The sequence below is a fragment of the Mixophyes fleayi genome, chromosome 1, assembly GCF_038048845.1.
Source record: "Mixophyes fleayi isolate aMixFle1 chromosome 1, aMixFle1.hap1, whole genome shotgun sequence".
Lineage (NCBI taxonomy): Eukaryota > Metazoa > Chordata > Amphibia > Anura > Limnodynastidae > Mixophyes > Mixophyes fleayi.
In genome coordinates this window covers 420,119,932-420,408,289 of record NC_134402.1, presented here as the reverse complement: position 1 = coordinate 420,408,289, position 288,358 = coordinate 420,119,932, and the positions used below count along the sequence as shown (strand labels likewise).

Below are 288,358 nucleotides of genomic sequence, written 5' to 3'. Positions count from 1 at the left end.
GGAGAAGGCTGGAGATCACTCTGTCATGCTGAATGAGGTAGAATAACAGACTGGAAGCTTTAAAAGAAATGTGTGCTTGAAATAATTGTTCTTTCTATGTTAACCATGGTTATCTGCAAGGAAACATGTGCAGTCATCATTGCTTGGCACATGAAGGGTTTCATAGGCAAGGATATTGCTGCTAGTAAGATTACACCTAAATCAACTATTTATCAGATCATGAAGAACTTTAAGGAGAGAGGTTCAATAGTTGTGAATAAGGCTTCAGGGCGCCCAAGAATGTCCAGCAAGCGCCAGGACCGTCTCCTAAGGTTGATTCAGCTGTGGGATCAGTGCAGTGCTTGCTCAGGAATGGCAGCAGGCAGGTGTGAGTGCATCTGCGCACACAGTGAGGCAAAGACTTTTGGAGGATGGCCTGATGTCAAGAAGGCCAGCAAAGAAGACACTTCTCTCCAGGAAAAACATCAGGGACAGACTGATATTCTGCAAAAGGTACAAGGATTGGACTGCTGAGGACTGGGGTAAAGTAATTTTCTCTGATGAATCCCCTTTCAGATTTTTTGGGGTATCTGGAAAAACGCTTGTCTGGAGAAGGAAAGGTGAGCGTTACCATCAGTCCTATGTCATGCCAACAGTAAAGCATCCTGAGACCATTCATGTGTGGGATTGCTACTCAGCCAAGTGAGTGGGCTCACTCACAATTTTGCCTAAAAACACAGCCATGAATAAAGATTGGTACCAAAACATCCTCCAAGAGCAACTTCTCCCAACCATCCAAGATCAGTTTGGTGATGAACAATACCTTTCCCAGCATGATGGAGCACCTTGCCATAAGGCAAAAGTCATTTCTAAGTGGCTCTGGGATCTTTAAAACATTTAAATTTTGGGTCCATGACCAGGAAACTCCACAGACCTTAATCCCATTGAGAACTTGTGGTCAATCCTCAAGAAGCGGGTGGAGAAACAAAAACCCACAAATTCTGACAAACTCCAAGTATTGATTAGGCAAGAATGGGCGGCCATCAGTCAGTATGTGGCACAGAAGTTGATTGACAGCATGCCAGGGCGAATTGCAGAGGTCTTCAAAAAGAAGGCGCAACACTGCAAATATTGACTCTTTGCATAAACTTAATGTAATTGTCAATAAAAGCCTTTGACACTTCTGAAATGCTTGTAATTTTAGTTCAGTATACCATAGCAACATCTGACAAAAAGGTCTAAAAACACTGAAGCAGCAAACTTTATGAAAACCAATACTTGTGTCATTCTCAAAACCTTTTTCCATGTCTGTATTGCCTTGAACTTACTCTGCAACAATTTATCTAGCATCCTGATGAATATCTATGTTGCAAAAGTCTTGAGTGATTGTCTAATAGCCAAGTATCCAAGGTACAATTCTCTTCAGTGCATCTTTACTCTGCCTTACATGCAGTTGAATATACCCTGCTCTTGCAAACTCCCATTTCTTTTCACCCTTGTGACAAAGCCTTGAGACATTCTTATGATCAAGTCTCATGTATTTGTCGTGATATGACTGGATTTGTGTATTGGCAGGAGTGCACAGGAACAGTCTTTGAGCAAATGGGGGAACTGTATCTTTAAGAACAGAAAGTGAGTCTGAGGACTCAAGCAATAGCAATTGCAGGGGATAGCCGGGATATAGTCCAGAGAGGTATTTGTCTGAAAGCCAGGAAAGCAGCTATAGAGATAACAAGATCCAGAATGCTGGCTCACAGAGACAAGCTAAATATACTGGTAGCCTGCTGAAGGCCAGCCAGCTTTTCATAGGGAAATAACGTCACGGTCTGAGCACAGGAAAAATTTAAACAGAGAAGATGCAGGAAATACGTAAATGTGGATGCAGAATGCATCCATTCAATGGCAGTATCAGATTGTATGAGAAACCTGGGGCAGCAGAGAAGCCGCGCCATGCTGGAAACGAGGCGTGATCTCAAATGGTGTCCTCTGCATATAAACAGTGAGGCCCTTGGGATATTTAAAACTTGTGAACAAACAGCAGGGTAAGTCCGGGACTGTACTCGCATGGGACTTGACACTCTTCCACAATTTCTATGTTTTTTGGGGTGCTGCAAGGCTAATCCTTTGGCCCCGCTTGGCCTCACTCTACAGCTCCACAATTAAAAACCAAATGTCCAGTTACAATATTTCCTTTATGCCGCAGATACCCAAATATGTTTTTTTTTTTCTCACACTAATGACGTTTGTATTCCCATAGACTTTCTGCCATATCCCTCTTCATTTCATTCCTGATGAAACATAATTTTATAGTTATAATATATTTCTCTCTTTCACCATTTTCACCCCTCATTTGTGAATTTCAATGATAATTGAAAAACCTACCCATGTCCCAAGCCTGGTGAACCATATCCATAGTCAACCCCTGTTACAGTCCTTTGTCTCCCACTTGTGCTATTGTCAGAATATGTTCCTTCTTCATGCAAGTTTCCATTCAATTTATAATCCACAATCTCATCATATCCTTTATTGATGACTGCACCTCCTTATTCTACCTACTTCCAATCTGTACCTGTCACAACAGTGGCAACCTATATTAAACATTTTCAGAGAACGCTTGAAAGTTTGTAGACCAGAGGAGAGTCTTATTGTGCGAGGGAGAGAATTCCATAGAGTGGGTGCAGCCAGAAAAAAACAGGCTGCACCCACACTCCTGTAACCGGGAATGGGAGGATGTAATGATGGTGGATGAGAGACGCAGATCTTGTGCAGAACGGAGTTGCCGAGTCGGGAGATATTTTGAGACAAGAGAGGAGATGTATGTTGGTGCAGCTTTGTTGATGTTCTTGTAGGTTAGTAAAAGTATTTTATATTGGATTCGGTAGAAAACAGGCAACCAGTGTAGAGACATACAGAGTTATTCAGCAGAGGAATAACGATTTGCAAGGAAAATCAATCTTGCCGCTGCGTACAAAATAGATTGTAGGGGTTTGAGTCTGTTTTTGGGAAGACCAGTAAGGGGGGAATTGCAATAGTCAATGCGGGAGATAAGTGCATGAATTAAGGTTTTTGCAGTGTCTTGAGTGAGATATGTGCGAATTCTGGAAATGTTTTTTAGATGTATGTAACATGATTTAGATATAGAGTCAATGTGGGGAACAAAGGATAGGCGTGAGTCGAGGATTACACCTAGGAAGCGAGCTTGTGGGGTGGGATTTATTGTCATGTTATCAACAGAAATAGAAATGTCAGGTGTGCTCTTGTTGGTGGGTGGGAATATTATTAACTCTGTTTTAGAAAGATTAAGTTTGAGTTGGCGAGAGGACATCCAAGATGAACTGGCAGAAAGACAGTTACACGGGACAACACAGATGTCGAGAGATCAGGAGAGGATAGATAAATTTGGGTATCATTCACATAGAGATGATACTGAAATCCAAAGGAACTTATTAGATTTCCAAGAGAAGCGGTATAGATAGAGAACATCAGAGGACCTAGCACTGAGCCTTGCAGTACTCCAACTGATAAAGGAAGCCGAGCAGAGGTGGCCCCAGAGAAATTAGCAGTGAAGAGCAATTAGAAAGGTAGGATGAGAATCAGAATAGAACAATGTCTTGACCAGGGCCGGTGCTAGGGTCCACGGCGCCCTAGGCATTTTTAAAAAAGCGGCGCCCCCCCCCCCCTCAAAAATCGCCGCCCTCCTCTGCTTACCTTGTCTCACCACCGCCGCCTATCTGCTCCGTCTCCTCCCCTCCACTCACTGACACTAGTAAGTGGAGGGGAGGAGACGGAGCAGAGAGGCGGCGGTGGTGACAAAATAGCCTCCTCTCCCCCTCCCCGTCCATCTGAATGCTGTGCGGTGGCCGTGACAGGTATGGTCAGCGGTCGCCGCACAGTTTTAAAGTATTTCAGAATTCTGTGGCGCCCTCCAGGCGCCCTCCAGAGCCCGGCGCCCTAGGCAAGTGCCTAACCTTGCCTAATGGGAGCGCCGGGCCTGGTCTTGACGACCTAGGGATTACAGCGTTTGTATGAGAAGAGAGTGGTCAACGGTGTCAAATGCAGCCGAGAGATCCAGGAGAATTAGGAGAGTTTAGTTTTTGCAGTGATCAGATCATTGACAACCCTAGTCAACGCAGTCTCTGTGGAGTGCTGAAAGTGAAAGCCAGACTAAAGCGGATCCAACAGGTTGTTTGCGGAAAGGAAGCGTGTGAGGCGAGTGTAGGCAGGTCTCTCTAGAAGCTTGGAGGAGCACGGGAGCTGAGAAATGGGATGGTCATTTGAGAAAGAGTTTGGGTCAGAATCTTATTTTTTTAGAATAGGAGTAATCACTGTGTGCTTGAATAGTGATGGAAAGATGCCAGTAGAGAGCGAGTAATTACAGATTTTAGTTAGAGGTGAAATGAGCACAGGAGACAGGGATCTACCAATTGCGAGGGAATAGAATCAAAAGGACAGAGTAGAGTAGAGTAGGAAGATAAGAAGAGAGTAGAAATTTCCTCTTCATTTGTGGGGTCAAATGAAGAGAGGGTGTCGGAGGGTAGTGGGAAGGAATTGAGCTGATTGCTCATCGAGGAAGAGGATACCATTTCTAGTCTGATCTTATCAATCTTGTCCTTGAAGTAGGAAGCAAGATCCTGGGCACTGATAGTAGACGGAGGGTTCAGGGTGGGATGATTGAGAAGAGATTTAAATGTGTTAAAAAGACATTTGGTGTTAGAAGGCTGAGAATAGCTAAGAGATTGAAAGTGTGTTTGTTTTGCAGTGTCCAGAGCATTTCTTGAACATTGCCTCTGATGAAGTTACATTCTGTAATGAAACGTGTTAGAAGTGTAGGGTTAACTACTGAGTTGCCCTTTTCTATCTGACTAACCTTTTATGCAATTATTTCTAAATTTGATTATGTGCTTCTATTGCCACTTTGGACCCTGCCGATAGTCACAGGAGCTGAAACAGCTTAGAGTGCGTTTATTTGGATTCGAGTGGAGAGTGCCTTAATATGGATCATATTATTTCCACATATCATTCTTGCCTAGCCTGAGTCAAACCTAAACATCCGTCAGGAGCAGTGTGCCAGGTCGGTCTCACACACAGCTGAGCGGCACTCAGTAGAGAATTCTTCAGTGGAGTCTGCACCTGTTGCAGGTCTCTATCACGGGCACTAGGAGTTCTGCCCAGGATTCACCAGTTGACTTTGCTTACCAGAGGGGCGGAGTTTGCACAGCGGTCCTCTGGCAGCAGGGTGAATAGTGGAACGTATATAACAGCAGATGGAGAGAGGATGCCAATGGAATTGATGATAGTCAGTGACTTGCAGCTACACTGGTAGATGAGTCAGCGACTTGCAGATATACTGGTAGATGAGTCAGCGACTTGCAGCTATAGTGGAAGGCAGGTTTCAACCACGGAGAGCAGGGTGGACGTGAGCAGGTGAAGGAAGGTAATGGGAGAGTCAGTGGTCTGCGTTCAGCAAGTTGTACCACTGCTGTGCAGGGAAGACTTGTCCAGGTGCAGGTAGGTAGCGGGAAGTCAGTGGTCTGCGTTCAGCAAGTTGTACCACTGCTGTGATGAGAAGACTTGTCCAGGTGCAGGTAGGTAGCGGGAAGTCAGTGGTCTGCGTTCAGCAAGTTGTACCACTGCTGTGATGAGAAGACTTGTCCAGGTGCAGGTAGGTAGCGGGAAGTCAGTGGTCTGCGTTCAGCAAGTTGTACCACTGCTATGATGAGAAGACTTGTCCAGGTGCAGGTAGGTAGCGGGAAGTCAGTGGTCTGCGTTCAGCAAGTTTTACCACTGCGAGGAGGTGAGGACTTGTCGAGGTGAGGATAAGTGGAGGAATGAATAGAGTCAATAATTGTATGAATACAATGAGAGCACAGAGGAACTTGCTCCAAACAGATATGCAGCGTTATAGCTAATAGTCTATGGCGGTATGTACCGCTGCTGAGTAGAGAGGCTTGTACAAAGCGGATATACAGCGTATCAGCTACTAGTCTATAGCGGGTATGGATACCGCTGCTGAGTAGAGAAGCTTGTCCTAAGCGGATATGCAAGGTAACAGTTGAAAGTCAATAGCAAGAAAGCATACCGCTGATGAATAGAGAAGCTTGTCCACGAGGATATGCAGGCACAGCAGGAGCGCTGAACGGCTGAAGCGGGTATGGGAACCGCAGGTGAGCAGAGCAGGTAATCCAACAGACAGCTGAAGACACGAGCAGGATACAAGAGTCAGTAGTGGGTATGAGAACCGCTGATAATCGGAGCAGGTAATCCAGCAGACAGCTGAGAACACGAGCAGGATACAGAAGTCAGTAGCGGGTATGAGATCCACCGATGAGTAGATCAGGTAATCAGCAGGAAACTGAAGACACGAGCAGGACACAGGAGACACCTTCAGAGACTCACAGGGAATGAGACTTAAGATCAGGCAACGATGTAATGAGCACAGGTGCCTTAAATAGGGAGAGGTGCCTGATCCACCAATTAGATTAAAAGCAAAGGTCATAAGAGTTCTTGGAGGCTGCGCATGCGCAGTCCATCAAGATGGCGGACGGCCGCGGCTCAGGACAGGCGCCTGCAGGAAAGCTAGAGAACCATGCACCAGCGCAGAGGCACTCACGGTCCGGTGAGTGACAGTCTCGTTATTTCCTATATCTTCTCTACGGTCAGAGACAGTGAGTATATGCTACATCGTATTCTCAGTTGAGCTGCTCATTAAAGATCTATACAGGATACAGATTGAGATTCCATCATGTCTCTGAATATATACTATTAGAGCTCGAGCGCCAATCCTATATCATCTGTGACTATAATTTCAGAACTATATAGAGCTCTATATTGATATTAACACATCATTATCCATTCAGACGTGATCCATTACTATTCATTATTGACATTCGTGGCACTGGTTAGCACTTTGTCATTCTTGTGGAACTACTCTGAAACGCTCCATATTTTTTGCCATTACAGCATTGGCTACGGGACAGTTGTCTTATTCATTGTTTTAGTAGCGCTGGTTTGCAATAACAACTCATGAGCAACGTCATTTGCATATGTATTATATATCACAGTGCACTGTGATGTATTCATGGGGGTAGTTTCTATATATATAATATATTTGGTTAGTTTTATGTTTTTTATTTGATTATAATAAATTTATACCTTTGATGATCCGTGACCACAGACTCCATTTTGACTAGTTAAACATATTCCAGTCAGTCAGGTCTCGAGCACTGCATACTTTTCAATAGGAGCGGTAGATAGAAGTATATGTGAAAAAGTCATTAGAGATGCGAGATTTACGCCAGTGACGTTCTGCCTTACAGGAAAGTTTTTGAAGATTTCGTGTTGCTGTAGTGTGCCACAGCTGACATCGAAGTCGATGTGTAGTATGTAGTGTCGCTGGAGCCACTTGATCAAGGGCCGTTGCTAAGGTTTGTTGAAAATGAGGTACTGCCATCTGTTTTTCCTTTTGTCACAACTTCATTAATAATTAGAGCTCCTAGTGACCTCTGTGCTCCAATAGTTATTTAATGTTCTAATTTTCTTTTAATTTAAAAACATCACTTACTAAGATTATCATATACAACAGAAAATGCAAAATAAAATACAAAATACAATGTTTAAAAGTTAAAAAGGGTCATTTACTAACTGCAAAATACAGAGGCACCCAAATGCAATCTAACCACTGAGTACATACACAGGTGCACATACCCGTTTTGCTTTGGTTAGAACCTCTATGCGACAATTTGCAGTACTGAGGACTGAGAGGGGGAATGCACATTTTGTCAAAAGTAAAAATGTCACGTCTAAGTCCTGCCTACTTAAGGGCCATCTCCATCATTAATTAGAACTGTTTTTTTTTATTATCTCACATCATGTTTTCATAAGAAAATATATAATTATAAAGTAATACATATAACCTACAAAGAATGTACACAGATATCAAGCCTACATACATTTTTATTGTTTTGTTATTGCACATGTCAAAATATCTGAAAAAATCTAAATATTGCAAACATAACTTCAATGCAGTACTGAAGCATGTATTCTCAAAACTGCATCTTTTGGCATTGGAGAATCTTTGATTTTAGGTCCCACCGCCTCTATGATTAGTTGTGTCTCAGTAACTGTTGAAACTATCCTCAGAAATAGATTCTTTAGAAATGAAACTAAGTCCTCCCGAGCAACCATATCCATAATCCCTCTTATCCTGATATTTTTTTTATTTTCTTCTGCCAAAGCAATCTATTCCTAGTGCAGGGCTTTCATCTCTTCGTCAGTTTCATTCTGGATTTTAGCAAGCTTGGATCTCCAAAGTACTTGTTCTTTCACCCAGTGAGGAGATTTCACCAGTCGGTTCAAATACTTCTTGTTTGAACTCAAGAGAAAAGGATGATTTCATGTCCACTAAAAGGCGCTCAACATGTTCTATATCTTTACTTTGTATCCAACACCATTTTAGATTCTAACACCATGACATGAGATGACAACATAGGCTATGTAGGCATACAAGTAGACCAAACTCCCCACTCCTACGGACATATGTTAGGATTCTGTCCTTATTCTGAATTTGGCCTGCAGTACCTCTGTGCTACCAGAGGTGCTGCTATTATACCTGGACAGTTACTCCTTGCCTGCAAGGGGTTAAGTCCTCACTATCTCATCTGGATCGTGATCACCTGCATCTGGCCTTTTTAGGACTGATTTTTTCCCACAGACTAGTGCCAGTTCATTTGTCTCTGCTGTTAGTTTCTGTGATACTCAGGCCCGGCGCTCCCATTAGGCAAGGTTAGGCACTTGCCTAGGGCGCCGGGCTCTGGAGGGCGCCTGGAGGGCGCCACAGAATTCTGAAATACTTTAAAACTGTGCGGCGACCGCTGACCATACCTGTCACGGCCACCGCACAGCATTCAGATGGACGGGGAGGGGGGGAGGAGGCTATTTTGTCACCACCGCCGCCTCTCTGCTCCGTCTCCTCCCCTCCACTTACTAGTGTCAGTGAGTGGAGGGGAGGAGACGGAGCAGATAGGCGGCGGTGGTGAGACAAGGTAAGCAGAGGAGGGCGGCGATTTTTGAGGGGGGGGGGCGCCGCTTTTTTAAAAATGCCTAGGGCGCCGTGGACCCTAGCACCGGCCCTGGTGATACTCCTGTTTGCATCCTAACGTCTCCCTGGCATTTGGATCCTGCTTTGTTCCATCATCGTTCATCTCCACATGTGACCCAGACCCCAGCTTCGTTTGACCTTGCTCCTGCTTACTCCCTGGTATATTGTGGATTTTCCAACTTCTGACCCCTGGCTTGACTGACCCTCCTTTTGGCTGATTCTCTCATACCTCTTGGCTAACCTGGGCCTCCTGACTAACCTGGTAATTCAGTCTCCTTGTGCCTGCAATTCATCTGCTAAACCTGGTAACCTGAATCTGCACTTCACCTGTTGTGCCATTCTCCAGCTCATCTGTTAATCCTGGTAACCAGCATTATCAAGAACTCTTGTTCCTGTCTGCAATATATTTAACGAGCATTATCAAGTTATTTTGTTCCTATCTGCAAATATATCTTACTAGCGTTACCTGTTGTACCTGTGGACTTGTGATAGCTGTATTACCATTAACTACATTTGGTTATAACCTGTGTGACTGGTGTTAAAAATAAAGACGCTTGGTTTGCATTTGCAACTATTCTCCGTGGTTTTCATGCTGGGCCCTGTAACAACATACTATAGGTATGTCAAATGTTTTCCAGTTTTGGGGCATTTAGGCAGTTGGCTCAGGTCATACAGTTTCCACAGGTCATATAAGCGCATTGTAAAATAGTTTGATTGAAGGTTCTAACTTAAGCAACCCTGTTTTATCATCTGATAGACCCCTAATTAAAACTTTTTACATTTTTCTTCCAAAAATACTGCTTGTTTGAACCTCATTTATGTCTTAAATAAGTCACATGAGAAGGATATCATGGCTGCCTTTATTTAATGTTCCACGTGTACATTTGAATGTTGTATTACTTTGGTATATGTGAGCATAATGGTGTACTTTTCCCATGGTTGTTGCAAAAGACATTGGGCCTGATTCATTAAGGAAAGTAATTGGGGTAGGGCATGTCCTAGATCAACTTCAAATGTCAGTGTAAAAACAAAGCTATCGAGTATTTGTGTCCTACAAGAAAAAAACAGCCAATATTTTCCTTATGTGCAAAATAATACTAAACTAATTTGCACCCCTCTAATTGTAACATGGTTTTGTCCAGGAGAAAACTTACTAATTTTTTTTGCCTTACTTTCCTTAAAGAATCAGGCCCATTGCGTTGAAAGTATAGGCCGGAGCCCGATCACTACTGCCTCCGAGCTAGTGTAAAATTTAACCCGTTATGCAGGGAAAAGAGATTCTGCAGCCACCTGTTAAACCAGGAATGGTCCCCAAATGCATCTTGTAACTAATTTAATTATCTTGAACCACAACACAACATTTAGTTTTACATGTGTGCACAGAGTGAGGTGCTTTACTGCATCGGGGCCCCACTCAGTAATGAATGCCCTGTTAGGAGCATATCGCAAAACTGGATTTGTGCCCATGATTGCAGTTTTGCAACTTTACAAATGACCCCTAATGTGTGCTTCAGAGTTATATGATGGTTTAATCTATTTACAGACCCACCAGAAACTCCTCAGAATATTTCCTGTGTTTACTACCACAAGCAAAATTTCACTTGTACTTGGATATCAGGAAGAGACACAAGAAATCCGTCATCTTTCACAGTGACTACAGAAACGTAAGTGTGTTATCTCTCTTTACCATAACTTGCAACAACAGTAGTGGTGATTCTCTACTGGAATTTATTTTCTCATTGGCAGGCGACACGGTAAACAAATGCTCTGCAGAACAAGGAACAATTCCTGCTCCTCTTTCTATAGCAGTGAGCAATATGGTTGTGAATACAAGGTACAGGTGGAGGCGGAGAATGCATTTGGTAAAGCTGCGAGCCATCCGATATTAATGAACACCGCCAAATTAGGTAACACATCTGAATTCTTTATTACTGCAGTTATTTAGAAACTGAAAACTACAACAACGTCTATATTTAATGTACCATACGCCATGTATCATACACCAATAAATATTACTAAATATAATATACAAGGTAAATCAATATGAAAAAGCAATTATATTGTATGTAAAAGATTTCTTAAGTTGTTTGCCACTCTAAACTGTGTAACAGGTGCGTAATATTTATGGGTCACATAATAATATTTTATAAAGTTCCTCATGTACTGTAAATGATGAGGGCAGTGTAGCTGCATGGAAACATCTTTCTGCAGACCCATCAAAACCCATAATGACAGGTAAGTATTGTGCAGTTTCTGCACACTATTTGATTTGTGCCTGTCAGATAGATAAAGCAGTAATCCCATGAAAAAAAATCAGGTGTTTTTTTAGCATAATTCACTTGTTGGTATTTACCATTTTCAGTTGTCTGCAGACTGCTATTAATGATTTATGATTCTGCACTACCATGGCAACCACAGTCACATGGCACATGATGTAGTGAGCAGTGAGGCTTTGGAATGCGTCATTGGCTGTGTCTACATTGTGTCTGCCATAACCTGACATGCTGAGAGCTGCAAGTCTATGTCTAAGTAGCAGACTGGCTGTGTATGGCAGCAATTTTTGTTTGCCAACCATAGAGCTTTTGAAAAGGAGATAATGATTTGTAGGAGGGTTGCTAAGAAAAATGATGCATGCTTAAAATGTACTTAAATTTCTATCTCAAGTCATCCATGTGGGATTGCTGATTTAAATACAAATAATAAAATAATGACTGTTGTGGCAGCAGGGTCAATTCGTTATCAAAATATGAGAGATAAATTACTTTGTCTGGATAACTACTTTGCAGTCTGAAAATTGAAAATATAGTTTATGGGGCAGTTTTGTGAAATTAAAGAAAAAAAATTAAATCTTGTCTGCAATTTGGGGTTCATCTGATGCCTGTGACAATCCAGCACAGGAGATCCTCTCTCCTGCTTGGGTGGGCCTTTTCAAACTAACAGCAAGGTTGGCAAAGTCCCTACTCTGAATAAAAAATGAAATGTAGGAGAAAGTATATCCTGGATTTCTGCAGGTATCAGGGGACATATTTAACTGTGGCACCACCAAAGTACAGGTGAGAAATATTTATTTTAACTTATCTTGCTCCAAAAGAGTTAAGGTAATAAAACACAAGTATTTTGTGTTGGTAACAGTATAAAACTCCTGTATCTGCAATATCTGACTCCCTGTCCTGTGTGATGATACTAGAATGTTACTCTGGACTCACTTAATACCCCATGGTAACTTAGGGTTCTTTGGATCACACAAAGAGGGAGGGTACAAATGGTATCTTTATTACAAAAGATATAACACAACGGTAAAACAATAGCAAACAATCAAGAATAACAATTAAAAGAACTGGGTATCACCAAACTTTATAGAATCTCCCCGAGTCAACACCCCAGCATCTGCTATGTGTCCGCTATTGATCCTATTCCCAGTCAAATCATTATCAAAATGTCCACAGATCAGGGTTACACAATGCAATATACATGGGAATCAGTTATGCAGTCCCTGGCCCAGTACAACAAATAGTATCTTACCCGGCCAAGTGTTCTCCGTGTCCAGATCCAGTTATCCAGATGAAGAGTGGTCCTGTGATAGTTTCTTTAAGAATACTCCAATGATATTATACTAGTCTGCTTGGAGCAGCACAGGTCCAATTAACAATGATCTTGTTCCCTGTAAAGAAATCCAGGATTTCATGACAAAACACAAGTAACTCCCAGTCATTTGAGAAGCATATAGTTTTCCAGATGTGTTGGATGCCAACTATTGCCTCAGCTGCTAAACTGGCAGGCCTGTGACGTCCCACCTCTGATTCAGCGCCTAATGTGCTGCTGTTCACTCTTTACGATATTGTCCTTTTTCCGGTCCCGGCTGCTGAGCCCAGAGCTCTCTACCAAGATGGTAGGGGCCTGAGCTCTAGTCTCCCTACTCTTGTAGGCTGACTAGATGCTCAGACCCACAAGCAACTCCTGCTTGAGCTATGGAGCTTTTGGATCAGGATCTCCTGTCCTCAAGGCACTCTTTCCCAAATCCGCTTACAAACTTTTTACTTAGATGTGTAAACCGCTGATACAGGAGGCCTAGCCTGCTTCACAAGCCCAGCCACTGAGTTGTGAAAATAGCGAGTTAGTAAAAAATTCACCAGGAAGAGTTTCAGGCATCCAAGATGCTTCCATTCCCAAGCTGAATACTGGAACAATAGTGGAGCTGATAGGAGGCAGAACTCCAAGCTGAAGCAAAACACAAAACTCAAACAACACCACAAATACTCAGAATTTCCCTTGCAGGGCCTTTTTAACCAATCCAGAATTCCTACGAGGTAAATCCCACCCTGCAAGATAATCATAAATTCAGCTGTGATGACTTTGGCAGAGATATGGTTATAGGATGGAGATGGGTGTAAAAGATCATCAGCCGCTCTTGGGATTCCCCGCTGCTGTGTCGGTGCCCATAGGTCTAGCATAGTACAAAGAAGAACAATGGCAGATCAAACCAGTTTGTGAGGAACTTAATCCAAGTTGATGAATAGCAACTCTTTTCATGATTTTGTGACGTGAAACGGTATCAAAATGCCTCCAGCTTCCTGTTAAGCTGGTGGGAGGGAGTAGCCGGCCAATTAACAGGGTGCCATCCATTTGTAATCCAGATAGGGCATGTGCAGCCTACCTGGTTACATTTAAGAACCTGGTGCATTAGTTTGTCATCCTGTAGTCCACAACCACATGAATAATTCAATATATATTCAGATGATGATGTCCTGGCAATAAGAATGTAGATTAGGACATTAAATCAGGCAACAGAACAAACAAAAAGGCCCTAATTCATAAATGACAGATTGCTGAGTTGGTGCTGGTCAAAATGTATCCTGTCACAACCTGTATCACCACGCCTGAGCACATGTAGTTGAATCAAAATAGAGGAGGTACCAAATAAGTCATTTGTGCTCAAGGACCTTGGAAAATACTGCTGTAATATTATTGTACTAGGGTAAGATTTATATATACCATTTTATATATATATATATATATGAATTTATATTATTTATATGCTATGCTCAGATAAAAAATATTCCAGTTGACAAAAAATGGTGCCAATGAAAATGTTGCGTTTGCTCGTGTAATGTGATGGTTTAATTCTATTACACTTTTACTTCTGAAATGTCCCAGTTCCCTATGATAGCTCCTGATGATAAAGGATGGGGGGGGGGGGTCATATGTTGATTTTTCTAGGGCCAGCTGTTCTGCCATTACATTAGTGCGGCCATCTGTCTGCTTTTAAAAACAGTCAGCCTTTTTAATACCACTGTTTGGGTCTAAATAAACTAGAGATGAGCGGGCTCGGATTCCGCTAATCCGAGCCCACCCGAACAGTGCGGATCCGAACGGGATCCGAGCACTGTTCGGATATTTCCGGCGGGCAAAAAATTGAAAACGAGGCTCTGTCGTCCAAGTCTCGCGTCGAATCTCGCGAGGGGTGGGAGGGAGGGCCCAGAACAATTCCATCTTGTACCTCTTTTTTTGGCATTATGTGCTCGGTGCAACCTTTTGGCCTAAAAACAATATTGTGAGGTGTTCAGAATAGACTGGAAATTAGTGGAAATGATTGTTATTGAATGTTATTGAGGTTAATAATAGCGTAGGAGTGAAAACCCCCCCCACAAAACTGGTTTTTAGCACTTTTTATGTTTTTTTCAAAATAAATCCAAAACCTTAAATCCGAACCAAAACCTTTCGTCAGGTGTTTTGCGAAACAAATCCGAACCCAAAACCTCAAGCAAATCCGAATCCAAAACACGAGACACCAAAAGTGACTGGTGCACATCCCTAAAATAAACTTAAAAAGTGGACTAAAATGAATGATAATGTGCTAGTTCACAAATTCACACAAAAAAAACAATCTCAATCCTATGGTTACTGGACATTAGTCTGTTTATTAGGTAGCTTAATATCCCTGCTGACACATTGCTACTGGCTTGAATGTTGAGTGAGCAAGGAGAGAAATATAATTATTATTGAGAATACTTAGAGAATGTATCCGGTGGTAGTCACTTTCATAATGACTACCAAACCGACAAGAATGTGAGCGACGTGAAAAGAACTATTACGATCACTGCGACGGTGACTATACATCTACATACCTTTATATAGATGTGCAGTATTTGCTACAGGTGTTATAGCCGTCACGTGTGAATTGCGAATCAAGAGAAATCGGTGACTGGTAAGCACATCATTTGACTGGTGACAGTGCGATTGCCGCTTTTAAGGCGGCAATGAGTGGACCCCACGCTTCTATAGTGTATACAGGCCTGGTGTCCACTCATTGCTGCCTTAATACCGCCAATTGCACTGTCAGCAGTCAAATGATGTGCTTACCAGTCACCGACTTCTCTTGATTCGCAATTCACACGTGACGGCTATAACACCTGTAGCAAATGCTGCACATTTATATAAAGGTATGTAGATGTATAGTCACCGTCGCAGTGATAGTAATCATTATTTTTATGTCACTCACATTCTTGTGGGTGTGGTAGTCATTGGGTACACGTACCCCACCCGCAGGGACATAAGAAACAGAAATGAGGTATAAAATCTATTGATAAATTGTCTCCGCAGCATAGAACATGTTGCATATTACAGCATTGGTGTCCTGTTTGATTTCCACCTGTGCAAAAGGTTCCATACCTTATGCAGCTCAGGTATTGAACTTCTGGGACTCTTCATCCTATTTTGTATAATGAAGGAATGGTCAGTAGATGCCAATGTATCAGCCACTTAAACTGTTTTATTAAAGGCGAGAAACAAAGTTCATTATCTTCAGTCAGAGAATGTTCCCTGTTAAATAGACTTGGTTGTATATAGACAACCATATAACTGGGCACAGGGCACCCTGCTAGGAGCACAGTTCTCTCCCTGGGGGTAAATGTATTAAAGAGCGATTTTTTGCAAATCGCTGATATTTGGCGACTTTGACAGCTAAATTTAAAACTGCAATATTCCTGCTGTATTCCTGATTAATGCAGCTTTTGATCAGGTTTTTTGACCCCACATGGAGTGTGTCTTCCAACATTCTCTCCATGTATGAACAACTGTTACACCTACTAGAGTAGGGTGATAGGGTGCAGGTGGCTACCACCTCAGTAGAGAGCGTTGACCAAGAGGCCAGGACCATTTGGGGCTAGAGACAGGGTTTCCAGAACTGTCGGGGAGACGTATCTACAGCTTGCTCGGGAATATTGTATCGCACAGTGTAGCCGCAAGCACCATACTTACAGCTGAGTTGAGAGCAGCATATTTGCAGCTCAGCAGAGACACTTAGGGGTAAATGTATCAAGCTGAGAGTTTTCCGGCGGGTTTGAAAAGTGGAGTTGTTGCCTATAGCAACCAATCAGATTCTAGCTAGCATTTTGTAGAATGTACTAAAGAAATGATAGCTAGAATCTGATTGGTTTATCAAACCCGCCGGAAAACTCTCAGCTTGATACATTTACCCCTTAGTCGCAGCTTGCCTGGGAGAAGCAAGCTACAGTTTGGTTATGAGGTGTACATTTGCAACCTATGGTATGCTCAGCTTACTGGTGTACACCCAGTAATTACTGGATTTTGATTAGTTTAAGATTACTTTAAGAACAGCGGACAGGGCCAATTGCAAAGATACAAATTGGTCTGGGGACTGTATAAACTACTACAGGTAAGCAATTTTTATTTATATATATATATGGTTGTTGCCATATTATTGGCTTTGGGATGCTGTGGGGATTCCTGTGATATTCTGGGTGTTGGGTGTTTTTTAATTGTGTATATTATTCTAGCTATTGTTTTACAGTTGTGCTTTGCATTTCTGCAATAAATATACTGTTGTATCTTCCATCTCTCCTTGCCTGTGCAATCTAAGAGCCCCTAGATACCAGGGTTACCTAAGTGGGCTCCTGCCCTAACACCCCGGTATCCTCACAAATCCCTTGACAGCAGGCAGTCATTTTTGCTGTAGCGCTGATTCCCAACTAGTGTGTCTGGACAGATTAGTGTATAATTAGAATTTAGGTGTAATAGGTAAAAATACTTAGAAGCAAAATAACTAAGTTTTTAAACATATTCAATGGACATGAAAGGTAATGATTAATGTTGCCTGTTGTGACAAAATGAAAATGTTCAAGAACCACTGCTTTAGACTTATTCTAGCCATATGTAGTCATATAATTGCTGTGATCCTATAATGATTTAGATGGTGCTTGTATCTAGGGATATTTTTATTTAAAGAGTTGAAGATAGAATCGAGAAAGCTCAAGAGTCACATGACTCGTGTCATTGCAAGATGAAGTCTTCTTTTCATCAAACTCAGCAACTATTTATAGTTAACTGTTGACTTTCTCTCAATCCCATCCATTATTAACTGCACTTATTTTTATTTAAGCTCCTCCCATTTAGAAGGTACTTTTTCTATTTGTAATGTGTATCACTTTCCATTGAACAGGTAGCTGAAGGTATTTTGCCAAAGGAGATTGACAAATATCTACAATGTGTTTTGCTATAACTTTACTTTAGATCACTTGCATTACAAATATGTATAGACTATAGGCACTAATAAAAAATAACTGATGATCTGATTTCTTTAGTGAAAATGGACCCCCCTGAAGTTCTGTACTTGAAAACCCTTCCCGTTCCCGTTCCATCACTTGAGTTATCATGGAGAAGACCTACTCTGGCACCTGATGGATTAGATGTAAAATGTAGTCTACAGTACAAAGAGTTACCTGCTGGTGAACGGGTCAGTATTTAATAGTAATAGTGAGTATTATATACAGAGCCAGCAAGCTGGATACTTTAAACGGCAAACTTCTATCTTTGGTTCTTCATATGGGTTCCTTTAACTTAGAACATTCCAAGCTAATGCAATTGCATGACTATGTAGTAATCTCAATATTATAATTTCAGAATTTTTATCATAATCTTAATATGGAAAAAGAGGAACAGATGAGTTATAATCTCACAGGACTAAATGGCTACACAGAGTATGTCGTGTCACTGAGATGTATTGGAAACAATGGCCAAATTCTTTGGAGTGAATGGAGTGAAGAGATCAAAGGAAGGACAGCAGAACAAGGTTGGTTATTCCAGTGGAGGTGGACAACATTTCACCTAAGTCTTGAACAAATGAGTTGTTAGGGCTATTATAGGAATGGGTATTGAGGTAGCAACTGATGATGATGAACCTATAGGCATAGCTTCCTGTCAGATAATTCATATTCCTCATCTGAGACCATGTAGGCCAGTGAGATTCAGTTACAGCCACATAAGCCATATGTACTATAACTGTGCAGCCCAGCAGACAGTACTTAATCACAAGTGGCCTAGATGGCCCTTAAAACTCTGCCATCCTTTGCTAGCTTTCACTTGGATTTTATTATCAGAACATTAACTCATAGCTACTTTTACATAGAACAGTCATATACTACAGGGCAAACGCAGGATTTCTAGAGGGGGGGGTTACAAATGCTTGCTTTGGGAAGTCTATTCAACAAGTATCGTGACTGCAATACTTATACCGTCGCAATACCTGTTCTGTTGCCATGATCTGAGAATGGCAGTAACAGATTAATAGCATTAAAAGGGTGCTTTATTATTTGGTTTTTTTTTAATTAATCTGCAAGTGTGCAGTTGCTAACATTAGGAGGGGGTGATTGGAGCACAGAGACAGACACAAACACAAGGGGTGGGGGGCCGGAAAGGCACATATAAAGGGAGAGGAGGACACAAACAGGAGAGTAATATGCACATTCATATATATATATATATATATATATATATATATATATATATATACACACACGACATATACATTTACATACATACACACACACACACAAAGAGGACATATACTGTATATTCACATACAAACACACACAAAGGGGACATATACTGTATATTCACATACATACACACACAAAAGGGAGAATGATATGCATATATAAACACACACAAAGAGGAGGTGAGTGACTCCATTTACCCAGTGCAGTGCTCACAATGTACTGAGGGCTAGGTCCTTTGGGCCCCCTCCAAAAGGAGAAGGACCCTGTTCTTCTTCACTGAAGCTAGAGCGAACACCAGCACAGTGGGAGACAATGGTTCCCCCATAAGAAGAGGCATCCATCAAATGTAGGGAAGATTGTGTGTGATTGTGTGTATTTTCTCATGTAACGAACCACAAACACAAAACAAGGTGAAAAGTGATTGTGTCATGCAAAGTGTAAAATAAATGAATAAGTGCCGTGAAGTCTCCAGCCTTTCTGCCAGGGGTATACAAATTGTCCCGGCCAAAAGGATAGGGCAAAGGAAAAGTGGTGCCATTTAAAATCAAAAGTGCTTCAGTGTACAAAGTGCCTTACTCTGTGCACATATTGGCTCCATCACCAGTACATTTTTGGGCACTCCTGGATAGGACAGCATCAGAGACACATAGTACCTCAAGCAACTGCTGGGTGATGACCCATCGACTACAGGGAGCACCTTAAAGCCCCACTGCAGACAGGGGCATCTACACCTCATCTCAGCTTTTAAAACAATGTTGCGCAATGAAGTCCCAGGTGCTAATGGCAAGTAAAGACCAGAAATGTACTTCATTCATTGTAAATAGGAACAACAGCTATTTGTACATTCACAGTAAATACAGCCAATTTGTATAAAAGAAATATCTCTGTAACAGATGACTACAAACAACATATATAATGATTTTTTGTTGCCCCCGATTGGAACACCAATCGATAGACAATTGTTGAGACAGCGCCCCCTATTGGAACAGCAGCAAATACAACATACTCATTAAACCCCTAATGGGAAGCATGCATTATAGTGTATTTTTATTTGATTGCTGCTGAGTTGTCTAAAATTTTAACTATTATTAGGGGAATTCTGTTATTCCATAAATGCCTACCTACGTATGTTGCTAGATCCCCTCCATCTTGGGTATACATCAAATACAGCATGAGTGTTAAAACAGTGTTCCCTATTAGAGTACCTGTCAATATATGGTAAGCGCCCTCTATTGGGTTACATCAATGTAACTTATTCTTGCGACTGAACATAATGGGCCTGTTTAAATAAAGGCTTTTTATTGAGCATAGACTCCAAAGAACTTACTACTTTACTTTACTGTCTTCAGTCGTGTATTCTGGATCACATGCAAAACCCTGTGAATACATTCATAGTGTAGTATGTAAAACATTCATACTGATACATCCAAATGTGAACTCTAAGACACATGTATACATGAATATGCCTGTGAAGGGACTTCTAGACAGTTAATATTTAAGAAAAAGTAATCACCTCATGTGAAATATATATATATATTATAAAAAGAAAAAGGCACATGGATCTAAAACTACAACCAAAAAAATCCAAGACTTTTGTAAGTCACTGGTGGGAGCATTTGAGGTTTCATGGCCCTCAGTACATGATAGGGGCAGGAGAGCTGCTGAGGACAGCTAAGTATCGTGCAGTGTGTGCCCTGGAATAGTCGAATATTTAAGTGCAAATAAAAAACAACAACTGTTATGGGAGCAGTGTCACAAAGAATTTATATTAATAATTTATTAATTTGATTGTACAACACCTTTAAAGGCTAATTCATCATAACAGTAAACAAATTGTTTTGGGTGAAATTAAGTAAAGATAAAATAAAATATGAAATTTGACTTTCCCGTGTTGGAACAATACTCCCTCCAAACATGAAAAAGCATTCTATCCCACAACTCAGACCTGTTAAGCCAAGTCTACCTCCCAAACTAAACCTCTAGTCCTGATTCTGCTCCCACAACAGAGAAGTAGCCGACACACACTCAGTGGTGTATAAACATCATTTGGTGCGCTGGCTTGTATATACGCCATGGGCCACCACCACCCACGTGAGTCTTGAGTACATGCCAAACATACATTATCTGGCACATCATTCACCGCTATTTGATGTATTGATCAAGGCACTGTCTGAACCCAATCTATAGCATGTCCTAGTCAGGATTGTCCAATCTTGTGACGGAATCCATAGAAGGACAAGATGTGTTGGCATCTAAGCTAAAATTAGCAAAATGCTCTGCCTACACCCTATTTACCATTCCCACACGCATTGCTCCCATTGATTTAAATCAACAGTGTTTATGCCAGCATTGTGCCCTATTGATTGAGGAGAAGGGTGCACCCGCGGAAGGTGTCTAGCCTGGCTTTTTTAATTTAATATTTTACACAATTAATTTTTGTTTTACAGCACCTTCTCACAGTGTTGAACTTTGGAGAGTGATCAGTTCGTCAAACAATATAAGATCGGTATATCTGAAATGGAAGGTATTTATTAACATTAAAATAACACTAAATTTCAAGTTAATCATTTTTTTTATTTCATCTAACCTGTTATAAATCACCTAATCCTGCTCTATCGACCCTTATTTTGCTGTGATCCAATAAGAAGCCCTGATCAGAATACTATTACTCCATAATAAGTGGGCATCACATTTGCGCTACCAGCTGGCCTTTTGCTCTGAATTACCAGAGGTTATTTCAACCTTTCATGGTTGTCTGACTGCATGAATCTAGGGGCAACTGTTTTTTCCACAACACAGAAGGGGAAGAGGGAAAGAGACAATTCATGATCAGGAGCGATAGGCTAAAATTAAAAAATATAAAAATTGCAATTTACAAGTGCATTGATTCATTACAAATAGAATACAGAATAGTTTCTAATCAATATGGGTACAGAGTTCTATGGGAAGCCTCATTTAAGAGAATGTAAAGACAATATTTGACAATATTAAATAGCAAATGCTGTATATTACTGAGCTGCAAAATATACTTGAAATGACTGGAGTATTTATATTAAACTAAATGGGCCTGAAAAATCAAGACACGCATACTTAGCGCAACATGCATTTAGTAGTTTAGTATTGAACGCACGTATTTAGACTTTGTGCATACTCAAATTCATCAAGGCACGGATCTCAAGATATGTGTGCTGTTGAAATGGGGGGCAGGTCTGCTACTACACAAGACGCTATAGGATATGTGCAATACCTATGTGAACTATAAATTCGCGAAAGAATGCACAGATTTTTTTAAAAAATAATTATATAATATCTGCATATATATTAAGAATGTCAATAATATAGGGATTAATGATTAAACAGTTAGCAAAAAAAACACTTTTTGCTTTTTTTTAATATATATTTCCCATGAAATACATTTATTAGGATGTTGTCAATGTCTACTGAGCATAAAATATATTTTTACATTTGTTCATGATTGCAAATACATTTTATAGCATGCATACAAGACTGTCATCAAAATCGACTGATACATGCCTTGATGAATTAGGCCCAATATGTTCATCATACTCCGTTTTAGTCCGCTGCAGCTTGCCATGTTAACAAAGATGCATTTCTCGAAGTAGGCAGAGTGTGACTGACAGCTTTGCTGACTTGCTTGACAGTAATACATTGTGTGGATTGGTTGGTTCATACACAGAGGTAGAGCCAGTGATGCTAAAATAATTCAAATGCCTCCAGAATCAGCTTTTGTCCTGTATGAGACGCCATCAGGACACTGTCCTAAAGAGTGTAGTAAATGGAGTAGAGGGTATTGCTTTACTTTTTTAACAGAGCTGGAGTGCAATATCACACTGAGCTATGTATTTTACCTCCAAATGTAATTGTTGGGTTTATTGGTGCACATGTTACAGTTTGCACCAGTGCAGCTTTCAGAACACACTTTTAATTCTCTGCTAACGGGTGAGAACAAAGTACAAGATTTTTTAATGGGTTAAGTGAAATGAGAGAGGTGTTTGTTGGCGCAGGCAAAAAATTCCCACCATGGTCCATGGCTTTCTAGTTACATCAGTGACATCTGGTATAGCCACAAAAATACTTGGCCAGTGCATAAAAGCTCTAAGAATCAGGATCGGCACGCATAGTACAGGAATATTTGTATATATTATTCAGCATCCATATTTGCGAAGCTGTAATACAGTAAATGTTAGTTATGGTAATGTGACATCTACTGCCAATTTATTTCCATTTTCTATAGGAAAGATTAAATATAAGATCACTTGGAATAATACTGGGCTACATGGTTCAATGGTTCCCAGAGGATAAGACTTTTGCTGCCAAAACAAAAACCACAGACCAGAATGATTTATCGCTGAATATATCCGATAAGGCCTACATAATATCTGTTGCCTATTACAATTCTGCCGGATGGTCCCCTAACGCCACACTGAGAATTCCAGCCAATAATGAAAAAGGTCAGTAGCAAAGGAGCTAGTAATTGACTATTGTGCATTTTATTCTTTTTATTTGTAGCAGCGGAAATAAAACATAGGTCACAATAAGCGTTAAACATATGTCATAAGAATTCTGTACAAGTCACAATAACAATGTTTACAAATAGAGGAACATACAAACATTTAGAACCCTTTGGTCAGCCTGCTGGGATTGTGAAAATGGAAAGTGAGATCAGAAGGAGAACTTGGGTAGAGCGACCAATCAATTCAGGTTAAATGTTAAAGGACTATTGTTTTCTTTTAATTTAAATGATGGTGGGGATGGGGGTACCTCTACAGTCAGGGAGAAGAGAAGCAGATGGGAGAGCACATAGGTGGGGACGAGGTAGCATGGGGAGGGGGGTTTGAAGGAGGAGGAAGGGTCAGTAGCTATGATGTCTCTTTAACTTTCAAGAACAGTAGGTTGTGTTATGTTGATAGGTGTGGAAAATAAAGTGAGATTCAGGGCACCCAGTAAGATTAATCTTGGGGAAGTTATGATGTTACCAGGGGATTGCTGTTGTTATGGAGGTACCAGAAATCCTAAACTTTATGGAAATGTTTAACTGTATCATGGAGTAGACTAGTTATATACTCCATAGAGACTGAGTGCCAGATTCTATTAATGATCACATCTCTGGAAGGTTGTGATGATTTCTTCTAGTCATTGCCAATTTTGGAGCTTAACTGTGCTGTACATATAATAGTATATCAGAAAATGTATCTATTGAGTAACGTAATCAATGGGTACTTGGGTAATTGGATATTAGTAACCTGAGTAATCGGGTGTAGTAGGTTTAGTCATCCCCAAAGCCGGGGAATTATTGGGCAGTCCCACCAGGTATGTAAAAAGGTTCCTCTTTTCCCACACTTTCACCTACACAGTTTGGATATATGGGGATATATGGTTTGTAATTTAGTGAGAACCATGTACCATCTGGTGTATGTTTTGTAGGTATTCTCTCAGACAACAGTATTGATAGCAGATTTTGCGATATGATGTTGATGTTTTCTTTCATACACTGTCCATAGGGAATCACTGGGAAGTTCTTTGTGGAATAAAAACTTTATATTAAACTGTGCAGTTATATCACATCTTGCATGTAACTCCAACATGAGAGGAAACTAGAATATCTTTCAAATAGTCTGTGATGACTTTCTCCAGCTAATGGACTAACTAGTCTATCTGCCTTTTTGCTCTTGTTTCCTTATTAGGCAATTGGGTATCTGTAAAGTTAAGTGCTTTTTCTGGGTTGCTTTCCATGTTATCCTGTGTAAGTTATTTTTTGCGCTGATATTCATCCATGAGTTTGGTTTTTATAAAATTTAGTGTCAGTTCTGCTTTCTAGAGCATTTATCCGTAAACTGTAAGTGTCCGGTAAACTGCACAGGAGTATGGCTACTATGTGCATTCTATATCTCCACCTATAGATCTGAGCTGTGATACAATTTCTAGCAATCTATTCATATGCTCTTGCATAGTCTTTCCTTTGCTAAGTCTCATTTGGTACAGTTTTCTTAGCAGAAATAATTTGCTGTTTAAAGTAAATATTTTATGTTGTGCATCCCACATATCCTTAGCAGTATTCTCATGTCTTATATAAATTAGCTGATCATCCTCAAGTAGTACACTTATGGTTTGCACATGTCTTTCTGGTTTTATTGTTACAGTCTTGATTTTTAATCTCTCATCTGTCTGTGATTATAACTTCCCACATATCATCTTTAGACCACAGAATTTCAATTTTAAATTACCACAGTTGATACTTAACATTAAACAGCTTGGTAACTTGCTAGTCTAAAATCTGTGCTTCTTGCAATTTTCTTCCTCTTTTGTATATATTTATTCCCTCTGAGGTATAATACTTGGTTACTTACATACAGATTCTCTCAGAGATGTTTCTTGTATCTAGGTCCTTGTGACTGAATTCCTGCTGCTTGTATGTCTGGGCCTCTGGTTTTTGGGTGCCATATGCTTTTGTCTGGGCTTCTTTATGCTTGTGTGTAGGCCCATAACCTGTTGCAGATTGTGCTTCTTTCATACACTATTCATAGGCACACACTGGGAAGTTCTTTGTGGAATAATAACTTTATATTAAACTGTGCAGTTATATCAGCGTACAGACAGAACACATATTGCATGTAATTCCAACATGAGAGGAAATTAAATTTACAACAGAGTACATTACAATAATACAGAGTGACAACACAATAACACATTTAGGAACAGCTCCACCTGCAGTCCCTCCACTGTGATCACTCAAGTAACATTAAGTCTGAATCTGTTGTAGTATCTTAACAGTCGATTGAGTGATCATCTATACTGTTCTAGCGATATTACAAGATCTGTTCCCACTCCAATTCAAATAGCTCCTCACATTGATAGACAGGAGGCAGGGTAGAGCTATTCAACAGTGAAATTTTACCCCGTCTTCCAGGATTATAGCTACATGACTATTGTGCATTTTAATAGGTATTTGAGATAAAAGTCTGCATTGGCTCCATTTAAAAACAGAATGAGTGAAGAACTTAGCAATAGTTTCATTTTTTATTCTGCAATGTTCTTCAGCAATTGACAGAGATAAATGGAGAATGCATTGACCAAAAAATGAGGTCCAGAAGGACCCCTCTTTTCAGAGAAATAGATATAAGAGAGCCCGACTATAGTTTGACAAAACAAACCTGAACAAGCCAAATTTATTCTGAGAGACTGTCCTGTAGACAGATGAGACAAAAATTTGAGTTTTATGGTAAGGCACATTATCCCTATGTGTGCAGAAAGTAAAATGAAGCTTTCAAAGAAAATAACACCTTCCCCATAGTCAAACATCTAGGAGATTCAGAGGTGTTTTTTTGGTTGCTGTGCTGCGTCTAGCACTAGGTGCCTTGAATATCTGCATGGCATTCTGAAATCTGGTGATTACCAGGCCATGGTGGCACGCAATGGTGACCCCAGTGTCAGAAAACTGGGTCTCTGTCAAGGTCTTCTAGCAGGACAATGACCCCAAACACACTTTAAAAAGCACCTAGGAATTGTTCACGACAAGATGCTGGACTGTTCTGAAGAGTCCAGCAATGAGTACAGATCTAAATCCTATAGAACACCTATGGAGAGATCTGAAAACAGCAGTTAGTTGAAAGCATCCTTCAAATCTGGGAGAACTGGAACAGTTTGCACAAGAAGAGTGGACCAAACTGCAAGGAGATGGGTACAGGATGCTCATCCATGACTATAGGAAGTGGTTGTTTTGACAAAAGGCTGTGCTACCAAATATTAAGTCTATAATCTCAATTGTGTCAATGCCACATATGTGCTACATATTTACACAGAAAAAGATACTGTCAACCAGCAGGTAACAGACACAACAACTTCTTACTTGTGTTTTTATTGTTTACATCACAAATGACACAGCATTGTTTTGTCAGGATGACACCAGGAGACCCTAACTCTGGCTAGACACAGTCCTCCTGCCTAGTCACTGGCCAACTAGCTGGCATTGGTCACCCTGCACAATAGAACAATACTGGTTTTAATACAAAAACCCCTCTCTTTAGTCTAATTACCGCATTAGACCATGTCCTCTATTAGTGTATGTTAAACCTTGCAGTCTCGCTCTGTAAGAATTTAACCCTTTCTGCAGCAATTACCTGCAGACACTTTGGGATCTCTCCTCGCCCCATGTAAGAGAGGAGTGGCAAATAACCCTCTTTGCCACAATACATATATAAAATAAAATACAATTCAGAACTGATTAAATATCAAAATAAAATTATAATGCTTTGTATAACAGGAAGTTGTAAGTTCTAAGGCACCCTCTACTTTGGCGTGCAACCATCCTAGATATTAATTCGTGCTTTATCACCCTGCTAATAAAACCATTTATTTCATGGGGAAAATATTTAAATAAATCTATCCAAAAGAAGGGATTTTGGAAAAAGTCAAGCTCTAAAAACAGAGTGAGTTGGGTGTTAACTCACAGGGCTGTTATGTAAATAGTATTTCCAGAAGTTCCTCCTCCTTTTGGAGAGGGTTATTTAAATAATTTTACCAGGGATCATTTAATTATTGCTTCTCTAGAGAGACTGTTTCTATTGCTGACCAAATTTTTAAGAGAATACAGGAAGAAACGGATCAGAAGACCTGGAATGTGTCCTATGCTCTTGTGTCCCCATAGGTGGAGACATAAACACACAGGGCTGCTATGTAAATGCGATTTTTTTTCATACAACCCTTTTACTTTTGGAAAGTCTAATTTGAGATAATGGGAAGATAATGGTTATTTTGACAGTTTATTATGAACACATTGTATTTTCCAGCTAAGAATCTGCTTGATAACGTTCAGATATCAACAGGGAGTGAGAACACGACTGTGACCTGGAATGTTACAGATTGGAGAATCCAGAGATTTGTAGTAGAGTGGTGTGTAGATATGGAAACAAGTCCTTGTATTCTATTCTTTCAGTTTGTGGAGAATACATCAGAATGGACAGGTGAAAAAGGTACCAGCTTCTCCTTGATTTATGTCTATCAGTTCATGGAAAATGAATGAAACGTGTTTAGCTTAGATCTTTAGGTATGGATCATTATAGAAATTAATCCATGAGTGATAAAAAAAAGAGCAGCTAAGAAAACCAGCCTAATGTGCTATTAGCAGCTCAATAGTAAAATGTTTATCCAAATTTAGGAAAAATAATACAAGTGTGGACTTCTTTCCTATTGTCTATAATTCTCTTATATGCTTTTATGACTATCATAAAGGTGGCTATCCATACGTTAAAGTGTTACCCACAGCGGAGGCAGCCAATTTGTGGGGTTCACCAATAATGCAGCCCATTAATTCTCTAGGAATTAGTGACATCACTGAGGTATGAACATTTTGGGCCTCATGCCTTAGTGGTGTCATTAGTTCCTAGTGAACTTCTAAGACTGAACATTGGCTTTGCCCATAATCTTACTAGCAAACGCTAAACTATTTCATAGTTAAGAACAAGAAACTCAGTATTCCAGAAATGCTTAACAGTAACCTGGTGTATATAGTTGCACAGTCTCCCACCTACATCGAAGTTGTGAGCAAAACCCTGACTTCGTTGTTCATAGCCGGTCAGCTGTCTTTACTGTTCGTTATTTTTGCAAAGACAAGTTCACCTTTGGTGTCTCACATCTGCAAATTGGCGCCAAGTTCTCTTTTGAAGACCATTAGCTTTCATGAGCCATTTGATTTAAAACAACAATGTGTGTACACATAGCCTGTTTACACACAAAGTTATGCTGATGTGTTGTCAGTCTCTGAAGTATCTGAGAAATATCTGTAGAATTGTTTATTTTATTGCTTCTCTCCCATAGGAGTCTTCAAACCGTATAAACGTTACAGGCTTTCAATTAACCCTATATTAGAGGAAAGGGTGGAAGCTCCACATACTACATATTTCTATTACAAGGAAGGAGGTATGACCATATTTTATTAATCTGATTTTTATTCAAGGGGCAAGATGTACTGTACAAAGGATGTCATGTGAAATTCTAGGGCTATTAATATATTATGTATCCTGTATTAATTATAGCTCCCCTTCGTGGACCTAATGCCAAAATAGAGAACATAGGCAAAACTGAAGCAACAATAAAATGGGATCCAATCACACAGGATGAAGCAAATGGCTTTTTAACTACATTTAGTATTGTTTATAAATCTCTTAATGAGCATGAATCTGGTAAGTAGATGTATCTATCCAGAAAATTTGTTTTATAAACCCTGTGTGATGGTTCAGAGTTTTGTGATTATATACCAGAAAGAAAAACACTGTATATTGCCTGCAATTTATGCATTTCAATTTTTTTTCCTAGTCTTGGTCACTTACTATCTAATTAGATTGTACGCTCCTTTGAGCAGCGTCATCTCTCCTCCTGTCTTCACCACTTTTAACTGTGCTCTCCAGCTACTTAGCCCTCCCCCTCGAGGACCCTCTTCCTCCCATCCCCTCTCGCTCCCTCCTCTCCCCTCAGGGTGTCTCTCTGTCATCCGTGCCCTCCCTCTTGGGCTCCGTCGTATGCAGACCTTCCCCTCTCCCCTCCCCCGCCCCTAGCTGTGCTTTGAGCTCACTGAGTTACTGTGCTTATTGTTTACTGTACTGTGCTGTCTCACCTCGTATTGTAATTTCATTTGTCCCTGTACGGCGCTACGGACACCTAGTGGTGCCCTATAAATAAAAATTAATAATAATAGTAATAATTTAATAGACTGCAGATTAGGCAGATTATGGGCTCACCAATAAGACTGTGTCTTGTCCTCTTTCCTTACTCCTCTCCTTCTAAACTGAAGCAATCCTTATTTTATAGGCAAAAGTGGTTTTCCGTAATGAAATTACTTTCACCAAGACCTTCATATCATCAAGATAGATATTATTAGTTATAGTTATTTTTAGTTGTCTGAGGATATAACCAAACATTACTCTATGGGAAAATTTTATTCCAAGGGTAGAGTTAACTGTTCTGTACCCAATGACTATGGAAATATAAACAATTCTACCAGATATAAAACACACAAAAGGACAGAGAGATAAAGCAATATATTTATTAACAATTGCAGTAGCACTTTCTTAAACCAATACATTATGTTTGTCGGAAGGTGGATGTCGGGATGCTAGGGCATTTGAGAATAGACTCACATAGTAGCCCTGGTACTTTGGCCCAAACAGGCAAAGAGAAGTGAAAGATACAAAAGTATCTTTATTATATATAATACAAATAGAAACAACAGCAGTATGTAAGACAATAGTATTAAACAATCACCAACACCCAGAAACATTCCACAGCATTCCAGAGACTACTGTATATACTGTTAGCCTCTATTAAGTCAATGAAAATCCCTTATCTAGGCCAAGTTGTAATATTATCAGACCAAGCGATAGTCTCAAATGTGTCCTGATGCAGGAAACCACAAGATAGGTACACCAGTTCTCTGAGAGTTAATTGTTTGTCCAGGCAAGTTGTTGTTTTGCAAACAAAGGCCCATATTACATATTCCGACAATATCTTATACGTATGAGTTGAAGCCGGACAAAGTTGTAGTTTTAGCAGTTTAGGCCAAGCTGTAATTTTGTAAGTGATCCTGATACATTTTCTATAGTTACCCCAACAGTGGTACAACAGCACGCTGAGAGTACTATAGGTCAAGTTGTTATTTCGAATGTTATTAGCGATTTGCTAAAAGTCCAGCTGTATATTTTTACCTTCCTTTTGAAGACAGTGGTCCTGAGGCAGTTACCTAAACAAATATTTATTCGGAAATCTGTTGGAATAAAACTCCCAGCCAAGCTGTTAGTCCCATAGACTTACAATATAAGTTCATCAGTCAAGCTGTAGCTTGCATTCCTGTGTCTTGCTGGTCCCGGCTACTCAGCCATAAGCTTTCTACTGACATGGTAAAAATCGGAACCCTATTCTCCCTACTCCTGTAGGTTCATTAGGCAGACAGAGACTTGAGCAACTCCTGATGGCATAGAAACACTGGTTGAAGATATTCAGTGCACATTGTGACTCAGATGCATAGTTGTAGGCAGGAACACTGAGTCAGAACACCCCTGGACTCCCTTGTATGGCTCTTTTAAACTGTGAATTTCCAAGGGTGAAACCCCACTTTGCAAGGCCATCATTTATGAAGTCCTTAGGGGTTGACTAGGGGAGTTCAGTGATGTCAGCACCATGTTGCTTTCCCCTCTACTGGGTTGGTGATGACTTGTACAGTATAGTTTGAGGGGGAACAATGGTTGTTCAAGCTGGTTGATGAGTGGGCTTGAGAGGGTTTATTGATGGAGCCTCTCTGTTTTAACCCCTCCCATGCTTTTGTGATGTGGAATGGGCTTCAGCAGATCCAAACTTCCTGCTCTTATCAGGAAATGGGGATGTCATCCGGTCACGATGAAAAACCCAGAGGGACACATGGAACCCACCTGGCTCCATTTAAGACTATGGAGGATAGGTCAAATCTCAGATGGCTCGCTGCACAAATGGGAGGATGAGGGTAACTAAAATGTTCAATTACATAGGATGTAGGTAGAAAAAAAGTGTCCAAAACAATGAATCATAAACAGATACTTTCATAAGTGACAGATGGGAGATGGTAGTTGTAGTCCCATCTCGTCACATTGGAAATCTCAATTAAGAAACTGCTTAGTCGAGTACTTGTGTCTCTGTGCATCAACGTGAGAGAACGGGTTTCAGGAATCTTTGTGCAAATTCTAAGCAGGGAAGGGCTGGCAAATGTTAGCCCGGGGGCAAGATTCGATTCAGCAGCCTATTAGGAACATTTTAAAAAATGCAAGTGATCCAGTGAGCCAGCCCAAGGTAACCCATTATGAGACCAGCCCGGTGGTTAAATGCCCCCCCCCCCCCCCCCACTGCCCCCCAGGCCAGACTGTCCTTGATTCTAAGACAGTTATGAGTTACAGGTGGATCCTGTACCACAATCGGCCTGGTGATCCTTCAGTGACACCCCACGCTCTATACTGCCAGTCTGACTTATTCTGTACTTTGTCTCCTCTGCACAATACAGGGAGGTCACATAGCACATCTAATCAGAGGAGAAAGAGGGGAAAAGGATTGAGTGTAGTGTATTGTGTGCAACATGTTCTCCCTCCTTTCTCTTTGGGCTCTGGAATTAATTAGTGACTAATTAGGTTACTAGATTAGTTCTGGGTAGCCATCGGTTTCCCCCAGTGACTGGATGCATGCAGGGAGGTCTGATTGGCACATGGGGGTGTTTTGGACTACATGTGGGATCTGAGGGCATATGAGGCATTTTATGGAAGTGGGAAGTCTGAGTGGCAAGTGAGGGCATGAGGTCATGTGAGGGTATGTAGGGATATTTTGTGGCAAGTGGGGATATAAGAGTAAGTCGGGGTATTTTGTGGCATGTGGGAGGTCAGAGGGCATGTTGAAAATGTTGGAGCATGTGTCTGAAGCGCATGTGGGGGCATTTTGAGATGAGTGGTGGTGGGGTAATGGAGATCATATTTTTTTTACTGAAATTAAAGTGTGGCCCTTCTTAAGGTTGAAGTCCACACATGTGGCCCTTGAAGTTTATCAACTTGCCCATGACTGATCTAAAGACATCCTTTTTCATTATGAGATATCAGGATAAATGTTTATTTTTGCACTGACTGACCACGATGATGTAAATAATATATTAATGAAGGGAGCATGTAGGGCTTGATTCATTAAGGAAAGTAAAACAAAAAAATGAGTAACTTTGCACCTTGGCAAAACCATGTTGCATTGGAGAGGGAGGTAAATTTAAAATGTGGGGACAAATTTATAGTCGTGAAAGGGCATGTCCTAGATCGAGTTTAACTTTCAGTGCAAATATTAAGCTATCAAGGATTTGTGTGCTACCTGAATAGCAGCCAGTATTTAACTTATGTGCAAAATAATAAACTAATTTGCACCCCTTGCATTGTAACATGGTTTGTCCAGGAGAAAATGTACTCTTTTTTTGCCTTACTTTCTTCAATGAATCAGGCCCAAGGTGTTCAAGTACAAGATGACAGGGATGGGAAATGGAGGCTATAGGAAAGTCTAATTCCTCTGAAACTTAAACTGAATCCAGGACAGCCGGTGTCTTTTTGGAATTTCAAATACTTTTATCACAAATAAAGCATACAAGCTGATAACGAGTAGCTGGGTTTGTGGATGCGCAATCTTTTCATAAAAGAAACAAACTACACTGCCAGTGATAACATCTACAGATTAGACATGAGTGAAGTACATGTTTTTTTCTTTCATCTTTTCTAGTTGTTACAGTGGATAGTCATGTCTACAAATACACTCTACAATTGCTGCCAAACCGTCTGTACATTGCTTATATTGTAGCAAGCACCCTGGCTGGGAATACAAGCGGAGAACCTGTTCAGTTCAAAACACTAAAATATAGTAAGTTATTTCTAAACATATATTTAATGCTACATATGTTTCCAATGTGACACAGGCTTTCTGCTCACATGCTGAGTATAATATTTATAAAGTTTTCCGAAGTTATATTGTGTTCTAAGTGTAGTGCTGATACCTCCGGTGCCTGTTGAAGGGAGTAAATATCTATTGGTGCTGTCCTTTATTATCCACGTTTACAGGACAGTATTACATTCTCGTTTGTTGCTCTACTACCTAGTAATGGGACCTAGAAACAGCCAATAGAAATGTCTCAGTTTCTGAAAGAGAGATAATATACAACATGGTGAACTAGACAAGATATGTATTCATCTTGGCAGAGTAATTATCAACAATTATAGATAGAGCATAAGACATAAAATATGCACACTAGGCATTTGAGACTTGGGGGTAAATGTATTATACTCCGATTTTTTCAAGTCGCCAGAAATCGGCGACTTTGCAGCTAAAATTTAAAGCGGCGATGGCTTGTAAAGGCAACAAGCCATCGCCGCTTTAAATTTTAGCTGCAAAGTCGCCGATTTCCGGCAAGTTGAACGAATCGGACTTTCATACATTTACCCCTTGGAGTTGGTCACCCCTAGAATATGGCAGCTAGCCATCAATACATTTTCTGATGGTCACTAAAATTACTATTAATTACATACAAAATTTAACACACCAATGACTGTGGATGCAATGGACCAATGTGGATGCACGTAGGCAATGCACAGTAATGTTGTACTGAGGTAGAGGCAGGCACATTCGTCCGATTCAAGCTCTGGGCATCTCTTAGGTGCGTGTTTTTTAGCCGTATCATTTATACCAGCTACAGGGCAGATGTTAGTGCTGACTGATAGTAATAACTGACACGTATGGGTGCCAAGACATTTGTTTGCAATTAAGAGAAACTATGAAAATGCATTTTATGTACAGTACCCATTTAGAACATCCTGAATTATGTATTTCATGTGAAAAAAATGTAAATGCAATTTATTTATGATAATAGTATCAAGAGTGGTCAATTTATTCTTTTGAGGGTTTTTTTTTTTTTGCATGCGTTCATGGAACATTGTATTGCACATGCATATCCTGCAGTGTGTTCTGCATATGGCAAGTAACGTACAGCCAGATCGTACTTATACCCATTGTGGCAAAAAGGGCAGTTTGCCACATACTGTTAAGGGAGAGTCTCATACTTTCTCTGGGAGTCTGTAGGCTCATAAATAGCTCACTTTGTGTTGTGGGTGGGGGGGACCGACGCCAGACAGTGGCCGGTGACTGGTGAAGTTACCGAGTGTCTAGCAGGATCGCGGGAAATTGTGAATACTTTGTTTCGTTGCTGGAACTACACCTATTGCTGACTGTGACATCCTGACATCTCTGAATAAAGTACAGCAAAGTAGTTACAAAAAATCTGTGTGAGCATCCTATGTGTGCCTTGTTTGTCACACATATTCAAATGGGAATGTTTCTTGAGATCTGCATAAAATTGAATACAGATGGACATGCGGGCACGGTACATTCGATTTTTTTAAACACAAGCTGCGTTCACATTACATTCCAAGATGAATCGGGCCCTATATGTGATGTGCTCTATGTAACCGAGCCTAATGTACATTGGCTATTAGTACCTGAAAGGATATGGGTCTTTTTATTTTTGTTAGGTCCTCAACATGCCCCATACCTCATTAAAAGCTCTCAATATTGATGACCTCTGCATAGCACAAACATTGGCTGATAAAGTCTCAAAGCAGAACACTTCATTTTAGCTTACTGTAGCCCTGGCCGCTTTTTATCTAGCTTTAAACTAAAGTTGTACAGGAAGCCTGGGGCCTCTGTGCTTACCCTAAGGTTGTACAGCTATGAAGCCTGGGGACTCTGTGCTTACCCTAAGGTTGTACAGCTATGAAGCCTGGGACCTCTGTGCTTACCCTAAGGTTGTACAGCTATGAAGCCTGGGGCCTCTGTGCTTACCCTAAGGTTGTACAGCTATGAAGCCTGGGGCCTATGTGCTTAACCCTGCTCTATATGCCAGCACTTCAGATTTTCAGGAGTGTAGAAAATTCCTATTGTTGTCCTATATCTGGATAAAAATAAAATAAGGTTCAAATTGAAACTATAAAATGTAGCAAATCATTGTTATGTATGAAATGTAAAAAAATCACTTGAAATAAACATTTCGTAATGGACACAAATTGTGAAATAAGCACTTTCTTGTGCAATGCTTGTTCTAGTACGACCTGCATCCTTCTTCACACCATCTATTTCCTGGTGCTATGTGGGAGTATATGTCTGTCTTCCTTGATCATTGATTGCCAAATGTTTATCTTAGCTTGTGTAAGGCGTCAGTAAATGTTGCATCAGGCACTATCTCAGGCAGTAGAATTGTTGGCCAATAATTATTAACATTAAAAAAAATAACTATTAAAATATAGCATTATGTCATTGTATTATAGTAATAAAAAATTCTTATATGCATTCTAGATTTGAAAATTTTTTTTATATCCTAAAGTATAATTGGTTTCTATAAGCTCTTGTTAAAGATCTACCAATTTATTCTCAAATAAGACAATAAAGAGATTGGCAGTGTGACTGGAACAGTGGGAATATGTGTGATACTTCTCGTGGTCGCTGGAATTACATATGTGCATAAGAAAGAAAAGTAAGTAGCAACTTTCATTTGTTTTGATTTTAGTCACATATAATACCAGCAACCTTAGCTCTTAGCTTATATTCTATTAACTGCTTTTTTCAAAAACATAAATAAACTAGTAAGCTGTAATCCAAATCAAAGCTATGCTGAAAGTTAGCTGGGAATGTGTGATTTCATTCCATGTGTACAGCGAAAGGGTTAAAATGATGCAATGTTTAGAAATACAGAAACGTAAAGCTGTGATCACATACACTGCGTTCACTTTAAAAACGTAGTGCAGCAACTTTTATTATTCATTTCTCTTTATTGTCATGCTGTGTACGCATTCAGTTGAGGTGTCCTGAGATGGTGAACAATTATTCAGAAGTCACCAGCATTTTCTAAGCATTGTGCAAGTTGCCAGCTCATAACAATGGATATGATCAAGCAGGGGGTGGCTGGCAGACTTTAGCCCGGGGGGCAAGCACACAGCACTGGCCCATAGGTAGCGGCCCGTCCTTAAAGGGTGATTTTCGATACAATATATCTTTATAAATATATAAAACAAAGCTATTTTAGTGTTGCTTTTCATTAATTTATGGCACCATTTTTTTTTACACACTTGGCTGATTATAATGGGGTATATTTATCATATTATAGCAATAGATTATTTAATATAGTTCTATTGCAGTACTGAACACAGGGACTAATTTATCAATGTGCAAAGATCCCTTTTACTTTAAAGAACTGATGTTTTAGCCAGCAAAAGGGCTTAAGCAGAGCACTGGGTGTCAATCTGACACACTGGCCCAAAGCTGGGTTGAGGCTCCGAGGGGCCTGGGGCTCTTAGGGGCACCCCTCCCTTATGATGTAACATGGTTATCATTTTAGACAAACACACAGGCAATACTGTTAGTTGCACGCAGCTCTTCCTTCACAAGCAGTACAGTGTGACGCGGGACCTCCCAACTGTCCTTGCAGTCGCACCAAATCCTGACTAAACGAGACAGTCACACAATTTTAGGACTGCCCCACCAGGTGAATTCACAATCTAAGCAAATTTGAACAAAATAACCATATGAATGAGAAGCAGTCAGCCATTACTGAGTCAAGAAACAATAGTTGAACACTGATATAGGAACAACTTGTGGAACACTTAAGAAGTTATTACAAAGAAAAGAACACTAATTTTCTCTAAATAAAGTTTAACATACTTTTTCATTTTATTTTCTTTTGAAGCATATTTACATTATTTTTAATAATTAGTTTTTTTTTATATTTTGCAATTATATTTAATTGGGACTTATGAGTTAGATTATATTTTGTGTATATTTATAATGAATAATATTAAAGAATCATACATTTAGATTTATCTGATATTACTTTAGAATTAGGACGATTTCAAATGATCTATCTTCAGTGCATGTTATGTGTTTTCAGGACTGCACCCCTCACATAATATAGAATATGACTTTTTAATGTGATTCTTAACTCTGTTTACCTGCACTGGAATAGAATTAACAGCTATGCAATTTAGCAGATATTATTATTCTAATACTTTTTTTCTATTGGGATTATTTATTGCTTGTAGTTTTGAGTTTAATTCTGATAAAAAGTTAGCGACATCCTTTGTTGCTACTAGAGATGGGCGGGCTCCGCTCCCCGAGAACCGAACCCATCCGAAATTTGGGTATCCGAGTACCGAGCCGAGTAGGCTCGGTACTCTCCCGCCCGCTCGTAATCCAAATCGAGGCCGAACGTCATTGTGACGTCGTCGGGGCTCGGTTCTCGCGATACTTGAAGATTATAAATACACGCCTCCACAGCAATCCATCGCCATTTGACAGAGGGAGAGAGCAGGGTGTAGTCACAGGCTGATTAGAGCAGGGACAGAGAATACAATATTCTGATTCCAATTGTGCTAACAAAATCACTAGAGAAGAGAGGAGGATAGAGGGTTTTTTTTCTATCAATATTTGGCACTCAAAGTGCTTTTTGGGTGTCCCCCATTATTTTGCCTAAATATTTCTGGCTGTCAAAATTACTATCTGTCAGCAGTATCTACCAAATTATTTTGAGCACTACAAGTGCTTTGGGCTTGGAATGGATTCAAAGCAGTCCACATATGAGCAAAATGAGTAACCAGGTTCTGTCACCGAACTGAGCATGATTATTTCTGAAGGCGGCCCTGGTGGTATGTCTAATCGTGAGCATTCTGTTAGTGTAACCATAAAGAAGAGCCCTTTCAGCAGTTCTGCTGATGTGTACCTGAACAACCCGAGTCTAGCCAGTGATACACAAATTGAGGATGCCACTTTGGAATTAGAAGAGGATGAGGGGGAGATTTGTGTAGGCGACGAGGGCACTAATGATGATGTTGATGATTATGATGCAGACAGATACCAAATTGCCTTTCTCAATTTCTATTTATATTCTAGATTATATAACAGCTGAATAGTTTTCTATTTTACTCAGAGTGGAGAGGGGATCTTATGCAGACAGATACCAAACTGCCTTTGTCCATTTCTTTGTATATTTGAATTTCTAGTTCTACAGTCTATGCAGGCTGCTTTTTTTTCTATTTTACTACAAGTGGATGGGGGGGGGGTCTGATGCAGACAGATACCAAACTGCCTTTGTCCATTTCTTTGTATATTCGAATTTCTAGTTCTACAGTCTATGCAGGATGCTTTTTTTTATATTCAACTACAAGTGGAGGGTGGGGGGGGGGGGGGGGGGGCATAGATAGCCACCAAACTACTGTGGTCCTTTTAATTTTACTTTCTAATTCCACATTCTGTGCAGGCTGCTTTTTTTTATATTCAACTACAAGTGGAGGGTGTAATATACACCCAAAGACGATGTCTACATTGCCAATAATCAAAGATGGAGGAGGTAGACAACCAGGTTTGTCTGTATAATTTGCATACAAGTGTTCAAATTTAAGGACGGCCTACCAGGGATTAAACTGTTTTTTTCATAATTTATTAGCTTTAGAATTACCTCACTTATCTAAGAAACTGGTGGAGCACTAAATTAGGTTATACCAAAACCAAACAAAACCAAAACACGAAGGTAATCCAGATCCAAAACCAAAACCAAAACACAGGGGTCAGTGAGCATCTCTAGTTGCTACAGACTTGCAAATGCCAAAAGGATTGCTAAACTTGTACAGAAAGTATTATTTAGAGCAGGCCTGTCCAACCTGCGGCCCTCCAGATGTTGTGAAACTACAAGTCCCAGCATGCCCTTCCAGCTATCAACAGGTTGTCTACTGGCAAAGCATGCTGGGGCTTGTAGTTTCACAACACTTGGAGGGCCGCAGGTTGGACAGGCCTAATTTAGACGCATAGAGAAGACAATATAGAACATCCACACCAGGGGCCTGATTCATTAAGGATCTTAACTTGAGAAACTTCTTATTTCAGTCTCCTGGACAAAACCATGTAACAATGCAAGGGGTGCAAATTAGTATTCTGTTTTGCACATAAGTTAAATATTGACTGGTTTTTAATGTAGCACACAAAAATCAACTTTAAATTTCAGTGTACAAATAAGCTATCAAGTATTTGTGTGCTGCATGAAAAAACAGTCAGTATTTAACTTATGTGCAAAACAGAATACTAATTTGCACCCCTTGCATTGTAACATGGTTTTGTCCAGGAGACTGAAATAAGAAGTTTCTCAAGTTAAGATCCTTAATGAATCAGGCCCCAGGTGAAGATCCAGAATTTGGAATCTGGAGCTGACTTAATAATTTGCTTCTAATTGTATATATCATTAATCAATAGTTTACCTTGAAAGAAAAAAAAATCCTACAAAATTTTATCAACCTGAACATGGACTGTAAAAACAGCACTGCTGTATATTGCGTGTATTGGCCTGTGAGATTACATTCCTTTCTTCTAGGATAACAATACATTTCCTTTCAATGTGATGTTTGTATAGATTCCATTACAATTGTAACTGGCCAAAAACAGTTACTAGAGATATGTAATAAAATCCAAGAGTAAATTGTAGGAGGATGTTTGCGATTATGGAAAAGCTACAAACATGATGATCCACATTAGTCAGCTTAATCGAATAATCTCATTATGTAAAAACAACTTACCAAATCAGATCAAAATCATATTCACAAAGATTTTTAGACCAATTCTGGTATTTTACAGGATAAGGCAGCTCTTTTGGCCGAATATACCCGATCCAACGCAAAGCAGTATCGCAGAATGGCCATCAAAGTGGTCCCAGGTAATTTATGGGCATTTTGTTTGTTCAATGTTTAGTAATGTATCACTTGACTTTGGACAGATGCTTAATGATCATGAGGGACAACAGTTTCATCATCGTCTCTGACACTTTCCTTTTTAAATTGCTTTCTGATAAGAGATTTTTATTAACTTAAACAAATCTGATGTTTACAATGTAAAGTTTATTAAAAGCATTTGTCACATGGGCTCAATGCCACAGGAGGCTGCTGGGCTTGTTTAATACCTCAGAAAATAGTTTTTTGTAGAGAATAACTTGCAGGATTGATTTTTATGGAGTGATAAAGCAGATATTATATTAGAATATATTATATTACAATATATTAGAACATTTATGTACAGCCTGTAAATTTTGCTCCATATCCATATGAATGTCTATAAACATTATATAGGATGCACTGGGCACATGCTGAGTAAAGCTGCTTTGTTTTTTTAAAATATTTTTTTATTCCATTCTGGGCCACTTGACCATTACACAGTGTTCATAATGATCATCTCATATGGAAGATGAGGGCAGCAGGGGTTATCTAGGGCAGCACTGTGGCGAAGTGGTTAGCACATTTGCCTCACAGCGCTGGGGTCATGAGTTCAATTCCCGACCATGGCCTTATCTGTGTGGAGTTTGTATGTTCTCCCTGTGCTTGCGTGGGTTTCCTCCGGGTCTTCCGGTTTCCTCCCACACTCCAAAAACATACTGGTAGGTTAATTGGCTGCTATAAAAAAAAAAAAAAAAATTGACCCTAGTCTCTCTCTATGTCTGTCTGTGTGTATGTTAGGGAATTTAGACTGTAAGCTCCAATGGGGACTGATGTGAATGAGTTCTCTGTACAGCGCTGCGGAATCAGTGGTGCTATATAAATAAATGATGATGATGATCTAAAGCTGAAGAAAGTTATTGGGAAGAGTGGACTACAGCCTTCAAACTAGATCATCTCACTGCTACTTAAAGAACCATTAGATCCAGGTTACACAGCATCAGGAGACATCCTTCAGTCTTAGAAATGGGCCTTGCTAAAGTACAGGCAAACTCCATACACAATCAGTGCAGGCTCTAAACGAACATTGTCCCATTCCTATGTAGTAATCAATCAGCTACATGTAGGACATTAGTACCGCTTATCAGGGCAAACATACAGTAACAGCTGTGGCAGGCGTGCAGATCTTAATATGTGCCATGTATAAATTATACAAAAACACAGACATACTAGTTTCTGGAATATATTTGCCATGACACTAGATACAGTGAGCAGATGATTGGATAGTTTTCTGTCACGGACAAAGATGCAGGAAGTTGTTTTATATAGATCATTGTATATATAGAAGATGATGTTGTTCAGAAATGTCTGGCTACTATGGCTACAGGGGAATCGGAAGCCCTGCTGGGGAAGCAGTGTTTCCACTTGTTAACATTGCAGCAGTCTGTGCAGTGCGCCCATATTACCCATTTCTGGTGCTGCACAGTGTCAGTCACTGAGTGTTTCACCGATAGCCAAATACACTGTTTTAACATGGTGTGACAGAATGGACCGCCTATGCCACCCTGTCTGTTGTTGCTGGGAACCGGCTGGGCTTACCTTGAAACCGTCCCCTTTCGTTATTCCAAATACGCCCCTCCTGTCGCAGTAGGAGGAGCCTGCTGCTACCACTGGATTCCTTTATGGCATCCAGAACCACATTCCTTCTGGGTAACTGTCACTGCTAGGGTACCCCCTTGTTAGTACAGGGCTGGTACCCCTGACCGCTACTATGGACCAGGGTGCTGTGGATGGATCCCCCCTGGCCAGAGCTGTGTAGTGGGCAGAGCGGTGGTACTCGAGATCTGGGATTAGATTTTGGGTCTAATCTGTAGGTCACAGGATTTTCACCATAGAGAAGTTTTCAAAACGGTCTGAAGCAAGTGATGTTTATTTGCTCTCCCAGTGGTTGATCAGGTTAGATGGAACAAGAATCATCATTATCACCATTTATTTATATGGCGCCACTAATTCACTCACATCAGTCCCTGCCCCATTGGAGCCTACAGTCTAAATTCCCTAACATATACACACAGACAGACTAGGGTCAATTTGATAGCAGCCAATTAACCTAGTATGTTTTTAGAATGTGGGAGGAAACCGGAGCACCCAGAGGAAACCCACGCAAACATGGGGAGAACATACAAACTGCTCACAGAAAAGGCCATGCTCAGGAATTGAACTCATGACCCCAGTGCTGTAAGGCAGAAGTGCTAACCACTTAGCCACTGTGCTGCCCATAAGAATGAACAATTTTCAATACAAGACGGGGCTTTTTATACTGATTTGAACATAGCCTCACAGGCTATTTTTAGAATCAGGATGCAATTTGTTTACCCAAACATGGATTTACATGCAATGCAAAGCTAACAATATTTACACTTCTGTTGATGCTTGCATTATCTGAGATAGACATGCCAGACAGAGGCCCCCTGCTGGCCATACAGGCTAAACAGGTGTTTGTCACTTCACATAAAGACTTACTTAACATTCCCTGCTATCAGCAAACAGACTTCCTCTAGCAAAGATACAAACCCAAACAATGACACTTGCATACAAAACACATCCCAATGTAACATAAGGGCATTTCAAATTATACATTGGTGCCTGCACCTCTGATTGAAATACATTTCTACAATAAATTATTTCTACATGACCCAGTCACAAATAAGTTATTTATAAGGGATCCAGTCACACATGGCTTCTCTATAATGTGAATGGGTGAGTGCTTGTGATAAGGATATTAATAAAATTTTTTTTAGCTAATGCTTAGTGATCTTTTAATTACCTGTGTATAACTTTATTAATTCCCTACAGACTGCTCCTATTCAGAATCTAGTGCGGTCAGACGGTGAATTTCATTCAGGAGACTTTCATGTTCTACATGCAGGGTACAAAAATGAAAAAGTTCCCCTAATAGATGAAGAGAACAGAAAGCTTTTATTTGCCGATATATCGAAAAGCACTGGACCATGTATGATTCAGGAACATTCTTCCCTAGTCCACTATGCAACAACAGAGAGCTGCCATGAGCGTTTAGCTTGTACACCACGATTCTATTCTACGTCATGTTCCGCAAGCAGCAGCAGCAGTTCACTAACATCTCTGTGTGACCTAGATGGTGGGATCCAGGAGGTGCCACATACCTTGGAATTAGCAAAAATCAATGGAGAAGATATTGCTGTAGTCAACCCGTACCTGAAAAACTCTGTGAGCACACGGGAAGCTATACATGTTGCTGATAATGGCAGCAACTAGTTAACCAGGGAGACGCCCCTGTCCTGTTAAGCCCTTTTAGACAAACAAACCACACCATCTGCACTCTCTTGCTTGCTCAGTTGAAGACATTAAAAATACATAAAAAAGAGTTACATTATATAACCTCTGCTCAGCTGACCAAAGAGTTCAATCTGACTCAACCATGGGTTGTTTTTTTTATAGAAATATGCGATAGTGCCATTCTGTATCTTTTAGAAACTGTGTCCTGTTCAAATCATAGAGATGGATTTAGTATCATCCATGTCAGGGATGAGGCACCACTGGAAAGAGATCACCGTGCCAGCTGTGAATGAATGTAATACTTTAATGTTTACTGTAATGTTTGTTGTGATTGTGGCCCAATGACAAATAAAATAAAATTGTAAAATATATAAATGACTACTCAACCAGATATGAATTTGTCTTAACATACAAATTTATGGTGTGCAAGTAAAGAATAAGTTAAATTTAGCTATGCTGACAATCTCCTCATGCCATTTGCTCTCTCCTAGCAACCTGCACTGACCAGTGTCCTGTCCTAAAAGGGAGTTGTTACAATTCAATAGACTGAATGTCTTATCTTACAGGCAAAGTCCTAGTGTGGTTACTAAAGTACTTATGTTTCATACAGGAAATGTATACATCAAAGCTATATGGTTCATAATTCATACTTGCATAGATCTATGTATGTATAATATATACAAATAGGCCCATATGTGTCATACTAGCCACAGGGAAACTATACTAAATCAAGTATCTTCCTAAATCATGCACCTAACATATTCATGTTTAGTGTGCATCTGTGTGTAAATTTACAATTTGTTTATTCAATGTAATATGATGCTGGCATGCTCCTGAGGAAATCTAAAAGTGTATAGGTTTCATTATAGAAATGGTCTTGCACACAAAGGAAGCAACCCAGGTTGAAAAACAAATTAGCCATGCACAGGACTTCCTTGAGTGACCTCACATGAAGGGGGAGCAGAAAGATATTTGTTTAAAATCCATCATCAAATCTAAGGGGATCAATAGTCTACTAAAAGTTTTATTTGAGTTTCTTGCATGCGTTTTTATGTTATTTCTTTATTCTGTTGCCAATTTTACTGTCATTTTATTATACATCTTTTTATACCTTAAGCGTTGTGACATTTTTCATCATATTAAACTCCATTTAATAACAATCTTTTTCTTCTGAAGGTATTCATGTGCTAGATAGCTTATTGCACTGCATAACTGAAATACAGGGGATTATTTGGTCTACAATATCTTTGGTAAATTTAAGTTTTGATTGTAATGGAATTCAAGTCAGAGAGAACAGAAAAACTTCCGCAATGTGTGAGCTTTGGAATCAATTTTTGGTGGTGGCAGTATTGGACAATTCATAGTGGATGCGAGTTATAAATAAAAAAGGGATTTTAATAATTCTTAGAGAGATCCTTTTTCACAGACGTCATACAGGCTCAGATGAGTGCTTGATGTGACAATGTTCATGTTGACTGTGCTAGATCTTGGTAATGTGTTCAGAGCCAACAAGAAATTTCAGGTACAGTTAACACTAACTTCAAGCCATAGTGTGCTGATGGAATGCAGTTGGAGGATTATACTATAGCTTAAAACAGTTGTGAAATCTTTAAAAGTAAAAAAATATAATCAAAAATATTCAAAAAACAATATAACTGTATATCTAACTTGGTTACATTTTTATTATTACAAAACGTATACACATCTGTTTGCAATCATGATTATGCAATTTACAAAAGGTAATTCAATTAAAAGCATTAATTACATTTAATATATATTAAATACAATGTTAGTGCATTAAAGTCAATGTGATGAAATATGTATAGTCTCTACTTAATTTAAGGAAAAACAATGTATTTACACTTTTACAGCTCAGTTTTACAAAAATACTTGAAAGGTAAAAATGTACAACAATGATGCCAAACTATAGAATGCTTTCCGAAATTAACTGTGAAAGAACATTATATATAATAATACATTTTAGGATAGATAATACTCAGGATATAAAATAATTGTGGAACAGAGGCTCTTAACCAGACTGGATTCTGATGCTTTATAGGGTGAAAACCAATAATCCTTTATACAAAACTGTTGTGTAACATCAAATGTATTTGTGTAATACCAAACATGTTAATTATACATAATTGCATTATTTTTTTTAATCTAAATTTCCCTAGTTAATTTTTAATCATAAGGCCAAAACTAAATATTTAATGTTTACTGCCTTCCCTCCAGCAGACCGTGGACTCCTACAATTCGAAAGGTCCTCCATCCTCTACGCTGCCTCTAGTCAGGACGCAGTAGAGTGCCTGTGTAGTGTGAGTAACCACCAACCCAGTGGCTATGGAAGGGTCCCCAAGAAGTTGCTGTACTGGGGCCTCTAATTATCTGTTGCCAGGTCTGAAATTCAACATTCTTCTGCGATAGGAGAATATTGCTTAATAGATCTGTCAGGGAGTTGTTAAGCAACATCCAAATAGCAAGGGCCCTGGATATTTGATATCCACCATGCTACTTGTTGGGGATACATTTTTATTTTAGGTAGTTATTGGCCTGAGACCCAAATAAAAAACAGTTAATGACCTGTTTGGTCTTGAAAGCATGGAAGGAAGCAGTGTTTATGCAAAATGCATGAATCACCAGGTACATTTATTTTCTCTGTACTTTGTGAACTTTTTCCCTAATTCCTTCATGTTTACTGAAATGTAATGTCATTTGCAAATCATTATTAGCTCTGCTGCTGTCTTATGACTACAATTGGTTTTTTTCTCTAATGTATATGCAACTATTGTTACTATTAATACTTCTACGTCTGAAAGTGAACTTCAAAATTAACTATACAGTGCTTTATATTGTGGCATTTATTAGTATATGGGTATTTACATATTGTAAAGAGCTACACATACACACAGTAGACTCATAGTTAAGGGAAAGGAACAATAAGCAGTCAGGAATAAAACAGCAGCACAAGTAGCAATAAAATTATCCATTTTAACACTGGTGCTGAATTATTTAATCAATATTGAAAAGGGTATACTAAAAAGAAAATATAGTAATAAGAATAGAACACTGTGTAACATGAACTAAGTACAGAAAGGCTGTATGCTGGGGTTCAGTATAAATTACCCATCGTCAAAATAACTAACTATGGAAGTAATAGTTTATCTGTTTCGGCAAAATTCACATGCCGGCATACGGCCTGTTGGCATTTTTGGCATCAGTCATATTTCAATCATAATTTTTACAGCTGAAAATATCACTAACCACCTGTATGCAGTTATGTACACCGGCTGCATTGCTCTGGTTTTGGTGCACAGTAGCACCATACATAAAACTTATTTCTTACATACAATGCAGCTCAACTTAAAAAATGGAAAAGAAATGGCTTCCGCCACCTGTAATGCGGCAGAGGATTTTGCTGCACAGAGATCCGGAGATGCACAGTCCACATGGCAATAATGAATCTCATAATTATGCGAGTGCACTGTAGAACTGCCCCAACTCTTCCCTCTGGGCACTCCCCCGGGCAGATGGCCACTTAAAGTGACAAGAGAGGCAAATATAAGAGTGAAGAAATGCCTACTCTTTTCTGCATATTTGCCTCAGTACAGACCCCCCAATCCTTGAAAACATATATAATACGTTTTAAACTTTGAGTATTCTTAATATTTATTTATAGACTGCAACACAGTTCTGTAGTGCAGTACATGGTGAGTATAATTCTATATATGGTGTAAATAACATTTTTGCGCCAAATGTCTGTGGAGTTTGTATGTTCTCCCCGTGTTTGCGTGGGTTTCCTCCGGGTGCTCCAGTTTCCTCTCACACTGCAAAAACATACTGGTAGGTTAATTGGCTGTTACCAAAATTGACGTGTGTGTGTGTGTGTGTGTGTGTGTGTTAGGGAATTTAGACTGTAAGCTCCAATGGGGCAGGGACTGAGTTCTCTGTACAGCGCTGCGGAATTTGTGGCGTTGTATAAATAACTGATGACGATGAAATGTCAACATAATTACTATTTATTCCTGCAATACATGTCCCTACATGCCAGAGTTGCAATTACTATGTGTATGTGTAGTTTTTGGCATAAAGATTCCCATAAAGTGATTGGGGACAGCCAATGTTGTCATTTTAGAGCAAATGGACACCAAATTTCTGCATGCTTGTGCACAAAGCAAGCCAACAATCCAGATCAATATCTGACTATTAGTTTGGTTGGAAACTGTGGCCTATATGTAAATGGGCATGTGTGTGCAAAGATCGGCCACCAACACAAACTGGGTCCCATATGATACTCTGAACAACTAGATCTATGCAACCGGACTCATCTAATGTGTGCACACAGTCAATTAGACCAAACCATCAGAGATCTGCCCGAGTAAGGCAGCCATTACATAGCTTTAGCACAGATATTGTCAGTGATATTGACAAAATGGCCCAATATGTTGCATGAGTAGCCTTAAAATGAGTGGGATGCTCAAGAATAATCAAAATTGACTGGAATGTTATCAGAAAATGTGGTTGAATCTTGACCAGTATTGTCCTGTGTGTGGCTATGTCTCTACTGCACTAACAGGCATACGTCTGACCTCTGTGCTCAGGCACTGAACCCACATCTACCCAATATGGCCACACACATGGGTTAATGCGATCCTGTCACTTGGATTACAGGATGACCGGCAGGGCCGAGATGGGTGTTGCCTAACGGCTGTGCAATGAAACTGGGTGTGTTCTATGTTAATGTGCTTTGCTCAATGTTTTATTATAATGGGGTCCTTTTAATGGGACAAAAATATAAATGAAATATATTTCAGCCATAAGGCAGCATACAACAGAACAATGATCAGCACAGCAACCGGAGGATAAAACTTAAAATAATTTGGGCAATATGTTAGTATAAAAATGAATGGTTAAGCTGTTGATTTTATTGAATCCTATTTAGTACAAATACCTGCAATAACAATTGTAATTGTTACCTATGCGTAACAACATTTAGTAAAAGCTTAGAAATGTTTAACCACATGATACATAAATATACCTTTAAAGTAAAAACTAATATTGTTAGGAAAAATTACCAGTTTATCCGATTGAAAAAAAAGTGTGATCAAAAGTTTATTTCATACTGGGAGTAAGGTTTTGATTAAACATAATGGATAGGTTTTATTAACATAAAAACACTTCTGAAAGATAAGAAAAAATACATTAAGATATGCCTTTACATGTAGAAATGCATCTATATTAATGAATTTAAAAACTGTTTGTATCTTGGGAAAAAAAATCACATACTTAAAAGGATCAATAAACTGGATCTGAACCACAGAGGGTAAACGCTATTGTTCAGCGATACCCAGACATTCTGCTTCAGTTCTGTTACAAGTGAAGCTTACCTGCTCACTGGCAGCTTTTGCTATATTGTTTAGAAAAGTGTCATGATGGAATATCATACAGATCAGAACACTGATGCAGCATTTGACTAACTGCGACATTGTTAGTCCTGCCTGTGTATACATCCACCAATCCATACAGTGCATTTCTGCACAGAAAGTCTACAAAGTTGTCACTCACACTCTGCCTGCTATGTTAGAGAAGCACCTCCCTCATAACATGGCAACCACCTGCAGAGGGATGAAAGAGCAGGGTGGACAGACAAAGTTATATATAAAACACTTTAATTATTTTATATATATATAATTTGCAGTTCAGTATTTCTATATATTCATGTTAAGCTTTGTTATTTCTTGTTCTTTAACTGGGTGTCCAGAAATACATTCTATTAATTCTTCCAATGGTTCCAGACAGAATAAAAAATAAGTTACTGTCCCAACAGCTACATGGAAGATTGACACCTGATAATGCATCCATATGTTTTGCAGGTGTCAATGTTGCCGCCAATGTCTATGGAGAAATCCTGCCACATGCTCTTTTTAGTTTTTATTTATATTGGTTGGCTACTGGGCTAAATTATGATAACCTCAGCTAGTATATAAAAACATTATCTAATAATTTACTAAATTATATCTTAATTAAATCCAGTATAAAAAAAAAAATCATATAATAGTCTCTTTGAAATATCATACTAATACAAACCTTACATTTATTGCAGTTGTCCGAGTTTTGTAATGCTATGTAATACGGAGGAATATACATTGTATATACTTGGAGCAAAATGTACAGTTCATTTAAAAACAAATGCACAGTATATTACTGAAGTTGTAATACAGTATTAAAAGCCGAAATGTGCCAATTCAATTTTGGAGGGCAATCGTTCAAACAAGGCACATATGGCAGATAACGCAGACCAGCAAATCAAACTTGTAGAATTATACCACTAGATGCAACATTGAATTGCGTATTGCTAGGCCGATGGGTGGGAATATCGAGCACGGAATGGCACTTTGGCATTATAGAATATAATACACCATAAATTACACAATACCATTTTTAATTTGTAAAATGATTGTGTATTCGGGTTTTGTTTTAAACAGTTTAGGAATAGGCGTATATACTGTGTCAAAGCTGCTACAACAGAACAGCATATGCTTTAAAACATGCATATAAAATATAGACAAAATCAACCATATTGCCATAGATCATCAGTATCCTTCATATTATTTAGTATCCATGAACTATACATTGCAACTAAGCACCTTAGGATTGCTATTAGAAACTTAGAAATTCAAATAGAATGTTGTGTGAATGCAAATTTAAATGGTAACAGTCTAAGTACAAGGCATATTTATATTCATTCCTTAACTTCTGAATACGATACACAATGTATTTTGGTTGATATTGTATAGATCATGCTATAGTGGAAGAAAATGGAGCTTAAGGCAATGATATCTTTGGCGCTAGTAAATTTAAAGTTTGACCAGTTATACTTTATGCCCTGGATAGGGCTCCTCTGTATGGCTTTAGCACTGAAAAACATACAAAACAAAAAACAGAAAAAAAACCATCAAAAGCTACCAGGCCAAAATGTGGTAACACGGTCTACTGGGGCATATAACCTCCTCGCCTAACAGTTTGTGGTAAATAGCTTTTTATTTTGTCACTCTCTAAGTCCATTTCTGAAATTGTTGGTTGACCTCCAGAATGTACATTTTGTCCAGCATTATAATCCTGAAGATCCTCTACATGACTAGGCCCAGCTAGGTGCTGGCTCTGCGCTAACTGCTCCTGTGAATGAATCGGAGGATGTTCTTGTTGTAAGGGCTGAGGTCTGCTTCCATCCTCCAGACTGCAGTTCTGTTTAAAATACTGATTGGGTACGACTGAGTGACTGTCTTCTAAGGCTGGAACCTCATCAGGTCTCTCCTCAGAATCGAGTAGTGGCTGAGTGGACTCAGACCTTGAGAAGACTGGTGGTACCACAGCAGTTGGCTGCTGGCCTCTGTATCCACTAATAATCACTGTAGAATACTGCACATTGCTGGATGTGTTCTGAGCAGATTCAACCTCGTCTCTGTCAGAAAGGCTCAGCCGCTGGGAAGACATACACGATGAGCCTCCGATACCACTACTCAGGCCCTCGGAGGTGTTCTTCTTCATCAGATCCACAGACTTTAAGTCTTGTTCACTGTAAGACTTCTTCTCATCAGAAGTGATCTCAACCACACTGACATCAGTGAAACTACCATCTTGAAATGGGTGGCTTTTTGATTCATGCTACAGATGAGAAAAATAGATTATTTCAGTTCTATACCTACAACCTCCAGGGTCCCAATTGAAAAACTGTAAACAATTTTGTGTATATGGAACAGGTCAGTAAAGTGCCAAACAACTATTACAAGCAGATTAGTGCATCTAAATCTGGGAACAGTTATACAAAAGCTGTTGTACGGCGATATTTATAGGTCTAATGTTGAATTACATGGAAGGCATTTTACCAAAATGATTTGTATGATCTAAAGCAATAGCATTATTGCAATACGTACAAACTTCACAGTTCAAGCGACTGAGGGCCTGATTCATCCTCGTACGCAACCTGCACGCAACTTGCATTTCAAAAACGAGCACGGATTATTTCCTACCGTTTTCAAATACAAGTATCTAAATATACGTTTCCATTTGAATCTGGGTATACAGTACAGTCTAACTGCTACTTGCCGTATGTAGACAGAACAGACTACAGTATACGTACAAGCAGATGTCCAATATAAAGTCCCATCAGAACACATGCAAAAAAAATTGTGTCTTATAAAACAAATGAACTCAATACTATGATCATTAATAAAAATATTTGTAACATTTTTTTCTTTAAAAAGCAAATACAAAAATCAGGAAGTTCTTTATGCATACTGTACATACAATGCATTTTTATAGTCTATCTTCCTTGCATAGGTTCTGTGCCATCTAATGGCACGCATAAGTGTGCTTATTAATATAAAGACTATGCCGTGACAGTCATCACTATCAGTCATCTTACACTTGCCCTGGAGCTGGTGCAAAAGATACGGCTAAAAAACAAGTTTAGAGAAACCCAGGACTTGAATAGGCTGCATCTGCATTAACACCCCCTTACTGTACATTGCCCTCCCCCCTTCAAGTCGTAGGCAGCCGTAAGTGTCATTTGCATTCGGACATGAATTATATGCAATTGTGTTCAATGGTGTAAAGTCGGTTCCTGAGCATGTACAGAGCTATTTCACGAAAGACGCAGCAGGCAAAGGGATTTACGTCTGATGATAAATCAGGACATGAATATCTAAAATAATAATTAGGAAAATAAAACAGTGTGAGGCATACGTAGGTCCGCATGCTCCTCTTACCCTGCTTGGAGTTTGTGGAGACCACTGAGCAATGTTACTTTTTGAAGGATCTGGAACATTTGGCCAAATGTGCTTTTTAATGCTAAAAAATAAATTAAATGAAAACATTAGGTGTCAATTTGTGTCCAAGTAATTCAAGCGATTAATTCAACCAATAGCCAGAAAGTACAATAATGTGGGACGTACTACGCTGAAAAGCTATAAATGCTAAAATCCTGACTTTTTATACACACACACTAAATAAATAGCAGATGAAACATATAAAAGGACATGACAACAAGCAGAAACACAATGCACTGTGGATTAATTGTCTTTAAACTGAGTTGTTTTTTTTTTTTTATAAAGGGGAAAAATAAAATTGCTTCTTCTTTTGGCCAGTGGTGTGTATAGATTTGTTTAGTGTTCATTTAATTTCCACATATTCACTGTATACTTACAGATCTCTCTTTTTGCAAAACAAGAGGCCACCAAAAAGTATGAGGAGTAGAAAACCAAGACAAGTAGACACCACAATGATTTCTACATCTCCAGTGTCTATAAAGAGAAAAAACTATTAGAAATCATTCTTCAAATAAGTGGACTGGTGTACAGAGAAAACATACCATATGTGCCAGTCATGTCTTATGCTGATTTGTTTCTGTATGCCATACGGTTTGGTCTGTTAGTTGCATTCATGCATTTATTATTCTGCTCTGCACCCATGTAACTGTTATTATGTCTACTGACTTCATGTATGTCATATTTGTACTACTACTACTACCTTAGGCGCTACGGAATCTGTGGCGCCCTACAAACATTATCATTATTAATAATAAAATATATGTTGTGTAGAGTTCTTCAACATTACCACATCTGAGAAATATTTAATTCAGTAGTTATTAATTGATACCGATATAAAAGCATTTTGACGCTTTTCATGATAATTTGGCCTCTGGGTGGCACAATTTTATTTCTTTATATGAGGTATACGAGTAAAACAAGTAAATGGGAAATCTCGCTTTGCACCGGGAATCTAAATGATATATAAAAATTCCAAGTTATAGATTTCCAATGTGTGGGCAGCTCAGTGTAAATGGAGTGATAAAGTATTGAGTCGGTAGCCATCCAATCAGAGCTATTAGTACATTTGTATGGATTCATTCAAAGAAATTGATGTAACACACAGGTATAACTTTCAAGGACAAACAAAGGGCTTCTTTAAAGGCATTAAACTTTTCTCTGAGAGTGAGTTTAGTGTCTGTTTCCCAATCTTGGGGAATTGGAGGAAAACATTTTTAGCAGTTATGATACATTAACTCTAGTTGTCCTACATTTTAACAGATACCAAAGTGTTCTTACCAAGCTCATGGGTTACAAATGTGTACGAGTTCCCCTCCTTTCCTCCTTTTTCGGTGTTTGCTGTCAGAGTGACTCTATACATGGTCTTACCATGTAGGTTTGTGAGAGTATGCTCTGTTTGGGTGGCATTAATCAGGATATCTGGAAAAGAAGCAGCAAGCCTTTACTTTATAATGAATCTACTAAATGATTACAAGCAGCACAAATTACATCATGTTGCTCTCTCCACACCAAAACATTTTTATTAGTGTTTTTTTCACCTCATGCTTTTCCTCTCGAGCTGTGTTTCTATATTGTAGGGCCAGACTGCCATCTGCCAGATGGCTCTGTATGTGAAGGACGTGAAAAACATGGTTACCACTCTGGGTTATAAGTCCACCTAACTACACGTTAGCCCATATACTCATGTGCCATTTTAGTGTGATAAACTTCCTTGTTGTGCCTGGAGGGATTGTTATAAAGATCAATTTGGGGCGTGAAATCCCTAGGGCCGCAGGCTATTTACAAAGTTGCCCCACCAAAGATGCCAGCCTTTGGCTTAGAGATTAGCGCAATGGCAGCAAAAATTCACGTGCATAAAGGTTCATGATGGAACAAGCGGTTTTGCGGAGATGCAAAGCTCCAGCGTTTAGGTAGAGACAGGTTAAAAAAAAATCGCCGCCAGACAGTATATAAGGCAGCTGGTCCTATTCCCTTATGTGTTTGAATGACTTAATGTCCCTGAAAAAATGCCTGGAAAGCTGAGCTGCCCTGGAGTATTTAGAAGAAAAGTAATTAACAGTAACCATAACAATAGCAGCCAGTACAAACTTTATTTGTTTTGATGTTTTGTCCTTTTCACAATCCAACAATGTTCCCTCAGATAGGCTATCGCTTGAAAACGTGTTCTGAACTCCACACCACAAGGAAGTAGTCTCCTTGCTTTCTTTTTTTTTTTTTATTGTTTATTTAAACACGTATAAAATATCACCAATGAGTTGTATATATGGAGAAGAACATAAATACATGAGGATAAAATGTTAACAACATTTGCAGACGTATAATAAATAAAGTGATGTAAAATCCAAATGTAGATTTGGTGCATATAATTCAAAGAGAAAAAGCTTGTAGGTGGGGGGAGACATACAGGGGGTGGAGGAGGAAGAGAAGGGAGGTATCTGATGAGGGAGAGAGATAAATAAAGATGAGTAAGTTTATCTATGGCAACTAGAGCAAGCTCCTTGCTTTCTTAATTCTGCCACCAGAGTAACCAGCACCTTGTTAAAAGTTCTTGGAGATGTCACCAGTCCGAAGGGCAGGCAGGTGAGCTGACCCACCATCCAGAACATGAGGAATTTTCTGCGATGAACTGCAACAGGTATATAAAAATAGGCACCCTGAAGATCTATGGACGTGAGAAAATCTCCTTCGCTGTTGGTAGCTGGGACAGAATTCAAGGTTTGCAGACTGTTTTGCAAGGTTACCAACTCTATTTGGGTTGACGGAGTTCTGGATTTGACAAAGAGGCTCCCCCTGTGATGCTGATGAAACGATCTTGCATTTATTTGTGCCACCTAGTGGTGTTAAAGGAGACTGATCCTTGCAGTAATCATTGTGGAGTTCTCTGATTTGCCTGAAAGAACTATATTGGTGTAGCAGGAATAATTTATCTGGTGCATTGTCTCCCTGGCAAATAACGTTTCACCACATTTAAGTGCTGATGAGACGAGGCAGAATAGAGGGTTATTTAGGCCTTTTATCTTGCGGCAAGTGCTTAGATTTATCCACAGAAGACTTCTGTATCATGTTGTCTAATTTATCCCTCATGAGCGGGACCCTTCAAGCAGGAGATCTGCAAGACAATTTTTTGACTGAGGGTCTACTACTGCCCTAGCGTGCAACAAGAGGGCTTTCCTAGAGACCACTGCTGATGCCATTGTCATTGCTGAACAAACAATGGCATAAATAGATGCTGGACATATATTGTCTCCTCACTTTCTCCAGACATCTAGGTAAAGTGTCTCACCTCACCCTGCAATCTATGTTCCCTGGGCACAAAGGCCATTGCCACAGCTGATTTCAAAGTGGTTCTGGATAGAATATGAAGCTTTCTGAGCTCTTTCAGCAATTAACACATACATATGTTCTAATCACTTGAACTCTGGACAGACGCTTTTCCACCTGTACCTATTCCTTATAAGTGCTTTTAATACTGGAAAAACTCTACCTTTCTTACTGTGATCTCCAATGGGGGATTTCTGAGTCTCTGTGACAGTTGCTTCCTGATCCATGCCCATAAACTTGTATATGTTTCAGCAAAAGCTCCACAATGTCTAAATTAAACATCCTAGGTGATTATTTAACTCCTTGAGCGCTAAAGAGTGTTCTCTACATGACCTCTTAAAGTGCTAATGATGAGTCCTACTCGTCCTCTGATCACAAAATCTTTTGTTCCCTGATATTCCTTCTAGCACTCTTTCCTCCATTAGAAGCATGCATGCAGCCTGTTATAGCCTCTATCTCCCTCTCACTTCCAAACCATGGTACCCCAGCTTTCTAAGGGGGAAGAGATGGCATCCCTGTTTATAGCCTGCTGGTTATTTTTGATCAGTAGGCATGAAATAAATAAGTGATGCGCCCAAGTGTGCTCAGAACAGGGTGAGAAAAGCCTCAGAACGAAGGGGTTAATCTCTCTGGATTCACTGCTATAGGAGTACACTAAGTTCTCTGGAGAATACTATTCAGACTGAAAGTATCTATCTTTCAAATCCATACTTGGACCTTTCCCTCTTTGTCCCCTGTATAACGTACGGTCACCAGGCTATAAGGTTCTTCAACCCCTTCAGGTACAGTTGTTAAAGGTTTATCACAGCTCCACAAACGCTGTACTGTTGTAGTTTGCTCTCCTTTCCTTCCACAGGCTCTACAAGAGTACTGTAAGGACAGGACATTAAATTGAAAAATGCATGACCAACAAAGCAGGTGCACCCTACGGCTATTTGGGGTTTGACTGCGGCTCCATCCCATTGCGGATCTCCGACTGCTGCCCTCACAATGAAGGTGGACAGGGAATGCTTTAGAGTGGTTCCGAGTCCTCTGGCCGCCTAGTCCTCCATCTTGGCTCCCTGTGCCTTTCACATTGTGTGCACCCTGCCGAGGTCCATGATCTGCTCCTGAAGGTAGCAGCCCTGTCCTCAGCTTACACCACCGGATGGTGCGTTGCCAGGACCACAGAGAAGGTAATCCCCTACACTGCAGAAGACAAGCCACAACCTGGCCTACCGATACTAGAGACAGGGAAAGACATAGGGAATGCCTTATATATTGTCCAGGCACATTTTTTATTCTGCCTGTGCCTAAAATGTAAAGCCAACCTATCCATTGTAGTGGCTACCATGGAGGACTGAAGATGAGAGTTTATAGTCTCCAAAAAAAGCTGGGATATAGGTCAATTCATTCAATTGCTTGATTGGGGCAGAACTGAGAACACAGAAGGCCAAATTCCAGCGACGAAACATGAAAAGGTTTTAGGCTAAATGCGGAAGACTATTTTGTGGGCCAGATGCGATTTGCATCGTCTTCCCCAAACACTATTTGCATCGTCATATCATTTTCTTAGTCTTAGTGCAATGTTCCGCTCTCTTTAAGAGACTTTATTATGGCTGTTACCAGTGAGAAACAGTTCCACATACTTAGACCCAAGGGAGAAGCAAGGAATGTTGATGTATAAAACCAGAATGGGAGGAACCAAACCCGTTAAGTTGGAAGAGCACATCTGATGTTGGCTACTTAGCAACCAAACCATAGACTTCCAGTATGGAGTCGGATCTTGCTCATCACTTAGAGGAGAGAAATCCTACTTGCAACCCTACTTTTAATGTGAAGGAGTCAGTTGACATATGTCTACATAATAGGCATTTATACACAGTGTACATATTTCATTTACCTTTATACTTATTTTCTTCTGTGCCACTTACAGCTCCATATTTCAGAGTATAATTTGTGATGAAGCCATTTCGCTTCTCCAGAAGAAGTGGTTTCCATTCCAAGACAACCTTAGTCTTCTCCACTGCCTTTGAATAAATGTTGGGTCCTACTTCTGGAGCTGCAGAGAAAATGAGAATTAGAAACTATTTGTTAATATATAAACACTATAACTATGCACATCAATAATGACAACAATTAATAACAGAAAGATACAAGGTAAAATTATTCTTGATATGGGTCTTAGTACTTTCATTCTATTTGTACTTACGCTTTTGTTCAAGATAAGCCCCCACATATCTTGGTCTTTCAATGCCATCTTTATATAAAGGATAAACTTTAATCAGATAGTATGTAAATGGTTTCAGGTCACCTGATAACAAAAACAAACAAGTTAACATTTAACAAAGCCATTAATAACGAACAGTAAATAGGCAAAAAAAAGCCACAACACATTTTGGATAGCCAACATTATATTATATGTATTGCCTTAATTCCTATATAAAATGTATTTGCATTTATGGGCAGGTGTACCTAATAAAGTGGCCAGTGAGGGCAAATATCTAATCCGCAGCAGCTCAATGCATAAAAGCATGCAGAAATGGTCAAGAGATTCAGTTGTTCAGAACAAACAAGGAAGAAATGTAGGGAAGAAACGTGATCTAAGTGACTGACTGTGCAATGATTGTTGGCTGGGTGGTTTGAGTATCTCAGAAACTGCTGATCTCCTGGAATTATCACACAAAACAGTCTCTAGTTTACAGGGAATGATGTCCAAAATTAAAAAAATTCCAGTGAGCGGCAGTTCTGTGGGCTGACTGGTTCAAGCTGACACAAAGTGGATGGTCTACAGCAGCAGCAGACCACACCGGGTTTCACTCCTGTCAGCTAAGAACAGGCAGCTGAGGCTACAGTGAGCAGAGGATCACCATAACTGGACAGCTGAAGAAATCTCGATTTCTGTTGCAACATGCAGATGGTAGGGTCAAAATTTGGTGTAAACAGCATGAATCCACCATCCTGCCTTGTGTCAGCAGACGGGTGGCGATGGTGTGGGGAATGTTTTCTTGGCACATATTAGACCCTTTTTATACCAGTTGAGCATTGTTTAAATGCCACTGCCTACTTGACTATTGTTGCAGACCATGTGCAACCCTTTACTGCCACTGTCTGCCCATCTTCTAATGGCTACTCCCGGCAGGCTAATGTATCCTGTCACAAACCACACGTCATCTCAAGCTGGTTCCACAAATATGACAATGAGTTCAGTATACTCCAATGGCCTCCAAAGTCACCAGAGCTCGATTCAATAAAGCATCTTTGGGATGTGGTTGAATGATAGAATTCAGTCTGTTCTGGGGTCAAAGAGGATCCTACCCAGTAGTAGAAAGGTACCTAATAAAGTGGCCACTGGCTGTAGTATGTATGTAGAAATTTTCTAATATAAATAATATTGTAATAAAAATCTTTATAACACGATTCCAACAATAATATGTTGAATTAATTTGCAAGGTACAACATATCCCAAACACGTAAGGAATGCCAGTTATTATTGCATGTCAGCAGAACGGACGTGCAAGGCTGCAGCTACTGCTGTATTACTAGGTCTCATGTGACCAGCAGTTCCCAGAACATTCCTGTATTTCCCCTCATAGGAAATCTAAAACAAGAGGGTTTGTTTGTTTTTTGTCCCCCCCGCCCCCACTTTTAAAGTGCTAGTGTGCACCTAGACCAGTGGTTCCCAAACTTTTGCAGTTCGCGGCACCCTTAGAGTCTCCAAATTTTTTCAAGGCACCCCTCCAAAATAATTATTGAGCAGTCCTGTTTTAGAAGTATTTAGGTCAGGACAGAAATACTTATTTAGTTGTATGCAAAAATGCCCCCTCTGCATCCAGACACACTGCCCCCTCTGCATCCAGACACACTGCCCCCTCTGCATCCAGACACACTGCCCCATCACCCTGTCCTCCTCCACTGCCCCCTCTGTCGCTCTCCTGTGCCACTCTCTCCTGTGCCCCACTGTCACTCTCTCCTGTGCCCCACTGTCACTCTCTCCTGTGCCCCACTGTCACTCTCTCCTGTGCCCCACTGTCACTCTCTCCTGTGCCCCACTGTCACTCTCTCCTGTGCCCCGCAGGAGAGAGTGGCACAGGAGAGAGTGACAGGAGAGAGTGGCTCAGGAGAGTGACAGGAGAGAGTGGCTCAGGAGAGTGACACGCTGCCTCTCACTCCTCTGCCCCGCGCCAGACATAAAAAAAACCCAAAACAAAGAACACAAACTTACCAATCCGTCGGGCGCCGGGACCCAGCAGCCTCCTCTCTCCCGCAGCTGTCACTGAATATCGACGTCAGTAACAAGCTGCTGCTGGGGAGAGGAGGCTGCTGGGTCCCGGCGCCCGGCGGATTGGTAAGTTTATGAGTTCTTTGTTTTGTTTTTTTTATGTCTGGCTCGCGGCTCCCCAGTGACAGCACCGCGGCACCCCTGGGAGCCGCGGCGCACAGTTTGGGAACCTAGGACCTAGACAATGAAAGCAGATGTATCATTGGCTGCTAACTTAACACATTGCTCCCTGCACTGTGTTAGTAAATAATTGTTGTTCAAAGGTTCCTACAACTGTTACAATATTTGGAGCACAGGATCTAAAACAAGAAGGGAGGGAAAGACTGAAGGGCAATGTTAGCCTAGTGCTACAAAGGCGCGTTGTGCGTACGTATATTAAACTAGGCACCTACACACTGGCAGCAGTCTTATTGTCAGTGCTTTTGTGCGTGCACTCTGTTTTCCTGCATGCAGCACCCAGTGTATGTGTTGTGCTATCAGAGCCCCAAGCACACGGCCACTTAAATGCTTGTGTGTCACTAGCTTAAGAACGTCTTTACAGAAAGGAGGATAGAGCCAAGGACCATGCATGAGACACAAATAAGGCTATTTTCAGGACTAGATGGACCAACTGGTACTTTCCTGCTGTCAAATTCTATGTTTCAGTGATCTAGGATATAGACTGTGAAGAACTTGGAAATAGGAGTTACCTGTACTTAACAACAACAGCCCAAGTCTGGTATTTTCAATTGTTAGAGGACAGTAGCAGGATATATTTGTATTACCTTCATGTTTACTGTTCTTACCTCTAAGAAATGCTCCCAATCTAGAACTTTGCTCCCTTTGCCATTCAAAGCTGCAGTCCATTAATTCAGTGTTACTACACCATTCAATCACATAACCGACAACGGGCTTCCTTGGTGCGCTCCACTCCACCCATAGCTTCCCATCTTTGGGAAACGATTTGATATCCATTTCTACAGGCTGTGGAACTATTTTAAAAATAAAAACCAGTCAAAGAAAAGCAAGATGGAAAATACATGGTAGAGTTAAGCAATACTTCAAGACTAAGTAGTCACTCATAATAATGGAGATCTACGCCATAATAGGAACTCGCCCTTGTGTTCTTCATGCAATGATGCCTTTAGGATAAATATACAACTCCCAGGTAAACCTTTTCCTGGCATTTTTAAATTAAACACATATCGTGATTAACTTTATAAAAAACGGTTGTGACCGGAACATGTCATTATACATACCAATATTGGTAGCTGATGGAATAATCAAAGTGGCTGCAGGAGAGGTACCATAACTGTTAGATGAGGTAATCGTGACTTCATGAAGCTCTTTTGAGACTGTTATATTGTAGCTTGTGCCAGTTACAATGAACGAGCCAATTGTTTTAGCAGCTTTCTTGATGGTAACATTGTAATTCAATATTTTACCATTAGCGTATGATTGTAAATCCTGGTAAGAAATAAAGTTTTGTTTTACTTAGAATCAACTAATACAATATAAAGGAATATACGTTTCAGGTAATACAACCCACTTACACATTATGTTAAACCTGATAATATTGTGATGTGTTGTAGACAAGGCTGAATAACACTATCACGTCTTTTGTTGAATTTGGAAATCGTACAGGATAACATGCCTGATGAAAAGACCCAATGAGTCTTAAAGGATTACAACTTAAAGGTATACAGTAGCCAATAAGTGGTGTCCCCTTAATTCCACTGTTCTCCAGCTATTGTATCAATGTAGAGCCTATTATTTGTCAAACAGAAAAAAGAAATGAGTATGAAGGGCCCCTACGTAGCTACAGGGAGCCTTTAAATTGTTAATGACCACTGTACGATTGGCAATATCTCAACTGGAGTCAATCCCAGCCCGACTGAAGGTAGATATCTTCTAGATGTGGTGCAATATATGGAAACAAATACCTTTAATTTTATGCTAATTAATGAAAAGTTGCTAAATGTGGGTGTAGGGTTCAAAGGGGCTACTGACTTCTATTGTCAAAATTATCCAAGAAAGATCACTGAAGGCTTTTATCAGGCCCATATATCCTCAGAGAGCTCAATGTCAAAGGCTATAGACCACTCTCTAAGCCATAGGACACAGGACAAAGATTATGAGCACTTCTCTTAGTGCTCAGGATCTTATTCAGGCACAACTCTAACATCTACTTGTCCAATCTGCACTGGGAACTGAACCCTCCCCAGTGCCCACTGCCACGAATACATGTTAAAATAATGAAAAAGAAATCATCAAAAAAAATTGTGTCTCCAGCACTGAAGGGGATCTTCACACTACAGCAGTAGGACTGTCCGAACCCCTAGCTGAACCCATGCAGGGCCAACAAAATAGACTGTGATAGCTAGGCTACAAGTAAATGAAATGCTTACCTTCCATATCAAACTAACAACCCTGTTCCCATCAGTGTCTTCGTCGCTGATCTTTCTCCAAAATTCTGGACTTTGGGAGGGTGCTGGAAAATAAAGGAACAAAGTTAAACCAGATAATTCCTCTAAATAATTTCTTTATTTTCACTGAGTAAAAGATTTCTAATTTTTACTTTAATTATAAATATTGTTTGGTAGGAACAGTACAAAACAGAAATTCCCATCTTTAAATTCCTGTATTCTAAAATTTGGAAATAAACGTGTGGGTTTCTATAACATTGTTGTACGTGTGGTGGAAGATGAAGGGGAAGAACTCAAATAAAACTATTCCGCACCTTGGTCCACTCATTTATTTATTTCTGCCAATTGAGGAGTTGATTGAACCTGTAGAGGGTGGATGCTCCGTTATGACAAATGATGAAGGATAGCTAGTGTAGCCAGCATATGGATTTAAGATTTGTACAGTGACTGGCTCATATATTTAGTGTCTCTCCTCGTTCCCACCGTACTACACCACCGGTGGTGCCTGCTGCACAGAAACGCCAGTCGCCAGTGACTTCTGCCTAACAATAGCCCCACACACTTTCCCCAGCAGCAAAGACAATTGTCATTCCACTACCTAATGTATTATGTGATCCCCACACCTCATACTGTAAGCTCATGCGGGTAGACCCATCTTTACCTTCTGTTTCATGTATTGGATGCAATTTGTTTGTGTCGCACCTCAATGTACATCACTTCATAATAGGTTAGCACTTTAGAAACCAAGTGGATAATAGAATTTACATTTTTATTCCTTTTTCTGAAGCCTTATGGTTAAAAAATAAAATTTAGGGTCGTGGTAACTTTGGTTACTTTTATGTTAACACAATTCCAAGACACAGCAATATTATTAATGTAAGTACTTGACTTACTAGATTCGGGAGTGGTGGCGGTAAATTCCTTACTCCAGTGACTCCAGAATCCTTTATCATTTTGTTGCTTACAGCGCAGAGAGATGGCATAATCTGTGTATGGCTGCAGATCTTGCAGTGTGTAGGAAGTTCTATGAGAGTTGATATCATTTGGTGGAGCCTGAAAAGAGAAATCCAGGTTTGTCAATAACCATCTTGCAGTTTCTGCACATGACAAATTAGAACATTATAGAACTGGAAAAAACTTAATGATAAATAAAATGCTTTCTAGATCTTGCATTTCCTCTATGGCAACTTTTAGTTTAGGAAATGTGCACAAACTGCACAACCTCTCTTATAAGCTGCTCACCTTTTAAAACCTGCCTCGAACATCCCTCAATACCACTAGTTGCACCCAAGACCAGCATTAAAGTGAATAAAATCCCTTTTATTGTGTTTTAGACGTGAACTAGATTTAAAATAGCTGCTTCGATGACCACTACAGACCGCTTCACCTGCATCTTGATAGATCTGCTTTCCTGTTTTACAGACAGATGTACCAATTACAAGCCAGGGAGAGCAGGACCGCAGCACTGCTTAAATTTAGTGCAGGAGGACACTTGATCGGCACACAAGTCTGAGGGAGCAAGCAGGACACAGATTACGTCTATGTATGTAGTTACTGGTGAGTTAATGTGTGCCTTTGTGTGTATGTTCTGTATGTTTGTATGTATAGTTGTGCGTGGCAGTGTGCTTTTCAGGGTATACAGCCCAAACTGATTTTTTGTGTATTATTATTTTACAATTCAGATGTATCCTGTAGTCTCCAGAATAGTATAGCCCAAAAAAAAATAGGACAAACAATATACAAGATTCAGGCACCTAAAACATACTTGCCGACACTGGCTCCACGCATAAAATTTGGCAAATGAATTAGGGAGAGGAAAGATTTTTGCTGCATTTTATCCATCTGGTAAAATGTCCTTTTGCAATAACAAAGCATATGGCACAAGAAGGATTATTTAATAATATAATAAATGTAGTGTACGAGCTATCATCATCACTTATTTATATAGCGCCACTAATTCCGCAGCGCTGTACAGAGAACTTACTCACATCAGTCCCTGCCCCATTGGAGCTTACAGTCTAAATTGCCACACACACACGGGTAAATTTGTTAGCAGCCAATTAACCTACCAGTATGTTTTTGGAGCTATAGCCTGTAACAACCAGATATTAGCTTTTCATTACTCACTGGTTGCACTGGTTTTCTGCACATCTGCTTTTCATACCATTACACCATGCGCTGTGAGAGGTATCAGCTAGAAATTACCACTGATCAGTCTAGTGCACATTACACGAACAAAGGAAATTATTTGCTATGCTAAACAGGACATTTCTGCTATCTAACAAGGTCATTACATAAAGGGCCCCTGTCTGTATTGCACAGATTAAAGCAAAGGAAACGGTTACCTCTTCCCATTCTGTGCTGTCTTTGGTCCGATAGCGGAGGTTGTATTTCATCTTCGCTGGGCTTCTCATTGGATTTACCCACTCAATTTTCAAAGCCTTTTGTAGCTCTGTAGCAGATACCACTCGCACAATTTCAGGAGGACGAGGCATAACTTTATTTAATGTGTTTGTAAAAGATTAAAACAAAACACACATTAAAACAAGAATTTTGATATATCAAGCCAAATATTAATTTGAGATTCTTAAAAAATATATCTATAATATAAATGTCTAGTGGCGTGTGTTAGTCTGTCTGTGTGTGGAAAAAATAAAACCAAGCTGCAGCGCCACCTGCTGGGCGGAGTTATACACTGACCTACTAAAGTCTTAGAGTGTGTGGAAAAAAAATTCAGAAAGGGCTGAAATTTGGTATACTAAGATGTTTTTAATTTGTTAATTGTTAAAAGTGTTTATAAAGATTTAAAAAATATATATATATATTTCTTGAAGGAGAAGTGACAGTTGGGAGTGATTGGTGGGTGCCGGGGGTGACAGTGGGGAGTGGTTGGAGGTTGAGGCCTGGGCTATGGCCCAAATGCATGACAAGAACCTTTTTAACACCTTAAATAGCTTGATTTGACTAGAATGCATGAGTATCATGCACGGGTTAACTATATATATATATATATATATATATATATATATATATATATATATATATATATATATATAAACAGAGACAACATGAGGCCATGGAATACCAGTGGTCATTTCACCGAATTGAAGAATGGAATAAGATTAAAGTGGCCATTAAACTGTCCATCACTGGATCCAGCACCAAGTATGTTTTTAAGGGGATAACTTCGCTTTGTTAACTGTACCTAGTCCGGCAATTGTAACTCGACCAGAACACACTAATGTTCACTTCTGCATCAAGGGAGGGTTTTACCCTAGCAACATAGATCTATTCCACTAGAATCAGATGGGTTTTGTTAAAAAAACATTAATGGGGAAAAAAATCCCAAAAAAACATCTGAAGATCTGAAGAAAGATCGCTGCCCAGGAGAAATTTAGACACTATTAATGGAAATACAATTACATATTGTAGGAAATTGAATGTAAGTAACTACAGCTTTTAAGACCGGCTACTCTTTGGCGCTTACAACTCCTTATGTCTGAAGTGGTGTGACAGGGGAGGGAAAGGGCGTTCTAACGTAGGCAATCTTCACTAAGGACCAAACAAAAGCAATTGCGCACAGATTCAGACTGGGATGTAGTTGCAGGTATGGCAGAAAAGCAATGTATGAGAAACTTACTACAACTTGTCACTAATTTCCTGGCTTTAGTTTAGATTCAAATGGATCAAATCAGCATCGATTGCAAATGACCTGCTTCCATCCTTGCAAAAGGATGACACAACGAATTGTATATGTCAGTCAATTTAAATTGTTGTGGGTGTAGCAGTCGGCCTCCTTACAGGACTACATAACATTGAATTAAAACCCTACAATGGAGTATGTGAAACATATGTCTATAATAGCACAGTACAGTTCTAAGGAACATTTGTTATCCATGATTATATCAATCACATGTTTATGCAGAATAGAATGGGTATAATAAGGAGTAATATTTACCTATCTCAATAATATCTAATGTTATCTGGTCTGATTGCGCTTTTCCAAGGCCATTTTTGGCTTCCACCCAGAAAGTGGTGTCAATGTAGAGCTGGAAGTCTGGATAGGATAATGTGCAGGAATTGTTCACTTCTACAGGAGGTATACAATCTTTCTGTTGCATGTTATATCTCCTGCACATGAGAGGGAAAGAGAAGAAGAGGGGAAAAAAAAAAAAAAAAAAAGGTGTTGCTTGCTTTATTGCATAGGAAATTAATATACGCACACAAAAATATACACATTGGTTTATTTATACTGGCTTCAGGGATTCCATTAAGAGAGCAAAAAGCTACCACCACCACCTACCACCCAAAACACTTGCTTGGAGTTAGTGCTGTACACAGGGTCATGAGCAGCAAACCTAGATAAAGTAATATTTTCCAGTGTTCATTATGCAGGAATGCTTTCATCATTAAGCATGCCTCAGTGATGACACTTGTTTCTCAGGAATTAATATGCCAAATATTGTAGGTCATTGCAGGGCACACCTCAATTCAAGTAAATGCACCTTCATTTTGGCAAAATCATATGCAACTTTGCAGAGGAAGATGGCGGCATTTGCGAAAGAATAGATCATTTCACAGGCAAGGAGCAGTAGTTGGTCCTTGCCTGTGAAGGGGGAGCATGACTATTTCCAATCGGTAAAAGGATTTTGTGCCAGCTCAGATCTGGTTGTCATAGGATCTTTCTCTATACATTTCATGGGACAAAATTTGGCCCTTCCAGTTGCACTTTCGGTGAGAAACATTTCCAGGCTCACTTTGCCCAACATTAAACAAAGCTTCATATACAGAAAAATTAAACATGTAATAAAGTCAGATCCAATGCTCTCGACTCCCAAGATTAATTTAGGTCGTAAATGAGGCTAAACAGGGCAGTTCCTTAGGAGATAAAAGGAAAAGTTTTATTTAATGAAAGGGCTGATTCTAAAGTGGTAGGAGGTTAGACTTAATGTTACCACTATTCAACAGTGAGACACTTTAGATGTTACCGTCTCTACACACACCTAGATGAACTTGTTTACATAGGCACCTCCCAAGTGTAAGAGTAGGCACATTGATAATCATCTAGGAGCACTGGTGCACAACCGAGGCATTTTGCACTGGGCAACCAACGACATCGGACATCACTTACACAATGTAGAGGGAGTTATTCTGTGGGCTGCACATAAGAATGCAGTTTATCAAATCACAAGGAACCCAGTGGCCAGGGGAGGGCTGGCAAATTTTAGCCCGGGGTGATTTAAGACTCCACTCAGCAGCCTATTCGGAACATTAAAAAAAAATAATAAAAAAAATAATACAGGTGGCCCAGTCACCCAGGCCAAGGTGGCCCACTATGGGACTGGCCCTGGTGACAGATGCCCCCCTGCCCCTGTCAGCGACAACACTGAGGTTCTTTGTAATCAATATTCAAAAGCAGGTGCTGGCTGGGGAGGGGGGGGGGGGGGGGGGCGAGAGTAGGCTCTGCAACCTAATAGGAATATTTGAAAAGAAAAAAACTGCAGTGACCCACCCCAAGGAAGCCCATTAGAAGACCAGCCCAGAAATGCCCCGCTGCCCCCAGCGAGCCCTGTTCAAGGGACACAAGACACTGGATCTTAGTGAATTAACAGGCAACACACCCAAGAATATTGGTTCAGCCCAAAAATGACTCCTTTCACTGTGTTTGTGGACAATATATGCATTTTAACGATCTCTGCAAAAAGCAACACACAAATGGGAAGCTTTATAAGACAGAATAGGAAAACCTCTAAAATTTAATAAATGGAAAGTTCATATATGTTCACAATACAAAAAAAGGTTAGAAATCGAACTTCATATTCATGGAATTGAATAAATAACTGCACAAAAAAAAAATAAAAAAAAAAAAAATAATCTGGGATGGTTTAGAAATAGGTTTACATTCTGAGACCACCTTACCTTGGTCTCTCAGATTTGGAATACTCATATTTGGAAATTAGGTTGTTTTGCATCAACTCGGGGCTATTGGCCTTGTCCAATGCCTTCCTACAGTACAGCGGCGAAGACAAGCACACACAAAAGGGAGACAGCCGAGAGGGTTAGACAAGGTACAGAAAGCATGAAAAACATTGGTTAAAGACAAAGGAGAAAAGTGCATAAGGTTAATAAAGAAAGCCGCAGAAAGCATAAGCATGGTTGAAAGTTTGATCTGAGAAAAACTATATGCCATAAAATAGGCTTAGCTCAAAGGAAACCCTAAATGCAGCTCTCCCTATACCAAACTAAGCTTGGACTGCAAAAGTATTATATAGGCAAATGTATCTTTGTACATTAAGGTCTCATTCAGATGAGCACAGAGAATGTGTTTGTGCCACATTCTGTATGGAACACAAGAAAACTTCTCTGAACATGCTGCAGGCATAGGGATCATTGAGTTCTGTGTCTGCTATTGACATGTTAACCAGAGGTCAGAGCAACACACTGGGATATAGGACACGCATGATCTTCCAGCCTTTTGTTCTGACCCATGTATTATACAGCCAGTCACATAAATTATATGAAGGATCAATGCCTGCTGTATCTTCAGATGGGATTTCCTGCCTCTTGAAGAATTCTTCAAATCAATTTCCTCTACAAAGCGCTTGTATGAGCAAGATTGTGTCCCTTTAATTACAGTAAAAAGGAGTATTCATTTGACATTCTCCTCAGCGAACAATTAAAACTAACTAATATTGAAACAGCAAAATACTTGAATAATTATAGTTATAGTAAATAGAATGTAATCATCAACTATAGGAGCCGAGACATGTTCACTGCACAAAGTAGCTAAATTTTTAGTGACTGTAGTGCGTATTGCCAACAGCACAAACCCTAGAGGCTTCAGGTGTGGACCACTTCCATCTCCCGTAATCCGTGGCCATTGTTGAAGAATGGTTATGTATGTTGTACTGCCTCACAAGATACATCATTAGTGTAAAATCTGTAGTGGGCTCCTAAAGTGGGACAGGAGGGCAACTGTTACCTGGGCAGCTCTCAATTTTATCGATGAGGGCTGGGCACTGTGACATAGGCACAGCGCATAATGGTGTTCTTTATAGTACATGTGAGATTTAGTAGAGGATGTGATCATACCATAATTCTATTATAGTCCATACAGATATAGGACCTTACCTATCTAGACATGATCAGAATGCAATTCTATACATCAGACACTATAACCTACTGGTATAAGTGCAGTTCTACTACATTCTACACAGCACTATGGCCTGAACAGTAGACAGAATTATAATGCAATTCTATTACACCCTAACCGAATATAAGACAGAACACAATTCTACTAGATCTTAAATATCCATGATTAATATACACCTTAACAGCTTATAATATAGGAATATACACTAAAAACTACATCTGTAAGACCAAAAGAATCAAAAGTAGTATTAACTCATTGGTCAATATTAAAAGCCAGGGACTGTTTCCTGGAAAAGCATTTTTATTACCTTGAAGTTCAGGACAGTTGGAATAAGTTTATTATCCACTAGGAGGGTACATATGATATAGGTTTTTACCTATCCAAACTTTCTACCCTAGCTTAAAGTGACCAGTTGTCCCCATTGAATAAAATGGTGTAGTCATCACCTAGAAAAACTAACTTTTTTCATAACAGAAGAGTAATTCAGAACAGGCTCTGTGTAGTTTCATGCAAGTGCATTTGTGCGACGTTAAGAAGTGTCCTGCCCTTGTGAACTCTTGCTCATAGAGAGGCGGATCACAGGCTTTAACGTGCTGTACGATAAGGGTGTGTACATGTAAGTTAAGCCGGCCTCTTATTTCGAGTTACGTGGATCCTGAAATTCATTCGTTATGAGATGGAAATTTTCCTACATAAACTAGATACAATTTTTGATGTTGTTGATAATTGTCGCATCTTTGCTCCAGAAGCATCTACATGCTAGATTTAAGGTTGCACATATCTTAAAATACAGATGTAGAAGCTCAATTGTGCGGGTGCATCTGTGCGCAAAGGCAAACGGTGCATTTCTACTCTCAATTCCAAATCAAGCCCTACGTGTTCACATCACTTTTACATACAATAAATCTGTATTAAATGTGAAATACTATACATTGGTAGATATTGACTGGCTTACAACAGCGAGAATGAAGCCCCAAGACAAGCTCCCCATAAAATACATGTAATTCTAAATATCCTTTGTTCTAGCAAACTAAGAGAATACACAAAGGGCTTCTTTGTGCTTTGGCCACTTATACACATTGAAGGCAACAATTTTGCTGGACTAAATGGCTGCCTCCTCTGTGTGTAATTGGCAAGTACACTTTAACAGGTTATACGTTTAGGACAACATTGTCGTTATACAATGCCACTTTGCTTAATTGAGGAACATTTTGCAAATAACTAACTGATAACATTGCAAATTCATGACCCAGGTGTATCAGAAAATTGTCCCATAACAAAATATAAAGTCATGCACAACCATTACTCATTTGCCCCATACAATAGGTACTGGGATAAAACAATTGCATCTATAGCCAAACTGTCTTTACCATGATTGTTTTAGAGTGTATTTTGTTTCTATGAAAGTCGCTCTTCCTGGGTTCCATCTGCAGGCCAGACTCTCTCCATTATAACAAATGCAGGACAGATTGTCAGGCTTTTCGGGTGCCACTGCAAAATACAATTAGCACATATATTACCAACATAGAGGGGCTTTATCATGGAAAATTACTTATTTTAATGCCATTTTATCTTTATCTTTTGCTGTACTCCAAACAAGCATTACAATATTCTTCATGTTAATCTGGCTACAGAGGGCTGTGTTCTATTGAACATAAGGCTAATACTTCATTTTATGTTGTGTGCAAATTATATAATACAGCAACTCGCGCTCATATTAAAAGTGTACTGAACATCTACACAGAAAGCGGGCTGTCCTTTTGTGGAATGAGACAATAGTCTCTTGGAACCAGTGACATCACAGAAGCTTGAGGTCTGACACAAAAAAATCTAATCACATTTAAGCACACATCTAATAAGCAGGTTGGAAACTACTTTCATTTGCTTTACTCAAAAATTCTAGAAAGTGTCAAAATAAAGTTCACTTACAAAAATACAATATATTTTCTATTTAAGTCCAGAATATATTTGCCAGATAAAAATATAAAGCAGAAATAGTATATATGTAAAAAAAAAACAAAAAAAAACAAAAAACTTACGGCCCAATTTCAGAAAGATTCCATGAAGAGTGGTTTTAATCTGTCCATGTAGATTAAAGTTACATGTAAGTGAATTGCCCATAGCAAGGGTAGGCTCAAAAGTTACACTAGACACGGTCTCATTTACGACTGTATACTGAGTCTCTGGAATTCTTTGAGCGTAAACTTCCCAATATAACTCATTGCTATAGACGTTCTGGTTAAGACCCTGTAAACAGGTCTGGTTTAGAATGCAGAAAGCTGTGAAGTTGGAGTAAAGGTCCACGAAAGGCGACTCGGGAATGATACGAGTACAGAAATTGAGTGAAGATCCATCTGACCCTAGAATTATACAAGAAAGTTATTTGTAATCTGACATTACAATATAATTCCAGACACACATCAAAATAAAACAAAAAATATTATCCCACTATAGTTCCACTAGTGAGCAGGAGAGTGTTTCCTCTGCTTCCCTTCTAGCAGTGGACATCTTGTAACCTAATGCCCCCTGTGGGTGGTTATAGGTCTTACAACCAGGCTTTAACAAATTTGTTCCAAAAGGAGTTGGAACTTTTGTTCGCTGTGGTGCACTGTGCGGGTGGAGGGCTTTACACAGAAATACTGCTAACAGTGGTCCCGTCGCCTACAAATAATAAAGGCATCTATTTTGGGAGTTGAACCAGTATATATATATGGGTGTAACTATCGTAGGTGCAGGGGATGTGACAACCGCGGGGCAGATTGGCCCACCATCGAGGACAGTCGACTGCTGTCTTTAAGGATTCTTTCGACCTCTGGAGCAATCAGCAATAGTTGCAAATTATGTTGAGCAAACTTCCTGCTCTCAACCAATACAGGACTGAAACTGAACAGAACTTATTGGCAGACAGTGTTCTGTAGAACACATGCTAACTTTAATAGGTTTCCTTTAAAAGGAATTTAATATCCACTTTATAAAACAGTAAAACCCCTACCAGTCTGATCACTGCAGATTTCTACATGTTATTCTTGCAAAAATATCCCCAATCGGGCCCGAGATCTGAATTTTTTTATTTTAGCGAAAAACCATATTCTATTAACTGTGGTATAAGACTCCTGTAAAAATGTTAATAATAATCTGATAAATGTCTACAATTCAGAACCTCATAGTTCATCTTTTACTGGCTAAACATTTGTACCAGTAATTTGCACTGCCATGCTCATGATGGTATATTCCGCAAGGCATGACATACAACTAAAAATCCACGCACAAATGGAAATTCATTTTATCCTTAAAAACTGTCCTGTCACCAGATCCTATGATATTTTCTTGCTTTATTACACTATGCCTTATGAACTATGTAATAAGCAGAAACTTGTATACAGTTGTAGAGAGCATAGTGTAGTCTGATATTAACAGTAGAGAGCTCACTCAGGTCTGGTTCCCTCTGTACCTCAGCTCTCCTGCTGTTCGGTAGAGAGCATAGTACATAAACATCTAATGCACTCCATTTTTTTTGCTCACAGGGCAATATATATAGTAAAGCACAATACGACATGGGGGCCATTGAAAGGAGATTTGACCGCGAACGTTTATTTACCCGCACTTCTGTATTGAAAGTATTTCAGTTTTACTCTACGCCAAAAAGTAGTCAATTTATATATTGCTATATGTTCCAAGAGTAGTATATTTTTAATACATTTCCTGGTGAAGCAAGTTTCTGCCCTTATAAAGTATAAAAGTATCTGCTTTGACCCTCTTAACATACCTGTAGCAATGAGGACAATAGATAGGACACAGAGACAGTAAAGACGAATCATGTTGCCACCTGAAAGAGGGGGGGAAAAAAAGCAAAATGTCAATAAAATCTCCAACATCTTTAGAAACTTACAAGTTACAATTATTTTACCTGAGAAAACATCTAGTGCGCTATTTAGGTCATGCACTGTGCAAATTATAATGCAGTGTGCGAAAAAATGTATTCATTCACAAATACTACCCAGGAATGACATAACTATATATGCCTGTCTCAAACATCAGCCTGTCCGAGATACAGCAATCTTGACAGCTGGCCGTGACTGGCATCACCTTAGTCACCTAGTAATGAATACACCTTTTCTGCCACCACAAAGGATTTATTATAGTCTCCTTACATTCATCAGAACCACTTATTAATGTTTCACACTAAAATACACATGTAGCATGAGCCTCCCTGGGCTTCGGAAGTTCACAAAGAATCACCAAGAATACGCTAGATTAAAATATGTTTAATCTGAAAAAATATTTCCAAGGCTTTAATTTACAAAAAAGGTAATAAACAGACATACAATAAATTGCATACATGAGTTTCAGAAAATAAAATAGGAAATAAAAACCAGAGTCCCTACTTACAAGTTCAGGAATTGGCATGTGAGGAGTACACATTGAGAAGAATGACACATTTCAGTCTTGAAAGACCCCCTCAAAGAAATGTACAGTGAACACTGTACTACTGATACAAGGGATTTTTAAACCATTTCTTGTTGGCTCTTCACCCCCCACCTTAGGAATTTTATTTTCACCTAAGTTAGATGGATGCCCAAAATGACACAGGGCTTTCAAAGTAAATTATGGATGTCTAACTCTGCATACACAAAGTACTCATAGATTTTATCTGTCTCTGGGCCTGGTTACTTTCACAAGACCATTCACACTTGCCTACGTCAGACTCGGGTCAGTTAACAAAATACACTTTAAAAGGTTACATAAAAATATTCACAGTGTTATACATAGATTCAACTGAAAATAACAGCCAGTCATTAGATATACTACATTTTGTCACAATGCCAAAACAAACATCTGCAGTGGCCACAAGAAAAAAAATAAAAAGATAAAACTTGTTATTAAAACTAAAAAAATTAATAAAAAGGTTAACATTAGGAGGGAATTCAATTGACCGAGAGATATTGTTTAACACCGCATTAATTCATTGTAACTCTGATTTTTAACATTTTCGAGCGAGTTAACTTTACCCGCGGTTCAATTCCATTTTTAACGCTCCGGTTTTTTTCATGAAACGGTTCTCTAGTGCTCCAGTGCTCCAGTAGAAGATCTATTGAAAGTACACGGTGGGTGAGAGCCCGTAGCATTAAAAGCCATTTAATTGTTTTTAACGCGGCGCGTTAAACAGGCCAATATGCTGTTTTATCTCGCACCTCTTTGGGGTGTGCTAAAAATAAAAAACCTAAGAAAACTATTTGAAATCATGTAAAAATGGTGGCAAAGTCAGTTTGTGATGCTGAGGGAGGAATACACCAAAATAGTGAGAGGAGAGAAAACAGAGTACAGCACTGAGAGAGATACTGCAAAGAAAAAAAACGGAAGCCTGATGCTGCCATTTTGGACAGAGTGAAAGACAGCAGTCATTGAAGGAGAGTTCAAATGAGGAACTTTAAAGTGGAGAAATTGCAGTTAAGTTTAGATGGTTAGATTACTTATTTGCTGGTGGACTCTTTGGCTAGGTACACACTACAGGTGTTTCAGCCCATTATCAGGCCAATCACGCTCGATAAACGCCGCTCGTCCTAATATCGCAATACTGTGTATGCTTCACCGCTTATCGTTTCAAAGCACATCGTATCATTTGATTTGTTTTATAAACCGAACTAAAAATCTCCTTCAACGTTGGAAAAATGTTGTTAAAATTCTGCAGTGTGTATGCACTCATGCCCAGCAGTGTCCATAGATCTGCAGAGTCACGATCTTTTCAGCCGATGCTTATGACAGATGAAGAGCACAGATATGAAGGTAGATCTTGTAAAATGTGTTTAGTGTGTACACGAATTGGCGTGCTGATCGGGACTTCGTTTTTTTTCCAGTTCTTGGTAAAATCATTAACCATATCACTCGGGAGAAAGTTTGTGTAGTGTGTACCCAGACTTAGAGTGAAGAGTATAGGGATAGTGTGGGGAGTCCTAAAGATGGCATTATGTTATACCCTTTTGCAAGTGCTGGACTGAGATGTCTTTTGCAAGGGCCATAGAGATTAGGGAGAGAGGGTGGTTAGGTTTGAGAGACTGAGTTTGACCTTCAAGTGATATAGATGTTTGCTGGGCTAACAAATTGCTACTGCTGTCAGAAGCTGTAGAACTACAGGGAAATAAAGCTGCTGAACAGAGAATGGAGCTCACTACCCACCATATTGTGTGCATACAATTCAGCCCAAGAGGAGCAGCTCTTGAGATTACAGAGAAAATTGTGCTATTTGCTATGGAAATCTATAGTTACATTTATTCAAGAGTCAAGTGACTTATCCTGTTACCTGCTGACTGTTGAATGACTGTTTAAAGTTATCAGCATAGAGTGAGTGTTCAACAATTGTGCTATTGTTTCTAGGAAAGTGTGATAGTTGAATCACCAGCGATGTAAGAGGTCTCTATTCAAAAAGCATCTGTGTAAAGTAGTGAGGATTATCAGTCTAGTTTAGGCATATGCAACTACTGTGATGGATCCCATGACACTAGTACACACCAGCAAGAGAGCTAAAAGTTTTATTGTGCATTTACATGCTTAAAGGGTTTGGGTGTGGTACAGTGTGATACGAAATTTGTAAAATGCTGTGAAATTATTGCATAACATGTATAAAACGTTAAACTGCTTAGGGAAGTACTGCTGCAGACAGTTGTTCAATCAAGTCAGCTAGAGAAGACTGTCCGAGGTACCTCATCCATAGGCACCAAGTGTAAGGTAAAGGTAGTAGTGCAAGGGAAATTATCAAACTTGTGATGCAAACTGTTAGCTTTCTAATATTTAAGAAATTGTTGCCTTTATTTTTTTATGTGGAATTGTTTTTTGGCCTGTCATTATTTCATGTCAAAAATATATTTTTGCAATAAAAGACAGAAAAATACTTGCTACCCAATCCTCTTCGAATACACGTGCCAGGGTGGCTTCTACACCATTCTTGTGTCCAGCTAAAGTGATTTTCGTAGTTGTGGTCATAGTTATACAGGTGGGCAAGGGGTCCCCCAAGTCTCCCCTTGGTGCTTGTGGTTTTAGACACTCCAGAGAAGAGAAGCCATGTGTCAATATTTGGGTTGAAGCTGTGCTGAATAAGAGAAGCGAGAGGAAGTGCTACACCCACGCCATTTACATGAACAACTCCTACAAAAATGGGTGCATTATGTAACAGTAGAAAGCTTAAAGGATTAAAAGACAGGCATTGTACCATTACACTGATTACTTAGTTCCCAACTGCCCCTAATTTCCAGGGACAGTCCCAGGTTTTAAACATTTGTCCTAGGACATGTCTCTACTTTTCAAAATTGACCATAAGCAAATTAAAACTCCTCATTCTCCATTTTACACGCTATACTTACCATTTATTCTTATTAAAAGAGACATATTTAAAATGCAAAAAAGTACACTGCAATGTCAGAAATATGACATGATGGTGACTGTAGTGTTTTAAAGTTCCACCATCACAGTATCAAGTGTGACAGGCTCAGGCTAATCACCCACTGGCGCTAGGACAGTGCCTGTGACAACATGCAAACACGATCGCGTCTGTTCTATGGTATAGCCGGCGATTCCACTTGTGGTCAGGTGGGTTGGGGTGATGTCACTATCACAATACCAATGGCCAATTAATCATGTGCTGGCTGTGAGAGGCTGCCAATGTATAAGCCAGTTGTTATCAGAAGCTATGTAATCTGTCAGTAATGCCGCTAAGGTACATTAGTGTGTCTAGCAGGCAGTCAGCCTACATGTCTGGGTTGTAGAAATCATTTTATGGTACGTGTCATAACACCAGAGAAACTGTGCTTTAGCTAAGGTGGTTTCTATGAACAGATCAGAATGCAAGTTAGAAGGTTGGCTAACCTTTGTGGCTTGAGGTCGAGGTAAGAGTGCTGACTATATAAAAATGATAAACTACTTGGAGACAGACTACTGGTGTTCCACATGTTTACATACACACAGGTACAACTGTGTGTGTCATATTGTATATAACCATATAAAGTATATATAACCAAATACTGTATGCACACATAAAACAACCTGGAGAACAGTTATATTGCTGTGCAGAATAAACTTCATTAACAAGGACACAGGTACATATTACTACTGTATATAAATTGCTCAACAAGGCTCAGGAGAGAGCTGTAGTAACAGGAGAAGCGCTAGAATGCCCTTAAGCTGGAAAATAATCAGTATTCCAGCAGAAGTGGGAGAGACAATTATAATATAAAAAAATAAAATCGAACAATGGAGAAAAACAATAAAAATGACAAACAAAAAATGTAACAGTTTGAATTAATCAGGAAAAAAAAAAAGACAGATTATTAACAGGAAGTAGCAATGAAAAACGTGGACAGGGATTTTCAGCTGATGTTGCAATACATATTTCCCAGAAAAGGGGAGGGAGAAGAACAGATTTCAGGAAACATTAACCAACAGTCTGCGCTTTACTAGGACTGACATGACAAATCACAACTGTACTGTAGGAAAAAATAATGAATGTCTGATAAGCACCTTAACCAAGGATCTTTCCCACCTAATTATTCACTATATGCAGCATTTCTAGCACATTTCAGTTTTTAGCTATGTTTGGGTGTAAGTGGGTTGTAATAGAGGTTTATAAGCTGTTTGTTTGTACTGATCCACAGGTCAAATCTGATCTGTATGAGCCCTATAGCCTAGAAAGATACTATGTTGCAGATCCTAGGTTTTTAAAACAGTTTGTATTCGGAACCACGCTAGCAATGTCTTGAGACTGGGTCTTAGTTGTGGAAAACCGGTCTTGTCTAGCACTGAACATACATGCACATTGTTATTACGATCATGTTAATAGAAAAGGGCTTAACGTTTATCCTGTGTCTGAAGGAACAATGAGGAACATTTAAGAAAACTGGTGTATAGATAAGAGAATATGCACCAACACATACCAACTAGATAGCTGCTTTCATTTTCTGTACTATAAAACGTACAGCTGGAATCTGACTGGCTGCTGTGTTTCACACTTTTGGACAACGTTACCAGACCACAGTTTTCATGTATGTCCCCAATTATGTTTGGATTGCATATAGGAGATTACTATATTTTAATTATAAAATACCTGCTATAGTGAAAAATGGACCCAGGCTGGTCAGTGCAGTTCTGCTGCCTCTATGTGGGGGAAGCAAAAAGCAGCCGAAATGCACTGGGGCTTTTCACAACCCCCAGGTCTGTGGGGGCCAGTGTAATTAACAAGATTGGGACCCATGAATTGGCCCCTTTGCCTTATCAATGGCCCCTGTTTAATGAAAAAACAAACCATTTTCATGCAAACATTGAATTGAATAAACAATTCTCCAAAAACAGTCATCACTTTATTAAATATAAAGTAAAAACATTTTCATTCTTCTTAATCAGCCATAGTCCACAAAAAAAAACAAAAAACAAAAAAATCCTAGAAAAACAACAACTCGGTCACACAATACGAATGACCAAGGCAAAATGATCAATAGCTGGGAAAAGCATTGCGATTAGCTGGCTGTAAAGAGCAGTTCCTGAGGACTCCTTGCTTCATTCATTTTGCTTTGGTGGTGAGTCATTTATGGGGATATTTTGTTCTCGCTCTAGTGTGGAATCGGTCAAATTCTGAATTAAGTAAATATTCTTCAGAACAGATTAGGAAATTTTGCTCATCCTTCATTATTACACACCTGGATAATTTAACATTCTTCAATTTCAGCTAAACATACATTACATTTTTCCTCAGTCATTCAATTAATTAGTTTTTGCTTTAAAAAAAAAAAAAAAAAAAAAAAGCTTGACCAACACTTTGCAGTGTCTACCTCACTTCTGCTGCTTTTAAGAACAGGCCTCAATTGGTTAACACTTTTTAGTCACACAAAGGCACTTATAGGTGGATTTTGTGATTGGTTCTACCTAACCAAGTCTAACACCGATGGTGACCAACAGAGTATTCCTTTTTATTATTTTCAAGCATTGATTTTTGGAGTAACATCTCTTTAACCGCTGCGCCATGGTCATTTTTAATAGTAAAACAAAAAAAAAACAAGCTACCTCACGGTTATGTCAATATTAAAAATCCGCTATCCCGCATAGGTTTATTTATTTTTTTAAGCATGCATCTGATAATTATTTGTACAAGGACAAATAAATCTCTGGAATTTGCAAAAAATATGGATGTCACAGCTTTCATCATGTCATGTAAAGGGCATGGGAAGAGGAAGGGGACAGAGCCCCCTCTGCTCACTACATCACATGTCATGTAAAGGCATGGGAGGAGGAAGGGGAGGGTGTTACAGTGCACAGAGCTCACCACATCACGTACCATGTGATTGCAGTTGCCAGATGGCTTAGGCTAGAGTGAAAATACACCAAAAATTAAGTTACTGAGCTCTTAGGCCTTTTTTGCATGTAAATACATTTCTGTGTAGCCTTTTGTTATAAATATATATTTCAGTTTGCCATTTTACTGCCAGTGAGATAAAATGACTTCAAATTAAGACAGCATTTCTTTACAAATAAAGCAAACATGTCATTGTGAACCTAGTAATAAAGGAAGGGGATATTGTGAGGGTATCAAAAGTCAATCAAATATATAGTTCTGAGTTTAAACCAGACACTGCAATGTCCCAAATTTAGGCAATACTATATATTGTGCCCTGCTTTTTTCGTCATCCAAAATTGCACCCCTCTAAACGCAAGGGCTCTGCAGCCACCACTAGGCTCCTTCCCCGGCACCTAGAACGACTTCCTTCTGGGTAACTCTCGCTGCTAGTGCACCCCCTTGCTGGGCACCTGGACTAGTACCCCTGACCTCTTCTTTTAGATCAGATTTGCTGTGGATGGTTCACACTGGCCAGAGCTGCAGGGTAGAGGGCAGAACATTGGTACTAGATGCTGGGTCCCAACCTCAGAACAGCCAGATAATGGATTAAATTGCCCAAATTTGTAGGTCACAGGAATTACAACAGCTAAGCAGGCGTCAAAGCAGGTTCTTGAAGCAGTGGTGTTTTAATTCACTCAAGTAGCCCTTGTAAGAACAGTTACACGCTAGGTAGGGGTACTAGCAATCAGAGGTAACAGATGGAATGATACATTTCATGGTAAAACAGGGCTCTTTTAATACAGTTTTGGACACATACCCTGGCAGGTACTAGTCCAACCTCATGTCCATTTAACCAATCTAGTGACAGGGGAAGTGTAAACCACTCTTACAGTAAAGAGACCGAGACTCCAACACAATATTTTTAATTATACGGAAATGAAGAAGTGGTCTATAACTTCCCACATAATTTATAACCATTCTGCTCTACATAACAGTATAGTAGATCTGACCCAGGAAAGCACAATGAGTTAGCATGGAGGAAATCTACCGCCCTGTCCCACGTATTATTTTCTCTCAGAGACTAAAAATCCCTATGTCTCACCAACCCCTGATCAGTTCAACACCACGATGTTGGAGATTTAGACTCCCTAAAATTTGATCCCAATATATCCCCTTAACACCATTACATAATCCAGACTTACCACCAGGCATTTCTCCCAAATACCTAAATCCTGATCACAATCAAGAAGCTTGCTTAGCCGCCATCTGGTGGACAAGAGTGGTGCACAGATCTTTGAATATCTTAAAAGTACCTTAAATGTTCTGAATCAATAACTCTTATTTTCAAACCAGTCACTATGCAGAGCAGAAGCAAAGATTACACACTCCGCAGGGAACTTTTCCCTACTGAATTTATGCGTTCCTAATCTGTAGTCCCAGGTATTTCATTTCACAACTCTATACGTTAATCATTGAAATGTCTTTTGACTCTCTTCCCAAATACACAGAAGCTTGGAATAGATAGCTAAAGCAAGGTTTGGATGAGGAACAAATGGTATCACATCGTTCTCATGTAAGCTCATGACGCTCACCTCTGTATTGTAAGAAGTTATCTCAGAGGATATATCTGCGGTCCGTGGTATCTGTACCACGGACCGTAGACTTTCGGATCCTTAGACTGATGAATACGCCCAATTCAAAAAGTCACTGCTAAACATGTGATGAACACTGCCCAAGGCTCCATCTCCCTCCCCTCTAACCATCCGAGAATGAACCCAATTCTGGATGGTTATGGAAGATGGTCTCTTACAACCATTTTGTTTTATTGGTTGGAATATAAACAATCTACAAAATTAAAAGAATATATATATATATATATATATATATATATATATATATATATATATATATATATATATATATATATATATATAGAGAGAGAGAGATATATATATATATATATATATATATATATATATATATATATATATATATATATATATATATATATATATATATATATAGTGAATCCATACCTGGTCCCAGTACACCACAATCTAATAACCATCTATTGCTCTAGAGAGACCTCCCATGCTACGCCCAGCGGTTAGCCATATTAGTTTACTCAAAACAGACCAATGCTCCAAGACATCACCTGGGTAAAAATACAGCCACAAATATCCTATCATAAACCTTGGACTGTTCTATTTGTACCTTGCCGGTACCCTCACCTCATGCCTCCCCCTCCCTTGTGTCTCCAGTCTGGCATTTCATTCCCATGCTTCATATTATTACAGTCTTCTCCCTCCCCCTTTTTTATAACCTTCTTTTTCATCATTTATTTATCCAATAATCCAGTTAAACATGTTACGCAAAGTACTAAGTTTGTATGTTGATTAAGTTCATAAGCTCATTCTCTTTATTATGCATATGGTATATACCCTGGTCATGTGAACTTGTCTTCAGCAATAAAAACATACCGCATAAAAAATTAAAACAGAAAACAATAATTAAGTAATCCCATTAAAATATTGACGGCAATTTATACAATATGATATTGCAGCGGTTCCCAAAGTGTGCGCCGTGGCTCCCAGGGGTACCGCAGCGCTGTCACAGGGGTGTAGCGGCCAGCACCGCTCGGGACCCAGCATCCTCCTCCCTCCTCACTGAAAGTCGCGGCATGACGCAATCACGCCCAACATATTCAGTGAGAAGTGGCAGGAGAGAGGAGGATGCTGGGTCTCGGGTACCGCCGCATTGGAAAGAAGATCGAAGAGAAGACAAAAGAAAAAAAAGAAAGAAGGCCAAGTATGGTAAGTAAAGAAATGGAGGGGAAGGTGAAAGGAAACAGCAATGTGGGGCAAAAGAATGAAGGAGGGGCAGACAGTGCGCGTGCGGCTGAAGAGGGGCAGACAGTGCGCGTGCGGCTGAAGAGGGGCAGACAGTGCGCGTGCGGCTGAAGAGGGGCAGACAGTGCGCGTGCGGCTGAAGAGGGGCAGACAGTGCGCGTGCGGATGAAGAGGGGCAGACAGTGCGCGTGCGGATGAAGAGGGGCAGACAGTGCGCGTGCGGATGAAGAGGGGCAGACAGTGCGCGTGCGGATGAAGAGGGGCAGACAGTGCGCGTGCGGATGAAGAGGGGCAGACAGTGCGATGATTTTTGTACATGTTTTATTTTGTTTGCTCTTATTCCTCTTAATATTAGCTGTAAATTATTCTTTGACAGAAATATGATTGAGAAAAATATATAAAAATATTCTTTTCCCTTGGATTTATGTAAATTATTTTTGCAAACAACTTACTAAGTATTTCTGTCCTGACCTAAATACTTATTACGTTATTTTGACTCAAATACTTAAAAAAACGGGACTGCTCGTTAATTATTTTGGAGGGATGCCTTGGAAAAATTATGAAGACTAAGGGTGCCGCAAACTGAAAAAGTTTGGGAACCACTGGTATATTGTTTAAAAATTATGTCATTTTTCTTTACTATGATACTTTAAAGTAGCAAAGAGAATCAAATGTCTTGTTTCATAATAAGGGCCTTATTCATCTGAGGGTAATGACAAAGTAGACAGAACATATCATCAGTGAAAGGGGGAGTACAGTTACAAACCGCATATCATCGAATCGTAACTATCACTCAGGCAACAGCATAAACTAAAAGATGAAATTACAAGATGCAAACCACAGGACTACTTCCTACCACAGTCTGGCTTAAATCATTTCAGGACTGATTTTACTTTACAGTGAACTTGCTAAGCTATAATATTGAAAGATCTGAGTTGGTTGTGTATCTATAAATCAGCATTAATAATGTAACGCTCACTTAGGGCTGCTTTTACTCTAGCAGCTTCCATTGCCCCCTCTCCGCCAACCCAACTGCAGCTGTATGTGCTGATTACATTTGACAAGCGGTGTTACCTGTGTTTCCTGTAACACCGGTGGGTAACCGCCCTTATCTACTCCGAAATCATTTAGACTGCGGTTGTTTATTATTTTCATTCACATCGCAGAACTCTTCCTTTACATAAGTTTCTTAATTTATTTTTTATTTTGCCTTTCACCCAGTTGACATTAGAATCACTTAACTCAACCTAAAGAACTGAAGATTTTCAGACAAGGGTGAGCTTAGTGTGCAGTGAAAGTCAAGGATGCTGTTCTTTACAGGTTTGCTATGAAAGTCATCAGTAATTACATTGCGAAGACATTTATGAAAACAGATGCACACAATAGAGGTGGTGTTGTCCATAGCAAACAGATGTTTACAATTATTCTGGCATAGTTTCAAGCTGGCTGTATGAACGTCACCATGATATGCCGGCAATAAATCACGGGGGCAGCTGAAAGATACTCAGATGCCCAGCGGCACTGGCTTGGAGTGGCAAGAGTAGATTTATCCCTGGACACTGGCCTGGCAAAGCGGTATGCACATGCGTGACCTAGCTAGCTGGATCACACGCTGAAAGCACAGACTTGTGATTAGTGTTACAGCCTCACATTGCTGGGGTCATGGCTTCCTCACCCTGTCTGTGTTTTTTATGTTCTCCTTGTGTTTGTGTGGATTTCCTAACACAATCCAGAAACATAATTAGATTAGTTAGTTTAACTAACATAGCAGGGACTGATATGAATGATGGCTTATTCCCTGTACAGCACTGCTTAATATGATTGCCACTAATATAAATAATAATAGGGTGTTCTGACCCTCTTTGAAAAGTCCATAAAATAACAAAAGCCAAAATTATTTTAGGCAACAATGCATTTTTACCATCTGTACCACTTCTGATAAATGTCCCCAAGTACTGCCAACAGCAGTGTATGTTCTATAATTTGTAATGCTGTCTCTGAATTTAAATAGAACTGCAGCATTCAGTTAGTAACTAACAATAGCACCAAGCAAAAAGTAATTTTCACAAGTAAATAGGAAGTATAACAATGTAATGCATTCTAAAAACATACAGGATACAGAAATACTTGTTTTTAAGCTTCAGTTCCTCTTAAACTTACATAGGATATCATTGGTGAAGTCTGCAACAGTAAGGAAAATCCAGACAAGACACACAAAGTAAAATACAGTTATTTTATCTATGTAAGCAGCAGGGGCCTTACCATTGTATAGCGTGAATTGACTAGAGAAATCTCGCTGCTCTTATCCATTACTCAAACGCTTTTCTTAAGCTGGGTACACACTACAGAATTTTCCACCAACTTTTTATACCGATCGATTTTACATGCGATCGATGTTCCGATCGCTCGGTCCATGGACTGCATACATACTAGCTTTGTTTAGGACGATAAAGAGAAGAGCGGACGTCCCTTTAGCGACTTTTTACAGCCATGTTGTCGTGAGCAATGACTGTAATTTCGTACTCACTGTTGTGGATCGGTCGGAAGTTTATACACACTACACAGCGGAAACGAGATTGGAACGAAAATATTAAACGGTACGAATAAAACCAAATGAGGCGACAATCAACCATTTGGGCAGACTTTTGACCATCGTGTCACGACTTTTGAACGAGTGGTCGTATGTTGGCTGACTTAGCCGATTATTGGACGAAAACCATGTGGTGTGTACCCAGCTTAAGTAAATGAACAAATGAATGTTGTTTACAATTGTTGCCGATTTTAAAAAAAAGAAAGACAGGTTTGTGTCTGGCAGCAAAACACTCAAATTCAGAAACCACAGTGAGAAACCATTAAATAATGACACAAGCCTACGGAGAGTGGTACAGGTTTGAAGCACAGCAAGTGTGGCATAATATTACACCGATTTTGCATAATGGTTGATAAGACTATGCCTATGATTTTAGTAAGATTACGGCAATCATCCACCAGTCAACAGGATTGTAGGACACGGTCCCGATATGGAGTAGTAGTGACATTTGTGCACAACACAAGTTTACTGCAGTCTACAACAATTTATACTTAATTTGTTGCAGTGGTCATTGAAGATCATTTGTTACAGTAAAATATAGTATATCATGGTCGGAAGCTCTATATAGGATTTTTTTTTTACCAGGGAATTAATGTAATAACTGTTTTGTTTATTTTTGGGTTATTGTTTTTCAGCTAGTGAATTAAAATGGATATGGCTGGAGAGAGTGGATTTCAGATGAGGTTGCTGAATAGTTCCCGGGTTAGGTAGTTATTGGGTTATAAAGATATAACTGGTCACTTTTACAAGCAGGGTGTAGACTGTTCAAAAACAAATGTAAAATTGCCCAGAATTAGACCTCATTTATGTATTTGTTGGAAAAGGTAGAATCTATAAATAATTCCTTGGCATCTTTTGTGATGATAGAAATATAAGCTTCAAGAGCTGCCTTAGGTCTAATTAGTAATTTACAGCTCACACTGATCTGCTCCCATGACCAGCACATCACTTGGCTCTAATCAAAACTATACTTATTGTAATGAATTCCCGTCAGCGGTGACCGGCAGATTGTAGTAACACAAATAGCTTTGCAACTTCCACAATCAGCAGAATAAGTTTGATAAAACAGTACTGGATGGATATACTAGGAAATGACCGCTAGATAAAGGTCAAAGAAAGCTGTGCGGGACATTGGAGATGGCAACACTGATTTGCAAGAAAATAACTTGCACGCCCTGTAGGTCTTGTCGTACATTGTAGTGTAGCATTCACTGTACGGACACCACACCAGCAAATGGTGTTTGCATAAAATCCGTATCCGGCATCCATAGTATGTGTACTCTTTAGTACATGCCCTGTTTCAGCTGTGTAGAAGATTGTTACTTGTATCCAATCTATAAATGGCTCACAAATACAGTGTCAATCTGTACCATCTACTTACACTTTTCATTACATAGCAGCAACTTCAGAGAAACAGCAAAATCCCTCTTAGGGGTAAGAGTATCAAATGGTGGTTCTAGGTAATCCACGATTCCCTAAAACCACCTATTCTCTGCAGTTTAAAACTGCAATTTTATTAAAGGCAAAGGCTTTAAAAATCTACACTGATTTGTGCAATATATTCATATATATACACATTCATGTTTGTGAGCTCAGAAGTGTAATATTATTATTGATTATATTCAATTGGTCATGTTATATTATTTTTAACAAATGTATATTTTAACTATATACACGTATCATTATCCCCTTTTTATCCAGCAACTCCTAAGCTCTGTTGCATTTATCTCAGACACATGGGCTTCCCCTATAACAAGAAGTGCATCATGTTTGGGGGGGGGGGGGCGCAGAGAGAGAGAGAGAGAGGGGGGGTGCGGGCAGAGAGAGAGAGGGAGTGCGGGCAGAGAGAGAGGGGGGGCGCGGGCAGAGAGAGAGGGGGAGCGCGGGCAGAGAGAGAGGGGGGGCGCGGGCAGAGAGAGAGGGGGGGCGCGGGCAGAGAGAGAGAGAGAGAGAGAGAGAGAGAGAGAGAGAGAGAGAGAGGGGGCGCGGGCAGAGAGAGAGAGAGAGGGGGGATGCGGGCAGAGAGAGAGAGAGAGAGAGAGGGGAGATGCGGGCAGAGAGAGAGAGGGGCAGACAGAGAGGGGGGGAGAGAACCGAAGAGGGATGGAAGGGGGGGGGGATCAAAAATACAAGCCTATCAATGGTCAGGTATATGGTTTTCTTGATAGTGTTAAGGAAGAGCAACTAAAACAGATAAGAAATCATTGCGAAGCAGGATGATGAGCCACCAAAATGCATATTTTATTTCCTCTGCCCAAACAGCAGCAAGGGCACAAGCAGTGTGCTCTAAAATATGAACATGCTGATCTGGCTGACCAGCTATAACATATTACATATTTAATACATAAATTACAACCTCTGAATAATATTCCTCATTGATATAGATATTCTCTACAAGGGATCATCCCTCCGCTTGTGTTTTCCTGTGCTAGATTTAGACTAATAGGTAACTTTGTTTACATAACTCAGCAGTCACACTGTGCATATTTAGCAAGACTTCTGTGAATCCTATTACCTTACTGGGAAAACGGTATACTTTCAGGAAACTCCAGGACTACAACCTATTTTAGTAGTAAATGTCCAATGCTAGTTTATGTGCACAAGTGTCCCTACTAGCCAGACAAGGTCAATACAAAGTGCTGGCCCATTTCACGGTCCTTAGAAAACCAATCTGTGCCTAATTCTGTTGGATGGGAGATGCACATCCATTTCTGTTGTAACAGAACAAAATAAAATTGCTAGTTATTCCAGAATGTACATCAAATCCTACAGACTGCTAAAGCATCTGTGTTATAGGTCGATCATGATATGATTTGGCAGTGGGACAACTTAGCTGGTGGAAACTGAATAACTGACCAGGGGGTAAATGTATCAAGCTGAGAGTTTTCTGGCGGGTTTAAAAGGTGGGGATGTTGCCTACAGCAACCAATCAGATTTTAGCTGTCATTTTGTAGAATGTACTTAAAGGAATGGTCTTAAATGATAGTTAGAATCAGATTGGTTTTTCAAACCCACCAGAAAACTCATCTCGACACATTTACCCCCAGATGTTACAGAGATGATAGATGTTGGGACCATGAGATAAGTTACCAACCAACCATCTAGCCTGCTCCTTTTTGTGTCCGATTTGTTTTTTAAATGATATTTTTAACTTCAATAGTATTTTTTATTTTTCTTTCGAGTTTAAGGGATACAGGAATAAAATGAAGGGATGGGGGGGAAGGGAAGACCAGAAAAAAAAAAAAAAGAGAAGGGAAGGGGGAGTACATAGTAGGGTAGACACATTACATCACATCAAAATTTACGGTACTAAATACAATAGGGGCTATCAAGGCAGTAGGTCAGTAATACAGCAAAGAAAAGACTAGTAACATCAAAGAGGTCACACTCCCAGTGGGGTATTCCCGTTTTAAGAAACTATGTGGATTCGGGCAAGGGTTCATTCAAGGTAAACTGTGAAAGGGGTAGCAACGCATCAGCTCGAGCTCTAGTTGCCCCCTCACCCTCTGTAGTATACACATGCCAGGAAAACCACTTTATTAAGGGTGATGAAGGGGATGAAGAATATGGCATCCCCCACGTTTCCATTTTTAAATTATATTTTTAAATCTTAACAATAGCAACATGTTTCCCATGCATTCCAGAATTATTTTACTGTATGAGTTTCCACCTCAGCTAGTGGGAGACTAATCCAGATTCATCTTCTCTAAAAATCTTCTTATAAACAAATATTGCCTTCCTGAACCCGAATAGTTCTCATATATTTGATTACATCTGTCTCTCCTCTAAGCTGTACATATCCAGGTCTTTCCAGGCATTCCAGCTAAGTTTTGTTATGCAGCCCATACACCGTTTTACTAGCCCTTCTCTAAATGTTTTCTCTTTTGTTCATGTTTTTTTTGTTAGAGATTAGAGCTTCCAAAACTGTACACCAACTCGACCAAAGTACATCATCTGGGAGCTAAGGGGCACATTTATCATGTATCGGGCAAAACGAGAAATACTTATCAATCCTTATCGCATGGATAAGGATTGATGTATTTCTCAAATTTATGAAAAATGGATCACAGAAACAACAGTTCCGAAAAACTGCTGTTTCTGTGATAAAAAAAACCCCATACTCACCACTGGCTCTTCGGTCGCGCTGTCTCCGGATATCCTCCTCTTCGTTGTATTTTCTCTTCTTCATGCTACTGCGCATGTGCCGACCGGAGAACTTGAGGCTGTGACAGGGAGGGATCACAGAGCTGGACATAACGAAGAACAGAAGTTTTACCAGCATTTCCTATGATGGCGTACATTAACACAACAAGTTCCCGAAAAAAAAAAATTCGGGACTTGTTAGATTGCGGCCAGGAGCAGTCACCATTCTGTTGAATGGTGACTGCTCGCAAAAACGATCAGGAGTGCAAAGCAGCAGATATCCATGATATCTGCTGCGATGCACCTTTAACAAATTCACGGAGAGCACATCGTGGCCTAATTTACACGGTAAGTGCACGATCGTGCACTACCGCGCTTTCTTAAATATACCCCTAAGTCTCTCTCACTCACACTCTTCCTGTACAAGCTGTGTATGATCAAATCTCAGCTCACTGGCAAGTAGCACTTGCCTTTACTTGAATTGCAGTTTTTAATTCAGCCGGCAAGTTCACAGAAAATCTGCAATTTTGCAACGACTCAGGAAGATACATTTACCCCTTAATGGTCTTTTCTTTGTTTTTTTCCTTTCGATATGTAACGAAGAACATTTTACCACCATTTTACCAACTGCACAATATGTCCTTCTGTTTGTGCTGTATGACTGTTTATTGTATGTTTAGTCACATTGCTTAATGCTTTTTTATCCTCCCTGTTTTGTTGTCTGTTTCTTATATGCAAGTTTCTTAGGAGCACCTTAGAAAGCTATATTGTGTGTCTCTCTCACACTTTCTTTTACTGACATATTTGGCACAAGTTCTGTTGCCTATATTAACCCCTTCATCACTGAGCCTATTGTGGAACTTTTGGTTTGGTCAGGTTCCAACACCAATATCATTAATTTGTTTGTGCAGTATCCACGTGAATTATACCTTTTTTTCAGAAGACTTTGACGTTCCCAAAATATTAGTTGCTCATACCTATATCATATAAAAAATAATCTACTTAAATTGGCCAACAAATGTGTTTATCAAACTTACAAAACTGTAAATTAAATACATGTTTTTTATTTTATTTTCTGAAAATCACCAAGAAATACTTTGTGGTTGTGGATCTGGCATTAATCCACTTTTCCAAAACGCAAAAAAAGAAAATCTACGCCTAGTTTTTCATAATAAAATCTGAACTTGAAAATGATAAAGCAATTATTTTATTTTTTTGCTCATTTACACAGTCTTGAATGAAAACCATAAAATGTGTAGGAAAAATACAAGTAGTCCAACAAGGCATATCATTTTGAAAACTAGACAACCTAATGCATCAAATGATGGTACTCCCGAGTTATTGAGTCTGGAAGGGGGAGCGTGAGCGTTATAACCACACACACCACCCTCTCTGCACTTCTTAACACTTTCAGTAGTAGTGTAGAGTATTATCTGGTAATTACCAATAAATAACTACTTAGGGAGCTCCTCCATTAAATGAGAGGACTCCCCTGTGAGGGACAGGTAAGTATGTAAGTTTAACTTATTGGAACTCCCTGTGTGATAAGGACTAGTCCCGCTCGTATTTTACTGTTCTTGCACTCTACCTATCAATGATAATATAACTCAATAGTGGGACACCACAGCATAGTTGTCAACTGTTCCCAGTTGCCAGGAAAAGTTTCAGGTTCAAGAGATGTGTCCCTGGGCTCCTATTTTACATTAGTGACCATTTACCCAGTACATTTCCTTTGATTTTGTATATTTTATTTAGCTTTTACAATCTAATATCACTGGGCCCTATACATGAATATTTACTAAAGAAGAGTATTTAAAATAGACAATAAATTAACTCTAACCAAGTTTCATAGCCATATCACAATAATGATCGTAGAACGTTGATGCCGAGACCAAACTGCACACTAAAATTGAAAGTTGATCTAGGACATGCCCTATCCAAACTAGAAGTATATCCCCAAATTTTAAATTTACCTCCCCCTCCAATGCAACATGGTTTTTGCCCAGGTGCAAAGTTACTCTTTTTTATGCTTTGCTCTCCTTAATGACTCAGGCCCAACAAGTTTATTTGTCCTGGCTCAACACCAAAGTATCCCAGGAAATTATTTTAAAACATTTGCAACCGTTCAAAAGCGTAGGAAAACTGTGAAACAGATGTACATTAACTGCAGCCATGACTGAGTCACTGTTTACCGTTACAAGTGTCAAACGCAAAATGAGGACTAGGATCCATGACATTAATCTGCTAACTAAGCAACGTATGAGTTCATCTGTTCCAGAATCATACACCCATATAACCTCTATCTGCCTGCTGGATGACATCAAGGTAGTCAGAAGTAAATTGCTCCAGCTAGCACATGCACACTTGATTGAAATTGGGAGCATCTGAACGCCCACACTAACCACGTTTACAAGAAACATTTGCACAGGATGTAGTAAAAGAGAAAATAATACTTTCACAGAAATGATGCTGCTAAAATAACTACTTTATAATATACATGCAAGAGTTAAATAACTCTAAAATACTGGAACTCCTCATGAACTGTAATAAAGAATCAGGAATATGAAATGCAAATGTAACTGAACAAACAGAAGACTTCCAGGAATGCATAACCTCAAGCAGGGCTGGAGGAAGCACCCTTTGCGCCTTCTTTTCCCTCCGTGGATGCCTCATCCATTGGCATCAAGGGCTGCACTGACCCCGCGTCAAGGGCTGCACTGACCCCGCCGACACCGCGTCAAGGGCTGCACTGACCCCGCCGACACCGCGTCAAGGGCTGCACTGACCCCGCCGACACCGCGTCAAGGGCTGCACTGACCCCGCCGACACCGCGTCAAGGGCTGCACTGACCCCGCCGACACCGCGTCAAGGGCTGCACTGACCCCATTTTCTTACCTCATGTGTGGAGCAACATCTTCTGTTCCTCACTCAGACTTGGAATGCGACACTGGGCTGCATATCACTGAATGAGCGACATTGAGCTCCAGAACAGCACTACATGTACGATGCCATGGGTGCCACCCTTCTCTCAGCCTCTAGCAGTTAACAAACACTGTCCGCTCTGGGCACCTCAATTTGTCTAATTTTTTTATTTGATATTTTAAATGTTTTTGAGGCACAGTTTACTCTGCTTGCACGGTGAATACAGCGTAAATGGCTGTGATCACAGATGTTGTTAGTTTCCATGGTAAAATGGTCCTCAAAACACATTTTGGGAGCAATGGAAGGACCTGGAATAGAGTGTGCTCTTTTTTAGTCTGTCATGTGCTGAAGTGAGTACTAAGCTTGGCTAGGTCACTTTGGGAATAGAGAGCAGGGAGGATGGACAGAGAACATCAAGGGTCCAAATCTCACCTGTTTAAATAAATTTGTTCTACTAGTAAATAATAATATGTAGTATGGCAGATCACCATCCATCCTGATTACCAGCATGTAAATCAATTCAGATCCAACTTTGTTTTGATTAGCATGGGATCCTATCTGTACAATGGTTGGGACAATGTGTTTGAAAGGATCAAGTTCACCAACCAAGCAGTAGAGAGCGATATTTTATTAGGAAAAATGAAATATTAGGTTTCACATAATTATAAAGCCATGTACTCTCTCTCCCTACATAAGACAGTGGTCCTTATCTCGCAACACATAGCATCTGAATGTTTAGTAAACTTTCAGTTTGAGACCGTTAAACCAATTACATTAAGGCAGTAACAATCAGTTACATAAGAAAAGCAAGTATCAGAGTGCAACAACATTAATAGCTAATCAAGAAGAATTTGCATAGACCATTGGTAATCTAATGAATAAATCATCCTTGTAGGATTCAAGAGCCAGTAATACCCACTGTGGGGCTCATTTAGAATTATGAGCAAAGTAAAAAAAAAAAAGGAGCAAATTAATACCTCAGCAAAATCTTTTTGTACTTGGGGGCGGGGTCAAATTTATAATGTGTTGACAAATTTTAAGAAAGGAGGGGTTGTGTCCTAGCTCAACTCTAAACTGTAAAAATAAAGGTGTCCAGTATTTGCATGCTACAGTAGACAGTATTTGCCCGGCATGCACAAAAATAAAAGATACTGCAAAATGTTTTGTCCAGGAGCAAATCTGCAAAATAATTTGGCATAAAATATCAACCTCACTACTGCCTGTCAATGCTACAGTCTGGCATTAAAATTCTGCATTTATGGTGCGTTTCCAACTCTTGTCAGGGCACGTAAATTGGATGTCATTGTAACAAATGACAGTATATATTTGATTTTTATGCGTTTAGCTTGTGTTGCAGGGCAGCACGGTGGCCTAGTGGTTAGCACTTCTGCCTCACATCGCTGGGGTCACGAGTTCAATTCCCGACCATGGCCTTATCTGTGAGGAGTTTGTATGTTCTCCCTGTGTTTGCGTGGATTTCCTCCGGGTGCTCCGGTTTCCTCCCACACTCCAAAAACATACTGGTAGGTTAATTGGCTGCTAACAAATTGACCCGTGTGTGTGTGTGTGTGTGTGTTAGGGAATTTAGACTGTAAGCACCAATGGGGCAGGGACTGATGTGAGCGAGTTCTCTGTACAGCGCTGCAGAATTAGTGGCGCTATATAAATAAATGGTGATGATGATGATGTTGCATTTTTGTGAATGTTTCTTGTTCCATTTTAATATGTCAGACACGTCTTAACACTGTTAACTCCTCCCCCACACACAAAAAAAACACACATTCATCTCAGTGCACTGCATAGGCAATGAGATCCTGTTAAGAAACAATCACATATGTGTTTCTACATGCGTTTAGTTAAAAAAAAAGTTACCGATTTGTCGCAGACACGTTTAAAAAAAATTCAGAACAACAAAAGTATACAGAAATTCACTGCTGTTTATACCAGTTTTTTACATGCAATTAAACAAGATTGCAAATTGAGTTTATGTTTCTTTTTTTCTGGTTGGTTAGAAAATCCTTTGTTTCCATCCTACTGATAGAAATCACTCCAACCTTTACAGACCAAGCCACAACTCATTACCATGATTTTATTTTCAGTTTTTATTTTAAATCATCAGCAACCTTTGTACCAAACACCCTAAAACTCCACACAAGGCTAAAATAACTATTGTTTAACTAAATGTATCACCACCCTTTCTGCATTATCCAACCCACCTGCTCCTTTCCTGTCCCAATAAGTAACATATGTACAATTTAACAGCTATGCGACAAAAATTGCATTAAGACAAACCATCATTAACCATAATATCCTTCATTTAATTCTTACACACACCTCTAGGCCAAACACTTTTTCCATGATATATAAAATTCACCTCTGGTCAATTCTTTACATAAACGGCCCAAACACCAAGATAAAGAGCCAAATACATCAGAACAAACTGTTTATTCAAAGCCTCAGAGAGGAAATGCTAAAGTGATACAAATCTCCCTGTTACAGAAAGTTTGTCTTTTATATTATGGAGAATTATAGGAAAATGAATGGTACGTGAGTCACAGACCCTCCACGTTATTTACTGTATCTTTCAAGTAGTACAATTCCAGACAAGGACCACTCCCCAGTGACACGTAACTGCGGAAAGATTAAGCATATAATATACATGTTTAGCATTCATAGTATGTCTACTAGTCATGATTTACACTCAAGTATACACAATGTGTAAGAAATGGAAGAGGAGGGGAATATAGTGTCGATATTACACCAACAACAAAACTAGATGAACACACACAGACATGTAACAATATTAGATATTATTAAAACCCAGGTAGAACCGTTTCTTAAAAAGTAATTTTTCTTAAATTCGTAGCTCTAATAATTGAATCTTTATTAACTTTCTTGTTGCTTTCTCCTGGAAAAAATAAATATCAAAGCTGAGATTATAGAAATGTTTAGCATGAACCATTTATAGGGTTTCTGGTTTTCAGAGTTTACCTTTGGAGTATTCAGTTTATTATTCTTGGTTTGTTCTGTTCACATTTCCCATTTTTGGAGGAAATCTTTGGGATATCCCACGGTACCCTTCCTATGGTAACATCTCTTAAGGAAAGGGGCAGGCTGGGCTGGGGGGCATCTGCCCCCTGGGATGGTCCCTTAATGGGCTACCTTGGGCTGGGTCACCTGCATTTTTTTCCCCTTCAAAATAGGCTGCTGAGTCGAATCTTGCCCCCCGGGCTAAAATTTGCCAGCCCTCCCCTGCTTAAGGATCTCTGATTTCAACTTACAGCAGCAACTCTTTAGATCAGGGGGTCAGCAACCTTTTTCTAAAAGTGTGCTGGCAAAAATATTTTCAAGCCCAGGTGTGCCAGTTGTACACACGCACATATAAATGTTCATGTTATGCCACACAATAGTGCCCCTAGTTACTGCCATGTCTCATACTTGTGCCCCCAGTTCCTGCCATGCCTCATACTTGTGCCCCTAGTTACTGCCATGTCTCATACTTGTGCCCCCAGTTCCTTTTATCCCTCATACTTGTGCCCAAAGTTCCTTTTATCCCTCATACTTGTGCCCCCAGTTCCTTTTATCCCTCATACTTGTGCCCAAAGTTCCTTTTATCCCTCATACTTGTGCCCCCAGTTCCTTTTATCCCTCATACTTGTGCCCCCAGTTCCTTTTATCCCTCATACTTGTGCCCCCAGTTCCTTTTATCCCTCATACTTGTGCCCCCAGTTCCTTTTATCCCTCATACTTGTGCCCCCAGTTCCTTTTATCCCTCATACTTGTGCCCCCAGTTCCTTTTATCCCTCATACTTGTGCCCCCAGTTCCTTTTATCCCTCATACTTGTGCCCCCAGTTCCTGTTATCGCTCATACTTGTGCGCCCAGTTCCTTTTATCCCTCATACTTGTGCGCCCAGTTCCTTTTATCCCTCATACTTGTGCCCCCAGTTCCTGTTATCACTCATACTTACCTCTAGAGTCAGCATCTTCCGCTCCACAGGAGCTGCTTCACTAAAGCAGCCAAAGATAACTGAAAGAGAGATGGTTCAGCCATCTTTGGCTTCTTTATTTTGACAGCTGCAGTGTGCAGGACAGAAGTGGTCCGTGTTCCAGAAGATGGTAGTGACATTTGGTCCATCAAGTCTTCCTATTCCATTTATCAATAGTTTATTCTCAGAGTAATACCTGTATTCAAGGCGACTACTTTCAGTAAATCCATAATTTCTTAACCTCCAACACAATCATTTTGTTCTTAATATGTGCTTTACACTGGATAAACATTACCGAAAATGTCTCCCGATGAGATATCGTTAACAATTTTAACAAAGACCGAAAGCCCCAATCAGCATGCTGATTCATGTACACTACACACGTTTTACCTTCAGACCTGGGCTCTTCATCTGTGATAACTAGAGATGCTCACTGACCCCCTTGTAGTGGTTTTAGTTTTGGATCTGGATTAGCTTTGTGTTTTGGCAAAACCACCCTCGTGTGTTTTGGTTTTGCATTTTTTTTTTAGAAAAATTGCTCAAATCACATAATTTAGCTTTTTTTTTGATCCTACATTATTATTAACTGCAATAACACTAATTTCAAGTCATTTGTAGTCAATTTTGACCACCACACAGGTCACATTATTATTTTCATCCACTTTCAGACAAATACTGCAGCAACCTGGCTGGATATTAAGCGACAGAGCAATGACTCAAACACACGGTAGTTCCTACCACATATAGGACACATTGACAAACAGCAATGGCAGAAAAGAAAAGTCAGAAGAAGAGCCTGCAAGGCCTAGTATTTGTATTTCAGCAATGACAATTAGCAATGGAGCTCTTCTCTTTGGGTGTATATAACACCATACACTTTTTTGTGCAAATTTAGAAGAAAAGCCTGCAAGGACTAGTGGTTGTATTTCTGCAATGATAATTACCAATGGAGCTCTCCTTTCTGTATGTCACCTATATAACACTGTAAAATTGGACTGCAGAGTTAAATGAGATTTAAGACTGGAGCTATGGAGCTAAATGTCACCGATTACTTTCTTAACACTACCACCATCCTCTTTCAATTCTCTAACTTTGCCTGCCCAATTGCTCTACACTTTATCCTAACCCTTCTGTATCCCTCTCTCAAATGGCACTAGATCGCCGTGGAGGGCAGTATTTATAGATTCCAAAACTCGCAAGATCAGATGACGTCACAATGACCTTTTGCTACGTTTTCAATCCGAAAAATCGCTAAAGTATCGAGCCGATCCACTAAGTTTGGGTGTATTCGGTTTCCGAGGAACCGAGCCTGAGCATCTCAAGTCACAATAATCGGCTGAAAGCATTGTGACCCTGTAAACTCTATGGAGGCCTGCCTACACTGCTGGTCATGAGTACATACACCCTTCAGCATCTGCCCGACATGGTTCCATTGTTTATAGAGATTTTTAGTCCATTTATATAATGAAACAATACAATGTGCTTTGGAAAGATAAGACATGATCGTAGGAGTGCACAACACTAATGTGATATCAGAAATAATAGTAATTTATCATGTGATTGGTACAATAACCGGGTGAAAAACTTGTAGTGTGTACCCAGCATTAAGCTCTGGACAGCACACACTGGCATTTGCAATAGAATGTTTGTGTATGTTAAAATGTATATAACAAGCATTGCATTTATATATCCGTTTAGATGTATTCAATCTGTTATTTAAACATGCATCAGTGACAAAACAGAAAATTGTTATCTTATTCAAGACAATCCCATGTTGAAACACATAAGACTCCACACATGTAGACGCGTCTAGTTACATTTACAATGTACTCCCATGGAGATCAATGCAAGTTTTTCAGATGCACTGAAATGGAACAGGAACTGTTACACAAAATTACACTGCTGTGCAAATTTAGATGCATATAAATATAGAAATATAGAAATACTGCCTTGTTTTCTGCAACGATTGTTATTTTCACTTAAACACATTTTACCTGTATCTGAAGTCTTAAATGCAGAATTTTAACTTCAACAAGTACATAGCCCAGTGCTACTGTACACAGGTGGTATTTAGCTATCTTTTAAAAAAAAAAAAAAAAAAACAATATTACCCATGTGATACCCAAGGTAACACAAGCGGAATATAGCTGAGGAATCACTGCTGTCTATGCAGAAATAAATGGTCAGTGTACACAGGCAATTAAGAAAACGAATGACAAATAGCGCTGCACTAAAGACTTTTTTGCCAACCATTATAGCCTAGGCGTCAATAATTCTTCTGTTGTGCCCAATACTGTGCTCATAAAAGACAATTATAAACCACTTTCCACTGGGCCTTACACTTGTTATAACAAAAACAAATTGAGCAACAATGAGAGAACATCATGTTCTGTTGGACTTCAACCTGTTGTTAAATAAGTGTTGATTTATTCTAAAAGACCCAATACACCCCTTGCTCACTGAGGTAGGTAAAGTGCAAATTAATTCCAATGCCAACAATGGTTGTTACCAATCCAATAGCTGGGACAATGTGTGTGACCTGTAGCTCACAAAAAAGTATTGCTGGGACTAGTAGTTCTACAGCAGCTAGCTATAGCCAAGTCTGTTGTGCATTTTGCCTACAGTACAATATCATGAGCAATCCCTATTACTGGCATCTACATACACATTACAGGGTCACTGGGTGTGATCACCACAGGCTGGCTGATCACTAACTGCAGATACTATTAAAACAAAGCGTAGTTACTGATCAACAAACGGACCAAGTAATACCCGAAAATCCAAGTGTCTGCCCACAAACAACACAATGTAACTGTAACACAGCATGACACAATGTTACCCTTACACAACGTACATGTACCTGAGTTATATCCCAGACAGATAATACGGTTATCTACCGACCGAGTCCAGCGACATCCTGAGGCCTTTCCCTAGGAGCGGATCACCCTGACGAGCATCATAGTCATGTCTGAGCACAGAGGGAGCTCTCAGACCCCAGGCACCGCATTGGAGGACGCCAACCACGTGACTTCCAAAACCTACAAAAAAAAAAGTCTCCTCCACCCCCCCCTTCCATCCTGCTGTGCTTGTCACTGTGCACTGTGCTGTGTGTGAGCGGCGCTCTCATTGGCTACTTTATCATTCACACACTTCCAGTAACACACAGCCAGCCCTTTACTGCAAAGACCTGCAGGGAGCACATCCAGGCACCATTAGTACTTCTACATTATATCATCACTGACAGGAGGTCACAGTTACAGGGATGAAGTGATCTATTAATGGTGTCGGTAGTAAAAAAAATGTTTATCTTATATTAAGCTGTTTATATATATATATATATATATATATATATATATATATATATATATATATATCCTATCGAAATGCTCTGGACACTGCAAAACAAACATACTTTCAATCTCTTATCTATGCTCAGGCTTCTAACCCCAAACGCCTTTTCAATACATTTAATCATCTTCTCAATCCTCCCACCCCGAACCCTCCATCTACTATCAGTGCTCAGGATCTTGCTTCCTACTTCAAGGACAAGATTGACAAGATCAGACTAGAAATGGTATCCTCTTCCTCAACAAGCCATCAGCTCATTTCCTTCCCACTACCCTCTGACACCCTTTCTTCATTTGACCCCACAAATGAAGAGGAAATTTCTACGCTCTTATCTTCCTACTCTACCTCCTGTCCTCTTGATCCTATTCCCTCGCAAATTGGTAGATCCCTGTCTTCTGTGCTCATTTCACCTCTAACTCAAATCTGTAATCTCTCACTCTCTACTGGCATCTTTCCATCACTATACAAGCATGCAGTGATTACTCCTATTCTAAAAAAACAAAACTCCGACCCAAACTCTCTCTCAAATTACCGTCCCATCTCTCAGCTCCCTTGCCCCTCCAAGCTTCTAGAGAGACTTGCCTACACTCGCCTCACACGCTTTCTTTCCGCAAACAACCTGTTGGATCCTCTTCAGTCTGGCTTTCGTTCTCAACACTCCACAGAGACTGCGCTGACCAAGGTTGTTAATGATCTGATCACTGCTAAGACTGAACGCCATTACTCTCTCCTAATTCTCCTTGATCTCTCGGCTGCATTTGACACCGTTGACCACTCTCTTCTCATACAAACGCTGCAATCCCTAGGTCTTCAAGACACAGTTCTATCCTGGTTCTCATCTTACCTCTCTAATCGCTCTTTCACTGTTAATTTCTCTGGAGCCACCTCTGCTCCGCTTCCCCTATCAGTTGGAGTACCACAAGGCTCGGTGCTAGGTCCTCTGCTGTTCTCTATCTATACCGCTTCTCTTGGAAATCTAATAAGTTCCTTTGGCTTTCAGTATCATCTCTATGCGGATGATACCCAAATCTATCTATCCTCTCCTGATATCTCGACATCTGTGTTGTCCCGTGTAACTGACTGTCTTTCTGCCATTTCATCTTGGATGTCCTCTCGTCAACTCAAACTTAATCTTTCTAAAACAGAGTTAATAATATTCCCACCCGCCAACAAGAGCATACCTGACATTTCTATCTCTGTTGATAACATGACCATAAATCCCACCCCACAAGCTCGCTGCCTAGATGTAATCCTTGATTCACGCCTATCCTTTGTTCCCCACATTGACTCTATATCTAAATCATGTTACATACATCTAAAGAACATTTCCAGAATCAGCACATATCTCACACAAGACACTGCTAAAACCTTAATTCATGCACTAATCATCTCCCGCATTGACTATTGCAATTCCCTCCTTACTGGTCTTCCCAAAAACAGACTCAAACCCCTAAAATCTATTTTGCATGCTTCGGCAAGACTGATTTTCCTTGCAAATAGCTATTCCTCTGTTGAATCACTCTGTATGTCTCTACACTGGCTGCCTGTCTTCTACCGAATCCAATATAAAATACTTTTACTAACCTACAAGGCCATCAACAAAGCTGCACCAACATACATCTCCTCTCTTGTCTCAAAATATCTCCCAACTCGGCAACTCCGTTCTGCAAAAGATCTGCGTCTCTCATCCACCCTCATTACATCCTCCCATTCCCGGTTACAGGACTTTTTTCGGGCTGCACCCACTCTATGGAACTCTCTCCCTCACACAATAAGACTCTCCTCTGTTCTACAAACTTTCAAGCGTTCTCTGAAAACCTACCTATTCAGACAAGCTTATAATATTCCTCAACCACCATCTTAACCTCACTACCTTTAGCCTGTTACACAATTTCACACAAGACAACTACCCCCGGACCAACATTGTTGTGTGACAGGATCATTTAGCTTATGAGTCACCTTACCTTTGCAGTCTGGTTGGGCCAAGATGCAAAATGTATTATTAACCTCATGTGTCAATCTCCCATTGTCCCATAGATTGTAAGCTTGCGAGCAGGGCCTTCTCACCTCTTTGTCTGTTTTACCCAGTTTGTTTATTAGTTTATTACGTTTGTCCCCAATTGTAAAGCGCTACGGAATATGTTGGCGCTATATAAATAAATGATGATGATGATGATGATGATATATATATATATATATAAGCAAGTTTTTGGTTTGTTAGCGAATGTCTTTCACAGCTATATAGTTATTTAATATCGAAAAAGTAACCTATTAGACCACATAGCAACAGCGTGACAGAGCGACATATATTGAAACATCATTTTTTGGTTGTAACCAATTGTTTAACTGCTGGAAGGAGACCTCACCACAACATAACGACAATAAGATGAAGCAACATATCTTATTTTCTAAATAGCATTTTTGGTATATTTACCAAATAATTTGCTAATATATAAAAACTGCTACACATTACAAATCAGATCCGTGCAACACAGGGTAACCATGCTAGTCTATCTATCTATCTATCTATCTATACAGGGGCACCAAGAGGGGTGTGCAGGTGGATATAGATTACCGGGGTCCGGGCCTCAACTGGCAGGTAAGGTATTTTTTTTCTAAAATTATTATTATTTTTTAGAATTTCTTTTTTTCACTGTCAGTGGGTGACGGGAGCTGTCAGTGGCTCCCAGTCCCCTGACTGTGTGTGATGTCGCTGTCTGAGGAGCTTTAAATCTCACGAGATTTGGTAATCTAATGAGATTTACAGCTGCACTGCTCACTCTGCAGGACCAGAACAACTTCGGTAAGTATGCTGGGGTAGGTTTAATGATGTGTTTGGGGGGCGGGGTAAAGATGTGTTTGGGGGGTAATGATGTTCCTGGGGGGGGGTTAATGATGTGTTTGGGGAGGTTAATGACGTGTTTGGGGAGGTTAATGACGTGTTTGGGGGAGGTAATAAAGTTCCTGGGGGGTTAATGATGTGCTTGGAGGGTTAATGATATTCCTGGGGGGTTAATGATGTTTTTGGGGGTTCATGATTTTCCTGGGGTGGTGGCGTGATGTGTCTGGGGTGATATTGCTGGTTTTTGGTGGAATTTGGCTAGGGAGAGCGTGATATGGCTGGGGGGTGGTGATAAATGTAATGTTTTATTATAATGTATGCATTATATACTGCGTGATCTGTGTTATGTTCACTTATTGCCTGGTTTTCCATATGTCATGTACCTATACATTTTCCAAACAGGTCCCAACATTCCAGGATGCATATGAGAATCCAGTACCAGGGTCTGAAAGCTGCAATAACTGGTGGTGAGAGCAACACTGTTTTAGTACATAATGGGGGAGAATCAAGAACATCGCAGCTGCGCATTTTCACCGGTAGTACAGTAAAGATATCTGCTCATTTTTTCTCGCACCTCTATGGTGTGCAAGCAAAAAACAGTAGATATTTCACTATAAAATATGCTCAAGGTTTCTCCGTGGCTGTTCGGGAGACACTGCGCATATATTTTTCTAATTGAATATCCCCCAATATGTCATGTTCAAAGTGACGCAGCCACGCCCAATGTTGACCTCGCCTCCAAAACTGTGGCCATGCCCTCTTTGCACAGCACATGGCCCTTCCCTTCTCCTCTATGGAGGAGGGGCCCAAAAAGTTGCTGTACTGGGGCCCCAAATTTCTCTTGGCTTGTTTATATAGCTGTGGGGTAGCAGGCAGAGTGTTGGTAATGGGTGTTGGGTCCCAACTTCAGAACAGCTGGATAATGGTGTGAGGATTCCACCCTTAGCTGGGATGGCAGTTACCCTCTGTGGGATTCAACTCACTTGGGTAGACCAGAATATATCCAAAATAAGACTTTATTATGACAGGACAACACCACAAGACGTTCACAAGTTACAGGGTAAATGGTTGCATGTATCCTCCAGCAGCCTCTTGCAGTCAGCGCTCCAAAATAATAATCTCTGTCTCTTTCAGGGTCTTATCCTCCCGCAATATTGCCACTACCGATTATCAAAACAGTTAGGGTGTCCCCCAGCCTGGGATACTGGCTCAAACCTGCCCTGTCCTGGTAGGGTTTCCTCCAGCGGCACCACAATGCCTGGCCCAGAGTCCTTTTCGCTGATGTCTTGTACACCAGGATCCTCCAAACTAGAATAGCTCCCCTGGCATTCTTCTCTCCCTATATTATTTTCTGTATACACAGGAAGTAGGGTCAAATGTCTCAAACCTCCCCCTTACAGAAGGGGTCTCCCAGTCAACACTTTAGCTGCTAGACATACTGTCCCTGTTATCTTGATTATACAATAGAATAGCTTGACTCAATTAGCTGTTTTGGCTGGATACACTACACATGGGGTTACAGTAGTACATCAAGGAATGACACTGCACGCTTACATGAAACAATAAGTCTCTTGACACATTATATCAGCAGTGTTACACAATATAAGTCTGTGATACCTTTTGACACAATAACATTTATATTGATACATATTCATACATTTCCCCATGCTATTTCAACCAATATATTACTCTGGAGGCACATTGCATATCATTTAGAAGTTCTAACATCATTACCTCTCAGATTACCTGTTGACCTAGCTAATTAACATGTCCTGCCAGCTAGTTAACAAAGACATTGTTCTAATTACAGACCAAATCTCAGCTGTCCCTCATAACAATGGACATTTGAGACAAATGGTAATTACATTAGCTAACACAAGCAAAATGACTGCTGCTGTTCTGTTATTTTCACACAGTATGGCAATATTCTTTATATTTATACTACATACAATATTGCAGGTAATAGCAAGGGCAAAATGTAACTAATAGCATGAAATAATAATACACCTAATACACCGATGCTCTGGTGTATATACTTAGACTGGGCAAAGGATTAAAAAGTAGATTAAACCGTGAGAAACGGGTGATGAATACAAAGTTCTCAGTCCAGTAGCACCCTGTTTCCTCACAAATGGGTTCGTTTTTTCTAATCTGTAGGTCACAGGATTTGCTGCAGGTACATAGGCGTCAAAGCAGTTTCTTGAAGCTGTGAAGTTTTTTTGTAGCTCAAGTAGCCCTTATAAGGACAGTTACATGCCAGTTTGTGGTATCTTTCCAGAAGTAACAGATGGAATAATATATGTATTATATGGAATAACAGAGGTCTTTTTATACAGATTCTGACACCCATATTGGCAGGGTGTAACCCGGCCCCCTGATCCCAGCTAGCACAGCAACGTCTGAGATATTATATTCGATAATTAGCATCAGGATGCAATATGTTCTTTAACCTTGGAGAAAATGCAGTTTAACTTACAAAATTCACATCAATCTGTGATATCCTAAATTACTTACATTCAGACAGGTTCTAAGATACAGGAAGAAAACCTACATAGGACCGAAAGGTAACGACCTCCTGCTGTGCTTTCAGGCTGAAAAAGTGCCAGTCGCTGAGATGAAAAGGTTTAATTAACATGAGATTACCTGCCTTCAGACAGTGCGTAAAACCTATTTCCTCCAGAAAAGTTACAAAACCCAATCATGACATACTGCCTGAAAAATAATTTCCATGCAAAATACATACCTATACACAAATCGGTACATTTGCAATGATATAAGTTGGCACACTGCGCTATTAATTTAAATACATTTATACAATAAGTTATTTATAAGTGATCCAGTCACAAGATAGATAGATTGATAGAGGCACACACACAACATTAAAACCACCTGCCTAATATTGTGTAGGTCACCCTCGTGCCACCATAATAGCTCTGACCCATCAAGGCATGGACTCCACAATACCTTTTGAAGGTGTCCTGTTGTATCTGGCATCAAGATGTTAGTAGCAGATTCTTTAAGTCCAGTAAGTTGCAAAGTGGGGCCTCGATGGCTTAATTTTACAGCACATCCCACAGATGCTCGGATTGAGATCTGGGGAATTAGTCAGTTAACATCTTGAACTCTTTGTCATGTTCCTCCAACCATTCCAATTTGCAGTGTGGCAAGGCGCATTTTCCTGCTGAAAGAGGCCACTGCTCTCGGGGAATACCGTTGTCATAAAGGGGTGTACTTGGCCTGCAACAATGTTTAGGTAGTTTGTAGGTGTCAAAGTAACTTCCACTTGAATGCCAGGATCCAAGGTTTTCCAGTAGAACACTGCCTCTGTCAGCTTGCCTTCTACCCATAGTGCATCCTGGTGCCATCTCTTCCCTAGGTAAATAATGCACATGCGCCTAGCTTTCACTTTCCATGCGCATGAATGAACCTTGGGCGCCCATGGCCCTATTGTCTGTTCACCAGTTGTTCTTCTTTGGGCCACTTTTGGTAGGTAGTAACATCTGTATTCCAGGAACACCCCACAAGACCTGCCGTTTTGGAGATGCTCTGACCCAGTCGTCTAGCCATCAGAATTTTGCCCATGTCAAAGTCACTCAGATCCTTACACTTGCTCGTGTTTCCTGCTTCAAACACATCAACTTTAAGAACTGACTGTTCACTTGCTACCGAATATATCCCACCACTTGACAGGGGCCACATTGTAGCAAGATAATCACTTCTTTTATACTTCGTTCACACTGCCGCCCTAGCAATATCCCGGGTTTTTGAAACTGGGATATTGCCGTGTCACAGAGCATCCCAGCTCAGAGACCCCGCTCACACTGCACCTTGGACCTGAGAAATTCCATGGTCGACCCCATCCATTCTGAACCCGGGTCAGCACTAGCAATAAGTTTTTTCACACAAAGATGAGGCCAAAGTGGGTGGTGACTGTTCACCGTATTGCTTTAATCATAGCCGACGAATTACTTTTGTGTAGCCTGGAGTTCCTGGTTATTTGCGTTATTTTGCTGTTTCGTATAGCAAATGAGCATTTGATGCAGCTGCTAACACTGCGCTACCTTGCACAGTGTCATTTCAAGAGGAGAAAGGCGCAATTTATGGGAAAGAGGGAGAATACATGACATCATTATTTGCGCAAGAGGAGAACTTATGTCAGGTCCACCATATTGAGATTCAGCATGGCGACTAACTGAAGAATTGTGGGCCAGGGACCGCAGTCACGGAGAAGCTTTTTGGTCTACTGTGGAAGCTTTTGAGGATGAGCAATGGATGGCACACTTCCACATGTCACATGAGACATTTCAGTATGTGCTGGACCTTGTCGAAGTCGTATAATTGGATGAACGAAAGAATATTGGTTAATATTGTTTTACTGGTCGATTGCACTCAGTATGCCACGCTACACGTGGCATACTGCGATCACACGGTAAAATACACACTTACATTACAACATTTAGTTATTTATATAATTCATATTTATTTTGAATCTATTCTACAGTGATTTATGAGCAGATAGCATTTAGTTTAATATTAGTTTATATATTATGATTATATGTACACCTGAGTGTTATTTAAGGTTCAGGTTAAAGGAAATGTGTCATGTCTGATATCATATTAATCCCCTTTACATCAGCAGCTGTCCGGTGCATTCGGCGAAGAGATCGCACATTGCATACTCTAGTTATTGATGTTAGGGAATAAACCTTTAATATGATGCTGACTATAAAATGCTAATAGACTAGTTGTAACTGGAGTCTTGGCTGGAACAAAGGAACACATCCCCTGGAGAGGTGACCCCCACCTTTGGATTCTTTAGTTTGAACTAGCCTATGACCTGTTTACCCTGGACCCACCCGAAGTCTGAACCTATAGAAGCAAGCCACGTCATCTGCATTGTTCACTCTGTAACACTGAATGTATATATATCATAGCTGCGCTCCCACTAGCTTCAGTCTACTCTGACCACAGTATTCAATGGTGAACTACTGTCCACAGGTTCCCGTGGGAGCGCATGCGAACGCAGAGGTATGTATGTATCTTTTGGTATTGGCTGTACTGTACTGTATTATATTATAATCATGTATTGAACTGTTAACTTTTACATCTGCTAAAATAAATCACTTTTGTGCGTTGGAAACAAAATACAATCGCCTATGCAATGTTTATTTGAAAACAATAGAATTACTAATAACCTTATCACCCCAGCACTTTCTAGACAGTCCACAAACTGCAGAAAACCCATTGCACCAAGTAGGAGACTAGCGATTGTATTGTGGTGGTGTGCTACCCCTGCTGAATACCGCAGCATCTCCTGCTTGTTTTGGAGTGGGGAAAACCACGGTTTGCACTCTAGTGCAAGAAGTCACAAAGACATTGCTGAAAGCCCTTTACCATCGCTTCATCTCCTTGCCTCAAGACTAGATGACGCCATCACTGAGCCATAGACAGGACACACAACCCTATCGCGGCTGCTGTATAGTACAGTGCCGTATGTAGGAGCACTTTGTTAGCAGAGGGTAGGGGTTTCTGGAGACCCAGAAACCCCCCCTGCGTGCACCACTGCTTTAAAAATCTCTGTTCCCACAACAATCTTGCAGCCGGTAATCTCCCAAAAGATATCATTAACCCAGAGATTGCTGACTAAACAAAAAATCCCTGGGATTCACGTAATGTTAAACACAAATGACCCTTTCATTTGGCGCCAATAATATTTACAGATGGGAATAGCATCTGTCCAAGGGGTATTGCCCTTTTTTCCAAATAGCAAAGTAAAACCTAAAAACAGTGCTAGTGTTTAAAACATAGTAAATGTCACAAATAATTATCCGCAACATTAAAAACACTATAACAAATGAAGGAATGTCTCTATAACTCTTTATTTTGTCATAAAATTGCATTCATTTCATCAGATATTAACTGATAACCTTTTATATCCATGCATCTAATGTGGCTAGTGATATCATTCAGCTGAATAACAGATATGGCATATATTGAACATATAGTTCCATAATATAACTCAGTATAACAAATGTCAGCCAGTGTTTTTATTTGCATTATTGGCAACCTTTCAATACATTTTTCAAGGACATTTTGTTGCTGAGCAAGTGCATTTATATACAACAGTACTGATTCAGAGAGAGATATTAAGGTTTGCATACTCCTCAATGTTGTTAGAAGCTGTGCATTTACTTTTTTGAGCAGAGAATCGAAAAGGACAACAAAATTAGCAGTTCCTTCTGTTTACCACCAATTGTATTTCATAATTTGGTGTCCTTTAGAATGATTATCCTCTAGAAATTGTATAAACTCATATAGTGGGGTAAATCCCATGCGTAGATAAATCCTAAAACACAAATAAATAGCCATCTAGACATGGGGCCTGATTCATTAAGGAAAGTAAGGCAAAAAAAGTTTTCTCCTGGACAAAACCATGTTACAGCTTGAGGAGCGCAAACTAGTTTATTATTTTCCACATAAGGAAAATACTGGCTGTTTTTTCAATTAGGATTAAATACTTGACAGCTTTATTTTACACTGATATTTGAAGTTGATGTAGGACATGCCCTACCCCAATTATAAATCTGTACCCACCCGGCGGGATTGGCCAACCTCACCTTACCTGTCATAGAAAACACACTGACTCCTTTCTGCCTGTTCAAAATACTGACTAATTATGATTAACCTGCTCTGTGTAACACTCTAGTTACTGACACTTTTTGTTTGTTGATCACACTTTCCATAAGGCAAAAGAAGAAAACCCTGGCAAAGTGTCACACGCCGGACTCCCGCTGTGTCCCCCCGGGAGCCGGCGTGTGCAGTCTCTGCTCCCCTGCTCCTTCCCCGCCAAGCCCTTACCTGATTCCACGCTGCTGTGTCCTCCAGCGCTGTCTATCTCTCTCCTCGACGCTCGGCGGTTCTGCGCATGCGCAGAACTGTCAGCCTTTTTCTTTCTTCCTGCTGCCCCCTATTGGCTGCCTAATTGGAACTGCATTATATCTTGCCTTCTAACCTGAACTCTGTGCTGGTTCTTTCAGTCAGTTCCTGACTACAGTTGTGGAAACAGCTCCTGTGCTTTTCATCCCAGTGTTCCTGCTTCTCCGGGATTCATCGGTGCAGATCCTCTCGGCTACCACTTCAAAGTGGCAACGCTACTAAAACATTGCGTCTAAAACCACTCCTAAGTGGCAACGCTGCAGATCATCTCTGCTAAATCACTCTCAGGTGACGACACTGCAGAATATTTCCTCTAACCACTTCCAGGTGGCAACGCTGCAGAACATCCCTACTAACCACTTCCTAGTGACAACACAGTAGACCATCCTTTGTATCACTCCCTAGTGGTATTTATCAGTGCAACTCCAGTCCTCAGATCTCCGGTGCCTCTACCCCTCCTGTGGGTTATTATCTACCTAATAATACGCTCACACTCTTGTGGTTCGTTGGGAACTTCCCTAGGGGGCCGCGACCTGCAAGTGGAAGCCGCGAAGTCCATATTCCCTTGCGGGAATCACTGGCGAATACCTTTCACTTGTTAGACTCCGCGCCTCTAGCTGAAGTCACGCCAATCCCGGCTGAACCACCAGGATCCACCTGTCTCCCGTTGGTATTGTGACACAAAGACTGTGGAGCTTCACGAGTAGCAAACAATACGCAAGGTAAAACAGTATCCCAATGTTTCCCATCTTGACTAAACACTTTACACATTTCCTCAAGTGATTTATTGAATCTTTCGACCAAACCATCTGTTTGTGGATGGTACACTGATGTCCGCAACACGCAGAGTAGTAACTTAGAATTCTAGCGCCTGGGGCGAGAAAGACAAATGCCGCCCTCCTAGCCCTGAATTTAAACCAAATGAACCTAAAACATTTCTAAATTGCGCCCCCCTTCAGCGTTGCACCCTGGGCGGTCGCCCCTATCGCACAGCCCTAGTTACGGCCCTGGCAACACGTTTATATGAACACGTTTACATAAATCTATCATTAGACAAAAACAAAAAGGAATACCTTGGTCTGTGAAGATTTCCTCCTCACATTGTCAGGTCTTGTTAGGACAGGTAAATTTACATTGCTGATGCTTGCCATTAAACAGTGAATTTCTTTGCATAGAGAAGCTTTTTTTGGACAATGCCACCACACATGGGACACATGTCCTGGTTCATGCAAAGATGCCAACAGAGTGTGGAGGTGCTTGGGAAAATAGCAAGTAGGCTCCTGGGCACAAGTTATGATCATATATTTTGCTATCACTAATCTTAACTGAAATGGAGACTTCAGAGACAGAAGCTTCAGGGTCAAAAGCTTCTCCCATATATTCCTCCCACCGAACCACATGTGACTCTTCAGGAGGTTAGTTATATTTTAACATCAGATGCTAAAATGTAGATAGGGGTGAACAGAATTTTAAAAATGCCTAAGCTGTAGAGGTGGGGAATATTGTCTGAATGTACTCAAATGACCTGTTTATTCCCCACCACAAGTGTTCCTAGGAAGCTTGGCTCTGTCTATTTTGGAAATCTTGACTGGGGAGTTAACTGGGAAAAGTATTTGTGTACGTTTGCTAAATATTTGCAATACATGTTGCGCCATATTATCTTGGACCTTGCCTAAGAAAAAGATACACCTCAAAGTTCAAAGCTAATGTCTTCTGATTTCCCAAGTTGTCAGGATCAACATCTTTAAGCTTTAGGATACTGACATCTGTTTTTAAAGCCACATAATGTCTGGTGGGTGATAAAAGGGGATTTAAGTGAAATGTTAAACCAACCATATTTCTTAAAAATCATTCCTGCTGCATATCTAATAGAGAAACTGAAAAAGAAAATTAAATCTGATTTAAGATATTTAAAACATAAACAGAAAAAATTAAAACAAAAGTTGACATGGTGACTGCATACTAGAACAGTTTTTCCTACTGCACCTCCATATCGGATACTGTGGCACCTGCAAATATTTTTTGTTAAAAATGGCTAATAAGAAGCTGCAGTGTCCATGATTGCGGTCTTTTATTGGTCTGTATGGTTACTCCTCATTCTACAGATACACACACAGTCCCTGGGAAAATGGGTACATGGAGCAGACCCTGGAGCTCCATTAAGGGGAACCTTGATTTTGTCACACTACCTGGGAATGCTGCTTTAAAATAATAATATATCAAAGGTTGATTTGAAAATGAAGGTAATTTTGTATTAGGTGCCATTTACTGAATGCATTTCCAGTGTGGTGTACATGTTGTTAAATGTCGCCAGGTGAGTTGTGTAGGTACGGTTAGGTTCATTAACATGTCCCCTAAAAGAGCTATGTTTATTTTGCCTTACAGGGGCACCCTGTATTCCAGAGGCACCAAGTGAAGGCTATTAGAGCACTTTTGCCCAAAATTCAGGGATGGCTCCTGGGATTAAATTAATTATCTTTTATGGCTCACCAATGGTTGCTCATTGTTCTTCACCTACCTTAGCCAGACAAGGACATTAGGAGAAGCTTATAACTTGATAAGTAGGCAGCATGGTGGCTAAATGATTAGCACTTCTGCCCACAGCGCTGGGGTCATGAGTTCAATTCCCGACCATGGCCTTATCTGTGTGGAGTTTGCATGTTCTCCCCATGTTTGTGTGGGTTTCCTCTGGGTGCTCTGGTTTCCTCAGACACTCCAAAAACATACTAGTAGCTTAATTGGCTCCTATCAAAAATTGACCTTAGTCTCTCTCTGTCTGTGTGTGTATGTTAGGGAATTTAGACTGTAAGCTCCAATGGGGCAGGGACTGATGTGAGTGAGTTCTTTGTACAGCGCTGCGGAATCAGTGGCGCTATATAAATAAATGATGATGATGATGCTAAGCCACCCAATGGATAACTGCTGTGGCATTGGAACATTCACACATCCATCCCAGATGTAGCAGAGATTCCGGAGTAGCGTTCTCTGTTTAGTGGTCACATGACTGCACCGCCCGGCTGTTGTAACTGCACATGTCAGTGGCGAGGTTTGTTGCCGGCTTCTTAGCATCTTTTAGTTTCAGGTTGCTTGGTTTCAAGGTGCTCAAAGATAGCGCTGCACTTTCCCAATATGTAAGTGGTGACGGTGTATTTCAGTTAGTAATAAAGGGATTACGACCCAGAAATAATCAATAAAGCAAACCAGGAAACTCTTGAAATGGATAGAGAGTCATTACTCATTTCCAAAAATAAAGAAAATCAGGAGAACAAAAACCATTCCAGTCTTACTTTTATTACACAATTTTGTAGTAATTTAAAAGAACTGCATAAAAATATTCATATATATCTTTCTTAAAGATGAAAAATTATCCGCCAAAATCCTACCAAAAAAAAAATCCTTTAATGTATATAAAAAAGCATACACTCTAAGAAACAAACTTGTTCCTAGTTTTCTTCCTCCAGCCAATATGAGGACACCAGATATAAGGCTAGGGGAGAGGAAAACCTGTGTTTAACATTACAATTCCTGTTTGGTGTGCAAAACAACTAAACAAAACAAAACCCTACCAACAAACAGCTTCAATCCCGCACATTTACAGGCAAAGAATTCAGGATGAAGGATAGAATAACTTGTGACACGGTAGGGGAGGTATATTTGTTAGAATGTCCTTGTGGACTTCAGAACATGGGACGAACTAATAGGAGTCTTCGCATTAGGATTGCATCTGAGAAATATTAAAAGAGAACTAGAGACTCACAGCGTCACTCAACATTTCTCAAAGTATCACAAGCATGATTCCACTTTACTAAAGTTTATGGGAATAAAAAGGATCCCAAACATTGGAGAGGGGGAGATTATATAAGGATTATATCCAGAGATGCTTGATATATGACCTTGGTACCATCACTCCAAGAGGTTTGAATCTAGACTTCGATTTAGGCTCCTTTTTGGTAAATGAGAATTAATACTTTTCAAAAAATTCAAATATACATGTTATTTACACTTGCTGATATATGCAAATAACCAAGTAACATCGGTTGAATTGTAGGTGACGTGCAGTTACCTGAACTTATTCATATACTCTACCTATGTCGAGATGTAATTAATTTTTTATCTCTTTGTCAATCCTGCTATATAAAAATGTAGGGACTTAAAACCTGGTAGAAAGGGCCAAATGTATCTGAGATATTAGTTTATGTTCCAAATATTTCCCAAATTTACATGAATACACCTTTTCAATTATTTGTTTTTTTGAAAAAAACACACACCAATGTGTGGAACCAAATTTTTGTTTTTTTTTTGTAATAATTAAATCAGAAAGAAAACATAAATTAACACAAAACAAATTATTTGGAATAATATTTTTCGATTAAGAACATTTTTATTGATTTTTCTTTGATATTTTTTGTTTGATTTAAAAGAAAAAGAAAGGACAGGGGCAAAGTCAGACTGGGGCATGAAGGGCCCACAGGGGGAATACAATGGTAGGGGATCACCAGAGGAGGTTTGACCAGACACTAGAGAGGCATATCCAAACCGGGGAGTGGTCAGCCCATGAAGGACAGCTAGCACTATAGTGTAGTATATAAAGAATACACAGTCTTGACCTGCCCCTTAGATTGGGCAGAACAGTCACCAAAAATCGGGATTGTCCCACTACTATCAGAATATATGACAGACCATCCTGCTCTCTCCTACCTTTTCTTGTCACTTTCATCACCTGTGGCTGTTAGTTTCTTTAGTTGCGGCTTGTCTGGATCCTGAAATGTTGGGGGCCCTATTTGGGAAAAAATGGGTACAATTAGAAAATTCCAACCAGCCCCGGCGTTAAATCAATAGTACCCACAGTTAATAATTAGGCCTGCCTCCAGCCCCAACATTAAAATAATAGTTTTCCCATTTAATAAATAGATCTATCCCTCCAACCAAACCCAACATTAAAGTAATAATATTCCCATATAATAAATAAACCTATTTCTCTTCCTCCAAACAGCCACAGCAATAAATTATTAGCATTTACGTATGATAAATATACCTATTTCGCACAACCGTCACTATCATTAAATAATTCATATTCACATTTAATAAATAGACCTCATGCTCCTCAAACTCAATCCCACATTCAATTAATATCCCCCAAACCACCCCTTATTAAATTAATAGTCCCCACTATAAAATGAAATTGCACCACCATCACCCCTCAAACAAAACAGTACCCATTTATTAGCCACCATCTATCTCGCACAAACACACTACATTGCCACAAGCCAGCTGTGCAATCAAACACACATTACTATACCTCTTCATCACCATGCTGTGCCCCCTTATGATCACACTGCACCCTCCATGCTGCTTTTGCTCCCCCTTCTCCTGGCTCCCATTCATCACCCTGTGCCATGCTGCTTTTGCTCCCATCTTCTCCTGGCCCCACCTTCATCACCCTGTGCCATGCTAGTTTTGCTCCCCCTTTATCACCCTATGCCATGCTGTTTTTGCTCCACCCCTGCATCACTCTGTGCCATGCTGCTTTTGCTCCACCCCTGCATCACTCTGTGCCATGCAGCTTTTGCTCCCCCTTTCATCACCCTGTGCCATGCTACTTTTACTCCCCCCTTCATCACTCTGTGTCATGCTGCTCCCCCCCTTTCATCACTCTCTGTCATGCTGCTCCCCCCGTTTCATCACTCTGTGTCTCCATTCCTTTTTTTACCTTCTTATTGGCTTCTTTCCTCTCTTCTCTTTTTTCTCTGCTTGTCTTCTGTCTTGTCTTCTGTCTCCTTGCTTCTTTCTTGCTAGCTCCTCTTTGCGCCACTCCTCACTGAATGTTGGGCGTGATGTCATCATGTCACGCCCGACATTCAGTGTGAATGGAGCAGGGAGGAGAGAGGAGGGAGGAGGGGCGCCGGTGCTGCATTCATGTATTATTTTATTTTTTTAAAGTACCCGCTCCCCCCACCAACGAAGAGGGGAGTCACCAGGCATTGGGGCCTACCGAGGGATACCCGGCTCCCTGGCAGGGGATTTGGAACTGGGTGATGGGGGCTGGAATCCAGGGCAGGAGTGTGAGGATCCGTGGCAGGGGTGTGAGAGTCCATGGCAGGGGTGTGGGAATCCAAGGCAGGGGTGCTTGAACTGGACCCTTGCCCTAAGTCCAAAATATGGCTGTCTTCTAGACCTGTAAAAATAAGAAATCTAAATTAGATTTCAAAGCTTAGGGCATTTTGACAACATATATTACTTCTAGGGATATACCTTGTTTACACATTTGCCGTGTTCTGCAGAGTTATGAAATGATACATAACTTTAAACTCTCTGCAAAGAGTCATGTTATGCTAAATACAGTAGTAGCCAAAAGACTTTTTGTTTGCAAATGCGATATATGTTAAATCATCAAGGAGCTGTGGCTGGCGCCTACGAAGATTGCTCCAGCGCCACTGGAGCTGCACAATAGTCTGCCTTCTGTTGAATTTGCACCTTATTCGGCAGCAAACAGCAAAATATGCCCTTAGTTTGTCTTCATTTGTGATGTACCGGCCAGGACACAGACACAAAGCATCCATGGTGGCAGTTAGGATGCGCAGCTCTGCCCGTGCAAATGTCTGTGCCCTCATGTTTTTAAGTGTATGATTCTCCAGAATTTGGCACTGTGATTGGTTCTCAGTGCACGTTGGGTCATAGACAAGTCACTCGCAGATCCCTACAATATTGTCAGTAAGATGTCTGCCTTACCTGTCAATTATTATTGGTGTCCAAGCAATTTTGGGCATGACCGTCCCCTTGCTAATCATACACTGTGATTTGCAAATGATTGTACCAGCAATCACATTAAAACGCATCTGTTTGCTCTATTTAACGCTGCTCTGGTATTCATCATCCTACCATTTTGTGACTTCAGGAGCATTTGTTTTGGAATCCTGAAAAACATTTTTGCATTCAAGAATTGTGGTAAGCCTGACTATGTCTATCCTCCTGCCTCCTCTCCCTACTTTCCTGCCTACACTCCTGGCCACCCTCTGGTATACTCTCAGTCACCCCCTGCTGACCCAATGATCTCTGCTTCTTCTCCCAAGCCTTCCACATCACGAGCCTTCCACATCACGAGCCAGCCACATCACGAGCCTTCCACATCACGAGCCTTCCACATCACGAGCCTTCCACATCACGAGCCTTCCACATCACGAGCCTTCCACATCACGAGCCTTCCACATCACGAGCCTTCCACATCACGAGCCAGCCACATCACGAGCCTTCCACATCACGAGCCTTCCACATCACGAGCCTTCCACAACACGAGCCTTCCACATCACGAGCCTTCCACATCACGAGCCTTCCACATCACGAGCCTTCCACATCACGAGCCTTCCACATCACGAGCCAGCCACATCACGAGCCTTCCACATCACGAGCCTTCCACATCACGAGCCTTCCACATCACGAGCCTTCCACATCACGAGCCTTCCACATCACGAGCCTTTCACAACACGAGCCTTCCACATCACGAGCCTTCCACATCACGAGCCTTCCACAACACGGGTGACCAGAACCCAGGTAAAAAAAAGCCACAAAACCTCCAGAAAAAAGAAAAATAGTGAATTTACTTGTCTTTATTTTTTTATTATTATATCTGATGTGTATTCATCATCATCACCATTTATTTATATAGCGCCACTAATTCCACAGTGTATTTGATTTATTTTGTGTTTAAAAAATGAATACACTTATAATTATTCTCAAACCAAGCCTATGTTTTGTATCTAATATACTTAAAATAGTGACATTTACAACAGATTGATTAGAATAATTACCTTAAAAACAGGTACACAGAGCAGACATACCTGGCAAAAAAAAATGGATGAGGGTTCCAAAAAGAGAACACGAAAAAAAAAAAAGTCCTGGAAAAAATGAAAATCAATTAGCCTTATTAGTTTGAAGGGAAAGGGGGTGGGGAAATAATAATAATAAAAATATATGAGGACTTGCAACACACAATCACAAACATTTTTAGAGACAAAAAAAATAAATACAGATCCACAGGCAAACCACAAAAAATAAAAATAATAAAATTAAAAACAATGCAGTGGAGCATGTGAAAAACTATTCAACAGGCACATAACAACGGGCCTGATTCATTAAGGATCTTAACTTGAGAAACTTCTTATTTCAGTCTCCTGGACAAAACCATGTTACAATGCAAGGGGTGCAAATTAGTATTCTGTTTTGCACATAAGTTAAATACTGACTGTTTTTTCATGTAGCACACAAATATCAACTTTAAATTTCAGTGTACAAATAAGCTATCAAGTATTTGTGTGCTACATGAAAAAACAGTCAGTGTTTAACTTATGTGCAAAACAAAATCCTAATTTGCACCCCTTGCATTGTAACATGGTTTTGTCCAGGAGACTGAAATAAGAAGTTAAGAGCTTTAATGTATCAGCCCAACATTTGCAAATAGATAAGCATTGTTAATATGGCTCCAAAAAACCCCAAATACAGTTTAGACATTTAAAAATAAAATCATAAGGCATACCTCTCAAGGCACAAAAAAACAGATAATAAATAAATTTGATAACTATTATATACAAGTTAACCCGTGCATGATACTCATGCATTCTAGTCAAATCAAGCTACTTAAGGTGTTAAAAAGGTTCTTGTCATGCATTTGGGCCATAGCCCAGGCCTCCTCAGGGGAAGAGCATTACTTCCCGGCGTAAGCGCCCTTTTTTAACGTGGTTTTGTCCACATGTCACCACCTCATCATTCTTCTCCATCACCTCATCCTTCATCTTTATCGCCACATCTATCCAGATGTCTATCCAGACAAAGGGATCTCTCTCAGCGGTCCTGAGTATCACACTCCTCTCGCTCTGTCACCCCCGGCAACCACCAACCACTCCCAACTGTCACTTCTCCTTCAAGAAATATATATATATTTTTTTTAAATCTTTATAAACACTTTTAACAATTAACAAATTAAATTAACAAATTAAAAACATCTTAGTATACCAAATTTCAGCCCTTTCTGAATTTTTTTTCCCACACACACTAAGAATTTAGTAGGTCAGTGTATAACTCCGCCCAGCAGGTGGCGCTGCAGCTTGGTTTTATTTTTTCCACACACACACACAGACAGACTAACACACGCCACTAGGCATATATATATAGATAATCTTTCACAACGACCACTTTAAACTCCCAACAATTGTAAATGTGTACATCAGTAAATCTTTTATAATGGTTTGTTATGAGAGAAGTGTATGCAGGTGTATGGTCAGCTGTGGGATCAGGGGACGGGAGTGATAGAGCTGTATTCCACGCTGCCGCTATAGCTTTGGACTTGACCTCTAGCTGGTGTGTTGTACATGGTTTTACTCAAATTGCTGCATACACCAGAGTATAAGTCATATGTAGCCTGACGTAAACGCCTACTTTGAGTAGTTCACAGTGGTGACCGCCCATCACACGCCCCTTTCAGGGTGTCGTAAGTCGTGTTTGCGCTCGTATACGCATGTACTTTGACTACTTATTCATTTGTTTCTCACTCTTTTGCATACTTGACTCCCTGTTCTGGGCACACGCAGTGGGGTTTTTGCGCACGATATGCTCAAAATCGGCAGATACGCCCCGTAATGCATCATGCCCACTGTGTTCATTCCATTAATACTGCATATTTGCTGAAGTCGATGTAACTTTTTGAACCTTAAATGGCCCTTAAAGCCGTAAATGTAGAGTCACACAATAAGGAAACGAGAGCATGATTTAGAAGCAAGAATAAAGCACACTTGAAGAAACAGTGCTCAATATGGAAAGCAGAGTAACAGATAAATATTTACAAAAGGACACAAATCAGTGGAGAAGGTCATCTATTGCATAGTTGGTACATAGATTTGGGAACAACAAGTCACATGATGAGTCATAGAAAATTTCTCACAGAACAAGAGATAATCTATCTTGCAGATGGAAGTAGCATCAGCATTGAAGGAATTGGTCACGGTTTACCAATGTGCTCCAATATAAAGGGGAACAATCTGGCAGTACCAGTAAAGGATGTGCTATATGTTCCTAGGTTGGAAGGCAGACTATTGCCTGTAAGGCATTTGGCGTCTAAAGAACTCACTGTCAGATTCCACGTTGACAAGTGTATTATCCTGGATGGAAAAACGGTGACAGAGTCGCAGAGAACCAGGTGAAACTAAGACACACAGACATAATAATTGCATTCACATGTGGCACAGGTACCTGGAAAACATACAGAAATGGCATAAGCAGGACCTGACAAACAATGTCATACCATCAGCTGATCCAGCAATGACTAAGTTCAATTTGAAATCAGGCACCATGAATGAGAATGCACAGTCAAATCTAGAGGACAAAGTAGGGCATTCAATAAGGGAAAATAAGCGAAAGCCGCTGTATGTCTCTCATACAAAGTAAAGGCAGAGAGAAAAGCCATAGACTACAAATGGATTTCCAAAGTCAAGTGTAACACAGATGACAAAGTTGAACTTACAAAGCCACTACCTGCGGAAAGAAGCTATGAAGGAAAATGGGTCTAGTGGACTAAGCGTTAACTGTTGAGAAGGGGTGTTGGAGTATAGCAACAACTATAGGCATATTATTACTCTATAGACTATACTGGAGGGACAGTAGGTGGCGCCGTTTCTGAAATTGTGGATGTGTAATGTCTCTGCTATGTTAGTTTTTCTTCTCTTTTGTTGTCCTCCATGAGTTCATCTTGTAATAGTGACAGGGGCAAGTTGTGCTGGGGGGAAGGTGGGCCAGTCCCATAGTGGACTACCTTGGGCTGGGTAACTAAGCCACCTGCATTTTTTTCCCTTTAAAATGCTCCTAATAGGCTGCTGAGTTGAGTCTTGGCCCCCTGGGCTAAAGTTAGCCAGCTCTCCCCTGAGTGGTTACTGTAAAAGTTCTCCCTGCATGTTGATACTTGAACACAGAAGCATAGCCTGCAATTCTTGTAAATTACTCTTTTTAGCCTCTATAGCACATCCTATACACCCTTGAAGCCAAATTAGTGTGATTCACCAACTTCCCAAATAGAGTTGCTTCAACAACTCATACAAAACTGGTAACTAAAAATAGTAAATAATGTTTTCCCTACACTTATGAAGGATACACGCTGCCCAGCGCAAGTTATATATTGACAAACCATGTGCCTCAATTTGTGTAAGTATTTCTGCATAGGTGAGTGCAATAGCACTTAGACTTCATATTGCCCTTCCTTACTACACAGTATACAATATGGCTATGTTTTCTTCATCTTTTGGAACACAAATGATATAACGAAAAGAGACAACCCAAGAGGCACTGTGATCCTGGAACCTGATGAACTTTTAGACTTCAGCTTCGATGTGCCTAACAAACAATGGTGGACAAGGGTGTGAGATTGTCCAAAACATTTATATTATTAACACTAGGTAGTGATTTTCATTACTAAAAAGCAATCTACTTACCACACGGTGTACACTATTATATTCTTTTTGATTTTACACTAGAGCTTCAAGGATTAAGCATCGGAAAAACTTGATTGTGAACTATATGAATCTCAGAAGCTAGGTGTCAGAGATTCAGGATGGGTCTCGAAGTTTGCACAGGTGGATACTACCCCCAGAGAGGTGAGGAGTCGGAGTCTAACAGAAGAGAGGTTTTCACCAGGGATCATCGCAAGGGAATATGGACTTAGCGGCTCTCTAACTGCAGGTCACTGTTCTCTAGGGGGGCAATGAGTGAGACTAGATGCATGGACAGAAGATAAAGGTAGCAATATGGATATGTTAGAGCGCTGTGCCAGGTCCAACAGGTAAGTGGTAGTTCTAGATAACAACAGAGAGCAACAGTCTATGGGTTGCTGCTGCACCAAGGTTCTGGGGAACAGGATGGCCCTGGAGTAGGATCGGAGGAGAGGCACAACAGGCAGCAGAGAGACAGCAGCGTCTAGACAGCAGAGAAGGTGAGCCAGGTATGCACAAAAGAGCAAGGCTGCAGGATGGTGAAGCACTGAGTTTCTGGTGAGCTGGAAGCCCTGGAGCAGGATCAGAAGTGATGCTCAATGATCTGCACAGTGGCAGCAGCATCTTGACTATGGAGGTGATACTGAAGTATACAGGAGAGCAACAGGCTGCAGGATGGTGAAGCGCTGAGGTCCTGATGAGCTGGAAGCCCTGGAGCAGGATCAGAGGTGATGCACAATGATCTGCAGAGTGGCAGCAGTGTCTTGAATGTGGAGGTGATACAGAAGTACACAGGAGAGCAACAGGCTGCAGGATGGTGAAGCGCTGAACAGGATCAGAGGTGATGTGCAATGATCTGCAGCGTGGTTGCTGAATGAATAGCGAGGTGGAAGCAATAAACAGGAGCCAGAGGAGTAGGCATCCTAACAGGTAAGGAGACCTGAAGATCTGGCACCTTAGTAGGGAGGCAGGTGCTTTAAATAGACAGGACTGACAGGCAATTAACCGATCAAGTGAATGCAGGAAGTTTTGAAAAGACCAGGCATGCGCATGCTCAATTCAGACCAGCAAGTGAATACAGGGAGTGAAAACCAAGGGAAACAGGTATGAACAGAGACCAGAATGAATGGTTAACTGGTACGATGTGTGACACAAGGTTGTGGGCTTCTTTGCTATCGGTGAGACTATACATCTTGTCCTTTGGCACTGGTTACTTTTCTGTTCTATTTTGGTGTGAGAGCACTACTTGCAATATACAGAGTAGGTGGATGTTTTGTGGAGCAGTGCAAAAAAGATTTTTATTTGCAGAGCATGATTATTAAAAATATGATGAAGCGATGGAGGTAGCACATTTTTAGAGGTGTTTCTTGCTGTGAGGAGGCGTACATGGCTATTTTCACTGCACAAAAGGACATGATTTTTAGACTGGCTCTGAATTGGTCCTATACTTTTATAGCTAGCTAGGAGCTGTTTGCCCATTTGTTATTTTTCTGCAATCAAGACAGAAGAATCGTGGGAATTATAAATATAGGCCACCCCCTGGGTGAAGAACAGAAGACTTCAATCAACAATGGACCCCCCCATGGCAGAAGAATTGAAGAAATTTCAAGCAGGACTTTTTTGGAAGTACAAATAACTTTGGAACAGGGGCAAGCCGCCGGACTGTGGGAATTACAAATTTGTTTTGGACTTTGTCAAGCCGGACTTTTGGAAGTACAAATAACTTTGGGACAGGGGCAAGCCGGACTTTGGATGTAAATTTATTTTGGACAGCCATTTTTGGATTGAAAGCTGCTGACAAAAGGAGAAAACTTCATTGGTGAGTATCAGGGAATTTATTATTTTTAATAAAAATATGTGGTATCAATGAGGGTGTTTACTGTGTTTATTGTGAGTTTATTATTTTTAATAAATCCTAGTGGTTTTAATGAGGGTGTGGTGGTTTTGTAAACATTTTCTTTTGTGGAACTACAGGTCCCAGCCAGCCGTGGGTGTCAGGGCATGTTGGCACTTGTGGTTCTCCAAGTGCCAACATGCCCTGGCTGCCATGGGTATGCTGGTGCTTGTAGTTATACAAGTAGCAGCATGCCCACACTATTTAGGGCAACCTGGATGGCTGGGACTTGTAGTTCCACAAAACAAAATGGTAAGCCGTTTGTTTTTTTAACCATTTATGTGCCGTTATTACCCTACACCCACCACACAGGGGTGTAGGAAGAGCCCTAGTGCTATCAGCACTGGGCTGGGTGTCCATAGGGGGGGCCCACTTGTTTTTTCGGCGGACCCCACTCCCTAGGGAATCCAGTCCAGCGCTGAACAGCCTGGGGTTTGTAAGTCATTATGGCAGGGGGACCCCTGCCGCGTGTCCCCCCTGCTATAGTGCCTCCAACCCCGGCTGGTTTGTCTAGTGCTGGTTCCATGAAAATCGGGCGGACCTCACGCAAAAATTTTACCCGATTTTCACGGAACCAGCAGTAGTCCGGCAGCACTAGGGTTAAGCATGAATCTATTCTTTACAGTTTTTACACTGACAGGCAGTGTAACCAGGGGCAAACGCAGGATTCGATGAGGGGGGTTTCCACGCCACGATACCAGTGGGCGTGACCAGCATGTGTAGGGGCGTGGCTACAAACACACATCGGGTCAAACATACAAACATGTAAATTGTCCCATACACAGACAAGCACAGACTCACATGTACACAAACACGTAGACATGTAAACTGCCACATACACAGTTAAGCACAGACACACACATACACAAACAAACACAGGATCAAACACACAGACATGTAAACTGCCATATACACAGATAAGCACAGACAAACACAGACAGGATAAAACACAGACATGTAAGCTGTCATATACACAGACAAACACAGACACACACATACACAAACACACACAGGATCAAACACAGATATGTAAATTGCCATATACACAGACTCACATATACACAAACACACACACACAGGATCAAACTGCCATATCCACAGACAAACTCAGACTGACACACATACACAAACACACACAGGATCAAACACACATACATGCAGGCCCGGCGCTCCCATTAGGCAAGGTTAGGCACTTGCCTAGGGCGCCGGGCTCTGGAGGGCGCCTGGAGGGCGCCACAGAATGGTAAATGACTTTAAAACTGTGCAGCGACCGCTGACCATACCTGTCACAGCCGCCGCACAGCATTCAGATGCACGGGGAGGGGGGAAGAGGCTATTGCTTACCACCGCCGCCTCTCTGCTCCGTCTCCTCCCCTCCACTCACTAGTCAGTGAGTGGAGGGGAGGAGACGGAGCAGAGAGGCGGCGGTGGTGAGACAAGGTAAGGAAAGACGGCGTGAGGGGGGAGGAGGGCGCCGATTTTTGCGGGGGGGGGGGGGGGCGCCTCTTTAAGGCGCCGATTTTGTAAAAAAGCCTGGGGCGCCATGGACCCTAGCACCGGCCCTGCATACATGTAAGCTGTCATACACACACACACACACACACACACACACACACACTCTTACCTTCTTCTGCTGTCTCCTGCATAACAACACCCATGCTGGCTGTGTGGGAGGAAGGAGCGAGGCCAAACTGCCGGCAGAGAGCTGTGCTCACACAGCAGGGGACTGACTGGGAGACGATCCTCCCAAGCTACAAGCAGTAGTTTCTGGTCCCGGGAGAGGGGCCAACCACTGTAATCATACAGCATCCCAGGTAGGACAGGGGTTTCTGGGGACTAGGAAACCCCCCCTGGGTGCGCCCCTGGTAACAGTGATGTGTTTATAGAACACGCTACTATCAAGCAGCGTGTTGTGTCTGGCATGTTTGAAAGCAAACTCTCCTGAGTTTGCTCAATCGCAGCTTCATACATTTGAGAGTTGTATAGCTGCAGTGGCAAACAGTCGGGAGTTTGATCTCTGGTAATTTTGCAAATAGCGATTTTGACAGAAGTACGACTCTAGCGATTTTGCATGAAATCTCAACTTCATACATCTGCGAGTTTCAACTCTCCCGAGAAAATCGCTGGATTTGCAAAATTGGACCTTGATACATTTACCCCCTGGTGTAAATATATGGGTGATGATGACAGTCAGCAGCACTATGCAGCTTCTTCTGTTTTACCCCTCCAGCATCGCGGCTGATATATCACATTAATTATATGTTATATAGAAAATACGACTTTAGCATTTATTGACAACACTGTCAAGACACTATTCTCTCTTGTGTACATGATGTTTCATTACATTACATTGTGAACAAATAGATAATGTGACTTGCGCATTAACTGATAACATTGCCAAGTTGTATCTCTAAGAAATAATTAGGCACAAATTTACACATTTGTACACAGAAATTCTCTGGTTTGGAGTTGGGCATATCTGAGCCATGCGACACAACAGTGAGTATGCTTTTTTTGTAACACAGTCTTTCTGCATATATTTGGAACGCAAAATGTGATGAACTATAAATGAGGCTGTATATGCATACAATTTACTGCTTCACAACAATTTGGATTTAGTAATTAATGTTCATATCAGATCATATCAGATCAGATCACTAGATCATAATCGTTCATCATTACAGAGTACACACTAATGCGATGTCAGGCTGAACGATAATCGTCAGAAGAACCTGTAGTGTGTATCGAGTCCCCTTTATTGTGTCACAGAGATGATACTTCTTGGTGAAATATTAATCTGTGTCAAGAGGCACAGTGTCATAAATGAGGGCATAGTGTGATGAATGAGGATGCACAGTGTAATGGAGGGGGCACAGTGCGATGAAGAAGGGAGCACAGTGTGATGAAGGATTGGGCATAGTGTGATGAAGAAGAGTGCAGTGTGATGAAGGTGACTGCAGTGTGATAATAAAGGGAATAATAGGAGCAGGAACAGGGATAGATAGAGAGGATCAAGGAGTGTGGTAGAAGCAAGATAAGCAGGATATGTGGCACAGGGAAAAGCAGGTAGGGAGGGAGAGAGATGGATACCTGCAATGAAGATAGGGACACATGGGAACAGAGAAAGCAAACAAATAAGGGAAAGGTAAAAAGTAACATGGAAGATATAAGGGAGTTATTTTGGATAACCTTGCATCATTTATGTTTTATATTATAATAAATAGGGTTAAAATGCATCTAAAATTTTACTCTATCTAAATCCTAAACCTTTGGGGGGCCTCTCAGTCTCACCTGCATTGTCCAGGAGATCAGCTGCATGGCATTATAAATTTACTATATTAAGGACACTTCTAATTTTCCTTAATAATACACATTATTGTTCATTCTTTGCATATTTTCCTTTTTATTAGACACAATCGAAGCAAACAGTGAGTAAAAAAAAACATTTAATTTCATATATAATTGAATAATTTCTTTGCTTGTAAAGTTTCCTCTCCAACAATTTGTCATGTTTTTTGGCATGGAAGATCACAAAATAACAACTTATAAAAATGATTACCTCTTTTTTTAAAAAAATTAGCAAAAACCTAGTTCATGTTCATAATCCTCCATAAAGAATGTACAAATTACTCACATGATGCTTGTCTTACAAACCCTACACACAGTAGAACATACATAAAATACACAGCAGGAATCTCTGTAGTAATGGCTATTGATGTTTGACTAGTCATTAGTATCCAATTTGTTTGGGGATTTCATAAGGCTTTCTGTTGCATTGTGTCCCTTCTGACTTGGGATGGCAGGGAGAACGCGTGTTGTCCTTAGAGGCTCTCTTCTTAGGACCGGTAGGAAAGAATACAAAGAGTGACTCTGAGTTTTGGAGATGATTAACGGTGATAAATTATTACCAGTCCTTAAAGAATTTGAAGGCAAAGACATTGACTTCTTCACGCCAGGAAAGACTTGCCCAGATGGCAGCTGGACTGGAAATAAAATAAAATGAAAAAGGTAAATAGAGTTTAGCAGAATTATTAATTATACAGAATTAATTACAACCAGACAAATCTATTTTGTGTCCAACAATATTGTCAAAATATGTTCTAACACTTTGCCAGGTGTTGCTAGCCCTCTCAAGGCTCTCATCTGCATCAACTCTGTAATACTTTGTCTTACTGGTAATTTCGTACATGGCTTAATTGTTATCCTTAAAATTTGTTAGATCTGGCTCATTAAGTTATTTACTAACAAAGTTCCAAAGGGTCAGTAGCCCATAGCAATCAATCCAAAATTGCCTTTGATCGATCAAGGTTAAGCTAGACAAATAATGGAAATGTATTTATTGATATTATTGTTATTTATCTGCATTTTGTTAGTACATAATCCCCTGCAGCCACCGCCTTCCAATACTTGCTGTAGACACACAGGGCTTGAGTCATTAAGGAAAGTAAGGCAAAAAAAGGAGTAAATGTTCTCTGGGACAAACCATGTTAGAATGCTAGGGGTGCAAATTAGTTTATTATTTTGTACATAAGTAAAATAGTAGCTTTTTTTTCATCTAGCACACAAATACTTGATAGCTTTATTTTTACACTGAAATTTAAAGATGATCTAGGACATGCCCTACCCCAACTATCAATCTGTTCCCACATTTTAAATTTACCTCCCACTCCAATGTAACATGGTTTTGTCTATGTGCAGAGTTACTCCTTTTTTATGCTTTGCTCTCCTTAATCACTCAGGCCCACAATGCGTAAGGAACAAGGAAATTCTAAATTCTCCAATACCAGTGACGAAACCTGTGGCGGTCCAGGGGGTGTGGCCGCCATGGGCCCGAAAATAAGGGGAGCCTCGCAATGCTGGCATTCCCGCTCTCTGTGGCCCCTACAGGAGACTCCCCTCAGTCCTGAGGCCCTTCATCACCTGAGTCTACCATTCAGCTTGGAAAATAGCAGAGCAGAGTCCCCTTCTGAGCGGAGCATTCGCCATATGCACATGCTCAGAAGATAATACTCACTATTTTTCAGAGCAGAGAGGGTATCCAGGAGGTTACAGCAGTATTACCAGGCCCTTACCCAAACTTTGCTATGCGGCGAATAACTGTTTTGCCTCTGACTCCACCCTTCATAACTAACAGTTGATTTTACGGAGGGGTGTATGTTTAGAAAGTAGCCTAGATTGCAGAGTTATTAGTTATTAAAAATAAAATAATATCTATGATCAATTGGTGCTAAAATCTTTTTTAACCAATGTATATAAGACTAAATATTGTTCCGAAATACAAGCACTATATACAAAACAGTATCTTCACAAAGATGGTCTTTCTGTAGTGAATTACATTTTAATTACAGATCCACAGGATTAATTTTGTCAATTATTTTTTATATAACTGTCTATTATTTACAGATTGTTGGCAAGGCATTGGGCACCAGGTTTGGAAGGTTCGATCACAGCAAACTTGGTGCTATATGGTATATGGTATATTGCTATACATTGTACATTGATGTACATTGAATTTGCTAATTATGTTTTATTTAGGACAGGGATGCATTCACATTCCTTTAATCTTAAATACACTAGCAAATATCACTGATCACCAATGAATTATTTGGATATCACCCTCTCTATTGAAGAGACTTGTTAATATTACCAAAGGACAGCTTAAAAGATTAAAAAGAAAATGTTCTGCAAATGTCCTTTTTAAAATAATTTAATTAATAAAATACAATAATTATTGAGGCCTTTGAGGAGAAAAGCTACCAAAGATAATTATTACAGACAGTCTGTCAACTATATAGGGATTCTATTTTATCCCTTTACAAACTAAATCTTTGCAATCTCAAGATAATGTACCAGATAAATCTATAAGGCTGGCATCCCCGCTCTCCTGAGTCATTAAGGAGAACAAAGCAAAAAAAAAAGGAGTAACTTTGCACCTCTGCAAAACCATGTTGCATTGGAGGGGAAAGTAAATTTAAAATGTTGGGACAGATTTATAGTTGGGATAGATTATGTCCTAGATCAACTTTAAATTTCAGTGTAAAAACAAAGTTATCAAGTATTTGTGTGCTACATGACGAAAAAAAACATTATTTTCTTTATGTGCAAAATAATAATTTGCACCCCTTGCATTGTAACATGGTTTTGTCCAGGATCAAATTTACTCCTTTTTAGTGTTGCTCTCTTTAATGACTCAGGCCCATAGCCTTTATTTTAAATTATAATAGGTCTGTTTTACTAAATTAAAAGTATTAAGAAGAATTGTAATATATTGAAACTAGATCCTGTCCTTGTTTCATGTATAGCAAATCAACTTTAAAAGTATTGATTATAAAAAAATATTTAAAAAAGATAACCTCCAGAATACCTTAGCTCTAATTTTTTTTTAATGCTTAAATGGCCCTGAGATTTTCTTTTTTTTACTAAAACCATTTTCATTACCACCCAAACTAGTAGGAACCTTTAAATACGCAAAAGATACCAAGCATTAATTAATTTCAAATAGTCATATTAGATTCAGAGGTTCTAAGACAACATTTAAAATATTGATTTGTATTAAATGTCAAACCAGTTATGTCATTTACATGTTTGAATGTAAATGCAAAGTACAATACAGTAAGCATACTACTTGTCCTTTAATAAATATGTTTCTTGAACAAAGGAGCTTCTTAAAAAACAAACATCTAGAAGAGGCAGCTTTGCCAAAGGCAAGCTTTTCTGTATTTTTAATTTAAGATCTTTAGATCCAGAAGACCTCAGTGAGAATATAGATCTGAGAGACATCTAATCTGTGCTTCCTCTTTCAATCTTTTGTTTTTTTTCTCGCTTCTCAACATATTCAATTATATATTGGATTTTTGCTGTACTTTATGAGCACTTATCTTTATTTTTATTATACATAGGTTTAACAAGATTTGATGTACTCTACATAATGATTTATTGATGATGTATTTGAAATACACCCTCCATAAAGAAAACTTACTTGTTCATTAATTTTCTGTGTATAAGAATATTTATTCTAATAATCTGTCATTTTTAAAATAGAATGTTTTTAAAAATGTAAATGTAAACTTTATTGTATTTAATGGAGACATTATTTTTATGATTATAATGCATACCTCTCAACTGTCCAGATTAAGGCGGGACAGTCCCAATTTGAGGGCTTTGTTTTGATTGGGCCAAAATATTTGGTTTTATGTAGAAATCCATTCACTGCTGCTCTGTAAAGCAGAGTGATAGTGGACGGGTGCTGCATGCATTCAGCAATTATATGGTCTTTAAATCTGTTCCGATTTGAATAGCCGCAATGTTGGGAGGTATGATAATGTGTTTTGCATACACGAATTGATTTAATAAAGAGTCATGTGTAATAATTCAATCTTGTCCTTATTATACATGTAGTGGATGAGAAGCTCTGCAGTGTAAACAGATCAGGTTCTGGTACTTGGTAGACAGACTTCCACTGTGACATTTAGCTGTAAAAACAGAACTCCTTAGCAGCGCTATATGTATCAGATCTCTCTAAGACATTGCTTCTTGGACGTGACAGTACCTAATAGAGGTATTTCTGGATTGTGTGCTTATTAATGGATCTTATACATCTGATCAGATGAGCAATACGTACAGTCAGATCCATAAATATTGGGACATCGACACAATTCTCATATTTCTGATGGGTTTGTTTTGATTTTTCAGCCTAATGATGGCTTGCTTCACTGATAGTGACAGCTCTTTGGATCTCATATTGAGAGTCGACAGCAACAGATTCCAAATGCAAATGTCACACCTAGAATCAACTCCTGACCTTTTACCTGCTTAATTGATGATGAAATAATGAGGGAATAGCCCACACATAGCATGAGGGAATAGCCCCCCAATTTAATCTAATCCATATATTTGAGGTTTTTTTATATTTCATCTATTATTTTAAAATAAGTAACAAAATAATTAACTTGAATGCGTACGGTGCCTACAATGCGTATGAAATAGCTTTTGAGTCGATTGTCCCATTACTTTTGGTCCCTTTAAAAAGTAGGAGGCACATATAGAAACTGTTGTAATTCCTACACCGTTCACCTGATTTGGATGTAAATTCTCTCAAATTAAAGCTGAAAGTCTGCAGTTAGAGCACATCTTGTTAGTTTAATTTCGAATCCATTGTGGTGGTGTATAGAGCCCAAAACATGAGAATTGTGTCGATGTCCCAATATTTATGGACCTGACTGTATGTTTATAAAGATAAGGTAATATTACTGGTGAAATGCCCTGCTATCAAATTACATACATTGAGCCCAAGTCAAGTCACAAAGCAAAATTGGCATATTTTCCGTGTTTAAAAAGAGTATGCGACTTGTGTGTAGTTCCAAATGTATTCAAATCCAAACATTTCTTAAAATAAGTTATGATTTGAACAGGGGTAGAAATACGCTCTGTATATACAGTACGTACAGTGTGTAGACAACATACAGGCTGGATTATTTTTTAGGAGCAATTGCACTGTGGTTACTACATGTGCATTTACAATGAATTCAGTTTCAGAGTGCACATAATTTTTATATGATCGAAAATTAAAATAACAACTGGTAACAATATAATAACCAACCAACTACAAAAAAAACAATAACAAATGTAACTATATATGTAACTATATATTTTTTAATCTAATCCATATATTTGAGTTTTTTTTATATTTCATCTATTATTTTAAAATAAGTAACAAAATAAATAACTTGAATGCATACGGTGCATACAATGCGTATTGACAATAAATATTCCATGTGTGCAGTAGTTCTGTGCTAGCTACTAAGACGCATGCATGACAACAAAGTCAATGCTGTGCCAGTCATCACTATAAGCCGGCATTGACACCTGCCCTGTAGTAGGTGTAAAAGATACAGCTGAAAACATTCATACTAAAAACACAGGATTTGAATTAGCCCCATCCCAGTGAACACACCCTTACTGTACATGGCTTACGTTGGTCAACCCCTTTCCTGCCACCTTCCGCTTCTCAAGTCGTAAGTGTCAGATACGTGTGGATATGAATTCCAAGCGATTGAATGCAATTGTATAAGTTTAGTTTCTGGGCATGAGGAATCCACGCAAAATTATGCAAGAAACGTTATGCAAACAGGCATATGTCTGGACTTGAATCAGGCCCATTATGTTCTATAGACACGATAAGTATCACTGCTATGTGATACATTTTAATGATGGTTAGTGGTGCTACAGAATTGCTTAGCTGCTTGATATTATATCACTCTAATTTAGCAATCATTGTTTTGATAAACAAATGGGGTTTAATTATTAAGTCAGTACGTATGTATTTTTCTGTATTTACTGTGATATCAGTCCGTGGCTCTTTTATTTTCTTGGTTCTCCTTTGGTGGACTATCGGTATTACCTGTAGTTAAAATATAAGGTATATATGTCAGCGCTGTATAGAGATACTATTTAACTTTCTTATATATATAGTTACATGTTTGATCTATATTCTCCCTAAAACAGATGCTGGTTTGTTATGAGTCAGTTGGTAAAAAAGAAAGCAAAGCATCTGCATTGACAGATGCTAGTTGTCTGCCACAGGAGATCAATGTTCTACTGGGACATTTTGACCCAAATCTGCAGAAAAGCAGTTTAGAAACATACAAATATTCTTAGAATTATTGCAAGACTGCCTAAGTGTTCAGCAATGCCCCCTATTCTATCATACATGCAGCATTCTTCTCTAGACAGTGGATTAATATGTTTGTCGGTCATCATTCCAAAGACCTTTGGGTTGACAACTCTTAGGTATTGATGGCAATACCCTTGGAGCTCTGCTTACCATTGAGTGAGTGTGTTAAGCCTGTATCAGAATGGATACAACATTTATTCACAATGTTGATCAATAAATACAATATATTCTGGCCACAATTCAAGTATACAACAAACAAGTTAATGGCATAAAAAACTGTCAATACGCATAGTCCAATTGCTGGTTTCAATGTTAGACACATACCACCTACACAAATCTATGAGTCCAGGTGTGTTGTGGTAAAATCCCAATAAATGGTCAGTTCAACACCGGGTATACTAAACAGCTGACCCATGGATTGGCTAATAACACAGTCCAAAATCCAGTGTGTCCAGTCTCTAAAAGCATATCCTATTGATGTGGTACTGCATACATACTGAAAGGTGTTCCATTGCTGATAAAAACACAGTCACAGAGCGGTGCTCAACTTACATGTAGGATGTGGGCTAGATGCCGCAACTTTCCTGCTGGGTGATCCTCTTACCTCCCCTAATAAAGTTTTAGTACTTAGTTTTCTGTTCTCAGAAGTTATTTCTAGGTCTAAAAATTCCACCTTTTCCTTGATTGTAGTTGTGAACCTGAGATTTACTTTGTTGTTATTGATTTGGTTAATCATGCTAATCATTTAGTTGTCATGCTAGCTGTGAGAATACACCCACCTTCTGTTATTGGCACTGCTAATCCAGGAGGCACAGAGATTAAATGTGCTCCTGGTCTTCACCAGGGACCCCCGCAAGAAGGTTTGGAATTCGCAGCAGAGACATACAGGTCGCGGCCCTCCCAGGTAGCCACCAGAGAGGTGGAGAGGTAAGCAAGGTCGTACTATCCGGGTCATAACCGTGCAGGAAGATGAGAACCAATGGAGCAGACTGAGACAGAGTCAGGGAATGCCGAGGTCAAACCAGAAGATCCAAAATATACCAAAAAGGAGATTCCAAGAGCAGGGTCAGGAGAGCTGAGTCAAAAGCCAAAAGGTTGATCAGAATGCAGGAATGCAGATATAAGTGCTGGAGCAAAGGAGGACCTTAATACTCTGGCATCAGAATGGTGCCAGAGCCTCCTTTAAATAATGAATGATGGCCTCTCATTGGTGACAGCGGGATTGGCAGTCAGAATCAGCTGAGCCAAGCATCCCATTGCTTTGCAACGAGGACGAAGAGAACCTGCGCATGCTCCAGCGACCGTTGCCTAGCAATGGGACGCGATAGAGCAGCACAGGAAGGCGCCCAGCACTTCCTGACTGTGCAGGGACGGCGCCTGACATCTGTGAGGATGTCAACATCGCCCTTTCATATGACTACCACATCATCTATATACCATCCCCACATAATGATATTTTCAAGGAATAGGTTTTTGGCCCAGATGGTGTAGTTCTCCCAGTGTGCCACAAACAGGTTTCTGTACCTCAGGTCGAACTTCATTCCCATTGCGGTCCCGCAAACCTGTCTGTAGCACACTCCGTCGAACCAGAAATAACTATGGTCTAAAATAAATCAAATTGCTTCTATCAGGAAATCAATCTGTTGCACCTCAAGCAATGATTTACTTCACAAGATGTACTCCACGTGGGAGCAGCCTTTATCATGCTGATTTGAAGTATACAGCGATATCACATTGCATGTCATCATAATGTAATCATCTTCCCACTCTGTGCTGTCAAGTAAGCTAAGGACTTGCGTTATATCTCGTAAATAACTTTTCTGTGCGGTCACTAGTGGTTGGAAAAAGGAATAAATGTATTCTGACAAGTTTGTGGTAACGGACCCTATACCTGATACAATTGGTCTTCTAGGCAAATTGATTTACTACTGTAACAAATGCTCCACATGCAAGAATACAAACAGGCATACTACAAAACCTGTTTTACATCACATCAGAATGGAAGAACATTTAAGATTAAGGACAAAATTACATGTGAGACCAGAGGAGTGATTTATTTATTACAGTGTCCCCTTAACAAACAATATATAGGAAGAACATTAAGGAGTTTGAAAGTAAGACTGGGAGAACACTGTAGGAACATCAGAAACAAGTTCGAGAGCCATAGTCTATCAAAGTAAATCATAGACCACTGAACTGGACATCCAAGTCATCCAACTGGCAGACCATGATGAACTCCCAACTCTTGACTCTAACTTGGTGGACAAGACATAACATCCATACTAATGCCAGGAAACTTTGTCTGATCTTGCTCTAGATTCCGCAAAAAAGATATTTCTTCACTGCACTAAGTATTAAACCCCTATACAGTGATGAATTTCTTATTAATTTCATAAATGTGGGGAGGTGCTCCTAAACTATTATACTTGGCTATACACAAAGAGAAAAAGAACTAGTGTTGAAAGGGCACTCTTTTGTCAGAATTAATTTTCTAGATAATTATTGTATAAAAATATATAGCTTTATTAAAGTAAACATTAAAAAACACTTTTAAGCGAAATATTAAAAGTTGAAATAAGTAATGAATTTTCCAGATTTAAAGATCAGTTAAAAGGTTGTAAACTACCCTGCTGTCTTGCTGTTAAATTCTGGGTATCAAATTAGTATGCTGAAAAATGTATTAGTGTGCAGGTCTCTGTTTTAATCTGTACGAGTATTTTTTATATATTTCCTCTTTAATCTGGGTTAATACTCTGTACGTTAATACATTTGTGACAGGGTTAATAATTCTACATACAGTGTGTCCACAAGATTATAAACGGGACCACCCCCTGAGGGGACCCTGTTACTGTTTACAGACTTCTTAAGAACTAGATTATAAATTCAGTAACAATGTCTCACTCAGTTATGTTACTGGGTACAGGTAGCGTAATTTCAGCTATTAGTTGGTAAAAATAACTAGATTAAATATGCCCCTTAGAATGTATTCCTTATGGGTAAGTACCATCTATAATAAAGATGTATAGTGTCCCTCTAATAGCTTTTTTTTTACCATATCCCCCTTTCCACGTTACTAGATATAGATAACGACCTTTCAGCATTTAGTGGATAGAGTTAGTGTCACACTCCTGGTATCACAAACGGAACCCAATAGCCAAGTAGTTCTGAAATAAACAGGATATATTTTGATATATAAATAAATCTCAAGAGTCCAACAAGAAATGTCCAAAGTCTCAACAAGATAAAGGTCTTGTAGAAGTATCAAGGAATTGTAGTCCAAATCACAAGGGAGCAAGGTACTGTGGAAGCATCTGGATCAGACACAAACACAATACTCGAGCAAAGGCTTCATAACAGGAAGTGCCTTTTCTAGGCCAAAACAGGAAATGAGATCCAAGATGGAATCTGCATGAGACAGTCCCGGCCATCTTGGATAAGGGCTATTGTAAGGGCAAGTTCATAACAGAGATCCAAGATGGAAACTTCATAAGACAATCACGGCCATCTTGAATGGGGGCAAATCTAAGGGCAAGTACATAACAGTTAGTTATGTAGGGGATGCCCCCTAGTAATCGCTCATTATGAGTGAGTGACTATAATAAGTAGTATCAGTATTTCCATATAGTGTCCCTTTGATAACTGCTACTAATACATCCGCTATATTGCTAAGTGAGCTGTCTGTATATCAAGGAATCTAGGTCTCTTATTAAGCATAACTTATCCCTCGGACTTAATCAGCTAACAAGTATTATTAATAAAGCATTAACAGCAAGCTCAGCTAACGCTAACGCGCGTTTCGCTTATGAGCTTTTACAAGGCAAACCTAGATTCTGGACACCTTTTACACTAGCAGTAGGCTTGAAAATTATTCTCCCATTATAAGAATGGCAGTCTATACTGTTCACATTGACAGGAAGTCCATGTATTCACCCCTTACTAAAAGCAAGTGGCTATTGAAGTAATCCTTCTTCTAGTAAGGCAAAAGTAATGATAATTTAGCAGTTTTCATTTATTCTTTTTTCTTAAATCCCATTTGATTCATAGTAATAGCCTCAACATGATATAGAGGTGAAAATAAATTAATTATATACATCTTATTCAGCTAGTACAGAACTGACTTGGGGCGTAGGCTTGCAGTAGCAAAGTCTGGTAGAAACTGTGGCAAATAGATAGTAAAAGTTAAGCCTGTCTGAGAGCCTCTCTCACCAGTGGTTGTTTTTCAATTTGTGTCAATTTTTAAACTGCCAAAATTTCTGTACTTGTGGAAATATAATAACATTCCTAAGAGAACTATCTGCAGGCACAATATAATGTCAGGTTACGTATCTATAGTCAGTCTTGCTTCAGAAAGGATGCATGCACCAGTAATCATGCCTAATAGATGATAGTCTGCCAAGCCAGGACTAGCCCTCTGAGGAAGCCGCTTTCCAAATCCGGCTAACCGTTTTTCACATAATTAACTAACCCATAAGCTCTTCCAAACTGAAGCACATGTCCATTGTTTCTTAAGTAAGGTCCCTATTGTCTTAAACCCATATCACCTGGCAATGAGCAGAAACTCCTTCCCTACCCCTGGAAATAAGCATTGCCAATGTATTGTGGTTCTGAGCCATGTATCAACATTGTGTGATTTGGGGGGAGGCATAATCACATAACCCTGGGGATAAAGAGGTATGATTGGCAGTATTGCCTGAAGGGCAACTCTATGGACTATGGAAAAAGAATCTTTGAAACTCTCCATCTTCTCTGTTCATAGTAAAACCTGATAACTATCTGTCCAAAAGCGGGGATCAGCAGCAAGGCAAAGACTTCCACAGCCATTGCAGCCTAATGAATGGAATTGTACTCAGGTACCAGGGGTAGCTCTCTCATGTATGCATTTATCTACATGTGAACTGCTGTGCTTTGTGGTTGTTAATGCATTATCTGGTTAAACAGGTCAAGGTCTGGAGCAGTAGAAGACAACAGAATCATTTAAGGAAGCCAGAGCTCAGGGCAGGTAGAGATACGTATGCAAATCCCATTAACAAGTCAAAGGTCAGGAGTGCGGAAGACAACAAACCGGGTCAAACACTGATAACAGAGACAGGTCAGGATACAAGGCACACTAGGTCAAGCTGAAACAGAACCTGTGTATCTTCGGATTCTTCATGGCAGTCTGGAACTCCAGGATGGTCTCTCATTTGCTCCTAGTACAAATCCCAATTTGTTTGACCTATATACTGAACTAAACAGATATATTAGAACCTTATGTCGCCAAAGGTTTTTTGCATCTAAAAATCTGAATAGGAAATGTACAGAGGGTTCCCCCATATGTCTAGATAGACGTGATGATAGGGGGTTAGAAATCCTAGAGGATCTGTGGAGAGATAATAATGTTTTGGATACAACAAACTGTGATCTTGTAGCCCTTTATGATGTTAACAATAAGTTAAGTACTAACAAATTTAAGAATAAGTCTGAATTCTATCCCGTTCATCATAGGAGTCCATCTATACAATTATTTTATAAAAAAACATTGGATGAGTTTAAGACATTGTGTAGCAAGTCCCTTGGGAGAGATTTAGGGAGAAATAATTTATCTTTACAAGAAAGAAAGGCTCTATTCTCCCTACAAAATGATGTCTCAGTGGTTATTAAACCGGCGGACAAGGGAGGAGGAGTCGTAATTCTGGATAGAGAGGACTACTATACAGAAGCTCTTAGGCAACTTCAAGATGCCAAGTTCTATAGAACCTTAGATAAAGACCCCACTATTTCTTATATAAAAGAATTTGAGATTCTGTTGAGTCAAGGATTATCGGAAGGTGTTATTACTAAGGATGTTCATAACTTTCTTTTTATGCATCACCCCATTACACCGGTGTTTTATTATTTACCCAAGATTCACAAATCCCTCACTACACCCCCCGGGCGTCCCATTATCTCTGGTATTGGTTCCCTCACATCTAATTTGTCTTATTACGTGGATCACTATCTTCAGGATTGCGTTGTCTCGCAGAGATCTTACCTACGAGATACCATGCACTTTTTGAATTTGATTCAGAATATAATCTGGCGTCCAGGTTGGGGGTTCCTGACACTGGACGTTCAATCATTGTATACACATATTCCCCATCAGAGTGGGGCACAGGCAGTTAAGGAAGCTTTGACTAAGAAAGGTGAGATCTCTGGGAGACATCTTGATTTCATTATTGATGCGATTTTATTCATTCTTACGCACAATTATTTTTTGTTTGAATCAGTGTATTACTTACAAATACTTGGGACGGCCATGGGCACCAGGTTTGCCCCTAGCTTCGCCAACATTTATATGGGGGCGTTGGAGGATGACCTCATTTGGGGTGGCCCCTATGGGGCGAACCTGGTGCTCTATGGCCGTTACATAGACGATTTATTTATTATTTGGGATGGAGGTGCTCAATTGGCCTCAGAATTTGTTTCTTTTCTTAACACTAACACTTATAATTTATTTTTCACTCATCAGTTTAGTTGTTCCACTGCAAACTTCCTGGATATTACCCTTACGATAGAGGAAACTAGTAATAGAATTATTTCCAATAATTATAATAAGCCTGTGGATTCTAATACGTATCTACATTTCAAAAGCGGCCATTATAAACCGTGGATCAGAAATATCCCCAAGGGACAATTATGTAGGATTAAAAGGAATTGTACTCTTGAGAATGACTATGAAACACAGGCCAATAAAATGCAATTGGAATTTTCTGAAAGAGGATATCCGTCAGATCTGTTAGAAGAAGCCAAAGAGCATGCTTCTAAATTAAAACAAAGTGATTTATTAGTTTCAAAGAATAAAACTCAATCTGATAACTCTACTAAATCAAAAGGTTTTGATAATTCTCTCATTTACATTTCAAAATATAACAATAAATCTCATCTGATCAAACGGATTATAACTAACAACTATAAAATCCTGCATCAGGATAATATTTTGAGCAATGTTCTGGATGAAACTCCAATAGTAGTGTACAAGAAAAATAATAACCTAAAAAACTTACTAGCACCAAGTGTTTTGAGATCTAATAGAAATAATAAAAATGATCAAATAGAAAATGGAAAGAAGAACGCCCAATCCTGGTTACCATCTAAAAAACCAGGATGTTATGGTTGTAATAAGAATGTTTGTTTAACATGTGACTTTATTCAGAAAGCAGTCACTAATATTAGGTCTACAGTGAATAAATTGGTTTTTCCTATCTCACAATACATTAACTGTGAGACAACTTTTGTCATCTACGTGCTGGAGTGCCCTTGTGGACTCCAGTACGTGGGCCGCACCACTCGCTCTCTGAAAAGTCGTTTCAGAGAGCATAGGCAAAATGTTATGAAGGGCTACATGAAACACAGTGTTTCTAGGCATTTCTCGGAAGCTCATGGTAATAATCCGAAGGGTTTGAAGATAACTGGAATAGAAAGATTTTGTCCTACAGATAGGGGGGGGGATCGTTATAGGAAATTGTGTAAAAGCGAGGTATCATGGATTTTTAAATTACAAACACTACACCCAGAAGGTTTGAATGAAACCTTGGAATTTAACGACTGGGATATTTAGATTTTAATTTATGTATTTATTTTTATATATATTTTTTAATTTAATTTAGTTTACCTATTATATTCTTTTTGGTGTTATTATTATGATTTATATTTTGTTAGTTTTTGATTATCCTTATGTACGGATTCATATATATGTACTAAAGATCAGATAGTGTTATGCACTTTATAAGTGCATTAATGGACATTTGTACCTTTAAGACCTTAAAGATCTGAACAGATGAATGTAATTAAATGAAGGAATACTCCCTATAAGAAGGGCAACTATCCAGATGGAATAATACTGCTTGAAAAAGTCTGTTCATCAGACGAAACGCGTCGCCTTGTTTTATGTTGCCTACCACTATCTGAGTGCCTGAGTAATTTGATTGCTATTACCAAGCCTGAAACGCTATTATTATTGGGACCTATCATCCACACGTCATTTGTGTGTCTGGATCCGGATTTGGTGCGCACCGAAGGAACTGCTGTATGTTTTTTATCCTGACCCGCTTTCTGGTAAGGTGGTCAATCTTTGCCATTGCTGACAGACACTCATCATCAGCCGATTTGGATCCCCAGAGGTATGTGGTCTTTTGATTATATAGAGCCACTGAAGCGGAAAGAAGCTGCACCTCTGTTGGACGCTTAACATACATAGTATGGTTCGATATACGGAATTGTTATTGAATTTCAGTCGCGGTTGCGACAGATTTTATTTTACTGATGATTTATAAGATTCAAATTCTCTTCATCTGTCTATTTACCGGATATTATTCATATTAGATCCACAATAACGGAACTGTTTTTATTCTTGGAGACATGTGGTATTTGATTGCCAATAGCCGCTGAAGCACTAATAAGCGGTGCCTCTATTTGATGTTTCACACACAAAGTGTGGTTCTCTCTATATATAGGATCATATTTGTTTTATAACAGTGACTGTGACAAGAGATTCCACTTTCTGGATAATTAACAGCATTTTCATTATTCCCTTGCACTGTTTGATGACTGGATAACATCTATATTTGATCCTTATAAGGACAGTTTTCTGAAGATCTAAACTCCATCAAGAAACATCATTTGCATGTACATGTAATAGTTCAATTTCAACTGTATTTATATATTTGAAGAGCTAAAAGGGAAAAACAATTTCTCTGCCTTCCTTATTTCCTGCAGGATCCAATTAAATCTGGATATTCCAACTATATTTACCAGCTGGTGATAAATAGGTGTATTGGGTTGCATCGCAATATATGCATGTATATACATGATTATGAGGTCATGTGATCTGTTTTTTATTGAGATTTATTTATTTTTATCTTTACATTTTTATTTTTGTTTCTTAGAAAAGCTAGTGTATACATAGTATATGTTCCACCGTAACTCTGTGGTTGTCAGTATGTGATACATGTATTTTACACAGCTGTTTGACATTTTTTATTAAAAACCTATTAGGTACTTCTGCGCAACTCTCCTTTTTCCCTTTTGTATGCTTTGTTGGGAGGGTTAACACTACCTCCTTTTGAGAGCTGCTGCATTTGTTACCTGGTCAGAAATTGTGTTCTTCTTCCTATACCTGTGATATTCATATTAGCGCCAGAGATTTCTTTCGTTCTGTTGTTGATCCCTGGAGATGCCTCACTTTATAGACAGCGTTAACTGTGTTTCGTAACTAGAACCCCTGCTTCTATTATCTGGTTATCCAATGATTATAGCCTTTTTGGTAGATTTTGCTGTAATAAAGTATTTTCTTATGCTTCATAGATATAGGGAGGGAATTAGGACAACAGATAAGCTCAAGGGAGCGCTGCACTGGTCTGGGGGTTAGTTGTGGTAATCACTGAGACACTCTCAGTCATTGGGAGCATGGCAAAAGGACAAGACTGATCCAATATGACTGACCCAACATTGTGACAGAAGCAAAACATTTAGGAACTGAAACCTGGGAAAGAGACCACTCCTTCAATTTTCACACATCTGAAAGTTAAGAAAGCTAACAACAGTCTTTTCTTGAGAACACAGAAAATGTGTGATAATATTAAAAGCTTGCCATTATTAAGGGTCATTCAGTAACCACAGAGTATGCAGATGGCGGAATAAAAGAACACTTACTCAGGAGCCAATTTATCTAAGGACAATAAGTCCTATTTCTGGTGAAAATGGGTGGTTCCTGTCACCTATGTTAAGGGCAGAGTAGCGTGAGATCCTCAACTGCTAGAACTGCTTCTGGAAATATTCACCTTTAGCAGACCCCTTTCTGAGGAACTTGATGCATTCCACAGTACTCGGTTTAGCCCAGGACTTAAGCTTGGGTAGTAGCAGTTGTTGATCTGGCACTTATCCAGTAGAGAGGACAAAGCAACCAGGATGTTAACAGCACAAGTCAGAGCCAGACCATCAGGGATTAATGTAGGGCAATCTGGCACTTGCCTGGTGGAGAAGACAGCTCACAGTAAGAGGTAATGAGCAACCAGAATGTTGGCGGCAGGACTCAGAGCCAGACAGGCAGGGGTAAATACACAGTAATAAACAGGCCAAGGTCTGTAGCAGGAGAAGACAGCAGAATCCTTTAAGCAAGCCAGAGCTCAGGGCAGGTAGAGATACGTATGCAGATCCCATTAACAAGTCAAAGGTCAGGAGTGTGAAAGACAGCAAAATCCACTAAACAAACCGGGTCAAACACTAGTAACAGAACAGGTCAGGATACAAGGCACACTAGGTCACGCTGAAACTATCACCACCATTGGTATACTGCCAAGAAAAGGTTTATAAAGGGTGCAGCACCAATCAGTAACTGCAGGATAATTAGCTGCAAGGGTGTGGTAAGTAGTAGTACAGACTGTGAGCTGAAGAGAAGCTTGTTACCTAGCAACCAGCTACAACAGTGAACAGCAGGATGGATCCTACACATGATTACAGCAGATCACACAACAGGAGAGACCCTATTTCTTAAAACCCTACTAAGAAATCTCCTATTTGAGTGAGGGTGCAAAGTAAAGCTCCTCCAAGTTAAGACATGCGAGAATCCAAATAAGCGGCAGCAGTTGCACAAAGGTAACATATGACAAAACAAAATGGTGTTTGCGCACATTTTTGTTTATTTTCTAGAAAGTGTGCTATCTCCTTGTGATCTCCGCTGCCTCCTTGGTGATAGCAGCTGCTGCCGAACATAAGGAACAACTGTCCTGGCTCTGTTTCCAGCAGCGACCGTGACCCTAAAGACAACCACTGGGTTATGCATCAAAATGACGGATAACCACTAGAGCTCCTGTGCAGCACAAAAGCAAAAGCCTCATCTAGAACCAGATGAGGAAGTTAAATAAGTTCAGTTAACATAAAAGGTGAAGTACAGTTACTGGTGACAAGATTTCTACTGTGACTGTATCTGGTTTTGTGTCTCAACATTTTACTTTCTCTAGTTCCAACTGTGCCGGACTGAAATGCCAGTCACCAATAACTGCTTTACAATAACTGCTGTTGCCTTACCATGGCCACATGTATTGTCCCTACTAGCAGCTACAATTGTTAATCCTCTACCTTATGTTTCAAATGCTCCCCACAGTTGTTAGACTGTAAGCTCATGTGGACAGGGCTATCTTTACCTTCTGTTTTATGTCACTGTATGTCAATGGTTTGTGTCATGGTCTCCTCAGTGTACAGTGCTGAGTAATATGCCAACACTTTATAAATAAAAGATAATAATAATATTATGCTTAGAGTTAGATAATCTGTTTCATTTTAGGTAATACGATAATGTTTAATGTGCTATGTAAGTGTACATGAAAAACAAAGATTTCCTCTACCTGAGGGCCCTGTCGACAAACTGCAGGGACTCAATGTGAGTTAGTGATTCTGCTATATACAGCTTGACAGGCAGTAGAGTGCAAAATGCAATCTGACTTTCACTTTGAGTCTCAGCATTTGCATACAAGAGATTTTTTACAGAAACTACTGCAATTTTCTCTGTGAACTTGGCAGTATGTAAAACAAGTGTGGGTGGCAGACACACAGACTAAACAGCCAACATATTACTTAACAAATGTTCCCATGCTTCTGTATCGCATTTACCCATATTCAATGCATGTTTATAGAAATAATTAAATTATACAGAACAACTGTATTACATTATACAACATTGTATTTCAAAATATATCTTACTTATGGTTTTCCTCATTCAAGTACTGTATGACAGAGCAATAACCTACTATTTTCAATTACTTGGGTTAAAAAATTAGGAGTTCAAAACATCAGCAACATCACAGTGTACGGATGACTTCATGTATTCTGAGAATAAGAAACATGAAACCAGGGGAGGACTGGCAGATTTTAGCCCCGGAGCCAAGACTCGACTCAGCAGTCTATTATGTATTTTAAACAATAAAGATTGCAGGTGGCCCAGTCCAAGGTAGCCCAGATGCCGCCCTGACCCCCCAGCCCAGCCTGCCCCTGCATGAAACAAAATATGGGTACAGGCACATTTCAAAATTATTATGAAGACCACAATATTTCTATTAACTCCCTTAGTGATATATTTATTTTGTCCTGTATCTACAATGTACATAGCAAGTCAATACTTTTTATATAATACTCACTCTTCTAAGAATATGAGCAACAATACAACTTGAAATGTAATTAGAAAGAGTACGGAAACATCCTGGATTCCAGTTTAAGGATGGATATTGCACCAGGAAGCAGGATTTCCTGAGCCCATTGTAAAAGACATATTTTTTTTTTCTTCCTAATAATAATTTTGATGTTTTGCTTGACCCTAAAAAGTACCTTTCCATTTTATGTTAAAAATCTTGTATTAATCAAAACATGTTTGTCCTGTAATTCTGCATAATAACATTGTGACCTTGAGTAACATTATTTATGTAAAGCTGAAACAATGCAAAAAGGGGGATATACTGCAGTGTTATCTTTTGGCTAAGGTTATTAATTCACAAAATAATGCAAAACGTGGTATATTTCAGTTCATTACTAAGTGGCCTATTTACCAAGCCTAAAACCATGTGGAATTCTGCATGGTTTAGGCATACTTGCCAACTCTCCCGGAATGTCAGGGAGACTCCCACATTTCGCGTGAGTCTCACGGACTCCAGAGTGTGGCAATCCCCCGGATCTGCCCACTTCCTAGTGAAGTGGGCAGAATTAGGTCCAAAATGCCGCAAGTTACCGGGAATCGCGGTGTTAGGCCCCGTCCCACGTTGTAAAATGATGTGTTTTGCGTCATTACGTCACAGGGGTGGGGCCAAAATGACGCAATTTTCAGAGCCCCGCCCCCTGCACGCCTACCTTCCCCGACAGGCTCCCGGATCATACTTGCCATAAGTTGGCAAGTATGGGTTTAGGCAACATTTACGAAAAGCCTAACGCAGAAGACATAAGAGACAGAACCTGTGTATCTTCGGATCCTTCATGACAGTCTGGAACTCCAGAGTGGACCCCTGTAGATGCCTCAATTTATAGACAGCGTTAACTGTGTTTGAATTTCGTAACTAGAACCCCTGCTTCTATTACTAACAAATCCTGTGATGCCACTCTTGCTAGGCTGGTGTTCTCCTATTTAAGGACACTGATCTTGGGTTATTGCACAATGATGATCTAAATTTGGATGCCGGTCACAAACTAGTGAGCCCTATTACTTATTGTTTGCTTGATGCTTGTGCATATTGTAAACATTCAAGTGAAAAACATTAACTGGTGACAATATTCTTAGGTACACTGGCGTATTAGTGTATTTGCTGGTGAGAGCTAAAATGAAACTACTCCACATAAAAAAATATCATCTCATCAGCTACTTTTAATTTCCATATATAAAAATATTAAATAGGAGAAATGAAAGTGAGAAAATTAAATTTGTAACCTTTTTTGCAACATATGCACCATTTCAGATATGAGAAGGAAATGTAACTTATATACATACTTTTCTTAACACAGTGATCCGGTATCGGGGCCAAGTTATTTCGCGTTAGATGGAATTCTCTCATTCTCGGTGTTTCCTGGGATAAATGGGGTGAATTAAGACCTGGAAATAATGAAAAATGTTATTGAAAGTGAATTACATACTAAATACTAAAGGCTCGTTAACAATTACTCACTGGGAATATCAAGTCAAACAGTGTAAATTGTTTTGACGAAACTTGCACATTTCTGTACTGCACCAAAAATGTATTGGTTTATAGATTTTACATATTATAGACTTGGTACAGTAAGGGTGTCTACTTGTGTGACATTATAAGGAGGCGTAACCTCTTGCTGGTTCTGGACGGTTAGCACAAAGATACGCAATTATGATGACTATGAACACTATCTAGTCACTTTTGATTGGTTAATTAAGTATCGTCCACTCTAGCTGATTTATAAATCATTAGCATTGCTGATATGTTGAGCCTGATTCCTGTTTGGATGCAAGTACATAATTGCTCTGAGCCTGCTCAGAAATGGACCTTACGCCAATGGATGCAAGTCATGTTTGAACGACTTGAAGGATAAACATATTGCATCTTCATTAACACACAGTCCATTGTGTAATCTGGTCCAATGAACCAATAATATATCATACTGTTATAGGGAAGGGTGTGTGTAACAATATAAAAACAGTCTGAGGTCCCTGTTGTTCTCTTACCTTACATAGTAGTGGTGGTGGGTAGTGGAGCATGATGCTGGTGCTGCAGAGCTCAGTAACTGATAACCATTGTCCGCTCTCTTCTCATACAAACGCTGCAATCCCTAGGTCTTCAAGACACTGTCCTATCCTGGTTCTCATCCTACCTTTCTAATCGCTCTTTCACTGTTAATTTCTCTGGGGCCACCTCTGCTCCGCTTCCCCTATCAGTTGGAGTACCACAAGGCTCAGTACTAGGTCCTCTGCTGATCTCTATCTATACCGCTTCTCTTCGAAATCTAATAAGCTCCTTTGGATTTCAGTATCATTTCTATGCGGATGATACCCAAATTTATCTATCCTCTCCTGATCTCTCGACATCTGTGTTGTCCCGTGTAACTGACTGTCTTTCTGCCATTTCATCTTGAATGTCCTCTCGTCAACTCAAACTCAATCTTTCTAAAACAGAGTTAATAATATTCCCACCCACCAACAAGAGCATATCCTGACATTTCTATTTTTGTTGATAACATGACCTTAAACCCCACCTCTCAAGCTCGCTGCCTAGGAGTGATCTTTGACTCAGAACTATCCTTTGTTTCTCACATCAACTATATCTAAATCATGTTATGTACATCTAAAAAACATTTGCCGAATATGCACATATCTTCAGGGCCGGTGCTAGGGTCCACGGCGCCCTAGGCATTTTTAAAAAAAGCGGCGCCCCCCCCGCAAAAATCGCTGCCCCCCCCCCCCGCAAAAATCGCCGCCCTCCTCCCTCCTCTCCTTACCTTGTCTCACCACCGCCGCCTCTCTGCTCCGTCTCCTCCCCTCCACTCACTGACACTAGTAAGTGGAGGGGAGGAGACGGAGCAGAGAGGCGGCTGTGGTGACAAAATAGCCTCTTCCCCCCCTCCCCGTGCATCTGAATGCTGTGCGGCGGCCGTGACAGGTATGGTCAGCGGTCGCCGCACAGTTTTAAAGTATTTTAGAATTCTGTGGCGCCCTCCAGAGCCCGACGCCCTAGGCAAGTGCCTAACCTTGCCTAATGGGAGCGCCGGGCCTGCATATCTTACACAAGACACTGCAAAAACTTAGTTCATGCACTTATCATCTCCCGCATTGATCTATTTTGCACAATCTATTTTGCACAATCTATTTTGCATGCAGCGGCAAGATTGATTTTCCATGCAAATCGCTATTCCTCTGCTCAATCACTCTGTATATCTCTACACTGGTTGTCTGTTTTCTACCAAATCCAGTATAAAATACTTTTACTAACCTTCAAGGCCATCAACAAAGCTGCACCAACATACATTTCCTCTCTTATCTCAAAATATCTCCCAAGTCGGCAACTCCGTTCTGCAGAAGATCTGTGTCTCTCATCCACCCTCATTACGTCCTCCCATTTCCGGTTACAGGACTTTTTTCGGGCTGCACCCACTCTATGGAATTCACTCCCTCACACAATAAGACTCTCCTCTGGTCTACAAACTTTCAAGCGTTCTCTGAAAACCCACCACTTCAGACAAGATTATAATATTCCTCAACCACCCTCACTACATTATAGAGATGGGCGGGTCCGGTTCCCCAAGAACCAAACTCACCCGAACTTTGGGTATCTGAGTACCGAGCTGAGTAGCTCGGTACTCTCCCGCCCGTTCCGAATCCAAATCGAGGCCGAACGTCATCGTGACGTCGTCAGATCTCGGGGCTCGGTTCTCGCGATACTTCAACATTATAAATACACGCCTCCACAGCAATCCATCGCCATTTGACAGAGGGAGAGAACAGGGTGTAGTCACAGGCTGATTAGAGCAGGGACAGAGAATCCAATATTCTTCTTGCAATTGCTCTAACAAAAATCGCTAGAGAAGAGAGGAGGATAGAGGTTTATTATTTTTTGTTAATATTTGGCACTCGTCAGTGCTTTTGGGGTGTCCCCCATAATTGTGCATAAATATTTTTGGCTGTCAAAAGTCATATCTGTCAGCAGTATCTACCAACTAATTGTTAGCACTCCTCAGTGCTTTTGGGGTGTCCCCCATAATTGGGCATAAATATTTTTGGCTGTCAAAAGTCATATCTGTCAGCAGTATCTACCAACTAATTTTTAGCACTCCTCAGTGCTTTTGGGGTGTCCCCCATAATTGTGCATAAATATTTCTGGCTGTCAAAAGTCATATCTGTCAGCAGTATCTACCAACTAATTTTTAGCACTCCCCAGTGCGTTTGGGGTGTCCTCCCTAATTGTGCATAAATATTTCTGGCTGTCAAAAGTCATATCTGTCAGCAGTATCCACCAACTAATTTTTAGCACTCCTCAGTGCTTTTGGGGTGTCCTCCCTAATTGTGCATAAATATTTCTGGCTGTCAAAAGTCATATCTGTCAGCAGTATCTACCAACTAATTTTTAGCACTCCCCAGTGCTTTTGGGGTGTCCTCCCTAATTGTGCATAAATATTTCTGGCTGTCAAAAGTCATATCTGTCAGCAGTATCTACCAACTAATTTTTAGCACTCCCCAGTGCTTTGCGCTCAGAATAGATTCAAAGCAGTCCACATATGATCAGAATGAGCAACCAGGTTCTGTCACCAGTCCTGATGTTAGTGTTCCCTGTACGTCATCTGGCCAAGGCGATGTCAAACAACAGAGTGTTTTCAAATCAGTGCAAAAAATGAAAACCCCCAAAAAAATTTACTGTATTGAAGCGAAAAAGAAGTGTAAATCAGCAAAAGTTAAGTGCCGATAAAAAAAAAATTGCAAACATGCCATTCTACACACGCAGTGGCAAAGAGAGACTGAGGCCTTCACCTTTGGCTATTAGTGGCAGATCCCAAAAAGTTACCCAGCCTACAATTGGTGCACAACTACTGTTACGCGTCAAAGCCGTGCTGCAAGATAACAGTAAGGCATTAGAGGAGAATGTTTGCTGATTCACAAATGACAACAATCCCTGTGGAGAGTCCATCCAACAGTGGGATGTCTAATCGTGAGCATTCTGCTGATGTGTGCCTTAATAGCCCGAGTGTAGCCAGTGATACCCAAATTGAGGATGCCACTTTGGCATTAGAAGAGGATGAGAGGGAGATTTGTGTAGGCGACGAGGGCGCTAATGAGGATGTTGATGAGGATGAGGTTGTTTGTGTAAGTCCTGCACCAGTGGCAGCAGTTCTGGCACGTGACAAGAAAAAGGCCATTGTCATGCCTGGGCATAAAACAAAAAAATCCACTTCTTATGTGTGGAATTATTTCTACCCAAATCCAGACAACAATTGTATAGCCATTTGTAGTGTATGTCAAGCCACAGTCAGTCGAGGGAGGGACCTTAAGCATCTTGGAACCTAGTCTATGTTACGCCATTTAACGAGAGTTCATGGCAAAGTGTTGGGAAAAGCTGAAAGTTCTTCCCAAAAAAATACAAGCACTCCATCATCAGCTAAGACCCTCCGCTCACCGACATCCCGACGGCTACAAAATACACCCACCACACCATCCTCATCAATATCCTCAGTAGCGCTCGGAGTTAGCCCGGCATCCCACTTAAGGCTGGATGACTCCTGCACTATTATTGATTCCTCTGAAGAAAGCGTTAGTCCCACTGCTGCTGCTGTTGCTGCTGCTGGGGGTGAATCGTCATCGCAGAGGCAGGTCAAGAAAATGAGCAGTCCTACATTTCAGCAATTAACTGTGAAACAATCATTTGCAAGGGGGAAGCAAATATGACAGCAGTCACCCAGTCGCCAAGCGAATCACAGACGCCATGGCTGCAATGTTAGTGTTAGATCTGCGTCCAATCTCCACAATAAACACAGCTGGTTTTTCACAGTTAATTTAGGTTTTGTGTCCGCGTTACAGAATTCCATCGCGACACCATTTCTCCCGTAAAGCAATTCCACAACTATACCAAAAAGTGTGTAAAAATGTAGAGATTGCGCTGAAAAATGCCATTCTGCCCACTGTCCACTTAACCACAGATATGTGGACAAGTGGAAGTGGCCAAACCAAAGACTATATGACTGTGACAGCCCACTGGGTTGGTCATTCACCTTCACCAGCAGGAACAGCAGCAGCATGTACACCACTACGTAACATTTGTCACAGGCAGGCCACTCTTTGTATCACCGGCTTCACTAACAATTTATTACGCAAACTGAGAGATGTGATTGATGCATGGCTTATACCACTCGGACTCTCCCTAGGGTATGTCATTTCTGATAACGCCAACAATATAGTGCGAGCATTACAGCTGGGTGATTTCCAACATATTCCCTGTTTTTCTCACACCATCAACTTGGTGGTGCAGAGCTTCCTACGAAATAACCATGAAGTGCAGGAGATGCTTTCGGTGGCCTGTAAAATTTCGGGCCATTTCAGGCATTCAGCCACAGCATGTAGGAGGTTACAGCAGCTCCAAGAGCAGTTTAACTTGCCCTGCCACCAACTTAAGCAAGAGGTGGTAACTAGGTGGAATTCCACCCTGTACATGCTTCAGAGGATGGAGGAACAGCGCAAAGCCATCCAAGCATATTGCACAAGCCATGACATTGGGAAAGGAGGGGGGATGTATTTCACTCTTGCACAGTGGGGAATCCTTTCAGTCCTGTGCAAGGTGCTTAAACCATTTGAAGTTGTGACGTGTGAGGTGAGTGCAGACTCTGCCAGTTTGAGTCTAGTCATTCCTTTAATTAGACTATTGGAAAAGCAGCTTGAGAAAATGAAGGAGGAGCTGAAAGCAAGCAATTCAGCAAAGTATGTTGGTCTTGTCGATCAAGTACTTAATTCGCTTCACAATGATCCTCGAGTTATTAAGATCTTGAACTCGGATTAGTACGTTTTGGCCACTGTGCTTCATCCAAGGTTTAAAACCTACATTGAGTCTTTACTTGTAAATGAGCGAGATGTGAACTTTTGCAAGGAGCTATTGCTCAGCAAGTTGTCCCCTGAACTGGTCCTCGGCTTGACAACGTGTCCTCCTTCACTTTCTCAAGCTGCTGGTGCTCGTAAAAAATTAAATTTCCAAAAAAGAAGCAGGGAAGACGCAGGGGGCAGACCAGAACAATTAAACATCTGGGCTGGTTTGAAGGATTTTTTAAAAAAATGTGTCACTTTGCCCATAACTCCATCCAATACGAGTATAAACATGCAAAGGATGGTGGAGGAATACTTTCAAGAGGTAGTTGATATGGAAATGTCAGACAGTCCCTTTCCTTACTGGGAAGAAAAGCAGGCCATTTGGAAATCCATGTACAAACTTGCTTTGCAATACCTAAGCTGTCCACCCTCCAGTGTGTACTCTGAACGAGTGCCCAGCACAGCAGTGAACTTAGTCAGTGATCGCCGTAGAAGGTTACTTCCCAAAAATGTGGAGAAAATGATGTTTATAAAAATAAACTACATCTTCACCATCCAAGACATCCAAGCACTGACTGTTCTCTAATGGCGGATTCAAGCGGCGATTAATTGATAGTCTGTGATGATGACGTACACACTGATGAGGGTGAGGATGAAGCTGAAGATGATGACGATAACATCTTTTTAAAACTTTCTATGTAAGTGTAGGGTGCAATCTACCCCCAAAGAGGAAAGGGACTTGTGGCATTTCCATATCACGTACCGTCTTGAAAGGCTGCTGTTTGGGCAATTTATCCTTAAGGGTAGGGTGTCATAGACAGAGTGACCCCAAACTGGCTTTCTCCATGTCAATTAATATTGTACAGTCTATAACGGCTGAATTTTTTGGTATTTTATACAAGTGGAGGGGGGCCTAGAGAGACAGAAACAAAACTGGCTTTCTCCATGTCAATTAATATTGTACAGTCTATAACGGCTGAATTTTTTTGTATTTTATACAAGTGGAGGGGGGCCTAGAGAGCCAGAAACCAAACTGGCTTTCTCCATGTCAATTAATATTGTACAGTCTATAACGGCTGAATTTTTTGGTATTTTATACAAGTGGAGGGGGGCCTAGAGAGACAGAAACAAAACTGGCTTTCTCCATGTCAATTAATATTGTACAGTCTATAACGGCTGAATTTTTTGGTATTTTATACAAGTGGAGGGGGGCCTAGAGAGACAGAAACAAAACTGGCTTTCTCCATGTCAATTAATATTGTACAGTCTATAACGGCTGAATTTTTTTGTATTTTATACAAGTGGAGGGGGGCCTAGAGAGACAGAAACCAAACTGGCTTTCTCCATTTAAATTAATATTGTACAGTCTATAACGTCTGAATTTTTTGTTTTTTTCAACAAGTGAAGGGGGGCCTATAGAGACAGAAAGCAAACTGCCTTTTTCCATTTCTTTACATATTTAACTATAAGTGTAGGGTGTAATATACATCCAAAGACGATGGCTGCATTGCCAATATGCATAGATGGAGAGGAAGACAATCTGTTTTGTGTGTAGAATAAATGAAGGCCTACCAACGAAGAATTAAACTGTTTTTTGGATGATTTATTATCTCTACAATTAGATTACTTATCTCTAAAACAGTTGGAGCACTAAATTGGGTTATTTTAGGCCCAAAAACATTGATTTTCCAACAAAATAGCAAAACAAAACCAAACAAAACCAAAACACGCAATGGCGGTTTTGCAAAACCAAAACCAAAACCAAAACACGTCGGTAATCCAGATCCAAAACCGAATCCAAAACCAAAACACAGGGGTCAGTGACCATCTCTACTACATTACCCTATTACCACCCGTTACACAATTTCGCACAAGACAACTAACCCCTAACCAACATTGTTGTGTGACGGGATCATTGAGCTTACGAATCACTTTTACATTTGCAGTCTGGCTGGAATGAAATGCAAAATGTAGACTTAACCTCATGTATCAAACTCCCTTTGTCCCATAGATTGTAAGCTTGCGATCAGGGCCTTCTCACCTCTTTGTCTGTTTTACCCAGTTTGTTTATTAGTTTACTGTGTTTGTGGCCAATTGGAAAGTGCTACGGAATATGTTGACGCTATATAAATAAATGATGATGATAAGGTGTAATCATGGTGCTGCAGCGGCCTTATCACCACCCGGCGTGCTCCCAGATGCTTATCAGATCTCTGCAGCATCAAGTTATTAGATGCAGGGAGGGACTTCTACCGTTTAATGTAGAGAAGTAGTGGGGAAAGAAGAGGGAAGGTGGTGAGTGATTGACGATGGTAAATAGTTGGGGGGATGGAGAAAGGGGATAATAAAGGAAGGTGAGTAAATTGTGGAGGTTGGTGATGAAGGGAGACAATTCAGTGATTTGATGAACTAGGCTGGGTACACACCACAGAAAATTTCTTACGATGCAATATCGTTAACGATTTTACCAAGGACTGAAAGTCCCGATCAGCATGCTGATTCATGTCTGCACACTATTATTTTTAATGACGTGACAAAATGACGCGATTCACCGCAAATCGCGTCATTTTGAGGAGCAGATGCCATATGCGGGTTATTTGCCTGCTCGCCCGGGAGACCTACCTGAATTTCGGGAGTCTCCTGGACATTCCGGGAGAGTTGGCAAGTATGTTTACAATACAACTACAGCACCTCACATAAATATATTCATATCCCAAAAAACAAATATGGATACATCTTGATGCACAGGCGCAGTGCCACATAAATAAACTGTAAATGAAAAACCATTTTGCGCTGCAAGGGGAAAAGCAAAATATATAACCTGATTTAGGGTTGTAAGGGTGGCACAGCCTAGACCAGGCCTGTCCAACCTGCGGCCCTCCAGATGTTGTGAAACTACAAGTACCAGCATGCCCTTCCAGCTATCAACAGGTTGTCTACTGGCAAAGCATGCTGGGGCTTGTAGTTTCACAACACCTGGAGGGCCGCAGGTTGGACAGGCCTGGCCTAGACCAAACCTAAAATGCAGTGTAAAAATAGAGCTGGTCATTATATGTGTGTGCATCATACATGAGCATGCAGTTCTCGGTCTGCATTTGCACCCGTGGTAGTGCAGCATGGCTCACTTGACTGTAAATTCTATATCTGGGCAAAATATTCACCTAACTCAAAACCAGCAGCAATGTGCAAAGGTGAAAAAGTTAAAATAAAACACTGGCCACTATCACATTTGCTGTTACTCCACAATTTCAACCTTACTTTGTTTCTCTCAATGACCCTCACTAAGCCAATATAAGCCTCAGGAAAAAGGTGACATTGCATCTGAATTTATACAAAGCTACCAATCAGATTGTAAATATAATTTTTCTTTTAACTGGTAAAGATTTTATTGAGTTTTTGCAGAAATTATATGTTCTCTTCAGTTTTGAAAATGAACGAGAAAGTATATAGCGCCTTTTTCCTAGGCACAAGTTTCCATAAATGTCCTAAAATGTTCTTGCCCAATATTCTGTACAATTTAATATTATGCCTTTAAAGATAGTTGTAATTGGTGGCAAACTAGTGAATAACATCACGTTTGAGGCCTTTAAGTGGCAACACCACATTACATCCGGATTATGCACTATTTCTACTTCTTGAAGCTCATTTTAATATCTCTTTATCTACGAAACTGCAAATGTTAGTGATGAATCAGACACAGAGGGACTGATTTTGAGTTAGGAGCAAAGCAAAGGAGTAACTTTGCACCTGGACAAAACCAAAAGCATTGGAGGGGACAGATTTATAGTTGGGATAATGTATATCATAGATCAACTTTAATTTCATTGCAAAAATAAAGCTAAATAAAACAAAGTGAAGTATTTGTGTGCTACATGAAAAAACAGCCAGTATTTTTATTACATAAATAAGTCAATTTGTACCCCTGACATTGTAACATGGTTTGTAAAGGTGCAAAGTTGCTCCTTTTCTTTGCTTTGCTCCTAACTCAAAATCAGGCCCATAATTGTGAATATTTCACTATCTATATTGAAAGCTGCCTAAATATGCCCATCATCCTGACCAAATATTAATGTTAAGGAAAACTCCACCTTGTCACACAAATCTACGATGTAAAAACAGGAGCAAAGTGTGCAAAATCAATCTTTGATATCTCATCGACAGTTGTGTCCACTGTCTACCCATAGTTCTTCAATAAAATCAGCCTCACATGCTCTCTGGGCAGAGTTCCCTTCCACCTGGTTCACTGACACCTGTGATTTTCTTTGCATTGAAGTGTGAAATGGTTTAGAATATGTGAGCTTGGGGATGTTACATGTTAAGTTGCATTGTCAACTTTAAGAATAAATCAATAAATAGAAGTCTTAAAAAAAGCCTTGTGTAGCCAAAGTGTCTGTACATTATCGTTCTTTATATTAATTTCATCATCTTGGTTTAACCACCATTGAGGGTGCATCTAGCCCTATCCTCAGCTCTATTCATGGTTTATAAGTTCTGCAAAATGATCATTTACAAATGGAGTGCGAAATGGCCATTCGAGGTGATCAAACAAAAGCAGAATATACAGATCCCAATTGTAAAGTGCTACGGACTATGTTGGCGCTATATAAATAAATGATGATGATTGCGTCGCTGGCGCGTCACACCTCTGCAAAATGGGCAATGCAACATTGAACACATACCAGATTTTGCTGAAGCCTCCCTCATCCTTGATGTACAAGTACCATAGCAACCAGCATGGTCATAATTAAACATTTGGGCCCCATAGTAAATTTTTTGTAAGGGCTCCCTTTCGTGAACTTCCCAATGGTGAGATACATATGTACATGATTCTTTGGGCCCTTGGTAACTGGTACTGTCAGTCAGGGCCGTAACTAGAGCTGTGCGACAGGGGCGACCGCCCAGGGCGCAACGCTGAAGGGGGGCACAATTTAGGAATATTTTAGGTTAATTTGGTTAAAATTGAGGGCTAGGGGGGCGGCATTTGTCTTTCTCGCCCAGGGCACTAGAATTCTAAGTTACGGCTCTGCCGTCAGTGTCTACATCGCACTAGACAGAAATGAAGCTAACTGCTCATGATTTGCAGTGATTCAGTGCAAAGTTTGCACCAAGATGCAATGTAAATAAATGAGACCTGCTTAATGAATTTAGTATTTCACATTCACTTTATACGTTACCTGAATGTGCATTTTCTATATGAGGATGATGAGGAGGACATAGACTGTCAATATGATAAGGCTTCTTGGGCAAAGCATGAACCTTGAACTTGTCTGGATGAGGTGAAGTCCATGATTTATGGGGCAGCATTTGGTTAGCAGCTCTGTTCCATGGATTATCTTTCAGAGTTTGGCAACTGACTCTGTGGTCAAACAAGTCGTGCTCACTCTTGCTTTTCTGAGATCTGTGTGCAAAATGGAAAGCATTGCTCTGGGGGACATCTGATGCAGTCTGCAAAGTGGTTAAAAAAGCGTTTCCGAGGGTTATTGGAGGGAGACTTTGCGTTCTTATGGGTGGAAGACCTTTGCAGTTCTGTTTGTTTTCTGGTAGCAGATACTTCTGTGACTCCATTGTCCTGTTTTTACAGTTGACCGAGGTCACTCTTTCATCTGGTGGATCTTTGCAGTTTGTGTCCAAGATACAGTCGAAAGTGGTGATGATGTCATCGACCTCTGAGGTCTCTTCTCCATTATACCTGAGTTTGTCTTTCTGGCGCCCTTTCTGGTCAACTTTTTTCTTCTTGCATGAGAATATCTGATTTAACACAGTGAGACGTCCTTCTTTCCTGATGGCCTTAGTGCCTGGTGAAGTGAGTGGTTGTAATGGATCTGGCCTACTGAAAATGCAGAAAACATCAGTGTTATCTAAAAGACCACATGAATACGTATAGACGAGCAGACTTTATTTTCAGCAAAAGGTGTACTTAAAAAAACCCAGAAACTGCATCCCCCAATTTCATATGACCACAGGGTGTCCTCAAAAGACAGCTGTATTGTATTATAAATATTACTGTACCTTCCCATGGGTTTTATGGTACACAGAACATAGCACAAGGAAAGATCAGGGATTATTCACTCGGGAGAAGTGTGAGCTCCCAGGAACGAGTGTTTTTCCCGTGTCTATCATCCTTATATTTCCTATTAAAAATTAACCAAAAATGCAGATAATGTTATCCTATGATGAAAGTAATAATAATTCAAATGGTCTGTTTTATTGTAGTTTTTTTTTTTCACTTAATATGTAGTTGTAAAAATGCAGCTTGATGTAGTTTTTTTTTTTTTTTTTTTCAACAATGAGTCTATGGAACAGACCTAAAAACTGTATGAAAGGTGCTTTCAATCTGTTTTAACGTGCAGTTAAAATGCGATTTACATAACAACATATGATACAGATTTTTAAAAACATGCAAAACAGTACAAAATATATGTAAAAGGCATTGTACTTAAAAAAAAAAACTAGGAAAGCACAGTACTTTCAACAAAAAGTAAACTAAACAGATCAGATAAAATATGCATTCTAACACATGATTTTAAAATGGTGATAAAAATACCCGTGTGTACATACATATTTTATACAGATAGATGTCACAAGTGTCAAACCATCTCTTAATGCTGATCAATTCTGCTGCCATCGTTCAGTACAAATTCTCCATCGCAAGTTGTTTATTCAATCAAGGTTTTTTTTTAATACAATCATGTCCCCCCCCATTATACTGGAACCAACACTGTGACCAAACTGCTACTTCAGGGGTCCCCTCCAGACCAAGGCACTTGGGACAGGCCTCATCGCTTCTAAGTATGGCTCTGGTAGCCTCTTTGAGGAGGAGGGTCATAATGTTTTTTGCAGCCCCAGCCCAGTGTGAACCAACTGGTGGCTGACACTGTAATAGGTGGTCTAAATGTTATACTGGAACGCAGCTTAAGCTGTCTAGCCCTGGAGCTGGTTGAAGATTTGGGAAAGAGGCCTGATGCCAGCTTTTAATTGCTATTTTTTGTTGTACAATGCAGCATATGTGGTCCGAACAGAGTAACTGTCAATCACGTGCAGTTCTCCACTATTCAACCAAGTGTTTGTTTTTTTTGGCATGTGACCGACAGTTACCTCCAAACAGGCTGGAATTTGAACATAATCATTTTATTCACAAAGCCTAGCATGCATGCACTGTGTACTTTCATTCATCTGACGTGTGCAGTATCAATCTATCAAGGTGCCATCAGGTGGCAGAAAAATGTATTGCAGGGAATTTCAATATTAAACTTTGGTTTGATGTGTTTTGAGTTAGGGTCTCATTTTTACATCTGAGCATGAATACAAACCATTTGTTTCAGAACTAGTGTTTCGTGCAGAGGTAAAAAATTGTATTATACACCGACAATGCAGTTTGCGTCCAACTTAATAAGCCCCTCAATGCACATTGCATTTGGTCAACAGAGAAAATACAACAAGGTACAAATATTGAAATTGGATCTCCATCCTTTTTATGGTGATGGCGTACTGTTCCCTTTAAGCTGAGTGATTTTGAAATTATAGTGTTAAAACTGAACCTGTTAGTACAAACGTATTATGCTTAGTTGTACAGAACAGCAGATTTTCAATGCAATCCTTCAATTTGATTAAAGTATTTAATTAATTTCCTGATTGCTAACTTTTCTGGGGACATTTGGAAACAGGGCATTCCCTCTCCCCTTCACCCATAATAATATACCAGTATGTCAAACCCTCCAACACTCTTTCCAAAGATTACAATATAATTGTTTTAGTTACTTCGTGAGAGAGAATATATTAGTTTTGCGCATGAATTCATAATTTGAGAATGACAGGAAAATACACACAGACTAGACCCTCCAATGTGACTCCTTCAACTCCAGACCCATACCTCCAAAATGTCCTGAGTTAGGTAGGACAGTTCTAGTTCTCACTGACAGTGTCTCGCCGTCCTGGTAGTCAGGACTTTTGTACCGATTACTGGGACTGTTGGGAGGTGTTTCATGCTCTTCTATGTACCACATTCACTGGCCAATACAGGGGAATCTTAGAGCAGGGGGTTTACCCTTCAGAAGCACTAGGCATGCCTGATATGACATGGTCACCAAACCCAGCGTCACGTGACCAAACCCTTCACTGTCTTAATTCCCAAACTTTAAATGTTGGTAGGCATCCAATCTCAAACCTCCTACTGATTTTCCCAATGCAGTAAACTGGCCTGAATCAGTTATTTAATGAGAAGGATTACTTAAATATCACCTAATTATTTATAGCTGCACTTCCACCTACTAAATAGTGGTAGTGCAGAGTCTATCGCCCATACGCTGGAGCCCTAGTGTCTGCCTCATGCAGCAGTTTATCCTGGGGCTCCTCCGTTCCTCTAACCCTCCTACAGGGGTTTGATGAAGATGTGTGAGTGTAAGGACCAATCACAAGCCACAATAAAGAGGTTGCAGCCCATTATTTAAAGGTGATTAATAAAATTGGCCCACAGTGAGCACTGTCCCCTGATATGGAGGGATGACAGCACTACACTCCCAGTCTGCCAGAGGAACAGAATAGGATCCTTCCCCCTCTCCAAGTTCACATAGGGAAAGAATCGGGGCAATGCCTTAGGGAAAGGGCACCCAGGGACAGCGGAGTGCTTAAAAAGGGGGACACCCGAAGGTGGGTAGTACACCTAGGGTTCTTCCACTGGCCCTGGGCAGGAGTCATGTCGGAGTGTTTAATGAATGTGGATATGTTTTCCCATAGGCTACTCATTTTCTCATTCTCTAATTATGGAATTATGCACAATCCTTGTAAAGTGTACCAATCTTTTCAGTAATTCACAGTTGCACAAGTTTTGATAGTTGATTTTATTTTTACATTATTATTTTTTTTTACCAAAATGAAAAAATAAAAATAATATGGGTATACAGAGATCTTATTTATAAAAGATTTTACATCAATGCAACATTCATTTGGTGTGATGCCGTCACTGTTATCTACACATTTACCTGTTCTCCTGAGAAAGTAGTTTGATGCATGTAGTGTGCCCACAGTACATGGCGTAGGTCAAGGGAGTGTTTTCATTGATGTCTCTGGGGTTGTTATCTACTCCTAGCTTCAGCAGAGTCTGAACACACTCTGATTTTCCTGCTGCTGCAGCCCAGTGCAGAGGGGTTCTAGAGCAGAATACGATGAGAAGTAAATACACAGCCACAATATACACAACATACTATATATATATATTACTCATTGTAATTACAGACAGATGCAAATATGAGTGGTGAACATGGTCTTATCTCTTTGGTATCACAAGCCCATGTGATGGCCTTCCTCATGCATAGCTATCAGCATACATTCAGTTACTATGTTTAAATGCCTTTTAATCTGAGTCAAGTGATACAACTGCATTGAACCAAAGGGTTTTCATCCAGGGATCAAAGAAGCAGTGTTCTTTACTCTCTATTGTGCCCTTGTGACTCATCTGTACTTATCCATATACATTCAGCACTAGAAAGTTGTTTTTTTTTGCTTTTTTAAAGGACACTGGGGACTATTTATCTACAAATTCAGATATTGCTTAATTTTAGTAAAAAATATAATTCCAGCAGCTAGCTCAAGGATACTGTTCTGGGGAGGTAAAGGTTAATTTACAGCTTTGCCGGGACACTTGTGCGCATATGTGATCCGGTTCCACTAACGTTGGAAAAATATTTTTTTACTTTTACCATGAGATGGCAATTCCAGAATTGGCGCAAAATAGAAAAAAACAAATTCTAGTACCTGCAGAACCTTTGTTTTGTGTCAGTAATAGGACTGTTTGCCCTTTGTTAAATCTGCCCCACCTGTGGCGGAACTACCATTGGTGCAGCAGATACGGTACACCGGGGCCCATGGAGATAATGGGGCCCGCTGCACGGGGAACTAGTGAGCTGTGGGCCCCGGTTCCCACCTCCCCACTTACCTGCACCGGGGCCCTCAGCTCACTAGTTCCGCCTCTGTACCCCACTGTCATCTCCATATGTGCACTGTACAAGTCTACTGTGGTTTGACAAGAGCCTTGCACATCGGTTAGATATCATTTTATGATACATTGAGGGACACTGCAGATAACTGTGAGGAAAATGTGCTTTTACCCATAGTAACTATGTGCAGCATTATGAGAAATGATTGCCCATTAGGACTGAGGGAGAAACGCGACAGTTCGAGAAAACAGCTGCAGCTCCAAAATCGAACAGCAGAATGCGCTTCTATATGTTGTGTTTACACATAAAATGAAATCGTATTGTTGATTGCCTGAAACATTTAAATACAATAGTTGAGGTTGGCAAACATTGAGTCAATGACAGTCACTGGTTCACTTAATAAATATTGTGAGAATTATGATCATGTGAAGTGGGACTGCTAAATGTAAGATCATTCTTTGAATCTGAATGCTTCATTGGAACTTATACACTTTCAAATATTCCTCTATGCAATATTATCTATATGTAAGGGATCATTGCCGTATCTGTAATTGAATGTACATGTTGTGAAGGGTATTTGGTGAAACCCTGGTTTTGGCTATAAATTTATGTTGCGCATCTATTCACTAATTCATTTATACATATATCATGTAAAGTGTTTATTTCCAAGAATTCAAAATGCATCAAAAATTACCTTTAATGAACACAGGTCACAATTTAAAATTTTAAGGATCCAGATTCACTGTCAAGAGGCCACAGAAGCCCACAAACTTTGCAGTCACCTGTTGTTTTGCATTTGACTATCAGAGCAGCAAATTGCTCACAAAATCCAGAGAAGTCAGCCTGACCTATTTCAACAGAGAGGCTATTGTCTGGTCCTATATTTAGCACTGGCTTTATTAAAAAAAAATATCTGGTCTCATTTAAGTAGTTTATTCCCCTTCGATTTAGTTCCCCCCTAACCCACCATTTGTTTACTATTAAAACATGTAATCTTCTAATCATGACTGCAGCCTCTGTACAGGTGACTGGGTCTGAGCTTTAAGCTTACAGTATTTAACAGAGAATACAGCGTCTGTCTTCTACCTGCTCCCCTAAAATGCCTGTTTTACAGTACAGTTTATATTATAATTGGCTTTCAGGATAGCCCAGATATAAAAGTTTTCAGCTAGAACCATACATGTCATGCTTGTTCTCCTGGACACCCGAGAGAGTAGCCCACCTTCACTGATCTCGCCTTTGTTTCTTGACAGGGTCTTGATGATGCAATCTGTATGATCATCATGGCCCAGCCCCCCCACTGCCTGATGACATGATTGTGTTATTGTGCAGCAGGGGGCGGGGCCATGTTGACGTGAATCGTGCCCCCCGCACTTTTCCTCTGGACCTCCCAGAGATCCTGGAAGGAAGGTCTGTAATATGGCTAGTAGAGGTCAGTGCTGACTGTGGTTTAGAACGTATGTATGGCTGGTCATTACTAAAATAAAGTACTCTCTAAAGGCACCTGCAATAGGAGAACAAGCCATTTCTATAATATTATAAGGAGCTCTTAACCTGGTGCTTACTGGAACCAAGCTTGGAAAGATAGGCCACACTTGTATCTAGACATACTAGATGACTTTGCTACAGTTTAAAAAGCATATATATCATGAAACACTGAGGATAGACACGTACTCTTTAATGTCCCCAGTGTTTCTATCTATCTATCTATATATAGATAGGTAGATAGATACATAGATAGATATGATAGATATAATAGAAATATATATATATATATATATATATATATATATATATATATATATATATATATATATTGTAACAAAAGGAGGCATTAAGCTGGCAATATGCAGAGAAAGCAGGGAAATAGAGTAAAACATTTGTGCAGTAACGCACCTAGATTCAATGTAAAGACTTATGTATGAAAAGCAATAGTTTAAGTTTGGTTAACTTACATGATTTGAAATCCTTCCTCTCTGCAAACAGACAGGGTGTGTCTGTCTGTTAGTGCAAACAGAGCCAGTGATGGGCGTTTCCTTTTAAAGAGAAGGTGGGTGTGTCACCTGTCCATCAAGCTAAGGCTGGGGGAGGAGTATCAGGTATAAAAGCTTGTTTGTATCACTTGTTCAGAGAGACCAACACTGGGGTAGCTGGCTGGTCCTGAGAGAGAGCTGGTCTATGTATAGCTAGCGTTTAGGGTCTCCAAGTATTGCTGTGAAATCTGTACGGTGTCAAAACATTTACCATCCTGACAATAAAACTGCATAAAAAGGAAGAAGTTGTTTGCGCGTGCTTCTGCAGTAGCGGGCTCTTGCCACAAGTGGTGTCAGGAGTGGGATGCTCCGGGAAGCAAGTTTCCACTACCCAACCCGCGCAGACGTCAACATGGAGGAAGTACTGAGAACCCTCGTGAATGTGGCCGCTGCGCAGCAAAAACAGCAAGCTCAGATGCTACGAGTCGCCGAGGCACAGGTGAAAAACACAAGGCTCTTAAGAGAAGAGTTAAGCCAGGTGAGGCATGACAGAAATGAACCACTGGTCCTGTTCTCCAGAAAATGTCACCAGCTGATGACGTAGAAGCATATCTGGTGTCCTTTGAGAGACTTGCAAAAAGGGCAAAATGGCCTCCTAAAGAATGGGCTGAGAGACTGGCGCCATATCTGACTGGGGAAGCTTAGCGAGCTTATATGGATCTAGATGAGGACCGGGCCTTTGATTATTTGTGCCTAAAGTCTGAGATATTGGCTCGCATTGGAGTTTCCGGGCCAGTCCGAGCCCAGCGCTTTTACCAATGGCGCTATGACAAAGAAAAACCGGTCAGAGCGCAAGTGGCTGAGCTTTCTAAAATTTTAAAGAAATGGCTGCAGCCTGAGAATTCAGCTTCTCGGATTATTGAAGTTCTGGCGATAGATCACTGCATCCGGGGGCTGAACCACGATTTGCAAAGGTGGGTTCTGCAATCAGACCGACAAACTTATGAAGAGCTTGCCACCATGGTAGAAAGGTTTTGTGCGCTACAGCAAATGACTAAAGAACCTGCATTTGTGCCAAAGCCACTGCCATGCCAAAAGCCAGGTTTGACAATCCTTGCTACAGGGCCCAATGGCAAAACTGCTACGGACAGAGGGCCAAGTGCAAAGCTGTCTAATCTGAAGTGTTTTGAATGTGGTGAGCTAGGCCACTTTAAGGCAGAGTGTCCTAAACTACAGGAACCCATGGACTGTTCCGTGGCACATATTGGGCCTGCTTTTCCAAGCTGTTCTACCATGAGTCCCACATCAGGAAGTCCTTGTTTGTTCCGGGTGACTGTGCTAATCAACCAAAACCTTGTTCTGGACTTGGTTGACTCGGGGAGTGAACTTTCATTGGTTTCCAGCTCTGCCTTACCCGAATCCATTACTTCTCGGTTGCCCAAGGTGAAGGTTCTTTGCGTACATGGCACGACAGAGGAGTATCAAAGAACAATACTACCAGTCACACTCAAAGACAAAACTGTTATGGTGGTAGCTGCCATAGCACCTAAACTCCCATATCCACTCATTTTGGGGCGAGACTTCCCACTGTTTAATGATGTCCTCGGTGAGCGGATCCGGCCGGACATGCCGGCAACTGATGCAACGGTCGGAAGCTCGGTCTTAAAGGAACCGCCTAAGAATCCACAACATCTGGACATCGATCTTTGGGAACCGCCAAACCGGAATGCCATCCCGGGAGTCACAGCAGGAGATCCACAAATGCATCCATCTGCGGGGAAACGTGGACAGTCCAAACTAGCATTGGTCGGTGATGTCGCAGATGAGCCTACCCCGCCTGTCAGTGAGGATACGGACTGGTCCGCAATACCAATTTTGTTCCTTCTGCAGGACTTTGCTGGAAACCAACTTAAAGATGCCACTTTGGAACATGCCTTTAAAAGTGTGACTGAGGTAAATAAAGTAGCGAAAGCCGCCCAGCCTGCAGAAGGTATACCATATTTTATTGTTAGAAATAATTTCCTGTATAGAGTTGCTAGTGTACAGGGGGAAAAAGTAGAGCAATTAATGGTTCCTCAGGTCCATGTAACCCTAGTGTTAAAAGCAGCACACACACATGTCTGTGTGGGACACCTAGGGGAGGATAAAACATTCCACTCACTAGTGGACTCTTCAATCACATCTAACTGGAGCATCTTCGCGACCTCCTTTCTCACGTCCACCCGTCTGGCTTCTGGAATACGATATGGCTTCTGCTTTACAATGACTCCTGGCGCAGTGACAATGTCGTGTTCGATTAAGGTAGTGCACCCAGGAATGGAAGAGAAGACATCCCTGTTCCGGCAAATCATTTCTTTAGTCTGTTGTCTCTGCTGAACGGACAAAGCTGGCTCTATGGGCACTTCAGACTTTTCAATGGCAGTACTCACGACCTGAGGAGAGGTTTCCTCATCATGCCAAGGTTTAAGGAGGTTAACATGATATTTTTGCTCCTCCCTTCTCCTACCTAACTGGCGGACTCTGTAATTGACAGGACCGACAGCCTCTAGAATTCATATGGACCCTGCCAATGGGTGAAAAGTTTGCTTTCCTGGGTGGGAACCAGGACTAGGACCTTGTCCCCAGGCTTGAAAGATCGAACAACAGCACTTTTATCATAACTTTTTCTCTGTCGTTCCTGAGCCTCTTTTACATGTTGCTGCACAATGGGCCCTATCTTTCCTAGCCTCTCATACATTTGGGACACAAATTGTACCAGATTTGGCTCCCTGGGACCTTGCTGCTCCCACCCTTCTTTTAACATATCCAAGATACCCATGGGCTGTCTCCCAAACAATAACTCAAAGGGACTAAACCCTGTTGAAGCTTGAGGTACCTCACGGATGGCAAACATCAAATAGGGAATAAGAGTGTCCCAATCTTTTTTCTCTTGAGCCACTGCTTTCATGAGCATGTGCTTTAATGTGCGGTTAAAGCGTTCCACCAAGCCATCTGTTTGTGGATGGTATACAGAGGTGTGAAGCGCCGTAACCCCTAGCAACTGGCACATGTCCTTCATCAGTTTAGACATGAATGGAGTACCCTGATCTGTGAGAATTTCTTTGGGTATTCCCAAGCGTGTAAACATCAATACAAGTTCTCTAGCTATGGTGCTGGACTTTATGTTTCGTAGGGGAATTGCCTCTGGATACCTGGTTGCATAGTCAAGCACCACTAGTATATACTGGTGCTCACGAGCGGATTTTTCCAGTGGCCCCACAAGGTCCATGGCTATCCGTTCAAAGGGAACTTGTACTATTGGTATAGGAATGAGAGGTGCCCTGTACATGGGTTTGGGACAGGTTCTCTGACAAATGGGACAGGATCTGCAATACTTTTTCACTGCCATGTGTACACCGGGCCAGTAAAACCTAAGCAGAACTCGTTCCCGTGTTTTATCCTCCCCTAGGTGTCCCACACAGACATGTGTGTGTGCTGCTTTTAACACTAGGGTTACATGTACCTGAGGAACCATTAATTGTTCTACTTTTTCCCCCTGCACATTAGCAACTCTATACAGGAAATTATTTTTAACAATAAAATATTAAAATATGGTATATCTTCTACAGGCTGGGCGGCTTTCGCTATCCCATTTACCTCAGTCACACTTTTAAAGGCATGTTCCAACGTGGCATCTTTAAGTTGGTCTCGAGCAAAGTCCTGCAGAGGGAACAAAATTGGTATTGCGGACCAGTCCGTATCCTCACTGACAGGCGTGGTGGGCTCATCTGCGACATCACCGACCAATGCTAGTTTGGACTGTCCATGTTTTTCCGCAGGTGGATGCTTTTGTGGAACTCCTGCTGTGACTTCCAGGATGGCATTCCACTTTGGCGGTTTCCAAAGATCGATGTCCAGATATTGTGGATCTTTAGGTGGTTCCTTTAAGACCGGGCTTCCGACCGTTGCATCAGTTGCCGGCATGTCCGGCCAGATCCGCTCACCGAGGACATCATTAAACAGTGGGAAGTTTCGCCCCAAAATGAGTGGATATGGGAGTTTAGGTGCTATGGCAGCTACCACCATAACAGTTTTGTCTTTGAGTGTGACTGGTAGTATTGTTCTTTCATACTCCTCTGTCGTGCCATGTACGCAAAGAACCTTCACCTTGGGCAACTGAGAAGTTATGGTTTCGGGTAAGGCAGAGCTGGAAACCAATGAGAGTTCACTCCCCGAGTCAACCAAGGCCAGAACAAGGTTCTGGTTAATTATCACAGTCACCCGGAACAAACAAGGACTTCCTGATGTGGGACTCATGGTAAAACAGCTTGGAAAATCAGGCCCAATATGTGCCAGGGAACAGTCCATGGGTTCCTGTAGTTTAGGACACTTTGCCTTAAAGTGGCCTGGCTCACCACATTCAAAACACTTCAGATTAGACGGCTTTGCACCTGGCCCTCTGTCCATAGCAAGGATTGTCAAACCTGGCTTCTGGCGTGGCAGCGGCTTTGGCACAAATGCAGGTTAGTCATTTGCTGTAGCGCACAAAACCTTTCTACCACGGTGGCAAGCTCTTCATAAGTTTGTGGGTCTGATTGCAGAACCCACCTTTGCAAATCGCGGTTCAGCCCCCGGATGCAGTGATCTATCGCCAGAACTTCAATAATCCGAGAAGGCGAATTCTCCTCAGGCTGCAGCCATTTCTTTAAAATTTTAGAAAGCTCAGCCACTTGCGCTCTGACCGTTTTTTCTCTAACATAGCGCCATTGGTGATAGCGCTGGGCTCGGCCTGGCCCGGAAACTCAAATGCGAGCCAATATCTCAGACTTTAGGCACAGATAGTTAGCTGCCCATTTCTCATCTAGATCCATATAAGCTCGCTGAGCTTCACCAGTCAGATATGTGCCAGCCCCTCAGCCCAATCTTTAGGAGGCCATTTTGCCCTTTTTGCAAGTCTCTCAAAGGACACCAGATATACTTCTATGTCATCAGCTGGTGACATTTTCTGGAGAACAGGACCAGTGGTTCATTTCTGTCATGTCTCACCTGGCTTAACTCTTCTCTTAAGAGCCTTGTGTTTTCCACATGTGCCTCGGCAACTCGTAGCATCTGAGCTTGCTGCTGTTGCTGCGCAGCGGCCACATTCACAAGGGTTCTCAGTACTTCCTCCATGTTGACGTCTGCGCCGGTTGGGTAGCGGAAACTTGCTTCCCGGAGTATCCCACTCCTGACACCACTTGTGGCAAGAGCCCGCTACTGCTGAAGCACACGCGAACAACTTCTTCCTTTTTATGTAGTTTTATTGTTAGGATGGTAAATGTTTTGACACCGTACAGATTTCACAGCAATACTTGGAGTCCCTAAACGCTAGCTAGACATAGCTCAGCTCTCTCAAGACCAGCCAGCTTACCCAGCGTTGATCTCAGTGCACAAATGATATAAACAAGTTTTATACCTGATACTCCTCCCCCAGCCTTAGCTTGATGGACAGGTGACACACCCACCTTCTCTTTAAAAGGAAACGCCCATCACTGGCTCTGTAATTCAAACAGACACACCCTGTGTCACTCACCGGACCGTGAGTGCCTCTTCCCGGACATTTAGGAACCGTGGCCGTCCGCCATCCTGAGGGTCTGCGCATGCGCAGCCCTTTTCTATACTTCAGTGTATACTCCTTTAACTTAATTGGCAGATCAGGCAACCTCCCTATATTAAGCACCTGTGGTCACCACCACGTTGCCTGATCTTGGAGTCTCATTCCTCATGAGTCTCTGAAGGTGTTCCTGTATTACTCGTGTATTCAGCGCTGCTGATTCCTGTGGTTTCCAAACCACTTCTACTACTGTGGTTCCATACCACTTCTACCATCAACTGTATCATCATGACTGTTTGCTGATTCCTATCCGCTGCCTCCGTGCACTACAGTCTTCTACACCACTTCAACGTTATTTTATATCTATGTGACTGTTTGCTCATTGCTATCCGCTGCCTCCGTGCACTCCAGCTTTTACCTCACTCACCTGCTTCTCATCAAGTCTGTTTGCTGATTTCTATCCGCTGCCGCCGTGCACTACAGTCTCCTGCTTGCAACTCGCCTGTGTTCAACATCGTGACTGCCAGCTGACTACTATCCGCTGCCTCTGTGCACTACAGTCTCCTGCTTGCAACTCGCCTGTGTTCAACATCGTGACTGCCAGCTGACTACTATCCGCTGCCTCTGTGCACTACAGTCTCCTGCTTGCAACTCGCCTGTGTTCAACATCGTGACTGCCAGCTGACTACTATCCGCTGCCTCTGTGCACTACAGTCTCCTGCTTGCAACTCGCCTGTGTTCAACATCGTGACTGCCAGCTGACTACTATCCGCTGCCTCTGTGCACTACAGTCTCCTGCTTGCAACTCGCCTGTGTTCAACATCGTGACTGCCAGCTGATTACTATCCGCTGCCTCCGTGCACTACACTCTCATCTCATCTTTGCTGTGACTTCCTCGAGACTGCCGCTTTTCATTACCATCTGCTACACTTCGTGATCTACAGCTCCTGCCCTGCGCTGCACTCCTGTTTCCCATCGCTGTTGGTTCCTGTGGTTGCTACTGGTTACCTCCGTGTGCCGCTGAGTCCTGCCGCTGTGGTCAGCGCTATCGTCCATCTCCTGCTGATCCACTCTCCACGCCTTCACGTGTTCCACTGGTCTCTACCCTCCTGTCAGCATTGGATTTGTATCTCTTCTACTACCCTCTGCTGGATCATCTCCATTCTCCTGGGTTTCCTATGAGTCCAGTTCCACGTGTTGCTGACTCCTGTGGATTCGTGTCCCTGTCGGTCTAATCACCTGTGCGCTGCACCTGCTAGACCGCTGCTTCACCTATCCAGGGACTTCCTATCCAGTCGGTCTCCAGCCGCTCAGGTACCGCTGCAATCCCATCTGACTGCTACTGCTGAACCACGGTATGCATACTTCTCATTGACTGTGCTGTGTATTGCATATCTTGCTGGACTGTGTTTGGTTCTCTCTGGAGTCTGCTATCCGCTGAGTCTATTGCCATCATTGACTGTGTTATCATTGTGCTGGACTACTTCAAGAGACTTTCTAGATTGCAGACCTGATCAGTCATTTACATATATATATATCTATATTGTGCATATTACTGTGGATCGTGTATAAGGTGCCTGTGTATATCCTGTGCTGCAGTCTTCCCCCGTGCACCTCCTCACATATATATTCAGTGGTACAACTTGCTGATGTCAGACCACTGATCCCTGTTTCCGGTATCACCTGTTCCATTATCCTCTCACATAGCAGTGGTACAACTTGCTACCGCAGACCACTGACTACCTGGATACCTCCACTTGGATTCCATTCCTTCACTCAGACAGCGGTACAACTTGCTACCCGCAGACCGCTGACTCTCATCACCTCCTTGTTTCTGTTGGACATTCCTCCTCACTATAGCAGTGGTACAACTTGCTATCGCAGACCACTGACTACCTTCACGTGTCCTTGTCCATACAGTTCCTTGTGTATCATTACCTCATTATTACCAGTGTTGCTAGTCATAGACTTTCCTGAGCATCTCATCGGCCATCATTTCATGTTCCGTGATCACCCAGCTACCAGAGTACCCTATTACCATCTACATTGCTCTGGTAAGCCTACCATCTGGTGATCCCTGGGTAAAGACTCCTAGTGCCCGTGACAGTAAGATCAGGCCATGACAGACCCAGATGTGGAACCTACCGCCAAAGAGATGCTGCAACATCTGGTTAGCCGTGTGGAGCAACAGGATGCCCGCCAACAGCTGTTACTTCAGTGTTATCAGTCATTAACCTCCCAAGGAACATCTGGACAGACTGTGACAGCTACTACTGAAGCTCCTGTGCTTTCCTCCATTTCCCCATTGCCATCCCAGGTGTCTATAGCTTCCACGCTTCACCTGCCTACTCCGTCAAAGTACGATGGAGACCCCAAAACTTGTAGGGGTTTCCTTAACCAATGTTCAGTCCATTTTGAGCTCCAACCTCAAAATTTTTCTACCCATCGTTCCAGAGTGGCCTATCTTATCTCTTTGTTTTCAGGACAAGCCCTGGCTTGGGCCTCCCCTCTGTGGGAGAGGAACGATCCAATATTACAAGATAGTGCCAAATTCATTTCTACATTCCGAAGTGTGTTCGATGAACCAGGTCGTGTGACCTCCGCTGCTTCCAGCATCCTCCGTCTGCGACAAGGATCTCATACTGTAGGCCAGTACGTCATTCAATTTAGGATCTTAGCCTCTGAACTTCAGTGGAACGCTGAAGCCCTAGTTGCCGCCTTCTGGCAGGGGCTTTCCGATAAAATTAAAGATGCACTGACTACCCAAGAGCTTCCTTCGTCACTTGAAGATTTGATCTCTCTATGCCATCGTGTTGATATGAGATTTCGTGAAAGAGAGGCTGAGAAAACGACTTCTGCTAAAGCACCTTTTCGCTCTAACCCTCAATTTCGTCCAGTGTCACCCGCTGTGATTCCCATGGAGATTGGACGTTCCAAGTTATCTTCTGAGGAGAGGAAACGAAGAGTCAAGAATAGACTCTGTATCTATTGTGCTGATTCCACTCATGTCCTCAGCTCCTGCCCTAAGAGATCGGGAAATGCCAGGCCCTAACTAGTTCTGGAGAGGTGAAGTTAGGGTCCCTGGAGTCCTCTCCATCGTCTATGAAATCTAAAGTCTGCGCTTTTGATGTGACTATTTCCTTTGCTACCAAGACCTTTGAGTCACAGGCATTGATTGATTCCGGAGCAGCAGGAAATTTTATTTCCAAATCGTTAGTTAATCAATGGTCTCTACCAATGATTACCTTAAAAACTCCCATTACTGTGACGGCTATCGATGGATCACGTCTCATCAACGGTCTCATCACCCAGAGTACGTCTCCAGTAACCCTTCAGATTGGTGCTCTGCATCATGAAGAGATATCGTTTTTAATTCTTCCTGTTACGACAAGTCCGATTGTCCTAGGCCTTCCATGGCTTCAGTGTCACTCTCCCCAGATTGACTGGCGCACCCCTCAAGTCACGTCTTGGGGGCCTGAATGTCACCATCATTGCCTTTCCCAAGTCATCCCTCTCAAGGTACAGCAAGCTTCCATCTCAGCTATTTCACCGGGACTCCCTCCTCAATATGCTTCATTTACCGATGTTTTTGATAAAGCTCAGTCTGAACGTCTTCCTCCTCATCGTTCTTGGGATTGTCCGATTGATCTTCTTCCTGGCAAGACTCCTCCCAGGGGCCGGGTCTATCCACTCTCGTTACCTGAAACTCAAGCTACATCTGAATATATACGGGAGAACCTCCAGCGTGGGTTCATTCGACCTTCCACCTCGCCCGCTGGAGCTGGGTTCTTCTTTGTCAAAAAGAAGGATGGATCATTACGCCCTTGTATAGATTTTCGTGGACTCAATGCCATTACTATCAAGAATCGGTATCCCATTCCGTTGATCACTGAGCTATTTGACCGCATCAAGGGAGCCCGTATTTTTACTAAGTTGGATCTTCGTGGTGCCTACAATTTAATCAGAATCCGTTCCGGTGACGAATGGAAGACGGCGTTTAACACCAGAGACGGGCATTACGAATATCTGGTAATGCCTTTCGGGCTATGTAATGCCCCCGCTGTTTTTCAGGGCTTCATCAATGAGATTTTTCGGGACTTATTATATGTATGTGTCGTCGTCTACCTGGACGACATATTGATTTTTTCACAGGACCTGCCTTCTCACCACCAACATGTGGCAGAAGTCCTCTCCAGGCTACGGAAAAATTCATTGTTCTGTAAATTAGAAAAATGTTCATTCGAATTACCCCAGATTCCATTCTTGGGGTATATTGTTTCCGGAGTTGGTCTGAAGATGGATCCTGACAAAGTAAATGCTGTACTACATTGGCCCCAGCCAACTACTCTTCGTGCCATCCAGCGTTTTTTAGGTTTTGCCAATTACTATAGACGCTTCATTCAAGACTTTTCTTCCATTGCATCTCCTATTGTGGCCCTGACTCGAAAAGGGGCTAATCCTAAGCAATGGTCTACTGAGGCTATTCAAGCCTTTCAAACATTAAAAGAGTCCTTCTCTTCGGCTCCAATCCTTCGTCAGCCTGATGTGACACTCCCCTTTTTTCTAGAAGTAGATGCCTCTAATGTGGGCTTAGGAGCTATTCTCTCCCAACGCTCGGAACAGCAAAAATTCCACCCTTGTGCCTTCTATTCTCGGGGCCTCCTACCCGCAGAGAAGAATTATACCATCGGAGACAAGGAATTACTGGCTATCAAAGCCGCATTAGAGGAATGGAGATACTTGTTGGAGGGAGCTCGCCATCCGGTGACGATCTTCACGGATCATAAGAACTTGTCATATCTCCAGTCTGCCCAATGCTTGAACCCTCGTCAAGCAAGATGGTCTCTTTTCTTTTCCCGTTTTGAATTAATAATTACCTTCAAACCAGCTGCCAAGAACAAAAAAGCTGATGCCTTATCTAGAGCCTTTGTTACGTCCTCTGATATAGAAGAGGTTTCCAACCATACCATTCTAGACCCCAAATGTATCTCACTGGCTGCTTCATCCACCAAAACGCTACCATTTGGGAAGACCCTCGTGCCTCCTACTCTAAGGAGGAAAATCCTTTCGTGGTTCCATGCCTCTCGTTTTTCTGGACACGCCGGTGAACACAAGACTTTTGAGATCCTCTCTCGAAGTTACTGGTGGCCTTCAATGAGGAGAGACGTCAAAGAGTTCATTGCTTCCTGTGAATTATGTTCGCAATTCAAATCCTCCCGCAGAACCCCAGCAGGGTTGCTGCGACCACTACCCATTCCGTCCAAACCATGGACCCATATTAGTATGGATTTCGTTACTGACTTACCACCTAGTAAGAACCATAACACTATTTGGGTGGTAGTGGACAGATTTTCGAAGATGGCTCATTTCATCCCTCTGTCTGGTTTGCCTTCCTCGTCTATCCTGGCTGAACATTTCATTAAAGAGATCTTCCGTATCCATGGATGTCCATCTGAGATTGTGTCTGATAGAGGAGTACAATTCGTGTCCAGATTCTGGCGAGCCCTTTGTAAAACCTTGGGCATACGATTAGCACTCTCATCTTCTTACCATCCACAATCCAATGGACAAACCGAACGTGTCAATCAAGATCTTGAGACTTTTATAAGGATATTTTCATCAGCCAATCAAGACAACTGGGTAGAGTTACTCCCTTGGGCTGAGTTCGCCCATAACAACATGTATCATGAGTCATCATCCAAAACTCCATTCTTTGTGGTCTACGGTCACCATCCGTCTTTTCCGGAATTTCCTGCCCTCCCGCCCACCCAAGTTCCTGCGGTGGAAACGGTTTGTCAGACCTTTAAAAATATCTGGTCTCAGGTCAGAACCTGTTTAAAGAAGACATCTGTCAAATATAAATCTTTCGCTGATAAGAAGAGGCGGGCTATTCCACCACTAAAAATTGGAGATCGTGTCTGGTTATCCACAAAAAATATTCGTTTGAAGGTTCCATCCATGAAATTCGCCCCTCGTTTTATTGGTCCATATAGGATCATTCAAGTTATCAATCCAGTATGTGTGAAACTCCTTCTTCCTAAGAGTCTTCGGATTTCTAATGCCTTCCATGTATCTTTGCTCAAACCTCTTATTATCAACCGTTTTTCAACTCCTCCCTCAGCTCCGCAGCCAGTTCAAGTTCATCAGGAGGAGGATTTTGAGATTACCGAGGTACTAGATGCAAAAATTTCGCGAGGAGTCCTCCACTTCCTCGTTCATTGGAAGGGCTTTGGTCCTGAGGAGCGCTCTTGGATCAAAGCTGAAGATCTTAATGCTCCTGCCCTTTTGAAGAAGTTTTACTCCAAAAATCCGGACAAGCCCGGTTCCAGGCGTTCTGTGCCCACCTTTAAAAGGGGGGGTACTGTCACTCACCGGACCGTGAGTGCCTCTTCCCGGACATTTAGGAACCGTGGCCGTCCGCCATCCTGAGGGTCTGCGCATGCGCAGCCCTTTTCTATACTTCAGTGTATACTCCTTTAACTTAATTGGCAGATCAGGCAACCTCCCTATATTAAGCACCTGTGGTCACCACCACGTTGCCTGATCTTGGAGTCTCATTCCTCATGAGTCTCTGAAGGTGTTCCTGTATTACTCGTGTATTCAGCGCTGCTGATTCCTGTGGTTTCCAAACCACTTCTACTACTGTGGTTCCATACCACTTCTACCATCAACTGTATCATCATGACTGTTTGCTGATTCCTATCCGCTGCCTCCGTGCACTACAGTCTTCTACACCACTTCAACGTTATTTTATATCTATGTGACTGTTTGCTCATTGCTATCCGCTGCCTCCGTGCACTCCAGCTTTTACCTCACTCACCTGCTTCTCATCAAGTCTGTTTGCTGATTTCTATCCGCTGCCGCCGTGCACTACAGTCTCCTGCTTGCAACTCGCCTGTGTTCAACATCGTGACTGCCAGCTGACTACTATCCGCTGCCTCTGTGCACTACAGTCTCCTGCTTGCAACTCGCCTGTGTTCAACATCGTGACTGCCAGCTGACTACTATCCGCTGCCTCTGTGCACTACAGTCTCCTGCTTGCAACTCGCCTGTGTTCAACATCGTGACTGCCAGCTGACTACTATCCGCTGCCTCTGTGCACTACAGTCTCCTGCTTGCAACTCGCCTGTGTTCAACATCGTGACTGCCAGCTGATTACTATCCGCTGCCTCCGTGCACTACACTCTCATCTCATCTTTGCTGTGACTTCCTCGAGACTGCCGAGACTTTCCCATCGCTGTTGGTTCCTGTGGTTGCTACTGGTTACCTCCGTGTGCCGCTGAGTCCTGCCGCTGTGGTCAGCGCTATCGTCCATCTCCTGCTGATCCACTCTCCACGCCTTCACGTGTTCCACTGGTCTCTACCCTCCTGTCAGCATTGGATTTGTATCTCTTCTACTACCCTCTGCTGGATCATCTCCATTCTCCTGGGTTTCCTATGAGTCCAGTTCCACGTGTTGCTGACTCCTGTGGATTCGTGTCCCTGTCGGTCTAATCACCTGTGCGCTGCACCTGCTAGACCGCTGCTTCACCTATCCAGGGACTTCCTATCCAGTCGGTCTCCAGCCGCTCAGGTACCGCTGCAATCCCATCTGACTGCTACTGCTGAACCACGGTATGCATACTTCTCATTGACTGTGCTGTGTATTGCATATCTTGCTGGACTGTGTTTGGTTCTCTCTGGAGTCTGCTATCCGCTGAGTCTATTGCCATCATTGACTGTGTTATCATTGTGCTGGACTACTTCAAGAGACTTTCTAGATTGCAGACCTGATCAGTCATTTACATATATATATATCTATATTGTGCATATTACTGTGGATCGTGTATAAGGTGCCTGTGTATATCCTGTGCTGCAGTCTTCCCCCGTGCACCTCCTCACATATATATTCAGTGGTACAACTTGCTGATGTCAGACCACTGATCCCTGTTTCCGGTATCACCTGTTCCATTATCCTCTCACATAGCAGTGGTACAACTTGCTACCGCAGACCACTGACTACCTGGATACCTCCACTTGGATTCCATTCCTTCACTCAGACAGCGGTACAACTTGCTACCCGCAGACCGCTGACTCTCATCACCTCCTTGTTTCTGTTGGACATTCCTCCTCACTATAGCAGTGGTACAACTTGCTATCGCAGACCACTGACTACCTTCACGTGTCCTTGTCCATACAGTTCCTTGTGTATCATTACCTCATTATTACCAGTGTTGCTAGTCATAGACTTTCCTGAGCATCTCATCGGCCATCATTTCATGTTCCGTGATCACCCAGCTACCAGAGTACCCTATTACCATCTACATTGCTCTGGTAAGCCTACCATCTGGTCATCCCTGGGTAAAGACTCCTAGTGCCCGTGACACCCTGTCTGTTTGTTGAGAGTAAGGATTTCAAGTCATGTAAGTTAAACCAAATTTAAACTATTGCTTTTCATACATAGGTCTTTACATTCAATCTAGGTGCATTACTGCACAAATGTTTTACTCTACTTCCCTGCTTTCTCTGCATATTGCCAGCTAAATGCCTCCTTTTGTTCCAATATATATATATATAAAAATCATGAAACAGAAAACTATTTTCCTCCCCTACCCCATGTTAAGGATCGGATGATATCTGCATTCTTAAACAGCACTATATATAATGAGAGAGTGCTTGATTGTTGTACAGAAAAAACTCTCTCATCCCTCACATACTATTCACTGGGCTCACTGCATCCTGTGCCGAATCCTTACTCCTAGCAGGAACGTGTACATGTGTTTTTAATGAATACATTTGGAAAAAGATAATGCACCATGGAACGCCCCCGTCTGTTTAATCTTGTAGACATCTAGAAATTATATATATATTATATATATATATATATATATATATATATATATATATATATATAGATATATATTATGCCACTGAACGCTGTCTCACCTCCCATCTGTTTACAGCATCGCAGCCTTCAAGACTTCTCCTGTGCTGCTCCTCACCTCTGGAACTCTCTCCCACATACTATCTGACTCTCCCCCAGTCTGCAAAGCTTTAAATGTTGTCTAAAGACCCACCTGTTCATGAAAGCCTACCAATCCACCACCTAAACCCCTTCCCCATCCTTCATATACTTCCCTTCTCTGTGTCACTCTCTATTGTTTCATCACTCCATTATATTGTCCACCAGCCTCCTCAGCCCCCTCTCCCCTCTTCAGGGCTGGATTTACCACTAGGCAACCTAGGCACTTGCCTAGGGCCCAGCAGTCGCCAGGGGGCCCGGCTGGTGGTGGAGGCACCGGCAAAGAAAAAAAATATTGTGTCCAAGGGAGGAAAAAAAAATAAAAAATCACGATTGCAGCGGCCACTGGCAGCCTCCTCTCCTCCTTCCTGCTCAGCTGGTTCTACTAAATTATGCCCGACGGCATATTCACTGAAGACTCAGAGGAGCAGAGAGGAGCAGCGCGTGCAATGGGGCAAGCCAGAAAACAGTAGATGAGAAAACCGAAGAGAAGAAAGCAATATAAAGGTAAGCAAACTAACGGAGGCACAATGGCACACTATGAAAAAGGGGAAACGAAATTGTTCCCCAAAAAATTATGAAGGGGGACAGAGGTGATGTGAAGTGGCACAGAGGTGATGTGCAGGGGCACAAAGGTGATGTGAAGGGGGGCAGAGGTGATGTGAAAGGGCACAGAGGTGATGTGAAGGGGGGCAGAGGTGATGTGAAGGGGGACAGAGGTGATGTGAAAGGGCACAGAGGTGATGTGAAGGGGGACAGAGGTGATGTGAAGGGGGACAGAGGTGATGTGAATGGGCACAGAGGTGATGTGAAGGGGGGCAGAGGTGATGTGAAAGGGCACAGAGGTGATGTGAAGGGGGCAGAGGTGATGTGAAGGGGCACAGAGGTGATGTGAAAGGGCACAGAGGTGATGTGAAGGGGGGCAGAGGTGATGTGAAGGGGGACAGAGGTGATGTGAATGGGCACATGTGATGATGGAGGGACAAAAGTGACAACTGCTAGGTTGTTACTAGGTACATTGGTTGTCGCTGCTAGGTATGCTAGATTGTTGCTGCTAGGTACGCCCCCAATGATATGGCCGCACCTCCTTTGACGGCGTGCCGCTGCTGCATGGCAGCACATAGCTTTCCGTCTACTCAGCTATAGGGGTATATAGTATGCTAAAAAAACATAGTGTTATGGATTGTTTCAGAGAGGGGGGGGGGGCCCAACCAGTCTCTTGCCTAGGGCACCATGAGGTCTAAATCCGGCTCTGCCCCTCTTACATGTGTGCACTAATGACCCATGATCTAGTTCTTACTTAAGTCCCATGCACAGTATATTATCATCACCATTGCTCCATTCGTTAAGCTTGTTTTCTATCTCTCCTACACATCCCAGCATTCTACCAGGTAACCGGTCCTCTGTGACCCCTGTATTGTAGGTTTTAATTGTAAGGCTACATTCTGTGATTTCAGTTATGTCAAACTATATTTGTCATGTCATATTATTATAAGGTGATATATCAGACATTTATCCATCTCGACCAACCTCCTGTACGGCGCTGTCGAACCTTTGTGACAATAATAATATTTGTTAATAGGAGTGAGAAGTGCCATATTGATTAGCTTGGTCTTCGTTGGTACAAATAGAGGGAATGACCAAATTTGGGGGTGTTTTTAAACAGATTCCCAATTCCTCCACAGATTATCCAGCTTTGCTGCAGGTATGGTGTAAAGGAAAGCTGATATCAGGCTGCATAAGCCTCAGCACCTGTCTACTAGTCAGCGGTAGCAGGAAATACAATCCATAGACTTCAATAACATACTGTATGTGCTTTCAATGGTCAGATCATTTTGTAATAGTGGAATTATCTTGCACAGCACAAAATATTTCACAATGGAACACATGTAACATGATGTGTATTCAGCTCTGTGCAGTTCCTAAAACTTTTACTTATGAAGTTACAAAATAATTCTAAGTTATAACTGCAAGTCCTATGTGAGTCATTTTTTTCTGATGTACTCCTATGTCATAGACATTTTCACAACTATGTTGGTGTGATGTTCATAACAAGATGACACAGTATAAACTCGATGTGACTGTACATAGAATACAATAAGGGTCTTTTATGAACCACAAAATATGTGGTGGTGCAATAAATTTTAATGTAGGAGGGGGGGTGTTAAAATGTGCAGACAGATTTAGAGTTAGGGGGCGAGTCCTAACTCTTATTTTCAGTGTAAAAATAAAGTTGCCCATTATTTGCGGGTTACATGCGAAAGCATCCAACATTTTTATCTGCATGCAAAAAAATTAGAATTGCATCTCTTGTATTGCAAGTTAGGAGTGTCCAGGTGCAAATTTGCACCTTTTACCTAGATTTGTCCCTAATTGTAAATGAACTGTAAATGAGGCACTATGGGTGAAAATACACCTGTGACGAAATGAGTGTGATAACCCTGTGACCATTCGGTTTCTCATTTCTCACATAATGTGGATTATAGCAAGTACTTTTTATAGCCCATGCTTTTGTTCCCCAGGTCACCAGAGTACAACTGCATTGTCCAATAACATGTGGCTAAGGGGACATTGTAGTTCAGTGTAAATATGTATATTGTGTATTGTATGTTGATGACTTACAGTAAGGTTACTATTCATTGTCTTTAAAGTGAAGCCATGGGTATTATGGGTAGGGATAAGGTTGTAAGATGCTGGAGTGGGAAAACTAATTAGTGTCCATTGTTCTCACCAGGCTAGTCCAGACAGGCCTTCTAACAGGGGAGGTTCTGTGGAAGGACAGCTCATCTTCACTCCCCTCTCCAACCCCCTCTAGTCCAGCACTGACCAATGGTTAAGGAGAATAGACCCAGGTGTTTGTCCAGGGAGGGGAAATACTGTGGAAATTAGACCTGTGATATAAGGAACAACTCCAGGGGGGGAGGGTTTTCATTCTGGGATTTCATTCATGAAGGTGCAAGATCTAGTTTTGAGTTGTCGTTCTCTAACTAGAGTCTATATATGCAGCTGAGAGAGATCCAGCGGTTGTGAATTCTGGACAGCCGGGGGACTATTACTCCTTAAGCTAGTGGGGTAAGGGACGGATGATGTGGTAAATCTGATTGGCATTTATTTACTGTGTGTACATAATATTCTAGTGTTATTTGTACGACAATAAATATACTGTTGTATTTTTATAACTGCATTTGCCTGAGTGACAATACGAATCCCAGAAGGTACTGGGTAGGCTTCCCTGGCATAGTAAGGCACCCGTGGGTGGCAAGCCAGCGTGAAGTGGGTAGCATTGGGCCAGATAAACCCGGTATCTTCACAACACCTAATTGACGACCAGATTCAAACGAGGGGACCTTCAATACAGCTTATGGAGTTGCCGCTCCCTTTTGTAAGTTTGCAGGTTGGCTGGAAATGTGCATGGTTGAGACAGTAAAAACTTCTACTTTAGGACCTTCTTCAATAGTTTAAACATTTCTGGTTTTCCCTTGTGCTACTACTTCGTTTAGCTATATTTCTATTTAAATTAAGCAAAAGAGTAAGGGGACAGTGAGACTGTCTTTATAACACATGTGTTTGAATGTTTATTTTACATTGGTTGAAGTACTCATCGAAATGTACTTTCCAGTACAAAGTGAGCTTAGAAGGAGAAACTCCTGGTTTCCACCAACTCAGAGAACATGTAACAATCACGTTTTTTGCGGAAAGAAAAATGCCCTCCACCCCCTTCCTCCAACATGGAGAATTCCCCTAAATGTGTCTTTTCCAATCTTCGGTCCCAGTAAGTCATGTGTCACAAACAAAAGATTGTTTTCGCAAGTGGGTGCACAACTAGGTGCCTTCAAATGCCTAGCCTGTAGTTCGCTAGGAAGGCTCCGATCTACCAATTGTTTCTCCATCAGAAGATGGTAAACTTTGCTCCCTCACAGAAAATGCACATTTCATGTGTCAAATATAAATGTGTGATACAAATTGTGGCGTTTACCTGTCATCCACATCGAGGGCCTGCAAGTTGCATTCTGGGACTCTGGCCAGCTCGCAGATAATGTCACTGTACCCGGCTGCAGCTGCTATGTGCATACACGTCTTTCCATTCTCATCATCATAGTTAATGGTGGACTGACCCTGCTGATGATCCAAAATTATGGAGCACAGGACCCTATTTCCACTCTGAAATCACAGCAGTAAACTTTTATGGATGTGAGTATTAAGCTCTTTGCAGAAGAAATACAGGCACAACACAGAGTATGAGAGTGATCCAAGGCCTGGTTTTATTGTGCTTGATATAAAGTGTAAAGGGATCCTCATTATTTGAAGACAAGGATGAATGAATTGACTCAGAGCTTTCACATAAAGCTCGATATATTATTCAGGATCAAATCTACCTACCGATAGGTGGCCTTCCAACATGATCTGTTGCACCTAGGAAACAACTAACGTTCCCATTATTTTCCTATTGCACCTGTGATGAATTAACAAATTACATTTTTTTATATCAACGAATCACTTTAGCAGAAACCGGAAAATAGTGGGAAGTTCGATAGCAGAGCCACGAATATATGGTGAACTGATGATGCTGGGAGCAATGTTATACCTCAAAAAAATATAAAATCTTGTCAGTTCTTCAGAAAATTTCTGGTGCCCAGTTTAGTATGGTTATAAGGAAGCTCCAACTACTTTTAATAAATATGTTCTATTAGAGTATGTCCAAAAGGACATATTGACTGACAAAAGCCCCCAAAAGGGTTGGGACAGTTTTGCACAGTTATTGTGGTCTTTGTTTTTTTTTTACTATTTAGCCAAATTCATTATTTTATATGCTCTAATATGGCATGAGATAAAACCCTACATTCATGGAGTTCCATGTGTTTATTGTGTTGTTTTTGGACATGGCTTGAGCCCGGCAGGTTGTCAGTGCTCAAGTCACCTACAAACTGCCCAATAAACTTCCTTGTGGACTTAACCTTAGACACACTATGGGAATAAAACTGTGCAGTCACCCTGTCTCTGTGATCGCAATGTACATTTATCATCATCATCACCATTTATTTATATAGCACCACTAATTCCGCAGCGCTGTACAGAGAACTCATTTACATCAGTCCCTGCCCCATTGGAGCTTACAGTCTAAATTCCCTAACACACACACACACACAGACACACAGAGTAGGGTTAATTTGTTAGCAGCCAATTAACCTACCTGTATGTTTTTGCAGTGTGGGAGGAAACCGAAGCACCCAGAGAAAACCCACATACAAACTCCTCACAGTTCACAAATACAATATTGAAAATGAATATTTTCTAAATATATAAAATAATTTTAAGTGTAATAGAAATCAATAGGTACAAATAGATCTGCTGGGTCCTAAGTGTTGGAATCTGTCTTTCTAGTGGGGGGAACCTGATATCTGATGTCACTGGTTGAGGGGCTTTCTTTAAAAGCCAAATTTGTCCAGTAAGTCCAGCCTGATAAACTAGAGGGATGTTCAGTATCTTTACAGAATTATTGAGTCTGTATTGAGCACAGACAGATGAAGTTGGCAAGTACATTTTATTGAGACATTTGATGAAATGCCCTTTAGACATCTTTAGAGCCAACTGCAAAATATTTTACATGTACAAAAACATTACAGTAAGTGTCAGTAAATGGGAAGCAGGGCACCGGTATAACAGAAAGCTTTCTCACCATATTGTAAAGTCATGAACACAGTTTATAGACCAGTACCTGGACTGCCCAGTGAAGAGCTGTTTTGAAGTCTTTATCCACCAAAGTGGGATCTGCGCCCTTTTGCAACAAAATCTGAACGTGCTGTGGCCGGTTATGAAAGGCTGCCCAGTGAAGTGAGGTCATCCCCTGTCACACACACAAACAATAAACAATAAATTGCGGGGAATTTAATTCACCCCTAAAAGTCTACATTTCGCATTACCCTCCTAAGAGAAGCCTTGCTCAGCGCTAAAAATGTCCATGTTACAGTGTTACTTCACCTGTTCTGAAAGAGAGGGGATTATGGGGACACACCGTTAACCACTCCCCCTACATGTTATGATAATGCAGTCCATCAATTCATTAGCAGATAGTGAAAACTTTTAATGAGCATACAGCCACTCCATTAGGAACCAGAGACATCATTTGGACACTATAAATAAATATTGGTTAAGTACACAAAATGACGACCCTCTATATGTCAACTTTAAATCAGATAGCTTATCAAAAAGAAATCAACTCTAAGCTACCATGATCAATCAAGCCAATCACAATGACTGAGTGGTTTTCTATATCTAGAATAACTGAACACTGAAGTGTTCATCTAATTACATTGCTACTCAGTCACATAATTTGGTTCAGTCCGTCTGAAAGGCTATGATTTAACATGACAACGTTAGCTTTCATATTAGATTAAGGTTCCAACGACTTTGTAGACATGGAACTGACTTGTGCATCTACTGACCTAATAATAATAATAATAATAATAATTATTATTATTATTATTATGATTATTATTGTTATTATTATTATTGTAATTATCATTACTGTAATTATTGATTTGTAAGGCACCACAGTGCTCTACAGTGCTGAACAGTGGGGAAAACTGGGCATACATAAAACATACATGGGACATACATGGTACACAAAATAAATGCAGACATGATAAAAAGGGTTGGGGGTTAAACATGAGAGAGCTTACAATTTAATAGGAAAAGGGTAATTACTGCAAGCAAGGGATAATCTGCAGTAGTGAATTCTCGGTGTTGGAAGTAATGGTGCTTCCAATGGTCTGAAAACTACAGTGACCCCCCCTCCCCTCCCCTTCCCGCACCCAATTTGGGGGCTACTTGTTCTCTATGAGATTTGTTTTGTGTGTGCAAATTATAAATATGTATCTGTAAAATAAACAGGTAAAAATAAAATGCTAGCTGCTGTAGAACTACAAGTGCCAACATGCCCTGCCGGCCTTTAAACTTGTAGTTCCACAAAAACTAGAGTCACGCAAGTTGCCTATCTCTGGTAAAATAATAGCAGATATTGAGAATACATTGTAAATGGATATACTGTGAGAACTGTAAGTACAAATGGAAATGATGTGCTTTGCAAAGGACAAACTACTACTGTTGATGTTACTTATTTATAGAATATATATTCATCCTACTTGCAACCTTAAGACAAACCGAGCAGCATTAAGCGGTACTCACCTCATTGTCCTGATGGTTAATCTCATTTAGGGTTGATTGTTGTAGTAGTACAGATAAAAGTCTATGTTATAACCAAGAAACAAAAAATAGTTGAAATCAAAATAACATCAGTAAAAATTATATATGTGACTTCAAGAATCTGTAGAGACAGTGTTGTAACCAGTCTAGTGATGGAGGGTCAATCCTGGCACCACCTAATGCCCTGTGGGGTTGGGACATTGTAAATTAATCCGCCCTGTTTGAGTGTGCAGGGGACTGAGTATGTGGTCCTAACGCGTCCCCTGGTTCTGTTAGATAAAACTGTCAACTAATCAACACTCAGAGGTATATTTACTAAACTGTGGGTTTGAGAAAGTGGAGATGTTGCCTATAGCAACCAATCAGATTCTAATTATCATTTATGTAGTACATTCTACAAAATGACAGCTAGAATCTGATTGGTTGCTATAGGCAACATCTCCACTTTTTCAAACCCACAGTTTAGTAAATATACCCCTCAGAGTAGAGTCTATATAAGAAACTTCCCTATGGGGACTGCCCTGGCTTTCTGGAGAAGGGAGATTAAGGACTTCAGTCAAGCTTTGAGTGGTTTTTATATGATGATTGAGGACCAAAAACAAAACACTTAGAAGGCTTCATGCATTTAATTAGCTAACTTTTTGCACCTCTCCAGCTCATATTACTTTCCTTTACAAAGTATAGTGCACACCTGAAATGTCTTACTCAATTCATTACACGCATTACTTTAGCTCACAATTAAATTAAATGCATTGAATTGTTATTGTCTGAATCTACTCGCCACACAATTGTGCTTCAATCCCACTGTAAACCATAATGAAGGTATGCTGACATTTTATTATTATAAACATACATAGTTCCCCAGTTAGATCCAAACTTCTTTCCTGGGCCTGGGCCAAGTTGTTTGGGTGAACTCGACCCAAATTGAAAATTTAAAATATAATAAATAAATTGCAGCATGCTCCTACCCCCTTCTTGTCTGGTTTACACTATGACAGGGATACCCATAAGCATCATACCGGTAGTGCAGGCTTCTCTGAGAAGGGGAGGGAACAAAACCTGCACCCCCTCCGAGAGAATACCAACCTTGCTCTGAAAAGTGGTCAGGATAATTAACGAAATTGGGATCCCAGGAGTGGCAACTTTGCCACCTCAGTGGTCATAGTATAACAGACCATTACAAAAGTGTATAAATAAGTAACTATAACACAGACACATATTTTAAAATAACGTTTAGTTGAATAAAATATACACATCCTCATTCACATTATTACACAAATAAATCTTCTTTATATTTTCTTTCTTTCTTCTAATTCACTAGGAAATTCTTCTTTTCCTAGCAATCCGATGGTAAATTCTTCTGTCTTTGAAAAAACCCAAAACATATAATCCTAGTCGACTACTCGCAACAAGTTCCCACCTCTGAATCACTGTGACCTGGAGTGACCAAGTGTCCAGTCACCCACTCAGACAGACAAAAGCGCTCCCATTCTGGGCACTTGTGATTGTCAATTCAGATGACAATTAGTGATGGGGCTCTTGGCAAGTTGTCTAGTGCCGGCTTTAAGTCAATGTTTTTCTTTCATTTGAATATAAAAGAATTTCCCAATGGATTACGAAGACCAAAGAAATGTTATTTTATATTAAAGTGTTTATGTTTTTAAAATGTTAATGGGCCTGGTCCATAGATACTCTGTCCATTTAAGTTTTAAGTTATGCATCATTTTTGCAACAATGAAAAGTTCAGCTCCAAATTGACTCAGTCCCACAGAGAACTAATAAGTATTAAGGCTTAAAAAAAGTTTTATTTTTGTTTTCTAATGCCGGCATGTTTGTGTAATTTTTTTAGTCTTTTAACTTTGTTATTTATTTTACAGGTGTATACTGGACGGACGTCTCCCCCTGGACTAGTACATAGATAACCACCCCCAACAGTATAGACATGAGGATGATGCTGGCATTGAAATGGTATGCCTTATTAGAGTTTTATAATAACCAGAAGTCTGGTCCTTCTGGGGCCCGGGGTACCTATTCTCTGTAACGGTTTTCACAGTGCGTCAAAATGACGCAATCACAGGACACGACCACCATATATGGAAGGTGGTTCCTGGCCCAGAGCCTCATCTCCAGCATGACCCCGAAACACCCAGGTGCATATTGCAAAGCTGGAAGGGGCACCTGTACCAGCGAGACAGATCCTTGTATCGCATCTCCACCACAGAGAGGTTAGAGGAGCTTGCCATAATATATTGGAAAGCTTTGGCCCAAAATTGTTCAGAAGTTTGTCTCCTCTCTTTCCCAGACACTGCCGTAGCTAGGCAGCTTGGGTTATAGGTTAACAATGAGCAGTTGGTAAATCATTGAGATGGTATGCTTTCGTTTGGTGGAGATGCAGCCCAACTCCTCAAGTCAGGTTCCTGCCCGCACTTTCCATAACATCTCTTGATTGTAAATAGTGTGTAGCCTACAGGTATAGCGAAAACTCTGAAGCAGGCAAGCCTAGTTTGTCCTGCAAGAGAGAGAATGCATGCTGGCCACTCCTGAGAGTCTTGTCTGTGGACCAAGTTCTAAAGGCTCCTGGAGTGTGTCCAGGTGTAAAGTCAGTATTGGCAGTCAGAGGGGTAAGGGGCGATAATGGGGATGAAATAAATTTCAAGGTTCGGAGCCTGGCCCAGCATTGGAGAGTGGGTCCAATGGTGGGATGTAGGGTGTGTACGAACATGGGCAACCACATCCACCAGTTTATTATCCTGTCCCACCAGTCCCCCAATCTAAGGAGGGTGAGGCAGGATAATGTCCCACACTGTATTTAATTACTCCTCTTTAATAAGCAACAACCTACAAGGTCAAGATAATAAGAGCAGATGCTGAAAATTGCATCCAATATATGGAATAAGAAAAATTGTACTGCAGTTGACCCATATTGAAAAATATTGATATTTTCAGGGATGAATTTCCAGAGGCTCATCTGAGACTGTCCATTGAAATTAGGATGAGTTGGCAACTATAGAGAATGCAATCTATATTTATTATTTTTTTAGGCTAACTGGGATGTTACAATAATTACTGTTGGGTACATTTAAAAAAACTAAACAAAAAACCCAACAAGCAACATCCAAGTCCCGGAATGGAGCCACTGGGCTTTATAGTTATTGAATAATGTTAGAGCGATGATTCAAGGTTACATGGTTTCATGGTTACTGAGTACAAGTGCATAATTAAACAATATATTAAGATATTTTCTTCACATACCTGACGTCAGCTTCAGCAGTGGCTGCATGCAGAGGAAGTCTCCCATTTTTATCAGGTATATTCTGTTTGGCACCATTCCTGAGCAAACTAACACAGCCTTCCAGCCATCCCTGCAAGTGGTAGACAACTTAAGCTCCTCTGCATCATTTTAAAGGAAAATGCAATTAACACATTAATAACATATACCGATATACTATAAACACACATACATTTTCACAGTGGGTGTCTGTTTTTTCCACTTGCTTTGATCTTGTTAGAACAGCCTTAAGATTGTTCAACCATAAGTTTATTATAGGTCAATCACTTACAGTATTTTGGAGCTATGCTTGTGAATATAAAGTAATTTATCATTTTAAAAGCTATTGTGAATATGATGGCCCCCCTGCAAAATCTTTTATTGGGGCTGGTAGACCTCTTCCTGGTACTTCATCATTTGTAATCTCTGTGCACAATACTTAGATTTTAGAGAGTGAGTGACATCTTTTCAGTTGAAAGGCATCCGAAGGAAAAGTTAGAGTCCCTATGGGTGTCAGTACACAGTGTATTTACAGTGCATACAAGCTCCTGGGAAAGCTAACTTTTGTGACAACGATCAGCCCAATGGAATCAGGACAGTAGGGGCCTGTTTCTAAAAGTGATGTAACAGTGATTTTGTGTGTACAATCCGCAAAATCACTTTGCGCATGCCCAGAACTGGACCATACTCCACAGAAAGCAGCCACATTTAATTTATCTTTGCCACGTTTGGGTTATTAGCTGGTATTAGCACAGCTGAACAAGGAAGCGCGGAGTCTAACGCACCCCCGGTTTTCACCAGGTACCCTCACAAGGGAGTTTGGGCTTTGCTGCAAGAGGGTGCACAGGGACGCTGACCGCCGAGCGGACGTGCAGACACTTCATCATCATCAACATTTATTATATAGTGCCAGCAGATTCCGTAGCGCTTTACAATTGGGAACAAACAGTAATAAAACAATACTGGGTAATACATACATACGTAGAGGTAAGAAGGCCCTGTTTGCAAGCTTACAATCTATGGGACAATGGTTTGATACACAAGGGTAAGTGCATCATATTGAATATTTGTCCACCTAGAATGCAAAGGTTATGAAGTATTTAGTGGGCTGTATGCTCAGTCACACGCCTATGTTGGACAGAGGGTTCTTGTCTTCTGTTAGCTGTGTAGAGGGTGGTAATAGAGTAACCTAGGGAGATTCAGAGGGTGGTAAAGGAATACTATAAGCTTGTCTGATGAGGTGCGTTTTCAAAGAATGCTTGAAGGTTTGAAGACTACAGGAAAGTCTTGTGGTGCGAGGGAGGGAATTCCATAAAGTGGGTGCAGTCCGAAAAAAGTCCTGTAACTGAGAACGGGAGGAAGTGATGAGAGTAGAAGAGAGACGCAGATCTTGTACAGAACGAAGGTGTCGAATCAGGAGATATTTTGAGACAAGTAAGGAGATGTTTGTGGTGCAATTTTGTTGATGGCCTTATATGTTATTATGTATGACACTTATTACAGCCTATGATTTCAGTGAGGGAACAGGGAAGGGAAGGGGCATTTGCCGTAGTCAATGTGCAGTAAGGGCATATCAATCTTGTGAGCACGATGCAGCATCCGATTCAAGCTCTGGGCTTCTCTCAGGTACTTGCTTTACAGCCGCATCTTTTGTTCTACTTACAGGTCTAGTCTAAGTGCTGATTATTAGTGATGATGGCTGTGTATGCATTGCTACTACATGTGTCTGCAATCAGGAGATACTGTGAAAATGCATTTTATGTACAGTAGACATTACTAACATCCTAATAAATATATTTCAAAAACAAAAACAAATAAAAAACCCACTTTTTTAATTTTTTACTATTTTATCATTAATGACTATTATTATTAGCAAGTGACATAAGTTGAACAGCTTTTTTTCCTGTACGTTCTTTTGTGATTTTATATTCCTCACATGTATTGGACATATCCTGCAGTGTCCTGTCTAATAGAGACCTACATCTGTATTCATCACCACACGTGTCTTCACAGCCGCTCCTTGCTGATTTCGGGCTGTACGTATACCCGAGTTACATGTGTTGTAAAACAAACGCACATTGCGTTCAGTATGCGTCCCCTGATGAATCAGGCTCTAGGTGTGCAGGCCCAACATCACATTATCAGATTAACTGCAGAGATGTGGGTGGATTTAATGGTATGAGAATCATTTTTATGCTGTTACAAGGGTAGGTTAGTGTGGCAAACTGCGTTGATAGATAATGGTGAACTGCGATAGGTGGCCACTTTTGGCAAGCAGAACTGGCACTGCGGGATAAACCAATCCATATTCAGCAGAAGCGATGAAGTTCGGGGCAAAATTTCAAGGCAAATGGTGTATTGGGACAGGTTCAGTGGAATGGGTAACGACAGGGTTAACAAATAATATGACACTGGTCAAACTGAGCTATGGGGCAAAGACTTTAAGGATAGGAGAATAAGCTTTCATTGTGACAATATTACTGCATGGTCATTAACAACTTATTTGCTTCCTCATCCTGTTATTAATCTGTTGCACCATTGATTTCTGCATTGTGATCTGCTGTGTTTAAACAGGAACATTTTCTTTTATGATAAGCATGTAACAAGGGTTGAGAACGGGGTAGCTGATGCCAAATGATAAAGCTCCATTTACTGGTGCCAGAGGAGGAACATTATTATTATTAATATAAATTTTTATTTATAGGGCGCCACAAAATGTCAGCAGCTTCGTACAGGAACAAACAATAGGACAATACAAGGTAAAACAGCACGGTACAATGAACAGTTAACACTATAACTCAGGCAGCTCAAAGCACAGCTAAAAAGAAAGGTTGAAAGGGTGAGGGTGAGGGAAACCTGTGCCCAAGAATGTGGGCACAGCTAACAGGTCAAGAGCTATTGAAATGTGGATAGAAAAGCAAGAGAGGAGGAGTCAATGGGCCGAAGGCTCAAGAAGGAGATGGGCTTAGTAGCTGGAAAGCAAAGTTAAAAGTGGTGGAAACAGGAGGAGAGAGGGTCCTGCTCTAAGGAGCTTACAATCTAAAGGGAGAGGCAGACATATGGAAGACACAAGGGGTGAGCATGGGACAGAGTCACACGGAGCGAGAGAGGAAGGCATGAGAGGGAGAGGTAACCGACAAGGTGGGTAAGTAAGTTGAAGACTGATTAAGAAAGCGGAAGGCTTTTAAGAAAAGGTGGTTTTAACTTTTTAATGCCCATTTGAAGCTACACAGATTGAGGGATGAACTGATAGAGCGAGGGAGATCATTCCAATGGAGGAGGGCAGCACGAGGGAAGTCTTAGATATGAGAGTGAGAAGGGGTAATCAGAGGGGAGGAGAGGTGACGATAATTGGCCGATCGTAGTGGGTGGGAAGGAGTGTGAACAGAGACGAGGTTAGTAGGGAGCAGTGAAGTTGGCAAGGGCCTTGTATGTGAGGGTGAGGCTATTGAAAAGAATTCTGTAGGGGAAGGGGAGCCAGTGTAGGGCTTGGTAGAGGGGGGAGACAGAAGTGGAGCAATGAGAAAGGAAGATGAGTCTAGCTGCGGCATTGAGTACAGATCGAATAGGAGTGAGATGAGAGTGGGGGAGGCCAATAAGGAGAAGGTTACAGTGACTTAAGTACATTGGATTTCTTTGGCAGATGGCTTGCACGAGATAAAATAAGCATTAGGATGGTCTCTGGTGGGCAGCATATAGGTAGTGTATGGTACAGAATGGTTTAAGTGGAAGGGCTGGGTGGCACAGGTATGAGCGTTTAGGACTACTGCTCTGTTTTTAGAAGTTGTTCAGGGGGATTGCACTTACCACTGTGAATCAGCAGCTGGCTAAGTCAGTCTTTCTGTTATGTTTCAAGGGGTAAAAGACCTGACAAGACGAGAAATGATGTGACCTTAAGTTGAAAGTGGTGTTCTCACATTCGAAACTCCCTGCCCCACCTAATCAGACTCACCCACAACCTTGAATGTTTCAAACGATCCCTCAAAACTCACCTTTTCACACTTGCCTATTCGTCACCATCCTAAGACATTTCCTTCCATCACTCTGCTCGTGAAGGGAGAACTGCATGCACCTAACAGTAGTGCACACAGCATTGCTGTATTTATTTGATGTGGTTGGGAAAGGGTTGGAGATACGCTTTCAAGTGGCTAAACTGATAGCCACATTCCTTGCATGCTGGTCATTCCCATGCATGCAAATCTATAAATATTGTGTTTGCCCTGTCCTACACTCACCCCACTTCGCTATGCATCTCATGTGGAATGTTGGAAGGAAAAATTACTACCCATGTCACCTGAGTAATTCTTCTTTCCTTCTGACTCTGTACCAGAAAGAAATAAGAACTATTCAGGTGAAGTGATTGAATCAGTGACTTTTGTTTTATTCCACCCTTCTTAGTAGTTGCCCCTGACCTCTATAGTGGCTTTGCAATGGGCTCCTTCTATTGCATTGCCCCAGTAGGCCCTTCATGCCCCAGTCTGGTACTGTCTCTGTTTACTCCCCTAATCTTCTTCATCTTCATGCTAACTCTCAAGTTTTGCCATCTGTACCCCCCTATCTCCTCATCCTCTTTTAATGTTGTGTAGTTGTGTCTTCTTATGTAGTTGGTTTCTCTATAGTCTTTTGTATTGATTTTTACTGATTATATTGTTTCTCTTGTCCCTTACTTATCTGTATGTTATGCCAGCGGACATGATGGCCCGCACATATGCACTAATGTCAGGGATTGATAAAGCTTTGCTCACAATGACATCACTGAGACCAAGGGAGCGTGAAACAAGTGACAAGTGAAAGGAATGACTGGATACTGGCGGTTGATGTGTAGCAGTTGGAACAGGAGATGGAGCATGGAGGAGACGAGAGGAAACAGTACTGAACCAGGGATACAGCGGTGATAAGAGAGATCATCGCTGTGTAGAAAGAGAGAGTGCTATAACAGGAAACAATATAAGCTGGACTGCTGTGAGAGATATGAACAGAGGAGCAAAGAGAGTGGCTGATAAGTACCCATGTTTCTTATATTATTCAAGTGATTGGACTGAGCCATGTTCGCTAGCTAGATAGGAATAATTAGTTAGAGTGATTGGACTTAATCAAATCAAGAGAAAGCAGCAAAAGTGTTCTGTTATACAAGTAATATTTACAGAGAGGACATTGTCTTTACTCCAGGCTGCCAAATGCTTTATATTGGAACTGAAAGAAGAATGGGCCTATATTCCAACTGCCTTATGATAAAGCTGCATATCCATATATATATATATATATATATATACAGGGTGATTCAAAAGTCGCAGTACACCCTTTTATTTCAAAAACTCTACAGGAAACCTGAATACTCCAGTAAGGTATGGGTGACGTGGTCTATCTTTTACGGTATTTACCAAACATGGGCGCCATCTTAAAATCGGCCAATCGGCCCAATTCCTGTAGAGTTTTTGAAATAAAAGGGTGTACTGCGACTTTTGAATCACCCTGTATATATATATTTGCTTAATGAGGACTCTATTGCTATTTTAAATGTTTATAGAGGTTTAAAGTCCTTTAGATATATATTGTATATAGATTTATATCACTATTTTATTATAGGAAGTATTATGTAAGTGGTAAAATAGGTACCTCAAGTTTATAATATATTAGAGAGATCTTTTTTAGGTGCTATACACAAAATGTTGTAGTGTGTTTTTTTGTTTTGTTATGCTTATGCTATTGTATTGTTCACACTATAGTAATATAATTTTATATAAAATAAGAAAGACCAATTTGGTGTGAGAATATTTCCTTTGTGTGTGCCTGTGGTCTAGCGTAGGGGGCAGATGGTTCCTTGGTCTCTCACTGGTGCTGCTAACTCCAAAACACAAATCCAGAACACAACCCAACTGAACACAAGGTAAAGAGTCCATTTGCAGACAGGACACACAAACATTAGTACAATCTAGCCGACGAACGGGGTATCACATGTATTTTTTCTGTTTATTTTTTGTTGACTGTGTGGTACTGTGGATTCTGTAGCACCATATAAATAAATAGATTATGGTGATGATGATGGTAGTATTGGAATAGATGTGCTCCTCGGAGTTGGGAATTGGATTGTCCCTGTTGCCTCTCTCTCTCTCTGGGGTATTAAGAGTAGGCCTTGAGGAGATTTGTTACAAATCACAAAATAGTGTAAGCAAAATAGTTGCTATACTTCTTAGTATAGGAAGCAAAAGGGTGCATTTTTGCAAGTGACCTTTAATTATGTCACATGACAGGCCCCAAATGAAACCCCGCCCTGTAAAAATCTACTGCTTGCTGGTTAGATCTTTGTACAGAAACCTTTTACTGTCAGTGTAGGGTGACAATTAACTTCTAGCAATAAAACAGAGCATTATTTTAGATAACTATTTCAGAATAGTGTGTCTCTCTATAAAGGCTAAAGCAGAGGTATTGTCAAATGGAATGTGGGTTTCAGATGGAAGAAAATAGATTTCATTTATCGTTATGAATGCTGGCATTACTGCAGGGTGAGAGAACCATTTAATGTTTGAGAAGGTCTCTCTGGCAGCGATGTGAAACTTGCTATGCTACATCCTTTTTTAAAAGAAGTAACAAGTATATGTAATAAATATAATGCACATATATCATCAGGGGCGGGCTGGGCCAGGGGGCAGGGGGGCATTGGTCCCCCGGGCCGCTCAGAGTGACCGCTGTTCGGGGCGCACAGGCGGCCGCATCGCGTGTCATGTGATACGGCCGCCTGTGCGCCCCCCGGGCTGCATATTGTCAGCCCGCGCCTGTATATCATACTTGCCAACTCTCCCGGAATGTCCGGGAGACTCCTGGATTCCGGGTGGGTCTCCTGGACTCCTGAGAGAGTATGAAGGCTCCTGCATCTGCCCACTTCCTAGTGAAGTGGGCAGAATTAAATTCAAAATGCATTTTGCCCCGCTGTAAAATTACGCGTTTGTGTCATTACATCACATGGGCGGGGCCAAAATTACACAATTTTCTGAGTCCCATCCCCCGCACGCCCACTTCCCCTCCGACAGCTCCCGAACGCCGTCTGCCATAAGTTGCCAAGTATGAGATATATATCGGACAAAGTGATACATAAAGGAAAGCTATATGCAGGGCAGTGTTTCATTTTCATTAAAGCATTTACCAAAACTATTGATTATTTATGTTCTGGAAGAAAAGCAGGTGCAGTTTTACATTTATGTCAGGCACATTACTGCAGTATGCCGACATTCACCAAGAACACCAAGGGATATATTTACTAAACTGCGGGTTTGAAAAAGTGGAGATGTTGCCTATAGCAACCAATCAGATGATAGCTATCATTTATTTAGTACATTCTACAAAATGACAGCTAGAAACTGATTGGTCGCTATAGGCAACATCTCCACTTTTTTAAACCCGCAGTTTAGTAAATATGCCCTCCAGATCCTCTCATCAGAAGGAGAAAAAGTTAAACTACCTTCAAATGCCAACTCAAATCTGTGCAACTATAGGCACATGTCAACACAAATGTGATCACACAGCGTATGTACGACACATCTATGTCTGATGACCTTTATGGTTGGACATCTGTTTTTTTTTCACTCTCTAGAAAATATAAGTTTTCCTACCAGATATGTTGCTAGAGATAGACTCGTTCGTCCACAGGCATCTTGAGTATTTATATTAGCTCCCATTTTCAGCAATAGTTTCACTGTATCAACCTGACGTCCTGAAACAGCATGCATCAAGGGGGTGCAACCTGGTAAAAAATCAGCATAACACATTAAGAGTTTGGTTACGATAGAATGTAAATTTAGCACTAGTTACTAGCATTCAAATAATTCCAAAATGATTTTTTTTTGTATCAGACTTGCACTTTAACTCTGAAAAACAATGTTACTTCTTAGTGTAACTTCTAATGCATGCAACAGCATAATCATTTTCACTTCTAACATAGGTATACAGTTTTCATGGCTATATAGAAACTAGAGATGTTCACTGAGCCCCGTGTTTTGGTTTTGGATCTGGATTAACTTCGTGTTTTGGTTTTGGATCCCTATTTGTTTTTTCTAAAATCTCTATTTTTTTTCTAGAATCACATAATTTGGCTCTTTTTTTGTTCCTACATGATTATTAACCTCAATAACAATAATGTTCAGTCATTTCCAGTCAATTTTTGTCAAGTGACAAGAAAACTGCTACCCCTCCTGTTTCTGTATGAGCGATGGCACTGGAGACTGGAGAATGGAGAGTGACAAGAACACTGCTTCCCCTGATTCTGTGTGAGCAATGGCGCTGGATCTCCTGGGGAGGGAGGAATGAAATCCAAAACCCGCCGGATCTAACAACGCACCAATGACGTTTTGTCTCGATTCAGATCCGAGGACGCGCAAAAGTACCGAGGCGGCTTGCGAGCCTACTCGGGTCCCCTAAGTTAGGGTGGGCTTGGTTTTCAGAAAACCGAGCCCGAGCATCTCTAATAGAAATTACAGCTCTTCCTATTTTTGTGTATGTGTGTGTGTGAGTGTGGTTTTATCTTGGCGTTTTTGTTTTTCGCCATAACATTTTCTATATAAGGGGAGTCTTAACAAAGGTCCATTTTAAATAAGCCTCTTATTTTCTAGTGATGTAAATTTTCACTTTTTCCACCACATCTCACAATTATAGAAATTACCCATCCTTGTGCTATGAAGAGTGGAATAGGGGGAAACTTGCAATAAGCTGTTTTCAAAATTGCCACAGAAATCTCCTGAGTGTTCCCTGAACTGCCTGCTGAAGGATCCCTTTCCGAAATGCACAGCAGGAGAACACGCAGGATTAACCCATTATATGCCTACGTTACCTATGTCTTTCCCTCTACCTTCCCTGTACAATGCTGTGTTTTCACTATGGCAGTAAAGGGTGCTTCCCCAGAGGCAGCAGCATTGGTTTCCATTTATCCCTATGGTGGCTATGAGATAACGGCCTTTCCTTCTCCCACATTGAAGTAGCTTATCATGCTAATATATAACATGGAAGAATCCACAATTTAATCTGTTCCTCTATTTTCTCTAAATCACTATACACTTGTTTTACGCCTTCTGGGGTATCAACCCTGCTACAAATCCTTGTTTCATTTGTGAAAAGACAGACCACTTGTATACCACTTGACATTACTTGTAAACCACAAGTAATATCACTATTGATTATAAATAAAATAGAATGTTCCCTGAGTCACAATACTCCACTGGTTATCAGTCATTCATCTGAGCTTACACCTTGCCTACGACGCTTTGTCTCCTGTCCTTTGCTCAAACCTTTAGCTACTCCAGTGTTTTTGAGTCAAATCCAAGGATTTCCAGTTTCTGAATTAATTTCTTGTGAGATACCTCATCCTTAGCCTTGCTAATATGTGAATAAAACGATAACCACTTCAACCCTGATCTATCTATACAACCAGCAAAAATCAAAAAAATCCAATAGCTTTGTTTGACATGATCTGCCAGTACCAAATCCACGTTGCCTTGGAACTTGCAATTTGTTTGATTCTAAATAGTCAATATTTTTTTTTTAAGTGATTCCATTTATTTCCTTACTATTAAAGAGAAACTCACAGGTCTATAGATATCATAATCTACCCTATAGACTTTTGTGTGTGGTGAAACTTTATTTGTCATTCATCAATCACTCTCAATTATTTGAATACTCTTGTATATATACCATCTGGACCCATCAACTTATCTATTATTTTGCCACCCTATTTTATTAACTATGCAATATTTTGTTTGGCTCTAGCACAGTTTATTATTGCGTCTTTTACAATAACTATATACACGTTTTAGCCTGCTCTGGTTGGGTCTGTCAATATTTCTTATATGCAATTTTCTTAGTATCTTCTAAAAACTGCCACTTCCATCTTTGTTTTGGTCCAATTCTTCTTTACTGCTGTCTGTATATTAAATCACACTGGACGATTGTCAATAGACCCCAAATTTTCTCCTACATATTTTTATACTCAATGAGAACAGAAAGTGAATGATATAAAGGGACATCTGCTGGGATAGCTACTGGGACATTTCTAAGATCAGAACAGAGAATGGTGAAACTAATCACCTAATAGAGGTTGCTAACTGAGGCACTCCAGTCCATTAAAGAGTTTTAATAAAAAACATAAATTTTATTAGAGGTAATCAATAAAAACAAATAGACCAGATATCATCAAAGTCGGCGAATATATAAAATAGAGAAGTGAAGAAAAATAAAGATAAGTGATAAAGAGTGTTAAAAATACCCTTCCGGGAAGCCAGTAGTCACGAAATTGTGACACTATAAATTAAATGGGGAGATTACACATTAGTGTAGACACTGTATCATTATATGCAACAAAACACTTTATTGAAATTTATTGTTCCTATGTTCATAGATACATTGTTTCAGTTTTCACATAAGTTAGCAAAATGTGTCCACTCTGGATTAAATGACAGCAGTGCTTGTAGAGATGTGCCTATAAGGGTTGTAATTCCAATACCACTTAGATGTTAAAGTCTAACACAAATGTTCATGGGAAATTGAGTCTATATACATTTATTGTCAAAAGTCAGGATTAATAGCCTGACTAGTATGGATTCATCGGAACCTGAGGATCTGTGTTTATAGTCCACAGCGATTCTGATTTGTAACTGGACTTATATGTTTGTAGCACCCTCTCATGTAATGTATAAGCCAGAGGGGTTAATAATATCGTGGCCACAGAGGATTCTCCTCTAATGAATGTCCGCTATTTTTGGAGCTAGGTCAGCTCTGCCCATAATCATGCTGGTACTAACGGTTTGACTAGCAGTATCGAGTGACTACACAAAATGATCCTTCAAGTCTCCCCCCTGTTAGATCAAGATCACTGGGAAATTTCCCATGACTAAGCCGAATACGGCGAAACGTACGTCGGGTCACGTGTGACGCGTGACGTCACACACCCGGAAGTGTGAAGCCGGTTAGCGGAGTTAGCCGCGATCGTGCTACACTCTGTTGAACTTTGCAGTTTATGTAGATTATAGTAATGCGCTCTAATAGGGTCTGATACCAGTGATCTTTATCTAACAGGGGGGAGACTTGAAGGATCATTTTGTGTAGTCACTCGATATTGCTAGTCAAACCATTAGTACCAGCATGATTATGAGCAGAGCTGACCTAGCTCCAAAAATAGCGGACATTCATTAGAGGAGAATCCTCTGTGGCCACGATATTATTAACCCCTCTGGCTTATACATTACATGAGAGGGTGCTACAAACATATAAGTCCAGTTACAAATCAGAATCGCTGTGGACTATAAACACAGATTCTCAGGTTCCGATGAATCCATACTAGTCAGGCTATTAATCCTGACTTTTGACAATAAATGTATATAGACTCAATTTCCCATGAACATTTGTGTTAGACTTTAACATCTCAGTGGTACAGGGGCGGATCTAGAAAAATGCTGTACCCGGGGCGATTTAGGGGGGGGCGATTTAGGCCCCGCCCCTTTCTAACATCTTAGGCTGCCGACGGCTGCACACTATGTGCAGGTCCGTCCAGCCGTGACAGGCAGGGACAGTGTGCTGCCCGGCTGCTCTGATTGTGTTTTAAACACAGTCAGAGCAGCCGGGCAGCACACTGTCCCTGCCTTTCACGGCTGGACGGACCTGCACATAGTGTGCAGCCGTCGGCAGCAAGTGTCTGCTAGGGGGGGCGCCCTGGATCCGCCACTGCAGTGGTATTGGAATTACAACCCTTATAGGCACATCTCTACAAGCACTGCTGTCATTTAATCCAGAGTGGACACATTTTGCTAACTTATGTGAAAACTGACACAATGTATCTATGAACATAGAAACAATAAATTTCAATAAAGTGTTTTGTTGCATATAATGATACAGTGTCTACACTAATGTGTAATCTCCCCATTAAATTTATAGTGTCACAATTTCGTGACTACCAGCTTCCCGGAAGGGTATTTTTAACACTCTTTATCACTTATCTTTATTTTTCTTCACTTCTCTATTTTATATATTCGCCGACTTTGATGATATATGGTCTATTTGTTTTTATTGATTACCTCTAATAAAATTTATGTTTTTTATTAAAACTCTTTAATGGACTGGAGTGCCTCAGTTAGCAACCTCTCTTAGGTGATTAGTTTCACCATTCTCTGTTCTGATGTAAATTTTGGTTGAGAGAGCACCCCCTCATATTGAATTACCTGTATAATTATAAATAACCTCAAGGTTCAAATGATGAGGAAGTCCTAACCCTAGAGCGAGATGAATTTGCTTCTTTTTATAGTTTACATTTCTAAGATCCACAGTCCGAACGCTTCTAGATCCTTCTGTAGTCCAAACTGCTCTTCCACTAGGTCAGTGGTTACCAATCGGTGGTACGCATACCCCCGGGGGTATGTGCAGGGTGGTTCAGGGGTACAAAAAAATAAGTAATGGCGTTGGACTGGCCCCGTCCTCTTCGTTATTAGGGCTGTGAACATCTGGTGACCTGGTCTAAACTTTTTCTAAACACAGAGAGCTGAGACGCGGCAGAGGGATGGCTGAGACAGGAGGCATGAGGGGTGGCTGAGACAGGAGGGATGAGAGATGGCTGAGACAGGAGGGATGAGGGATGACTGATACAGGAGGCATGAGGGATGGCTTAGACAGGAGGCATGAAGGATGGCTGAGACAGGAGGCATGAGGGATGGCTGAGACAGGAGGCATGAGGGATGGCTAAGGCAGGAGGCATGAGGAATGGCTGAGACAGGAGGCATGAGGGATGGCTGAGACAGGAGGCATGAGGGATGGCTGAGACAGGAGGAATGAGGGATGGCTGAGACAGGAGGCATGAGGGATGGCTAAGGCAGGAGGCATGAGGAATGGCTGAGACAGGAGGCATGAGGGATGGCTGAGACATGAGGGATGGCTGAGACAGGAGGCATGAGGGATGGCTGAGACAGGAGGCATGAAGGATGGCTGAGACAGGAGGCATGAGGAATGGCTGAGACAGGAGGCATGAGGGATGGCTGAGACAGGAGGCATGAGGGATGGCTGAGACAGGAGGAATGAGGGATGGCTGAGACAGGAGGCATGAGGGATGGCTAAGGCAGGAGGCATGAGGAATGGCTGAGACAGGAGGCATGAGGGATGGCTGAGACATGAGGGATGGCTGAGACAGGAGGCATGAGGGATGGCTGAGACAGGAGGCATGAAGGATGGCTGAGACAGGAGGCATGAGGGATGGCTGAGACAGGAGGCATGAGGGATGACTGAGACATGAGGGATGGCTGAGACAGGAGGCATGAGGGATGGCTGAGAGAGGAGGGATGAGGGATGGCTGAGAGAGGAGGCATGAAGGATGGCTGAGACAGGAGGCATGAGGGATGGCTGAGAGAGGAGGGATGAGGGATGGCTGAGACAGGAGGCATGAAGGATGGCTGAGAGAGGAGGGATGAGGGATGGCTGAGACAGGAGGCATGAGGGATGGCTGAGACAGGAGGGATGAGGGATGGCTGAGAGAGGAGGCATGAGGGATGGCTGAGACAGGAGCGATGAGGGATGGCTGAGAGAGGAGGGATGAGGGATGGCTGAGAGAGGAGGAATGAGGGATGGCTGAGAGAGGAGGAATGAGGGATGGCTGAGACAGGAGGGATGAGGGATGGCTGAGAGAGGAGGGATGAGGGATGGCTGAGACAGGAGGGATGAGGGATGGCTGAGAGAGGAGGGATGAGGGATGGCTGAGAGAGGAGGGATGAGGGATGGCTGAGAGAGGAGGGATGAGGGATGGCTGAGAGAGGAGGGATGAGGGATGGCTGAGAGAGGAGGGATGAGGGATGGCTGAGACAGGAGGCATGAAGGATGGCTGAGAGAGGAGGGATGAGGGATGGCTGAGAGAGGAGGAATGAGGGATGGCTGAGAGAGGAGGAATGAGGGATGGCTGAGACAGGAGGGATGAGGGATGGCTGAGAGAGGAGGGATGAGGGATGGCTGAGAGAGGAGGGATGAGGGATGGCTGAGAGAGGAGGGATGAGGGATGGCTGAGATAGGAGGCATGAGGGATGGCTGAGAGAGGAGGGATGAGGGATGGCTGAGAGAGGAGGGATGAGGGATGGCTGAGAGAGGAGGAATGAGGGATGGCTGAGACAGGAGGGATGAGGGATGGCTGAGAGAGGAGGGATGAGGGATGGCTGAGAGAGGAGGGATGAGGGATGGCTGAGAGAGGAGGGATGAGGGATGGCTGAGATAGGAGGCATGAGGGATGGCTGAGAGAGGAGGGATGAGGGATGGCTGAGAGAGGAGGGATGAGGGATGGCTGAGACAGGAGGCATGAGGGATGGCTGAGAGAGGAGGGATGAGGGATGGCTGAGACAGGAGGCATGAGGGATGGCTGAGACAGGAGCGATGAGGGATGGCTGAGACAGGAGGCATGAGGGATGGCTGAGAGAGGAGGGATGAGGGATGGCTGAGACAGGAGGCATGAGGGATGGCTGAGAGAGGAGGCATGAGGGATGGCTGAGACAGGAGGCATGAGGGATGGCTGAGAGAGGAGGCATGAGGGATGGCTGAGAGAGGAGGGATGAATGATGGCTGAGAGAGGAGGGATGAGGGATGGCTGAGAGAGGAGGGATGAGGGATGGCTGAGACAGGAGGCATGAGGGATGGCTGAGAGAGGAGGGATGAGGGATGGCTGAGAGAGGAGGGATGAGGGATGGCTGAGATAGGAGGCATGAGGGATGGTTGAGAGAGGAGGGATGAGGGATGGCTGAGACAGGAGGCATGAGGGATGGCTGAGACAGGAGGCATGAGGGATGGCTGAGACATGAGGGATGGCTGAGACAGGAGGCATGAGGGATGGCTGAGACAGGAGGCATGAGGGATGGCTGAGAGAGGAGGGATGAGGGATGGCTGAGACAGGAGGCATGAGGGATGGCTGAGACAGGAGGCATGAGGGATGGCTGAGAGAGGAGGGATGAAGGATGGCTGAGACATGAAGGATGAGGGATGAAGGGTTGCTGATCTCACTAACAATGTTTCAACTGGCTAGTGATCTGTAGAACAGTTGTTACAGACTTTTCAGGTAAGACAGATAAATATTATTATTAATAATAAATTAAAAGTTTGTGAAATACCTGTGTTACGGATATTGTAAAATTAAATCTATGGTTTGAACTTTTAGTGTATTAATTTTCCTTTTCCAACTTATTTCCTCATTTACACTATTATACATTAAGATGAAAGGCAGCGAACAAAAGTGTCAGTATTTAAAAACAGTTATTTTAAAAACAATTTATAGAAATGGGTTCAATACGGGTACACAAGTCGAAAAAAGTTGGGAACCACTGCATTCATGACTAGTAAAAATTAATGTACGCAGCATGCATTTAAACTAATTGCACTGCAACTATACAAAATGTGCTGTTCACATATGTCCAGCCTAGTAAAATATATGTAACCCTATACACAATACACTTCATCTCACTCACACCTACTTTCTGTTCTCTTAATTATTGCCTAATCACTTGTTGATCAATGTTTATTAAATGTCTCCCTCTGATCTGAAACAGCTTACTAGAGAATACAGAATTACTATCATTGAAGTTGGTAATTCAATTATGGTTCAGAGTGGAGGATAAATCAAGCTGATTACTGTCAATCTTACATCTATTTAGAAAAACCACATAATGTAACTAAAATCATATTGAAATCTCTTGAATTACTCACACACGACATATTCCTCCTTCAACCTCCTATGTTATGATACTAATCAATGCTAATAGAAACAAAACAAAACTGTGTTTGATAAATAAATTGATGAATAACTAGAAAACTGTATATGTATCTGATATGTCAGAGATTTCTACTTTTTTGTCACCCAACAGTTTCTGACAATGGATAAACAAATAATAAATGTTTTTATGGTGGGATTAACAAGGCCTATGGAATGTAAACAATATTGTCAGTTCAACACCAGTGCAGATTATCAGTGACCTCCAGCCTCTTTGTTTTTTTTTCTAACTTTAATTATTAAAATATTCAGTGGGGGCAATTCAATTAGCTTGGAACCCGGATGCAAACGATTCACCTATGAAAAAGCAATTTGTTTTCACCTGGTGCAATTAAATCACATATATTTCAGCTTTTGCACAAAGTGTTATTCTCACAGGATTTGAAAAAGTGGAGATGTTGCCTATAGCAACCAATCTGATACTATAATTTATTTACTACATTCTACAAAATGACAGCTAGAATCTGATTGGTGTGGCAAACTCAGTTCAATTACTAATTGTGAAGTTGTTGCACGTTCTCACACATGCATTGGTGATTCCTCTCAAAACAGTTTGTAGTTCAGAAGATTTGTAAAAAGTTTTATATATCATCAACATGAGAACTAATGAAGGGTACATGGAATGCACCTGCTCTTTTTATTTATTTTATATTTTAATATATAAAGTAATAAGAAAACAGAGAAATTATACTTGCGTTCAACAGTATACCCTTTTACTATCTTATTATCATCATAATGTTCATCATGGTGAAATGGTCATTTTTATAGCAACGCTTTTCAAAGCAATAAAAAATTGCTCATCTCATCCATTCTATTATTGCCATGGCAGCTGATTAATAATAAGCTGTCACTGGGAAAAATAACCCAAGTGTTAACAGTTAATTACGATCTGAAGGCTCCCTGTCGGCAAACTGACCATGTGTCGGGCCGGGAGCATGTGCGGAACTGGAACTTCCCCATGAGAGCCAACAAGGCACAAGACACCTTAGCACTTCACTGGGAACTAGCAACATCACTAAGGACCTAGTAACATCAGTTTCCCTTTCAGCATAACTTCTGTCATGAACATAGAGAACTTACAGTTATTTATAAGGGTTAACCCATCACATAATTGTGGGGAATAAAGCCTAAATCATAATTGCAGTGTAAATATGGTACATCAAATGAATCCATTTATAAATTGAGCTACTAAAGTGTAAAATGTGAAGTCAGAAAGCCTGTTGTGTGTGTATTCGGTGACTCTGCACATCCCAGTGTTAGAAGATAGCAGTATCACTTGTCACCTGCGGTGAGCTATGTCCTGGCCTAGGATGGAGTTTTGACTCCTGAATAGACTTATAGGAACCGCTCAGCATGGTGTCTGGTCAAGGAGACCATGTGCTGACTGGCTGTATTTTATATAGACAAAAATAATTCAGTTTTAAAATATGGCACTTAAAATCAATAAAAGTAGTAATCAACCACATTTTCCTCAATAGTATGATGAAGAGCAGCTCATATGTCAAATTAAGAATTCTGGCACACAGAGAAGTTGAGGAAATGAGTATAAATTTAACTAATACCCTTTACCTAGGCCCGTTTGGTGTCAATATATGGGTAAATTCATAGGGGATCTATTAATAATAAAATTGGGTCTGTGTGACGCTCCACAGACAAGTTAGGTCACATAGTAGAATTGGGTAGTAAATCAGGCAACATGAAAATGGTGATTGGAAAAAGTGTCACAGACCACAACCCCTGGAGGTGGGGACAGTTGTGGAAATGTCTTTAAAAAGATGAGACTAGTTATCAACAAGTTGGCAGTCTTTTGGGAAAATCAATCCATATTGATAAGCTGTCCATCTTCCAAGACAATTTCCCTTGACACAGATTATACAGCTCATGCAAGTTGTTCTCTGAATTCAATCCCTTTTATTTTAAACTGCTTTGCTTGTGTATGTTATATCAGTTGTTTATTGTTTTTATCTGAATGCCCTGTACCTTTGTATATTAAATCTATAAATTTAATAAGTGGCAACCTTGATACACTAACGAATCCATTAGCCTGTTTAGAAGAGTATAGGGCGACCAAGTTAACCCTTTGAATGCCGGTGTGTGATTTGTTAATACATTTGACTAACAAGCCTAGTCTGTGTTTGCATTTACATTTGTGTAACAGTCTGGAGGTGTGATGAGTTATCCCTTTGATTGCTTGTGTGGGTTTTGCTAACTTGTGGGTAGCCAGGAGCCTTGTGTGCCAGTCGGGGACAGTATATCGAGGTCCTATTGCCCAAATTCAATAAGTGGTTGCAAACCTGAAGTGTGTGGGGGTGTGAGAGCACTCTTGTGGGGAGATTTAGCAGGTCTACAACCTGTGTGACAGGTAGAGAGAGACTGAGTGCTGGAATCGTGTGTAACCTCATACAGTAAACACCCAAAGTCATGGAAGCTGGGAGCCTGTTCGTGACACCTTCTAACATTGGTTTCCTGAGAATCAGGACAAAAGAACTGTCCTTCCTAAGAACATCAGAACTTGTTGGATACCTGGGTCTTTAATTAGAGTTGCATTTATACAATATAACGTCAATCCAATGGTTGTTTTGCAAACCACATGACTAAATTGGGATGCCATGTGATCAGTAGTGGGCTCACTTTGATGCTAGTAGTTTGTGCTGGCTCATCTGGAATGTAGACGCGTAGTACCCAGTGTTCACCAGGGATACCCCGGGATGTAACTGGCTCCAGAGTTGAATAACCACAGATTGTGGACTCTAGGCTAGCCCTACTAGGCAGTTGCTGACAATGGACAGGACAATGATAACGATAACTGAATTAGGACACAAAACGTAGAAGGAAAAAGGCAATGGGGAGCACAGTACTGTAGACAATAAATATGTCGAGGATAGGTTCACTAGCAAACAATCATAGCCAGGAACAAAACCCTGGTCAACAACAGGTAAACAGAACAAATACGCAGAGAAAGATGGAAAGTATTAAACAATCTGTCACCCAAGCACTGAGATCAGGGAAGGAGCTCCTTAAATAGCAGAAGTGCTAGACCAGTGGTTCACAAACTTTCTCAGTTCGAGGCACCCTTAGGGTCACCATAATTTTCCCAAGGCATCCCTAAGCCAAAATAATTACTGGGTAGTCCTGTTTTTTAAGTAGTTAGGTCAAAATGACGTAAGATGTATTTAGACCCCTTCACCATCACATTGTGCCCCTTCATCATATTGCTGCGCCCCTTCAACACATCACTCTGTATCCCCTTCGCCATCTCACACTCTGTGTCTCCCTCTTTGCCAGCTCACACTGTGTCCCCGTCTTTGCCATCTCACACACTGTGTCCCTCTCTTTGCAATCTCACACACTGTGTCCCCCTCTTTGCCATCTCACACAATGTGTCCCCTTCTTTGCCATCTCACTCTGTGTCCCCCTCCCCTCCTTCAGCGTCTCTCCCCTCCTTCAGCGTCTCTCTCTGTGTTCCCCTCCCCTTCTTCAGCGTCTCTCTCTCTCTGTGTGTTCCCTTCCCCCCATCAGCGTCTCTCTCTATTTGTGTCCCCCTCCCCTCCTTCAGCGTCTCTCTTTCTGTGTCCTCCTCCCCTCATTCAGCGTCTCTCTCTGTGTCCCCCTCCCCTCCTTCAGCATCTCTATCTCTCTGTGTCCCCCTCCCCTCCTTCAGCGTCTCTCTCTCTCTGTGTCCCCCTCCCCTCCTTCAGCGTCTCTCTCTCTCTGTGTCCCCTTTCACTTTAGGAACCGCTGGCCTAGACAACCAACTGTATGTATTGGGGGATGCACAATGCTTTTCTTCAATCCACCATCGCCTTTCCAACACCAGTCGTGCAAATACCACTGTGAACACTACTCTACATAACAAAAAGAAATATCTCTATGTGAGATCTTGTCTCTCTTCTGTTCACCAGTCAAAAACGGAAAGGCAGATGGAAATGACTAATGTGCCTAGACTAAAAAAGCATAATACAACATTTAGGTGAATTTGCTTACTTTATTGCTTAGTTCATCACTTTATCACTAAATAAACTGTGAAGTACTGAATTTACTGGTGTAAACTTAATGTCCTGTGATACTCAACATTGTGATACAGTATACAGAGATGAGTAAGCCAGCAACAAGTCATGTTATTGAGGGAGATGATTATATTGCACTGTTTGTTAAATCATCCTCGATTAATACAATAGCAGGAATGAGTTTTAGTCTCAGTCTGTTTGGTTGCTGTGCACCAGTGTGTGTAGATTGATGCTATGAACACAATGTTCCTCATAATATTTAAAAGCATATTTTATTTTTTAGCAATAATTACTAAACGTCAAATCGGAATCTCTGTGCTCTGTGCAACTTGTGTAAAACCTTTTTGTAGTTTTTGTAAAATGTTTTATTAAGGTTGCAAAAGACTTTTAACTAACAATATTATATAAAACAATACTGCTATTCTTAATTTTTTAAGAGGCAGATTATTTATGTATTGTACAAAATATGGCCATCTAAAAGAAAGGAAGACCTGAGGCTTTTGTTTGTAAAATTCTGACAGCTGAAAGGAGTAAATATTGAAACGCCTATAAAGATAATTGATTTTTATGGAGAGCCATAGATACAGGGGATATTGCCACCTTATCAACTCAGATGACGCAGCAAGAACAGGGGAAGTAGCGCATGTTTGTCAGGATTTATTAGTGAACTCTCCATACAACAGAACGCCACTTATGATCGATCTAAACTGCCAATTGTATTTATGAATGGTTTATTTTCAGGGCATGTTGTAAAGTTCTTTGCTGCTGATGTAAATTTGTTCAAAACATCTACCAAACGTGTCTGATAACAGTTTCTAACCGCATGACATCTTCCCACTCGCCAGTTGTTTCCAGTAGGGATGTGCACCGGCCACTTTTGGTGTCTCGTGTTTTGTGTTTTGGATTCGGATTTGCTTGAGGTTTTGGGTTCGGATTTGTTTCGCAAAACACCTGACGAAAGGTTTTGGTTCGGATTTAAGGTTTTGGATTAGGATTTATTTTGAAAAAAACATAAAAAGTGTTAAAATCAAGTTTTTTGGTTTATTTTCACTCCTATGCTATTATTAACCTCAATAACATTCAATAACAATCATTTCCACTAATTCCCAGTCTATTCTGCAGAATCAGTGAACTTTGTAATATTGCAGTACCAATGGACTTATACTGCAGGATTGTTTTTGGATTTTTTTTTAAATTTCTTTTTTTTAGAACTTTTTTAAAAAAATTTCGTGCTGTGCTGTGCTGTGTCCTTCTAAGGGCATTGTTATTTCCCCAGCACAGCACAGCACAGCACAGCACAGCACAGCACGAGATATAGAAGGACAGAGGACCACCTAACACAACCTCCCTCTACCCTGATCAATTCCCGATCCGAGTATCGCGAGATCCGACAGCGGGATTATGACTCAGAGCCTCGGTTTCAGTTTTGCAATTGGCGCGAATACCCGGACCTGTCTCGGATCCGGCTCGGATCGTCAACGTTCGGGTGGGCTCGGATTTCAGATATCCAAGCCCGCTCATCTCTAGTTTCCAGCTGATAGATTAATAAATTATTATGGAGAATACTTGCATACTTGTGTTTTCTAAGTGCTTAATGTACTTAATATGCATTATTCCTTAATGTTTCTATAATGCTTCTCTCACCTTTTCACTTTTCTATTTTATAATGTTAAAAAGATATATGGTGAAGTCAACAAGAATATTAATATAAGAAGAGACTGGAGAGGGAAGGGGATAGGAGGGAGTCCAGTGATTGAGAACTTAGCACAACTGGATCCATGTAATATTTTGAACTATTTATTTAGCTTAATCCCAGGACCAACATTGTTGAATGCCTGGTTTACAATTCTTTTTCTTCACTGATTCTCTGTTGGGCTCCCTTTAATCTAGATGTCATTCTCTACATTACGCTTAAGTATACACTATGTAGACAAAAGTATTTGGCCACACCTGTTAATTATTGAATTGAGGTGTTTCAATCAGACCCATTGTCAGAGGTGTATAAAATCAAGCACCTAGCCATGCAGTCTCCATTTGCAGACATTTGTGATACAAAATGGGTCGTTCTGAAGAGCACAGTGAACTTTAAGCGTGGTACTGTGATAGGATACCACCTTTGCAATTAGACGGTTCGTGAAATTTCATCTCTGCTGGATATTCCATGGTTAACTGCAAGGGATATTATTCTAAAATGGAAGCGTTTAGGGACAACAGCAACTCAGCCATGAAGCGGAAGACCAAGTAAAATCACAGAGCGGGATCAACGACTGCTAACGCGCATGGTGCGCAAAAGTCTACAACGCTCTGCTCATTCCATAGCTGAAGAGTTCTGAACTTCCACTGGCATTAATGTAAGCCCAAAAACTGTGTGGCGGGAGCTTAATAGAATGGGTTTCTATGGTCGAGCAGCTGCATGGAAGCCTCACATCACCAAGACTAATGGCAAGTGTCGGATGGAGTGGTGTAAAGCACACCGACACTGGACTGTGGATCAGTGGAAATGCGTTCTGTGGAGTTACGAATCACACTGTCAGTCAGATGGGCGATTCTGGGTTTGGCGGATGCCGGGAGAACGTTACCTGCCTGACTGCATTATGCCAACTGTGAAGTTTGGTGGAGGGATAATGGTATGGGTTTATTTTTCAGTGTTTGGGCTAGGCCCTTTATCTCCAGTGAAGGACAATCTTAATGTTTAAGCATACCAAGTCATTTTGAACAATGCTATGCTTCCAACAGGAAGGCCCTTTTCTATTCTATTCACTGGCTGATGGGAGGGGTTGAGTTGATTGAGAGAATTCCTTGCTAACTACTGTAACAAGTTTTGAGGAGGAGTACTAAAATAATTATTCATTTTCCAGGGCAAGATTATTAAAATTAATATATATTAAATATATTTGGAATAAAGTTGCAAATTGAATTTTCTAAGTTACCAAACTTTATAAGTTATTACCGTTTAATAGTTACTGGATTAACTGGAATTTAAAATGTTGTACTCAGGATCAAAGGTAGGCCCTCATGAAGCTGTATCTGGCTTCACTGATTGGCTAATAAATATATATAGCTCCTATATCTTGCTTTTCATATTCCTACCTTATATATATACCTCTATTCTCTCTAAGGATTTATCAATAGGCAATAACTGGAGATTTTGCCGGTGGCAGTGCTTTTTCATTTTACTCGATACATAAAATATCACTGCTTTCCCCAGCAAAATCCTTTGTTGCTTCCCCATGACTTTTTTTACTTGTACTAATACTTATTCTGTTATCGCTATCTTGTCTGGGCAATTATAGGTACAAAACAAATAGGGGCTGTATTAGAATTAGAAGAAAATCCAGTAACATTTGCACCTAAAAAAAACATTTTGTGCTGTAGTACAGAAAATATAAGTTGCAAATGGCTATATGGTGATATTTTGGCTGTATGGTGAAGTGTGAAGCCCGGGGGCCTCCATTCCCTTAATCTGGCCCTAACAGTGATCCTGTCGTTTGGCTCTTACAAACACGAACAATAAGAGAATTCCATAACTGTATTTTGATTCTTTCTGGAACAATATTGAAAGTTAGCCATCTCCACAATTTTCATTTAGTTGTTGATCTACAACATCTAGCATGCTCTTCCAGCAACAACAGTAAAATCACAGATTTACCTATATCAGAAAATATTTAACTATAAATTGACTGGTAATGGTAACTGTATCAATAGGAACCATTTTCATGCCTAAGGTTTAGCCATCAACTCAAGCTGCACTGCCCCTAGTAGCCCACCATTCCTCCAGGAGCTGGGCTTCAGTATCGTAGAACTTTCTGGCCACACAGTGCTGCAAGACTCTGGCAGTAAAAGGCTCTACTCTGAGAGATTCTGTGTGGCTTGAGTACATATGATACAAGTTTATAAAGAACTGCTGCTCTCTCGCTCCTCAGACCGGCGGTCCTCTGTACCTTCGATGCCCCGCTTTGAACTCCTACACCAACCAAGCCTCTGCACAAACTAGGCCCTGCAAAGGATCAAGGTCTCCTCCAACTAGTCCTCTATACCATCTTGGCCCGCACCATTATGGTCTCTAGTCCATCTATTGCCACTGCTACCCAGAAACGTTTTCAAGGCATCATCCACACGTGGACTATCCAAGCACCACATATTTCGGACCTCCATTCTGTTTAAGCTCCTACACCCCTCCACCATCAGAGCCCCTGCACCAGCTGGACATTCCAGAACTCTATACCATATTGGCCCCTGCGCCATCATGGCCCTATACAGGGCCGTCGAGAGGGGGGGCGGCGGGTACTAATTACCTGGGCACAGACATGCCAGGGTCCTGGCCCGGACCTACACTGCCCACTCTTTTTAAAAAAACAACCCATAAAAACCCTGAAATTTGTTTTTTATTTTGTCCATTTTTTTTTTCTGCAAGGGGCTGGGGGCTCAGCGGCTCCACCCCCTTTGTTAGTGGGGGGTGCAGAGCACTTAAAAAAAATAGAAATACTAACATGACCGCGGCACTGCCGTCCCTCTACCCTCCTCCCTGCTGTGTTCGCACTGAAAGTCGGGCGTGATGTCATCACATCACGCCCAACATTCAGTGAGGAGCGGCACAGAGAGGACCCAGCAACAAGACAGAAGATGCAAGACAGAAGAGAAGAAAAGAAAACAGATGAAAGAAGCCAATACAAAGGTAAGTAAAGGAACAGAGGAAAGCAGAAAGGCACAGTGTGATGAAGGGGGCGGGGTACAGTGTGATGAAAGGGTGGGAGAAAAAGGCACAGTGTGATGAAGAAGGGGAAGAGAAAGGCAAAGTGTGATGAAGAAGGAGGGAGAGAAAGGCACAGTGTGATAAAGAAGGGGGAAGGGAGAAAGGCACAGTGTGATGAATAAGGGAGGAGAGAAAAGCACAGTGTGATGAACAAGGGGGGAGAGAAAGGCACAGTGTGATGAAGAAGGGGAAAGAGAAAGGCACAGTGTGATGAAGAAGGGGGGAGAGAAAGGCACAGTGTGATGAATAAGGGGGGAGAGAAAGCTACAGTGTGATGAATAAGGGGGGAGAGAAAGGCACAGCGTGATGAAGAAGGGGGAAGGGAGAAAGGCACAGTGTGATGAATAAGGGGGGAGAGAAAGGCACAGTGTGATAAAGAAGGGGGAAGGGAGAAAGGCACAGTGTGATGAATAAGGGAGGAGAGAAAAGCACAGTGTGATGAACAAGGGGGGAGAGAAAGGCACAGTGTGATGAAGAAGGGGAAAGAGAAAGGCACAGTGTGATGAAGAAGGGGGGAGAGAAAGGCACAGTGTGATGAAGAAGGGGGAAGGGAGAAAGGCACAGTGTGATGAAGAAGGGGGGAGAGAAAGGCACAGTGTGATGAAGAAGGGGAAGGGAGAAAGGCACAGTGTGATGAAGAAGGGGGAAGGGAGAAAGGCACAGTGTGATGAAGAAGGGGGGAGAGAAAGGCACAGTGTGATGAAGGGGGAAGGGAGAAAGGCACAGTGTGATGAAGAAGGGGGGATAAAAAGGCACAGTGTGATGAAGAAGGGGGAAGGGGGAAAGGCACAGTGTGATGAAGAAGGGGGGAGAGAAAGGCACAGTGTGATGAAGAACAGGGGGGGAGAAAGGCACAGTGTAATGAAGAAGGGGGGGGCACAGTGTGATGAAGAAGGGGTAAGGAGAAAAGAACAGTGTGATGAAGAATGGGGGGGCAACATGGCACAGTGATGAAGAGAAGGGGTGGGGGCAGAATGGCACAGAGTTATGAAGGGGGGGCAGCATGGCACAGTGTGATGAAGGGGGGCCCGGTGAAGGGGGTATAACAGCAGCATGGAGGGCCCAGTGTGATCATAAAGAGACACAGCGTGGTGAAGGGGCACAGAAATATGTGTGTAATGACATAGGGGGCTTGTGAAAATGTAGTGTGTGTGAGGTGGCTAATTAATGGGTGCTATTTTGTTTGGGGTGACGGTGGGGCAATTTAATAGTGGGGACTATTAATTTAATATGGGGTGGTTTGGGGGTTATTGAATGTGGGGGTGAGTTTGGGGAGAGTGAGGTCTCTTTAATAAATGTGAATGAATTATTTAATGGCAGTGATGGTTGCGGGAAATAGGTATATTTATGATATGTAAATACAATTAATTTATTGCTAGGGCTGTTTGGAGGGAGGAAAATAGGTTTATTTATTAAATGGGAATACTATTATTTTAATGTTAGGGCTGGAGGAAGGCCTAATTATTAAACCTGAGTGCTATTGATTTAACACCGAGGCTGGCTGGAATATTCTAAATGTACCCATTTGTTTTCCAAATAGGGCCCCCAACATTCCAGGACCAAGACAAGCTGCAACTAAAGTAACCTGCAGCCACAAGTGGTGAAAGTGACAAGAACAGGTAGGAGAGAGCAGGAAAGTCTGTCAAACGTTCTGATTCTAGTGGGACAATCCCAATTTTTGGTGACTGTTGTGCCCAATGTAAGGGGCAGGCCAAGTCTGTGAACTCTTTATGTACACACTGCATTCTTTATAAACTACACTATGGTGCGAGCTGTCCTTCGTGGGCTGACCACAAACCCTCTCTGGTGGTTTCGTTACGTCTCTCTAGTGGCTTGCCACACCCTCTCTGGTGGGCCTCTACCATTGTATTCACCCCTGTGCACTGAATTGTGGGCACTTATGTGAGGCATAATGTGATTCTGGGCACTTATGTGAGACATAATATGAATTGGGGGCATTACTGTGGCATAGCATGAACTGGGGACACTTATGTGAGGCTTAAAATGAATTGGGGGCATTACTGTGGTATAAAATGAACTGGGATTCTGCTATGTGGTATGTTATGAATTGTGGGCAGGTCTATTTACCACAGTATTTACTGGGCCTCTGCGATGAGAGCACAACTAAGAGGCACTATGAGGTCACTGTCCTGCTGTCCTGAAAGTCAGGACTGCTGAGACATATGTCACACTCCGACGAGCAGGCACTGCACACTTCTGCCACTGGTGTACACAACAATGCAGGGTTTTTCTGTAGGGGGATGGCCTAACGTTTTTCACCTGCTAGACACGCCCTAATGATGCACAGTCACGCCCCCAATTGTATGACCACTCCCCCTTTTGTGCCGCATGCGGGGGAGCCCCATGAAGTTTCTGTACCGGGGCCCTGAATTCCTCTTGTTAGCCCTGGCCCTATCTAGGCCTCTGCACCATCCTGACCTCTGCATCTTAAAGACCCCACTGTGCCTATTGCTCCATTTGCTCCTATTGTCTCTCATTACCCCTCCCTTTAGAACTTAAGCTCTCACTGTCAGGGTTTCTTATCTGTCCACTCTCCTTCTCCTTCTTCCTCGCTTGACCCTATAATTTCTTATGCTAGGCAATTTGTTGTGTTAATTGCATCTGTAAATTGACTATTCTGCTTATCTGTGGCCATGTGTGCTTACTGTTCTCATGTATGTCTTTTCTTATTGCATGGTTTGTTATGCTGTTTGTTCATTGTTAGCTGTTTATTGTATAACTATGCATTATGTATTCATTAACTTCTGAATGTGAACTCTGTTCAACCCTCCTACGTATGTCACTGTGGACACTTTGTGGTGCCTTATAAATAAAAGCTAATTAAAAAAAAAGAAGAAGATAATAATAACTAAAAAAATACATATTACAAGATCACAAATAATAAATCATTTTGCTGTTACACATATTGTTTTTATGATGGATTGATACTTATAATTGTTTATGTTCTATACTTGATCCACGTCTTCTTAAGAACTTTCACAGCACAAATACCTTCATTGTCACAGTATTCTAGAATTGAAGGGTCTTCACGGATGATTGCTGTCAGTGTGTTGACATCGCCATTAGCTGATGCTTGATATACCACAGTCAAGTCAATCTCTTCTGCTGAATCACCTTGAAATACAAAGGACAAAGCTTTGTTACAGTTTTTTCTACAAAATCATTTATATTTAGTTATATTTACGGTAAATGATGACAACACTTAAAAAAATCACAAAAATACAAGTTAAAACTAAAAACATAACAAGTGCATTCAAGGCAGACAAAGGAGGTGCAAACATGAGATGTAGGGCTCATGTCTTTATTTTTAATTTGTACTTATGGAATTTGAGCATTTGCTACTTAAAATTGTTATTGTAATTTGTACTTCTATCATTTGTTATTATGTTTTGAATTTGTGTGATTTGTTATTATGTTTAATTTGAATGCTGACTGTGCGGCGCTGCAGAATTTGTGGCGCCTTACAAATAAACAATGATAATGATGATTACATCAGTGTGCAAATTCCATACCTTTCACTGTAACCAGATTTAGGTCTCATTCACACAGACATTCACCTTTCATTGTCCTATTCATATGAGCTACATTCTATACTAGCTTTCTAGTGTTTTAAGGGATAGAAAGGATGGGATTGAAATAACTGAGCAACTCAAGATTCATAAACACTGACATTGAGACAATGCAGGAGATTGGCAGATTAAACGGGTAGGGTACGGTATTGCCGGCAATTACATTTTGCAGACAGGGCTACAATGTCGTCAGTGTGTTTGGCGACATTGACAATGTCACCTATCACAATGCCGATATTAAAAGAACAATGTTGCCGGGATCGTGGTATAGCCGCCAGACCCGGCGGCATTGCTCTTTAATGTTAGCATTGTGATTGGTGACCCTATCAAAGTTGCCAGTCTCCGACATTGTAACCCTGTCTGTATAATGTAAGTGTCGGCATTTAGCCTGCCGGCATTTTCATGTCAGCAGGTTAACTGCCGGCATTGCCTCAATCGGAATTTTGACTGCCACCGGAGTAAGCATACAACTTTAAATAATTTGTCCATCTGCATTCCATCTCTCATCCATTGTGTATAGAAATGGCCCTTGAGATCCTCATAAGAAGCAATGATCGCTATTTTTTATCTCCCTCTAAGATGATTTCTGTCTTGTTCAACATCAGTAGTAAGAAGCTTAGATGAATGGGGCGAATGCGGCTTTACATTCCAAGCAAAATGCGAAATGTCGGCATAAATGTTCCTGATTCTGCTCATGGACATAAACAACACTTTGTTTTTGGGGATGAGATATTGAAATGTACTCCTACATACTGTGATATCCACTGACTGTCTGGAGTATTTAGGACATAAATGAGAGTTATAAAACCCCAATAATTTAGGTAAAAAACTTATCGGTGCAGGTGTTATTTTCCGGGAGTTGGCAACTATGGTTTATATAGTGCATGAAAATATATACAGCTATATACACAGACATTTTTTCAGCCTAATCAAACTTACATTTTCTCTCAACCTGAAAGCCCCCGAAAACTGCAGTTTTCAGGGGATTAAAGCATAGAGTTTGTAACAAGGCTATTTGTTAATAGAGGACCGCAGCAGATATCTCCTATATCTGCTGCGGTCTGCTTCAATCACAAATCCATAGTTGCCTACTCTCCTAGAATGTCCGGGAGACTCATGAAATTCCGGGAGAGCAGGGAAACCACCTGAATCCTACCAATTCCTTAGTGTAGTGGGCGGGCCTTTGTGATGCGATTTACAGAGAATCCTGTCATCCTACCCCCCCCTGCTATAAGCCGAAAAAAGTGTCATTTTGTTGTCGGCAGTGGCCTAATGACGCAAACCATCTTGCCATGTCCCCAGGACATGGCAGGGAAGGAGAGATCTCAATTGTTGGCAAGAATGCACAAATCCAGTCCTCATAGGTGTCTTTGGGGACCGCGATTTTGCCCTATTTATCAAACTCTGAAATTAGGATTCTGGCAGCTAATTCCATCCTCCCCATATCCTATGGGGAGAGCAATGGAGGAAAGGGATCTTTGGATCCCTCCCCGGAAGGCTTTGTGCTCTCCCCATTGCAAATCCAGCTATGCCATAGCATTTGCAATCACTTTACTATAGATAATTCGCTGAGACAGGCTCCTATTAATTTTAATAAATTGCCACGTTACTTTATTTGTTATCATTGCGAGCAACGTGAGCAATTTAAGTTTGGCTATAAATAGACCCCAAAGTGACCTGTCAACGTCATAAGGAGCTGACACTGATACAAATCCCATTAAATAAGTGGACTAATCATTGTCTGCCAGAATAACATTGACAGTCAGTTGTTGATTATTGGTGAGCATTATGTGCTTTCTCATATATCCTATGGCTTTTTGCTGTGTCCTGATTTCTCTATATGCTCTAAAATTAATGCTAAATATTATTTCTATTTGCAGTTATCAACGTTATAGGGATGACTAAAAGCATTAAAAATATAATCTTATCCTGGCATATTGGAAATCTACTTTCATAGCTCCTGCATCTTATATCTCATGTATCCGTTTGTTTATAGTTATTTTCTGCCTATATCACACAGTGTTCGAGTCCGGCGTTTGCTTCACCATTCCGTGAGAATGTAATTCCACATTGTATTTGTAAATTCACATTTCACAGAATTAATAGTCTATGAATGGAGCTGGGATGATGATAGGTAATTAATTTTGTGCATGGTGTACCTGGGGTAGGACTGGGAACACTAAAGGACAAATATTACCAGCGTAACTAGCACATTCTCGTTACAAAATGTGCAATAATGAGAATATTTTGCAGAACAGTTTTGAAAATGTTGCTTATCCCTAATTCATAGTCTATGTTTATACATACTGTAAAAATAGTGCAGGCAGAATCTATAGTAAACTGTATATATAATCTATATATGTTATGTGCTCCCACAAATTACTGTCCAGCACTGTTACATAGCTGTAAAATGTATTATCTGTAGGTAGTGTATAGATAAAGATATAAAATGACCATGGAAGAAATGCAGACACTCATATTGTTGACAAGAAAATGCCATAAAATTGTCATAAAATTGCCGACAGGGTAAATGCTGACATTTCCATTTGCCCAACACTGAGAAAATGCCGACAATGTGATTGCCGACAGTGACAATGCCTTTATGTGCCGGCGGTTTGCGGGTCCGGCGGCTTTATTGCCACCCGGTCTGCCGCCTGCCAGCACAAGTTTTTAGGTGTTTTGGGAGGGAGAAGGGGGTAGTTTTAACTTTTATTACTGTTTGCATTCTTTTTTAACACTGTTCTGTGCTTGCAGGTCCGGCGTTGGTACAGCCGCTGGATCCGCAGGCATTGCTCACTTGATGTCGGCATTGTCACTGTCGGCAATCACACTGTCAACATTTTCTCAGTGTCGGGCAAATGGAAATTTCTGCATTTACCCTGTCGGCAATTTTATGACAACAGGATAATTGTCGGTATTTCTTCCGTCGGGATTTTGTATCCAACCCAAATATACTACATACAACATATATAAAGACGAACTTGAGGGAGGTCAGTGAAGGTCATTTATGAAGCGAACCCTAGGGGTACTAGAAAATACCTTGGTTTTCGATGGTCATCTAGTGCACATCAAGATCGTCCTCAAGTCCACACTTGGGAGCAGCCTCAGTATAACAAAATTATACCTTGATGTAGAGGTGGAACGTTTTTTAGGAGATACAGTGAGCAAAAGTGTAAATGTCACACCAAAGTCCAGCCTCGTACCTTGCTAGAACACCCCATTTTAACTAAATAAACTTCAAATTTTCTTCTAAAATACTGCTTGTTTAGCATTATGATTTATTTAAGCCATAAAGGAGAGTGAGGGGACATTGGTACAGTTCATATTACATCTGTCATTTTTATGTGTGTGAAGCCTTTATTGGAGTGTTATACTCTTCACCCCTTTATTCCTTTATAATAATCTTGCTGTGCAAGACAAAGTCTTGATTCAGCGCTCCTCCACAAAATGAGGGACACTGGTGCATCTACTCTACATTTCATCTAAATTATTTCTCTTTGCTTGGATGTATATTTAGCAAAAGCTACAGTACAGTAGTGCGACTGCAGTATTTATTATTAAAATCCAAGACAAAATGATTTATCTCAGCAATACACAATGTATACAGCCATGCTACAGGAAAACCATCTCATTTCTTACGTTCACACACAATCAGCCACTTGTAAGAATTTCTCACCAGCTTTCACAGATGTCGGTGTCAAAGAAACATTCTGATAATTGGACCAAGCTGCGAACACTAAATGAGAACAAGGAGAACGTAGAGCCTCTAAATTAGAGATGAGCGCACTCGGATTTATGAAATCCGAGCCCACCCGAACGTTGCGGATCCGAGTCGGATCCGAGACAGATCCGGGTATTGGCGCCAAATTCAAAAGTGAAACTGAGGCTCTGACTCATAATCCCGTTGTCGGATCTCGCGATACTCGGATCCTATAAATTCCCCGCTAGTCGCCGCCATCTTCACTCGGGCATTGATCAGGGTAGAGGGAGGGTGTGTTAGGTGGTCCTCTGTGCTGTTTAGTTCTGTGCTGTTTAGTTCTGTGCTGTTTAGTTCTGTGCTGTTTAGTTCTGTGCTGTTTAGTTCTGTGCTGTGCTGTGCTGTGCTGTGCTGTGCTGTGCTGTGCTGTGCTGTGCTGTGTTCTGCAGTATCAGTCCAGTGGTGCTGTGTCCTGTGCTCTGTGCTTCTAAGGGCATAGTTATTTCCCCATTATTCCCAAGTTTTTAAAAAATAAAAAAAAAGTAAAAAAAAATAAAAAATTTAAAAAAAAAAAAAAATATATAATAATTATAACCAAATTTGCAAAACCAATCCAGCAGTATAAGTCCATTGGTACTGCAATATTACAAAGTTCACACATTCTGCAGTATCAGTCCAGTGGTGCTGTGTCCTGTGCTCTGTCCTGCTGAGGTCCGTAGTGCTGCTGGGTCCTGTGCCGTGTCCTGTTCAGTCCAGTGGTGCTGTGTCCTGTGCTCTGTGCTTCTAAGGGCATAGTTATTTCCCCATTATTCCCAAGTTTTTAAAAAATAAAAAAAAGTAAAAAAAAATAAAAAATTTAAAAAAAAAAAAATATATATAATAATTATAACCAAATTTGCAAAACCAATCCAGCAGTATAAGTCCATTGGTACTGCAATATTACAAAGTTCACACATTCTGCAGTATCAGTCCAGTGGTGCTGTGTCCTGTGCTCTGTCCTGCTGAGTTCCGTAGTGCTGCTGGGTCCTGTGCCGTGTCCTGTTCAGTCCAGTGGTGCTGTGTCCTGTGCTCTGTGCTTCTAAGGGCATAGTTATTTCCCCACTATACCCAAGTTTTTTAAAAATAAAAAAAAAGTAAAAAAAAAAAAAAAATTTAAAAAAAAAAAATATATAATAATTATAACCAAATTTGCAAAACCAATCCAGCAGTATAAGTCCATTGGTACTGCAATATTACCAAGTTCACACATTCTGCAGTATCTTGTGCTACATATAATGGAGACCAAAAATTTGGAGGATAAAGTAGGGAAAGATCAAGACCCACTTCCTCCTAATGCTGAAGCTGCTGCCACTAGTCATGACATAGACGATGAAATGCCATCAACGTCGTCTTCCAAGCCCGATGCCCAATCTCGTAGTACCGGGCATGTAAAATCCAAAAAGCCCGAGTTAAGAAAAAGTAGCAAAAAGAGAAACTTTAAATCATCTGAGGAGAAACGTAAAGTTGCCAATATGCCATTTACGACACGGAGTGGCAAGGAACGGCTTAGGCCCTGGCCCGTGTTCATGACTAGTGGTTCAGCTTCACCCACGGATCTTAGCCCTCCTCCTCCTCCCCCCCCCTACAAAAAATTGAAGAGAGTTATGCTGTCAGCAACAAAACAGCAAACAACTCTGCCTTCTAAAGAGAAATTATCACAAATCCCCAAGGCGAGTCCAAGGGTGTTGGTGGTTGTCAAGCCTGACCTTCCCATCACTGTACGGGAAGAGGTGGCTCGGGAGGAGGCTATTGATGATGTAGCTGGCGCTGTGGAGGAACTTGATGATGAGGATGGTGATGTGGTTATTGTAAATGAGGCACCAGGGGGGGAAACAGCTGATGTCCATGGGATGAAAAAGCCCATCGTCATGCCTGGTCAGAAGACCAAAAAATGCACCTCTTCGGTCTGGAGTTATTTTTATCCAAATCCAGACAACCAATGTATGGCCATATGTAGCTTATGTAAAGCTCAAATAAGCAGGGGTAAGGATCTTGCCCACCTAGGAACATCCTCCCTTATACGTCACCTGAATAACCTTCATAGTTCAGTGGTTAGTTCAGGAACTGGGGCTAGGACCCTCATCGGTACAGGGACACCTAAATCCCGTGGTCCAGTTGGATACACACCAGCAACACCCTCCTCGTCAACTTCCTCCACAATCTCCATCAGATTCAGTCCTGCAGCCCAAGTCAGCAGCCAGACTGAGTCCTCCTCAATACGGGATTCATCCGAGGAATCCTGCAGCGGTACGCCTACTACTGCCACTGCTGCTGTTGCTGCTGTTAGTCGGTCATCTTCCCAGAGGGGAAGTCGTAAGACCGCTAAGTCTTTCACAAAACAATTGACCGTCCAACAGTCGTTTGCCATGACCACAAAATACGATAGTAGTCACCCTATTGCAAAGCGTATAACTGCGGCTGTAACTGCAATGTTGGTGTTAGACGTGCGCCCGGTGTCCGCCATCAGTGGAGTGGGATTTAGAGGGTTGATGGAGGTATTGTGTCCCCGGTACCAAATCCCCTCGAGATTCCACTTCACTAGGCAGGCGATACCAAAAATGTACAGAGAAGTACGATCAAGTGTCCTCAGTGCTCTTAAAAATGCGGTTGTACCCACTGTCCACTTAACCACGGACATGTGGACAAGTGGTTCTGGGCAAACGAAGGACTATATGACTGTGACAGCCCACTGGGTAGATGCATCCCCTTCCGCAGCAACAGCAACAGCTGCATCAGTAGCAGCATCTACAAAATGGCTGCTCATGCAAAGGCAGGCAACATTGTGCATTACAGGCTTTAATAAGAGGCACAACGCTGACAACATATTAGAGAAAATGAGGGAAATTATCTCCCAGTGGCTTACCCCACTTAGACTCTCATGGGGATTTGTGGTGTCAGACAATGCCAGTAACATTGTGCGGGCATTAAATATGGGCAATTTCCAGCACGTCCCATGTTTTGCCCACACCATTAATTTGGTGGTGCAGCATTACCTCAAGAGTGACAGGGGTGTGCAGGAGATGCTTGCGGTGGCGCGCAAAATTGCTGGACACTTTCGGCATTCAGCCAGTGCCTACCGCAGACTAGAGGCACATCAAAAAAGCATGAACCTGCCCTGCCATCACCTCAAACAAGAGGTTGTGACGCGCTGGAACTCCACCCTCTATATGCTGCAGAGGATGGAGGAGCAGCAAAAGGCCATTCAGGCCTACACAGCCACCTACGACATAGGCAAACGAGTGGGGATGCGCCTCAGTCAAGCGCAGTGGAGACTGATTTCCGTGTTGTGCAAGGTTCTGCAGCCATTTGAACTTGCCACACGAGAAGTCAGTTTCGACACTGCCAGCTTGAGTCAGGTCATTCCCCTGATCAGGCTGTTGCAGAAGCAGCTGGAGAAAGTGAGGGAGGAGCTGGTAAGCCATTGCGATTACACCAAGCATGTAGCTCTTGTGGATGTAGCCCTTCGTACGCTTTGCCAGGATCCGAGGGTGGTCACTCTTTTAAAGTCAGAGGAATACATTCTGGCCACCGTGCTCGATCCTCGGTTTAAAGCGTATGTTGTGTCTCTGTTTCCGGCGGACACAAGTCTACAGCGGTGCAAAGACCTGCTGGTCAGGAGATTGTCCTCTGAAGAGGACCGTGACATGCCAACAGCTCCACCCTCATTTTCTTCCACATCTATGGCTGCGAGGAAAAAGCTCAGTTTTCCCAAAAGAGGCACTGGCGGGGATGCTGATAACATCTGGTCCGGACTGAAGGACCTGCCAACCATTGCAGACATGTCTACTCTCGCTGCATTGGATGCTGTCACAATAGAAAAAATTGTGGATGATTACTTTGCTGACACCATCCAAGTAGACATGTCAGACAGTCCATATTGTTACTGGCAGGAAAAAAAGGCAGTTTGGAAGCCCCTGTACAAACTGGCTCTATTTTACCTGAGTTGTCCCCCCTCCAGTGTGTACTCGGAAAGAGTTTTTAGTGCAGCGGGGAACCTGGTCAGTGAGCGGCGAAGGAGGTTGCTTCCTCATAACGTTGAAAAAATGATGTTTATAAAAATGAATAATCAATTCCTCAATGAAGTACAGCACTGCCCTCCAGATACTACAGAGGGACCTGTGGTTGTGGAGTCCAGCGGGGACGAATTGATAATGTGTGATGAGGAGGAAGTACACACTGTAGGGGGAGAGGAATCAGAGGTTGAGGATGAGGACGACATCTTGCCTCAGTAGAGCCTGTTTAGTCTGTACAGGGAGAGATGAATAGCTTTTTTGGTGTGGGGGCCCAAACAAACCAATCATTTCAGCCAAAGTTGTTTGGTAGGCCCTGTCGCTGAAATGATTGGTTTGTTAAAGTGTGCATGTCCTATTTAAACAACATAAGGGTGGGTGTGAGGGCCCAAGGACAATTCCATCTTGGACCTTTTTTTTTTGCATTATATGACCAATCAACAGTCGTTTGCCATGTTCAAAAAGTAAAACCAAATTTAAAAAAATACAAGAAATTAAACCAAAAGTAAAATGCCGTGTCATAATTTAAAACAAGAGGTATTGACGTGCTCTAAAACTACTGTATTGTTGTTTATATTTTATAAACACTACACTTGAAAGCTTGAGTCTTTCAATAAAAAAGTAACTGTCCATTGCACGAATATTTGCAACAGGGACAATTTTAGGGTTAAGAAAGTCAACTAATAACACTTCGACGCTGTCTGTCTTTATAAACACTACACTTGGAAGTTGGAGGAGGTATTGTGGCCCCGGCACCAAATTTACTACCGGGGCCACTCCACTGTGCAGTCCATATTTAGGTGTATCAGATATTAAACAACGGTGACAGTTGATGCCCAATTTTTTAATTATATTGTGGCCTCGGTACCAAATTGTGTACCGGGGCCACCACACTACGCAGTCCAGATACTTGTTTGGTGGAATTCAGACCAGTTGAGGGTTTTATTATTATATTGTGTGGACCACTCTATCTATACCACACTACAACTCTATACCACTCTATTTCATACTTTAATTCTATTTCATACTTTAATTCTATTTCATACTTTAATTCTATTTCATACTTTAATTCTATTTCATACTTTAATTCTATTACTAATTACCATAAAGAGGAACAAAATAAACCAATTTTACCAAAAGTATAATATGACTTAGACTTACAAACACTACACTTGAAAGATCGTGCCTTTAAATGAAAAAGTCAGTCTTCATTGCACGACTATGTGCAACAGGGACAGTTTTTTGGGTTTACAAAGTCAAACAATAACACTTTGACCCTGTCTGTCTGGGATCTCAATGACGAATTGTCTGTACCATGTTTGGAGGAGGTATTGTGGCCCCGGTATCAAATTGGGTACCGGGGCCACCCCACTATGCAGTCCAGATACTTGTTTGGTGGAATTCTGACACGTGGAGGGTTTTTTAATTATATTGTGGCCTCGGTACCAAATTGTGTACCGGGGCCACCACACTACGCAGTCAAGATAGATAGATGCGTATCATAGATAAAGTACATTCAGTGGTGTGGGGCAAATTGAAAAATATTCAAAATGCACTGACATTATCAAAAACAAGAGGTTGTCACACGCTAAAACTCCAACATGTATATGATGGAGAGGATGGAGGAGCAGCCGTATGTGTAGTGTAATGCAGATCTGTTGAAGGTTTTTTATATATTTTATTGTGGTGCCCAGTGCCCACTCCTCTACGCAGTCCAGGTACATTTATTGGTGCGATTCATAAAAGTTCAGAGTTTTTAAGATATTGTGGTGACCCACTCCTCTACGCAGTCCAGGTACATTTATTGGTGCGATTCATAAAAGTTCAGGGTTTTTAAGATATTGTGGTGACCCACTCCTCTACGCAGTCCAGGTACATTTATTGGTGCGATTCATAAAAGTTCAGGGTTTTTAAGATATTGTGGTGACCCACTCCTCTACGCAGTCCAGGTACATTTATTGGTGCGAATCATAAAAGTTCAGGGTTTTTAATATATATTGTGGTGACCCACTCCTCTAGGCAGTCCAGGTACAATTATTGGTGCGAATCATAAAAGTTCAGGGTTTTTAATATATTGTGGTGACCCACTCCTCTACGCAGTCCAGGTACATTTATTGGTGCGATTCATAAAAGTTCGGGGTTTTTAAGATATTGTGGTGACCCACTCCTCTACGCAGTCCAGGTACATTTATTGGTGCGATTCATAAAAGTTCGGGGTTTTTAAGATATTGTGGTGACCCACTCCTCTACGCAGTCCAGGTACATTTATTGGTGCGAATCATAAAAGTTCAGGGTTTTTAATATATATTGTGGTGACCCACTCCTCTACGCAGTCCAGGTACATTTATTGGTGCGAATCATAAAAGTTCAGGGTTTTTAATATATATTGTGGTGACCCACTCCTCTAGGCAGTCCAGGTACAATTATTGGTGCGAATCATAAAAGTTCAGGGTTTTTAATATATTGTGGTGACCCACTCCTCTACGCAGTCCAGGTACATTTATTGGTGCGATTCATAAAAGTTCGGGGTTTTTAAGATATTGTGGTGACCCACTCCTCTACGCAGTCCAGGTACATTTATTGGTGCGAATCATAAAAGTTCAGGGTTTTTAATATATATTGTGGTGACCCACTCCTCTACGCAGTCCAGGTACATTTATTGGTGCGAATCATAAAAGTTCAGGGTTTTTAATATATATTGTGGTGACCCACTCCTCTACGCAGTCCAGAAAGATACCTTGTTGCAACGTTTTGGACTAATAACTATATTGTGAGGTGTTCAGAATACACTGTAAATTAGTGGAAATGCTTGTTATTGAATGTTATTGAGGTTAATAATAGCCTAGGAGTGAAAATAAGCCCAAAAACTTGATTTTTAAACTTTTTATGTTTTTTTCAAAAAAAATCCGAATCCAAAACCTTAAATCCGAACCGAGACCTTTCGTCAAGTGTTTTGCGAGACAAATCCGAACCTCAAAAATAACGAAAATCCGGATCCAAAACACAAAACACGAGACCTCAAAAGTCGCCGGTGCACATCCCTACTCTAAATACATTATATTCAGCCAAAATGAGACAAAATATCCTTCAATTTTTTTATTCAAACATTAAGAAAAGAAGTCATCACCCAGCAGGGCTCTTACAAACAACCGATGCCTGCTAGAGAAGACCGCTGAGAGGGTGGGTGGCAGGCAGAAAGTACCTAACATGGGTCGCAGATGGAGAGGATAGTGTAGGCAGGAAAATACGAATAAAGAGGGCCCTGTCCGCTAGAGCTTGCAATCTATCTTTCAGTCTGGCAAAAGGCATCATGGAGAAAACAGGGTTTTGGTAGTATAGGCCGGCCTCCACTTTCTTTCTTAGGGCCTGATTCATTAAGGATCTTAACTTGAGAAACTTCTTATTTCAGTCTTCTGGACAAAACCATGTTACAATGCAAGGGGTGCAAATTAGTATTTTGTTTTGAACATAAGTTAAATATTGACTGTTTTTTCATGTAGCACACAAATACTTGATAGCTTATTTGTACACTGACATTTAAAGTTGATATGTGTGTGCTACATGAAAAAACAGTCAGTATTTAACTTATGTGCAAAACGGAATCCTAATTTGTACCCCTTGCATTGTAACATGGTTTTGTCCAGGAGACTGAAATAAGAAGTTTCTCAAGTTAAGATCCTAAATGAATCAGGCCCTTAGTTTGGCACTGCTTTAAATAGTATGCTCACTCTTCATACAACATTCAAGTGCTTTTACTGGGGAATTGGCTTGAACTGTTTACTACTCAACAGAGATCTGAGGAATGGACATGCCAGCAGTAGTCAAGAACTAACCATTCCGTTTTCAATATCATGCACAGAAGGATTGTACACACAAAGACCTCTAGTGGGTGAACTGAAGATTGCTTAACAATCAGTTCCTAACAGATGAGGGCTGGTGACTTTTATAAGGCAAGTTCAAGAAGAAGTAAATGTAATCAGCCAATGGTAGAGCAGCACAAGTGACAGCCTCTCAGTCCTAGCTTCTCAGAACACTGTTCAGTTCTCCACTGCTGTAGCAAGGGGTATGCAGTTATTTTCATTTGGCAAATGTCCCCGTCACTTTCATTTCTCCCTCTCCCAATCAGCCACAGAATTTAATTAATAGCATTCACATTTAATTAATGTGTCTATATCCCCTCATACAGCTGTGACATAAATTACTAGCAATAACTAGTAGAGTCGAGCAATTACTGGTTTAAATAAGAAAAGGGAATTTTGTATACGTTTTTGGTCCTTATTTCTATATGCCTTTGTTTAATATTATTATTATTATTATTATTATTGTTTATTTATAAGGCGCCACAAGGTTTCCGCAGCGCCGAACACAGTACAAACAATGGACAGTACAGGGAATAACAGTACAGATCAATAAACAAGTAATACCGAGACTTCAGATGCTCCAGGAAAATCAAGAATATTGAGGTTGGAGCAGAAGAGAAGGTAGAGAGACAGGAGGGAGAAGGGCCCTGCTCATTAGAGCTTACATCCTAAAGGGAGGGCAACAGACAATCGGCACAGAGGGAGTCAGAGGAGGGGAGCAAGCGCACCCATTTCAAAGGAGGATCTAGGAGATGAGAGCGAGCATGGAAAGAGGGTTAAGTGGAGGGCTGGTAAGCCTTGAGGAAGAGATGAGTTTTGAGTGCCCGTTTGAAGGAGCACAAGTTAGGGGATAGACGGATGGAGCGAGGGAGGTCATTCCAGTGCAAGGGGGCAGCTCGGGAGAAGTCTTGATTTCTGGAGTGGGATGAGGTTATTAGAGTGGAGGAGAGGCGACGGTCATTGGCCGAGCGCAGGGAACGGGCGGGAGTGTGGATGGAGAGAAGATTGGAGATGTAAGGGGCAGTAGACTGGGAGAAGGCCTTGTAGGTGAGGGTAAGAAGTTTGAAAAGCATTCGATAGGGGAAGGGGAGCCAGTGAAGGGCAAGGCAGAGAGGGGAGGCAGAAGAGGAGCGGCGAGAAAGGAAGATAAGCCTCGCTGCCGCATTAAGTATAGAACGAAGGGGGGCAAGGTGAGAGTGGGGGAGGCCGGTGAGGAGAAGATTGCAATAGTCCAGCCGGGAAATGATGAGCACGTGGATAATAGTTTTGGTTGCTTCATTAGATAGGAAGGGCCGTATGCGGGCAATGTTACGAAGTTGAAAGCGACAGGATTGCGCAAGAGATTGAATGTGGGGGGTAAAAGAGAGGGAGGAGTCGAGGGTAACGCCCAGGCAGCGTAGTTGGGGGACGGAGGAAATGGTGGAGTTGTTAATAGTGATGGAGAGATCCAGATGGGATAAGGACTTAGACGGAGGGAAAACAATAAGTTCTGTTTTTTCAATGTTAATTTTGAGAAAGCGAGAGGACATCCAAGAGGAGATGGCAGAGAGGCAGTCAGATACACGAGAGAGGAGGGGAGGGGAAAGATCAGGAGAAGAGATGTAAAGTTGAATATCATCGGCGTATAGGTGATACTGAAGGCCGAATGAGGTGATGAGAGCACCAAGAGAGGAAGTATAGAGTGAGAAGAGTAGAGGGCCAAGAACAGAGCCCTGAGGGACTCCTACAGGGAGGGCAGAGGGGGGGTGGATGAACCGGACATAAATACAGAGAAAGAGCGGTTGGTGAGATAGGAGGTGAACCATGTAAGGACAGAGCCAGAGAGACCGAGAGAGTGAAGTGTCTGCAAGAGGAGGGGGTGGTCCACGGTGTCAAAGGCTGCGGATAGGTCCAGGAGGATGAGCAGGGAGAAGTGACCCCTGGATTTAGCAGAGAGGAGATCATTTGTTACATTGGTCAGGGCAGTTTCAGTAGAGTGGAGGGGGCGGAAGCCAGATTGGAGAGGGTCAAGGAGGGAATTGTCAGAGAGGTGACAGGTGAGGCGGTTGCAAACAATACGCTCGAGAAGTTTAGAGGCGTAGGGGAGAAGAGAAATGGGGCGGTAGTTGGCGAGTGTGGTGGGATCGAGATTAGATTTTTTTAGAATAGGAGAGATGAGGGCATGTTTGAAGGAGGAGGGGACAGTACCAGTGGAGAGAGACAGGTTGAAGAGGTGAGCTAAGTAAGCGCAGACGGTGGGGGAGAAGGAGCGAAGAAGGTGAGAGGGGATGGGATCCAGGTGACAGGTAGAAGGGGGAGAAGAAAGAATGAGGGAGTGGACTTCATAATAATTATGTCTCTTTCCCCTAACCAGCTGACACAAATTTAAAAGTGTTTACGTTTAATAACCCACTTTTTGCATCTGCTTATCCCTGCTAATCTGCTTTTTCTTTCCGCTTTTGTCTTCATCCTGGTGCCACTGACAGCGTTGTGACATCAGCGAGCTGGTCGCCAGGCAACATTTCATATGTGCGGGTGCTGTTCTGTGGTGGTGCTGCCTTGTGCAAAGCACCACATTCCTTTTGGGGGTCTGGCCACTGAAGCTAGGACAAATAGCAGGAGGTCATTGTAACGGTACTTTTGTCCAGAATGTTGGGAAGGTATGTCCCACTCAGCCACCGGTGTGCACAGCAGTGCAAGATTGTTTTTATATGTGGAAGATTGAGGCCCCTCCTGTGAAACAGCTACACCTCCATTGTGACGTAATCCTTTTCGGATGCATCATCCTAACCCAGGGTTTCCCAAACCCAGTCCTCAGGGCTCCCCAACAGTGCAGGTTTTCCGGATCACATGTGACATAATTAGGACCACCTGTGGATCTGTTACAATGTGTCAGTCAGTAATGACTACACCTGTGCTCCAGTAAGGAGATATGGAAATCCTGCACTGTTAGGGAGCCCTGAGGACTGGGTTTAGGAAATCATGTCCTAACCCATTGTGTTCTGATTCAAATAACTGTAACGTTGGACGGTATGCTGCCTGCGTCAGGAGCACTATCGTCATGTGAGTTGGGGAATAGACACAAGCAGAAAGCCACAGACCCAGGGATGGATAGTGGTAATAGCAGGGTTTCCAACAGCTCAGAGTAGTGATGTCAAACTTTAATACTGATGCAGGGATAATATGGTGTAATATGCACCTCTATATGGTGTTTTTTTTATCATTTTCAGTTGACCCAGGAGATCTTAGAATCATCTTGTGCAAGAAATAAGAAGAGCTGAGGGCTGAATTAAGCAGGAAGGAAATTAAAAACTGAGGCTGTGTCACTAAGCTTTAGCTAGCCCTCTGGGGTCAAAAGTTTAACTAAAGAACAAAGAAGACAAATTCCATCAGATTTGGGCCCCCTGGCTCTATTCCTAGGGTCCTGCACTTTTTCTCCCTCCAAATAATTTCTTCCCCACACAATCTCATATAACATTGGGCCTATCGCTTTCCTAAAATACTATCATACAGACTTGACAGCGTCTCCTCCTGTGGGAGAGCATGCTCCTCTTAGCTTATCTCACTCGACGACCATATCCTTCCCCCCTTCAATGACCATAACCTTACCCTCCCCCCCCCTTGCCCATTACTACCTTGTTTTACTGTAATACATATTTCTATTATGGAAGTGACATTGCTGGATACTTGTATTTTGAATGCTTCATTCAAGTTTCTTTTTGCTCTCTGTTAATGTCACTTATGCTTTTATATAACAAAATTTTGAGTTAAAAAAAAAAAGTTTAACTAAAGAGGAGTACTTCCACCTGATGTCACAGGGGAGGTAAAGTCTGTAAGAAGGATGGGTGGGGAATAAATCACTCTCTGGAGTTTGAGGAGTTGCCCACCCACCCTCCCTGGTTGGCTGATCTCTAGTTCCTGCTATGGATGGTCAGGCTGTTCTCGGGGACCGATGTCCAGTCCCTGGTATTCTTGATAGTTTCTGGTGGGGACCCTGGATGGCGAGTTGCCAGTGCAGTCGACGGCCATTGGTTGGTGTGCACATTACGGTAGTGGGAACGTTGAACCTGCCTATCTTCGAGGGGTTGGCTACAGTTTGAAGCCAAGCACCACCCCCGTGGGTTAGCTTGTGGTTGCCTTCCTTTTAGCCCAGAAGAGTTGCAGGTTCTGTAGTGCCGGGGACATATGTCCCGGTAAGGTAGATATGTGTGCCCGGGGTGTGTTATGGTGATCCCCCTGTTTGCAGATATTCCAAGGTTGATGCTGGAACATTCTGGATGCCTGGCGGATGTCGTACTGACTGCTCTTTTCTAAACCACCATATGTTAAATAAACTTCTTTAATTTTTCCACAATTATGTCTCGTGTCAATCTTTCAAAGTAGTTAAATTAATATAACGGGTTAAGTGAATTAATGCATATCAGCCGTTAAGCATTTTATAACGAGGCAATGGTTCTAGGATAATTGTTTGCTCCTTTATTAAGATGGCACTATATATATTATTTGGCATGACACAAACACAAGTTTATATAGAGAGAGGGGGGGGGGGTTTATGAGCCCAATATAATTAATTTAATTGATGGTTAGTGAGAAAAACATGTTTAGATCTGAGAGTGTTTACATATAGGTCTTCATGTGGGTATCAAATAAGACGCTGTGTATCTAATGATATAATATGAATTGAAACACCTGAATAATTTGGCTATATTTTAAATAACATATTTTGTAAAATGATATTAAACAGCTGCACCATTTTTATGGTATTTTGAAATGTATAATGTCGTTTTAGATTATGTAATATAATATTGAAATAGAGGCTGATATTGATTATGTAGCCGGAGTGCAATGAGTGAAACCTGTTACATATTGACACAAGTAATTAAATTGTCCTATAAAAGGTAGCCTGTTGTAGATAGGATCCACCCCTCCTGACAAAGTTGTTCAAGACGAAACGCGTAGGGGTTGGAGGTGTACTGATCGTGAGGTCTGCTCCAAGTTGCTGTATAGGAGTCATCCAGTTATTTCATATTTACATGCTTGTTGTCGAAGGATCTTTGGTACGTGCATACTTGTGTGTGATTTTAACAATTAAATGTGGATAATGCACTATGGAAGCGCCCCCATTTATTTGATTTTCTAGATAAGATAAGTTATATTTTATATCTACCGCTAGTTTTGATGTATTATGGTTTATTCATTTTTAGTAACAGTAGAACTGGATGCTCAAACTGGCTTTCCAGTTCCGCTCATGCACTGGGCCCCCACACATGCTCTGTAGTCCAGCCTCCAGTGTGACTCATTTCTGTGGATAAGCTGAGTGATAAAATATTAATAATTCATTTTGAAAAGTATTTTTTATTACTGCAATAAGTGTCATTATAATACATATATAGGGCAGCACGGTGGCTCAGTGGTTAGCACTTCTGCCTTACAGCACTGGGGTCATGAGTTCAATTCCCGACCATGGCCTTATCTGTAAGGAGTTTGTGTGTTCTCCCCGTGTTTGCGTGGGTTTCCTCGGGGTGCTCCGGTTTCCTCCCATACCCCAAAAACATACTGGTAGGTTAATTGGCTGCTAACAAATTGACCTGTGTTTGTCTGTGTCTGTCTGTCTCTGTGTGTGTGTGTGTGTGTGTCTGTCTCTGTTTCTGTGTGTGATAGAGAATTTAGACTGTAAGTGATGTGAGTGAGTTCTCTGTACAGCGCTGCGGAATTAGTGGCGCTATATAAATAAATGGTAATAATAGTAATAATAATATATCCCTAAAACCTATAATCACAAACACGGTGGAGGCAAACATATAAAATCTATGAGCAAGAAATATATTTTAGCAGTATCCAGATAATTCTATATAAAGCACAAAAATAAAGAAATGGACAAATGTGGGTTCAAAAGAGAGACCCCTGGGGGATATGGTATAGCCAGGGCTGCCAAGAAGAATTCAGGGCCCGGGTACAACAAATTCATGGGGCCCCCCTCATAGTGAAGTAAGCCCCAAAATTTTTTTGCGCCGCCGTAAAAATTAGGTATATGGTCATATATTCAGGGGCGTGGCTAGCCAAACGGCAGTGCAAAATTTTTGGGGGGTGTGGTCATGCATTTGGGGGCGTGGCAAACGTGCCATTGGGGCGTGGCTAACATAAAAACCACTAGGCTCAATTCGCCGGAGCGTCACATATGTTCAAGCACTCCTGACTTTCAGGACATCTACCACCACAGGGTAGTATACAAACAATGCAGTGTGTACACAAACAGTTCAGTCTTGGCCTACACCTTACATTGGACACAACATTCACCAAAAACTGGTATTGTCCCTACTAGAATCACAACATTTCACACACTGTGCTGCTCTCTCCTACCTGTTCTTCTCACTTTCTCCACCTGTGGCTGCGGCTTTCTTTAGTTGTGGCTTGTCCGGATCCAGAAATGTTGAAGGACCTATTTTGAAAAAAAAATGGCTACATTTAGAAAATTACAGCCAGCCCCAGCGTTAAATCAATAGCACCCACGATTAATAATTAGGCCTTCCTCCAGCCCCAACATTAAAATAATACTATTCACATTTAATAAATAAACCTATATCCCTTCCTGCAAACAGCCCCAGCAATACCTATTTCCCGCAACCATCACTGCCATTAAATAATTCATAGTCACATTTAATAAATAGACCTCATTCTCCCTAAACTCACCCCAAGATTCAATAGCCCCCAAACCACCCCATCTTAAATTAATAGTCCCTACTATTAAATTGCCTCACCATCACCCTACAAACAAAATAGCGCCCATTAATTAGCTGCCACCTACCTCACACACACTACATTGCAACAAGCCCCCTGTGCCATTACACACACAATACTGTGCCCCTTCATCACAACTACACTGTACCCCCTTATGCTCACACTGCGACCTCCATGCTGCTTTTCCCCCTTCTTTTTTACTTTGTGCCTCTCTCCCACTTTTTTTCCTCCTCTGTTCCTCTCTCCCACTTTTTTTTTTATTCCCCTGTGGCTCTCTCCTTTTTTTCCCTCCTCTGTTCCTCTCTCCCACTTTTTTTCCCCTCCTCTGTTCCTCTTTCCCCAATTTTTTTTTATTCCTCTGTGGCTCTCTCCTTTTTTTCCTCCTCTGTTCCTCTCTCCCACTTTTTTTTTTATTCCCCTGTGGCTCTCTCCTTTTTTTCCCTCCTCTGTTCCTCTCTCCCACTTTTTTTCCCCTCCTCTGTTCCTCTTTCCCCAATTTTTTTTATTCCTCTGTGACTCTCTCCTTTTTTTCCTCCTCTGTTCCTCTCTCCCACTTTTTTTTTTATTCCCCTGTGGCTCTCTCCTTTTTTTCCCTCCTCTGTTCCTCTCTCCCACTTTTTTTCCCCTCCTCTGTTCCTCTTTCCCCAATTTTTTTTTATTCCTCTGTGGCTCTCTCCTTTTTTTCCTCCTCTGTTTCTCTGTCCCCTTTCTTTATAGTACTGTCCCTCTCTGTTTTCCTCCCCTTGCCTCTCCGTTTCTTTACTTACCTTTTGTCAACTTCTTTCTTTTCTTTTCTGCTCTTCTGTCTCCTCTTCTGTCTTCTTTTTTCCTGCTGGCTGCGGCGCTCCTCACTGACTGACAGGCGTGACTTGATGACGTCACGCCCGGCAGTCAGTGTGAATGGAGGAGAGGAGGGACACGGCGCCGCGCGATCACGTGAGTATTTATTTTATTTTATTTTTTTAAATTTATTCTTCCTCCCAGCTCCCAAGAAACCCAAGACCCCCCCTACCCCCCCCCCCCCCCCCCCCCCCCCCCGCGGAAAAAAAAAAAAAAAAAAAAAAGTTAAAAAAAAAAGCGCAAGACAGAAAAATTAAAAAAAAAAAAATTAATTAGCAGCGGGGGCCCGGCCCGGGCCCCCTGGCATGGCCGGGCCCGGGTAAACTGTACCCGCTCCCCCCCCCTCTCGGCGGCCCTGGGTATAGCTGGCAAACAACAGATAAAGCAAAGAAAATCAATTCTCACAGGAACCAGATGCTCTTACGACACAAGTTTGCATGGCTGGCTTTCCAGCAATACAGAATTAATTACCTTACCTTTTCCAGGAAAATCTTATCTGTTGTCCTTGGTGACTTCCCAAGGCAGCTGACATGTATGAATTCAATTAGGTTCTTGTTATAGCTCGTGTCCCTGATTGTACGTGTGTAATGGTTGTCTATTTCACTTGTATATTTACCAGTAACACAGACCAACCATATCCATAGATCTGCATAAACATTTACCATGTACTGATTTAGACATTTCTGCTAATACAGTTAACTAGTAGTTATGATTTATGAGAACTGACAGCTGCAGATATTTATAGCGACTGTTTTGCTTCAGGCAAAGAAAAGAAAATCCCCTTCCCAGCAAATATCAATTCTCAAAAGTGGAGTAGAGCAATAATTGGTTTAAGTAAGAAATGGGAATTTTGTATCAGTTTTTGGTCCTTATTTCTATATGCCTTTGTATAGGAAACAATTTTACTCAGAGATCTTAATTTAATTACTCGTCAAGTGCATTTAACTTTATTTATTATGCCACAAAACAGAATTTACAGGCATGCAAAAAAAATAAATAAATCATATTTACGTGCATATGTTTAGTCTTCAAAAGTCTTGCTTATTCAAGAGAGAATAATGTCTTATTAATAAAAGCAAAGGCCATATTTACAATATTAAAAAGAAACAATTAAATACACCTCCAAATTCGTAATTAATACTTTTAAAATTTAAATGGGAATTGTCTTTCCTACTGCAGACTATATGGAAATGACAAGTAATGCGAGTAGACAGCCCCTAATTATGTAATTAATGAATATAATATAGCCACGATGCTAATGAATTACGTATTATCAGTTGGAGGTCAATCTGCAAACAGCCAATCAAAAATGGAGTATCTGCATTTGCGCCCATGTCTTGGTTGCGAATATGCCCTTTCTGTACCCGACTTACGTTTGCCCGCTCCTTCTCTTACCTGCCCTCTCCTGGTGTTAGATACCATAAGTTGAAGATACACAAAAAACTTGAGATAGATGTATGTGTACATTTTTATAAGTGCATGCACAATATATTCAACTGTGAATGAGCCCCTTGCTGTATACCCCTACAGAACATGTTAGTGCTGGATATATGTTAATAATCGTTAGCCCCAGAGCTCCAGTATCTTTTCTGATACTGGCTGCATATTACAATGAAATTGCTCACTTAGGTTTGTCTGAGGATATATAGAAGGCTACAGCCTTTCTAAGTCATCTTAGTTACTGTGGCTGTATCACTTTTAAATAACTTATTGTAGAAATATATTTCAATTATTTGCGCGGTGCGCCAATTTATATCAAATGTACTGATTTTGATACTGAGTTATATTCCTGTATTGGGGATGTACTGTAGCCACGGTAGAGGAAATGTGTTTGCGTAGGAAAGGAGCAAAGGAAATCTTAAATTAAGTTAACTAATTATTTTCCTCTCATAAGTGACAAACACCTGCTCTGGCCTGAGGCCCGGCAGGGGGTCGTTACCTGCGTACATGTCTTGTTAGAGAGACAGGAAGCCCTCCTAACAATACAGACAGTACATTTGAGCAAATCAGGTTGGTGTGAAAGTTAAGCTGTGTTTGATGCAAGATTAGATTATATCCTGATGTTAAATTATTGAATGTGATTTATCAGTCTTTGCCAAGCAATCTAGGATAAGGGGGCGCATGTCACAGTTACCACTGTCGAAGTCAGCAAATTGGATAAAGTCATTTCAATTAAAGTTGAGCAAACTTGGTTGTCTTTGTCTGAATAGATGCGTACGGTACGCTACGGCGTACAAGGGCACGCTACGGCGTGAAAGGGCGTATGCAGCCACTACACGTGGCAGCAATAATATTTGGTCTTTTACCATACATTCGCACAAACACGCATACTTATAAAATAGTACACATTAATGGTAGTTGCAACACATAGTCAGTTATGTCAAAATATAGTAGTATTTATGTGTTATATTAAAGTTACATGCATATTAGTGAAATATACGGAACAGGTTGAAGGAATCATATTATGAGTAGTATCATAATATACCTCTTTACATTTCCTACTGTTTGGTTCACTCTGCGAAGGAATCGCAGACTGCATACACAAGTTATGAATGATAGGGAATTATGAACTACTTAAGACTAAGGAATCTTGGCAGGAAGAGCCGAGCATACCCCCTGGAGAGGTGACTCCCTCCTTTGGATTCCTTAGGATGAACTAGCCAATGATTGACAACCCCTTGGACCTTCCTGAGACCTGGACCAATAGATGCAAGCTATACCATCTTCATTGTATTACTGTACTTCTGTGTGTATATAAGCAGCAGCTTCACATCTAGTGTTCAGACATCTTGTCCCCAGACTTCAGGACTGAATGACTGCACACTGGATCCAGAGCGCCTGCGATAAGTAACGGCTGTATTTATTATCACTTCGCTTGAACATATTATTCTACTATTTGCGAATAAATCTTTGTGCGTTGGAAACACAAATCGAGGTTCGACAATCGTTATTGGTTAGCGACAATACGCACATAACACCACTTTCATCATCGTCATCATCATCATCATCATTTATTTATATAGCGCCAACATATTCCGTAGCGCTTTACAATTGGGGACAAACATAATAAACTAATAAACAAACTGGGTAAAACAGACAAAGAGGTGAGAAGGCCCTGCTCGCAAGCTTACAATCTATGGGACAATGGAAGATTGACACATGAGGTTAAGTCTACATTTTGCATTTTGGCCCAGTCAGACTGCAAAGGTAAAAGTGACTCATAAGCTAAATGATCCTGTCACACAACAATGTTGGTCAGGGGGTAGTTGTCTTGTGTGAAATTGTGTAACAGGAGGTAACAGGCTAAAGGTAGCAAGGTTAAGACGGTGGCTGCGGAATATTATAAGCTTGTCTGAAGAGGTAGGTTTTCAGAGAATGCTTGAAAGTTTGTAGACCAGAGGAGAGTCTTACTGTGCGAGGGAGAGAATTCCATAGAGAGGGTGCAGCCCGAAAAAAGTCCTGTAACCGGAATGGGAGGATGTAATGAGGGTGGATGAGAAAACGCAGATCTTGTGTAGAACGGAGTTGCCGAGTTGGGAGATATTTTGAGACAAGAGAGGAGATGTATGTTGGTGCAGCTTTGTTGATGGCCTTGTAGTTTAGTAAAAGTATTTTATATTGGATTCGGTAGAAAACAGACAGCCAGTGTAGAGACATACAGACTGATTCAACAGAGGAATAACGATTTGCAAGGAAAATCAGTCTTGCCGCAGCGTGCAAAATAGATTGTAGGGGTTTGAGTCTGTTTTTGGGAAGACCAGTAAGGAGGGAATTGTAATAGTCAATGCGGGAGATGATAAGTGCATGAATTAAGGTTTTTGCAGTGTCTTGCGTGAGATATGTGCGAATTCTGGAAATGTTCTTTAGATGTATGTAGCATGATTTAGATATAGAGTCAATGTGGGGAGCAAAGGATAGGTGTGAGTCAAGGATTACACCTAGGCAGCGAGCTTGTGGAGTGGGATTTATGGTCATGTTATCAACAGAGATAGAAATGTCAGGTATGCTCTTGTTGGTGGGTGGGAATATTATTAACTCTGTTTTAGAAAGATTAAGTTTGAGTTGGCAAGAGGACATCCAAGATGATATGGCAGAAAGACAGTCAGTTACACGTGACAACACAGATGTCGAGAGATCAGGAGAGGATAGATAGATTTGGGTATCATCCGCATAGAGATGATACTGAAAGCCAAAGGAACTTGTTAGATTTCCAAGAGAAGCGGTATACTTGAAGTCTAGCGCCTCTTCCACAGACATATAAAGACAGTTGAAAATCTCTTTGGACATCCACAACATCTGAGCCAGGATTTCATCTGTGGCCAGGCCCTACCAGAGGGGGGGAGGGGCTAATCAGGCCTTGTTGATGTTTTTGGAGTGTTGGAGGTAACCGGAGCACCTGGAGGAAACCCACGCAAACACGGGGAGAACATATAAACTCCACACAGATAAGGCCATGGTCGGGAATTGAACTCATGACCCCAGTGCTGTGAGGCAGAAGTGCTAACCACTTAGCCACCGTGCTGCCCTATATATATATATATATATATATATATATATATATATACATATACAAGTTAACCCGTGCATGATACTCATGCATTCTAGTCAAATCAAGCTACTTAAGGTGTTAAAAAGGTTCTTGTCATGCATTTGGGGCTATTCCAGGCCTCCTCAGGGGAAGAGCGTTACTTCCCGACGCAAGCGCCCTTTTTTAACGTGGTTTTGTCCACATGTCACCACCTCATCATTTTTCTCCATCACCTCATCCTTCATCTTCATCGCCACATCCTTAATCTCTATCGTCTTACTGTTCTAAAACCTCTCGATACACAACGTTTCTGCTAAACACCTTATCACTGTGCTCAATCAGTCTTCCTTGAAGAGCAGTATTCATAACCTGCACTTTCACATCACTGCTTCTCCGTACTCGTGAAAATGCGACATACAATTGTCCATTATTGTCCATTGTCCATGTCCAAACACGGGCTCTGGTAAATAAATACCCACATGGTCAAGAGTTTGAGCCCTCAACTGGTAAATTTAGCCTTAACTACCCCTCCCATGGGGGGAAGGTGGGATGATGGAAGTTAACTGACTTCACTATTATAATTTTTTTGTCAAATAATGTCAGTATACCAAATTTCAGGTCAATTGGATGAGCCCTTTCTGAGAAAATATTTTTTTCCACACACACACACACACACACACACACACACACTCACACACTAACACACGCCGCTAGGCTTATATATATTGGATATGTATATATATATATATATATATATATATATGTAAACATAAGAAGAAAAGCGCCAAATATAGTGTGATAACATAAATATTATATAATAAATGTATATGTGCTCCAGTATCCGCGTACCAAAAGTCAAATAAATATGGGCTTATCTGGTCTGAAATTCATTTAGAAAAATACATCTGATCCAAATTCATACTAAAACTCGAGAAAAGGAAGTAATATAGTGTAGTTTATTCAAAATTGATTGCTTCTCATAAAAGTTTTATTAAACACAATCCATAATAAGCAAATAAATACCCGTACATAAAACGAAAAATAAAAGGCTTATCTTTAGTTATAATTCTCTCATGCAGATGACCCCAGGAGAACGTTCACTGGCTAGGGAAACACTCTCCAAAAACAGGCTAAGAGAATCCAGATACCTCTTTGTCCCTTGACGCGTTTCGTCAATTCGACTTTATCAAAGGTGCTAATTAACAATAGAGAAGTTCTTCCTTAAATATTCTGGACATCCAGATGAATGATGTCACTATGTTTGGCGCTTTTCTTCTTATGTTTACATAGGTTTCTTGCATCTTCATTTGGTGCTCTGGAGTAAAGCAGCCTACTGTATGTGATTTATTATACTGATATAGAGCACTTTGGAGCACTTTTACTAATTTCACTGAGCGCCGTTCTGTCTAATCACTTTGTATTTTATATCTATATATATATATATATACACTTATCCATTTGCTAAATTGGTAACTTTCAAGAAATAAAAGTTCAAACCTAGCGCCTGAGCATGTTAATTGGTTAAATCGGCTCAACGTGCAGTACCGCTTACGCTTAGGGCTCTTCGGGCATGATGCATCTATCCACACAGACACATGAGAACGTCACTTGTCCTTGAGATTTACCAGGGTAAGTGACTCGCAACTTCGCAAGGGAATAGTTTGTTCATAATTAGGAAACTGGACAGAAAGGTTTGATGTTCAACATTTACTCAAGAAACTGCATAATTGTCGTGTTAGGTAAGTTAATGTCATCAGTTTTTTTATTATTACAATGCTCATGCTTGTATTGATTCAAAAGGTTTTGATTTTATTAATACATTTTAAAATATCACTTTTTATTATGTGAACAACTGAACGCTTTTAAAGGTAAATAGCATTAATTAGGTAACTGGGCCATAGCTAGGGCGGTGGGGCAGGCGCCCTAGAAAAGAGTGCAGGCTGCCCTGGGGGCGGATATGACTGCCGCCACAATGTCCGTTTGCCGAGCACCCACTGCAATGTTTTTATAAGCAGTGCGCCCGGCTCATTCTCTGCAGTCTCCGTCCAAGCTCCTGCAGGGTTGTCAGAAATCACGGAGAGGAGAGGGAGAGAGAGTGACGACTAAGGATGGGGGCAGGACTAGACGGACTGAGCAGCAGCTGTCAGACTCACACGGAGGAGGAGGAGCCGCAATCAGGAAGACTCACTATTTTCTGAAGTGTGGTTGCTAGGGTAGAATTAGGGTAAGCTCCAGAATTAGAGCAGTTTAGTCACATAGCTTGTTTCAAACCCCACCCTATAGTTTTCTTAAACAGAAGCCACTTAGCAAGCAATAGATTAAATGTTTTGAGGATCTATTGGTGGCAGAATATTTTTTCTAATATCAAAATGTTAATATATTTTAAAGATACATTTATATTGTAGTATGCTATTAAAATAGTTATTTTTTTTATAAATGCAAATGCATAGGTATTTACAATTTGACTGGAAATACAGCGTCATATTACGTCTCTCTGAACATCTGGAAGACTTCCATGTCCAGTACCCAGCTCCAACGAACTCTGAGAATCTGATGCAGTTGGCCATTAAGATTGAACATCATATTAAAGGGAAAAACTGGAGCGGGTATTTTATATATCTGTCCCTTCCATATCTCCTCCTCCTCCTGTGGATACTGATCATCAGGAGCCCATGGAAAGAGGAGCCTTTAAATTGTCTGGCAAGGAGAAAATGAAGCGGTCAGCCTTTTGCTTATGCCTATAATGTGGAACTTTGTTTGTTTCTGTTCAAATATGCAAGTAAATAACAGGGCCTAGGTTAATCGAAGTTCAACTAGATCTACAAATGTTTCCTTCAAAAAGCAATATCCTTTTATTACAAGGTAAAATAAACTTTGAATATGCCTGCCATTGTTTTAGATTCTATCTTCAATATATGTGGATTAGATGCTAGTCCTTTGTCTGTGGGTGTTATTTGCTTTAATCACCTAATGTGAGAAAGATGCCAAATTTACATTAAAAAGCCTCTTGAACCTGCCAAATCATGGTGTTCCCTTAGAGCAGCCCCCTTTCCTTAGGAGCAAGATATAATCACCTATACTCAGGTCTTGTGCACACAGTAGTAGTGACTATTCTGAGATCTGGCACCAGGTATATTGGAAACACCAATCAAAAGATTCAGAAGACTAAAGCGGGAAGTACTCAGATACTCAAACAGGCCGGCTATAGATGAAATGTCCTATATCCAAGCTGAGGTTAGACAGCAATCCAGGAATAGTCGACTTCCATTCAAATGGTCAGGGCAGGAGGCAATCCAGAAAATGGTTAGCATCCAAGTAAAAAGTCAGGGCAGGTGGCAAGCCAAAGAATGGTCAGTATTCTGGCAAGGTTGGAAGGTGCAGTCTTGCTATAGAGCAGTTCTGTGCCTACCACTCATGATAGTCTGTTCATTTGACATCTAACCGTCTAATGTTAAAACCAAAATTGATCAGGCATTATTTTATTACCTTCCACCTAAACGGAAAACTCCCAAATCATTAGGGTGAAACAGTTCCATTAAATATTGTGAAGTTTTTAGCACCAAAGAATGACACCAGTGTGGCTGTTGAGTACCTGCTACGCTCCTTGTGAGGAAAGAACATACAAGTCAGTGGTCAGTGCAATAAATGAGAAAGATTCAGTCAACTACCCTATGGAATTCCTTAACTCTACCCTATTGTGTTGCTGCAGCAGTTCAACAAAAGTTAACCAAACAAAAACTAAACCAAAGCTAAACCAAACAAAACTAAAGCAAATAAAACTAACTGCAAGCGCACAGCTCCAAACCCCACATCATAAAGGCCATCACACTAACAGGGCAGTGTGTCTTTATACCATTCATGGCCAATGAGTATACCTTTAAGTGCAAGCATCTGCAATTCAAACCATGTTTTACCATGGTTGTCCAAGTGCAAAATTGCACCCTTTTGCTATATTGGCACCTACTTCTAAATGAAGCACTATGTAATTTACCAGTCATTAACAGGAAGATAAAACTAAACTTAACCCTAATTTATATTTCTCCTTTAAACTAAAAAAAACTTTGTGTATTTTGCAGTCTATTGTGCTGCAGTGCAGATATCTAATAATGCTATTATTTATCTTAAAAAAGGGGCATAATAAAGTACAGCTCATCACGTTTTCTTTTTAAAAGTCCCTTACTCTGTTGCCACACTGCCCTCTGGCTTCTCATTCTCTGTGTTACATAAGCAATAAGCATAGGCAAGAGAGAGGGGAAGATAGAGTACAATCAGAGCAGGACAGAGCACACTGCCACTGCTGCTCCTAGACACACCCATCACATTCTGGTGTGCCTATTGCAAATGACCCACAATGCACAGCTGGGAGTGAGCTCCCTCAGTCATGAGGGGGGCACATGCACTATAAGACAGCATATGAGCAGGGGCAGATCCCACAGTGGGTATGTGACTGGATCACTATTAAATAACTTTTGGTAAAAATGTATTTAAAGCAAATAGCGCAGGGCACTTACTTATGTATTTGCATTTGCACTTATTTTTTGATATTGTGTATATTGTAAGGCAGGAAAACGTTATTTCTGAGACCAGGGGAAGAAATTTGTCTCTTGTCTTACCTTGCTATAGGAAATGCCTATTTCTGATGTATATATCTAATACAATGAGCCTGTGTTTACCAAGCCTTAGGTGTATTGTGAGTTGGGGAAGTGGCTTGTTGTGGGTCTTTTTGTTGTTCTGTGTGACTATGTATTCCGAACGGTCTGATGAAAGGCCACATGCTAATCAGGCCTTTTGATGTGTGAGGTTTAACTTGGAGACAGGAAGGTTTAATTTAAAACGTGCTGCTACATTTCCTGCATCTCTAACAAAGATGCAGGATATCACAGCAAGGTTTTTAAGACTTTCATAGCTAATTATAAATATTAGTGGCTTTGCAATGTATGTAAATCAATGTTTGTGTAAATAGAGTATATCCTGATGTAAAAAATAGCACGTGTCTGAAAGGTATAAATGCACTGACTTGTACACTGAAATGTATCATTCTACTGACTTCATCTGACCTGATCACCCTGGTACCTTCAACTAGGGTGAGAGAAAATAAACCATCTTGCTTGAAAGACCTGCTTGGAAACATCTTCAATATCGCTTTATTCCTGTGATCTACAGATTAGACCCAAATCTAATCCTTTTCCTGGCTGTGTCTGAGGGTTGGACCCAAGCTTTTCCGGTACCACCGCTCTGCCTGCTACCCATGCAGCCCTGGTTAGTGTGATAGGCCAGGGCAGGGATCCATTCACAGCAACCTGGATCCATAGTAAGAGGTCCGGAGTTACCAGCCCGGGTACCCCAGCAACGAGGTACACTAGCAGAGTCAGTGAACCAGAAGGAACGTGGTTCTCAGTGCCATAGAAGGAGCTCAGTGGTGGCAGCATTATAAGCCCCTCCTACTGCGGCAAGAGGGCGCTTTTGGGATAACGAAAGGGAACGGTGGCAAAGTAAGCCCAGCCGGTTCCCAGCAACAACAGACAGAGTGGCATAGGCGGTCCATCTTGCCACAGGGTTATTTTGGGCTGGGTCACTGGGCCTGTATTTTTTTTCTTTAAAATAGGCTACTGAGTTGAGACTTGCCCTCCGGGCTAAAATTTTACAGCCCTCCCCTGCGTATGAGGGTAGATGGGATTGATTCAGAGTTGTTGATATAATGGCTGTAATTATTCTAAAGAAAAGAAGGGAAAAAATAGCGTATATTAATCCATATACACAGCCGTATACATCTCAAGATGCTTCTGCATCTGCAGCATGTGCGGATCGGTTACGACTAGTCATCATCATCAACATGTATTTGAACCCGCCCTGTAGCAGGTGCAAAGGATACATCTCCTAACAGGGCAATATGCATGTTTCTGTGGGTCTGCATTAGCTGTTCTTGCGTGAACAGCCCTTATAGTACTCAACCTATGTTACAATGTACTTCCATAAACCGACCTGCCTCTTCAGGTACAGGGGAGCATAAGTGTCAGAGTTGTGTAATCTGCATAGGTGCATATTCCTGCTCCCTCTTTCTGGGCATGCTCAGAGGAATTTCACACTACACCAACTGGTGCACCTGTCATTCTGTTTCAGACCCTATGTGTATATATACTATATGAGGAATGCAGGCAAATAGGTCTGACATACACAGTATTTCATATACTATACCTTTCACGTTACTTATTTACATATTTTCCATAAAAAATATGTCCCATGATTTTTGCTCTAATGGCGTGTCATCTACGCCAGGGGAGGGCTGGCAAATTTTAGTCCGGAGGGCAAGACTTGACTCAGCAGCCTATTTTAAAGGGAAAAAAATGCAGGTGGTACAGTGACCCAGCCCAAGGTTAATAGGAAATCCCCATGCTGTCACCATGTGATGTCACAACGATTTCCATGTAGAGTAAACCACCCTGTTAAATTCATAAGAGAGCTAAATCAGACCTCCCATGCAAAGCAATACCAATAGATCCAGAACTAATCTAACAGTAATTGCTGTTCTCGTACAATAAGATCCAGTTGTACCGGATCTAGGCAGGGGCAAACGCAGGATTTGTAGAGGGGGGTTTCCACACCATGCCGCCAGTGGGCGTGACCAGCATGCACGGGGGTTTGGGTATAATTTTAGACAGTGCTTGTCTGCTCTCCAACTCTTCCTATCCCCATAATATACATGGGCAATGCTGCGTGCACTACTGTTAGGTGCACGCGGCTCTCCCTTTTCAAGCAGAGCTGTGTGAAGCGGGTGCAGGGTCCAGCCACCTTAATTATACAGTGCCCCAGGCTTAGAGGGGGGTTTCCAGGCACTAGGAAACTCTCCCCCCTCGGTTTGCCTATGCTAAGAGACCTATATTTTCTTAAAAGTCTGCCCTGGTACAAAAGGAAATTGGGAAGCAAAGTAGAAACAAATTCATATTAACTATGTAAACAATTCAAGAAAAGTGTATTTTTGGAGATTTTGCCTGTATTTCCCTAAGTAACGCACATAAAATAAAAACATATTTAATCCAATATCCAATATAAAAACGCCCAAATGAAAGTCCAATCTCATTTTAATTAAGGAAATGATTTCTTAGTTAGAATTAATGTATTAAGGGTATTTTAAAGCTTTTATTCCAACTACTATATTGAGGAAACACTAAAAACTAGGGATGTGCACCGGCGACTTTTGAGGTCTCGTGTTTTGTGTTTTGGATCCGGATTTTCGTTATTTTTGAGGTTCGGATTTGTCTCGCAAAACACTTGACGAAAGGTCTCGGTTCGGATTTAAGGTTTTGGATTCGGATTTTTTTTGAAAAAAACATAAAAAGTTTAAAAATCAAGTTTTTGGGCTTATTTTCACTCCTAGGCTATTATTAACCTCAATAACATTCAATAACAAGCATTTCCACTAATTTACAGTGTATTCTGAACACCTCACAATATAGTTATTAGTCCAAAACGTTGCAACAAGGTATCTTTCTGGACTGCGTAGAGGAGTGGGTCACCACAATATATATTAAAAACCCTGAACTTTTATGATTCGCACCAATAAATGTACCTGGACTGCGTAGAGGAGTGGGTCACCACAATATATATTAAAAACCCTGAACTTTTATGAATCGCACCAATAAATGTACCTGGACTGCGTAGAGGAGTGGGTCACCACAATATATATTAAAAACCCTGAACTTTTATGATTCGCACCAATAAATGTACCTGGACTGCCTAGAGGAGTGGGTCACCACAATATATATAATAAGAAAACCATCAACTTGTATGATTCGCACCAATAAATGTACCTGGACTGCGTAGAGGAGTGGGTCACCACAATATATATTAAAAAGTAAAAACCCTGAACTTTTATGATTCGCACCAATAAATGTACCTGGACTGCCTAGAGGAGTGGGTCACCACAATATATATAATAAGAAAACCATCAACTTGTATGATTCGCACCAATAAATGTACCTGGACTCCGTAGAGGAGTGGGTCACCACAATATATTAAAAACCCCGAACTTTTATGATTCGCACCAATAAATGTACCTGGACTGCGTAGAGGAGTGGGTCACCACAATATATTAAAAACCCTGAACTTTTATGATTCGCACCAATAAATGTACCTGGACTGCGTAGAGGAGTGGGTCACCACAATATATTAAAAACCCTGAACTTTTATGATTCGCACCAATAAATGTACCTGGACTGCGTAGAGGAGTGGGTCACCACAATATATTAAAAACCCTGAACTTTTATGAATCGCACCAATAAATGTACCTGGACTGCGTAGAGGAGTGGGTCACCACAATATATATTAAAAACCCTGAACTTTTATGATTCGCACCAATAATTGTACCTGGACTGCGTAGAGGAGTGGGTCACCACAATATATTAAAAACCCTGAACTTTTATGATTCGCACCAATAATTGTACCTGGACTGCGTAGAGGAGTGGGTCACCACAATATATTAAAAACCCTGAACTTTTATGATTCGCACCAATAATTGTACCTGGACTGCGTAGAGGAGTGGGTCACCACAATATATATTAAAAACCCTGAACTTTTATGATTCGCACCAATAAATGTACCTGGACTGCCTAGAGGAGTGGGTCACCACAATATCTTAAAAACCCTGAACTTTTATGATTCGCACCAATAAATGTACCTGGACTGCGTAGAGGAGTGGGTCACCACAATATATATAATAAGAAAACCATCAACTTGTATGATTCGCACCAATAAATGTACCTGGACTGCGTAGAGGAGTGGGTCACCACAATATATTAAAAACCCTGAACTTTTATGATTCGCACCAATAAATGTACCTGGACTGCCTAGAGGAGTGGGTCACCACAATATATATAATAAGAAAACCATCAACTTGTATGATTCGCACCAATAAATGTACCTGGACTGCGTAGAGGAGTGGGTCACCACAATATATTAAAAACCCTGAACTTTTATGATTCGCACCAATAAATGTACCTGGACTGCGTAGAGGAGTGGGTCACCACAATATATATTAAAAACCCTGAACTTTTATGATTCGCACCAATAAATGTACCTGGACTGCGTAGAGGAGTGGGCACTGGGCACCACAATAAAATATATAAAAAACCTTCAACAGATCTGCATTACACTACACATACGGCTGCTCCTCCATCCTCTCCATCATATACATGTTGGAGTTTTAGCGTGTGACAACCTCTTGTTTTTGATAATGTCAGTGCATTTTGAATATTTTTCAATTTGCCCCACACCACTGAATGTACTTTATCTATGATACGCAATACGCATCTATCTATCTTGACTGCGTAGTGTGGTGGCCCCGGTACACAATTTGGTACCGAGGCCACAATATAATTAAAAAACCCTCCACGTGTCAGAATTCCACCAAACAAGTATCTGGACTGCATAGTGGGGTGGCCCCGGTACCCAATTTTATACCGGGGCCACAATACCTCCTCCAAACATGGTACAGACAATTCGTCATTGAGATCCCAGACAGACAGGGTCAAAGTGTTATTGTTTGACTTTGTAAACCCAAAAAACTGTCCCTGTTGCACATAGTCGTGCAATGAAGACTGACTTTTTCATTTAAAGGCACGATCTTTCAAGTGTAGTGTTTGTAAGTCTAAGTCATATTATACTTTTGGTAAAATTGGTTTATTTTGTTCCTCTTTATGGTAATTAGTAATAGAATTAAAGTATGAAATAGAATTAAAGTATGAAATAGAATTAAAGTATGAAATAGAATTAAAGTATGAAATAGAGTGGTATAGAGTTGTAGTGTGGTATAGATAGAGTGGTCCACACAATATAATAATAAAACCCTCAACTGGTCTGAATTTCACCAAACAAGTATCTGGACTGCGTAGTGTGGTGGCCCCGGTACACAATTTGGTACCGAGGCCACAATATAATTAAAAAATTGGGCATCAACTGTCACCGTTGTTTAATATCTGATACACCTAAATATGGACTGCACAGTGGAGTGGCCCCGGTAGTAAATTTGGTGCCGGGGCCACAATACCTCCTCCAACTTCCAAGTGTAGTGTTTATAAAGACAGACAGCGTCGAAGTGTTATTAGTTGACTTTCTTAACCCTAAAATTGTCCCTGTTGCAAATATTCGTGCAATGGACAGTTACTTTTTTATTGAAAGACTCAAACTTTCAAGTGTAGTGTTTATAAAATATAAACAACAATACAGTAGTTTTAGAGCACGTCAATACCTCTTGTTTTAAATTATGACACGGCATTTTACTTTTGGTTTAATTTCTTGAATTTTTTTAAATTTGGTTTTACTTTTTGAACATGGCAAACGACTGTTGATTGGTCATATAATGCAAAAAAAAAAGTTCCAAGATGGAATTGTCCTTGGGCCCTCACACCCACCCTTATGTTGTTGAAATAGGACATGCACACTTTAACAAACCAATCATTTCAGCGACAGGGCCTACCAAACAACTTTGGCTGAAATGATTGGTTTGTTTGGGCCCCCACACCAAAAAAGCTATTCATCTCTCCCTGTACAGACTAAACAGGCTCTACTGAGGCAAGATGTCGTCCTCATCCTCAACCTCTGATTCCTCTCCCCCTACAGTGTGTACTTCCTCCTCATCACACATTATCAATTCGTCCCCGCTGGACTCCACAACCACAGGTCCCTCTGTAGTATCTGGAGGGCAGTGCTGTACTTCATTGAGGAATTGATTATTCATTTTTATAAACATCATTTTTTCAACGTTGTGAGGAAGCAACCTCCTTCGCCGCTCACTGACCAGGTTCCCCGCTGCACTAAAAACTCTTTCCGAGTACACACTGGAGGGGGGACAACTCAGGTAAAATAGAGCCAGTTTGTACAGGGGCTTCCAAACTGCCTTTTTTTCCTGCCAGTAACAATATGGACTGTCTGACATGTCTACTTAGATGGTGTCAGCAAAGTAATCATCCACAATTTTTTCTATTGTGACAGCATCCAATGCAGCGAGAGTAGACATGTCTGCAATGGTTGGCAGGTCCTTCAGTCCGGACCAGATGTTATCAGCATCCCCGCCAGTGCCTCTTTTGGGAAAACTGAGCTTTTTCCTCGCAGCCATAGATGTGGAAGAAAATGAGGGTGGAGCTGTTGGCATGTCACGGTCCTCTTCAGAGGACAATCTCCTGACCAGCAGGTCTTTGCACCGCTGTAGACTTGTGTCCGCCGGAAACAGAGACACAACATACGCTTTAAACCGAGGATCGAGCACGGTGGCCAGAATGTATTCCTCTGACTTTAAAAGAGTGACCACCCTCGGATCCTGGCAAAGCGTACGAAGGGCTACATCCACAAGAGCTACATGCTTGGTGTAATCGCAATGGCTTACCAGCTCCTCCCTCACTTTCTCCAGCTGCTTCTGCAACAGCCTGATCAGGGGAATGACCTGACTCAAGCTGGCAGTGTCGGAACTGACTTCTCGTGTGGCAAGTTCAAATGGCTGCAGAACCTTGCACAACACGGAAATCAGTCTCCACTGCGCTTGACTGAGGCGCATCCCCACTCCTTTGCCTATGTCGTAGGTGGCTGTGTAGGCCTGAATGGCCTTTTGCTGCTCCTCCATCCTCTGCAGCATATAGAGGGTGGAGTTCCAGCGTGTCACAACCTCTTGTTTGAGGTGATGGCAGGGCAGGTTCATGCTTTTTTGATGTGCCTCTAGTCTGCGGTAGGCACTGGCTGAATGCCGAAAGTGTCCAGCAATTCTGCGCGCCACCGCAAGCATCTCCTGCACACCCCTGTCACTCTTGAGGTAATGCTGCACCACCAAATTAATGGTGTGGGCAAAACATGGGACGTGCTGGAAATTGCCCATATTTAATGCCCGCACAATGTTACTGGCATTGTCTGACACCACAAATCCCCATGAGAGTCTAAGTGGGGTAAGCCACTGGGAGATAATTTCCCTCATTTTCTCTAATATGTTGTCAGCGTTGTGCCTCTTATTAAAGCCTGTAATGCACAATGTTGCCTGCCTTTGCATGAGCAGCCATTTTGTAGATGCTGCTACTGATGCAGCTGTTGCTGTTGCTGCGGAAGGGGATGCATCTACCCAGTGGGCTGTCACAGTCATATAGTCCTTCGTTTGCCCAGAACCACTTGTCCACATGTCCGTGGTTAAGTGGACAGTGGGTACAACCGCATTTTTAAGAGCACTGAGGACACTTGATCGTACTTCTCTGTACATTTTTGGTATCGCCTGCCTAGTGAAGTGGAATCTCGAGGGGATTTGGTACCGGGGACACAATACCTCCATCAACCCTCTAAATCCCACTCCACTGATGGCGGACACCGGGCGCACGTCTAACACCAACATTGCAGTTACAGCCGCAGTTATACGCTTTGCAATAGGGTGACTACTATCGTATTTTGTGGTCATGGCAAACGACTGTTGGACGGTCAATTGTTTTGTGAAAGACTTAGCGGTCTTACGACTTCCCCTCTGGGAAGATGACCGACTAACAGCAGCAACAGCAGCAGTGGCAGTAGTAGGCGTACCGCTGCAGGATTCCTCGGATGAATCCCGTATTGAGGAGGACTCAGTCTGGCTGCTGACTTGGGCTGCAGGACTGAATCTGATGGAGATTGTGGAGGAAGTTGACGAGGGGGGTGTTGCTGGTGTGTATCCAACTGGACCACGGGATTTAGGTGTCCCTGTACCGATGAGGGTCCTAGCCCCAGTTCCTGAACTAACCACTGAACTATGAAGGTTATTCAGGTGACGTATAAGGGAGGATGTTCCTAGGTGGGCAAGATCCTTACCCCTGCTTATTTGAGCTTTACATAAGCTACATATGGCCATACATTGGTTGTCTGGATTTGGATAAAAATAACTCCAGACCGAAGAGGTGCATTTTTTGGTCTTCTGACCAGGCATGACGATGGGCTTTTTCATCCCATGGACATCAGCTTTTTCCCCCCCTGGTGCCTCATTTACAATAACCACATCACCATCCTCATCATCAAGTTCCTCCACAGCGCCAGCTACATCATCAATAGCCTCCTCCCGAGCCACCTCTTCCCGTACAGTGATGGGAAGGTCAGGCTTGACAACCACCAACACCCTTGGACTCGCCTTGGGGATTTGTGATAATTTCTCTTTAGAAGGCAGAGTTGTTTGCTGTTTTGTTGCTGACAGCATAACTCTCTTCAATTTTTTGTAGGGGGGGGGAGGAGGAGGAGGGCTAAGATCCGTGGGTGAAGCTGAACCACTAGTCATGAACACGGGCCAGGGCCTAAGCCGTTCCTTGCCACTCCGTGTCGTAAATGGCATATTGGCAACTTTACGTTTCTCCTCAGATGATTTAAAGTTTCTCTTTTTGCTACTTTTTCTTAACTTGGGCTTTTTGGATTTTACATGCCCGGTACTACGAGATTGGGCATCGGGCTTGGAAGACAACGTTGATGGCATTTCATCGTCTATGTCATGACTAGTGGCAGCAGCTTCAGCATTAGGAGGAAGTGGGTCTTGATCTTTCCCTACTTTATCCTCCAAATTTTTGGTCTCCATTATATGTAGCACAAGATACTGCAGAATGTGTGAACTTGGTAATATTGCAGTACCAATGGACTTATACTGCTGGATTGGTTTTGCAAATTTGGTTATAATTATTATATTTTTTATTTTTTTTTAAATTTTTTATTTTTTTTTACTTTTTTTTAATTTTTAAAAAACTTGGGAATAGTGGGGAAAAAACTATGCCCTTAGAAGCACAGAGCACAGGACACAGCACCACTGGACTGAACAGGACACGGCACAGGACCCAGCAGCACTACGGAACTCAGCAGGACAGAGCACAGGACACAGCACCACTGGACTGATACTGCAGAATGTGTGAACTTGGTAATATTGCAGTACCAATGGACTTATACTGCTGGATTGGTTTTGCAAATTTGGTTATAATTATTATATATTTTTTTTTTTTTTTACATTTTTTATTTTTTTTTACTTTTTTTTTATTTTTTAAAAACTTGGGAATAATGGGGAAATAACTATGCCCTTAGAAGCACAGAGCACAGGACACAGCACCACTGGACTGAACAGGACACGGCACAGGACCCAGCAGCACTACGGAACTCAGCAGGACAGAGCACAGGACACAGCACCACTGGACTGATACTGCAGAATGTGTGAACTTGGTAATATTGCAGTACCAATGGACTTATACTGCTGGATTGGTTTTGCACATTTGGTTATAATTATATATTTTTTTTTTAATTTCTAATTTTTTATTTTTTTTTACTTTTCTTTTATTTTTTAAAAACTTGGGAATAATGGGGAAATAACTATGCCCTTAGAAGCACAGAGCACAGGACACAGCACCACTGGACTGAACAGGACACAGCACAGGACCCAGCAGCACCACTGACCACAGAAGGACAGAGCACAGGACACAGCACCACTGGACTGATACTGCAGAACACAGCACAGCACAGCACAGCACAGCACTGCACAGCACAGCACAGCACTGCACAGCACTAAACAGCACAGAACTAAACAGCACAGAACTAAACAGCACAGAACTAAACAGCACAGAACTAAACAGCACAGAACTAAACACACCTAACACACCCTCCCTCTACCCTGATCAATGCCCGAGTGAAGATGGCGGCGACTAGCGGGGAATTTATAGGATCCGAGTATCGCGAGATCCGACAACGGGATTATGAGTCAGAGCCTCAGTTTCACTTTTGAATTTGGCGCCAATACCCGGATCTGTCTCGGATCCGACTCGGATCCGCAACGTTCGGGTGGGCTCGGATTTCATAAATCCGAGTGCGCTCATCCCTACTAAAAACACAACTGATTTTTAACGTTTAAATAATTTTAATACAATATTTTGCTACTTTTACGCAACTAATATTTTACCATGTTTTACTTCACATTCAGTTTATTCCATAGCATAATCGCTTAATGCGCTATTTTGACAGCAGTAACAATTTTGCAATTATATTGCATACATTTGCAATAAATACATATTTCTTGAATTGTTTGGTATTATACAGTAGGCAGAAACTAAATGGGGAAATTATGTTTTATTTAATGCTTTTTTGTTATTATGTTCATGCATCACGTCGGCTATGCAGAATGTATAAGAAATGCAAAACAGAACTGATGGTTTAGTAAATAAGACATACCATAATCATTTCAGTCTTAAGTCTTAACTCCTCTGACCTGTCTTTCCTCGAAATGACATTTTAATAAGCATGTGGAACTGGAAAGATCCCTGCTGAGTGAGGACTTGTCTGAAGGTCTTGTCTCACACATTTATGTTGTTAGAACTGGGTCCCCACTGTGCTCTACAGATCTCAGAGACAAGTTATATATTTCTTTTACTATAGTATTCAATAGACTGCAGCACAACATTGAAAACTGAAGTAAAAATCATACTGACAATTATATGAAGCTTACAGTTCAATAGATTGCACTATTCTATGATGCCCTGGAGTTTAACAGCAGCTTTGGGGCCTTGGGCCTGATTCCAACTCTGGGTGCTCTCTGTGTAATTTCATTTCTTGTGCTTGGATATCCTTCTATGGTCAAAAGACATTTTGGCAAGTTAATTGGCTTCTAAGTTTGTCCATGTTTGTGATTTCGATCTCTGTGAGATTTGGCTATACACGTGGCTGAACAGCCAGATCAGACACATTGCCATTACAGCAGTCGGACATCGAACGCATGGAAGGTCAAATGACTGAGTGAATTTACTGTCTGTCCAGACTGAAATGTGATGTTTCCCCATCAGATGTTGATTGGGATTGCCTGTCATTTTTTGGTCCATACACAATGTGATTAGGGGCCAGGTCTAAATCAGCCTAATTTACCATCAAAATTGTAGCGTTTATGGGCACTGTCTGTCACACTTATCTATCTGATGAGACTGGCTGACTGAGTGGAAACACTGTATGCTGCTCATTCATCTGCGTTAAGCCTGCAAGGCACCAGATCTGAGAAGTCAGAAGACCTATAATACCACCTCTCAGCTTTACTGTACTTTATTTTAAAGCACACTAAAATACAGGTTTCAATATTATGTGAAATTTAGCATATTACCTGCATATAAATTATTATTATTGTTAGCTTTTATTTATAGGGCTCCACAAATTTTCCGCAGCGCCGTACAGAGACAGACATAAGACCATAGAGGGTCAAAACAGTACCAAACATTAAACAATTACTACCAGGATTTAAAAATCTCCAAACATAGCTTGTATAGTGAAGTAGGAGCAGAAGAATAGGTAGAGAAACAAGAGGAAAGAGGGCCCTGCTCGTAAGAGCTTACATCCTACAGAGGGGGCAAACAGACAGAAGGAGGGAATCAAGAGCATGAGAGGGGGGAGAGACAGGGTGAGGTATTCATGTATGGATAGAAGATATGGTGGATGGATGGTAGGCCTTGAGGAAAAGATGAGTTTTGAGTGCCCGTTTGAAGGAGCCCAAATTAGGGCACAGTTGGATGGAGCGAGAGGTCGTTCCAATGAAGAGGGGCAGCCCGGGAGAAGTCTTGGTTTCTGGCGTGGGAAGAGATGATCAGGGTGGAGGAAAGACGACAGACATTAGCTGACTGCAGGGAACGGGATGGAGTGTGAACGGGGAGGAGGTTAGTAATGTAAGGGGTAATGGAGTGGGAGAGGGCCTTGTAGATGAGTGTGAGGAGTGCGGGTCTATAGACCTGTTGAAGATAAAGTCCATTATTATTCATAAAGATGTGATGATCAGAGAATGTGAGAACTACTTAAAGAAACTTAATGCCACTAGTTAGCAGTAACATATGTTAAAAATGATATTTTATTGAACCAGATAATATACATGAAATGACTAGAGTGTTTTTACTTAACATATGTTCACCAATCTCTTTATAACCTCAAGTCTGGAGTTCACCTGGTTCATCACATGAAAGCTGTGTTGATAGAAGGAATTAACTGCAAAGGAATTCATTTCCAATATTACGTGCATTCACCTTCTTGTGAGTGCAGACCCTTGAGGGGAGTTTTTTCATTTGGGTTGTGGATATTACATCTGGTGCTTTCTGGTGCTGCATGCTAAAAAGACACTTAATAATTTTATATATAACATACAACATTTGACACCGAACTGGGTGTCCAGTGTCACACAGTACCCACCAGTAATAGAGGTGAGATAATTTAGTACCAGTCTATGTTACACCAACTCTTTCTTGTACGCTTGTAGCTCCCTTCCAGTATACCTGAAAGTGTCATCATACATCTCGGTGATATTATCTATTAATTTAGATAGGTCTTGGATATATTTAAAGTTTAATGTTCCCCGAGCGGTCCTGGTGAGTTCTAGAGCAACCATAACTTGGAAACCAGCAGTTTCACTAATCAATTTTGTAGCTATGGGTTCCTCACCAGGAATCATATTTCTCTTGCCACGGTGTTCATACTGTGTGTGTATGTATGGTGGTGATGTAGTCTTGTGAATACCAACCATTTCTTCATGAGTAACAGTCATGATTTCAGGAACCAGTTTAGCTAAGAAACACAAGCCCTTGGAACTCGGAGTCACCCAGGAATAAGCTTTTCTTCCACAAACAAAATACACATCCTCAGGGAGAACATAAGGAACAGTATGCCCATGAATTATATCACACAGAGTTTTGATAAAACTACCCATGCCTAGTGTCTCTATCTGCTCTAGACACGTGTCGGCATTAATGACATTTTCACATTTATCTGTAGAGACTTTTCCAATGGATACCTTCTTATGTTTGGTTATACGCCCTAATTTGTGACTTTCATCAACATTCCTGCCTAGTAGTGACCTTGTGAGTCTCCCTCTAAAATGAGTGTGGCGAGCCATTGTCTGATCTGATAGGTCAGCCTCCCAATTCTCCAGGCGCTTTGCATGAGATATGTTTAGGCACAGCAAAGATCTGCCTATGGAGTATTGTCAAAGCGTCAGACTAGGGGACCTAGTGTTATTGTACCTCCCTTCTATGGGCCTCCCACCCCTCAATTCGAGTACTTCAGATATGTTTAGAGGGAATGGCACTAGTCCTATATTATGCTGCCCTTGAGGCACGTGAGAGCACACCCAACACTCGGTTTGGTTTAGCACCTTACCCACCAGGGAGTGATAATCCTCCAAAGGATGCCCGCCTATATTCAGAGTACTGGGGGACTGGCATCGTTGGATGCATCTCTCTTCAACTAGGGAGTCGCAGAACTTGCAGATACAATACTCATCAGACAATAGCCCCTCACACTGCCTCCGAGTTCCTGAGCTAGCAGACCTTTTCATAACCCCTGGACCAAGTTTGATAATGGGCTGCTCAGAGTATCCTATTAACTTTTCTTCGGCCTCCATTTCATCCGTATCACTCCCAGAACTCTCCTCCGTCCTCCATCCTCCTTCACAAAAATAGAATGTCCTAGAAAAAGTAAAAACAAGGAAAACCCTGGAACAAAAGAAAAACAAAACCCGCTACTCCATCGCTGGAAAGATAGTTCTGAGGCAACGTCTCTGGTTCAGGTGTCTCAACTGCAGGCTTTAGGTCTCCCGGAACAGGCTCACAAGTGACAGCTCTATGTCGTCGGTCTGAGTTTTGTCTTGCACTTTCTCCGGATTATGGACTCTCCTGCAGTGGGTGGAATGGACCCAAGTGTCTCTTTCTGCAACCTTCAGTGATGTAGTACTGGTCAGCAGCACTTGGTACGGGCCTTCCCAACGGTCTGTTAAACAACCTGAACGTAAGAAATTGCGGATCGTAACATAGTCTCCAGGTTCAACATCATGACAGTTCTTCTCTGGCATACCAGGCGACAGCATTTTTAGTTTTTGTTGTTGTTGTTTCAGCTGTCTACTCATTCTTATAAGATATTGTACAGTCACTTCATTATTACACTTTAAGTCGTCTTGTGGACTCACGATCAAATGAGGTTGTCGTCCGAACAGTATCTCAAAGGGGGACAGATTAAGAGGAGGTCTAGGAGTGGTTCAAATGCTATGGAGGACCAATGGTAAAGCCTCAGGCCATGCCAACCCAGTTTCAGCCATTATCTTACCCAGTTTGTTCTTGATAGTACCGTTTACTCTCTCCACCTTACCACTGGCTTGTGGTCGGTAAGGGGTGTGAAGTCTGCTACTGATTCCCATGAGTTTACACATATTTTGGAAGATATCACCAGTAAAATGGGTACCCCTATCACTTTCAATGATTCTAGGAATACCGAACCTACACACAAAGTCTTGTACAATTTTCTTTGCAGTGAACACAGCAGTATTAGTGGCTGCCGGATATGCTTCTACCCAACCGGAAAACACATCAATACACACTAACACATACTTTAGATTCCTGCACGGTGGTAATTGGATATAGTCAATTTGTATTACCTGAAAAGGTCCGTCTGTAGGAGGGATGTGGGATGGCTCAGTTGGAATAGTTTTCCCAACATTTTTCCTCAGACAAGTAAGACATGACATTGCTTTCTTACCAGCCTGAGAGGAAAATCCGGGAGCACACCAGTATGCTCTCACCAGTTTGCACATACCTTCTTTACCCAGGTGAGTCAGGCCGTGTGCTGCTTCAGCCAGGCTTGGATAGTATGTTTGGGGAGCTACAGGCTTACCTTGTCCATCCCTCCAGAGAACTCTTGACCACATCCCTTCGCCTTCCAGACCGCCTTTTCCTGCAAGGAACACAAATCTTGCATTTCAATTAATTTCTGCATGTCTAATGTCTGAAAAACCATCATAGTCTCGGTCGATACCGTCATAGGTTGCCCTGCTGCCCATTTAGCAGCTTTGTCTGCCCTGTTGTTGCCCAATGACACTGGGTCTTCTTCAAAGGTATGGGCTTTGCACTTTATGACGGCTACTGTTCTGGGTAACTGTATCGCTGTCAGAAGTCCTTTTATGTGTTGTGAGTGTGCCACTGGTGTACCTGCTGCTGTCGTAAAGTTTCTAAGACGCCAAAGGGCCCCAAAATCATGCACTACCCCGAAGGCGTACCTATAGTCAGTATATATATTGGCTGATTTACCCTCTGCCAATTCACACGCTCTCCTTAGTGCTACCAGTTCCGCCACCTGGGGTGAGTGAGGTGGACCAAGGGGTTCAGCTTCTAGCACATCCTGGTCGTCTACGACAGCATAACCAGTACATAGCTCTCCTGTCTCTGTCTGTCTATGGCAACTTCTGTCTGTATAAAACGTAAAATCTACATTTTCTAAGGGTGTGTCATGTATGTCGGCCCTCGCAGTAAAGGTCTGATTCAGGTGTTCCATACAGTCATGCGTGTCAGTATTCTTGCCTAACTCATCATCAACCAGGGTCTCCTCACCTCCCACCCTTTGTGTCTCTAGAGACACATACGGAAGGTATGTAGCTGGATTTAAGGTGCTACATCGTTTGATGGTGATGTTTGAGGGTGCCATCAGGGCTAGTTCCCACTTTGTGAATCTAGCTGAAGAAACATGTCTGGTTTAGGCTGAATTTAACAGAGCTGATACAGCATGGGGTGTATAGATAGTTGAATTATGTCCTAATACTACATCCTCGCTCTTACTTACTTGAAGGGCCGTTGCTGCTACACTTCTGAGACATGTTGGGAGTGATCTTGCCACATTGTCTAATTGTGCACTGTAGTATGCTACCGGTCTGCTAGCGTCACCATGTTTCTGTGCGAGGACACCTGCTGCACAGCCATCAGCTTCTGTACAAAATAGCTCAAAAGGCTTTTCATAATCAGGTATTCCCAATGCAGGTGCTCTAGTCAGACTATCTTTAAGATTAAAGAACGCTTGCTCTGACTCTTCTGTGTGTACAACACGTTCTGGTTTCGAGGAAGAGACTAGCTCCTGCAATGGTAATGCCAGAATAGAAAAACCTTGGATCCAGGATCTGCAGTATCCACACATCCCCAAGAAAGCATGAATCTGCTTCTGGCTCTGCGGCAGAGTCATGTGTTGTATGGCCTCAATTCTGTCGGTTGTCAGGTGTCTTAGCCCCTTAGTGAGGCAGTGTCCTAAGTATTTGACCTTAGTCTGACATGGCTGTAATTTATCCTTTGCCACCTTGTGCCCTGTTTGTGAAAGATGAAGCAACAACAAATCGTCCACATATTGAATTAGAACAGACCCATTGTGAGGTTGAAAGGATTGCAAACAGTCATGTAAGGCTTGGGAGAAAATACTGGGGCTGTCAATGAACCCCTGGGGTAGTCTGGTCCATGTGTATTGCACTCCCCTGTAGGAGAATGCAAAAAGGTATTGGCAGTCAGGGTGAAGAGGGACTGAAAAGAAAGCAGAACATAGATCAATGACAGTAAAATGACTGGCAGACGGTGGAATCTGCATGAGGATGACAGCTGGATTCGGCACTACGGGGAATTGGCTCTCAACAACTCTGTTAATTCCCCTTAAGTCCTGGACTAATCTATAGCCCCTCCCCCCACTCTTCTTCACAGGGAAAATGGGACTATTTGCTGTACTGGCCGTACGGATTAAAATCCCTTGTTGTATCAGCCTCTCAATAACAGGATATACCCCTAGTTCCACCTCCGGTTTTAATGGATACTGTGGGATTTTTGGAGCTATCCTACCACTTTTTAGATTGACCATGACAGGGGCTACGTTTGCCATCAGTCCAGTGTCCTGTCCATCTCTGGTCCATAGGGAACCTGGTATTTCCAGCAACATCCCCTTTACTTGAGATGGACTTTGTTCTATAACAGGAGAGTGTAACATTAACCTTTGAGGGGTGTCCAATATGTCCTGTATCTCATGTGCAACCTTCTCGGATATATCTAGGAACACACCATCTGAAGTACAGTATATGACACATGCGATTTTACATAACAAGTCTCTCCCTCGCAAGTTAGTAGGAGCCGCTGCAGCTAAGAGAAACGAATGCTTAGTATGCAGAGGGCCGATAGTAACTTCAGCGGGTTTAGTTAGAGGATAATGTAACACTTTTCCCGTACCCCCATAGCTGGAATAGTTTTACTGGTCACCTATAGATTGAAAGGAGAGGTTATCACATATCGGGCCGCCCCTGTATCTACAAGAAAAGTTTGTTTCCTACCAGCTATGTCAACTATCATTGTTGGTTCTTCACTCTGACTCTTAGTTAACCTCACTGGCTGTAGACTACAGGTATGACCTGACCCCTAGCGCTGACTATTGATTTCCCGCGCAGCATTTGCTGCCGTAATATGCGCGAGTAGATGTGAGTCTTTAAGTCTATGTGAATCCCTCCTTGGAGGATATCTATGTGACCCACCCCTCTGTGTATTGAGTCTTTCCTTTTTACAATCTCTCATGTAATGTCCTTCCTCGTTACAGTTGAAACACCTGATCACTTTAGGTTTCTTGTTATATGGGTTGTATGCTGGTGGTCGTGTATGCACCCTTTCTAGAGCCTGTATACTTACCGTCATTAACCTATCACTTTTCTCCTCCCTTTTTCTAAAAAGGTTTTTGTCATGCTCCACAGCAGACTCCCTAAGAGAGTCTACCGTGACGCCTCTCCAATTAGGTAATGTGGTTTGTACTCTCGTTTTTAAATTTTCTCTTAGGCCATCCATCAGTACCCCTACAGCTACCTCTCTGTGATGTGGGTCCTCACTTATGTTGGATATCCCAGTAAACCGTGTTATCGCTGCTATAGCTCTAGTGAAGTAATCTGAGGCAGTTTCACTATCCTTTTGTTTAATGGTGAAAATCTTACTCCAATTTACTACTACTGGAAAATAGATGGCTAAGTGTTTGACAATCTGTTCTATATTCTTTTGGTTAATCTCATCAGTCAAGGTGTCATCTTCCTCCAACAAACAATCTTCAATGAATTTTTGTATGTTAGTATTGGGAGGAAGACACGCCCTCAACACTACACGCCAATCCTTATTGGTTGGTTCGTGGGCATTTCCTAAGTCCTTAACAAATTTCTGACACTTAGCCAACTCTTTTCTAGGATCTGGGAATTCAGTCATAAGGGAACGTAATTCTGATCTAGTCCAGGGACAATGCATTGTAACATTTCTTAAAGGAACTACTCCATCCTTATCCGGTTTCCCATTGGGAACTGATATTGTGCGGACCGGGAACGCACCCTCTGGTACACTGACTTCCGGGGACACTGCAGGATTTGCTGGCCCTAGATTTAGAACGCTTTCACTCCTAGTGATCACGCTACTCTCACCTATCTCAGCCATTTTCTCATACTTGCGCTGAGCCTCTAGTACACTAACAGCATGGGCAATGGCTGAAATCACAGTGGGTTCATCTTCATTTTCAGATACACTTGATTGAAACTGGCTTAAAACAGGGTACAACTTAGCAATTTTTCTAGTTTCAGTTTTAACAACGGCTGTACTTACCCCTCCCGCCACATAAGGTGGCGGGGGCGCGCTTGCGCTGAGTTCGCCACGCTTCGCAACGGTTACATCCGCCTTGCGCGCACTTTTCGTCACGCCTACTTCCGGTTTGCATTCGCTGCTCTGCCACGTGTTACCTTCCATTTGCCTCAATTTTAAACAATCATTATGTTTATTCCTCACTTTCGTTGAGGTAATCAACCATACTTTATCTTTTACAGTATTTAGTACCTCTGCATTAAAACTTCCTATTGTTGGGAAAGGCCTATCACAAGTTTTGGTCATCTTGACCCACGTGTTACAATACACAGTTGCGTATGCACCATATTTCTTACACATGAGAAACCTAGCTGAACCAATAGGGCCTTCCTTACGCAGTACACTGACCATCTCTAGCGTATGCTTAGCACCCATGTTGAACAATATACCAACTTTGTTGCTACAATCACAGCTAGAGATCTCTAATGCTCGGTGAACGTATTTCCTTTAGCCGCGTTCACTCGCTTTTCTCGCACCCGGCGAGGATCCCTAATACAGAAATATCACTGTGGGCCCCAAGGGCTATCAGCTCCTCGATACCCTGGCTCAACCACAAAATCTGCTGAGTTTATTATAACTGGGAGAACAAAGTCAATACAATCAACCAGCCTTTCCAATATAATTCCTCCTAGCTGCTTCACCAATCCGCACTCAAGATGCGGTTAGATCGCATTGCCTACCAATACTAATTATTAGCAAACCTTGCGATCTCTTGGTAGCGCTTTTGCGAAAAACACGTTTTCGCATTCGGTATACCTGCCCTGTATACCGTCCTTCAGCTGGGCAATCCACCTCGTCAGACAGCAACTGAGTACAATGAATAATGAACAGTGTATCTACGTTACAACATCACACACTATACACCTTTTCTGCGCAGAAAATCAAAAAATTCCCAACAACAGTAATAATATCTCAGAGGCTTTCACAAGTAATTATACTATGCACATATAATAACGATCAAAACGATTGTTTAACCACGTGGCAAATCTACCGGAAGTTCGCGTACGCACAGCAGGAAATACACATACGCTAAGCAATGCAATACAGTTAAAACGCACAATGACAGAAAAAAGAAACAGTTTTCTCCTTTGTCCCTAAGTTCTAGTTAGCGTGCCCTAGATAATGCAAAACGGACATTCGGTTTCAAAACACAGAGTAAAATTCAGGTTTTGAACACAATGCGTTCTTACCCGTTTATGACGCGTCTCCACCCTTTGTTGAGGAACCGAAATCCGTTGGTCTTGCGTATCATCGGCAACGAAACCTCCAAAGCTCACGAGCCCCCCAATTGTTATGTGCGTATTGTCGCTAACCAATAACGATTGTCGAACCTCAAGTTGTGTTTCCAAAGCACAGAGATTTATTCACAAATAATAGAATATATATATATATGCTTAAATGAAGTAATAGTAAATACAGCCGTTACTTATCGCAGGCGCTCTGGATCCAGTGCAGTCATTCAATCCTGAAGTCTGGGGACAAGATGTCTGCACTCTGGATCACAAGCTGCTGCTTATATACACAATCACATACAGTAATACAATGAAGATGGAATAGCTTGCATCTATTGGTCCAGGTCTCAGGAGGTCCAAGGGGTCGTCATCATTGGCCAGTTCATACAAAGGAATCCAAAGGAGGGGGTCATCTCAGCAGGGGGTATGCTCTGCTCTTCCCGCCAAGATTCCTTAGTCTTAAGTAGTTCATAATTCCCTATCATTCATAACTTGTGTATGCACTCTGCGATTCCCTCGCAGAGTGAACCAAACAGTAGAATATGTAACGAGGTTCATTATGATACCACTCATGATGTTATTCCTTCAACCCGTTCCGTGTATTTCATTAATATGCATGTAACTCTGATATAACATATAAATACTACTATATTTCGACATAACTGACTATGTGTTGCAACTACCATTAATGTGTACTATTTTATAAGTATGCGTGTTTGTGCGAATGTATGGTAAAAGAGCAATTACTGTTGCTGCCACGTGTAGTGGATGCGTACGCCCTTTCACGCCGTAGCGTGCCCTTGTACGTCGTAGCGTACCGTACGCATCTTTTCAGATAAAGACAACCAAGTTTGCCAGACTTTAATTGAAATGACTTTATCCAATTTGCTGACTTCGACATAAGTATCCCAGCACTAGAGGGACTGCACACACGACCACCAGCATACAACCCAAATAACAAGAAACAAAAAATGATCAGGTGTTTCATCTGTAACGAAGAAGGACATTTCATGAGAGATTATAAAAAGGAAAGACACAATACACATAGGGGTGGGTCACGTAGATATCTTCCAAGGAGGAATTCACATAGACTAGAAGACTGCCCGTGCATGTTATAGCAGCAAATGCTGCGCAGGAAAGCGATAGTCAGCGCTAGGAGTCAGGTCACACCTATAATCCTACAACCAGGCAAGGTAAAGGTTAAAACTGTAGTAAGTATTAGTGTGCAGGTTACCGATTTAAAAAGTATCGTTTGTTTTAATGTTGTCACATGCTTGCTTTCCTAATTGCTGGTCAATTGTAAAGAATGGAAATGTTTGTTTCGTTTGCTGTTTTAAGATAACTATCTTGTTTTTCTTCTCACAGATAAAGGGTACACAAAAGAAATATAGACTAAGGGGTATATTTACTAAACTGCGGGTTTGAAAAAGTGGAAATGTTGCCTATGGCAACCAATCAGATTCTAGCTGTCATTTTGTAGAATGCACTAAATAAATGAAAGCTAGAATCTGATTGGTTGCCATAGGCAACATCTCCACTTTTTCAAACCCGCCGCTTAGTAAATCTAGCCCTTAATGTTTACAGGGGTGGGATAGAGAAATAGAAAAATCACTCTTGAAAGACTAATTAACAATGGCTCATTGGAACACTATTTGTTTCAGGCTGCAGTGACTCATGATAATTTGTTTGGCTGAGAAGCATTATCCAAAAATGAAGTATGTACATACTTTGCTCCAAAATAGCGTTTTATGTATTTCAGAGAAAATATGAGTCACTAAGAGTACATTTTTCATTTCTCTATCATAAGTTAGGAAAGTCCATTGCAAAGGTATGTAGTTATGGTGATACCGAGTTCTTAGTGAACAAATGACGGACGACACTGGATTGCACGGTTGACGCAAGACCCCCTAGTCAAGTAGGGGGAGGGATCACAGTTTGGTGAATAGCTAAGGGGATTAGTGAAATGAATACAGCCATTTTCCCATAGAGTCCAATCCAGCTGTCATTTTTGCTGTAAAAATCTCCCTTTCTGCATGTATGTTTGTTTTCAAACCCTTGTATTCAAATCTTTGTATTCCTATTATTCATTGCTTTCTTATTTCTCATTTTTTTACATCTATGCTAGTCTCTCTCTCTCTCTCTCTCTTTCTCTCTGCTCTGGTAGAGATAAAAACAGACACAGTCTCATCAATGGGGCTGAGACATATTTTTTAGTTTTTTATATAACACAAATTCAGGGATACATACACTAGATTGACATGAGTTACAGAAACAGTCAGGGGTTTTGTTTTCATGTGTATAGAAACTGCTGATTTTAAGCAGAAAGGTTCTGTTGTGGAAATACGATTCATGTTTTATAGATTGCATATCTGTTTGTTTTTTTGTTTTGTTTTTGTGGTTTTGTGCCTCCTGTACAAAAATGTGCCTTTATATGGATGCACAAAGGGTGGAGACAGGAGATTGCTAGAGGATAGGCATACAGATATGCATCTCTGTGTAGAACATTGGAGTAGGATTTTTACCACAAGATACAACATAATATGAAACCCTAGAAAATGTAGAATTTTTGTGTTTCATATTTTTCACTGTTAGACAGACATGTACTGGGTACTGTTATATTTGAAGAAAGTGTTATAGAAATAGACCCCTTTGTCTTTCTCACTTAGTCAAGTAGCTGAATGTGAGGTTATGAGAAGGGAATGTGAGTTGGCAGAGGGAAAATCGATTGATATACATTGGCCTTCAGCATTTTTCTAGTCTAGGGGGCGATGTTGAGTTGACTGAAAAAATCTTTTTACAGTAATACCAGCACATGAGTAGGACACTACATAGAGGACTTTATACAGTGACACAGTTACAAACTGAAGTAGCTGCTAGTAAAGTTCACACTTACACACATGACCATACATGGCTGTCACACCAGGGCGAGCATAGCTGTCAAATAGACAGCAGGGTTTTATGTGACAGCTAACAAATCTATGTTTTGTTTTGTCTTTCCTTGTATTGTTTTAGTTTTAAAATGTGAACACACACACACATGCACGCATACACATTTTGGTTAATATATGAAGATTTGGGTTACCTGAGGAATTTCTCCAGATAAAACAAATCCACGTCATCCAATTACCACCATGCAGGATTCTCAAGTATACAATGGTGTACCAATGAAATATGTCTGGGTAAAGGTGTATTGAAATGTGTCTAATGTATTACTGTATCATACTCAAAGCTTTTGTTATTCAATGTAATAGCCCTAGAGTTATAATCGGTTATAGGGGTATTCATGTTACTGATAATAGATGTATAATGTATGAGTAGTGGTAACAAATCACATACTTTCGATTAGCCACAAACCTGTGTGAACATTAAGTAAAGGTACTGGGTAGAACGAATTGAATAGAATAAGAGTTGGAACTTGATTGAAGCCACTAGTTCTTCCCAGCTACCAAAAGATCACTCCTGAGCAGCCACTTAACCTGTTAGCTTTTGAAATGTTCTTGACCCCTCTGGGATGAATTTGTAACTGAGAGACTAGTTTAGACCTTGAGAGGGAAGGTAAACAGTGAGACGGCAACCGAAAACGTCCAAAACACTGTTTCCTGAAAAGTTACACTAACTATCAGGGTGTTGGACCGGGAGAGTAAGTTGTGGAACAGTAAGTTCTTAGGCTCAGGTTATTTGAAAGACAGGTACCAAGTGTAAGCTACCAGCACCAAAAGTAGCAGAGACACTGGTACCCATTACACCCGCTGCAGAGGGGCCATCACTCAGAGAAGGGTCCAAGGGCACTCATGAATCTGTTCTGGGAGGCCTCGAATGCAGTCAGTAGCACCTGAGCCAAAGGCTAAGACAGTTGTCCAGCATGAAGTTGTAGTTTTCCTGTTAAGTGTTTCTCTCATTTCATTCTCTTCTCAGTACGGTCAATTCTTTTAATTGTTGGCAGGTGACAGAGGCTGGTTCAGGTAATGATATTGAGGAATTGGGGATGAAGGAGAAGTTAGTAGCATAATCGGTCCAGCCAATTACTCCATTGAATTCAGAGGTAAAGGAAAATTTGGAAACCTTGGAGCTTGGAGAAAGTGCGAGGGGCTATTGTCTGAATAGCATTACGTCCGTAAGTACGGTGACCCCATAGTTAAAAAGAGGTACACCCAGCGTTGAAGGTTTTAGACCAAACATAGTGCTGGGCGTGCTCTCACGTGCTTCAGTGATTATATCAAGTAGGACTAGTTCTCTTTCCACTAAATATTCTTGAGGTACCCGAATTATGGGTGGGAGGTCACTAGGGGAAAAGTACAACACCTAGGTCCCTTTGTCTGGAGTCTCCCAATATTAAACCTGAGTATTGGGAGACTGGGAAGAACGTACAGACAATAGCCCGCCCACAAGTGTTGATGAAAAGAACTGATGACATTATTAGAAGTGTGTATATTAACGCAAGCTGAAGGAGATTGTATATGGCATTATTGATAGACATAGGATGGTGCTATTGATGAACATGAAGTGTTTAAATGTATTCTGAGCTTAAAGACATGTGTTGAACAGATGAACCTTTTAGACATGAAGAACTGTAGTAGAGTATTCTGTATAACCGATACATGTTCTATTGTACTCTGTACCTTTCCGAAGAATGTATTACATGTTTTAATGTACCCTTGAAGGACAGACAAAAAGGTTATCGACAAGCTCCAGAGGTATACGGTCTATAGCAAAAGAAAAAAAAAAGTTGTTTTAAGGATTAAGACTCTCTTATGATAACTTGTTTAGATCTACAAACAGTGTGGTCATACCCCAAGGGGGACTTGCATTACATAACAATGAAACGTGGTACTGAGATCCTGCATATAACATCTTTAAGGTGATAGTTTATTATACTATCAAAGGGTGGAACTGTCGAAGTCGTATAATTGGATGAACGAAAGTATATTGGTTAATATTGTTTTATTTGGTCGATTGCACTCAGTATGCCACGCTACACGTGGCATACGGTGATCGCAAGGTAAAATACGCACGTACACACTTGCATTACAACATTTAGTTATTTATATAATTCATATTCATATTGGTTCCGTTACACTGTAATTTCTGAGCAGATAGTATTTGGTTTATTATTAGTTTATATAATAGGATTATATGTGCACTTCAGTGATATTTAAGATTCAGGTTATATGAAAGGTGTCATGTCTAGTATCATATTAAACCCCTATTCATCAGCAGCTGCCCGGTTCCATCGCCGAAGAGATCGCATATTGCATACTTTAGTTATTGATGTTAGGGAATAAATAGCCAGATTGATATCAGAATGTGAAATGCTAATGAACTCATTGTAACTGGAGCACATCCCCTGGAGACATGACCCCCACCTTTGGATTCCTTAGTCTGAACTAGCCTTTGACCTGTTTACCCTGGAACGACCCTTAGTCTGAAGCTATAGAAGCAAGCCACGTGTTTTCTATTGTTCTCTGTAACACTGAATGTATATATGATCATAGCTGCTCTCCCAGTGTTCAGTCTACTCTGACCACAGTTAAACAGATATACTATTCACTGGGACCCATGGAAGTGCAGCAAAGCGTATGCAATACAAGCGCGGTATGTATGTATCTTTTGGTATTGGCTGTACTGTACTAAATTATATAATAATGGATTGAACTGTTTACTTTTTACATCTGCTAAAATAAATCACTTTGTGCTTCGGAAACACAATACAATCGATTGGGCAATGCTTATTTGAAAACTATATAATTACTTTAATATTACCTCCCAGTATATAGGAATTCTGTTCTTCTATCTACAGTATGGAACCACCACTTTATCTGTACAGAAATCTTTTTTATAGTTGGATACACGCCGACACCTCCTAGTGGATGGGAAACCTGACAATCATTCAAATAACCAATAGTAGGGAGGCCCCAGTAGGACCAATCCTGTTTCATTCATCTCTATTTAAACCTCCCACCAAATCCAATATGGCACCTACATCCCTGACGAAGGTGCACAGTGAAACTAGTTGGATACTAACACCCACACTTCTGAAAGTGCCTGTTAAGCTGCCACAAAGATATCCTAACCCTGGAAATAGCAAACGGCCTTTCTTGTTCTACATCGCCGCATGCGCAATAATCCTACCCGTGGCTGCGGCTATTACTACTCTACAATCAAGGCTTCCACATCTGGCTACTCATATGCTTTGGACCACACGGAGGGATCTACAAAAGAAACACAGCGTCTCTGCAAAGAAGCCCAAATTAGGGTAAGTCTGGTTTACTTTTACCCTGCTACCGTGTGATCTTAGTGGACTTGCCTTCTGTTTTCATTAACCAACAGCGTATTGGACTGACAGGAGGTACACTTATTACACTTATTATTCCTAATACCCACTGGGTAAGGAAGACACCCACATATTACCATCACCTGATACAATTTCCAGGAGTCCATTCTTTTCTTCCCTATAAAGAACAATCCTCAATATTTCGACTACTACTGAATACAGACTTTTCATCTACGATTAACATCTATTTGCTGAACTATCAGCGGGACATTGAGGCTTATGTTACACCACTTGCCTTTTTTATCTACCCGGACTTTTTGTATCTACACTGATATATATCCAAATATAAAGTACTGAACTATTTAAGATCTTCATAAGATGCTATATGTGCACTTATGGGATATTGTTTATGATTGTCCATTTAAGCTGCTATTACTATAGCTGTGTTATATACCATTACACCACCACATGTGCATTGTTATAATAAATTAAATTGTACAGAAGGTCATATGTCATATGTTTATTAGACATAGGTACACCTCTGGTGTATTATCTTTACACCAAGGGCATACAGTATTGAAGTGGCAGTATGGCATAACACCATATACACCCCCACTTCCACCACTGTAAATATATATAATGTAAGGGACTGGGATGTGATAGTGTTACAATGTATGCAGTAGGAGAAGTGGCGGTATGGCATATCACTGCATACACACCCACTTCCATCACTATATATATATATATATATATATATATATATATGTATATGTATATATATATATATATATATATATATATATATATATATATATATATCATCATCATCATCACCATTTATATATATATATATATATATATATATATCTTACCTCTCTGTCTGTATATATTACCCAGTATTGTCTTATCAATGTTTGTTCCCAATTGTAAAGCGCTACGGAATTTGCTGGCACTATATAAATAAATGTTGATGACATATATATATATATATATATATATATATATAATGTAAGAGACTGGAATGTGATAGTGTTACAATGTATGCAGTAGGGGAAGTGACGGTATAACACACCACCGTATACACCCCCACTTCCACCACTGCTTCATAGGTATACCTCAAAACTTTTATTTGAAAATTCACCCAGATCATCACTGGTGGATATTGTGAACTGCTGATATATTTCAGGTCTGTTTCTTTTCTGCAAATGTTAATTATGTCAGCTTTTTATCTCTACTACATATTTAGATGGCAAGCTCCCAAACTTTCTATCGTGTAGAGATTAACAAATTACTTCTAATTAAAGTTATACCTTGGCCATTTAGATGGTCAGCTCTGCTGAACAGAACGCTCAGTATCTTGGTTTTGGTCTATATCAGTAGGTGTTACGCATCCTGAACCATTCTTGTATGTCTGGTAAATCTACTGCGGTCCAATAACTAAATTACAAACAATTTAAACTTTGACAGGGGACTGGATCCATTCGCTGGTGCAGTAGAGTGCCCCAGGTAGCTGCATTCCCTTTCTGATGGAGCCTTGCACTGCAAAAGGCAGCTTAGCTCCATCTGGATTTCCATAGCAACCTATACATGTGAAATTGGTTCCCCTAGTGTTTATTCTGCCAGAAGCTACTCTAAGCATACAGTATATTTCCTACAATAAGGTACAGGGAGGCCCATGGTTGATATAAACTCAGACTCTTCACTGCTCCAATGATGCAATGTATCCACATTGTTTTGGCAATATATAAATCATTTTAGTGAAGCATTGTAGCAAAACAGGTCAGAACAGCATGCATAGAACAGCAGGTCACTTGTATCCCTATTGTTTAGAAACATCATTCCCTTTCCCGTCTCCCTTCAAGGGGGTCAGACACGAATCATTACTGGGCAAAATGTCATGTGGATGCTATTAATTGGAATGAGAAGTGACACTAGATTAGGGAACATTGCTCACAGTAGTGCATAATCCACGAATTGTGTCTTTTGGTATTATAAAAACATTGTGCAGTCTAAATATACATACAAAATAAAAGTAACAAGATTGAATATGGAGCATAGTCAGAGATTAAAAATATAATAAATTCTGTGTGATAAGTAACAGTATCTGCTGCAAACTGTTCAGTTGATTTATAATTAAGAAAACGAAAACATGGATATGACAGCAAAAAAATAATAATAATGTTACATGTCAATAAATGTGTTTTATGTATAAATTCAAAAACTGCATTGCATTTCTGCCACACTTTCCCGTATCAGGCGACAACACTTTACGTGCTCCACTCATGAGATTATTATTAAACATGTATCAATTACTGGAAACAAACAAGGTATTGCTGAATTAAAATCCCATTAGGCAACATAAATGTAAATGCACTTTGGAATTAATGGTTGACTTACCTTTATGTTGATCAAACACAGAGGAGTTGCTGAAATCCATGTTTTTCTGTCTGTTTGGGGAAAGACGGAGTAAATGTCAGCAGCCAGGTTTTCGGGAAGGATCTGGTATTTTACTGTAATAAATACATGTGCTTATAGTCTTTCTGTTGTAGCGATACAGAATTGCCTTATGGATGCAGATGTGTTCCTGGGATAAATAACATCATGTTATTCCCCCTCTAGTTCAGATGCATTTCAAATGAGATTCACTCATTGCTAGTTAATGGCAGACCTTATTTGTGAATGTATACGGTATTCTGGTGAGTGAATCATGTCTTTTGTTATAGCTGGTACAGAGGCAATGCAGCTCTCTCCAGCATGAGGAGCAGGAATGTTGCTATAAGCAAATAGAGATCTCAATGGATGAATGATTGCCGGAGCCACAGAGCTTTGCACGGAGCATGCGCAGGACGGTCTGTGCAGCACTGGTAGTAATGTGCAGCACGCACTACAGACATCAGATACATAGAAGAGTTGGAGAAGGACATAAGAGGTGAAGCTGATTTATTAAGGAACAACATTTCACAATATATGCATCAATATTACATACCATAATCTATTCTACTTTGCAAAAAAAAAAAAAAAGTGAAAAAATCCATCATTATCTCCTGTTATATATATTTATATAGAACAATGTTTTTCATTGGACAATCTGCAGAATTCAAAAGGCAAAAGCATCAGGAATAAAACAAAAAAAATATAGTTATTTTAACAAAGCCTGTAAGAGTTTCTAATACACATGAAAACTTGGGGGTCTATTTACTAAACTGCGGGTTTGAAAAAGTGGAGATGTTGTCTATAGCAATCAGTCAGATTCTAGCTGTCATTTTGAAGAATGTACTAAATACATGATAGCTAGAATCTGATTGGTTGCTATAGGCAACATCTTCAGTTTTTCAAACCCGCAGTTTAGTAAATCTAGCCCTTGGTGTTGAAATTTTGCCAGGTCTTTATTATTTAGGCTTTTGTCTCAGAATTACAGTTTCATCTGCCTTTAAAAGGCGCCAGTGGACCATTTTTTTATAACTGGCAATGAAATCAGAATTAAGGTGAAGCAGCATCCAGCACGGGTCATGATGGATCTGTGTTTCCTCAGTTGCTGTACAAATCTGAGAAACCTTCTCCCAATTGGGGAGGATGTAAAGACAAGTGCAAAATATTTCAAATAAATTTCCTCTGCATCTCCAGTATCTGTTGCTAATAATAATAATAATAATAGTAACAATAATAATAATAATAATAATAATAATAATAATAATAATAATAATAACGAAGGCTCTATGGACTACATGTGAACTTCTATGCCATCTCACCACAATTTTGTAATTGATTTCTTGTGTTTTGGAATTAATGGGGCATTTGGAGTTTGCCATAAATATTTTGTTACATTGAGCTCTAAAGAGTGTTCTGCCCCAGACACATTTTCATTTGCACTCAGTAGTAAGTATAATGTTGATAGGACTTGTGATTTAGGATTATCCCTTATACCCAGTTGCTCCATTCTAGTTGCAGGTCTACTTAGGTTCAAAAAGGGTTCAAGTATGTTATTAACCATGCTAGTTGTGTATGCTAATGGATCCAACAGTGAGCTACTGTTATAGCCTCGAAGTATGTCTTTCTACTGTAAGGAACCCTTCATATCACATCAAAAACCTCTAAGTGGGTCTCTCCCAGAAGCCTTATAAGTTCTGTGTTTACATGCCCAATCTTAACTGAGGGTGACTTGTAACTGGGGTGCAAGGATGTGGTATAGAGGACAATGAGCTAGCTCTAAGTAAGCTCTAAGTAACTCATAAACCCAATACCAGAGCTTTTGCTTGTGAGTGTGAGAGAAAAGGAGGTCTGGGGTAGAAATCGAAAAACCTGTCTAGCTAACTGCGCTCCCTATTGATGTATAGGTAATAAAAGCTGACAAAAGTAGAAGGATATAGGTAACCCCTATACCTAGTGATATACAGATGTGGAGAAACATCCTTGGCGCTAAGGAAAGGTATAAAATGAGAGTGTATGTGATAGACAAGGTTTGTAAGATAAAACAAATGTTTTAATTTCATATATGAGCTTGATCTTATAGTCTTCAAGCAAGGCTCACAGTAGATACAAACAGCTGAGCTCAGTAGATCAATACAATTTCCTGCAGATACAGCTTGTGTAGATAACAATCGGTTTTGAGTGATTTGTTCTGCCTGCAGAAGGGGTAAACAGAATCTTGTCTGTTAATAGTGTGATTCGTGTTGAAACAAGGTCCTGTATGGATATGGTAGGGAATAAAGTAGATCCCGTATCAGGGCCACCTTAACAACTTTATGGGCCCCCGGGCAATGCAGTGTACCGGGCCCCTAAAAAAAAAATTATATATATATATATATATATATATATATATATATATAAATAGTGTGTGTGTGTGTGTGTGTGTGTGTGTGTAAAAAAAATATATATGTATGTAAAAGAAAACGTGATTATATATATAATCACTTTTTTTTTTACACATATATATATATATATATATATATATATATATATATATAGGGGCCCCCTTAACTTACCTTAAGTCCGATCCTCTTCTTTTTTCTGTGTCACTGAGTCTCTTCTGCCCTCTTCCGTGCTGTGGTAGCAGTGAATGCTGGGCGTGACATCACGCCCAGCATTCACTGCGAGCACAGCACGGAAGAGGGGACCAGGGAGGGAGCCGGATCACCGCTGATGTGACCGCAAGGTAAGTATTTAGGATTTTTAGGATTCGGACGGGCCCCCCTTGCCTGCAGGGCCCCCGGGCACCTGCCCATCGTGCCCAATGGAGGAGACAGCCCTGTTCCGTATGCCTAATCACCAACCCGATTACAACTAAGTTATGAGGAAAGGTTAGCCAGTTTAGCCATGTTTACTTTAGAAAAGAGGCGTCTAAGGGGAGATATGATTACTATGTACAAATAATTAGGGGTCAATACGGAGAGCTTTCATGGGAACTTTTTACCCCAAGGACCATACACAGGACACGTGGTCATCCCCTAAGGTTAGAGGAGAGGAAATTTCACAACCAGCAAAGGAAGGGGTTCTTTACAGTAAGGGCAGTCAAGATATGGAATTCATTGCCAGGGAAGGTTGTGATGGCAGATTCAATAGATATGTTTAAGAAAGGGTTAGACAAATTTTTAGCGGAAAGGTGTATCCAGGGATACGACCGTTAATTTAAAATGAAGGATAGTAGTGGATATAGGGTAAAAATTTATTGCAATATTGAGTCTGGGGGGATTTTCAAAATTGAAACAGATTGGCGGTTGCTTACTCTGGATTAATTTCATATATAAGTGCAGGATCGCAGGAGATCCAAAATAGGTTGAACTTAATGGACTGGTGTCTTTTTTCAACCTCATCAACTATGTACTATGTACAACTTGTGATTGAAATTTCCAGTTGTTTCATAGTTATTCATGGAATATAAAGTAGGAGGTAGGGACAAGGGCTAGAACTCCTTTAGGGAACTGCTTTATCTCCACATCTACAAATTTGTTAGTGAATCTTTAGCAGCCTAAGCATTTATATATTTCTACTATGGGACATGTAGCCCTGCCTAGATCAAGATCTTCAAGTCCACTTCCCTTTAAGATAAAGGCCCATTGTGTGTTGGATTTTTCAGCATCCTTTGAAAGCATCATGGGAATGCTGTGCTGAGGGGCATTTCAAATTGCAGCAACTGCAATTATATGCAAATATGCAAATATATTGGCCCTTGTTTTCCACATGTATAAGATCAGGTAGGGCAAGTTTCAGACTATAATTTTATATTGAGCTTCAACTCTAAAGTCAAAAAGTGAAATTAGACTTCTAGTTCAGTTTTACATTTATGTAGAATAGTTAGCGATACAATATGTGTCCTGGAGAACTGCGCAAAGTCCTCAAGCTGGTGCTAAGTACATTATAGTGCTTTCTGGGTGGATGATGGTTATAAGACTGAAGACCACTTTATGAAATACTTGAGCATTTTACCTGGTTCGGGTCTCCTTCCTAGTGGAGAATAAAGAGAGGTCAGTGTAAAGGGTTTATCCTTGTCTGTCGACCATTCCAGAGGGCATGTTTTCTGTTCAGTGCAGTATCTTTTACTTACTTGATTTTGTTACTCATGGAACCCTTCCTTATGATTTAGGTCTGTATTGTTGTCAAACAATAGGTAGTGGCCCAATTGGCATTTCATAGGAGATATCTCTGATTTGTCAAAGCACATTTCTGTGTCTATCAGGGTGGATGTCCTCTCATCTTTCTCATTGATCAGAGCAGACAGAAAGCACCACCTGTCAGTGATGGACCGGGGCATGAAGGGGCCCACTACATTGGGGTGTGGCCAACTCTAAGAGTGGGTGTGGCCAGTCAAGGGGGTGTGGTCAGCCCATGTAGGGCAACGTGTGTATATATATATATATATATATATATACACACACAAGTGAGGAAGAACATTTCTCACCCGTGACATGGGGTTGCATTTGCATATGATTTAAAGATAAGTATATTATCATTTACTTTAAACATGGGTTTACATCTAATTTTCAGAGTTGTCAATGACAGTTTGCTATTATGTCAGTCAGAGAAAAACTGTATATATATCTGATATATCTATTTATGGAACAGCTAGCAAATACCCTATCACTATTTTGCAGACACCTACGTTTTGAATTTTCAAGTGTCGACTGAATATCAACCTCATAAATTAAATTCTTCTCACTAACACTGTAATCTTATCTTCCAACTCTGCTAGGACAATTAGATTGCTATTGTCACTGTCTCTCTGTCATTGTATTTCCCTTGCACAGCAAGTCAGACTGCCACCACTTGCTGCTTATCAGCTCGCTCTTTCCAGTTCAATGCCATTCTGATGTTTTCCAAAAATGTAAACAAATAACAAAATATATAAATAAACAAATAAGCATTATTGAACTCACTCTCTATCAGCAAATGTATTGGTAATCAGTCGCACGGAATTATTTACTCACGTGACCAGCGAGTCAGCAGGAGATCGCGTAACCTGTGCCTTGCCGGAGGCGCTGGTTATCCTATAATACAGTGCGCCCCCGCTGACATCTGAACTCCGGTACGCTCCGCCCCAACAGTGGAGGGGGCGGAGCTTCAACCCCGCCGGGCCTACCGGTGGATAGTCCGGCTGCCCGGCAGGCCAGTCCGAGGCTGCCACCTGTAATTATTTTCATTTTTCCGCAGCACCTCTGTCAGTGGCTATTAGATAGCCCTTGAAAGATCCTCTTAAAATTGGATTTCAGAGTCCATGAATTTTATTGTGCTCATATACCTGCAGGACCTGATCAACCATTAGGCTGATCAGGCAGCAGTCTGGGGTGCTGGGTCCTGGGGGTCCCAGCACCGGCACTCTTTAACAAGCCTTTTTTTTATGTCAGTATATTCCCCCCCTCCCCCAAATGTCAGCGCTCGCCTCCTCAGTGATCAGGGTCACACTAATCAATGAGACCGCTCTCGCACTGACAGAGCAGCATGGGATGGGCTGTTAGCTGCCTGTCAAGAAAACAGAAGTCCCGAAGCCTGCAGAGTAGAGGAGCAGAAAAGAGTAAGGTAAGTGCAGCTTGTTAAATATTGGGTGAGGAGGAGGTGATACATGGGCTATGGAGGGAAGGAGAGGACTGGGGAGGGTTAATGAATTAGCTAGGGGGATTAATGAAATAGTAATGGAGAGGTTAATATATTGGCTAGGGGTAGTTAATGAATGGGCTGTCGGGGGGAGGTAATGAGATTTTTTTTTGGGGGCATGATCTCAGTATTGTGTGGCGGTGATGTTGATGCTCTCTGTGGTCTCAGCAGTCACTAGAACACTAAATACTAGACAGACAGGGCTGGTAGATGTTAGTATATGATTATAAATAATTTTTATATATTTTATTGTCTATATATGCTGTAATAGGAGGTTGTTTAGTTGGTCATAATGGAGTGTTGTGTTTGAATCATTCAGGATTTGTTAACATTTTGCATTTTAATACAATTTTTGCACATTTTCAATACAGGACCCCAAGGTTCCAGAAGCCAACTGACAACAACGCTCCAAGAACAAGCAAGAGAGAACATCAGGCAGTCTACGCTGCAAGATCAGGTAAAAGAGAGTGGCACAATTTGCCTAACTCTGAATGCAGAATTTCACTGTAACAACATTTTTTATATGTTTGCAGAATGAATATATATATATATATTAGGGATGAGCGCGCTCGGATTTCTGAAATCCGAGCCCACCCGAACGTTGCGGATCCGAGTCGGATCCGAGACAGATCCGGGTATTGGCGCCAAATTCAAAAGTGAAACTGAGGCTCTGACTCATAATCCCGTTGTCGGATCTCGCGATACTCGGATCCTATAAATTCCCCGCTAGTCGCCGCCATCTTCACTCGGGCATTGATCAGGGTAGAGGGAGGGTGTGTTAGGTGGTCCTCTGTGCTGTTTAGTTCTGTGCTGTTTAGTTCTGTGCTGTTTAGTTCTGTGCTGTGCTGTGCTGTTTAGTGCTGTGCTGTGCTGTGCTGTGCTGTGCTGTGCTGTGCTGTGTTCTGCAGTATCAGTCCAGTGGTGCTGTGTGCTGTGCTCTGTCCTTCTGAGGTCAGTGGTGCTGCTGGGTCCTGTGCTGTGTCCTGTTCAGTCCAGTGGTGCTGTGTCCTGTGCTCTGTGCTTCTAAGGGCATAGTTATTTCCCCAATATTCCCCTGTGTTTAAAAAAATAAAAAAAAGTTTTTTTAAAAAATACCAAAAACTACTTTAATATTTTTTAATTACCACAAAATTTTCACAACCAATTCTGCAGTATAAGCCCATTGGTACTGCAATATTACCAAGTTCACACATTCAGCAGTAAAAGTCCAGTGGTACTGCAATATTACAAAGTTTACACATTCTGCAGTATCAGTCCAGTGGTGCTGTGTCCTGTGCTCTGTCCTGCTGAGTTCCGTAGTGCTGCTGGGTCCTGTGCCGTGTCCTGTTCAGTCCAGTGGTGCTGTGTCCTGTGCTCTGTGCTTCTAAGGGCATAGTTATTTCCCCATTATTCCCAAGTTTTTAAAAAATAAAAAAAAAGTAAAAAATAATAAAAAATTTAAAAAAAAAAAAATATATAATAATTATAACCAAATTTGCAAAACCAATCCAGCATTATAAGTCCATTGGTACTGCAATATTACCAAGTTCACACATTCTGCAGTATCAGTCCAGTGGTGCTGTGTCCTGTGCTCTGTCCTGCTGAGTTCCGTAGTGCTGCTGGGTCCTGTGCCGTGTCCTGTTCAGTCCAGTGGTGCTGTGTCCTGTGCTCTGTGCTTCTAAGGGCATAGTTATTTCCCCACTATTCCCAAGTTTTTTAAAAATAAAAAAAAAGTAAAAAAAAAATAAAAATAAAAAAAAAAAAATATATAATAATTATAACCAAATTTGCAAAACCAATCCAGCAGTATAAGTCCATTGGTACTGCAATATTACCAAGTTCACACATTCTGCAGTATCTTGTGCTACATATAATGGAGACCAAAAATTTGGAGGATAAAGTAGGGAAAGATCAAGACCCACTTCCTCCTAATGCTGAAGCTGCTGCCACTAGTCATGACATAGACGATGAAATGCCATCAACGTCGTCTTCCAAGCCCGATGCCCAATCTCGTAGTACCGGGCATGTAAAATCCAAAAAGCCCAAGTTAAGAAAAAGTAGCAAAAAGAGAAACTTAAAATCATCTGAGGAGAAACGTAAAGTTGCCAATATGCCATTTACGACACGGAGTGGCAAGGAACGGCTTAGGCCCTGGCCCGTGTTCATGACTAGTGGTTCAGCTTCACCCACGGATCTTAGCCCTCCTCCTCCTCCCCCCCCCCTACAAAAAATTGAAGAGAGTTATGCTGTCAGCAACAAAACAGCAAACAACTCTGCCTTCTAAAGAGAAATTATCACAAATCCCCAAGGCGAGTCCAAGGGTGTTGGTGGTTGTCAAGCCTGACCTTCCCATCACTGTACGGGAAGAGGTGGCTCGGGAGGAGGCTATTGATGATGTAGCTGGCGCTGTGGAGGAACTTGATGATGAGGATGGTGATGTGGTTATTGTAAATGAGGCACCAGGGGGGGAAACAGCTGATGTCCATGGGATGAAAAAGCCCATCGTCATGCCTGGTCAGAAGACCAAAAAATGCACCTCTTCGGTCTGGAGTTATTTTTATCCAAATCCAGACAACCAATGTATGGCAATATGTAGCTTATGTAAAGCTCAAATAAGCAGGGGTAAGGATCTTGCCCACCTAGGAACATCCTCCCTTATACGTCACCTGAATAACCTTCATAGTTCAGTGGTTAGTTCAGGAACTGGGGCTAGGACCCTCATCGGTACAGGGACACCTAAATCCCGTGGTCCAGTTGGATACACACCAGCAACACCCTCCTCGTCAACTTCCTCCACAATCTCCATCAGATTCAGTCCTGCAGCCCAAGTCACCAGCCAGACTGAGTCCTCCTCAATACGGGATTCATCCGAGGAATCCTGCAGCGGTACGCCTACTACTGCCACTGCTGCTGTTGCTGCTGTTAGTCGGTCATCTTCCCAGAGGGGAAGTCGTAAGACCGCTAAGTCTTTCACCAAACAATTGACCGTCCAACAGTCGTTTGCCATGACCACCAAATACGATAGTAGTCACCCTATTGCAAAGCGTATAACTGCGGCTGTAACTGCAATGTTGGTGTTAGACGTGCGCCCGGTGTCCGCCATCAGTGGAGTGGGATTTAGAGGGTTGATGGAGGTATTGTGTCCCCGGTACCAAATCCCCTCGAGATTCCACTTCACTAGGCAGGAGATACCAAAAATGTACAGAGAAGTACGATCAAGTGTCCTCAGTGCTCTTAAAAATGCGGTTGTACCCACTGTCCACTTAACCACGGACATGTGGACAAGTGGTTCTGGGCAAACGAAGGACTATATGACTGTGACAGCCCACTGGGTAGATGCATCCCCTTCCGCAGCAACAGCAACAGCTGCATCAGTAGCAGCATCTACAAAATGGCTGCTCATGCAAAGGCAGGCAACATTGTGCATTACAGGCTTTAATAAGAGGCACAACGCTGACAACATATTAGAGAAAATGAGGGAAATTATCTCCCAGTGGCTTACCCCACTTAGACTCTCATGGGGATTTGTGGTGTCAGACAATGCCAGTAACATTGTGCGGGCATTAAATATGGGCAATTTCCAGCACGTCCCATGTTTTGCCCACACCATTAATTTGGTGGTGCAGCATTACCTCAAGAGTGACAGGGGTGTGCAGGAGATGCTTGCGGTGGCCCGCAAAATTGCTGGACACTTTCGGCATTCAGCCAGTGCCTACCGCAGACTAGAGGCACATCAAAAAAGCTTGAACCTGCCCTGCCATCACCTCAAACAAGAGGTTGTGACGCGCTGGAACTCCACCCTCTATATGCTGCAGAGGATGGAGGAGCAGCAAAAGGCCATTCAGGCCTACACAGCCACCTACGACATAGGCAAAGGAGTGGGGATGCGCCTGAGTCAAGCGCAGTGGAGACTGATTTCCGTGTTGTGCAAGGTTCTGCAGCCATTTGAACTTGCCACACGAGAAGTCAGTTCCGACACTGCCAGCTTGAGTCAGGTCATTCCCCTGATCAGGCTGTTGCAGAAGCAGCTGGAGAAAGTGAGGGAGGAGCTGGTAAGCCATTGCGATTACAGCAAGCATGTAGCTCTTGTGGATGTAGCCCTTCGTACGCTTTGCCAGGATCCGAGGGTGGTCACTCTTTTAAAGTCAGAGGAATACATTCTGGCCACCGTGCTCGATCCTCGGTTTAAAGCGTATGTTGTGTCTCTGTTTCCGGCGGACACAAATCTACAGCGGTGCAAAGACCTGCTGGTCAGGAGATTGTCCTCTGAAGAGGACCGTGACATGCCAACAGCTCCACCCTCATTTTCTTCCACATCTATGGCTGCGAGGAAAAAGCTCAGTTTTCCCAAAAGAGGCACTGGCGGGGATGCTGATAACATCTGGTCCGGACTGAAGGACCTGCCAACCATTGCAGACATGTCTACTCTCGCTGCATTGGATGCTGTGACAATAGAAAAAATTGTGGATGATTACTTTGCTGACACCATCCAAGTAGACATGTCAGACAGTCCATATTGTTACTGGCAGGAAAAAAAGGCAGTTTGGAAGCCCCTGTACAAACTGGCTCTATTTTACCTGAGTTGTCCCCCCTCCAGTGTGTACTCGGAAAGAGTTTTTAGTGCAGCGGGGAACCTGGTCAGTGAGCGGCGAAGGAGGTTGCTTCCTCACAACGTTGAAAAAATGATGTTTATAAAAATGAATAATCAATTCCTCAATGAAGTACAGCACTGCCCTCCAGATACTACAGAGGGACCTGTGGTTGTGGAGTCCAGCGGGGACGAATTGATAATGTGTGATGAGGAGGAAGTACACACTGTAGGGGGAGAGGAATCAGAGGTTGAGGATGAGGACGACATCTTGCCTCAGTAGAGCCTGTTTAGTCTGTACAGGGAGAGATGAATAGCTTTTTTGGTGTGGGGGCCCAAACAAACCAATCATTTCAGTCAAAGTTGTTTGGTAGGCCCTGTCGCTGAAATGATTGGTTTGTTAAAGTGTGCATGTCCTATTTCAACAACAGACCTCTCAACTGCAGCTCATCCCTCCTCTGCGGGGATAATGTCTCCTGTGCTCTGACACGTCACTCTGTGTACTCTCAGCCTCAGGATCTGACACTACAGCTACCATGCCTCTTGTAGCAGCCCTCACTCCAGGGCCTCTTCCATGTGCAGTGTCCCCCTCTCTCTTGGGTTCACTATAGTGGCATGGAGTTCTCCCCCTCATCCAGGGCACACATTCCTTGCCCTGGCTCAGTCACCACGCTCAGACTTCCAGGCAATGCTGGGGGAGCCTGGGAGCTTCCACCCCAGGTCCCCAGCTACAACTCTCCTCTCCTGTGTCTTCTCTCTCTTTCTGACACTTTAAAGATCGTGCCTTTAAATGAAAAAGTCAGTCTTCATTGCACGACTATGTGCAAGTGCAACAGGGACATTTTTTTGGGTTTACAAAGTCAAACAATAACACTACGACCCTGTCTGTCTGGGGTCTGTCAATGACGAATTGTCTGGAGCATGTTTTGAGGAGGTATTGTGGCCCCGGTATCAAATTGGGTACCGGGGCCACCCCACTATGCAGTCCAGATACTTGTTTGGTGGAATTCCGACACGTGGAGGGTTTTTTAATTATATTGTGGCCTCGGTACCAAATTGTGTACTGGGGCCACCACACTACGCAGTCAAGATACTTGTTTGGTGGAATTCAGACCAGTTGAGGGTTTTATTATTATATTGTGTGGACCACTCTATCTATACCACACTACAACTCTATACCACTCTATTTCCTACTTTAATTCTATTTAATTCTATTTCCTACTTTAATTCTATTACTAATTAATTAACATAAAGAGTTACAAAAAAAAACAATTTTACCAAAAGTATAATATGACTTAGACTTACAAACACTACACTTGAAAGATCGTGCCTTTAAATGAAAAAGTAAGTCTTCATTGCACGACTATGTGCAACAGGGACAGTTTTTTTCTTTACAAAGTCAACTAATAACACTTGGACCCTGTCTGTCTTTAACATACTTGATGGGATCTCAATGACGAATTGTCTGTAGCATGTTTGGAGGAGGTATTGTGGCCCCGGTATCAAGTTGGGTACCGGGGCCACCCCACTACGCAGTCCAGATACTTGTTTGGTGGAATTCTGACACGTGGAGGGTGTATTTATTTTATTGTGGCCCCGGTATCAAATTGGGTACCGGGGCCACCCCACTACGCAGTCCAGATACTTGTTTGGTGGAATTCTGACACGTGGAGGGTGTATTTATTTTATTGTGGCCCCGGTATCAAATTGGGTACCGGGGCCACCCCACTACACAGTCCAGATACTTGTTTGGTGGAATTCTGACACGTGGAGGGTTTTTTAATTATATTGTGGCCTCGGTACCAAATTGTGTACCGGGGCCACCACACTACGCAGTCAAGATAGATAGATGCGTATCATAGATAAAGTACATTCAGTGGTGTGGGGCAAATTGAAAAATATTCAAAATGCACTGACATTATCAAAAACAAGAGGTTGTCACACGCTAAAACTCCAACATGTATATGATGGAGAGGATGGAGGAGCAGCCGTATGTGTAGTGTAATGTAGACCTGTTGAAGGTTTTTTATATATTTTATTGTGGTGCCCAGTGCCCACTCCTCTAGGCAGTCCAGGTACATTTATTGGTGCGATTCATAAAAGTTCAGGGTTTTTAATATATTGTGGTGACCCACTCCTCTACGCAGTCCAGGTACATTTATTGGTGCGAATCATAAAAGTTCAGGGTTTTTAATATATCTTGTGGTGACCCACTCCTCTACGCAGTCCAGGTACATTTATTGGTGCGAATCAAACAAGTTGATGGTTTTCTTATTATATATATTGTGGTGACCCACTCCTCTACGCAGTCCAGGTACATTTATTGGTGCGAATCAAACAAGTTGATGGTTTTCTTATTATATATATTGTGGTGACCCACTCCTCTACGCAGTCCAGGTACATTTATTGGTGCGATTCATAAAAGTTCAGGGTTTTTAATATATTGTGGTGACCCACTCCTCTACGCAGTCCAGGTACATTTATTGGTGCGAATCAAACAAGTTGATGGTTTTCTTATTATATATATTGTGGTGACCCACTCCTCTACGCAGTCCAGGTACATTTATTGGTGCGAATCAAACAAGTTGATGGTTTTCTTATTATATATATTGTGGTGACCCACTCCTCTACGCAGTCCAGGTACATTTATTGGTGCGATTCATAAAAGTTCAGGGTTTTTAAGATATTGTGGTGACCCACTCCTCTACGCAGTCCAGGTACAATTATTGGTGCGAATCATAAAAGTTCAGGGTTTTTAAGATATTGTGGTGACCCACTCCTCTACGCAGTCCAGGTACAATTATTGGTGCGAATCATAAAAGTTCAGGGTTTTTAAGATATATTGTGGTGACCCACTCCTCTACGCAGTCCAGAAAGATACCTTTTTGCAACGTTTTGGACTAATAACTATATTGTGAGGTGTTCAGAATACACTGTAAATTAGTGGAAATGCTTGTTATTGAATGTTATTGAGGTTAATAATAGCCTAGGAGTGAAAATAAGCCCAAAAACTTGATTTTTAAACTTTTTATGTTTTTTTCAAAAAAAATCCGAATCCAATACCTTAAATCCGAACCGAGACCTTTCGTCAAGTGTTTTGCGAGACAAATCCGAACCTCAAAAATAACGAAAATCCGGATCCAAAACACAAAACACGAGACCTCAAAAGTCGCCGGTGCACATCCCTAATATATATATATATATATATATATATATATGTGTGTGTGTATATATATGTATACATATACACACACACACACACACACACACACACACACACAAACACACTTTGGTGGTGGTGGGGGGGTGGCAATCGGTGTGTAAGCCTAGGGTGAAACCCTTAATCAGGCCCTGTGTACCTGCCATTCCTCATTATGTCTTCCTTAAGTGGGGAATGTTGAAGGCAATAGAGAATGTCCCATGGTGAGTTGCCAGGGCCTCTGCATAGTCTTAAAGGGCCGATGTGTCCTATCAAAGCCTATTGGTACGTCTTCAGACATGGAGAGTATTACATTTAAGCATTTAGTGACAGTCATTTGGCTAGCATCATTTTCTACACATTCTGATAGGTCTTTCACTATATTATTAGATTTCCTTTCTGTTTTATCAATGTGCTCAACATGTTTACGCACATTTCTGATAACATTTGCTTGAAAGTAGAGTTAAAGTAGAGTAGAGTAGATTATGTGGAAGCTTCCTTACATATTCGGTCAGTAACTGCTATACCCTCTATGTTGGAGGAGGCAATTGGTGATCTGGTCCTGCCTCCAGGAAACAGCTGTGCCATTGTTCTTCATTGGCAGTAGGTGACGGCACCATCTAGGAGGGATATACTGGCTGCTTCTGCAGTCATTCCACACTGACTAAATATGGTTTGCCCCATTATTTTACATTCCTTTTGCTCTATCTTGCAAGATCTTTTGAAGTCTCACAAATAGGCCGCTTTTGCAGAGCCCGGGAACAGCAGCTCAGGTAGTGAGCAGCCACCTACCTCTGTGCTGAGACCACACTCCTAGACCTGTTCTTATTTAAATCATTTTATCAACTTTTCACCACCAGGGGTCTGTGCCGTATTGGCTTCTCAAGAAGCCCCATAATTTTTATCATGTTTGTTCTTCATTAGATTCTCTAGGAATTACTTCTAATCTTTTTTACCCTGTCCAAGCAAATTTATATTTTGATTCTCAGGGTTGACAGGGTTTTTTTTTGGTATTATAATTGAGTAAATATCTTTATTAATTTCTGGGCATTACACAGAGAAAATAGTGGAACAATTAACGATAAAACATTTTTTTGTTTTTCCTCCCTGAGAGCCCATTCCCATTTTATTATTCTGGACTGGCAAGTGTTTAATCCCTACTTTTACAAGGATGTGTGTTAAAAAAGTCCAACAATGCATCAAATTGTTAGATGCATATTAGTATTAGCTTGGACATATTTAATTAATGCATATTGTCTACAATGCTGATATTTCCAAAGTACACATGTTAATGCCTGTATGAAAAGGCTCTTAGCTACTCACAAAATTAATTTAACCTAAGGAATATACTAATAGTACCAACTCTTGTTTCTCCTGAAATCTTTAGACTTGTAGCCACCACT

General features: G+C 41.1%; 3 protein-coding genes across 9 annotated transcripts in view; 1 reads left to right on the top strand and 2 right to left on the bottom strand.

The window, feature by feature from the left end:
- Positions 1-43,850, top strand: part of IL31RA (interleukin 31 receptor A) — an 83,685-nt gene extending 39,835 nt beyond the window's left edge. For 3 of the 5 annotated variants that reach the window (XM_075183475.1, XM_075183458.1, XM_075183448.1), the window contains 13 exons: positions 10,620-10,740; positions 10,823-10,983; positions 17,677-17,828; positions 17,996-18,164; positions 21,318-21,394; positions 23,126-23,342; positions 27,678-27,860; positions 28,705-28,806; positions 28,923-29,069; positions 33,148-33,285; positions 35,851-35,944; positions 40,084-40,162; positions 43,011-43,850. In XM_075183475.1, the coding sequence (XP_075039576.1) occupies positions 10,620-10,740; positions 10,823-10,983; positions 17,677-17,828; positions 17,996-18,164; positions 21,318-21,394; positions 23,126-23,342; positions 27,678-27,860; positions 28,705-28,806; positions 28,923-29,069; positions 33,148-33,285; positions 35,851-35,944; positions 40,084-40,162; positions 43,011-43,451 (2,081 nt within the window). In that variant the 3' untranslated portion in view covers positions 43,452-43,850. Of the gene's footprint in view, positions 1-10,619; positions 10,741-10,822; positions 10,984-17,676; positions 17,829-17,995; positions 18,165-21,317; positions 21,395-23,125; positions 23,343-27,677; positions 27,861-28,704; positions 28,807-28,922; positions 29,070-33,147; positions 33,286-35,850; positions 35,945-40,083; positions 40,163-43,010 lie in introns of those variants that run through there. The other 2 variants (XM_075183468.1, XM_075183483.1) reach the window with 2 other exon arrangements.
- A 5,684-nt stretch (positions 43,851-49,534) lies between these two features.
- IL6ST (interleukin 6 cytokine family signal transducer) lies at positions 49,535-99,263 on the bottom strand. 3 transcript variants are annotated; one of them, XM_075183414.1, is made up of 17 exons: positions 99,107-99,263; positions 89,320-89,441; positions 73,207-73,266; positions 71,480-71,800; positions 70,811-70,931; positions 66,246-66,418; positions 64,633-64,784; positions 63,181-63,340; positions 62,270-62,352; positions 61,121-61,328; positions 60,668-60,853; positions 57,813-57,914; positions 57,504-57,662; positions 53,579-53,719; positions 52,678-52,774; positions 52,241-52,322; positions 49,535-51,137 (listed from the first exon to the last, which is right to left on the bottom strand). In XM_075183414.1, exons 2-17 carry the CDS (start codon positions 89,393-89,395, stop codon positions 50,463-50,465), a joined length of 2,796 nt encoding a protein of 931 aa, XP_075039515.1. In that variant the 5' UTR covers positions 89,396-89,441; positions 99,107-99,263; the 3' UTR covers positions 49,535-50,462. The 3 variants fall into 3 exon arrangements, with proteins under 3 accessions (XP_075039515.1, XP_075039524.1, XP_075039535.1); XM_075183423.1 differs by having other exon boundaries at positions 89,320-89,417; XM_075183434.1 differs by lacking the exon at positions 89,320-89,441.
- A 26,164-nt stretch (positions 99,264-125,427) lies between these two features.
- Positions 125,428-273,920, bottom strand: ANKRD55 (ankyrin repeat domain 55). The gene is made up of 11 exons (XM_075183403.1): positions 273,502-273,920; positions 215,910-216,032; positions 195,982-196,112; positions 188,359-188,468; positions 185,089-185,149; positions 183,620-183,748; positions 181,880-182,064; positions 160,404-160,571; positions 156,600-157,255; positions 145,891-145,992; positions 125,428-126,717 (listed from the first exon to the last, which is right to left on the bottom strand). The coding sequence occupies exons 1-11, from the start codon at positions 273,539-273,541 to the stop codon at positions 126,458-126,460; spliced, it is 1,965 nt and encodes a 654-aa protein (XP_075039504.1). The 5' UTR covers positions 273,542-273,920; the 3' UTR covers positions 125,428-126,457.
- Between the last annotated feature and the right edge of the window lie 14,438 nt (positions 273,921-288,358).

Excerpts from the sequence above, each read along its gene's own strand:
- IL6ST (XM_075183414.1), bottom strand. The coding sequence starts at position 89,395 with ATGCGCAGTAGCATGAAGAAGAGAAAATACAACGAAGAGGAGGATATC. Across the intron at positions 66,419-70,810 it reads TACACTCTAAAACAATCATG|GAGATATAACATGCAACAGA; the intron begins GTAAAGACAGTT and ends TCTCATGTGCAG. Across the intron at positions 51,138-52,240 it reads CTCCACAAACTCCAAGCAGG|CATGAATCAAAAAGCCACCC; the intron begins GTAAGAGGAGCA and ends TCTCATCTGTAG.
- ANKRD55 (XM_075183403.1), bottom strand. The coding sequence starts at position 273,541 with ATGGATTTCAGCAACTCCTCTGTGTTTGATCAACATAAAG. Across the intron at positions 185,150-188,358 it reads ACTGCTGAAGCTGACGTCAG|ACTTTTATCTGTACTACTAC; the intron begins GTATGTGAAGAA and ends GTTATAACATAG. Across the intron at positions 145,993-156,599 it reads TATAGAAAATGCACATTCAG|GTCTTAATTCACCCCATTTA; the intron begins GTAACGTATAAA and ends CATTATTTCCAG.